Raw genomic sequence first — 288,358 nt, 5'->3', positions numbered from 1 at the left:
CCAATATTTTTTAGCAGATCATATGTGGCAGATTAAGGTAAGCAGAAATAGAGCATTCTTGACCCAAAGCCCACTGTAGTCAGTGGAAATATTTCCACTGAATTAACTGGACATTTGGATACAGTCCTTAACTGGCATTTATCTATAATCTTAATTTTAGGAAAGAGGTCATGGTTTGGGTTTATTGGTTCCTGTCATTATATGACTTATAACGGACAGTATTTAAGCTGATAACTGAAAATAATCTGAAACAAACTCATTTTTTTAGAGAAAAGAACTCTAGGAATAAAGTCTTTGCTTTATTTTTTTTTTTACTTCAAATAGCCTCATGTACACTAAAGGATTACACAGATGTGCTTGAGGAGGTGCAGATCTGCAACTGCACAGTTCATTTGTCAATCATCTTGTTTTTGGAGCCCCAAATCCATATTCAACATTCCCTGCAAGCCTGATGGCCACCATTTAAGTCAATGCTTCAGGCTTGAACCAGGAGCCTCCAGAGCTAAAAGTATGATTTAGCAACCTGCAGTACACATTGCACAAGGGTCACAGGTAGAACAGCTATAGTGCTTTCAGCTGCTCAGGACCACTTGACTATTGAGTCAAAGGAGACATCCAATCTACCTGCTGCAACCCCACAGCTACCAGTTAAAAACCACCAGTTTACACCAAAACAGCTTCTTCCCCACAGTTTGTGTCTAAATAATTCCCTCTTGAGAAGTGCCCACTGTGTGTGGTACAGAATGGGTTTTGTTGGGGGAGGGTGTGGTGGGAGAAACCTCCCTAAGGTCCGTTGTCTAGCTGTAATTTGATTGACAGACAACACGGGTAAAGAAAGACAGCTGTTTATTTGCTCGAGCAAAGACCATAAAGCCAGCAAAAGGCAAAATGGCCCCCCCTCAAGGGTGAGGCGATCTTTTATACTTCTTACAACAAAGCAAGACTATATGGTTAACAAAAAGCAATACTTGGGGCGGTGCTCTACAAATCTGTGTAACAGCATATTTCTATTAAGCTGAACTAGCACTTTTTAAAAGCTAAAAGTTAAGTAACAGTAACATTATGTTAGCAAAACCTTACACAGTAGAAGATACTTCTCAAGGACACAACCAGTAAGCTCAAAACAATGGTTTCTCTGTCTTATCTTACTTCTTGCTGTAGCTGATTTTTTTTAGCACACAGACACAGATTCACTTTTTAACTCAGAAAATGCTTGTTGCAGTTAAAATGATTACTTGACACAAGCAAAGGCCTAGCTATCATTCTGCCTTGTGGTCAGCTGCATTACTAGGCCACAGGTCATGCCTTGTATTCATCTGTAAAGCTAATACTTCTTAAAAATCCAAATTATTGTAAACCTAACAGTATGCTTTCAGAAAACTATTCTATTTTAGGGTAATGACAAACCTGCGGACTACAACTTCCCACTTTGTTCCAATATTTCAGAGGAAATTTTGGAACACACTTTTAGGTATTCAACTTCTTGTGGGGTTAGGTTTTGATGATTGAGGCTGGATATTTGTACAAACTGACCATACATTTTTACTTGCCTTTGCATAAACTGTTGTCCTAGAGAGCATAGACACTGAAAACAGCACAACAGGCAGATTATAGTTATAACAATTCCAATTAAGCTTAATACAAAAGGTCTAAGCCATCCTGTAAGGGAAGGCAACCAATTTGTGAGCTAACTAAGAGATGTATCTTTGGGGATTTTTGCTATATCTTCGGCTTTTTGGATATGGACAGCTGCATCATTGAGGTGGGTTTGTACTATTGTAAAAGAACTGTTAACCCAAACGCAACATTCTGGTCCGATAACTGCGCAAGCTCCCCCTTGAGCAGCGAGGAGAAAATCAAGGGCTATACGGTTTTGAATTACCATTTGTCTGAGTTCTTCTTGGGTGTCAGCCAAGGCAGCAACGGCCTTCGAGAGTTCCTTGTGACCTTCACTGAATTCATGAGCCATGATTTCTATCACAGCTTGTAGGCATAGTGTAAATCTTCCAAGACAAGCAGTGCCTATTCCTGGGAGTATACCTGCTAAAGAACACCCGACTAACACTCCTTTGGTAAGCGGAGTTTTTTGATATTTATCTACTATATCACGGCTTTCTTGCAAATCCCTCTTGTTTCACCACCTGCCCCGTGGAAGGTGCGTGGCAAAGGACGTAGAGGGTTTTAGCATTGCCGGAGAGCAGATACCTTTTTCTTTGGCAGGGATTTTATGGTAGGCGTGGGAGCCACAGACCCAGTATTGTCCTTTTAAAGCAGCGAGGTTTGAATACTTAGGAAGTATTCGGCCCCCATTTCCTAACCCTAGCACCCCGCGTTCACCCTTTGATTTAAAGGAAGGATTTGCAGTTCCATTGAAGAAGCATTGTCCCCGGGAGGTATCAGTGTACAAACAATACCACAAGGTATTATTTAAAGAGGAGATGGGGGTGCAGATAGGATTAGAGCCCTTGGTTAAATTTTTGTTGCTGTAGAAATCATTGTAAGAGCTGCAATAGGTAGGAGTTGCTGTGTTATTATTACGCCAGTCCCCTCCACTAGAACTAGTAAAATAGTGGTGACATATGCTTGTGCCTAAATTAATGCAGTCTGATACTGAGCAGTTGACATAGAAACACCAATCTCCAACAACAGGCTTTACTAAAAGGAACTCCTGCTGACTTTGGTCCCAAGCTTGGTTATTAGAGGGGTTTAAAAGTGACTCGATGGGGCCCAAGGGGATGGGAGTCATAGGAATGCCTCCTTGAGTGTGGAGAGGAAAATGACTGCACACCCAACAATCACTTTGGTTTTCTGCTTTAGCGGCTCTCTCAACGTATTGGAGGTACATATTATTATCAGAGATGTGGGCAACATTAGGTTTAAGAGTAGTCTTAGCCTGAGGAGACTCTGCAAATTGTCTGAAAACTGGGTGGCTAGGCTTCACACAATATTCTGTTCCATAAGTAAATACCCGAACTTCTGCTGAACTACAGCAATGTGAGGGAGGATACCAACGGGCAATGTTGACCTTCCCGTCTATATCAGAGAGTTCGATTGAATCTCTTATCCAGACAGGAAAACCTCGGGCACCAGGATTAGCACATCTGCAGCAACTGGCAGCTATAGCCGACCCCTGTGAGAGACTTATTTCTCCAGCAAAGAGAAAGATTAGAAATAACATAGTTATAAAAACCATATTATAACCAAAATCAGCACAAACAGTATGCACAACCCTGCAGCTCCAATAGCTGATCTTCTGGGACATGTTACAGTTTCAAAGTGCTCGGTTTCAGCTGATCCAAAAGTGTCTAGAGGATGCAGTACTTGGAGTTTGGTGCTTTCTGGGCTGGGCAGGACCCCAAAAGGGTGACAGTTCATTAGTGGACCTTGGTTAGTTTGAGTTTTATATTATCTAACGGGCTGCAGGTCCAGGAGGTGTTTGTTTTTATTTTTTCGTCTGCTTCTGGCTCACCCTTGTCGCGGTCAGGTGGGCGTGCGGTGCTCCCACGAAGTCTGCAGTCGTCTTCTTCTGGCTTCCCCTTTTCCAGGTCAGGGAAGCTCGCGTTGGAGCCGATCCTGAGCTCGGGTGAAACTTCTGTCTTCTTTGTAAGAGTATAATGAATACAGTTGTCCTTCTCTGCTATTTTTACGGCGGTGTGGGAGGTGAGGAGGACTTGATACGGTCCTTGCCACCTAGGTTCAAGGGGAGACCGTTTCCAAGTTTTTACATACACCCAGTCTCCAGGCTGGATGCGATGTGCTGGGACATCGGCAGGGAGGGGTTGGCTTAAAGCAGCATACCTATGGAGAGATTTTAACTGAGACTGTAGAGATAAAATATAAGAGGTGAGTCCTTCATCGCCTAAAAGAGAAGAAGTGTGAGTCGGTAATAAGGGGAAATGTTGGGGAACAGGGTGTCCAAACAGCAGCTCGTAAGGGCTGAGCTTTAGTTTTCTCCTGGGGGTAGTTCTGATGGACATAAGGGCCAGTGGGAGAATCTTAGTCCATTTTAACCCGCTCTCAGCACATAGCTTTCCAATTTTTTGTTTCAGGGTCTGATTCATTCTCCCTACTTGTCCTGAGCTTTCTGGGTGCCAAGGGGTATGGAATTTCCATTCTATTCCTAGGCAGCTGGCCAGTGTTTTATTTATGTCAGCAGTAAAATGCGATCCTTGATTGCTTTCAATGATACGTGGAGGACCAAACCTGGGTATAATTTCATTAAGGAGTATTTTTACTACTTGTTGTGCTGTAGCTCTTCTGGTGGGGAAAGCTTCTACCCACCCCGTGAGTTGGTCAACAATTACTAGGAGGTTTTTGTACCCATTGTCTTTAGGCACATCAGAAAAATCTATTTGCAGTCTTTCAAAGGGAGAATAAGCCCAGGGGCGGGCCCCAGGGGGTCCTGATTTTTCTCCCTTGATATTAAACCTTTTGCATATACTGCAGTGTTCTAAAAGCCTTTTTGCTTCCTGGTAGACTCCGGGTGCGTAGAACAGCCTGTTAGTGATAGTGGCAAGTTTTTCACAACCTAAATGCTCGCTTTGATGGAGTTGTTGCAGATAGGGTCTAAGAGCTGCTTTAGGTAACACTATCCTTTCATCTGGCAATCGCCATATTCCATCTTTTTCACAGGTGGCTCCTGCCGCTTTCCATCTCTGTTGTTCTAAAGGTGGTGTAGACTCATACATTTTTGGCTCTAGCAATATTCCCAAATATGCCTTTGACTGGGGAATTTGAGCTTGGAAGGCTAGGGCGGATAGTGGTTGTAAGGCTGCTGTTTGAGCTGCAGCATCGGCCAGGGCATTGCCTTTTGAGACTTGATCTCCCTTTTTGGTATGAGCTGGGCAATGCATTACCGCTAATGTTTTTGGCAACATTATAGCTTGTAGGAGATCATTGACTTGTTTAGCATTTGATATTTTAGTTCCAGAAGCTGTCATAAATCCTCTCTGTTTCCACAATTGTCCAGTGGCATGACAGATTCCAAAGGCATACTTAGAATCAGTTCAAATATTTACAGAGTGGCCCGATGCTAATTGACAAGCTCGTGTAAGGGCAGTAAGTTCAGCCACCTGCGAGCTCAACTGCCCAGGCAGTGGTTCAGCTTCAAGTACTTCAAATGGAGTTACTACTGCATAACCCGTTTTTCTAACTCCATTTACTAATTTTGAAGAGCCATCTACAAAAAAATCAAGTCAGGGTTGTCTAAGGGTAGGTCACTAAGATCTACCCTGGGTTTGTCTGAAAATGCTGCAACTTGAAGGCAATCGTGGGAGTCTGGTTCCCCGTTGCTGGGTAGAGGTAATAGAGTAGCCGGATTCAGGGTATTACATCTCTCTATGACCAGGTTTGTAGCCATTAAAAGTGTGGTTTCATACTTGTTCATTCTCTGATGAGAAAAATGTTGAGTATTTTTCTGGAGTAGAAGTAGGGCAACTGCATGTGGAGCCTTGAGGATAAGGGGATATCCGAGGACTAATTCCTGGGCTTTCTCGACTATAATTGCAGCTGCTGCCACTGCACGAAGGCAGCCTACTCCCCCCTTTGCCACTGGATCTAATTGTGCAGAGAAGTAAGCTGCAGGCAGCTTTATAATCTCAAAAGACTGGCTCTTCTGCATCTTTTGGTTTTTTGTTTTTTTTCTTCCTTTTTTCTTTTTTTCCTTTTTTTTTTTTTTATTAAAAGTTTTAGTAGCAATGGCTAAGATTTCTGCCATGGATTTGCCCTCAACACCCTCAGTGTTATGTTGAAGCTTTTTTCTAATATCTTCACTAGCCTGACTTATGAACACAAGTCTTAACACAGGCAAAGTGGCAGGTGTCTCGGGGTCCATGTTTCCATACTGACATATAGCTTTACAGAGTCTTTCAAAATAGTCTGAAGGGTGTTCTTCGGGACCCTGAACAGTAGCTGTCACTTTGGACCAGTTTGTAGTTTTATCTCCTGCTTTCTTTAATCTTTCTAAAATGCTGTCTTTCAGCATTCGTATTGAATTTTGCCCCCTTTCCTGATTGTAATTCCAATTCGGATTTTGCCTGGGCACGCCATTAGGCATGGGGTGGTTTTCATGGGGCTGATCAGCTAGAAATTGGTCAGCATGGTGTAGTACTTGAGTCTTCTCATCCATAGTTAAGAGGCTTTCGAGAAGCTGCATGACATCTGACCAGGAGGGGTTATGAGTCATGAAAATGGTTTTGAAGCGTCTTAGAACTACTTCGGGATCATCTCTGAGCCTGGGGGTGTTTTCTTGCCAGTTTAAGAGGTCTGTGGTGGAGAACGGAGCATGTGTCCAGTGACTGATAACTTCTCCACCCTCGCCAGGCACAAGGTATTCTCTTAGAGGTAACTGAAGTTCAGGCTTAGACAATTTTTGACGAGTGCGATTTGAAATCAGAGTGGAACTGGAATCTGGAGAGGGATCTCTTGACCCGTCTCCAGATCCGGGACTCGGGGATTCTGAGAGAGACAATCGAGGTGATGCCTCCAGAAGACTTCCCAGTCCCTCAGCCGGCCCAGGGGCAATGTTTTGGGGTTCAAACATTTGGGGTGGTATCAATGGTAGGTTAGGGGGCCTAGGCATGGGACTAATCATCTTCTGAATATGACGGTGGTGCAGCAGGTTTTGGATATAGAAGGGGAGCTAACAGATTTGGAAAAGGTGCAGGGGTCTGGGAAGCTAAAGGTTTTAATTGCTTGCTAGCAACGTTGTCCCCTAAATACCAATAACTAATTTGACCAGGGCGGAGGTCCTCCAAGATCTTTCGTAAGGCAGCCAGACGATTTAGGTCAAATGATCCATTTTCTGGCCATTGTCTTCCCAAATCTAACTGAGACGTATGAGACGTCTAATTAATTAAACAGAGTTCTGCCATACGAGACTTGGACAGTTCCGCCCCCCCTCCAAATGTTTCCAATTCTAATCATAAAATCAAGGGGTGAATCAGGAATAACTTTCCCTAGACCGGAACCCATGATTATATCCAAGCACAAGCAGTCTTATTTCCCTAAGTTCTACCTGCCTAGAAGCTGTTTCGTCCACGTACAACAACCGGTGTTCTCGGACCCCACTGGCTTTCTCCGTGAGGAGGGGCGTCTTGAGTCCGAGACCCTAGTCATTGGCCGTTATAACAGCATTTCTACCTTATATCTGTGTCTTTTGCCTTTCGGCGAGGCTGCTGGCTCTATCAGCGTTTAGATCAGCAGACAGATACCCTCAAAGACTGCTTCCAGAGACCTCTAGAGGTAAAACAAGAAAACCAGAAACCAGATAGAAACCAAAAACATACCTGACCTGAGGTACTCGCCGGTACCATTCCTTTACCCGACTTGAGGATCCTGCCTTATTGGTCCTGAGGGGACCGTCCACCTCCCGAGACTGACCCAAATAGGTGAACTCACCTGGTGCGCGCTGGGGTGTCGGGGGATGGAGGTCTCCAAAGGCGTCAAGCTAGACAGGTCCCATCTGGGTCGCCAAATTGTGGTGGGAGAAACCTCCCTAAGGTCCGTTGTCTAGCTGTAATTTGATTGACAGACAACGCGGGTAAAGAAAGACAGCTGTTTATTTGCTCGAGCAAAGACCATAAAGCCAGCAAAAGGCAAAATGGCCCCCCCTCAAGGGTGAGGCGATCTTTTATACTTCTTACAACAAAGCAAGACTATATGGTTAACAAAAAGCAATACTTGGGGCGGTGCTCTACAAATCTTTGTAACAGCATATTTCTATTAAGCTGAACTAGCACTTTTTAAAAGCTAAAAGTTAAGTAACAGTAACATTATGTTAGCAAAACCTTACACAGTAGAAGATACTTCTCAAGGACACAACCAGTAAGCTCAAAACAATGGTTTCTCTGTCTTATCTTACTTCTTGCTGTAGCTGATTTTTTTTAGCACACAGACACAGATTCACTTTTTAACTCAGAAAATGCTTGTTGCAGTTAAAATGATTACTTGACACAAGCAAAGGCCTAGCTATCATTCTGCCTTGTGGTCAGCTGCATTACTAGGCCACAGGTCATGCCTTGTATTCATCTGTAAAGCTAATACTTCTTAAAAATCCAAATTATTGTAAACCTAACAGTATGCTTTCAGAAAACTATTCTATTTTAGGGTAATGACAAACCTGCGGACTACAAGGGTTAGGCACTTACTCTCCATTTTTGGCTTACTCTGCTTTTTTTCTCTACAGAATCTACACTGGAATCATGAAGGGACAGTATCACACCCTCACATTTGCAGATGTATTGGTGAAAAATAGAGTGTGCCCACCTCACCCTTTCAGACTAGACATTGGATTGAAGCCCAGAATATATACAATAATGTCACAGGAAATTATTAGCTAAAATGGAAGATGAGGATTAATGCACACTCTACTGTAAAGTAGATAAGGAACTAGCAATAGGGATATTACAATGGGCTATATTGAAAGAATAATTATCTAACTGGAGAGAGAATAGTAGTGGTATTCATCAGGGACTGGTCTTGTGATCTATTCTGTTTAATGGTTTTATTAACTACCTTAGTACAAGAACTATATGTATGCTTATGAATTTGTAGATAACACAAAGTTGGGAGGATGAGGACTGGTTTTTCATGCAGGAGAAACAGATAATCTTGTGGAGGGAGTAATAGAAACGTTTTTTTCTTCAGCAGTCACTCACAGTCAAGGATGATTGTCTTATCTGTGTGTCCAAAGGTGGCTGATGAGGCCTACCTGGGATTGACAGACTCTACTGCAACTCAGATGTGTATTTCTATGTGGGGTGGATGGCGCTGGATTCTTGATTTGGTCCACAACACACTGTTTCTGCCACTCCCGCTTTTCCATCTCCTGTTGTTGTAAGGTTTTGAAGTACTGAGATTCCTGCAGCAGACTCTTCCTCTATTGGGGGCAGTCCTGGGCGACAGTCTCCCATGAGTTGACATCAATGCTTTATTTTTTTAAGCTGGACTTGAGGTCATCCCTGAAGTGCTTTCTCTTCCCTCCTCTTGAGCATGCGCCTTGGCTGAGCTGGGAGAATAAAACTTGCTTTGGGTGTCTGGAGCCTGACATCTGGATGACATGGCTGCTCCAACAAAGTTGATGTTGGATGATCATCACCTCAGTACTCATGGTGTTTGCTTGCATGAGGACGCTAACGTCGGTGCATCTGTCTTCCCACTGGATTTGGAGGATCGATCTTCTGCAGGCAGCGTTGATTGTACTTCTCCAACAACTTTAGATGTCTCCTGTGCATTGTCCATGTCTCAGCTCCATACAGCAAGGTAGGGATCATGGCTGCTTGATAAATCGAGAGCTTGGTTTTGGATCTGATGTCACAATCTTTGAACATCTGTTTCTTCAGGTGTCCAAAGGCTGCACTTGCACATTTGAGGCAATTTTGGATTTCTTCGTCGATGTCAGCCTTCTGTGAAATGGCTTCCGATGTATGGGAAATACTCAACATTCTCCAGAGTCTCACTAGATCTGGATTACCGGAGCTGGGGAGGAGCTTGTTGGCGGAGGACCTTAATCTTCTGAATGTTAAACGTCAGTCCTATTTTCTTGTATGCCTTGGTAAAGACACTGATGATTGCCTGACGGTCTGCTTCCAAGTGAGCACATACTACAGCATCATCAGCTTACTGGAGCTCAGTGATTGTGGTCTGACTTCAGTCAGTAATAGTATGGAGTAATAGAAACTATATAGTAACATATTGTACATTTCATATATATAGTATGTATTAATAGTAATACATGTTATATTAATAGATGTATAATATAGTAAAAAACTATAAATTAAATAATAAAAAGTTGTAATTATGGACTAATAACTTTTGCTATAAAATTGGGGCTTGTAGTTTGGAGGTAATGGAGGAAGAGAGGGATCTGGGTATACTAGTTATTCATGGCTTCTGTGTGGCTGTGGTCATCCAGTGTGGCTGTGGCTGTGGAAAAGGCTAATATGATTCCAGGATGTTCTCAGTAGAATTAGTAGTTTTAGCACCATTGTATGAGGCCCAGGTCAGACCCATGTGTAAAAGCAGGTATAGATCTGATCACCTATATTAAAGATGAATTTAAATTGGAACAGGTCTATTAGGGTGATTAAGGTAATGAATTTATTTTATGATGGAAATTAAGAGTGCTTGGCTTGTTTAACTTAGCAAAATGAAGGTTAAGAAGGGATCTGATTACTCTATATAAATACATTCTGAGGTGCCTGTTAGGGAAGGGGAAGAGCTATTAGCTCAATATCAAATTGAACATGAAAGAATTTAAACTGGAAATTAGAATAAGATTTCTAACCATTAGAGGAGTAAGTTCTGGAGTGATCTTTTGAACAAAGTAGTCGCGGGGTGGAAGGAATCTAAATTACTTTGATATAGAGCTTGACAAGTTTATGAAAGGGACAATATGACTGGAAAGAGATGTTTTTGAAGTAATACCAGCACTCAGAGTGCATGTGCTATGTGGCACTGTGTGTTTGGTATCCTCATGCAGGGGTTAGAAGGAAATTTGATTTCTATATAGGTTGCCTGCATACATGAGAGGTGTCTGGTGATTCTGTTTCATGGCTTCTGCTGATTGTCTACTGGGGCCATGACATAATGCTTTTCCTTTCTGAATGCAATGGCTTTTGGGGGGTTGTTTTGTTTTGTTTGCCTTCCTTAGAAGCATTGGATGCTTGACATGGCTAGAAATTGGAGTTTGGCGTGTTTACACTGTTGCTCCCAAATAGCTTTGAGAAATCTTTTACATGTCTGACTGCTAGATATTGCTCACATGCTCAGGGTCAAAGCAATAGCCAGATCCAGGGTTAGGAGGGAAATTTCCCTTGGGTTAGATTGCCAAGGACCTTTTTTTTTTTGTAGTATGGAGCATGGCCTACTTTCTAAAATCACCTAAGAATATTTGAGCTACAAATTTCTACCACAGCCAAGACATGGTTTCTCTTGTTCTTTGCTTGTGGCAAATTGTAGGTTCTTTTTACTTACATGCTTTGCATCTATAGTACTCAAGAGGGATGGGGCATTTATACAGGTGCTTTTTTCCTTTAATACTTTTCTTGGGTTTTTTGTTTTGTGTTTTGTCTTTTTTGAGTCCTAGGGTCCACAGAGGGAAACAATCCAGGTCTAAACTGTTTATAATACCTACTCCCTGCCAGTCCCTACTCCCGCATATAGTATAAAGAAGCCTCAGGGGGTGCACATTCCTGAAGTGGAACAGAAGTGATGAAGAGAATGGGTTGTCTGGGGAGAAAAGTAAGTGGATTTACTTGGGAGTAAGTAGCTGGTTACATTTCTAACAGGGAAAACTGTTCTTATTCCCTTGACACGTAGTGAGTGAATGAATGAATTGGTGAAAGAAAACTTGTGCCCTGAGCTATCAACATTATCAGATAATCATTGGTGATGTGTAGGGGGTGCATGCGGGTGCACGTGCACTCCGAGATTGGCAGTGCACCCCTGAAAGAAGCGCTGCCAACACTGCCGGCGGCTCCTGTGGGCAGTCGCTGCCCGCCAGCCCCCCGCCACCAACACCGCCGCGGCTGCTTGCAGGCTGCCTGCTCACCACTGCCACACCCCCGCCATTGCCACCACCGCCTGCGGGCAGTTGCCATGCCCCCCAGCCTCCAGGGGCATGTATTGTTCATGCTGATGGTGATGGTAAGACTAGAAGCGGAGGAATTAAACGCACTCTTCCAATTAATGCTTACATTTCCTGTCTACGCTATAGCATGGCACTGGCACAGGGACATGGTGGCAGATGATGATTAAAAGTGCAATCATCATGCCTGAGGCACTTCTCTGTGGCCACGTCCTGCGTTACAGATGAGGTAGAGGATTGCAATACTAGTTGCAACATCAGCATGCTCTGATGGAGAGCAGACAATATCGGAAATCCTTGCAAAGGTGTGGGTCAGGGCTCTAATCTGATGGACTGACTCAGACAAGAGGGAAGAGCCAACTCAGCTTGTAATCCTTGCCTTTACTATTATTTTAATCCTTGACATGTTTTCCTGCTCTTTCAAGTGAAGCAACTTGAGATTTTTTTCTATTATAGATTCGATTTCTTTAAAGGTGAGATTTTAATTTTTTTACTGTATCAAAAGGAAAACTGACATGAAACACCGGTTCAATTCACCGTTGCCGTGAGTAAGGGCACGAAAGCCAGTGCTCTGTGTCTACTGTCCAAGGTGGTTATCCTCCCAAACTGTTTTCCACTCTCCTCTCCATTCCCTGCTGCCTGAACTCTTCAGTGCAGGGGTCTCCTCTTTGCCCCCAGTTCTCACATGGGACAATGTATTTAAAAAGTGCTTGATAAAGACAGCAAAGCAGGTTGAGACCCAAATCTCTGGAGAAGCACCCCTTCCTCTTTGTAAGATCAGCAGGACAGGGGGGAACACATTACCCAGAGCAGCAGTAGCATCTCCTTTGCCCCACGCTTGCAGTGCTAGGGTGTTAGGTCTCTGTTGTGTCTGGGTTGAGGGTAAGTCTTATGCAGAGCTCAGATTATGGTTTTATGGGGTGGCTTGGCTAGGGATGATCCTGCCTCAGGCAAGGGGTTGGACTAGATCAGCGTTTCTCAACCCATGGTTCGCAGCCCAGAAGTGGGTCACAAAAGTATACGACAGTGTCACAAGCAAACGTTAAAAACGTTTAAAGAAGAAACACACGGGAAACCGTGGCTTTTCCCTTGCAGGCTGGCAGAGTTCCAGCCTGTGAGGGTCTCTTGTGGTGGGGGGGCATACATACCCCCAACCCCACACACTGGGTAGGTGGGTGGGGAGTAAGGGACACTGGGCAGAGACTGACCAGTGCTGTTTACAAATGGATCCTGGCACCAAAAAAAAGTTGAGACCCACTGGACTATATGACCTCTGAAGAGCCCTTCCAGCTCTACTTCTCTATGGCTCTATTCGCCTGGAGTGGTTTGGGAGCAAACAGGGCTGGAGGCTGGACTGAGAGACCCTGGAGGCTCCTTGCAGCCCTGGGCTTCCCAACCACAAACATGCGCAGGGCTGGGGTGGGCGGGCCAGGCTGAGGGCAGGAAAGCAGGCCGGGCTCGGGCGGAGAGGGGAGGCTGCGGTGCCCGAGAGCCCCCAGCACTTACAGCCGCACGCGCGCTCCCGCTTTCCGCATGGCGAGAAAGTGTGTCACTGGGTGAAGGGGCGGGGCGGGGCGGGGCCGGGCCGGGCCGGGCCGGGCCGGGGAGGAGCCCGCCGGGAAGCAGGGGCGGGAGCGGCCGGGGGGAGTCACATGGTCCGTGCCGCACTCCGCGAGTCTCGCTCGCTTTTGTTGTGAAGGGCAGCAGCAGCGGCGGCGGCGCAGCCGGGAGCGAGCTCAGCCCGCCATGGAAGTCAGCGCAGGTGAGAGCCCCATCCTCTGTCCGCCGCAGCGGGGGCAGGCTGGGCGAGGGGCGGCCGAGCTGGGTCCCGGCGGCTGCGGGGGGTCAGTGTCAGGGACGGGGGAGCCCGAGAAGCCGCAGGGGGCAGCGCTGGGAGGTGCCCCGATCTCCGCGCCGAGGTGCGTGAGGGGAGGAGGGAGGTCATCTTCCCCTCCCCCCGCGCTAAGCCCCGCGGTTGTGGGGCTCGGGTCCGGCTGGCGGCTGCGGCCCCGCCCGGTTGCTCCTGCCCCCCCGCCGCGGATCTCCGCAGCCGCCCGCGCGCGCTCACATGGCCCAGCCGGCCCGGCCACGTGCGCGCTGTGTTTACGTTCCGCGCTGCGGCCGCGCTCATTGGCCGCGTGGGCCGTGACGCGGGGTTGCATAATCGTGCTGGGGCGGCCTGGCGGGGTGGCTGCCGGGCCCGACACGTGAGGCCCGCGGGAGGCGGCTGTTTTGGTGACCTACATTCGGAGTGTCGAGCTGGGGCGCGGCGAGACACGTGGGGCGGACGCAGCCCGATCGCTGCAGCTTTTGTCGGCCCCGCCTGCCGGGACGCCCGGGGGGGGGGGCTGCGGCGTCCCGGCCCCGCCTCGCCTCGCCTTGCCTCGCCACGCCACGCCACGCCCCGCCCCCGCGCTGCCCCTCGGCCTCGCACTGCGGCGCCGGGGAGGGCCGAGCGTTCCGCCGGGGGCGGGGTTAGAACGTTGCAACAAGGGGAGGTCGCCCGCGTTCCAAAGGGGCGCGGTTCCTGTTTCCGCAGAGGTGAACGCGGGGTCGTGCTGCAGTGCAGCAGGGCTCAGCCTTTCTCCGGGCCGCAAGGGGAGCAGCTGTTGCAGCTGCCACCGCTCTGCAGTATGGAAGGGGGTGAAAGTGGCTGGGAGAGAGAATGGGGCCAGCTGTGATGATGATGATGCCAATTACTCCCCAATTTGAACAGTTGACTATTTCCTCTGGTGCATTAAAGATGCCAACTACTTGTGACTGATCATGAGAACTTGTGGCAGTTGCCTTTGATTTGTTGCATTGTGGCCTGGTGGTCAGGGGCACGTACATGTGCTGAAAACACCTCTCGCTTTGTAGTCCACTTACGTGTATGGACTTTTGCAGCAGCAGGGATTTTAAGTTGAAAAAGGGTGGTAGACAAGCCTCAGCTGAGGTAAGGAGTGTAGCGTGTCAGCTGGTTGGACACCGATGGGTTTTTTAACATGTTGCATAACAGGATGTTGAGCATTGCTGGGAGTATGGGAATTAGAATGATTTCATCCTTTATCTGAGCAGTGTGGAAGTTGGAGGGAGTTTTTGTTTGAGTAGAAACAACTTCTCTCAGGAAAGTGACTTTATATAAGGATGCACTGTCCCTCTCTCTCCTCTCACACGCACAGCAAATGTAAGTGAAATGGCTCTAATAAAACAGAGGGTGTCTAGTTAGCTTGCTGTCCCATTCCAGGACTTTTGAAGCATAGTTGCATTCAGTGAGGATGGAGGGATTTGCATTGCCCATAGTTGCTTAGCACATAGTCTGGCTGGAAATCTATAAATTATTTCAGGAAGAATGTAGAATTTAAAAATTTGCCAGTTTGGGTGTTTTTGAAGAATTTCTCTTGCTCTCTTTGTCGTTGTATTAAACTGTGTGGTGATCATTAACATTTAGAAAACTGTGCTGGAGAAACAGCCCATAACATTTCTTTTTTTTCTTGATTAAAGTTCTGTTTGGCATAAAAAGTTTTACAAATGAAGAGAGCAGAAGTGAAATGGGAAAGGACAAATATAGAAGAAAATAATGTGAATCCTTGTAACAGTGATCTTAAAATGGATTAAAAAGTAACCAAATAGCATCCCTCCAGCAGGCAGTGTTGAAATTGTGCCCTCAAAGTCAGTTGAAATTAAATAGCCAAGAAGTCACTAATATGTTACATAATTTCCTTCTGAATACACATGTCCATATATACACAGTTGATATAGGGTACCAACTTCCTTTCATATTTCTTTTATCTAGTTGATTAAAACGAGTGTCTGAAACTAGTCTCACATCATATCTTCAACAATACTGTTCAGTGTGAATAACATTGATTTGCTTTTTACCTGTTAGCAAATCCTATTTTAAGAAATGCCAGCTTCACGTGTACTATGTGACCTGTCCATACACTATCAAGGACCTCCTTTATCTGAAAATTGTTTTCTTCCTCACTACGTGTATGTGTTCTTGCGGAGTACAGTTAAACCCTAATGCTTCTAATTAAATACAAAGAAATACGAGTCCTGACCAATGGATTCCTAGGGAATTAAAGAGTCTCCTAAGATACTTTTTTTTTTATTAATAGATCTCATAGTAGTGTGACAAGTGTCCAAGACATTTTCAGTGTGCAAGAGTATTCAGGATAACCAATGGGACTGCTCCTTTTCAAAAGTGAGGGGGAAGGTAAAATTAAAGGTAACTTTCTGTATAAACGTTCTTAAATTGTTTCCTGTCTTTCATATCACAGTCAGGGAAGGAGTTGCATCTCAGGTTTCTCTGTCCTTTGGAATAGAGAGAGTGTCTCTTCCAACTGGAGAAATACTACTGGGTATATTTGTTTAGTGTTCCTTGTTGCTGTTACATGGCATGTGTCCAATTTGGGATTTCACTTCCCTCTGTTGGAGCCCAGGTAGAACAGAGTGTTTTTTCCTTTACAAGCTTGGTGCTGTCATTAATCAGCTGCTGCAGCAGTATTCATGATACCAGGGGAAATTCTTGGTCTGCCCTGGCAAATGCACAGCCCTGTGCCCCTAGTGGTTAGTATAAGTTTGATGATTAAGAATTATGTAATACTTTAGTGCGGTGTCTTTTTTTTTTGGCTAGATTTTTGGTGCACACCTCCTATTATGAAAACATGACATATATTCAGCACAGCTCCTTCACATACACTTCACATATTCTGGATGGTTATGAATCCTGGATGGATTTTGGTGGTTACTATATTTGGTGTATAGGAATGCACACTGTAAAGGCTTAGGAAAAGCGATCCTTGTAAGGTCCCTGTTTGTTCACATAACCTTTTTTTTTGAAAATTTTGCTGGGTAGGCAGTGGGAAGTAAGAAGCTTCTACAGTGTCAATGGGAGATTTAAATTTGAATGTACTGTAATGTCTTCAATACCATTATTAAAAAGCAAAATCTAACATTAAAGATCTTAAACATTAAGAAGATTGTTTACAGTTACAAAAGCACTGATATTTAGAAGTTAGTATCTGTTTGACTTTCATGGAAAGTAATACTAGTACAGTATTGGTCTTGGAATTATGTAATGCCATAGCAGAACAGAATGGCAGCTGTCACTCTCAAATAAGCTACAATTAATGTAAAGTAGCATGACCCAGGAACAGCTTTACCCACTTACTCTGTTGAGCAAATATTCCACAGACTAAATTACTTCCAAAATACTGTCACTTGCCAGTTTTGAAACTTCATTTATTTATAGCATATGTGTTGGTTTAGTCTAGGAAGTAATTAAGTTATATGTGCAGAGACCTGTCACAAGAAGCAAAACAATAACAGAGAAGAAGAGAAGGAATTAAATATACATTTTAAATTCAGGTTGGCTTTTTATAGTGAACTTTTACATTTACTGATTTTTTTTTTTTTTAAATATCTATTTTTTAAAAATCAATATCCAATAGCAAATGTCTTGTAATGGCTTTTAAAATATTAGATCCTAGAGATAATAGGCAGATTCTCAAAAAAAAAAAAAAAAAAAAGTGTAAACTTTAATGGTTCTTTGGTTATGTTCCCCAAGGGGTCAGTTCTTCAGCATATAATGTAGAAAAGGAAGCCCTTCAAAAATAGCAAAGCTACTTGTGTGTTTGGAAGAATATAAGAAGTTGCTCCACCAAATGAATCTCAAGAGCTTAAGGCCATGAACAAGTTCTCTGTTGCACAAGCAAAACAACTGAGCTTTGTAAATAGCTGCCCTGACAAGCCACATATAGCCATATTTAAAAACATGACATGGATCATTAATATCACAAATAGTCCTTACTAGAAAAAAGTAGGGTAGGAATGACTTCCTTATCTTCTGTTTCCACCTCACCTCATCTTTCTCCATTGCCAGAGACACCTCTGACATTCTCCGTATCTCAGGGTCATAACCTGACCCTTTGCCCTTCCTCTCTAACACTAATGCAGATTATTTCCACTTTTGTCTCTAACATCACATCTTTCTTCTTTGTCTAGCATGCATGTCTCTCTCGAATCTGTTTTGAAACACTGCTGCTGAGTCTGATCGTGTTACATCCCCCTTTCAGTCCCTTCACTGAGTCTGTCATCCACCTTGTCGGATGTAAGCTTCTTACTTCTGCATGTGGTTTTCCCCCCTTCTTGCTCCCCTTTATCTAATATCATTCTCTGTTTTGGAGGTCACTGTGAGGGCAGGAGTAGATTGGAGCGCAGAAGTGGAGGTCAGGTTGAAAGCTAATAGGGATGAATGTGGAAGCACATGTGAGAACTCGTGACTTGCTGGGTCAGGTTCTTAGGTCAGCTGTGTACATGTGTGTCACTATGTTCTTTTCTTTTTCTTCCTCCAGGTGGTGTGATAGCGTACATCAGCTCCTCCAGCTCAGCATCTAGTCCAGCCTCTTGTCACAGCGAAAGTTCAGACAGTGGTTTCCAGTCATCCTCTTCGCCTGTACCATCTTCACCAAGCAGTTCCTCCTCTGAAAGCAGCTGTAACAGCAGGAGCAGCGAGAGCTCCGACAGCTCACCAAAGAACGATCAACTAGATGATGCCATTAAAACAAACCAGTCTAAGGTTGCTGGATTGACCAAGGGCCACAGTAGCGTCACAAGTATGTTTAGTAGTAACCTGCATTCTACCACCTGTCCCATCTCACCCCCACCATGCAGGCAAACGGATACTGTCATACTCTGCTGACTCAGACTGGCAGCTGGTTTTGTTTGGACTAAGGGCAACTTCTGCACATTCTAGATATTACCATTCACTTCCAATCCTAGCAATTGGGGAAATGATACAAGTGTTCCAAGCTGTGCCCCTTTCGCTGAAACAGCCCATTCTTATTCCTTACCGATATGAATATAGCAGTTCAGCACCCTAGCCACGACCCAGGAGCCCATGGTGCTACATATGGTATGAAAACAGAACCAAGAGGCAGTCCATGAGCCTGGTTTAGGTTTGCACAGAAAAAAAATAGTTAAAAATGTGACCCTTTTTAACTGAGACCTGTAGGGGGTGTCAGGTAACTGACTCCTATCACTTTAAAAAAGTGGTCATCACCTTTTAGCTTGTAAAGTTTGCTCCAAGAAACATCTTTTATTTGCTGAAATTCTCAGCTGAGCAGAGAAAATGTTTATAACCAGAGAGCAATGACATCCTGGGCAGAGATGCAGAGAGTAGAGGGACATGGGTTGCTGAGTACCAGAGAGTTGGTGGGATTTTACTTGACCTGGAGACCAAAAGACCCTAGTGGCGGCAGCGGCTGCTGCTGTGCAGGCTCCTTGGGGGGGCTATTCTAGCCCCTGTTCAAAATTAGCTTGCAGGCTGATGCCCCTGCCTCCCACCCCTAGCTACTGCATACAACAGAAAAATTGCCATGCAGTTGCAAGAATGGCGACCACATAGTTGCAACTGCTTTTATATTCTAAACTGTTGGGAAGTTTTAAAAGCAATTCCCCTTCAGCTATGGGTTTTTAAAGGTATCTGCTCACTTTGTTTCTGTTCTATGACTTTCTTTGGCAACTGGAAAAGTTCAGCAGTAAAGAAGAAGTTTTGAAGCAGTTTTTAAAATCTGAAGGAGACCTCCAATTTTTTCAGGAAAACGTTTAACCCTGAATAACAAATATTTAAGTTGTGTGGATGACAGAGTATTTCAACAAAGGCATTATTTGAAAACAACTTTTAAATTTATTTCTGAGGCAAAATTATGTTTGAAAGTTACAGAATTCCTTTGGAAAACCGCCTTTTATTTTATGATTTGGAGACGCTATAAAGTCAGCACTTAAGTCTGATCATGTTACTTTAAAAATCCTTAAGTTAAAAAAATAATTTCCATCTCCTGGATCTTTAGTTTGGCGCACACTGAAGTGCTCAATGGGATTACTCATGCACTGAAATCTAGTCACATGCATATGTGTTTGGGAGATCAAGGCATGAGAACTCCACAGTAAAACTGACTCTATAAAGAAAATTGACGTGTAAGTTTTTAAATGCTTAGTAAAGCTGTGCAGAATATGGAGATCTCCTTCACAAAGGAGCTTGAGATTTTTTGACATGTCTTTTCTTCCATATCAGATCAAAACCTGAAATTCAATGGAACTGTATTCTCTGAGGGAAAATCATTTCATTGAAGCATTCCTGACCACCTGTGTCACTCAGCCTCTGTTGAACTCTGCTTCCACACTAGTGGTAGCATAAAATACAAAAATAGCACAAAATATTTTCATTCATTTTGCTGAAATAAAACATTCAAAATTATAATCGGAGGATAAACAGTGACAAGCAAATTGGACTTGCATAATTATTTCACCTTTTATAATGCATAGCCCTAGTTTACAATTACATTCAAATGGGTAAGCACTATGGCTACTGATGGACATGGAAAAAAAATTGACTTTAGCAAAAGAAGCAGCATATTAGTTGGACCTGGCTTCACAGCATCTGTATAGATCAGGCACTTCAGCAGGGCTTTTTGGCACTTTTATCAAACATCTGATTCAATCAGGTGTTAGATAAAAGCACCAAGAAGCCTGCTGATGTGCCTGATCTATACAGAAGTTGGGTACGCCAGGTCAAGCTTATGTGATGTCTGTTCTGGGCATGTGCTGGGCTCGGTAAAGCACTGGGGGTTTTCGGGATTTTTTGGTTGTGTAAGCAGCCTATGCAAGAGCACAGATCCACCCATATGGATTCAGTTATAGGGTGGGACCTAAGTTTGTGTTAATAAATAACTAAAGTAAATGATATGTTTGCAATATATGGTTTTTAAGTTAACAGTGTCCTTTAATTTTTCTGTTTTTAAGAAAATATCTTTATTCTCAGTTGGGGAAACTGCAACATTTATATTGTCTTCCTTGTCCTGAAGACAGATTGAACCCAAACTTTGGTGACCTAGTTTCCTAAATGATCCTTTTAGCATTTCATAAATGTAAGCAGACTTTATTTTTTCTACTATTGAATACAATGTTGACTGTAAGCCCAGTGTATATGTGTTCTCTCCATTTTATCCAATGATATTTCGTGCAGTAATAACTGATAAGCAGTGCCAGGTTTTCCTGTACTCTTTGTTTTGTCCCCTTTGTTTTTTGAATGTTGAACTTCCTTACTGAATGGATTAAAAAAAAAAAAGGGAATATGTTTTTACAAGGGGAAGTTGTCATTGGTTTCTCATGCCCCTTCCTCTGTTCTGTTTCTAGAATTCAGTGGCATGGTCCTTCTCTGTAAAGTCTGTGGAGACGTTGCTTCAGGATTCCATTATGGGGTTCATGCTTGTGAGGGCTGCAAGGTGAGTCATAGTGCTCTCCTTTCTGCTGTAGAAATATTAGTTTTTGGATCACTCGCTGCTTAATAACTGGTATTGTGCAGGAATTGAACATTCAGTGATGTTGAACAGGTAGCTATACTAACCTAATAAGGGTGTAACAGGGGGCCTGCTCAGGGCCGATTCAACCGTGGCCCGCCCACCTATTTCTGGGCCAACTGCCCGCATTCTCTCCCGCCACGCCTTGTTGGAATTATTTATTTAATAGATGTTAATCGAGCGGGAGGCTGCCCATTTCCTGCCCCGATGCCAGGGGGTGCTATTTGCAGCTCCATTCCTCCCCTACACCGCAGCCCCAAGCCTCGCAGATGGCATCTAGGTGTTATCATAATCACTGGCCCCAGAATCCTCCTAATTGAACCCCACCTGGATTCCTCTCATCAGGCAGCCTCCTCCGCCTTCATATTAGGCACCATAGCTCCCTGAACTGCCTCCCCTTCGGGTGTGATCCCCCCCACCAGGACCTTCGGCTTTCTAGCCCTGGCCCACCTCCGGGCCAGTCAGGACCCCAGGCCCTCAGCTCCTGGGTGTCCCTCACGGTGGGCTCCTGGCCCTTCGACCCTTCCGGTCCTGGCCCCAGCTTTGGCCAGTCAGGGGAAGTCTGGACAGGCCTGAGTCTATGGCCTTTTCTCACTCTCTGGAGGTCCACCTTCCAGGCCCTCCAATCAAAGGGGTAACCCACCCAGTCATGGGGGCTAGGTGTTAAGGCGCCCTGACCCACCTTTCACTGGGGTGGTAAGTGGCCTGGCATGTCCTGGGGGCTCCCGTGCCACTAAGAGCCCCACCAGGCCACCCACACCCGGCAGGGTGCACTTTTAGGTCATGCCCAGGACCAGGAGCCTTCTGACCATCCCCTACAGCTCCTCCCTTACCTCCAGATGATACCAGCAGCCCTGCGGCTAGCCAATGTTATTGCCTGGCCTCCAGCAGCAGAACTGCCCTGTTTATATGGGCAGCCCCAGATCCAAAATGGCTGCCCTCATCAGGCACCTGCTGGCTGCTGCCTTCTGGCCCTTAAAGTGGCAGGCACACACTGTGCCCTGCCACAGAGGGCTAATCTTAAACATTTTAAGATATGCACAAACTTCTTTTAAAAGTTGATGCTTGGATATGTGCAGTCCTTTTCCATGGAAACACCTAAACTGCATGCCTCCACATTTACAGAGGAATAAGACCACTTTTAGATACAGGATCCCCAAGGATGTAAAGGAACTTATTACATGTAAAAGAGTCAGGTTTGGAATGGGAAAGTTGTTTAGATGCAGTGCAAGAGAATGGCCTAGTAGCTAAAATATACAGCCGGGAGTCGAGAGATCTGGATTCAGTTTCCAGAAATCTGTGCAACCTTTGGCAAGTCACTTAACCCCTCAGTTTCTCTGTTGTAAAAGGATTTTAGTGTTGCATGTGGGGAAACTTTTGGAATGTATTATAATAAATACTAACTGTTGCATTATACATACATACCTATAATTATACTTCTTTGTACATTCAGAACAGCCAGCAGGGAAAAAACAATCATGAGAAGTTGTAAAAGTGCTGCTAGTGACATCTAGGGCAGATGATTCTGAAAGGGGTATATGAGTCTGTACGTAAGTTATGCATATCTGCTAACAGATGGATTTAACATCTATAGTAAGAGGTTCTTTTTTGTGTTTGTTTTCAGGGCTTTTTCAGAAGAAGTATTCAGCAAAATATCCAATATAAGAAATGCCTGAAGAATAACAACTGCTCTATAATGAGAATGAATAGGAACAGATGCCAGCAGTGCCGCTTCAAAAAATGTCTGTCTGTTGGAATGTCAAGAGATGGTACGTTCCTATGTTGAATAACGACATTCTTAAAATCAATGATGCTGCTTTTGTTGCTCAGCTCAAAAGTGAATGATAAAGCTTATACAAAGATGGGTTGTTGTACGCTGACAGCGATGCTGTCTCTTGCATTTGGATCATTTTATCTCACTGTATGATTCTCCTGCATTTTTACCAGCTCCCTATGGGAGGTAATATTAGCCAAGAAGGATCCTTCCCTTTTCTAGACATCACTGAATATTTTCTTATTTCAAAGAAAGGGTTCTGTGAGCAAATACCTATACTGCTGCAGATTCAGGACAGTAACACCTACCTCTGTCATGTCAGACTCAGGCCTAGTTTATGATTCTTGACTTGAAGGTCCATGCTACTTTTTTGCTGTCATCTGCATGGTGTACACCAGTAGTTCTCAACCTTTTTCGTACTGAGACTCATTTGCCAAGATGGATGGCTTGTCCTGACCTACACCCCCTGGCCCTGCCGGCCATGCTTGTGCCCATCACTCCCAATCCTCAGTCCTTTGCCCCTCCAGCCTTGCCAGAGGGGGCCCCCAGATGCCTCTGTTTCACTGGCCCCAAAGCATGAGCAGCAGGTTTGGGTCCCTGTGCGTATGGGCTCTGGCCCCGTCCCACCACCTCCTTCCCCCGCTGCAGGGCCAGGTGCCTTCTCCCCTTGCTCCTCCTGTCCCAGCTTTGTGCCTGGCCACCGTCCTCAGCACCAGTAGGTCAGCGCATTCACACATACACCGCTGAAGCCCTCAGGACCATCCCTTGGACTTCCATCCCCCTATTTACCTGCAACTGGGGCTGCTCCCATGACCCGGCCTCACTCTGTGCTGGCCACAAGCATCTTCCTTCGCAGACGTGCATGCTCCCACTGCTTCCAATCATCCCAGGCAGCTGCTTGCAGGCTGGAATGCTACCAGCCCACAAAGGGAAGCCAGTGCTTTCACGGGTTTTTCTGGGGACCTGCTCGCAACCCTCAAATATTTTTGCGACCCACTCTTTGTGTTGTGACCCACCAGTTGAAAAATGCTGGTCTACACAATTTGCCTGAGATTTGTGATGGGACCAAGTTCTGCTTTTCAAAGTCTCTGGCACTGAGGGTGTCTGCACCGATATTTAGGGTCAAGCACTTGGGTTTACAGTATTGATGGCTTGTCGCTCAGATTCCAGCCTGACAACTTGTCTTGACTAATCCTCAAATGCCTCATGGAGCTGCAGTGGTGATTACACCATAGTTCCCAAACTGCTCCATCAAAGGCATTAGTAATGGACTCACCTGGGACACCTACAGATAAAATCTACTTACCCACTTAAAACAATTAGCTAGCTTACCTGTACTTTTCTCAAAAGTGTGCCCTACTCTAGGGGGAAAAGCTGCACACTCTAGCTCCATCTAGATATTGCAGTGACGCACACCAATGTTCCAGACTGTACCCACAGTCAGTATGTAGCCTTACTTGTCTGTTTCAAGAGCCAGGTTATTTCACTGTAAAGACCATCAACATGTGAAGCATAATGTATTACCAGTTGGACAGTGTACCTCTCCCATTGCAATTAAGGTTTAATTTACCAGAGTTGTCTTCTGTCTGCCATTAAATGTGCTGACATCTGAAATTGTGCTGTATGGAACCACTCTTCTCTACTTGCCAAGCATTATGTGCTAAACTTAGCTGCCAGATCAAGTGACAAGCTTGGAGGAATGGTGCATTTTTCCAACCTTTGGACTAATGCAATTGTTATTCCCTTCCAGTTTCCTAAGACAATGCTGCTCGCCACTTACCTGCACTGGGATTCATGCTGACATATGCTCAAAGTAGAATGGTTACATATCCCTACAGTAACTGGTTCTTTGAGCTTTTGTTGTGAGATGGGTCCCACAACCTGCCATTCCTTCATGGGCTACCAGCTGTGAGGGGAAAGAGGGAGACTCATGGCTGCTTAGGAGTATGAGAGGGCCTAATGTAGGGTCGCATTGGGTGCAGCTATTCAAAAAATTAAGCTCATCTTTGCAAGGCCTACATGCCTAACCCTGGGCTGTGTCCCAACTGAAATATGTCAGAGACTCAGTTTTACTATAGGGAAGGTAATTTGTGTGTGCGCCAATGATGCCTCTTTGGATTACAGTAGCAAAGCTAAAATTGGGAGTAGGAGCCCTTGGTGTCCTATGTATGGATATGTGTGTTAGACTTTCTTTTTAAACTGCAGGAAATACTGCCCAGTCAAGCTCTGGCAGGAGGTCTTTTAATAGGGGCCATTAGTGCATAGTATTTTTATTGTAATCAACTTGGCTAAATGCGTAGAGCTTAAGGAAGAGGTTTTTGGCATAGGAAACGAGCAGAGTTGCAAAGCTTTCATGAATGATCAGTTAAGTCTTTATATACACTACTGAAAATCTCAACCTGGCCATGGTTTTCAATGAAGTGATGAAAATGTATTTTGTTTGGCTTCATTTTTCCATCAGAACATAAATCTTCCTTTAATAATAAAACCTGCTGTAACATTCATAACCACAAATCCACATTTTTTGTGAGTAAAATGAAACACCACTAATATATGTCTACATGTTAGTGGTGTTTCATTTAACTCATGAAACAATGTGAATTTGGGGTTTCTTTTTTAACCGAAAATTGGGGATTTTTTTTAAATCTGAGAAAACCAGGGTCTCTGGTTATCACTCTATTTGATGAAATTCAGTCCTCGTGGGCTAGTCTGTGCACAGATTTACACCTGATTAATCTATTTTACTTGCCTCTGTAAACATAAAATAATCTAATATATATTCAGTTTTAATCGGTTTGCAGCCCCGATGCACTGATTGAACTACAGTGGGTTTTAATTGCATCTTTGCCTAAGCCAGTGCAACTCTGTGCATATTCTGTGCCCAAGTTTGGAAAACTAAGAAAAAAGCAATGCAAACAATCTTAGCATACTTTTAGTTGCTTTTGTTGCTTACCTATAAATAGCCGCATATAACTAGATGGCTTTGGACCCAATTCTGATTTCATACTGGCTTTATTTTAGGGACATTCGAGGGAAGTTACTTCTGACGCATTTAAATGAAATAAGGATTAGCTCCCACTTTTCTTTTAGTAGTAGTCCATTGAACTTGTTATGATTGTGTAGCACTAAAAGTGCTGTTGTTTTTTCTTCTTCGTTAGCTGTTAGATTTGGCCGCATTCCTAAACGTGAAAAACAGAGAATGCTGATTGAAATGCAAAGTGCCATGAAGACCATGATGAACAGCCAATTCAATGGCCACTCGTCAAATGAAGCATTATCAGAACATCAAGAGCAAGCACCTGAAGAACTTGCATCCAAACCCCAACAAGAGCAGGAGAACATCAAAAGTCCTTCTCCACCACCACCTCCTCCTCCTCCTCCTCCCTCTGACATTGCCAAGGAAGAAGTGATTGGTATGGTGACCCGAGCCCACAAAGATACCTTCATGTACAACCAGGAACAGTCACAAAACCCAGCTGAGGCCGTGCAGCCACACAATGGGGAGAGAATTCCAAAGAACACTAAACAGTATAGTTTGAATAGTGACCGTTGTAGCAGTGGGCTTAATGGCATCCATTATACCGAAAATGAGCACTATCTCAGTGGACAGTACAAAGGGAGAAATGTAATGCATTATCCAAATGGGCACACCATTTGTTTGACAAATGGCCACTGTATGAACTTTACCAACAGTTATACTCAAAGAATATGTGATAGGATTCCAGAAGATGGGTTTTCTCCAAATGAGAACATGAATGGTTACTCATGCAACACTGGCAGGAGAATGCATCTGGTATAGTGATGTCAATTATTCTTGCTCACCTTGACTTTAGTGAAGGGTTCAGTAGTATTCCTCTGCTTTCATTTTAATGAACTGTTAATAAAAATGGGCCAAAATGTACGCATTTAGTCAGTGAGATTGAAGGTGGGTCATTTTGGGTTATAGCTGGGACTCGGAGAGGAACAGTGTAGTGGCAGAGAATTACTAAAGAGAGATTAATGCTTTAAGTTGTGTGTGGGATTTGAAATCAGACAGGTATTGGCTTTTTTTCTGGAAATATTTTTTGGCTGCTGAATAACCTATTTTCAGCCAAAACCTACAAAAGATATGATTGGACATAGGCTATTTGGCAGCCAGAAATATCAAAGGTTTCTTTGATAAAACTCACTTTTCCAACTTATTGTTTATTTGAAATCCAGTAAATTAATCAAACCCTTCTTTAAGGGAGAGCTTTTAAAAGTTTATGAAGTTAGTGCGTCTGGCTTAAAATGCAACTGTAAAAAAGTAACCAAAGAAAGTCTTGGGCTAAAATCACACTACTAAGTTTTCCTACTTGTTAGCTTTTCCATCTGTAAAATGGGACTAGCACTTCCTTGACCTGCAGGGACATCCTGAAGCAAAATACATTTATGATTGTAAAATGCTTATATAGGGCAATGGTGGAGATGATATGAGTACCTGCAATTAAAATTTAAAAGTTAAATTAGAGTAAAATAGATTGGAGAGGGACACTTAACCACGGATCCCCTGCATGGTACAGTCTTTTGTTATATGAGTTACCGGACCTGACAACGTTAATTTTTTAAAATGCTGTTGTTAAATGGACCTGCATAAAAGCCCTTCTTGTTCAACCAATTAGTTAACAGAGGAACACACATTTTATCTGTTACGTTATTAGTGTGATGCTTTTCTAAAGTATGAGAGAGTCTCTTTCAAACGTTTGGTAAAACTTTTGAAATAGATGTAAGATTTTGTGTGTGGAAATCCTAGGTTTGTCCAATGAGCAAGACTCCCTATGTGGATCCAACTAAATCTGGCCATGAAGTTTGGGAAGAATTTTCCATGAGCTTTACTCCTGCAGTGAAAGAAGTTGTGGAGTTTGCCAAACGTATCCCGGGGTTCCGAGATCTTTCCCAGCACGACCAGGTCAACCTTCTAAAGGCTGGAACCTTTGAGGTGAGAATTGTAGTCCCTGCCTTGTGAACTTCCTTCAAGCTTCTTACCTTGACTTGAGAGGCTGTGCAACAGTCTTGTCCATTATAGAGATGAGTGTGTCTGGATCTAGCATTGGACTTCTCCACACATGATGACAGAGGAGTGCCATATTGCTGTCTTAGAGAAAAGGGCTAAACCTTCAGCTGGCATAAACTGGCATGGCACTAACTGGCATCAGTGGAGCTATGCTGAATTATATTGGTGGAGAGCCTTGTTGGTAAGTTCTAGGAGTGACCTTCTGCCAAGTCCAGGAGTGTTTATGGTTTTGGTCTGCCTCAGCCAATTCTTGACTAACCAGAAATACAGCCCACAACACTCCTCCTTAAGTCCCAAGGCTTAGTAAATCATCCTTGTTGCTGTTTTTATAACAAGTTGCTTGGCCTAGAGAGAAGCAAGTATAGTAGGGAGGGACTGTGTCTGCGGCAACAGCTTTGCTTTTGAGATCTGATCTGAATTGCTAGTCCTGCAGAAGAGCTCTGCACCTGGCCCCTCTGCTTCCTAAGGGCACTTTTTTGCAGGGATGCCAGCCTGTGTCAGAGTGCTTCCATCCCTACCAGATGTCGTCCCAGTAGTAACTATGGTATAACAGTCACAGAAGTCTTAGTTGTTTCAGATAGTCAACAGTGCGGTTGCTAAACTATAAATACTGTATAGTGGCCACATTATGACTGTTTTTTGGATCCTGATAGAAGGTCCTTTGCCCTACTCACTATAATTATATTTTACCTTTTAGTTACCTTGTTTATGGTCAGTACTGAAGTATTGTGTATAATTGGTAACTTTAAACTTGTGCACAAATCCACAATACTTGATGTTGTATTATGATTTGTGTCCTTCATTAAAAGGCCTGTTACCTTGTGTGCCTGTGTGTAGAGGTGTACTAATACGTAGGTCCCATATCGTATCAGCACCAACATAAGGCAAATTTACATTATCACCAATCAGGTTTTTTTGGCTGATATGGCCGATAATGTTGCCAGTAATGCCCTAGCATACATGCAGCCTCAGTACAGGACACAGGCGGACAGGAGTGTAGCCCTGCAGCATGGAGAACAGCGTCCGGCTGGTAAGGCATCTGGCCAGCTGGTAAGGCGTTTGGCTGGCACTGCACAGCTGGGGCGGGGCGGAGCTCTGAGCAGTTCGTCTAGGAGGGAAGTGACTCCTGCTGCGTCCACCCCAGAGGGACATGGGGGATATGTGCCCCCAGATCTGAGCACAGGACAAGGGCAGGCTGCTGCTGCAGGCTTGAGGCTCTTCCTGGTGTGGGGGTGGGGCTGGGCCTGCACTCAGGGCAGGTGGTGGCAGCACTGGGAAGGGCTGCAGTTGCCCCAAGTGCAGCCCAGCCCAGCCCAGCCCTGCCCCCACACTGGGAAGAGCTTGGTGCTGCCCCTACCTGCAGCAGCACCCCACCTTCGCCCTGCACACAGATCTGGGGCGCACACACCCCCATGCCTTCCTGGGGTGTATGCAGCTGTGGGAGCTGCTTCTGCACCCCCTGGATGAGTCATGGCTCTGTCCTGAGCCCTGCTCCAGCTGGGCAGTGCCTGCCCCAGCCCCACTCCTTCCCTTGCCACGGGGCCCTTGACCTGCTCCCCACCATGCCCCTTCCCTCTACCCTTGCCCCTTCTCCCACATTAGACTTACCAGCCAGACACTGCTCTCCAAGCTGCTGGGCCACGTATCGGCAGTCAGGTTGGTATTGGCCAGTATGGCTCATTTAAAAATTGGCCATTGGTATCGACCCAGAAAATCTCTATTGGTGCACCCCTACCTGCGTGTATGTATGATGCACACTGTTGCCAGTAGAGTTAAGTTTGTATGAGCATAAGAGACTTGACCTCGTAAAATCCAAAGTCACTGTTGTGGACAGGTCTGGTTTCCATATTATTTTTTAGTTAGTTGGAAGTGTTGCACTGAACAATTGAGTCTTCTTCTGAAATGTGTTGGGTTTATTTATAATATATTTATGTAGCATAGTTCTGGAATGGATTATTGTTGGGTTGAGGTACATGTTAACTGTAACACTTGAGGCCCAGCTTCTGATGTCCCTGGTTTTTTGTATCTTTGCTTTAGACTGCTCCTTCTTCCAGGGTACTTATATTTCTGTTAACATATCGATTCTTGCCTACAATAGCTGTAAAATGAACTGTTTCCCAGCTAAGGATGTTGTTTTTAGGTTCTTCTCCCAAACACTTCTTCAGTAGCCTTTAAACTCCTTCCTAATGTTATACAAAAAGACGTTCTTCTCAGTTAAATATTCTACATGTAGCTATCTATGCCCAGGTTATCCCAAAATGAGACCCCAAATGGGGAGATGGAATTACTTAAAACAACCATCTTTTCCAATTAAATCTTCTTTTTTGGAGTCTCTGTGACTGAATAGGAAGCCTCATTCATCTGCTTTTAATGCCAGTTACAAGAACAATCAGTAAATATTTTCCATATATTTCCATTTTCAAATCGGCAGGGCCAGGGTAGTGGTTCTCAATTTTTTGTACCAGGACCCATTTGTAAATGCTGATGGCCACCCCAACCCAGTGCACCTGGCTCCTGACCAGCTGCCCACTACCCCTGGGCCCTAGCCCCCCAGTGTGTGGGGCAGGAGGTGGGTATATGTGGGGCATGGGGCGGGAGGGCCAAGCAGCCCCTTGCAGGCTGAACTGTCCACTGGGAATAGATCAATTTATAATGGGATTAAATTGACTTCTAACAACAAAGTGGATATAGGTTAGATATTAGAAAAAGTCTAACTGTAAGGATAGTTAAACACTGTAACAGATTAGATAGGGAGTTTGTAGCATCAGAGGTAGTTAAAAACTGTCTGAGACTGGTTTCTAGAAAGAATGGTTTAGGTTTGTAGTACTTTGAGGTTAGGACTAGATGACCTGTCAGAGTCGCTTCCAGCCCTAGTTCCTGTGACTTACATAGCAAAGTCCTCAGCTGGTATATTTCGAAGATCAGAATAAGTGCAGTGCTCTCCTAAAAATTAACAGGTGAAATTTTTGGCTAGTGACTCCATACTTGTAGAGCCCAATCCCATGAAGTACCATGCATTTTCAGTTTCTATGGAAAATGATGTAGGTGATAGGTACTCAGCACCTTGTGAGAAAAAGCCACGTGGCTTTAATTAAGAGCTATGTGCCTCCCAAAGTCTCATTTTAGTTCTATTTCGAGGGATTCAGTGGTACATAGGCCTCTCCACAGTAGGATCCACCACAGGACACATTGCTTGGGTACAGAAAGTGAAACTATCAAGCATAGCCTCCATACCTCTTACCAGGTTACTGCACTTTGCTGTGCAGTTTAAATTTAGCTGCAGGTCACACATTGTGCATGGATGACATGACATTTCCAGGCACATTCTTCTGAACTGCATTTGTAAGTGTGTGAAAAGAAACTTTGAAAACCCAGAATTCCTCTTGGACAATGGTAAAATCCTTTTAAAATTAATGTGGTTACACAGAGCGAGTGAGACGGAAATCAAAACAGAGTACAGTAAACGTGAAGTTTTAAGATGAAGCTGGTTTTAGATTACACTGTGAGAAAAGGCAGGTGTGTACATTTAGAAAACATAAATAAGGTTGGTCAGACATGTTCTGCAAGGAAAAAAATCACAATGGAGCTGAGAGCAAGCGAAATTTCAGCCTAATAGGTAAACTGTAAATACTCAAAAGTAGGTGCCTATACCAGAAGTATGTTCCTTGTGGTAACTGCAAGCAAAATACAATTTTAAGTTCTGCTTCCTTAACCTTTCCAAAATCCACAGACTGTTCCTTTTCACGACAGTCTGTGAAAAGACAGGCATGGCATGGTATTTTTTACAAATATCACAAGATGAGTCAGATCAGTAGCTGACATCACTCCAGAGTTATTTCAATGGAGAAACTACAGTTTACATCAAATGACGCTTCAGCTTGAACCTTTCCTTCCTACCCATAAATAGGACCAAAAGAAAAAGTCTTCAATATCACAAACACTTTGGGCTGTCCAGACACAAGCCTTCACACTGGCACATTTGTGAAGAGTGTTTGTTTTTTTTGTTCTGTGGCTTAGGCAGTCAGAGGTTTGAATTTTATTTTGTTCCCTCCAGCCTGCTTAATAATAATAATAATAATGCCCACTTTTTTATTCTGTCCAATTCTGGGCTATAGCTTGCATTATTCCATAGAGCTAACTGGGTTGTTGTCAATTTCCACACAGGATACTTGTGTAGGCAATAAGAGTGATCTGATTAGAATGTTACTCATTAAGTTAATTTCTTCTTAGATTTTCCACAAATCCATGTCCTTTTTGTTCTCCTCTTTTACCAGGTTTTAATGGTACGGTTTTCATCTCTGTTTGATACAAAGGAACGTACTGTCACCTTTCTTAGTGGAAAGAAGTACAGCGTGGATGAATTGCATTTGATGGGAGCCGGTGATTTGCTCAATTCCATGTTTGAATTTAGCGAGAAGCTAAATGCCCTGCAACTTAGCGATGAGGAAATGAGTTTGTTTACAGCAGTTGTTTTGGTATCTGCAGGTAAGGATACAAAATTAGTCTGCATCTGTGTCAAAACTTGAAAGCAATTCTCTGTTAGAGAAAAGGTTTCTAGAAAATGTATATAATTATGTCAAGCCTAACTGAATCCCTATAGATCAACTTAATGGGTCTTATGTAAATTTCTAGTAGCCTGCAGTACAAACTTTTACACCTCTGATTTTCAGACAGCTAATGTAAAAATCACTGCTGATTCACAGATGTTTAGAGATCCCATCTTTTTACCGTGGAATCCAAATTTCCATTAAGAAGAAGAAAAATATTTAGCCTTTTTCCTGTACAAAAAAAATCACTATCACTTTACAAAAAAAATTATCTCACTGCGGTAAAAGCTCTGTTATCCAGCATCCCCCAGGAATGGGGAATGCCGGATAACAAAATATGCCGGTTAATTGAGCAGCCCCAGCTGCCACTTCTTTTGCCACGTCCCGCTGCCCCTCCCACAGGCCCTGCGGGACAGGGAGGTGGGACCCGCACAGCTCCACGCAGCCTGTTATGGCCCCGGGCCGTAGGGGCTTGGCAGCGCCGGTTGCTTTCCCCTGGTCCGTGGGGACTCGGAGAAACTGGATGTGCTGCAGTAGGTGCTTCCGGTTTCACTTTTCCTTAAAGGCGGCATGCTGGTTAACAGAGCATGCCAGCTTGTAAGGTGCCGGTTACCAAAGAGTTTTCAGGAAGAATATGTTAATATAATACAGTAAAGTGTCAACAGGCAAACAAGAAGTAGCATCCACAGTGGAAACAGTGGGTCTAATGATTTCTCCCTCCTCATATTAGTTTTACAAAATGATGTCAGTAAAGGTACTTGCACCAGTGCAAGTAATGGGAGAATCAGATACTTTTGATGTCCTGATTTCAGAGACTAATAGGTATTTTAGTTGCCTAACATTTCACTCCTAATCTGGATCTATATTAGAAGCAGTGTTTAGTTTAAACCATGAACCAGTGGTTAAATTAAACCATGATCAAAGCTACTGGGCATATGCAGTAGGCTATACTTTGCCCACAGTGCACAGCTCCATGTGCGCATAAATCCCAAAATTGTAGCCAGGCAAAGATGAAGTGGGGGGCAGCCTATTTGTGCTCAATAGCTGGGTGAGTAGGGCATTTGCTGAGGAAGTGGGAGACTTAAGGCTGTAGGTTCTCCTGATTCAGAGGGGGTTTGATACTGTCTCTCCCATCTTTCCAGCACAGTGCCATAGCCACCAGTCCACAGGTTAAGCATTATCCACTTTCCAGGCTTCCTTTTGAAGCTGTCACTGCGCTTGGTATTTAATATTGTTTGGATAAGATGGGTAGAAAGCAGTGGGGAAGGCTTTTTCCCCTTTGAGAGCAAGAATTTAAGCCAGGGAACCCAGGGCCTGAGCCCTGTCCCTCTTACTGAACCATGCTTGTTTTATTTTTTTTATTTTTTCCTGGCCTCACATTTCCCTGTCTTGGCATCCCAGGGGACCTGTTCAACAGGAACAGCTGGAGTAGTTGCAAGTTAAGCACATCTTTAAGCCCTCTTCTTAAATAAAGATGCTTTCCTGATTTGGGGCATTCATGTCAATCACCTGTATACTCTGTAGTTAAAAACTAAGCTAATTTGACTTGTGAGTCATAAAAAAGCAGCTAAAACTTTGAACATTTTACAGTGTTGTTGCTGTAATAAGTTTATTTAGGACAACAGAACAAAGCCGTGTGTACTTCATGAGCTCCCAAGCATGGTGAAGCTGCGGACCAGCTAATGTGCCGTTTCAGAAGTGCATTAGCTTTTTCCCCCACAATATATAGGGAAAGATGGCGTTGTAGCCCTGTTTCCCTGTACAGGCACCTTGGAATGCCATGTGCCTCCAAGAAAGTGAGACGTGTGGCAGGAGTTCTGCCTCACCTGTACCTATTAATAGGTTTCACAAAGAGAGAGTTTTCTAAAGTAAGACCCTAAAACTGGGATCCTGAAAAGCAGGGACTTTAAGTAAGGAGTTAGAAGTGTTGAGCACTCCTGATCCCTGTTGGTCAGTAGACACTGCCAGGTGCCTCCCCATTTCTGAGAGAGAAGCTTCTTTCATTTAGGTACTAGAAGCTCTGATTCAGCAGGGATTTAAGCACATGCTTATGTCCATCCCTATTAAACCAAGCACGTAAGCAGATGTTGTGTTGAAACGTAACGTGATTGATGGCCTGCAGGTTGAATGCACGTGTGAGAATATTGCTGACCCAGAGTCCATAAGACTGAACCAGTCTTCTGCAGTGAGCTGTCTGTAAAGGCACCCAGATTTGAGCATTTTTAACTTGGGTGTTTATACTACTGCTTTCTCTCTTAGCTAATTTGGACACTAACTGGTTTTAAGTTACAAGCCATATCTGTCTTTTCCCCCCGCCTCAATTTAGATCGATCTGGAATAGAAAATGTCAACTCCGTGGAGGCACTGCAGGAAACATTAATTCGAGCGCTACGGACCTTAATTATGAAAAACCATCCAAATGAAGCCTCTATTTTTACAAAACTTCTTTTGAAATTACCTGACTTGCGTTCCTTAAACAACATGCACTCTGAGGAACTCTTGGCCTTTAAAGTTCACCCCTAGGCCTTCAGCTCTTGATGGTTACAAGGACTTGCCTCGTATTAAGCTATTTCGTGCTCAGATATTTATATATTTGTACAACTTGTTGGAGAGAGAGGACTCGTTGATTCTGAACGATTATTAGATGTTCCATAACGATGCAATAATACACCAGAGTGAGAACGTTCAGCTGCTGGCAGCACAGCATTCAGAGTCCTCCAATGTATCTGAAATAATCTGTCGCAGTTTTGCTGGAGAGTTTACTCTGAATCTGAATAGATGTTGACTGAGGATTTTTTGTTTTCCTCACTCAACAAAAATAAAAAATTCAGCTCCCTCTGATGTAAAGCCAATACATAATGGCTGTGTTGGAACATGGACTTGGGTGGAAACAATCCTGCACTGCCAAGGAAATGAGAGAGATGATTTATTTGTTTTTTCCTGCATCTGATGTATGGACTTGTGAGGAAAGCTCTTGGTTCACTCATGGTTTCACTGTTCTTGCTCCATGAAATTTGATGGAATGATTTCAGTCTAGACCAACCCATTATTAAGTACTCACACATGCCATATGTATATAATATAAATAGAGACATAGTGGGTGTTTATGACCATATAAAGTACAGAGTTGTGTGTATATACATGTATGTATATAAATAGTTCTATATAAAAAATATATATATACATATAATTTCTTCACAATATTTTAAACTGTGAAGGAGTTAAACCTACAAAAGATGGTGATTTATGGCAAAACCAAATAGATGCACTTTGTGTATTGCTAAATATCTGACCATTTCTAATTTTTAGAAAACATCAAATTTGCATTGAAATGCTGTGTTTGTTATTTTAAGAAAAACTGTGGCACTAAATGCACAGGGTCAGGTTCAGACTTTATAATGTCACACAGAAGCGAAAGGAAATTGTTCATGGTACTAGTTAGACTGATTATTCTTTGCCACTAAGTTCTTATGGTGTGATAACGGTTAAGCTGCTGAACACTGTTCAAACTGTTCAGGACAGCTGAAAGGAAATTATTAGATGAGTAATAGACTCTATCGATTCCTCCTGGAGGAAGATTTCAGGAAAAGTATATCCATCTAATTATCTGGATTGCATTATTTAGTGTGCTCTGTGACCATTTGTTTCTTACACTACACCATTTTGCTGCTTGCCTGCTAGATGAGATTTGAATTCTGGAATGTGAGACATCCCTTCATCTCGTCATAGTCTGGGTTTTCCCTCCTTCATTTGTGTGTTAATATTAGATCTGTATGTTTTATTTTGTGTAGACAAAGTTCCACTGGATTTTCTGATTTCTTTCCCCCCACCCCCGGCACCGCCTAAAAAAAACAAACAAAAAAAAACCTTTTATAATTCACGTAGGTAACAAAAATTCCCAAATGTTCAGGGTCTACTTTATACTCTGATAGTTTGCAGTCTTCAAAAGTGATTCTTTATGAGACTGGGTTTTTTCCAGTCACTGCAAGAATAGATGCCACAGAATGTCGATTAAAAAGCCAAAGCAGTGAAGTTCTAGTCATGTTGCTGTCACATAATGTCAAAGGAAAATCTTCTGTTACCTTTGTTTAAATGGACTCATGTCAAAATTTGATCCTCTAAGGTTTTAGAATTTTGTAACACTAAGTGCTCTGTTAATGGATACTCGCCTCTCTTGTTGTTAATGTGATATGATAAGGGCACAACCCGGAAAGCCTTCTGATTTGTAGAATTCCTGTTAAGCTGGCAGGTTCAAATCTCAAGTGGCCATGGACCTGATTCGAAGTTGATTGAAGTCAGTGTGTCTTCCCAAATCATGGTACTGGGTTTTGGGTATGGCCCTATAAATCCACTTGCATCACACAAATCAATGGGAACTCTGCCACTATATACTTTTATTGCCGGCCTCATTGTAGCACATACCATACAAAGCAGAATTCCCAATGGCACTGCTCAAAAAAGCACCAGCAGGAAATGGCCAGGAGGGTAAGTACAGACTTTCATTGCTAAAAAGCAGAGGGCAGAGCTCTCTCCCAGCACTCCCCCACCTAGTATCATAGCAGCTAGGGGCAGGAGGGACCTGAACAGATCATCTAGCCTGACACCCTGCCACAGGCAGGAATGAATGCTGGGTTCACAAGACCCCAGGCAGGTGATCATCCAACCTCTTCTTGAATATGTCCAAGGTAGGGGCGAGGACCACCTCCCTGGGAAGTTGGTTCCAGATTTTGGCCACCCTAACTGTAAAATATTGCCTTCTGATTTCCAACCTAAACCTATTCTCCATCAGCTTATGACCATTGTTCCTCATCACCCCAGGTGGTGCTGGGGAGAAAAGAGCTCTGCCTATTTGATGTTGATTTCCCCCCTGATGAGCTTGTAGACAGCCACCAGGTCCCTCCTCTTGCTGAGGCTGAACAGGTTCAGGTCCTTCAGTCTCTCCTCATACAGCCTGTCCTGCTGCCCTCTCACCAAGTGGGTGGCCCTCCTCTGAACCCTCTCCAGGCTGGCCACATCCCTTTTGAAGTGCGGCGCCCAGTACTGGACGCAGTACTCAAACTGCAGCTTGACGAAAGTCGCATAGAGGGGGAGTATCACCTCTCTGGACTGGCTTGAGATGCACCTTGGATGCATGACAAAGTATGGCTGGCCTTGCTGGCTGTGGTCTGGCATTGTTCATCTTGGAGTCGGTAATGACTCCGAGATCCCTTTCTGCCTCTGTGCTTTCAAGAAGGGAACTCCCCAGCCTCCCTCAGCTGGTGTGGTGTTGCAAAAGCTACCCTTCAATTTCTAACTTTATTACTCATGGGATAATGGCCCCTTTTGAATAAGCTTTTCAACCAGATCACACTTTCAAGGCTCTCGCATCACGTAGCAGGCTGCATTCCACCAGTATTACTAGCTTTGCAGCATCACAGAACTTTTATCCAAAAAATCAGATTTTGAAAGGACACAACTACATTATGTTTTGTTGTATCTTGGAGTTGAGGTGGCTTCTTTGGAGACCTTATTTTAAAAAGTGGAAGATAAAAGTTGACCCTGGAATTTTGGCCTCTTACAGAGGCTTCATTACCACACATACACGTATTTTTTTTTCTTTTCAGATTTTTATTATTAAGCCTTTAGGAATGTATAACCAGGACTGTGTGACTACCGCTTATTGAAATTTTAGTTAGGTGCAACATATATGCATATAGGTAGATATTCTGACTTGTGCAATTTCAGTTAAATCTTCCTGTACATAATAGAAAAAGAACTCTGATGAAAAAAACAGATTGTTTAAAAGGAAATGTTTAAAATGACCCACGCATCGCAAACGCTCACTGAGCTACAAAAAATTATAGAAACAAACCCCCCCGCTGAATAATCACATTAGCCATGTATTGTGAGCTCATTATTTTACTGTGTCACTGGTTATACACTTGTTAAATGGTGAGATAATAGACTTCATGCCAGATGTTCAAGTACTGTAGATGGGTCATTGCTGAAAGATCAATATAATGTACTGTATGACAAATGAAATTTTTACTTTGATTTTACATGTTTAAAAAGATTAAATATGGGCATTACATCAGCAAACTAAACTCTGCTTCCATGCTGTTATGTATCTCTATACATCATTTAGATGGGGAACAGGATATGCTGAGGAATGAAGCTAGAATGACTGACAATGACTCGCAAAGAGACTTCACAAGATAATGATATTTTTTCTTGCAAAGTGGATTAATGGTTGTTTTGATGAAGGAGATCACGAACAGGATATAATTAGACTTCCCTCATTTAAATACTAACTTAAAATCTCACTGTATTTCTAGGACATAACCCTGTAACCCTAAGGGGTATGGTTTCATTTTCTGTAAGTACGGTTTCAAAGCAAGGTTGGCATGAACACAAAGGCAAACATAATTGATTTCCCAGGCCCTTTCTGGTTTTGAGCTTGAATGGAAAAGAAAAAGTCTCAGGTTCTGGGAATCAAACACACCAAGGCCCTGTCCTCTTAACAATTTTGAATTTGCTGCTTTAAAAGAAACCAGCATTAAGGCCATCAGGATGGAAAGAAAAATAGAGAAAAATCTTTTGCTGTTTGTATTGTGCCTTATCTCTCTCATCCCTGTGCAGCTGCTGTTGGTCTATGAGGCCACGATCCTTAATGAGCATATTAGCCTAATCTGTGCTCTACTGGCCCTCTGGGGCTCTACTGGTTCTTAATGTGGACTGCTGTGATGCTCCTTGCAGAACCACTGTTTTAGGCATTTCAATTGTGCACAGGCCGAGGCAGTCTGCCCATTCTCACAGCATCAAAGGAAGAGAGACGAAAAAAACATTTGAAATGGGATTTGCAAATCCCTTTGGATTGCCAAGGCTAACACATTTGGTAATACCAGGTAGGGACAGATGTAGCATTTGAAGTGTTTCAAAGAGCAGCTTCACTTTGAAGCACTTCAAAGATGGAGTGTTTCAGCCACAGACATGCACACCAGTACAAGACTTTTTTTTTCCTGTAGCTGTAGGGAACGGGACTAAGAGCAATGGCCTCAAGCTGCAGCAAAGGAAACATATATTGGAGATTAGGAACTTTCTGGCTTCCTACAGAAGTGGTATCTCCATCCCTGAACATTTTTCAGAGTAGGTGGGATGGTCTAGTTAGGGATGATCCTTGAGCAGGGGGCTGGATTACATGACCACGCTGCAGTCAACAGTAGAGTGTTCACTGGTACGGTGCCCTGTTCTCCTCTTCTCCCTGGAGAGGCAGGGGAAGGGAGCACTATGGGATAGTGGAGGAGCCAGAAGTAGAGTGTACATACATAACAGGAAGTGCATCATTTAAAGGAGGCTTCTAAATAGTGCTCATTTCCTTTAAGGTTAGCTTTGGCATGCTTCCACCATTTTTGGAGCACTTCAAAGTGCCTGTACAGCAGTCTGGCTCACGCTTTGCAGCACTTCAGATGTTACGTCCATCTACACTCAGCGATTAGATGTTAAGCTTGATGCTGCCATTTTAAATTAAGACCTTGCCCTCTTCGCTGTAATACAAACAAATGGTACATTTTATAAGGAAACCAAGCATAGTGTAGCCAACATAGAGGTACAGTTTATCAACACATAAGCTGAAGAGGGCACAGGCGGTATCTTAACCTATTTTTCTGAACAAAAGTCTGAAAACTATACTCAGGTGTGGGCAGAGATGAACTTACAGAACTTACAGAAGTAAAATCATCAGGTTGTCTTTTCCCCTGAAGAGTAGAGCAAACCGTTTTTTCTAGTTTTCAAATGCCTGGTTTAAGACTGAAGTAAATAGTGATGGTAACTCTCCCCTGTGTTCTGTACCTTAATAATTATGTCATTCTTAACAAACATTACTAGGTTTCACTCCTATGGGCGAAGAGGCAGAGAAGCAAATGAAATGTGTTACAAACTTGTGACTACTACAAATGGGGGAAAGGGGGAAGCAAACTGCAATTTGCCTTCATTTTTTCAGGAATATTCTCTAAGCATAACACAGATTATGCTTCTAGGCAGGGTAATTTATATATTTTTTCTTGATATACTTATTAGATAATAACCAGGATATGTACTGGTCCCACTCCCAGTCTCTAGCATACTGGTCAGACTGAAATATGGTCAGAATAGCTATTCCTTGCTTTCCAAGAATGAAAGGAAGTTGAACATAGGTAGCCTGAGGTTATTCTAGAGTTAGGGAGGCCTCTGTAGGATAGGGACAGAAATTATGCGTAAACTGATATAAGTGATCAGAAACCGGTTCACACGTGCAAAACAGCAAAAGTTCAGTGCACGTAAACTGCTTTCAAAATAGCTAAAACCAGTTTAAGATAAATCTTGATATGTGTAGTATCAGACTTAACTGATTTAGGTTAAATCGATTTATTGAACTTCTGTCCCACATCCCCTCCAGATTCAAGTTAACTCACAGTCCCCCAGGATGCTTTGCACCTCCCCCAGCCTTCTCCCCCCATCCAATCCCCACAGGGTGAGCAGGCTAGCCTTAGCCCAAGCTGTCTGTTCCAGCTGAGCAGGGAGGTGTGCTCTAATGCCCTCAACCCCTCTGCTTCTGGCATGGTCCACTGCAGGCATGTGGCTGCATTTCTGGAATCAAAAGTGAATGTCTGTTCACTTGCTTATGAATTCAGTCTCTGCAGCTGAGACTAACCTGAGGGGACTGAATCAATTTAGCCTTGGGCTTTTTGACTGTCTGTACCTAGCCTGTATGACCCCAAAATATAAGAAGAGAGTTGGTGTAAAGGCTCCCTACCTTCAAGTGCAGGATCACAGTCCCTGATAATCAGCCCAGAAGAACATGGTATTTCAGATAGATGCACAGGTGCACACTGACCTAAATATGGTAAAGCTTGTCCTATGTTGATACATAGGAGAGAGAGGCCTAAGAAAGCCTGCATAAACAGGTGTTCCACATGCTCTTTTGTACACCATGGTATCAAGCAGCAGGTAAAAACAGAATGGTCTTAACAAGGCTGTACTTTCCAGTGCCCAAGCTGGATCATGTTAGGCAGACCCTCCTGGTTGGGATGCTTCCATCTTTTACTGTGCACATTGTGGTCACACGCCGCAGCCTAGTAGTCTTTCCACCTCTGCCCCTGTTCATTCCACCTTTGGATTCCTATCTTTCTGCCTTGCTCACTTGCTCATCCCTTCTCCTTACCTCATGGCTTTCTACTTTTGGTTCTTTTCCCTGTTAACTTTTCTCCTTTCTTCCTACTACTCTTACCCCCTTTTCTCTACCTTTCTCTTGGATTAAATCAATTATATAATCCAGGCAAAGTGCTGCTCGGTCTGACCCCCGGCTGCTTTTCTCACTCTACACCAGTGGGTCTAAACTGCATTAGACTCAAGGCACCCTTAAAAAAATGCCAGCTCCTGGCATCTCACTCCTTTTTTGTCTACAGAAAAATACTAGAGTGATTTTTTTTCTGTTGCAAAAAACTCAGAATGATCACAGCAGGTCAGAAAGTTTTTAATACTATGAATTCCTATTTGAAATCTCCGAGTGAGTTTTATCTTGTGAATCATGTTTGCACATCTAACAATGCTAACGTTGTGTGGCACCCTGCAGCACCCTTGAAAAGATTTCAGGGGACCCTGGTTAAGAATCACTGCTCTATCCCTTTGAGCCCCTTGAATTATATTATTCACTGGCCTATATGAGCACCCTCTGGTGGCCAGCTTGTCACATGGACATGTTTGAACTTGCTACAGGAAGATCCACTGCTACATTAGTCAACGTTATTGATGGGTGAGCAGGGAGACACAAAGTGAATCCTACATTCCTCCTGTACTCCACAACTGCAAATTAGTGTAACTTTTATAACACTTTGCTATCCCCTAGCAAACTTGCTGTACTGAAGTAATAGGGTCTTATGGCACCTCATGCTTATATTTGTACTTCAATGTGGGCAGTGGCTCATTGTTAGTTTGGCACCTTGTGGAGCATGTGACAGTGAAGGGCAAACTGATGTCATGCCATCTTATTTGATGTTTGCATGCTTTTCAGAGCAGGGACTGAGTTTGTTGCTGCAGCTAGACAGCAGCTGATACACTGTCACCACCATCACAATCTAAACCATACATCAGTTGGGAATAACTAGCTTCTCTGGCGTTCCACTCAGTGCTGCTCTGCACAATCCCAGTACCAGATGTGATGAGCACTGTCTGTATCAGAAGAGGCCAGCAGGCTGAGCCCTGGCCATGCAAACTGATTGCATGGGGGGGGGGGGGGGGGGTTAGAAGGGGATTCATTATAAGAGATTTCTCCTGTAGTTTTCACCTCAGTTATTGTCAGGGGCTAGGTGTTGCTTCCTGCAGACAAGTGCAGGCCTCTGGTGCGACAACCAAAGTCTGCGAACCCCAAGCATCAGCAAGAAGTCACAGGCATCAGCACAGAGCTCTTCTGTTCTAGCTGCCCCTGCACCCTACTCTTACGACAGCACAAATTTCCTGAAGCTGGCCTGTTGGGATCAGGAGACAGTTTGGGCCAGACAGAAGAGCAGCTCCCTGCTGTAACCCATAACCCAGCCTCCCAGCTGTTTTCAGCATGGGAGGGGGATAAGAGAGGGAGGGAACTCCTTCTAGGGGTCTTCATCTCAACCCTTCATCTGAACCCAATGAGGGTTCAGATTTTTGTGGGATCGGGCCATTCTAAAGTGCTTTGCAGCTGTGCACTTCTGTTTGGTCACAGCTGTAGAGCACTTTCAGGGGCCAGATCAGGCAGAAACTGTCATTTCTGTCTGAGCTCTTTGATAGCTCCTTCTGATCAGCATTGTAGTATCGTCTGACAGCCCCAGCTAGCCTGGAAGCCTTGTTGTAAAGCTATTCAGTCATACAAGGAGGCAGAGACTGCACACACTCCTAGGAGTTTACAGTCCAAGTGAAACAAAAGTGACTAGGGAGTGTAATCGAGAATACGAGGGAAGTCGAGGGCGTGGAGGAAACGAGATGAGTCAAACAAAAGCAAGCCCAGGCAGTTACTGACTCAACAGCTCCAAATCAGTTTCCATATTTCCCCTTCCACTCCCCTAGGAAATTGATAAATAAGCCCAGCTAATCATCTTTGAAATCTGGGCTTACATAGTCCAAAGACAATGACTTAAAATAGTCCAAAGAAAATTTCAGAGCATTCGGCCTTTGGCTACAGTGTTTCTGGCATTTAATTGAGCACATGATTAGTGACAATTGCTATCCATGAACAGAGAGAGAGGTGGTCAGCTGTCATAGTCTGCAAATCTACCCTGCCTTCTACCTGCTGATTGCTATATGGGCTACATATACGTAACTCTACCCTTAAAAAGCCCAAACCACATTCACCCAGTGTTGTCAAGCTTATTTCAATGATCAAGTCAGCTTAGCACAGCATTTCTCAACCCATGGGTCGAGACCCAAAAGTGGGTCCCAAGAATATATGAAAAGGTCATGACATTGGCGATGCATAGGGGTGCACATGGGTCCGCATGCACTCCCTGAGATTGGTACACCCCCTGAAAGATGTGCCGCCGACACTGCTGGCAGCGCCTGTGGGTGGTCACCACTCACTACCCCCTCCCTTTGCCACTGACACTGCCAGCGGCATCTGCAGGTGGTCACCGACCCACTGCCGACACTGCCGCGGCCGCCTACAGGAGGTCCCTGCTCGCTGCTGCCATGCCCCCACCGCCACTGCCGCCTGCGGGCGGTCACCCTGCCCCCCCGCCTCCAGGGGTACGCATCGTTCATGGGTCATGGACAAACTTTAAACATTGCTTCTTTAAAGGAGAAAAATGTGGGAAACCATGAGTTTTCCCTTGCAGGCTGGCAGAGTTCCAGCCTGCAAGGGGCTGCTTGCCCTGTCCTCACATACCTACTCCCTGCCCCATACACGGGGAGGAGGGGCAACAGGTCAGGAGTGAGGGGCACCAGGAGGGCCAGGGGGCTGTTTTCTACTTTACTGGGGTCAGGACCAGGCATTGATGTTTACAAATGGGTCCTGGTACAAAAAAGGTACCAGGTTGAAAAACACTGGCTTAGAAGACCCAGAATGTTACTGTTTCATCCTAAAATCAAACTAAAATTGATGTGGGTATCATGCTCCCACAAGGTCCATGCTCAACATGATACTGTGCATGCATTATTTTGTATCTTCAGCTTCTACATTTCAGTCTTGGTTATTCTCACAGGGCCTAGACGCAGGACACACTTACACTGCAATGAACACCAGGCCTGAAGCAAAAGATACACATTTCACTCCTGGCCCTACCACAGATTTGCTGTACAATGTCAAGCAACATCACTTACGTGTAATCTTGCTGTCCCTCAGTTTCTGTACTCCTACAGCAGGGGGGATACTATGATATTTAGCCTCGCAGGCAGGGGCATAGCTGGGTGGTTGCACAACCTGGGTGACATCTGCAGACAGTAACAGCAGTGACCAAGCCAGCAGCACTGGGGCTGCTCTTTCTGTGCCCTCTCCACCCGAGTCAGTGGTGGGGGTTGTGGCGGGACTGACATATGCTGTAGTTACACTAGTGCTCCCAGGGACATCATGAAACTTCATTTAGAAGCATGTATAAAGCACTTCAAGAGCCTGGGATAGCAGGTACTGTAGACATGTGACATTCTTTGGTGTACAATGGGGACGGTAACCTGACTAACTGACTGTTCCCTAATGACCTGAAATGAGTAGGGAATAGCATGTGTGACCCCACTAGATCAACCTATTTGAGATGGTGACAGGAGTTTGACAGAGTTTATGAAACAGCCAGCCCACGAGAACTACTCTCACACATTACAAGCCTCATTAAGCACAACATTAAAGAAAACACGTTCTATAATGTTCAATCTAGCCAGAGTGCCATGCAAGTACTAGCAACACCAGTTCATTGGCTTTAGGATCCAGCTGATACATATTACTCCTTATTGCAGCCCTTCCCTGTTCTCCCAAGTGTTGAGCAGCCTGTTTTGTAAGCTTCCAGGAGGTTAGTGTTTCAAACAAAGTTCTGGGTAGAGCATGTTTCTCAGAGGAGTGACAGAAGTTACAGATCCCGCTGGAACTCAAGTTCTCAGTCTGATGGGACAGGAATCAATCAATTTTACAGGACATTATGTTACAGTTTGAACCAAGCACCTAGACTAGGGGCCCTTGTCAAACATATGGCCCACGGGCTGGATCCAACCCCTGCAGCACCGGTGCTGTCCCTGGGTCTGATCAGACCCAGACGGGGCACAGCATGCACCCATGGTGTGCAGCCAGTCTATGGACTGAAACAGGCCTACAGACGCCCTTCCATGCACCCCTGCCCCATCTCCTTCCTCCTCCCCCAGCATCCCTGATCTGGCAGCTGGATGAGTTTAACTTGGACAATGACATCCTCAAAGAACCTAACAAGTCCTTACAAAGGCTTAAACATTGTTCCCTGCAGTTGGGACCAACCGTCTCTTCATGCAGATTTTTCAGGCTTTTGCTCGAGCAGAAACTATTTGCCCCAAATACACGGATATGGCCCACTGCCTATGTCCATATGTTACACTTTATCTCTGTTTTTCTCAGACTTTGTAGACTCAAGACACCCTCTCATTAAAGGCAAGGCACCCCTCCATAACTTTTGGGAATTGAGCAGCACCCCATTTTAAAGACTAACCTATTTGTTACAGTACTTACCTCCTTGCAGAGGAGCCAGGCAGTGGAGATGGGGAAAGACCAGGAAGGGAAAAGCCCATGTCTGTGCTTATCTGTGCATCTCCTCACACCAAGATGCACCCTTCAAAGGATCTTGCAATACCTCTAGGTTCCCCAACACACTGGTTGAGAACTATTCTTCTATCCACTGGGCATCCAGCAGTTAGTACTTGAAAAGTAGGAGAGATTTAGCAAGCAAGCATTTGCATGCATGAGAGACAGAGAGAGAGAAAGATCCCTCTTGTGAAGACTTATCTCCGCAGGGGACCTAACACATCACAGGCTCAAGCCAAAGATTCTTTTCTGTTTCCTTATTCTGAAAAACTTCCTTTTTAGCTGACAGGCAGAGAGCTGTTGTTTTCAGATATCTCTACAAGGGGGCACTCCAGCACCAGGAATGTCATCAGAACAATTTATGGTAGCAAGGGCATTTTCTGATAATGCTTGCTTCTCAACTCAAAACGGAAGCTATTAGGAAAAAAATAAAATGTTTACATCCAGCTTTGAGACAGATCAACTGAAGCTCTAGGGACAAAGATAATGCAGCAGTGCATTTGCAGAAATGTCAGGGCAAATGAGAATGACATAAGCACACAATCAAAAGGAGGAAGGAAGTGGGGGAAAAAAAGAGCTGATAAAAAATTAAACACATCCTGAAGAGGAGCAATTAGCCTAGGCTGCACAACTCTTGAAGAGGGTCCCTGGGAAGAGTGGCAGAGCACTGCACAAATGAAAATAATAAAACAAAAATAGAAGTCAGAAAAATTGTAGCTACCCATAAGCATTTAGAGTTCAGCACAGCTGCCAAATTCTGGGACAAACTGGCTCCAACTGATCAGTAAAATATCCATTTCTTACTGGATTTGTAGGTTTTTATATTTTAGGGCATGCTAAACAGACCTGAGTCTCATGACAATAGACCTGCCCCAAGGCAAAAAAAGAACATATACTCCCCATGCCCCCTGAAATCCTTCCATATAAACGTGGACATCTGGGGCTCTATAGCTAGTAGGAGCCACTAGGGATGAACCTGTGGCCAGAATTGTACATGGCATATGACCCTGGGCTTATGGGCTACATTATAGCAGTGGTTCTTAACCTTTTTAGTCTCAAGGTACCCTACATTAGACTCAAGATACCCCTTGGGAAATGTCCTCTCTTAGTTTTCACTTGTTTTTTGATGTTGGAAAAATAATAGAGCAATTCTTCTGTTGCAAAGAAACTCAGAAAGACCAGAAAAGGTCAGACAGTTCTGGATGCTCTGGATTCCTACTTGAAATCTCTGGGTTTATCTTGTAAATCATGCTTGCATACCTAACCGTGCTAACATTGGCACCCCATGAGGCACCCTGATTGAGGACTACTGCATTAGAGATAACTGGCTTCATAGGCAGGCAAGGTTCTTTGAGTAGATGTGATATCTTTTATTAGACCAACTGAGTAGTTGGAAAAAAAATTTTGGCAAGCTTTCAGATGCAGTCACCCTTCTTCAGGCATGGAGAGTCTCTGCTGCTCTGAGACTACAAGAAATGAAAGAAGCTAATAGTGTGGCAGGATGTCGGTGAAAATGTAAATAGGTAGAATTAGAAAGACACGCCATGCCTGAGACTTCTGCTAAAAAATAAGGTCTCTCCATGTACTCCCACTCTTTATGCTTCATACCCAGAAAGGTGGCACCAAAGGCACTCTAGGGGAGCCTCTGCCCCCCACCCCTGAAACAGAGTAGTGATGGGTGCTCCTAAAGTATTCTCACTACCTCACTTCCAGGTAGGAAGCAGGAAGCACTGCCATGGAGACAATACTAAGGGTCAAGCGCACAGTTGCAGAACAGCAGTTTGCTACCCTCTCGCAAAATCATAAGCTTTTAAGAAATAAAAAAGTACCCACTGGTAATTTTCCTTATGCTTTTTTTGCCTATTAAATTAATGTTTTTGACCCGTTCTCTTCAACCACAAGGGCTCAACAGTTCCTCCTTTCTTTTTAAATGGGAGCCAGCATTCTCCAATTAATACATGATTCTGGGAACTGGGACTTCAAGGAAAATACCAGCTATCTGAAGGCTTGCAGTGTAATCGTAGCATTGCTAACTCTCTTATGAATGACCATGGTATAGTATCCATCCTGAGAGATGCAATCCAGCTTCTATAAACAGCAGCATGGCAGGGGTGGGGAGGAGCCCCCAGAGAGGTTTAGCAGTGCAGAGATGGGGAAGGCGGAGAAGATAAAATGGCCTGGAGAGTTCAGGAACTTTTACATCTCCCTCCACTTTTTCACATCAGAATGCTCTGTTTGTTGTTATGGCTGTGGGCCCTGGAAGAAAGGCTTTGTCTTAACATTTAATTAGGACTTTATGCATAATGTATCTAGCCATGGTTAAACACATATTAATCAGCTGTGCTCAAACCCTGGTGGGGGGTATATCAGTGTGTTTGTAAATCACAACTTCTTTCCATAATGTAATGGAGGAGGACACAAGCACTAGTGCCAGCAAGATGCATTAGCTGCTGGTAGCAGCCTTTGCGCTTGAGGAAGAATGTGTTGCATTTGAAAGCATGTCTAATTTTATCCCAAATACATAGCTGGTCCAATAAAAGATATCACCCTAAGAAATCCTTGCCTCTTACACTGTACTTTACCAGTAATTTTATCTTCTCATATGAACACCAAGGGGCTGTGTGGGTACGCTTGCTCCTAGCTGCACCTAGACCCTTAGTTGACTTGGGTCAAGGTTGTGGATGGGGCCTGTACAACTTTAGCCTGCAAAAGTTCTCATGTATCTTTGTCTGTCTTACCTAATTAATGATTCCAGGGTCAGGTTTCTAACCTGGGGTTTCAGGTATATTGTCTCACTTCCAAATGTCCCATGTACCAGAGATGTACCCTGGGTAGCAGGGTCAGGGGTAGGGGCTGGGCCAGATGTGGTGGCTGCAGCAGTCATGCTCCATGTGGGAATCCAGTGGCCACCACCTCTAAGTGGATATCTATGTCTGGTGTCCTAGTCACCCACCCCTTCTTATGCTACTGCCATTATCTTTCACACCTTCACTGTGCACATTTGCTACATTCTAGTGTCCCTTTTATTTTCTGTCACCTCAGGAGGTTCCTGCTCTTGCTCCTGTCCAAGACTCATGCTCGGTAAGTGTGGTTTGGCTAGTTTGCTGATCAAATGCAGCATCTGCAAGGCTCTCTGCTTCAATCTTTCTCTAGCTGTGTCTTTCTGTTTCTCCCTGAGTTGGTACTTAGTACAGCAGCATGAAAGCCTTTCTGGTAAGATCTACTTCAGGTCACACTGGCAGCTGACCATCAGAAGTTGGATTAGCACTCGTCAGCAGCTATGCCTATGCTATGCTTTGGGTATTTCCCATGCTCCTGGGTTTTGCTGGTTGCCACATGGGGCCGAGAAGGATTTTTTTCCCCCTCCTGTTGCTACACATCGCGCAGGCTGAGGTTTTTTTTTTGCCTGCCTCAGAAGCATTGGGTGTTGGCTGCAGTCAAGGCTGGGGATTTTGACTGGGGTATGCAATGCTCCTGCTGAAACTAAAACCTAAAGGGGCTCCTGGCTACAGTATCTTGCTCCTCTGCTAAGGGTCAGACTGATCACTATATTTGGGGTCAGGAAGGAATTTTACCCCATGGCCAGACTGGTATGGACTGTGCATTTTTTTTTGCCTTTCTCTGTAGTTGGGGGCATGACTCTTGAGTGTATTTGGCTACACTTGCTCCCCGGCTTTACCTGTGGCACGTTAGGGTGCATGCCTTGTGGTTGCATGACAAGTTGCTGGTATTGTTTTAGTAATAGGTTAGACAAGGATTTGCTTGGGATGCTTTGGATAGAGGATCCTGCCTCAAGCAGCTGACTGAACTAGTTGACCTCCTGAGGTCCTTTCGGACCTGACATTTTTATGGTTCTATGATCTTGCCGCAGGACCACATGCACATGCCCACTGGGTCGGTAGATGGACTGCCTCCATAGGGAGTCCCCACCTGTGTCCAGTCACCTTACCCAGCACACTGAAGCTGAAACATGCATAGACTATCTCTAGGCAACACGGGTGTAGGTTGTAGCTGTGCTGGTCTAAGGACATAGGCAGACACAGTTCTTTGGGTGAATCTGATATCTTTTATAAAGCTGGTCTAGTAAATGATGTCAGATTCACCCAAAGAACCTTGTCTGTCCAAGCAACAAACCTTTTCTTGCCAGAACATTCACCCTCCCTCCTCCCCACAGAGAGTTGATCAGAATCGTTTTCCTTCCTTTTTTTTTAACCAGTCATTTGCTAACTAACTGCCAGGCCTCTCCTCATCCTTCCAGCCTCATCTCCAGCTTTCATTATGATACAATAGCAGGTAGCACTGGAGTCAACTCTTGTGTTTGCACAGCAAGTTTTGCAATACTTGGCATCTTCTTGGCTTCATCATGGGTTTTAGATGCTGTTTGGGTCCCTTGGATATCAATATGGTCAACTACCTCAAAGAGAGAGAAGACCCTTTTATGACAATCCCCCTAAACGTGCCAAATACTCAAAAAGGACAAACATCAATCAAAACAAACCTAAGTTGTATGCAGCCTCATTTGATTCCATAACTCAATCAGTTAGGAGGTTTTCTGTAAGCATTGTAGTCTAGATCGGTAGTGACCGTAACTCACATTCACCCTTTGGTGGTGGGGGATGCAAATCGTAGATTGGGTTCTGCTATTTTTAAACCAGTCTATGCATGCTGAACATCTATTCTGTTACACGTATAGACCAGTTGTGTGCTGAACTTCTGTTCTCTTACAGGTATAGACCAGTTTCCAATCACTTACTGGCAAAAGTGTAATGTTTGTTACCTGACCTGGGAACTTGCACTGTGATTACACTCCCAAAGTCATATAGGCACTTACAACATTTTCCCCTCCTTTTCTACACAAGAAAAAAAACCTGTACTGAATGAACTAAACTGGCTGAATGAAGTGCAGCCTCACCTTGTGTGGAATCCTGCTATCAATTTAACTCTAGTCGGTAGAGAACCACCTTAAGGAGAGATCAGCTGCTTTCTTGTCATAGTGCTTCAGGCTTTGTTGGCTGTTACAAAATAGGGAAGCTGAGGTAATGAATAAGAGGGGAGAACTTTTAGAAATGCTTTGAAACATTTGAAGTTCATCATGGGTTTTAGATGCTGTTTGGATCCCTTGGATATCAGTATGGTCAACTACCTCAAAGAGAGAAGACTATTTTATGACAATACTCCTAAATGTGCCAAATACTCTATAGGACAAACATCTATCACAACAAACCTAAGCTGTATGCAGCCTTGTTAGATTCCTGCTATGAGCTGTGTGGTGTATGAGAAGTGTGTTGAGTGTCCCCAGTTGTTCTTTCTCCCCCCCATACACTTTTGTACTTGTTGGCCTCTTTTTTACTTCCTTATTTATTCATGCTATGCTATGTAATACGCATCCTCCTTGTCTTCACTGGACAGAATCCAATTTGCTAACACTTCACTGGGTTAGTCAGTCAACAGAAAATGATCAGCAAACAGCTCCACAGTCTCTCTCTTTAGTATTCCAGTCAATACTCCAATTGATATATTTATACATCCCCCCATAATAACACATTTGTCTTCCTACATGAAGCATGAGGGCCGCAGTCTACCTTTCGGAGGAGGATAATATTTTCTGGGCCTCGAGTCACTAATACCAATTCATCTGAGTCCATGAATGACAGAATAATGAACTCATTCTGAGATCAATGTGTAGTCTTTTATCCTGCCAGGCCTGCTAGCAATCATATGCTGAGTCAAAAGAGGCTCATTCTGATCCTAACACTTCCATTGTAAACATTTTCTCCTCAGCATTTGTCGGAGCTTGTTAAAGCAACCGCCTCAAGAAGCCACTGACAAAATATGCTGTCGCTTTTGTGTTCAGTCTTTCAGTGACCCTGTGAAGACCATTCAGCGAGTGCAGCAGAATGAAGAGCAACTGTTCCAGTTCCACACTGCTCCTGCTTTATAGTGACATCCATTTGCGGCGAAGGCATAATGTGATGCATTCAAGTGGAGCCCATATGCTGCAGACTTAATTACTTGTGCTAGGCAAATCACTCACGAATTCCTGGTGCCTGCATGGTTTCTTCTGTTCAGAAGACACAGGTCTCTACCATCTGAGTTAAAGGAAAGTGGCTTTACCTTGCACTAGTGATACATTATTCCCTTAGCCTCTTATAGAAAACCGCAGCTCGCTCCCCCAATGCAAGCAGCTTCCAGCAGTCAAGTTCTTGCACTCAAGGAGGGCCATTTTGTGGTTCTGTTCAGGTTTCCTGACACTATGGTGAATCAGACCCCTAGACACTATTTAATCATTACAGTTGAATCAGGGGCATCTAAAAAATCTGAGCGTGGAGATGCCTACAGCTAGCTAATAGGAAATGAGGTCAGTTTGAACTGCCACACTCTGAAGCCTGAGTCAGAGCCGCAAGGGAGGTGTCATCACTCGCATAGGAACAAGAGCCCACTCCTCTAAGGTAGAGGAGGAGGTCTATATGTAGTCCTGGAAAGAAGTGAGCAGGGCTCACTTTTATATGTAATAGTCTGGTGGATCAACCCAAGTGAGAGACTTGGGTTTGAAGTCTTCTTCAGCTTGAGTGGATTCAAACTCAAGTCTCTACCCTAGAAGGGTGCCCTAACCACCAAGCTATGAGCAGAACCAGGTAGTGGCCTCCTCATCTGCTGAAGCTGCGAATGTAAGGTGCATGAGGCCAAAATGAGAGAAAGTGAGAGGGAGCATGACTGCAGTCTAATGGGTCCTGCTTCTGGGATCGTTTATACATTTACATCAAAGAAACCCTGATTAAAAGCAGGAGTAATTCTGAGAGCAGTGACTGGTCTGAGAGCAGTGACTGGAGACTAAAACCTTTGTCTCCCGACATAGTGCCCTAACCACCAGTCATGCTTCTGGCCTACCTTCCTTCTGAATCCCAAGTTCTTTGCTGCACAGTGGGCCACCTTCAACATAAGAGGTCGGACATGCCCCTCTCCAGGGAGGTAGAAGATAATGGTTTGAATTCTCCTGGGCTGAGGCATCTCTATCTCCTGTTTTCTGGCTGAGTGGTCTAACCATTATGCTGCTACAAATGGGGTGATTAGCTGTAATATTTAAATGAGGGTGGCTGTGGTTGTGTTTTAGAAGGCAAAACTGGAGTCATCAAAAAAACTTTTGGGCCAAAAAAGGGAGGCACCTAGTGAGTTTAGGCATCTTTCAAATTAGGCAGATACTGACTTCTGTATCACAGTTGTGACATGCCTAAGTCCTTCTTCGGTTTTCCCATAGAGAGAAGATTGTGCTGTAAACAGCTCTGATGGAGAAGTTTTGAAAAGACTGATAAAACCATCCAGGGCTCCTCCACAATCTCATTGCTCTAATGGTTAGGTATCTCCTTTATATTCATGGTCAGTTTATATCATTGCCAACAGTGCTTTTCTGCTTCCCAGATGTTTAGTTCCCTGATGTACTTAGAGGGAATAATTGTATGTCCTCTCAACCTTCATTTTGCTAAACTACATAAGCTCTTCTAATCTCCTTTCCTATGACTGGCTCCCTATTTCCTCGATCATTCTAACAGCCCACCTCTGCACCTGCTCCATCTTTCTTGAACATGAGTGAATAATACTTAGTATTGCCTTCCAGATGAGATCTCTCAATGCTTTGTACAATATCACTCTACTTCCTGATCTCTGCTAGAAATACCACTCCTGGTATGACAAGATTGTATTTGCCTTTTTCACAGCTGCATCACATTGGCAGCGCAGTGACGGATAAACTAGTGCTTCCTTCAGTCATTTCCAGGTGATCAGGTCCAACAGAAGTTCTAATTGTTAGTCCCCGTGTACATGATGTTGCATTTTGTAATACTGAATTTCAACCTATTTTGATGATTCCAGCCCTCCGGGTCCTTCAGTCTTTTCTGTATATAGCAATGTTCGTCTGCATGTACAATACCTCTCCACAGTATACCCTCAGCCCATTTCATCAGAACACTTTTGTTTTGGGGGCCAAGTTAATTAATGAAAATATTAAAAAAAGAAATCCCCAGTTCTGAGAAACTTCATTAGTAATTGCTGTTGACCTTGCTACTTCCCCTTTCAACATTGCTTCCCATACTATCTCCCCATCCCTTTAACCAGGCCTGTACTCATTTTACAATCCCTCTACTGGCTGCCCATCGTCTCCAGCTAAATGCTACCATACCTTGGAAAAGTTCTGGGTGGGATTCAGACCAAATCTTACAGTTCAACTGCAGCACTAACATGCATCAAGAACTATACCCTGGTTTTATTTCTGAGAAGGAAACACTGAGGTAAGAAGTATTTCTTGGTCTGGACTTGTAGATATGTTTGCTCTATGGTCTGTGCCTAGCAAGTACAACACAGATAATATTATACAGCATAATACACCATCCTGTAAGGGAAAAATGTCACAACTGAGCTGCATGTAGGTCTGGAATCACAAATACTCTCTCCCCAACTTTACACCGAACCTGGCTTTGAGTGAGTCAACAGTGCCTCATGTATTGCTGTGCACTCGCATTTTATGTTGCTCAACATGTTTGTCACAAAGACCTGGCTTGTTAGTTTCCACATTTGACTTCAGTCCTTTTGGTTTTCAGAAAAGCCACCAGTATGTAGACTCTATACAGCCCAATTGAGCACAGTGAAGTATACAGCAAGCATCAGCAGCTTCCACTCAGGGGCTCAGCATGACATGAAAATATTTTTCTCATTGCCGACTCTCCAGCTGCGTCATCTATAGCAAACACAATCAAGCCCCAACCACTACTATTCCCCTGTTTTTCCAGAAAGAGTAGTTTTCCATTTTCAATAGATCCTTTAAATTAGATTATTGCATACAGCTGAGTTAATGCCATTCTCATTTAAAATCTTTATGCAGAAACCCATACAACTGCAGCATTTTTCCTCTGATCTTTTTCCTGTTAGGTGTTACCCTTACAGCGAGTGCCATTTTAAGGCCATATTCTAATGCTGAACAGTACCTTACTCCAGTAGTTGCCTCACTGACTTCACTAGGACTAAACTGGAGCAAGGAAATCAGAATTTGGGCCAGGCACTTAGGCCACCCTCTCACCAGTGACTACTACCTGAACACATATGCTGTTCAAATGGGAAAGTATCCTGTGGTTCAGGATATATACAACTCTGGCTGTATATACCGGCAATATAAGCCCAATCCTGCTACCAGTATCTCAGACTGGACCTTAGGCCCAATACATATTGCTTTGTACTTTGCACTGGAGTTTGCATTGCAAAATGAGGACAAAGTGGGCCTACAATATTCCTGTTGCAATTTTGTAGTATTTTACACTCACTTTACATTGGTGGGAATGAATGATGCTCAAGCATGAATGGGCTCTGCAGTGATTATGCCTGGTTTGCACTAGTTTAATTAATTTGCTTATTTAACCCCTTGGTTGAATACCCTTATTTTGGTTCAAGAGCATATTATTTTGCTTCAGTTTATACCTGCTCCTAGGAGAGTTGCACCAATAGAGATTTGGGGGGCCAATACCGATAGCCAATTTTTAAGGAGGCATATCAGCCAATACCAATCTGATTTCCAATGCAGCTGGTAAGTTTGTTGTGGTAGATGGGGAAGGAAGTGGCATAGGGGGGCAGATCAAGGCCCCTGCAGTGAGGGATGTTGTGGAGCAGGGGCTGCTCAGTCGGGGTGGGGCGGGGCATGGGATGGAGCCACATCACATCTAGGGGGGCGCAGAGAAGGGAAGGTGGCTCCCACCACTGGGCACACCCCAGGAGGGCATGGGGTGGGGGCATTTGCTCCCAGATTTGTGAAGGGGGGGTGGGGAGGGCTGCCATTGTGGGCTGGGGCCATGCCGGGTTCTTCCCGGTGCATGGGTTGGGGCTGTGCTCAGGGTGGGTGGCAGCAGTGCTGGGAGGGAGGTTAGGGGGGTGCCGCAGCCTCCCCCCATAGTCCTCTGCCAGCACTGCTGCTCCCCACCCCAAGCGCAGCCCCGAACACAGCCTACCAGCCCCCACACACCAGGAAGAGCCCAGTGCAACCCCAGTCCCAGGCCACAGCTGCAGCCCACCCTACCCCCCCTCAGATCCATGGGCATGTGTCCCCCCTCCCATGCACACCTGGGGTGTGTGCAGCAGTGGGAGCCACTCCCCCCACCCCTCACACGAGCTGCAGCTCTGTCCCATGCCCTGTCCTGCCCCAGCTAGACAGCACCTGCCCCTGCCCCACTCCCTCCTTCACCACAGGGGCTTGATCTGTCCCCCCCACAGCCCTTCCTACTCCCTTCCCCTTCCACCACAACAGACTCATCAGCTGTATGCAGCTCTCCAAGCTGCTGGGCTGTGTTCCTCACCACCTATGTGCTCCACTGCAGCTGCATGCACGCACAGGCATTTATTGGCCAAATTATCGGCCACAACAGGCCAATTTCTGAAACAATCAATTTTCTGTATATCGGTGCCAATCCAATATCAGGCTGATGTATCAGTCCACCTCTAGATCCTAGTCAATTTAAGCAAAGCTGATATAAGCCTACAGCAAAAAATAAATCAACATCAGATTGGTGCAAAAAGAAGTGTGGGCAGTTTAAATAAATCACACTTTCAGTTAAATTAATACAACTTTGTAAATTGACAAGCCTTTACTATTGTCAAGACTCTCAGAGGAAGGAAGCACTGTGTGACACTAATTTTGGCAATATTGGGCCTTTACTCTCTTTCATGTATTTGATGTATTCCAGAAAAACAATGATGCGATGAAAGAAAAAAACTGCTGTTTATTAAGAAAACTATTACTTTTCAATGCTTTTAAAATAATTTGAAGAAAAAAATTGTTTCAGAAGCATTCCCCATTGAAATAATTTATGGGACTGCAGTCTTTCTCATGAAAGTAACCTTTTTTCCCTACAAACCAGTTTTCCACCCAGTACTATGCTGTCATGCTCACAGCTTTTAGAGTTGACCCCTCCTTCATTATCAGTCAGCCAGGTCAATGCTTCAACTGGATGATTCTTCAGCCAGCACTTACCTCCTGGCTTCCTTGGTGAAGTATGTAATTTTCCTTCAATAACTATAATCTTTGCCCTGTAAAAGGCTTAAAAATAGTGATTCTCCAATTCAATACTAGAAGTGTGTATTTTCATATTAAATGTGGCATTTTGTCTTGAAGATCAGGGAAGTGGAAAGATTTTTCTCTAGCCCCTTTGCTTTACCCTGAAGAATAGGGTCATTCCAAAGTTCTTGCGCCCACACTCTTTACACTAATCAACAATTAACTTGGGATCCTTAATACTTACCTTTTTAGCGCATAACATCTCAGTCCGGCTGGGCCAGACACTGACAGGAGCACAGAAAATTCAGTGCAGACAACTCCGCATGCAATTTAGGGGAATGGTGAAAGCTCAACAATTAAGAAAAGGGAACAAAAGTCTTAGCTGAACAAAAAGTTGGGAAGATTAACATGTTTAAAAACAGTTCTAAATCATTTTAGAGCACTTCAACTAAAATACAGCTTGAGGAATAGCTCAGAGAGCAAGTTTTTATTGCTGGTGAACTCAACCAATAGGTAACTTCTAATTCACTACCACAGAAAAGGCAAATAGGAGGAATTATTACTTGCTAACCTTTAAAAGGATGGTGGTTTATATGTAAATTAGGTAGAGACTTTGGGCCAGGGGTCGAGTTTGGCAGGCTGAGATCTTGCAAAATTGGGGCAGTTTAGTTCCAATTTGCATCCACCAGAACTACAAGAGAATATTTAGGTTTGTGGATGTGTGTGTGGAGGTGAGGGGTAGGAAGGGTCAACTAAAAGATGAATGCAGAAAAGCTTTCTAACACCAGTGCTCTTTTCCTAACAGGGGGACGGTCCTCCAGAGAAAGAGGAACCAGCTGCTGAATGCACTCAGTAGAGCTGAACTCTTCCATTCTCCTGTCTATGATGCTATGCAACGAAAGACCTGGATGTTCCTTACCTGTAAATAATGCCCTGAAGCCAAAAAAAGGGCAGGGGAGGAAAGGTGGGAGTGTGGCATTCTACATCAAAGAGCCATACGCATCCTCAACAAACAGCACTGAGTCAGAGGAGGGGCAGACTGAAGTGCTCTGGGTCCATATACAAGGGGGTTGGGGGGAAAGGGACTTAACAGTAGGGGTTTACTACAGGTCACCCAACCAGGGGGAAGAGCTGGACCAGGAATTCTCAGGTTAGCTCGCAAAGGCAGTCAAGTCAAGGGACCTAAACTACCCGGACATCTGCTGGCAAGAGCAGTCAGCCAGGTCTTACCACTCATGTAGGTTCATAGCCAAGTTACAGAACCTCCATCTAACCCAGGAGGTGCACAGTTCCACCAGGGGAAATGCCTTGTTGGACCTGGTCCTGGCCATGGGAGATGACCTGGTGTGGGGACTGCGGGTTCTCGACCACCTGGGTGATAACAATCATTGCCTACTGGAATTCACCATCCAGTGCAGGATGTCAAAGGCCTGCAGCAAGGCAGCAGCCCTTGACTTAAGGAGGGCAGATTTCAATGAGGTAAGGCGACTAGTCAGGGAGGCACTGAGGTCCCGGAGAGGGAGGGAGTTGGGAGTCCAGGAAGAGTGGTCGTTCCTTGAGTTGATCCTCCAAGCCCAAAGGGTGACAATCCCAGTGCGGATCAAAGGGGGCAAGAGTGCTCAAAAGCCCCCATGGCTCACCAAAAGCATCCAGGAACATCTCAAAGCCAAAAAGGAGGCGTACACCTGTTGGAAGGGAGGGGCCATCACCAAGGAGGATTATACTTCCATTGCTCAGGACTGTAGGGAGCTGTTAGAAAGGCTAAGGTGGAGATGGAACTGGGACTAGCGACCCAGATCAAGGATAACAAGAAGTCCTTTTTTAAATTCATAGGGGGAAAAAAGAAGGTACCGGGTAATGTAGGGCCTCTGCAGGATACGCTAGGAAATCTAGTGGTCACACCAGATGACAAAGCTAACCTCTTTAGCAATTTCTTTGCCTCCATTTTTTTCAGCAGGGACCGGGGCATCCCCACCATTGCGATCCCTGACAGACCATGGGGAGGCACTGCCAGGTCCAGGGTCATTGAGGACCTAGTCAGGGAACTTCTGGTGGGACTAGACATGTTCAAATCAGCAGGTTCTGACGATCTCCACCCCAGAGTGCTGAGGGAATTAGCAGAGGTCATTATGGGACCCCTGGCACAGCTTTACAAGCACTCGTGGTGCTCTGGTGAGGTGCCTGATGACTGGAAAAGGGCCAATGTGGTCCCCATTTTCAAAAAAAGGGAGGAAAGAGGACCCAGGAAACTATAGGCCCATTAGTCTTACCCCAGTCCTGGGGAAGCTCTTTGAGAAAATTATCCAGGAGCACATCTGCAAGGGACCAGCAGGAGGGATCATGCTAAGGGGCAACCAACATGGGTTCATTTGAGGCAGGTCCTGTCAGAACAACCTGGTCTACAACCAGGTCACAAAATCCTTGGATGCAGGTGTCGCAGTGGACGTAGTCTTTTTGGCCTTTAGGAAGGCCTTCGACACTGTCTCTCACCCCATTCTCATTAAGAAATTAGACAACTGTGGCGTCGATACCTACGCAGTCAGATGGGATGCCAATTGGCTGGAGGGTCACACCCAGACAGTGGTGATGGACAGGTCATTTTCGACCTGGAGGGATGTGGGCAGTGGGGTCCCTCGGGGCTTGGTCCTCAGTCCCACACTGTTCAACATTTTCATCAGTGACTTGGACGAGGGGGTGAAAAGCACCTTGTTCAAATTTGCGGATAACACTAAGATGTGGGGAGAAGTGGGCATGCTGGAGGAGAGGGACAGGCTGCAGCTAGATCTAGACAGGTTACAGGGGTGGGTGGATGAGAACACGATGGGATTCAATACTGACAAGTGCGAAGTATTGCACTTAGGGAGGAAGAACCAGCAGCATGGCTACAGGCTGTGGAACTCCCTTCTCACCAGAGGCAGAAAAGGATCTTGGTGTCATTACTGATTCCAAAATGAACATGGGCCGCCAATGTGGGGATGCGGTCAGGAAGGCTAACCGCACCTTGTCATGCATCCACAGATGCATCATGAGCAGGTCCAAAGAGCTGATCCTCCCCCTCTATGCGACACTGGTCAGGCCACAGCTGGAGTACTGCATCCAGTTCTGGGCGCTGCACTTCAGGAGGGATGTGGACAACATGGAAAAGGTCCAGAGGAGGGCCACTCGCATGGTCAGGAGGTAGCAGGGCAGACCCTACGAGGAGAGGCTACAGGACCTGAACCTGTTCAGCCTCCACAAGAGAAGGCTGAGAGGGGATCTGGTGGCCATCTACAAACTGGCCATGGGGGACCAGCAGGGAATGGGAGAGAACCTGTTCCCCTGAGCACTACCGGAAGAAACAAGGAATAATGGCCATAAGTTGACTGAGGGTAGATTCAGACTAGGTATCAGAAGGCACTATACCTCACAGTCAGGGCGGCTAGGATCTGGAACCAACTTCCAAGAGAAGTGGTGCTGGCTCCTACCCTGGGGGTCTTCAGAAGGAGGCTAGATAATCACTTAGTTGGGGTTGTTTGAACCCAGCATTCTTTCCTGCCAGGGCAGGGGGTCGGACTTGATGATCTCCTCAGGTCCCTTGTGACCCTACCTACTATGAAACTATGAAACTACGAAATCAAATTTCCTCCCTACTGCTGAGTGATGGCATTCCAAGGGATTGTGGGAAAAATCTTGGGAATGCCACGCATATATAGCTTTATATAGTTTCACTTAGTGGCAGGAATGCAATATTGCAACTTCTAACTGAAATGACTGGGAAGCTATGGACTCCTGTGTCTAGGGCTGGTCCTTCCCCGTCTTGCCTAGCTCATCATCATTGGTGTTGTTAGTTACACTTTCTGGGGAGGAGCGAATTTTGGGTTGATGCTTAAAATGCTACTATCACCCCCCCTCTAGAAAAAAAGAGTTGTATTTAAAAAAAATGGGCATGCACGCATGTGCATATGAACATGAGTGCATGTCAAAACTTTCAAAAACCAAAGCCAAGCACAGCAACTGCCTCAAAGCAAATCACGTCCAATAAACCACAGTCAACTCTCAACATTTCTCATGCCCAACAAAGTCCTTCTTGCCCAACTGTTACTTTAAGAGGAGGAGGATAGTGCTACAGACCAGCTGCAGACCATGGCCTCTCAGGGTATCAGTCATCATGGATTCCAGTTTGAGCTGTCAACCTTTACACTCCACCCAAAAAGACTTTTCTTTCACTGTGGTTCAGAAGACTGTACCTTTTTTCAGTATGGAGTTTTTTGATCTGTTTGGAAAAAGAATGATGCAGGACCATGCTTAGAGGGCAAAACCAATTTTGTGCAACCCCAGATTCTTCATCAAGCCCAGAGTTTTATTCCTCTGGCTTGGTTCTGTGGTACACGTTTTCCTGTGGTATTGCCATATACTGCCCATCTGATGTTTCAATGACATTTGGTATTTGTCAGCTATTTAAAAATGCTTCCAGGATAGTGCTGAATGATTGAAGAACAAGTGAGATTCATTTCAGTGTAGATCAATACATGAAAATCATATATTAATGTTTTACCAGTACTTTACACTCATGGGGCAGAATACTTTGCATCTATGTGTAAAGCAAAGGATTCAGAAGTTCTGTTCCTGGCTTTACCACAGATGTCCCCTGTGCAAACAGCTATTGCTATTTATATATGTAGTCTCACTCTGCCAACAGCCATATTTTCTACTTCACACCAAATTTGCACTACTAGTTTTCCCATACAGGATGCCTCCAGGAAAATATGGCTTCTTCTTAATGAGGTCTTATTTAAACTACATCTGATACATGAAAGAGACATACCTCCTCCATCATTTCATTCTTAAGCAAAATGAATTATATGTAATAAATCTGATATAGTTCAGTTTAAAATAAAGACCTGCTGTAAGAACTTAAATTAATTGTTCACTAAAAGTCAAGTTATGCCTGTTAAATCACATCCATCAGATGCTGAAGAAGCACACCATTTAAATTAAGTTCACCAGTAGAACATAGCAGTAGACTCAAATTGATTGTTTACCGGAGCCAGAGAGTAGCTTCTGTACATTTGTGTTGCCTGTTACTATTTTCACACACTACTTTACTAAGCTCATCTTTATAAAATGTAGATGATGAGACAAACCTGTATGTTAGCTGATGATGTGGGCTTAACCTAATAGCTACCAATATAATTCTTCTATTATCTACCAACCTCATAGTATTTTAACTTCTTCTCTGTCATAATGTACAGGGCAGCCCTCTCAGGACTACGAAGGTAATTTTTCCAGGGATGTTGTGCAGTCTCATATGTCTGCACAGAAGTGGGGTAAGTGGTGGCAATATATTGAGGGGAGCACTCAGACTGGATGCCTTAGTAATAACAAAGACTGGAATGTTTCATACTGTCACCACTAAAGCAAGTGACTTAGTGCTATAGAAGTCAATATCCTAACCATTATATGCTCATATTAAAAAAGCATCTTGAGGAATTCAATTAATTGTGAAGTATCTCTCTTCTACAGGATGCCTATGCACTTACAGGAGAGGTACCATTTATTGTTCAGTTCTATAGGATTTTAGAATAATGTCACCAGAACCCTATTGTGGTTAATTAAATTCTATAGGCCTGTTCAATAACTGAAGTATTAAGCTCCTGTGAAAGGTACCAAGGACACAAAGAAAACGGAAGTCCTTTGTTTACTCAGAAAATAGGTACTGAATTTGCAGGGCAGAGCAGGCATCACCAATGTACTACTGCTTGTGATTAAGCCCTCTTTGGAAGAGAGCATTTTTAGGAATGAGAAGGTTTAAGTGAATGTAAGCAGTTCCAAAATGGACCAACTAGATTCAAATGAGTCTAATTTATGTGTCACCTCTGAATTAGGAATATGTTCTTCAGTGCAGTGCTGATAAGCTTTTGCAAATAAGAGATGACGCCTATTGTGCGGGCTGGGGGCAAGCCGGGCCTGTCTTTGCGCACGCGGGCTGTGGCCAGCAGCCCGGGCACGTGGGGCCAGAGGAGACGGGGGCGAGCTAGAATTAGTCACGGAGGTGTAATGGTTGATTTAAAGATTATTTACTTACACCCAAGATGGTCGCAGTGTAGGCTGGACAGTTTCCAGGTGCACCTCCGCTTAAATCCTCTTTGGAGGACTACGACAAATTTGTTCTAGCCCCGGAGTTGTTAAAGCTCTGCGGGTTTGGTAATTTCTCTCCCACGGAGTTGTCGAAGCTCCGTGGGTTCAGTTCGGTTCTCTGGCCCCGGAGTTGTTAAAGCTCCGTGGGTTCATATCTTCAACATGCAGGAAGGGATACGTTTAGGAATTTATCGGCGACGGGGAGATGCTAGAGGCTGTTCAGGCCTCTGTTGCCTTCTTAAGAAATGCGTTGGGTCCGTAAGGATCCTCAGCGCTTAGAGATCTTCACGCTCTCCCTCTCGAACTCCAATTGCTCTCTCTCCAACTCATTTCTCTCGGACTTGGGCGGAAACCACCCAAGCTCTTTATACGGCTAGCAAGCCAATCGCTAGCCGCCACATGTGCATGTATTAGAATCGGCCAATAACGTGGCACTAATCTTCATACAAATGGCGGGAACTCCTTTGCACCGTGCATTTCTGAGATGCAAAAGAAATGCACCATGCAAAGAAAGCTTCAAATTTGGCGGGAATACTCCGTTGCACCGGGGTTCTCTTCTGCAGCAGAAAACTCCGCCGTGCAAAGAAGCTGCAATTTAGCGGGAAAAATAATTTAGCGGTGCCGAAGCACACACAAACAAAAAATCACAACTTTGGGTTGTGACACCTATGAGCCTCAGTACTGGAGACAATATGAAAGAGGGTGACAGGGATGAATAGTAAGTGGCTGGTTTGGAAGAAGGAATTCAGGAGGCCCTGGAGACCCTGGCTTCAGCATACATTTCTTGCATGATGTAGGGCAACTCCAAGATCTTCAAAAGTGGGAGGCAGACACCTAGTTACCTAATTTGAGAATTAGGTTCTTAGTCATTTGATGTCTCAGCTCCTCACCAGAAAAATTTTGATGCAAGTACTTCTCTACTTCATGAGAATATTGTGAGGATAAATGCATTAATGACTGTGAGTCTCAGATGCTATAGTATTAAGACCACAAAAGACATAGATCAGGGGTTTTCAACCTTTTTTTGTTGGTGTACCCCTAGCAGCTGGTCGAGAAGCAGGGAGTCCCCCAGGCAATTGCCAAGCTGGGGGGGAGGGGGAGGCCACATGCAGCAGTGAAACCAAAAGCACTGATGGCAAAACCAGACGTATCCCCACTTATCCACTCTGCTGCCACATACCTCCTGCGGCCTTCCCAAGTACCCCCAGGGGTATGTGTACCCCTGGTTGACAACCCCTGTCATAGATAAATCTGCTTAGGTGCTTTCTAAAGAATCCAGCAACCCTTATCCAAACTTATTTGTACCTTCCAGGTCTCTCTCATATATGAAAGACTCATTGACTGCTTCCCCATAATACTAAGCACTGGTACTGACTTTACTCCTAACTATCTCAGCTGTTGTTTCCTTTCACATTCCCCCACTCTGCTCCACCACATGATAACAGCCTCAGCTATCAATATCTATATTCAGCTCTGTCAACAAACATCTCTGGGCATGCAACAGTGCCCTGTTTGTCAAGTCAACTATTTGCCAAGTTACTCTAATGATTTATTTGCCATTGCAGTGGCAGGGCATTGGTGACACCCTTGTTTGTCTGCTTTTTACCTCTGGCAAATTGTGCTATTCAGGTGTTTGTTGCTTTCTTTTTATAAGGTGTTTTGGGGCTGTGATCTATGAGACAGGTTGGAGTGGATGATTGTCAGGACAAATGATTGTTCATGAACACCAGAGACTGGATTCAATGGCTGGAGAGGCCAATTCCCCATGTCTTACTTTCTCACTTCATTTAGATTCCTCCTAACATCTGACTTTTGCTATCTTAACTAGCAGAAGAGAGAGGAAGTACAAAGGTAGCCTACAAAAAAGAGCAACCAAGGGTCCACAAGTTATAATCCAGTTGTTAACTTTATCTTTAATCTCCTTTCATCTCTCCCTTCTTTATGATGTGTCTAACTTTCAATAGCTTTCTTATGTCAATGCAGGAACACTGGAAGTGCCTTACAGAGTCAAACCCAGAATCAGGTCCATTTGGTTCACTGGCCTGTTTGCAACATTAGCCAATAACAGATACTCTGGGGAAAGGTACAAAAAACTCACATTAGACAAATAAGAGATGACTTGCTTCTTCCCATCCTCACGTTAGATCTCCTCCTGATTGTTGATAGTTAGGGACTGGCTTATGGCCAGAAGAATGCACTTTCTCATCCACAATTTGTTTCTTATTGTCAAATTTTCAGGACACCGACTAAGCCCTTTCTGGCTGTGAATAGTCTAGTTTATTTTTGTTCTTTTTTTCCTGCTAAATACTAAGGTATTAAGATTAGTATGATTAGTGGTTCTCAATGATTAGTGGTTCTGAAGCACCTTGGGGTGCTATGAGATCCTTTCAAGGGTGCCTTCGGATACTGCACAATATTAGCACTGTTAGGTATGCAAAAATAATTCAAAAGATAAACCGAGAGATTTCAGATAGGAATCCATACGATCAAAAAATATTCTGACCTCTTGTGGTCTTTCTGAGTTCTTTGCAACAAAAGAATCACTATTATTTTTCTGTAGTCAAAAAAATCCCCGTGAAAGTTAAGAGCTGGTATTTTCTGAGGGGTGCCTTAAGTCTAACAAGGTTGACAACCACTATTCTAGAGTCATAATTGAACATAACAAAAGAAAGCTTTGGGGCTTTCTTTTTCATTTGGATTAATTATTACCCTCCGACATATAAAATATACCAGTAATGATTACTCTGTGGTTCAGATAATTTGGCTCTTTTGTATTCATTTCTCTTAAGCTGACTATAGTTAAGCATGAATACTTCGCATTGCAAGAACAATGGCAGCAATTATACTGTATTCTTACATGCTCTGTTTGGCCAGACAGGTCAGACTTGCATAGTCCTGTTCTTAGGGCCCCCTAGGTTCTTATAGTGTCAAGAATCATTAATGGACCAGATTCTCAGTTGGTGTAAATCAGTATTGCTCCATTAAAATCAATGGTGCAATGTCAATTTACACCGGGGTGCTCAACCTCCAGCCAAACAGCCCACAGAGCGCTGGCATCCATCCCCTGAGCTCCCCTCAGGTTGGGAAATTTGGCCAGGGGGTATGGTGGCAATTAATATCACCACCCTCCCCCCTGCCAAATTCTCAAACCCCAAGTCCCACAGTGGATTGGAGCTAGATCATGCCTCTTTCCTTCCACATGGCCTGACATCCCCATCCCGCTCTTCCCTCCCCCCACAGGGCCTGGCCATGGGCTTTCCCCCTACCGTGGGGCTGGGCTACACCTATTCTACCCCCACAGGACCTGGTCAGTCCCCTTGCCCTCCATGAAGCCAGACTACCTTGTCCCCCTCCATGTGGCTAGATGGGGACCCACTCTGCCTGTCCCAGGTGCTGGATCAGGACCAGCTACTGGATCTGGCCTGCAGATGGACTGGGCACTGCCCATTTGGCCCGCTGAGCAAAATGGTTGAGGACCACTGATTTCCAGCATCAGGGAACAGGAACTGCCCAAAGAAAGTGAAGAGCTCTACATATGAAAGCATAGCTAGGATTCTTGGCTTTTATAATTCTCCCAAAGCTCATTCCCTTAGTCTCCCCCACTTTAAACACACACCAAAGTGTCTACATCTTTACAGGTCATCACTGCCTGGAGCATACATAGCCTGGAAGACACTGAAGAAGATTGCATTTAAGTAGAAACATCTACAGGTCATTGATTCATTGAATCATTTCTTCCATCAGTGCAAAAACGCTATTGACTTCAAGGGAGGAGCCTCAATTTATGTCAGCTGAGACTTGCAGGACCATACTAAGCCATGGTGAAGCTAAAGCTCCCAAAAAGTGCTCAGGAAGAGCAGGCCTCTCTGATATCTGAATGACTTGATGAAAGATGTAGAAAAGAAGAATATGCTAATGAACAAGAAGGCTGGTACAAAAAGAGAGTGTTAGGAGCAAAGTAAAATGAATGAGTGCAGGTGCTGAGATACAAAAAGAAACAAAAGGGGTGTGGTATGAGCTTGGCAAAGGGACAAGTAAAAAGGTGGAACCGGATATTTTGGCAAAAAGACAAATAAACACTGGCACAAAAACTTGGGTATAAAACCAGTGCTGCAAGGCTTGTTTCTTTGTAGCAACCTAGGGGAATTACATTTATGTATGGCATTACTGTCGTTTCAGGCAGCTCAACTGAGTTGCACTGACTACTAAACAGATCAGCTAATGTACTGTCAAAATGAGAATAAACCTCTTTGAGCTTTTCACTACTGAGCACGAATTTGAGTCATTCTTTTTGCATTGCACCTCTTGCTAGCATCAGCCTCCCGGAGCTCACAGACTCAAGCAGCCTGTACACTGAGAATGACTGCGAGCAAGAGGCCACCAAAACACACATCTCAGAACAACAAGGTTTGTGACCCACTGACACTACTGAGCCTATTTTGGATTACTGCCATGAACAGGGGTTGCACGTTCAAGTCTGTTGTCCTTTTATATGCTGCCAAAAGTATTCATGGACAGAAAGCACATTAAGAGACATTTAGGAGGATGTGATTAATTTGATCTCCAGGGACTCCTTTGATGGCTTTGCAATGGCTACCTTAAGCAAGACCAGCCTCAGGGTCGGGTTCTGCTTCTTCAGTACTAGCAACTCACATGAGGAAGAGGATCTGGTCATGCCAAGGAAATAGTCAGGTTTATGGAAAATATCAGATGGGATTTAAAGAGAAAGATGTCTTCCATCTGCAGCAGATGCCTGGCCAAGGATTTCACTGACTGCAGTAGGAACTGAGAGCTCTCGGGACCTCTCAGGACCAGGCTTATGGTTCATATAACACTGAAAGACTTAGGTGTGGACAAGTGTTCTCTGCTTACTTTAAGCCACCTTGACCTAGACCTGGAGTGGCACGTGTGGCAGTTTATTGCTGCTGGGAGCAGCACATAAAGCTGCATGCTGCTCCTGGGAGCAGCATGGGGAGTCTGATGTAAGTAACTTGGGGTCGGGGGGAGGTCGGCAGGTCTTTTGCAGGGTTTGGTGGGACTGGGGGAAGCTGGCAGAGCTGCAGGGGGAAGTAGGTCCAAAGGGGGTTTGGCAGGATTGGGAGGGTCAGGGGGGGCAGGTGAAAAGCTGGTCAGTCCAGGGGGTAGGAATTGCCCAGTCCGAGGGGAAGGCTGAGGAGCTAAAAATACCCGAATAAGGGTGTGGGAGGGGGGGAATAGCATAGTCGTGGGGCTGGGTCGAGTGGCTGGGCTTTCCTAGCCCTGGGGCTGCATCGTGAACATGTACAGGCTTTCACAAGATTGGGTTAACCCTTTCTTAGATCAGATGAACACGATTGTGATCTACATTAGCGCACCCTACTCAGGTGAAGTAACTGAGATTGGGTGCACCATTTTGGGGATGATTTAAACCCTCTGCATGCCTGGATAATTGGGCATTTAGCTCAACCAAACCCTGGTTAGGTTGCACTAAATGTAACACCTGTACATACCCAGAACACCGCTACAGAGCTGCCAATTTCTGCTTTGGCTGAAAGGAAATTAGCACCCTTCTACATATCCCAGCAACTTCAGTCAAAACGGAGACAAGAAAATGACAGTTTACAATTGCAGCCACAGCTTTCAAAATACCTTTCGTCTTGCTCTTTGCTTTGCATGGAAACAAGATTTCTAGGCTTAATACCCACTGTAAGCCTTCTTTTGTAGTGAGTGAAAGTCTCCATCCTTGTCACTCTTCAGAAGGTGTTCATGAATAGAAAAAAAACCTGGTTAATTCAGCTATACAAACTTTACATACTTGAATCAATCCCCAGGTGTATTTATTTCACTTCCAGCTGATTCAGTTGTCTTTTCTTCATACACAAAACACACTCACAGTTGGGCTCGGATGTGGTATACTTCCAAAAAACACTTATAACACTGGAGAACAGCTAGAGCTGTTAAAACAACTGGCAGTAAAATCTACATCATTTTATTAGGATGTAGGAGCATACAGCATGGATAATAGCTGACTGATACTTTGATTTAGATTATTCAAGCTACTCAGACTTTCCAATCATGAAGAATTAAGGCCCTGCTGCTACTTTGTGCAAAATGTTCTTTACTTCATTTTTGACCGCAGGAATTTAACAGCTGACCTCTAAATGCTGTTTACCATGGAGTCCCGGGAAAATGGTTGTGTTTGGGTTGTTCTCATATGCCACATTTCCCAATGTGCTATGGATTCTTTATTATTACTATCCTAACATTCTTCGGTTAATTTTCCAAAGCAGCATGCAGGAAACAGAAGCATAAAACATCCTCACAATTTGGAATACATATTGCTGCCACACAGAGCTCAACAGATGCATGTTTGAACAACTCATGTTTCTGAGTTATTTCTTAGAAGAACCACACAGCGCAATAGAGAGGTTACTGAGGTAAGTGAAGCACAGGGATACATTCAGTTTAAAAACCTACTACTCTGATCGATCAGTTCCTATATTTGCAGAACTAAGGGTTACATCCAGCAGTGAACTTAGGCCTGCTCTATATCATATCCTTTTGCTAGCAGAACTCAAGCCAGGGGGAAACACACTGTATAGGGCCTATTTGAATCCTAACGCTCTTCTGGGCTTGCACACTTCATTCAGTTGAGAGGTCAGCCACCAGGAATCCTCTCCTAGGGCAGGTATTATTTGTTCTTCCAAAGAAGTGAACTTGCTGTCTCTTTTTGAAGCATGGCTAGTAGCAGTGCCTACCTTTAATGTAAAGATGTAATGGACAGAACACTTATCAGGAAGTGGAAGATCTGGGTTCAATTCCTGTTGCAGCCCAAGAAGTTCAAACCTACATGGCCCACCTTCCAGCCTTGCCATCGGGCTGTAGGCTAGACTGGGATTGGGGAACACACCAACCATTCTGTGGAAGCTGTGTCACTCTGCAGGAAGGAGTGCAAGATTCATGGAGCCACAGAGAGGGGACAAGAGGGGGGTGGACTCTCCTGCCTAGTGGCTAGAACTCAGCCTGGGTAGGTGAGACCTAGATGTTCTGCTGCTTCCATTACTGTTAATATGTTTTACATTAAAATATTTAGAGAAGCGGTCCTGGGTCTAGGTGCTGGAATGCAGGTTGTTTCTCTTCTGGGTGGGTGTCCTAACTACTTGGCTACCAAGTCATGCTTCTTCTCCTTCTTCTCTGGAAAAAAACCTTGAATTCTTCCTAGGCAGCAGCCCAGCTTGACCAGATTGGTAGCAAGTGTCCTCCCAGCCTGGCAGTTAAAGCATTCTTCTGGGGGGGGAGACGTGAAACTGAATTTCCCCCCAAGCTGTGGGGAGAACGAAACCCACTTCCTGGGAAACTGCTCTAACCACTAAGCTATTGTATTCAAGGTGGCACTAGCAGCTGCCACAGCTGCATTTGATAAGAGATCTAATCTTGTTTGTACATGATGTGGACTTTCAGAATGCCTGTCAGATCGGCACTTCCAAGGAGCTTGGGTGGGAGATAGGTATTGAACTGCTCCGGTTAGGGCAGCTATGAGCATGTGCAGAAGAAGAACTCTAGGGGCCAGAACTGCAAAGGGACTTAGGTGTGGTGGTGCCAACCCTCACCATAGCTAACTTCATGTCTGCACTGATGGTTAGGGCTGAAGCTAAAGCCTTACCCGTGTCCATATGAACCATCTACACTCTCAAGCCTTTAGCTTGATCCCGCATAACAGTACTGCCTGACTGGCAGCACTGCTGACCATCTGGTATGCAGTTGACCGAACAGCTAATGACCTCCCAGCCTGACCCTCCTTACCTTGTGTTTGAACCTTCCCTGGGGACTGCAGGCCTAGAGCACAGGAAGTTGGTTAGCAGCAAGTCCCTGTTTCCGATTTTCAGAGCTCCTGCTTCCTACTTTCTGTCGCTGCCACCTGCCATGAAGACAAGTCTGAGAAGAAAGCAAAGCAGTCTGCAAACTGATTCTTAAGTGGGCTCCACTTTCGTAGTAAGCAGGACAATGTGGACAGCTTTGGTGCTGACTTGAAGCTAAGATACAAAGGTAGGAGAGCAGGTGAGCACCTAGCTGGTGTCCACCGACTGTGTGGCCCATGGTGGTGTTTGCTACAGAATCCACCTCGACCAACTCAAGGAATGTCGAGCTCATCACAGCTCCACCTCTTCAGCTCAAGCTGTAGCATCCAGACCTTCAGTGCTGTAAATCTTGGTTTGAGTTCCAGTTTTTTCAACCAAATCAGAGATGATCACACCAGCCACAGCCATCATTCTTTCAACACCATCCCTCCTTCATACACAATGTAGCTGCATAAGGATCCTCTGGCAGCAGAACTGAATCTACTGCAGGAAGCGCTCTGTGCAGGACCACGAGGGGAGGGAGGTGTTTGGGCAGGGCATGAGTGAGTCAGGGGAGCCTTTGCTCCACGGCCCTCTCCATTTCCAGACTGCTGCAGAGGAATATGTTCAAGATAGGAACGTCCATCCAGTAGCAACTGTAATGTACTCTTTCCAGTTTCCCTATGCCAGGGGTGTCCAACCTTTTTGAATGTGGGGCCGGATCATGAACTTTTTATCATCCAGTGGGCCGGCAAGCCATATTCAAAGACATCACAGGAAGTGGTATCATATCAGGAAGTAATGTCACGTGACCTTTGAAACCAATGAAGTTGCAGGGGTTGACATGGTGCTGGTTGACATGGCATGTATGCCTGGGTTGACATGGTGCTGCAGGAGCCACTTGGCTACCACCGGGTTGACCTGGTGCTGGAGAAGCCGTGGGGCCTGGCCGGGGTTAACCTGGGGCCCGCCCGGCCTGCAGGTGCCATGCCCGGGTTGACATGGTGCTGCAGGACCTGCCTGGGCAGAACTGGGTCAGCACCGGCCAGGAAAAGCAGCATGCAGCTGAACCCGGCTTCCCATGAGCTGCTGGGGATGGGAGGAGCCTGGCTGTGTCTGCATCAGCCAGCAGAAGCGGCAGCGGAGCCATGTCCCGCTCGGGACTGACCGGTGCAGGCTCGTCCCGTCCCAAGCGGCACACACATCAGCCACCGCTTCTGCTGGCCAGTGCAGACCTGGCCAGGCTCCTCCCGTCCCCAGCAGCACTTGAGAAGTGGTCCCCTTGGGGCCTCGTGTGCAGGAGGCCGGGCCTGGAGAGCTGCAGCACCCAGGGGTAGACTGGCCAGGGGAGCAGGCGCTGCCTTGCTATGGGGTGGGGCAGGGCATGGCAGCAGGGCTGGCTTGAAGCGGGGGGTGGAGGCAGGCGCGGACCGGCAGTGACAGCGGCTGCTGCTTGGACTCCCACGCGGGGCCACTCCCCCAGGCCCTGTGGGTGTAAACAGCTCCCCTCCCCTTGCTGCCAGCTGGGGCCCGTGGGTCGGCCCTGCCCGCCTCACCGCGGCCCTTTCGCTGCCACCATACCCACTGCCGCCATGCTCTGCGCTGCTGCCATGCTCCATGCTGCCACCATGCTCCGCCACCGCTGCGCTCCAAGCCACTGCCACCACAGGGCAGATAAAATGGCTTGGCAGGCCGCATGGTAGCCCGTGGGCCATATGTTGGACAAGCCTGCCCTGTGCAATTTTCTTGCACTGAGTCCAACAGCACAGTGTGGAACTTGTCTCTGTGGGGTGGGCGCTCTGATCACTAGCAGCCTTCTGTGCCTTACCCATTATAGGCTTGATTCTCCTCTCATTGCAACTTCATTGGACTAAGAGTCTAACTGTACTATCAAACTGGTATAAGTAAAGGTGATGAGACCCCAGTTCTTTCTGCTTAAGTAAGAACAACTGTTCTGATTGAATCTAATCAAAGAAATTAAACTTGTGAGAAATTAGGCCCAATATGGGAAAAGTCACTGGAATAAAAAGTATCTTATTATAATAGAGAACTTATTAGAGAACAAAACAGCTTTAAAAAACCCCCCAACAAAATAACAACTGAGCTACAGTTTCTTTCCCTTTTGGCTTGTTTTTTTCCAGGAAAGGGGAAAAAAAAAATACAGGAAATTAAAAAAGAAATTCAAACTTCAATTATTTACAGTTTTTAAAATTGCTCTTTGCAAGTGATCATCATTATTTATATTCAACTAATGGAAATTATTACATTTGAGAAAAATATTTTAGGCTGTTAGATCTGTGTACGTATTGGTTTTTTATTCTGAACTGCAAATGCCCATGTATGCCAGGTTTCACCTCAGGGGAATCTGGAAACATCTCACCTCTGTACCAAAAAACATTTTTGGTGAGCACTCCCATTTTTCAATAGTTGCCTGTTTACAGCAATCAGTTTTCAAGAGTTAATGTCTGGATTGCTTTATTTCTTCCTTTCTCCTCCCTCCATCCACTAAAATATGAAAAAACAGTAGAGCCCAATTGTGTAAAGTGTTGAAATATCTTATCTAAGGCAGAAAAATGGGGCCTGTTTTAAAATGTATTAGCTGCTAAAAGGATTTTTACCAGGAGTTTTAGACAGGCAAGTTTAACCTTAAATCATCCTAAAGTTGTGCAGTCAACCCCAGGGTAGATGGGGCTGGATCCTATTTGCAGAGTCTAGACATGGCCAAATGGGTGCCTATAGATGTGCTCCGATGACTTCTGATTAGAACGCATCAGAGCAGACTTGAGGAATCTCGATTGGTCGAGCCTGCTGGAGTGTTCTAGTTGGAATGCTTCAGTGTCTCCTGTATTCAGAGTCCTGCATTTCAAACTGGTGCAGGGGTGCTCATTGAATGAGCTTTCCTCTAAGCACCCCCATGGCCATTTTGAAATGCAGGACACTGAATACAGAAGACACTGTGCCATTTTAATTAGAGTGGCTCCTGAGAGCCACTTTAATTAAAATGAGCCCCTGTCACCCTGGAGTATGTGTATAAGCACCCCAATGGGAGCCCAAAGGTGCTCAACACCAGTAGTGTTAATGATGGGTGGATAATGGGCATCAGCCTTCGGCACCAACTCAAAGGGGGCACAAGAATGACGGTCATTACTGCTGCCAGCTCAGCTGCCACCACTGCTACAGCCAGCTTGGTCCCTGTTACCACTGCCATCTAGGGCACAGACCTAGTTACATCTCTGCTTATCATCTCAAAGGAGGTATTATTCAGCATCTTGAGGGAAGAGGGAGGAAGGAGGCTTTTAGAAGCAGATTCTCTCACCCACACTCACAATGAACAGTAGTTATAACGGGACTCATGGTCATGGAGTAGGATGCTACTTGGTAAGACTAAAGATGGCAGAACGTAACCCTGAGTTTCCATTCCAGCTGAGACACATAAAAAAATTCTCCAAAGCAGCATTATTTTTTAAAGTACCTCAATTTTGCTAAAACCACTCAAAATTATTATATTTACATTATTCTCTGACTTTCAAATTGAGCTGATTAAAACTAATCTTCATCAAAATTATAATAATAATTGGCACATAGACTGATAGGTTGTGTATGCAAAGTTCCAGCCAGAAACAATTAGACTGGGATTTATTTTATATTAGAACATCTTAACCAGGGCCCGTATTTGGGCACTGCTCTAATAAAATGAATGCAATGCGTATATACCAAGTGAGTCAGCAGGTTATATAATTGATTTGCTATATTTTGCCTGTACTCAAGAAGTGCTCTTTGATCCTGGCAAATGATAATCTTATTTCTGGCAATTTTTTTCTTGTGTGAATGCTTCTATTAAGGCAGCTTGAATCAATAACTGTAGGGCAAACACTCTCCTAAGACAGAGGTGATAAAGTAGAAAACAGAGACGTGCTGTGATCTGTCCTAAGAAGGAATCTGCTTTCAACCTTTTGCTAAAAAAAATTGTTTACTGAATTGTTGAAGTTAGAAAGTAATTAAAAAATGGCAAATATATGAGAGACACTTAATCACTTTCATTATCCTAATATTCTTATAACATTCAGTTACCTTTTAGTGCTAACAGAATAAGCTCTGTGTTGCTTCTCATGATAGGAAAACAGTAATAGAAACCTTGGCTATTACCAGAAAGAACAGAGTATTAGAAGAAAAAGAGCATTAGATATACTGAGTTTGTCCTCGGAACATGCAGTAAAAATAATAAATTGGTTGTACTGAACTCTGTTTAGTTATTTTAGTGAAAGTCTGCTTTGAAGATTACCTTATTGTGAAATAAGAGTACTGTAGTTTGCCATAGTGTATATCACAACCCCCCCCCATCCTAAATAAATATATAAATGGCTAAGCTAAAAATATTATTGCTCAGTTAAGCTCCGACTCCATGTTTAAAAACCTGAATTCGAGGCCTAATTTTGCAAAGGGTTGTATACTCATCCACTGAGTTAATGGAAAAAGAGGATGTGACCATAACAGAAAAAACAATTCATAATGTACTTGCAGGAAGTGGGCAACGTACCTAGACGATCTTGATTCTGGTACTTCACTTTAAACCCTCGAATTTGCAACTTTAATATTCTTTAAATTATTTTTTCTGTGTGGAATTATAATCACATGTAGATACAAACTTACAGAGTCTGAATAATTTTGACCCGCATGCTGCTGTTTCTTCTTGTTGAGTTTGATCCAACTTCTCTTTGTTTTTTCAAAAGCAGAGACTTTGCCAGTTAAAACAAAGGGAGATTAAAGCAGCTGAAACTTTTGAAATAACACAACAGAAAGACCTGTATAATTACTGTAGTGGTTGTTCCATTTTGAGAATAATTCTGTTAGATCTCATAAATAAATTGGTAGGCACCAAATGAATTCAGAGGCTGCTGGTAACCCTTCTTCACTTCAGACCTGAACTCATAGGTGCTGATTAGTCTCTGTAACTACTGACCTTACCTCTGCAGGTGCCTAAATATAGGCATCACAAACCCCACTATGGTTCATGGGGTGTCATGCCTGTTTCCTTGAGTTTGTTTTACTGATATGGCACATGTATATATATCTATACGTTCGTCCTTCACGGGCGAAGACAACTGTATCCAGCGGGGGGAGGAGAGGGAAGAAGAGAGAAAAGAAGGAAAGAAAAAGGAAAGGAGAAAAGAGGAAAGGAGAAAGAAGGGAAAGGAGAAAAAAGGGAAAGGGAAGAGAATGAAGGCGGGGGTGGGTGTGGAGGCTAGGTCACGTGAGTACATAGGTGACTTATAAGTCCGATCTTTGCTTTGAACAAATCTGCTCCAGCAGGTGCAAGAGAGCAATGAGGACTGGATACGGGAGGTTTTGGATACAAAATTCTCCTGTATCGCACATGTATCCACTACAGATTGGTAGCACCAACCCTTATCATCCTTATGTTTATATACATTGCAGTATTTGATATAAATGTCATTTTAATATATCTTTATATGTTAGCTAAGACTGGTGGGGTAGTGATTAACCTTAAGCATTCCTCGCCTATCCGCACTTGGAACGGGTAATTGCTGAGAATTAGTACTTATCATGAAGTGTTTATTCATCTCCCTTGTGGCCAGTGGTGATGCATAAGGGATGCATGGGGGGTGCACGTGCACCCTGAGAGTGCCGGCATACCCCCTGACCAGCTGTGCTTGCCACTTAGGTGATGGGCAGGGGTGGCAGGCGGGAGCACTGGTGCCCCCTTTGCAAGCGCCGGCCGATCACTGTGATTGCTGCAGCCACTTATGGGAGTGGCTGTGGCTGCTTCTGGGAGCGGCTGCAGTGATCGACTGGTGCTCGCTCCTGGAAGCAGCTGCAGCGATTGGCCGCAGCGATTGGCTGTCACAGGATTGTCTGCAGGGGACCCCCCCCCCAGTCAGCAGGACTGGTTTGGGGGGGGGCATGTGCCCCCCCCCCCCCCCCCAAACTAAGGCAGCACCAGTCACCCATGCTTCTGGCCATGCTCTGAGGCACAGACCCTTCCAGACAATGTTGAATTTATAATTTAAAAGAAGGGGGCCATAAGAATAATACCTGGCTGTTCAGACTATTGGGGAAGGACATTGGATTAGTGCTTTGCATGTGTGAAAAGATGCAAATATTCTCCTGGTCTTAATTAGATCAGGAAGAATTTCTGCTCTGGTAAATGCATACACCTTTGGGAGGGCAGAAAGTTATGTGCATAGCATAGTCCTGCTCTACAAGAATCCAAAAGGGGACATGTGTAAATGGCTCAATAAGAAACTATACTTAAGATGTGCCTTCTTAGCCTTCCTTAATACAGGGAATCCAGGGGCTAAGTAAACCAAGCTGGCAAGAGAAATTGCAGGAGGCCCTGATGGAAAGATCAGAGGCAGGGGCTGCTTTTTAATCTGCTGAGCTGAGTGGAAAGTGCATCCTCAGATTTAAGATGCAGGATAAGAGCAGGTTATTGTTCTGATATTTCTTTGTTTATTTATATCTGTCTATATTTCAACATATGGTTACTGATTTCTTAAGCTTGTTCTTATTTTTCATAATAAATTGTTTTGTTAGTCATCTTCTTAACCCATTTATTGACAGTGATAATTTCGATTCCAGAGCTTTTGACAATATAGGCAAATCTCTTCTAAAGAAGAGGGAAACACGGCACCTTGTGCATCTCAGCTGATTTTTAGTGGTCAAGCAGCAGATGGCAGAGAGGGGTTTGGGAAAGAAGGGCAACCTTGAAGGTGTGAGAGCATCCTGGGAGTGTCTCTCAGAGGCACACTTGGCCACATTTTGGGTATGTCACAATAAGTTTAGATACTTTACTGTAGGCAACTCTGTTTGAAAATTCTAAGGCTTTTGGGCCAGATCCTACTCCCATGGACAGCAGCAGAAGCAGAAATGAACCCATTAAGTGCATCTGTAGAGCTGCTAATGGCTGTGAAAGTCCAGACCCTGCAAGGTCCTTTTGTATGCCTCAGTCAGTAGTAGAGGAAAGTCAGCCCCTCACTTGAAGGGTCCAGCATTAGCAGTTGGGAAGAAATGCAAACATTAATCTGAGCCCAGGTCTTGGCTGGTAGAAGATATGGGAAAAGTACTTTGAACCAGTATCTTATGATAGAGATTACCTGAGAAAAGAACCAAGAAGCTGTCTCAGTTACAAGCTTCAGGTCTAGCCCCGCCTCCATTCCCCACCTCCTCCAGATGAGAGAGAGGAAATGGAGGAAAAGGAAAAGTGTAAAAAGGACAGTGTGAAGACAGTGAATCTGATGCTCCTTTTCTCTGGTCTATAAAAAGCTGTTTTTTTGCAAACATGACTGATGTACAGCGGCTCTCAGTGACATGTGCAGGTAAAGGTGCCATGGGATCTAATGCGTGATCCATACAATTGTGCCTCCTACCATGTCATACCTGCACAGCAGGAGGCATGATTGTGGGATTAGATCCCATTGCACCCTATTTCCAGTGCAGGGAAAGCCCAATCCTGGGCTGCTCCTGCAACAGCAAGAGGAAGCTCCCACAGCTGGAAGCCCCTCAGTTGAGGGCTGCCAGGTGTGGGGCTGCCCCATGCACCCCCACAGCTGGGAGACAGCTGCTGCAATCTCCCAGACCCAGGGGTGCATGGAGCTCTACCAGGGCTAGGAGCCTTCCCAGCTGCACCAGGAGGCACACTGCTGGGACCCACCATCCACAGCTGGAGGATTCAGAGCTGGCAGCTGCTGGGGCAGTCCCCTGTTGCTGGACTCCCAGCTCCAGCTGGGCACGGTGCATCCCTGTGGCTGGGAACCCCTCCAGCTGACAGGGCTCCCCGCCACAGAGGAGACCCTGCTACACATGCAAATTAAAACTCAATAGCAACCAGAGTTTTTTAGGTCTAGCTTTATAACGGGTCAGAGCTTTTTATGGCATGACAGGTACTTTGCATGTGTAGCTTGTCTCAAGGTAATTGTGCAATTAACCAGTGAATTGGGTGATACCTATACGGTGTAGAGAGGGCCTGAAGTAAATCCAGAGTCAGACCACTGAAGTAAATTAAGTTAAACTGTTGTGAACAAGAGAGTGAGAAGACAGGCAGAAACATACTGTAATATGAGAAGTGCACGTGAGCAGGTTGGGAGCAAGCTAACACGTTATCCTATGCCCTGCTTGTCTCCCTGTGGCACTCCACAGCACCTTCCAAATATGCACCAATTGGACCAAATGTTCTGGAAGAAAGAGTCTGAAACCACAATTCAGTTATAAGCTTTTTCTTTTTAGAATTCAAGCTTACAGTTATCTATGCCTACTATATTCATAATTACATTTTAATATCTGCATACAAAAGCTATGTAAAAATTATTTTTCTTCCCTCAAATATACAAATTTTTTCCTCGGATAGTTTAAAACATTTGTGATAACAGAATTTTTTCTTTTAATATACTTTAGGCTGAAAAAATATTACCAATCTAGCATATCACTTAACACTGTTTTCAAAAAAATACATCATTCAAAGTACTTTGTCTTTTATTATACTGTGTAATGTTTGCCTTTCCCTCAGGGCATGAAACAAAAAAGGAAAAACACAAAAAAAGGAAGGAAGGGAAAAAAAAAAACAAAACAAAAAAGGCGTCCCACAAAGCCTCCAAAAAAATCTCCAAATCTCCAAGCCAACTATTTCTTCTTTAAAAAAAAAAAAAGAACAAACAAACACACACTCATATATATCACCGAGGACTAATTTGGTGTATTTATGAACAGATTAAAAATGAAGTGTATAAAGGAAGTATGAAAAAAGATAAAGAAATGACAGTATGTCAGCTAGTTCATGCCCTGATATTATCTATTTCTATACCAACATTAACTGTGTCATTAAATAAAGTGTCTTTTAATGTTTTACATTGTGCTCAGTAATTTACATGAATTTAATCTACACCCTGGTGCTGATGCAGATTTACATTTGATTGTCTTGTGCATAAATAGGGTTAGCTTGTAAAGTAGGTAAACTGTGCAACGGACGGTCACAAACAACTTATTACCTGCACAATATTGCTTTTTGAAGGCGTCATCAGTCGAGTGGATACACACAAGAAATGCATACTCTTTACTAACATTTATACAACACAGTAAAACTTTGTGATAAGGCCAAACCTTTTTTTTTTTTGTAAGTTTTAAAGCAAAATTACACTGTTGTAAAAATGTGCTCTCAAATGTTTTGAATCTTCAAGTGAAAAATAAATCACTATTACACTAGAATAAAATTTCTCTCTATAAAACCTAAATATGGATTATATTTAGTAACTTCAGAGGGAACATCTGATAATCCTTTCCAGATTGTCACGCTAACAGGACAGTTTAAGAGCTTGTCTTAGATCCTGCTACACCTCAGTGAAAAGGCAAGTGTTGGACACTTTGAAGTGCTCTCCCAGTAAGAAAGAGAAGAATGTAACTTGGTTGCTGATTTTGATTCTGTCAATGAAAAAGGTTTAGCCTTAGAAATGCTGGCTACGTCTCAAAACCATAAGACTGATTTTTATAATTTATGAGTCATGCAGCAAAAGTCAATATGACACATACAAGTTAGAGTCCAATAGCATAAAAATACATCACTAACAATGACATGCTCTGCTTGTGATCAGTGGCCTTAGCTAGGCAGATTCCTGATACAAAAATGTCCTCCTCTGATCAGTGCTCTTTTTTCTCTGGCACCTGCCTCTAAAGAAGCAAGCATTTTGCTCAAGAATGATTTTGGACCACAGAGGTCTGTCTCTAACAATAGCTATGTTTTGGCAGAGTGTAAACAAAAATAATTATCACATCATGTGTACATCTTTATAAATATAACTTAATCGAGATTCCACATGAAATGAGTAAGATCTAAATGTGTATGTTGTTCAGGGCAAATGCCTAAAGATGGCAGTGATCAATCTGGTTTCACAGGAAGGATCTTCACGAAAAGATCCATTTGCTAGACACCTAAACCACAGAGCAAAAGTGAGAGAAATGTGGCACCATCAAAAAACAAGACTACGGACTACACTGAGAAGATCAGGTTTCTTGAACTGAGTGAGAAGGCAAGATCCTACAAACCCCAGTGATCCAAGTACTTACTACTGTGAGAAATCAGTAGTACTCTGCTACTCAGAGTAGTCTCTCATCCTGCACCAACTTGGCACTGGTCGCTTACATAAGTAAAGCATGTGCATAAGTCTTTGCAGGATTGAGTCTTATGTCTGGTAGCAAGTGTTTGTTTACAGGATCAGCTGCCTCTATAAGATCTATTTCTGCTCTCATGCTTTTGGAAACCAGGAGCAACATCACAGAAACAAATGAAGTTACACAATATAGAACTGGTATGACATCTGAATCAGGCCTGTGGATTTCTCTAGATGAGGTCTGTTGAATTTGTGTTTGGCTGAGGCATACTAGTAATTCACCGCAATGAATTTGTGCAGATCCCATGACTTTCATATAAAAAGTTTAAAAAAATACTAGTATATGTACTCTTTGTTTAAAGCACTGGCCAACCTTTAGAGAGTTGGTTGCCTAACATTTAGGCACTTAAATCTATGTTTAGTCACCTAAATAAAGGTGGACTGATTTTCAGAATATTGAGCAACCACAACTCCCATTTAAGTCAACATCTTGGAACGTCAGGCCACTTATTTGGGTGTCTAAATACAAATTAGGTGCCTAATTCCAGGTACCTAATACCATAGGATGCTAAATGTAACAGTTTTAAATTCTGTCTCTTTGCTTGTTATATTTCAGAGGGCAGTTTTATGGAACAGCAGCTACCTTAATAGCAGCCAGTATGTATAGTGTTTATTCTCAGTGCTGGAGCAGACTGCTAGTTTATCAGTGCATTTTGAGTTCTTTCGTCTCTGAAACTTTCCTGAGTCAGTCTAGCTTTTTTTTTTTGTACAACTGATCTTTTCTCTGCTATTTACTCTGAATAGCTTGTGTCAGTCTGGCCCCCAAACCTTGAGATAGTTTTAAAAAATTGTGGATTCCTTTTGTTTATCTGATGTTTTTTGAACATTTAAGATTTCACATTTCTAAGCTTTTGTCCTACAACCAAAGGGACTAGAAACTTTGTTTTTAATCAGAGCTGAGATTCTCATGTAGCATCACTTCTGGAATAGGGATTTTAAGAAACACACAAGAAATCAGATTGCTTGTAATAAATCTGTAAGAGTGCTTCTAGTTAAAGGAGTAGTATTTTCACTCCATTAGTTTCAAATACTTGTAAACTCAACTGGAATCTTAAATAACCTTAGAGAAGAGTGAAATTCTTACTGGCATCAACACTACTTCCACATTCAGATTATGGCAAAGTAGGACAACTTTGAAAGGCATGTACATCTCATGTATTTTTGCTTACCAGTTTTGGAAAACGGAAGCAAGAAATGGATTGACAATTGTATTTAATTTCTAGTGGTATCTGACATTCTACCTCATTTGACCATAATCTGCGCAACTGTTTTTCCTTTAATTTACGTGATTTACAGTCTGCTAATTTATGCAATTTATGATCTGCTCATGTAAACCCTGACTGGTACTTAACTGTACTCATTGGCTACATGGATACAACTCATCTGATTAACAGCTTGCAAAACTGATCAATTAGTTTCATTATTTGTTTGGGTTTTGCTGAGAAGTGCTCAACATTTTTTGAGCTATGATTGCAAGATCCATTGCTGTCCTATAAGTCTTACTGCAAAGAATCTGAGGACAGATGTCATTAAAATATTTGCTTTGAGGAAAGATGGAAGAATGACAGCCAGTGAGAATAACAATAAAGGGCTAATGTTCAATGACTTGGCTTTCCTAGAACCTGCAAAAAAGGCACCTCTGTGTTTTACACTCATGTGAGTGATGAGTATAACCATGTGACTGCTAATAGTGATGTTCACGACTCACTGCAGGTGCCAAAATGCAGGTAGAAATGGAGGCTGGAATTCAGCCTTGCTAAAAAATTGTCCCTTAGTATTTAAAATGCTTTCTTTCCTGATGGAGAGACATAGTGGTGATACACAATTTTAAATTCCCCTTGTTTTCTTTCCACACAAAGTTTTCCTGAGTACACTCTTTTAGGGGGAGATGGTAAGGGGTAGACTAAAACATATGGGGTAGATTAGAGCTATTAGCTTTGAATGTCATCATACCCATCATAATACTATATCTTGAGATGGGCAGAAAAGGATATCCCAATTTCATTTTTTTCTTATTAGCAACTGAATGCACAACTCAACAGAGAGGGAACATGGAACAATTCTGAGGGTGAATAAATCTCCAAGTTCTCAGGAAAAGGAGGATCCTTCTGATATGTTACACTTAACCCAGAAGAATCACCTAGCATAAAGTTAACAGAAGTCAGGAAAATTACCCTTGAAAGAAGATGAGCAAAAAAGAGGATTCTCTGCCCATAATGTGCTTGATGTAGGCCCCAAAATACGTTAATGCCATGAGAACTGGCTCACAGACTTCAGCAGCAGGACATCTTGTTCTTGCTCAGTTCTGCTCCCATTAGTACAATCAATGAAAATAAATGATCTCAGGGTATTGAGAATTGAATCGACCAAACTCAAAATGCACCTGAAAGGGACAAGCAATATATTCAAGAAAGATTTTGAAGTTTCTCTTATGTATATTTACCAAAGATTACTGTCAAGCAACAGTATTATTGGGAGACAGCTGTACAGTTTTGAGTATAATGAGTAATAAGGTGCTTTCGGCTCTACTTGGAGTTAATCATCACAAACTTTTCTTTTTCCCTGTTGTCCTTCTGCTACCATTCACAACTCTGAATAACTCTGGGCAAATCCTGGAGTCATTATGAAGGGCTCACTTCTACTGAACATTGAGCACCCATAAACTGACGGCATTTGGTGTCTCTTGGGAAGAGCTCAACCATTCACAGGATCAAGCCTCAGTCATTATTTTAGCAGATCTTCCTGTAAGTTTTAACTAAGTAAGAACTGAAGGAGTTTCTCTTCATTTTGTAAAAGTATATAAAAAAGCCAACTCATCCTACACGCTCTATTATTAAAAGATTTGATTTTACAGGGCAATGTATCCCCTGTAATAATCCCAAGGCAATGGTGCAATCATGGTGAGGATGAAATTATTAAATCATAATGGTGGTGGTAACACAAAGAACTAGAAACTGTGTCTCATTAAATGGTCACTTCTGCCCTGCATAATGAGGTAATACTGAAAAAAAACATGGCAGGGTCAAAAGAATATTTACTTTGCCTCAAAGGCCAATTTGTGTTTGGCCACTTCAAACTATCTCCCAGCTTCTCCAGGCAATGATGGATGTGAGCTGGTAACCACTTACGTGCTGGTGAATGAGACCGGTTTGTTTGCATTTTCACTGTTAAACTGTCAAAGCTTTCACAGCAAAGGACTGAAGAACAAACTGCAATAGTCACGAGTACCCGCATCAAAGGGATGTTTTCACCCATATCTGTACAAATTCCCCCCTCCCGCCCCCCCAAGAAACAGAATAAAACAAAACAAAACAGAGAGAACAAACAAACATGGTAAGAGCTAGGCAATGGAATGAAATGACAGCCAGTAGTGCTATAGAAATTCTGAGGACCCCATCAGTCTTTCTAATCCTCAAACACTTCCAAGAACAAAGGAGGAAAAAGTTCTGTGGGGCATTCCACCTTCATGTGCAGGAAGCGGCTGGCATGGCAGGCTCCAATCATTCGTAGGTCTGTCACTTTCATCAGCAGTTTTGGCCAAAAATGTGCAACATGATGTTTTCTGTAGTTAATGTAGTGTTCAAATGCCAGGAGGAAACCTTCCTGACATTTTTCTATCCTCTCAACACAGACAAGACCTGGGCGATCTGTAGGTAAAAAAATAATTAATATTGCTATTCAGTTGCATTAATATACTCTTAATACAATTCAGGAGGGGAAGGATGATTTACAGTTAGGCAAAGTACTGAGATGCAGAATATCAGGGCAACTTCTTGCTTCTGCTACAGGCTTCCTTGATCGTGTTACTTAACCCCTCTGTACACCAGGCCTTTATTGGGAAGATGAAGATAGCAATACTTCCTGTCTCTTGCTCTTCATGGTTTTTCCCCCCAATTTAGAATATAAGCTGTTTATGCAGTGTCTGCTTATGAGTATATGTAATGCTTAACACAATGGATCCCGGTTGAGATCACTAGGTCCTACTGTAATACAATAATAAAAAGCTCCTTTTATCAGAAGTCTAAATAACAGTTTTCTCCTGCCCTGCTAGCTGCAGCCTTAATACCTCCATCTGTGACGGGAAGCAGAACCCCAGGAAAACAATGGAATTGCAATAAATGAATTTGGCAGTTCAACAGGCAGTTATCCCTCTAAAACAAACAGCATATTTCCCTTCCAACAAATCTAAAGAGGTCATTCATTCTTCACATATCATGGCGTTGGAAAATAGAGACCCAAATGTCTCTATTAGGAATGTCAAGTGCTCTGTTGTGATGCAGATGAATATTCAGAAAGGTGCCAAAACTCGTCAGCTTCAGACTTAATTAAGGTAAATCCTTGCCCTATGTATTATGCAGAACCCAGCATTTAAAGTGTTCTAAAAACCAAAGCCTTGCCAGGTATGTCATTGCCCAAGAATGGAATCTCTTTTTTGGACTGTCATAGCTTGTGAAAGTACTTTTATAACACTTTTGCTCTGAGGCGGCAGGAAAGAAACATGCTGGGAAACAAACTGAATATCACTGTGTGCCTACATCAGTTAATTCAGAGCCTCGCTGATATCCCCAGCATGGTAAGGTATAGAAGAATCCCCAAGTGATGACTTCCAAATCAACAGACAAAATATTGTTAAGCTACAAGCTACAAGTTTGAAAAGGCAAATTAAAATAGAGCTGTGATATTAAAGGCCAGGTTGAAATGCACCTGACCCATATACCCAGCCTTGTGTATAACTGCTCCTGGGGCTGCTGCAAAAGAGCTCAAGACTTAAGGATTTTACCATAAGGATGACTGACACTGTGTTATCTTTCAATTACTCAGGGAATATTGGTCCAGATGCAGCTATTTCTTAATGCCTTTGCAACAATCAACCAACTTCAGACCGTTATATTGTTTGGGCAAGTTTCAAGACCAAAGGCACTTTTAAAGAGAGACCTGTGGCAGATACCATGGACCAAAAATGTATAGAGACATGATTATAAACCCCTAGTGGTACTCAACACTCTTTGTTCTCACCTGATGACATGAGCAGCACAGCCTGAAGAAGGGCGACCTCAGTGTCATCCAAGTTAAATGACGACAGCGACATGCCCAGGTCAAAGATGGCATCAGACACTACGCCGAGACCTCCGTTTTTTAGCTGGCCCCTCGTCACCGCCATCTCCCCATTTAGAGTTAATGTCTCGCTCTCGGGGTCATAACGCACTGCTGCTCTGAGGGACATTATTTCCATGCAGCAGCCTTTCAGAAGGATTATCTGGTCTTCACATGGCAGCTGCAGAGATCACAATTGATAATGAAAGTCTGCAATTTGGGGGACCTCAATCATTAGTTTTAAACATAGAGTGAAATTTATGATCATGCAGTTTGATTCTATAAAATATATTATAGTCCCATCACAGTTTTCTTAACAAGATATTCACAACTATGAATGACAAATCCAAAAAGCTCCTCTTCTATCTTGCAGTTTGAGACTCCCTTTCAAGTCAATGTATATCTATTGAAACTAGTGACATGAGTCCAATGTTATGCTGGTGGAATTGGGAGCAGAATTTAGAATGAAGGCATGTTGCATGGTTCTTCTTTTTCTCAGTGCCCACAAGGTAAGGCAAGGTGAGAAGGAACTGTAGCTGTTTATCTGTGATAGTCTTGAACTCACACCCATATGGAGTAAATTTAATCTGGTACAGTACTTGTTGAGTTGATGTGATGCTAGCAGAGGTGAAAAGCAGTGTTCTGTGGACAAATAATTTTAAACACGTAGCTAGCTGCAAGGGAAAATAGTCTAGACATATATAGTTACTTCTGCAGTGCTGCCAGCTTCAGATGCAAAGCGTCTGATACATAAGAAAACTGACTCATCCTAGTCAGCTTCCCTCTGTGTCAGTCGAACATGAAACTTCTTCCTTACAACCCTTAACTACTCTCTTATGGTCCCCCCCCTCCCCCCTTTTTCTCTCCCATCTCTCCACCACAGGGGGAAAGGGTCAGTCTCTCCAGGTGTATGGGATACTCCTAGCTGACAGACCAGTGAAAGATGCAGTCTGCATGGAGCATGGGCTCCCCAAGCTGCCACTGATGCCTGTACTGGCCTCAGAAGACATTTTCCATCAGTAGCATACAGCTGTGGGAGATGAGAGCTGCTGCAGTTCCCTAATTCTGTTCTGTTCTACACTTATATCTTACTCCTCACTGTAGGATCACAGCTCCTTCCAGAAGAGCAGTGAACAACCTGACTAGCATTTGTCACATGGTGGCTTATCTCATGCTCTCCTGCAGGGGTTGAACTGAATTACCAGTGAAGTGTTCATCTCACTGGTCCTCTCTTGCTCTCACATATAAACTCACCTTTAGTCCCTAAATCAGCCATGAGCAATTGTGTACACTTTCATTTGCAACATCTGGCACAGCCTTAGTCAAACTGCAGATGTTACCTAATATGATACTGTTCCATTCACCTGTGAAACTGGATCTGAATAGAAACTGTCCAATTTATTATTGTTGCCCAAACCGAGGGAAAGGCAATAGGTAAATAGTATAAGCACTGAACAGTAAATTCGATATTAAAAATTCTTAATTATCTAGGGCTAGGCTGTCCCTGTGTGGGAGAGGGTCTACGCCACAGCAGGATCTCCAGAGGTAGGACTCTGCTGGCAGAAGTCACAGGGCTAATAGGAGCACCAGAGGAAAGAAGAGGCCCTTTCATCAGGTCAGCCCTGTTGGTCAGTGCAGGGTCATGGAGGCCAGAGACTTTGCCCCTTTCTCTGTCTCTTTTGTGGAGGTTAGTAACACGGTTAGCCTGATCCACCCTGACAGCCGTGACTGCCATTGTGTCTGGACTTAGGGCAGGAGCCTGTAGAGGAAGAAAAGGTTTATTCTTGCAGGCAATCCAGAGCAATAGTTAAGCCCATGTGGTATTGTCTGTAACCTAAATAAAGAAACATGGGTTTTTATAAAAAAAAAATATATATATATTGTTTCAATGGGACTGCAGCCCTTTCAAGCAGGAAGAAATGCCTGCCACTTCCCTTATGCCAGAGCAGCAGTTATGTGACAACACTGCTGTCCTATTCCTCTGTGTCCACTGTGTACTCTCAGTCTACTGTCAGGTACGGGTAAGTGCCGTGCAAAGTTTAAGTGACTCAGCTGCCCAGAACATCTGATCTTCCCAGACTGTATCATGTGCCAAGGGCCTGCCCAGCTATTCCTCACTTCACTTCTTCATCTCTGCCACACTCTTCACTGTGACACAAGTGGTCCTCTGTAACTAGGAGGGTAGGAGATGTCAGATGCATATTATAGCTGGTTGTCTGTCTGGCCAGATTTTCTGAATCAGAACAACTACACTGGAATGTCACTGCAACTTCCCACCAGCAACCACCGAATTAGGGTAGGCAGCTTCCTTTAGACGATGCAGTGCTGCAACAAACTCCCTGGTTTCTGGGTTCTCTGTATTTTTAAATCCTTATGCCTGGCCACTGTTTCATGCTTTCCTGGCTGATTGAGTGAGTCCTGCAGTTGGTCAAGGAAAGCTATGACCACTGCCAACTATTGCTATTTACCTCACTCTATTCTGAAGGGTCCAGAGGAGGTGAAGACTGTGAATGGATATAAACAGTTCTCCTTGAAAGACCTTAGGGACAGAGCCGTCAGTCAGGGGAAAAGCGCGATGCTGTGCCCACCCTCCAACATCTTCCCCGAGTGATGTTCCCCATGTGAGGGTATCCGATGAACTCCCTCAGCAGGGTCAGTCATTATCAATGCCATTCTCTTGGCACTGAATCAGGGAGCCTAGTACTGTTCTGTAGCATAGGATAGCACTGAAGCATGCTTCAACTTTTGGGTAAAATAATTTCTACCTTAGATCTTCCATGTTTCTGGATCCCAGGGAACTCGTAGGTGTAATTTTTCCATAAGATCCAGCCTATAATTAGGATTACTTTCTTTTAAGCAAACAGAAAAATCATTGACTACAGGGGATAAAAAGGTGGTTAGTTGTGTTGCCGTTTAGTTTCTTAGGGCTTTGTTACACATGACACTAACCTGCTCAGAAGCTGATAGGTCTTAGTGCTAGCTCTCCCTGACCTGCACAGATGTGACTTGCCACTAGAGGGCTGGTGAGCCAGGACAAGCTCACATCTGTGATCCAGGTGGGGGTGCGTGAGAATGGGTTTGGAAGGTGGGGGACACACATGAAATAGGGAGGTGCGGAGTTAATGGGATGGGGGGGAATGAAATGGGAGGTGGAAAGCAAGTGTGAGTCAGGGAAGGACGGTGAAATGAGGGAAGTAAGTCACTGAAGGATAAAATAAAAAGAAGTAAAAAAAAAATTAAAAAGAAATAAAGAGGAAGTAAATTAAAGAAGGTCAAATGTTTCAATAGGCTGCGGTGTGGGAGGTGCTGGTTGTGCTTCATGGGGTGACTGGGAGGTGGGAGCAGTGAGGGAAGATGCTTTTGGGGAAGCTATTGCTCCTGCACTGGGAAGGAAGCCCCAGCTCATGGGGACCCAATCCAGCCCCATACCTTGTTCCCCCCCAAACCCCATGTAAAACAGGTGTTAAGAGCTCCAGGAGCTGCCTAAAATTAATTTGTAACAAGGTCTTTAGCAAAGACAGGAGGAGGGGACAAGTGGCCCTCCTCCTGTCCCTTTTCCTTCAATACAGATCCCTCTCATAGAATCATAGGACTGGAAGGGACCCTGAAAGACCATCGGGTCCAGCCCCCTGTATGAGCAGGATAGACATCTGGGGTCAGACGACCCCAGCCAGGTGACCATCCAGTCTTCTCTTGAAGACCTCTAGGGTAGATGATTGCACCACCTCTGGGGGGAGCTTGTTCCATAGTCTGGACACCCTAGTTGTAAAGAAGTTTCTTCTTGATGTTCAGCCTGAAACTATCTTCTAGGAGTTTGTGGCCGTTGTTTCACATTTTCCCCAAGGGTGCCCTGGTGAACAGTTGTTCACCAAGCCCCTGATGTACACCTCTGATATAGCAGTAAGCGACAATCAGGCCCCCTCTCAGCCATCTTTTCTTTAGGCTGAAGTGGCTGAGATCCCTCAGCCTCTCCTCATATGGCTTGCCATGCAAGTCCCTGATCACGTGGGTGGCCCTTCTCTGGACCCTCTCAAGCTTTAGCACGTCCTTGTTGAAGTGTGGCACCCAGAACTGGACACAATACTTCAGCTGCGGCTGCACCAATGCTGAGTAAAGTGGGAGAATCACTTCTTTGGATTTATAGGAGATGCATCGATTGATGCATGCCAGAGTTTTATTAGCCCTAGCAGCTACCGCGTCGCATTGCTGGCTCATATTCATGCTGGGGTCTATTGTTACCCCCAGATCCCTTTCATTTGTAGTGCTGGTCAGGTTAGTAATGCCCAGCCTGTGTGCTGTGGGTTCTTTCTTCCCAGATGCAGCACTTTGCATTTCTCTATGTTGAACCTCATCTGGTTCCGTTCTGCCCAACATGCCAGCCTGTCTAGGTCTGCTTGTATCTGCAGCCTATCTCCGGATGCGTCCGCACAACCCCATATCTTGGTGTCGTCCGTGAACTTGGCCAATGGGATTTTCACCCCCTCATCCAGGTCGTTGATGAAGATATTGAACAGCACTGGGCCAAGTACCGACCCCTGGGGTACACCACTGCCCACATCTCACAAGGACGACACCGATCCATTCATTTGGACTCTCTGTGTCCTACTCCGCAACCACTTTCGCACCCACTTGATGGTCCTGCAGTTGAGCCCAATATCTTCCAGTTTTCTGATCAGTACCTCATGGGATACCAGAAAACTGGAAGATATTGGGCTCAACTTTCTGCCAATCCTTCCAAAGCATCTGACAAAGTAGATTGTTGCCTGTGAAAGCTCATGTCTCTCTGAACCAATAGTCTCTAAGTTGCCACTCTACCTTCTGCATTGACTACTGCCAATAGTGCAACTATGGGTGGGCAAGGGAGGTGCTACCTCTGTGCTACACACAGGAATGTTGCCATGAGGCATGCCCAGACACCCACTTCCACTTTCCATATGCTAAATCCTGGAAATAAGGCACTGTAGCCATTTTGGAGTACTCCTGAGTGTGTGCCAATAAGAATACCTAAGGAGGACAGCCTAAGGTCATCTCTACATGAATAAGCTAACTGCACCCAGCAGTAGTCCCTAACGCACAACATGCTGCTCTGCACAACCTGCCTCCTAAACTGGAGGTAGTGTAGTTTGGTTCATATGGTACTTCGGGTGAACTAAGTAGCACAGCTGATTGACAGTGCCAGTTAACCTGTGCCCATCCTAATTAGCCTACCCATAGAAGGAAACTTGGCTGCTTTCAGTTTAGGAGTCAACCCACAGCATGCTTGAGGACACTGCTGCCTGGCACAAGAAGTTTACAGGTGACCCTCACCATTTGCGGGGGATACATTCTGGAGATCCCTGTGAATGGCAAAATCCGTGAATACGGCACTGCATTCACGAGCGTTGTCTGTATTCATGAACGCAGTGCCCCTGGCAGCTGGGGGCGGGGGGGGCATGGCTGCGCTGGCAATGGCAGGAGCCCAGAGGCAGCAGCAGGAGCCTGACGGTGGCAAGCACAGAGATCCCAAGGAGCTCCAGTAAATGTATTTAAGATGAGGGTTTGGCATTCACGAATATTTGAAACCGCGAATGTCGAACCCGCAAATATCGAGGGTTTCCTGTACACTGTAAAGAGAATCTAACAGTAGCACTGGCTATGCACTCAACACCTGTCCCTGGCAACTGTGTGGCCTCATTTTTGGGAGTGACTGGGCACAGTATGCCTCATGGTGATGCTCCTAGACACACTTTTAGTCCTGGGCTGGGGAAAAGATTTAGGGCTGGTCAAGAACCCCTCTATGCTATGCCTGGGGCTACTGCTGTGAAGCATGCCACAGACATTTGTTCCCACTCCCTAATGCCAAAAACTATGATGCACCATACCTGCCTTCCAACATCCTTGTGTGTGCTCAGAGCTGCTCTCGGGCTTTGTCCTGAGTATGCTTACTGAGCATGCAAGTGCTCAAGTCACTCTGAGGGGATTGCACTGTCTAATATCCAGGATTTGGTGCATGTAGAATGAGAGCAAATAGACAAGACATCCTTTCATGGTGGCAGTCGAAGTTCTGGCAGCTGAAGTCCCACAGAGATGGTTTAGACCAGTGGCACTCAACCTTTTTGCCCCAAAGGCCAGAATGATGGTGCCTGGTGTGTCCAAAGGTTGGATCCTGCTGGTGAGCCTGATTTGGCTACATGGAGTGGGAAGGGGGCATGGTCTGGACTTGATCTGGCTGCAGGGAGGAAGGGCACATGGCCTGGCTCCAGGCTAGCCATGCAGGGGAAAGTGGGTATGATCCGGCCCACCAAGCACTTCCCTCTTGCCCGCGGAGCCCTCTCAAACCCATGTAATGGCAGCTGCCGCTCTAAAAGACTCCGAAGGCACCAGCTACCGGCTGCAGCACTCCAGGCTGTTTCCTTGAGTTCTGGTTGCGATGCAACCAACCCTGACCTCAGCCTGTCCCAGCTGGCCTTGCCCTGCCCTGGCTACGTTTGCAGCTTGAGAGGGATGGTGGGGCTGAGCCAGAACCTGTGGCGCCGGTGAGAGGAAACAGCATCTGGGCCAGCTTCTGCCTCCTGCATGGGACTGGAAAGGGCCCTGCCCTGCATGTAAGCCCAGGAAAGCGGCTGCTGGGCAGGCTTTCCCCATGCCGTGCTGCTTGGGCCATGCAGGGTCGGGCTGGGCCAGCACTGGGGAGGGGAAGCAGCAACTGGGCTGCAGCTCCAGGGATGAGAGGTGGCAGCAGAGCTGTGTGCCACTTGGGACAGGATGAACCCAGCCGGAGCAGCAGGGGCTCAGCTGCATTTTCCCCCTACCTGTGCTGGTCAGTCCCGAGCGGCGCACAGCTCCACCACCACTTCTGCTGGCTGGTGCAGACCCGGCCGGGCTGCTCCCGTCCCCAGCAGCACGTGAGGAGCCGACTTCAGCTGCATGCCGCCTTTCCTGGCCAGTGCAGACCTGGCTGGGGCCATCCCATCCGGAGCAGCATGCGGCTGAAGCCAGCTTACCAGGTGCTGCTGGAAACGGGGCGAGCCTGACTGGGTTGGTACTGGCCAGTAGCAGTGGCGACGGAGCCTCCTCCTTTTGGGACCCTAGTTTCATAGTAGCTAGGGTCAGGAGGGACCTGAACAGATCATCTAGCCTGACCCCCTGCCACAGGCAGGAATGAATGCTGGATTCACAAGACCCCAGACAGGTGATCATCCAACCTCCTCTTGAATTTGCCCAAGGTAGGGGCAAGGACCACTTCCCTGGGAAGCTGGTTCCAGATTTTGGCCACCCTAACTGTAAAATATTGCCTTCTGATCTCTAACCTAAACCTATTCTCCATCAGCTTATTACCATTGTTCCCTGTCACCCCAGGTGGTGCTGGGGAGAAAAGAGCTCTGCCTATTTGCTGTTGATCTCCCCTGATGAGCTTGTAGGCAGCCACCAGGTCCCCCCTCAGCCTCCTCTTGCTGAGGCTGAACAGGTTCAGGTCCCTCAGTCTCTCCTTGTAGGGCCTGTCCTGCTGCCCTCTCACCAAGCAGGTGGCCCTCCTCTGAACCCTCTCCAGGCTGGCCACATCCCTTTTGAAGTGTGGTGCCCAGCACTGGACGCAGTACTCCAACCGCGGCCTGACCAAAGTCACATAGAAGGGGAGTATCACCGCTCTGGACCAGCTTCAGATGCATCGTTGGATGCATGACAAGGTATGGCTGGCCTTCCTGGCCACGGTCTGGCATTGGCAGCTCATGTTCATCTTGGAGTCAATAATGACTCCAAGATCCCTTTCCGTCTCTGTGCTTTCAAGAAGGGAACTCCCCAGCCTGTATGTATGCTGTGGATTCCTTTCCCAAGGTGCAGCACCCTGCATTTGTCTATGTTGAACCCCATCCTAGTCTCATCTGCCCACTTTTGTAGTCTGTCTAAATCTATTTGCAGCCTCTCTCTCCCTTCAAGTGTGTCCACCTCGCCCCACATCTTAGTGTCATCAGCAAACTTGGACAGCGTGCTTTCCACCGCCTCATCCAAGTCGCTGATGAAGGTGTTAAACAGTGCTGGCCTGATGACCAAGCCCTGGGGGACCCCACTGCTCACATCTCACCAGGTTGAATACAACCCGTCCACCACTACTCTCTGGGTGCGCCCCATCAGCCAATTTTTTACCCATTCAACTGTGCAGCCATCAATGCCGCAGTCGCTTAATTTATTGATGAGGATGGGGTGAAAGACAGTGTTAAAGGTCTTCTTAAAGTCTAGAAAGACTATGTTCACAGTGACACCATCATCCAAGTATTTAGTTACTTAGTCATAAGAGGCACAGGTAAGGGGAAAATTCTGGGGGAGGTCTGATACCCTTGAAGCCCCACTGCTGGGGCAGGATGTTAGAGGGGTCACAACCCCTTGCTACCTGGTAAGTTGTGCAAGGGGAGGGACTTCCGGTGGCAAAGGTCAGGGCTTCCAGTGGTGAAGGGCAGGGGGCAGGACTTCCGGTCCCAAGATGGGGCAACTGAAGGGGCAGGGCTACCCATGCAGCCCTTGACAGCTCGCCAAAACTCATGAAGTGGCCCTCTGCCCAAAATAATTGCCCGCCCCTGGGCTAGATGCTTTGGCTCTGTGGGCTGGATTTGTTCTGCATGTTGGGGGTTTAGCACCCCTGGTTTAGACATGTTCTTAGACAAATATTTAAGTTCATCTCTATTCAGAAGGACTTAAGCAAATAAATAATGTTAAAAGTTTAGCAAGTGCTTAATCATTCTTCCTAAGCAGGGATGCTTTGCTGAATTTGGATCTTTATTTGTTATTCATACAGGCACATTACCACACCCCAGGGGCATTACTGAAGCAGGAGGGAATTAGGTATTAGAAGGTGTTTTTGCTGAAGCCTGCCAACATTTCAGCCTCTAGAATATTGCACTTTACTCACTACCTCATCCTCATAGCTATGCCTAAAGGTGCACTCAATCCCTTTGTTAAAGGTAATGATTTAAGTATATAAAAGAAGGAACTTGTTTAATCAGAAGAATCTGGAAATTAAACAATACATGGATGATGTTAATCCCATCTATTTTTTGCTTTCCAGCTGATTTAAAACAAAGCGAACTTTGCAAAATTCTTGCTTGCCTCAGGTCAACATGAAGCAGAGAGATTTTATAAGACCAAGATATAATTTTGTTTGTTTTCATGTCATGCTGATTGACATTACCTCCCATTGTTTCTCATGAAAAGCTGTCAAAAGCAAGAAGCACTTGGTAGGAAGCAAGAAAAAGAAGAAATTCTTACCTCACAAAACATAGGCAACTTTTTGGCAAAATCCACCACTCTTGTAATCGCTGGTGTGATAATTTTTGTAAACTGACTGAAGGCTTCTAAATCAACTTTCCCACCTTCTGGGGCATTAACTATTGGTGCTTGTCCAATATCTTCTGGCTGAGGATAGAAAGCCATAGATATTCAAAGGGACATTTGGTTGTAGAGCAAAAATTAGATTTAAAAAAAATAATTATAAGCCAGCAGCAATTCAAAACATATTCCTAAAATCCAGCACTTTGACCTCATGACATTAAAAAACATCAACGCTGCTCACCAAAAGATCTAAGGACAATTTTTTTTACAGCACATCATACAATCTGCAAAATGCCTGTATAATAGGGGGCTAAAGAAATGGGCACCTGACTGGCATTACCATTTTGTTTGGGCAGCTGCATTATTACACACATTTTTCTGTTTGTGCCCTGTATACATAACTTTGGGGAACAGATGATGTTCTTCTCCTTGGAAATTTAGAGCTAGTCCTGTATCCTTTGAAGTGCTTAACTTCCCTGAAAAGCAAAGCTGTTGAAGTTACTGCCACTGAAGTGCCAGGGGTCTAGGCCACAGCCTGGCGAAGGGTTTTTAAACCCGAAAGCTTGCTTAAATTTTTTTTCCAACTATTTAAGCTGGTCTAATAAAAGATAGCAGATTCCCCCATTGAATCTTGTCTGTCTACTGAAGTGCTAGGACACTGGCAATGCCTTTGTCTCTCTTGTTCTTTACCTGTGGCATATCATAGGGTTTTTGGTTTCCCACAGGGTGGTCTGTGCTGTGTTGTGTGACAGGGGTCAGAGTGGATGATCTTGTGGATCTTTTGGACAAATCATTATCTGCAAACACAGGGGACTGGACTTGATTGCTTGCAAGACTCCTTCCAGTCTTATGCTCTTGTACTCAGTTCCTTTTAGAAAGTACTTAACACAGTGAAGAACTGGGCGCTCAATTTGTTGTGATGTTTTGCTATGGCAGAGGTACCCAAACATGGAAGAGCACAACTGAACTGACAAGTTTTATTTCTAGAGCTATGCTAAGATGACTGATGACTGGGGCTGAAATGTTATGAGTCTAGACAAAAGAAGAATCCCCAGGACATCTAAGCTAAGCTTAGGATATCTATGCTAAGCTTCACTACCTGCAGGACTTCCATCCAAAACCTATATATCACATTTTGAGGATTTTAGAAGGATTTGATGATGTTAAAACCTTACTCTGAACCTCTGCAGAGGATGGACGATTTTTATCCCGACTGAATTTAAGTTTGCATGTTTTATTGTAATGATAGCTCAGCACTGCATCTATATATTTTTTAAAAACAGCCACATGTTCATAGCTGTTCCTCTGTTTCAACATAAGGCTTTGGTATTTCAAAAGACCTACCTAACATTACATGAAGAGATAACTTTTTCACATTAAAATGATTAAAACTGCACAGAAGTCAAAGAAGGACTCTTTTAAGACCACTGAGCTTTAGGAAATACATAAAAATATCTTTAAACAATGGTGACAATGAAATTGCTGTTGCATAATATAAATATATGTGTAATCATTTTTAGAATAATGTCAGAGATTCTACAGTTCTGCCATGAGCTCCAAATCAAATTCAGCTTCTTTCAGAAAAAAAACCTGAGCTCTCTATGAAGCAATGGAAAGATTTCCGACAAGCATCTGCATGCTAATGCAACTATGTTTAAGAAATTAGCTATGCAGTATTACAAACTTGGTGTTTTAAAACAAAATAAAACAACTTTCTATTAATTAATTTCAGAAACATTCTATTGTCTTTTACCATGTACTGCTGTCTCTGTGCTGTTCCCAATGTGTCCTGACACAAGTGTGTGATCTTAGGTATAAAATCATGTGATCTGAGACTAAGCAAGCATCATAAAAAGCAATCAGCTATCTCGAATAGTATATGATGTATTGTGGTGGGCGTAATGTTCATGATTCTAACAGTGGAGTAGGCTGCTTTTGAAAAATAAGTTTCCACCTGGGGGAAATTCTATAGTACCGTACAGTGCATTTGGGACTGAAGTAGGTTTCACTTGCCTTCTAGGCTCTTTGACATTCATGACATTATACTCACACTTGTAGGATAAAAACTCTTGCAGCACACATTTATTTCCTCCACCAAATAAATTTAGAAAAATAATCAAAAATCAAACCACCCATTTTTAAAGGGATGTAATGAAACAAAAACATGCTAGAGTACATTGGAACATCGGACTGGAAGGAGCCTTTCAGGCAATAAAGTCCAGTTACCTGTGTTTGTAGTCAACTATTTGTCCAAGCTGTTTACAGACAACTAGTTATTTGCCTTTGTTTTCAGACAACTATTTGTCACAAAACACCTTTAATTTTCTAGGCTAACCCTCAGTTATAGGTAAGAATTCTCAGGAATCTTCCATAATTTATAATGTCAGTGATGTAACGAAAGAATCATCTTGGTTTTGCTGAGTTTAATCTTGCCAAATGTGGTTTGAACACATTTATTCACTTCTACGCAAAGGAACAACCAACACAAAACCAAAAAAAGCAGCAGCTGTTTTTGTACTATTACCTGAAAAAAGTCTTGGATTTTAAATATAAAAACATGCTAAATCTCAGCCCCTACTGAAGACACAAGTCCTTGAAGATGGATGTATTTTAGACTGACACCAGGGTAAAGTAGGAGTTAGACATGTTTGTCACTTTTCTTTACTGCAGCAAAAACTGGGATCCAACTGTTTTGTCTGTTACTTAGCAGCATTTTGCTAACCTTTCTGGCTGAATAGTTTGATCAAATGACCAGGTGCATCAAAGAATTTGGCAGCCACTAATTAAGACAATCACACTCTTTTTACACAGTTCACCAGTCAATACTCAAACAAATACAAAGTGCTAATGGGTAGCAGGGCTGGGAAGGGATTTACCTACAAACAAAAGAACTTGGCAGCCAAAACAGTGGAAAAGGGAAAGGTTCCTACCAGAAATTTCCTTTTTTGCTTCCAATGGCTTCCTTGTGCATTGGTGGCCACATGTGCTTCAGTAACAATTTTGATCAGCTCCCACTCCTCATCTGTTGGTTCAGGTTTGTGCCCAATTGTTTTCTGCAGTTCCTCCCGACGTCTCTTCTCTCGATTTTCTTCTATCAGCTTTCTCTTTGCTAACCGCTTGCTGTCATCCAGCACCACTAATGGGGGTAAAAGCACATTTAAAAAGTAACATTGGCTGCTTTTGGGATTGGCTGAAATTTAGTTGTATGCATTGCAAATGTGCTGAAAAAACTAAAACCACTTTAACTAACGAGTGAAGAGGTCTATCATCCAGCCCAGTAGGTATATGGCTTTCTTACTCCAACCTTATTCTTTCTAGAATGTGAACCCTACTCATCTTTGTGGCTGACACACTATGCACAGAGTGTCTTTATCTTCAGTAGGGTCCTACTTTACATAACATGTGAAGTTCCACACATACAGAATATTTTGCAATACTCAGATTAAGGGAGTAAATTGGATTCACTTAACAAACTCATTAGTATATTTCAAGCTAGAACATTGTCTTTTTCCTTTCTTTCAAACCCCGCCACCTACAAACCCAATGTACATGTCAGTCTCTTATTAACTGGCCTTATGTAACACAAGAAGCCTTATGTAACACAAGAAGCAAGACTGTAATAGTGTAGTAGTGTAGAGTACCAATGTACAGTGTACCAGTGCAGTAGTTCAAAAGGTATTTTGTATTTACAAAGGAATATTAGTTGGGCCCAAGTTCAGTAGTTTCTATCCATCTTATAGGTGAGGTAGTACTGCAGCTTTTTCTAAAGTAAATTTCATTTTATTGAGAGATGAGTAAATGCCCAAAGAAATTGAATACCTCTATATAACAAGATGGGGGTCACACATTTTAATTAGATTGGACCATTCAAGTAAGATAGATGGACAGGTTTTGTCCATAATTGGTGAGACTCAGGGAGCAACAATGTAGGCTTTTTTTATGCTGTCCCATCAACATGAACTGGGTCTAAATTGGAACGGTCACCTCAACAGAGAGAGAGAGGGTTGGCTGTTATGCTCATTCGTAACTGCTGATGCTACTAACTAATACCAGCTGTGGTGGTGGCTTTGGGGTGCTGACATGTTGACAGGAACCAGATAGAGACCAACATTTCACTTTGAGTAGTCACTAAATAGCTGATGGGAATAATTTTTAGGCACTATTGATATGGGTTAGATTTCAAACAGGTCTCCTAGACCAATCTAGTCCCATATCCTATAGTTTTTTGTAAGACAAAATGACAGATTATTCCTTTAGTCAACACATCTCTATTTCCAAGTAGACATAAAGCATTAGGATACCTATTAAGAAAGAGAAACTTAGTACATTTTACTTATGTATTTTCTCTTTATTGGGTCTTTTCTTCATTTATTTTTCTGCAGGGGATTACACTGGTAACAAGCATTAACATTAATGCACAAGGGGATTATGTAAACTGCTCCCCATTTATACTAATTGAAGTTACTGGCATAAATCCCCTGTGCAATGATGGGAAAACAAGACCCCTAAGGGTTAATCTTTCAGACATATGTTCTGGTTCTTTAGAACTTGAGAAGCACTCTTTTCAGTACATAACTTCTTTATAGCTAAAAATAAAACAAACAACTGCAGGATGACTCATACAACATTCAACTTCACATTCTCCAGAAATTTCTAACCATGATGTGTTTTTTTCTAGCAAAGTGTCTATCCAAATGGATCACTCCTCCCACACTTGAAATGACCATTCTTACCATTATACAAAGTGGATAAGGCCAAGAGAAGGTCCAGCCTCTTAAACCATAAACAAAAATTTACAGACCCATCAGAGAAATAGTATGCTATAACGAACTTAACACAATATTATAAAAGGGGAAACACTGCTGTCAGTTCTGCTCTGTTTAAACAATATTCACTAAGAAAAGAAAAGAAATGAAAAAGAGAAGGCTTACAATCTGTTGCCATGCCAACAAAGATGCATTTTTTGAAGCGACATTCCTGGCACTGATTTCTTGTTACTTTGTCTATCACACATTTTCCTTCATATTTACAGGAATAGGTTGGATGGAGGTTTTTCTGAATGGTTCTTCTAAAAAATCCCTAAGTGCAAAAGAAAATAAAGAAGGCATTAATATTCTGCAGTTTTCTGGCATAGATAGGAACTCAGGTTAAGTGCACACATACACAAGAGGATATACTTTGTGGCAAAAAGGCTCGGGGATTCTTGAAGAGTACACCAGTCGTCTCATATAGGATCTTTTCTTTTCTGAGTTTCATGAAAGTTTCCATCTAAAATTAAAACTATAGATCTGAGATTCCCAAAGCATATGAAGCAAGGTTTGAGTGAGGTCCTTCTCTTAATTAGATCATTATTCTCAAGGAATATTTAATAATAGGCATACATTTCCAAGTAAAGGGAAGCCTCTGCAATGGAAACAGCAGATATGCTTTGTGAAAAAACCTACAGCCACTGAGGGAGCAAAACACACACCAAAACAAAAGAACAAGTGACTGTCAGAATTTTGCCAAAGCTCAATATGCCTTGTCCATCAGAAGATTTGAATTTGCTTCTAAATACTGAATCCACAATCTTCAGCTGGGTTATAACCTTGAGAAAATGAGTTCATCCTTACTGGCCCCACACCTCTGCAACTCCAAACAAAATGTTACATGCACGGCTATCACTACTCATAGTAGTATGAATTTGGGGCAGATTCTCAGCAGGTACAACTTAAGGTAGTACTACTGAAATCAATGATTTATACTGTCTAAAGATCTGGCCTTTCCTAGAGAAATCAGATAAAACCTTCCATCCAAGACAACAAGAAATTGTTTTTTAGATATATTGGGAGTAAAAGGAAGGCCCAGGGAGGAATAGGACCCCTGCTAAATGGGCAGAAACAATTGGTGACAGACAGGGGGGACAAGGCTGAACTCCTCAACGAGTTCTTTGCCTCAGTGTTCCTAAGTGAGGGGCACGACAAGTCTCTCACTGGGATTGTAGAGAGGCAGCAGCAAGGTGCCAGACTTCCATGCGTAGACCCTGAGATGGTGCAGAGTCACTTGGAGGAACTGGATGCCTTTAAGTCAGCAGGCCCGGATGAGCTCCATCTGAGGGTGCTGAAGGCACTGGCCAACATCACTGCAGAGCCACTGGCGGGAATATTCGAATGCTCGTGGCGCACGGGCCAAGTCCCGGAGGACTGGAAAAGGGCTAACGTGGTCCCCATTTTCAAAAAGGGGAGGAAGGAGGACCCGGGCAACTATAGGCCAGTCAGTCTCACCTCCATCCTTGGCAAAGTCTTTGAAAAAATTATCAAGGCTCACATTTGTGAGAGCCCGGCAGGGCAAATTATGCTGAGGGGAAACCAGCATGGGTTTGTGGCGGGCAGATCATGCCTGACCAAACTAGTCTCTTTCTATGACCAGGTTACGAAACGCCTGGACACAGGAGGAGGGGTGGATGTCGGATACTTAGACTTCAGGAAGGCCTTCAATACGGTATCCCACCCCATACTGGTGAACAAGTTAAGAGGCTGTGATGTGGATGACTACACAGTCCGGTGGGTGGCGAATTGGCTAAAGGGTCGCACCCAGAGAGTCGTGGTGGATGGGTCGGTCTCGACCTGGAAGGGTGTGGGCAGTGGGGTCCCGCAGGGCTCGGTCCTTGGACCAATACTCTTTAATGTCTTTATCAGTGACTTGGACAAGGGAGTCAAATGTACTCTGTCCAAGGTTGCAGATGACACAAAGCTATGGGGAGAAGTGGACACGCCGGAGGGCAGGGAACAGCTGCAGGCAGACCTGGATAGGTTGCACAAGTGGGCAGAAAAGAACAGGATGCAGTTCAACAAGGAGAAATGCAAGGTGCTGCACCTAGGGAGGAAAAATGTCCAGCACACCTACAGCCTAGGGAATGACCTGCTGGGTGGCACAGAGGTGGAAAGGGATCTTGGAGTCCTAGTGGACTCCAAGATGAACATTAGCTGGCAGTGTGACGAAGCCATCAGAAAAGCCAAAGGCACTTTATCGTGCATCAGCAGATGCATGACGAATAAGTCCAAGGAGGTGATACTTCCCCTCTATAGGGCGCTGGTCAGACCGCAGTTGGAGTACTGCGTGCAATTCTGGGCGCCACACTTCAAGAAGGATGCGGATAACCTGGAGAGGGTCCAGAGAAGGGCAACTCGTATGGTCAAGGGCCTGCAGACCAAGCCCTACGAGGAGAGACTAGAGAAACTGGACCTTTTCAGCCTCCGCAAGAGAAGGTTGAGAGGCGACCTTCTGGCTGCCTATAAGTTCATCACGGGGGCACAGAAGGGAATTGGTGAGGATTTATTCACCAAGGCGCCCCCGGGGGTTACAAGAAACAATGGCCACAAGCTAGCAGAGAGCAGATTTAGACTGGACATTAGGAAGAACTTCTTCACAGTTCCAGTGGCCAAGGTCTGGAACGGGCTCCCAAGGGAGGTGGTGCTCTCCCCTACCCTGGGGTTCTTCAAGAGGAGGTTAGATAACCATCTAGCTGGGGTCATCTAGACCCAGCACTCTTTCCTGCTTATGCAGGGGGTCGGACTCGATGATCTGTTGAGGTCCCTTCCGACCCTATCATCTATGAATCTATGAATCTTAAAGTTAAGGACCTGATCCAGCTACCATCAAAGTCAGTAGGCATTCTATGACTGAATTCAGAGTGGAATCAAGCTTTAAAGACTTCATTTAGATGGGTTCAAAGACAGCAGTTCAGATAAAGATTTGGTTCCCAATTTCCCCATAATTTGAGACCACCTGTAGCTAAGTGAGCCTACCTTTCAGCTATAAAGTACAATGAGGCCCTTACCACACAAAAGATTTCCATGCATATTTACCATGCTTATGCACATGCTTCACTTAAGGTACCACAAATGTAATCTTGGTTCCAGTGAAGTCAATGGCAAAACTCCCATTGAGAAACAGATCCAGGGAGGATTTCAGCTAGGGAGTAGGTTCTTCACTAGGAAAAAAAGGTATATTCTTAATTTGAGTTAATTTCCTTAAGTTAACTAACTTGGTGTAAAAGCCTAACGAAGACTAGGCACTTGGTTACCTTCACATGAATTAGCAAGCTGAATTAAAGCACCTGGGTAAGCATTTCTTTAAGTCAACCTCCTAGCTACATACATTCTCATCTTCACTATATTTTACCTCAAACTACTTAATTTGAATTAAGAGCATGCATTTTTTTCCTAGTGAAGGCCTTTGAAGTCAATGGAACTTCTCCCAGTGAATACAGTTAAGTGTAAATGAATGTCTCTTTGCAGGATCAGGGCCAGTGGTCATGCCCAAAGCACACAGAAGTCAATGGAAAGACTTCCACTCACTTTGCAATGCTTTTAATTAGGCTCTAAATTAAATGTTACCTGAAATAAACAGATCTGGATACAATTTCCAACCTGTAAGAAATGTTTATTTTAGGGGAGGGAAAGACCCTGACTCCCTTCTTTCTCATGCTTGTTTTATAGCAACTTACATGAAGCTATTTCTTTAACTGCAGTGATGCAAGTGAAATGAACGGGGCCAACAAAGTAAAAGGCAGCTCTGGAGTTCAGCATACATTGAAGTCTGGGCAATTATAATTAAAACAGGACACGGAACAATTTGTGCTCAACTTCAGAGTGCAGTTCTAAGGCTCTCTCCAAACATTTTGTGTACTTAGCATGGCTTTGACTTTATAGCTTGTAACACTTTTTCCCCCATTAGGCTTCTCCAGTCTTGGACCAGATTGTGGTTTCTCATCTTGCCCCTTTACTTTTCTCAGAAAGGTTTAATTAAAAACACTTCAATCGGCTCCAAATGTAACATGATGGGGAAAGTCCCTTTTATGTTTGTGTAAGCACCTGTTTAGTTTACTTGTTCCACCGTGTTGGTGGTTGGATTGATTTTAATCCTGATGCTGGCATGTCATCTTAATTTTTATTTTATATATGTACAGTACATACAAATTGATTTTGATAACCAATCACATGTAGAGCCAAATTATGCACCTTTGCTACTTGTGTTGCTTCCCTACACTTTAGAGTTGCACACAAATATCAGGGATGGACAAACTTACACTTGAATTGCTTTAAAGGGAAAGGGAAGTTCTCTGGAGCATAAAGCAGCTGTTCCTATCTAACTATTCCAGCTTCATGATCCTATAGCTATATGCTATAGCTAAATCATCCTAACTTTGACACTGAATGAAGCAACGTTAAAGTTGGAGTAGTCTGATTAAACATGTATAACTACAGAGTCATGCAGAGGTAACAGATGCATTGCAAGAGCCTGTATCAGTATTCGTTGGTACTGATATAATTGTTATATCAGTTTGGGTATGGACAATGAATGTTTGCAGCCATTTCAAAAGGGGAACATTTCAAAAGGGCAGCAGCTGTTTGTTTTAATTGTTATGTGTGGACAAGCCAGGAACAATACAAACATAGCAAAATTGTTCCAGCTTTAACACTGCTTCATCCAGGTTAAAGCTGAAGCAGTTTTACTACATGGATCATTCCCAGCTTGTCCACACACAATAATCAGAACATAACTGCTGCTGCCTTTTTGAAACTTTGACTTTTGAAATTGCTTCAAAAGTACATATGCCTATATGTTCAGTTCCCTCAGAAGATTGAACATGGATGGCCCTGTAGGATGTAATGAAATTGGCTGCAATTTTATATATACATCTCAAACTCTAACTTGAACCAGTACAATCAAGCAACATCTAATGTAGGCACAGACACCTAGTCCCTAACAGCCCCTCGCTCTGCCTGTATATTACAATATGTGAGATGTAGGCACAGTTCTAGAAAGTGACAAATAGTGTGAGGAAAAATTTGCATACAGCATGGATGCTTTGATCATAGGAATTTTTGTGAAATGCAGATTCTGGACCCAGCCCAGATTAAATTAATCACCAAATTAAATTGATTTTTGGCAGAAACACCTACAAATGTTAATTCATCTTGCTAGGGAACAGAAACAATTGGAGCAACTTTGCCAGCAAATCACACAACTTGAAAAGGAATATATGGGCCCTACAAAACATAGCCTGAAATATGTAGTTATAAAATATCTGTCCGGAAGTCTTGAAAAGGCAGTAGATTTGTAAACATCCCTCTGTTAGCAAGCCACTCATGTACTGGAGACAGGGATTTATTTTTTAAATAATTTGTTGCCAATTATTTGCTCGGCTTAACTCCCTATGCGCACAAGGCTCATTTGAAGTTTTGCCTTTGACAAAAGAATGGCTGGTATATAAAATTTAAGTGGATTTTTTGCATTGATTTTTAGGACTGTTTGGATCTATTGAACAACATATATCTAAGTTTAAATGTTAACAATCTCATGGCAAAATCTCATACTAGTTTAACTATAATTTTGTAGCTGATTGGAGAGCCCATCTGTATAAAAGGTCAACAGTTCACAATGTTTTGCTTCCCCCTACTTGTCATCCTACCTGGATGAAGCTGTACGTTTAGTTTTATGCTTTACTCTGGAAGTGAGTGTATAAAACAAACAAACAGAAATCTAATTTAGTTGAGTTTCCAAACTATTTTTTTAAAACATTCCTATTACTTCATGCTACCGAATGCTGAGCTTGCATGGATGTGTGGGTTTTTGGTTTTTTTACAATAGGTACAGAAGTACTGGCAATCAAAAAAAAAATCATATTGACAAGCCAGATTCTCAGCTGCTGTAAAATAGGTAGCTCAGTTGAAGTCAATAGAAGAATATTGTTTTAAACAAGCTGAAACTCTGGTCAAATATATATTTAAAAAATTAGAAAATAAACTTTTAAAATAAAACTAGAAAAAGCTAATTTAACAAAACAACTTATTTTCAATTCTGAACCTCTGCAGAATTGACTACATACCGGATACATATGGATACAAGGATTATCATCATTAATAGATGTAGTTATTCTCTTCTCATCTGCCTTTATGTTTTGTGACAGCCAAGTACAGCAACTTGTATAAGAATATAGAGTGAACTGGACTGCCCTTTCCAGTTCCAAGCTTTCCACTCTATTTACCTTGCAGCCTTCACAAGTGATGCAGCGATAATGATACCCAGTGGCTTTGTCACCACATACCACACATAGCTCGTCCTTGTCTAAGTAACTGGGTATGTACCCTGTAAGAAAGAGAGAAAGTGGCAGGTAAGCATCTAAATATAACTTTAACATTCACTATAGATGTCTTCTACATAGTCCCCATTTCGGAATTCCCACAGCCAAAGACTGAAATTCCTGGATAAAAAAGGTTCTGCTAGAAATGTGATAAACATTTAAAACCAATCTATAATACCATCTCTTTTTCAAAAGAGCAGCTTGTGTTTTTCCTGGTAGGATAAATCTAGAAGGGAAGACTAGGTAACTATTTTTTGGGGAAATACTGTTTTTAAACTCAATGCCTTAAACATGAACAAGGTGCAATATAACATACTTCATTTTACTTTATTTTATGTAAAACAGATATGTTTGTAGCATGAAATAAAATGGCTACAGTTTATGTAAATGACTGAATAGCTTATTAAAGTTTACTTGCATTGCATTTATTTCCAAATATTTTTATGGGCATGACTCAGGATGTATAATCAAAGAACTAAAATTATACCAGTCATATTTCAGCTGGGTGTGCACTACAGGGACATATTTAAGATAGGTGAATTTATGACATCTTGGGCATCTTAATGAGGGAATGAAACATAATGGGCACATCCAGACGAGCACAGTCATGCAGTACATGGCTCTGCAAACAAGTCTGCAGCGCCACATACTGCACAGTCCAGTGTTTTCTGCACTGCAAGGGCATGCTGCCTGAACATGCGCTGCTCTGTTTTTTTTCCCCTGACACCCCAGGGGACAAAAAAACTCGCAGAAAAAAAAAAATCTGGAGCGGTGCATACTCGGGCAGCATGCACTACTGAAAAGTGAAGCTGGGCTGCCTGGAGTTGCGCTTTGGCTGCTGGCCAGGCACAGTAGGATCTCTACAGCTGCAGCCCTGGGACGCCCCCAGGATGCCAGGTAAGGCTGCTGGGGCCAGCCCAGTGCTGGGCCCAGCATCCCCTACCACTCCAGGGGTAACTTGATGCGCGCCAAAGCACTCGTGGCACAGGCATTCCCCAGGGAACCAAAAGCCCACACATGTCTGAACGCGCTCAATGGGTGTATTTGTACATTCACGTGTATATGAGTGGGAGTGATTTTTTCCCCCCTGAGGACACTTACCATACATTAGCACCTGCAATTATCTATCACTGTTAAATAAACCAGTTGCATTGGTTGGTTCATTTCTCATAACATTCATTTTTAGTACCATCAAAGTGTTGCAAATTAAGTTTAAAAACAAAACAGAATTCTAATAACACAATAATATTTTTAAACTAGAGAGAAGTTTAAAATCAGAATAAGATATAAGACCACGAAATAAAGTTTTTTTATTCAAACAATGTATTAGCAATCGATTTCTCAACTAGATAGGCTAGGTCTCTGCATAAGGATTATTCAGCATGGGAATTTCTGGAATAAATTCACCCTGTGGGAGCAATGGAAATTCCTGATCATTAGCACAACGCTCTGGCAGACAAGTTAAAGAGTGCATTGTACATGTTTACATGGTACCCCAATGCAAAAGAAGGTGCGGTTTTGATTATGCAAAAGGCTTTCAGTAGTAAGAACAAAGTACCTATCTTTGTCTATTTTATTCAAAGCTCAAAGGTTCAGGGGACAACTTAAAGATTTTCAGTTTTGTAGTTTTTCTAATCAATGTACAGGAGCTGTATACCTAAGAGCCTCTGAGAAACAAAACAACAACAACAATTAAAAAAAAAAATCGCACATTCTCCAGGGAACCAGGAGGAACTAAACAGAATGTTTCCTAATTTACTTAATACAGACATTGAAATGGTTGCCCTCATATTTAGGTGGGAATATTATTATTTCTAATGCAAATGTATTTAAATACAATTCTATGCTTAAAAACAATTTTGTGTTTAATCTCCCAAGCACAGTGCATTTTGGAAGGATAAACTCCTACCAAACCTAGTCACTGTAAGTGAAAAAGGAATTTACTAAGAGGGACTCTCTTGGATGGGGCCCTCTCGTTTATTGTTTTTTGTCTTGAACTAGATGGTAAACTCTGCAGGGCTTTTTGCATTCGTGTGGCAGTAAGTTTATAATGACCCCAAGCCTGTAGGGACTCACAGCATGCCACCATAATGAAAATAATAAATATCAGTTGCCATAAGAAGAAAGGAAGACAGCTATTGGCGTTATGTTACATTGTGGTCTGATGCTAGTTTCTGGCCTCTTATCAAGCCAGAGGCAGCTGCAACATTGGTAAACTGTAGTGCCTTTTATGGGGCTACACCAAATGGGGGTTTTGCAGAGGGAAGCAGCTGAGTCGAGAAGAGACTTTCTGCAAAAAGGATTAGATGGGGAAACTGAATCAAATTAGAGCCACTTTGAGAGCTAAGGATGTGTAAAAGTTTCTGGCCAGCCCCAGGGCAACTGATGGACCAGATGGAATCTGGAATTTGGGGAAGTTACTAAGCATCTGATCTTCGCAGAACACCAACTCAAGCAACAGCTCAAAATGGACCTTGTAAATTGGATAAAAATGAACAGGCCCTGTCTGTCCACAACATCCAAGCTGCACTTTAGATATGGCAGAGAGGGGTGAATGTATGGAACTAGTCATGTATACTTGGCTATATAGGTCACCAATGCCAATGGGCAGCATGAAATCTCTTCTAGTGTATGCCACTGACTCCTAATGGACATTATGCTATTGGATGATTTGCAGTTGTGAAGCCCTGCTCTACCATGCCCCTTTCTGCTCTATTTTGTTTCACGTTTCCTGGGCGGAACCTATGTTCAATCAACATAACGGACACAAGCTAGCAGAGGGTAGTTTCAGGCTAGACATTAGGAAGTACTATTTCACTGTCAGGGTGGCCAGGACCTGGAACCAACTTCCAAAAGAAGTGGTGCTGGTTCCTACCCTGGGGGTCTTTAAAAGGAGGCTGGACGAACATCTGGCCAGGGTCGTTTGACCCCAGTACTCTTTCCTGCCACGGCAGGGGGTCGGACTAGATGATCTCCTCAGGTCCCTTCCGACCCTACCAACTATGAAACAGCCAAGCTGAAGCTATCCAGCATTACAACCTGGCTAAGTAAGTTCTTAATAAAAGTAAAACACATCTCACTGAAAGTTTTATTAGCCCAGGTGTGCTGTGAGCTTATTGCTCTTGCTGGGCTGACACCATCCTACAATCAGCATAAGGCTGGATCTGCACCATTATCCATTTATCCATCCAGTACAACCTGAGACTGTTCAGCTTAATACCCAACCTAAGACCTTTCTAAGTGGGGTAACACAAATAGATGCTAGTGACCTTGATCTAGCATGTGGCTGTTTCTCTTGCAGTCTAAGATAACTCCCTTGATTTCCAGACTTCCAGCTGCCACTCTGTCTAATCTTACTGAATTGGCAAGACAAACTACTCAGCAGGAGAGCTTGCTTCTGCCCTTAAGGAATGTGTGGTCATAATCCACGATCAGCAACCCTGTCTGAAATCCATAATACTTGATCAAATTGAATTTTGACTTGTAACATTCTTTCTATGGGTTCAGCAAGAAAAAAATATTTCCCATAGGGAAATGTACAATGAGCATTTCCTACCAGCACTAGAGAGAGAATGAAATCTCTTGATTTAAGCCGAGCAGAATATTTTCGAACGCTATATGTAGATCCTCACATCTTCATTTGAAGAAGTGACACCTTAAACCACTGTATTTGGCCCAAGGCATGCTTCCAGAGTTGAAGAAAAATACTCTTGCCCCACCCACAAGAGAGATAAGAAAAGCACCTTATATAAAGGGAACTAAAAAATGCCATAGCAAAACCTAGCCACCACCTCCTAACAAAATCAAGGAGTTTTTATAACTTACACATTGTGGCTCTGCCTCAAATATTGCACAGCTTTTCAAAAATAAAATTATTTAAGTGGTTTGCTTCTGTTTACTCAGGGTATGTACAGAAGTTACGCTTTGATCAACCTAAATGGTTGACCTGATCAAACTAAGTGCTGAACTATGCACATGTTTGCAGAGGTTAGACTGGGCAAAAAGTCACCACCTGATCTAACTTAGTTCACCCGTGTGCAGACCTTAAAATCTGACTGACCTAACTAAGGTTAGGTTGATCTATATGTTTGGGAAGGTTAGATTTGGTAAAAAAAAAAAATGGCTGGTCTGTTGTAACCCACATACGTATATCAGAAAAGCCCTTGGATGGATAACCCTTCATGCACCCACCAATCCTTCCCTCTCCCTCCCCACCCCAACATGCTAGTCCTACCAGCCTCCCCACTGGACCCATTAACGCCTCTGTGGACCTGATAGCCCTCCTGTGAACCCACACCTATTTTGACTGCATTTGTTGCAGCTCCTGGCACCAGCAAACTTGTGCACATGCAGAACCTGATCTACAATCACATGGCTTAAAGTGAGCTGTGTGATTGTAGATCAGGTCCTGGGAAGGTGTGTACGCGCTCACAGTGCAGCCCTGGGACTGGGAAAGCCCTCGGTCAGCTCTGTTTGGGCTACCATGCCTGTTTAAAAAACAATGAGAATGCCAAATAACCTTTAATTCAAATGCACAGAATGCTCTGCTATCAATGCAACATACTGGTTGTTCTCAACTTCCACTTCAGCTGTGATTTCACTGAACTTTATGCCACACAAAAGGAACTCGGAACCTCGCAGAAGCACATACCTAGCAAAGAAAACGTCTCCTCCATAAACTACTACTGAACTCTTCTGATGAAAGATGCCTTCTTAAAACACTTCTGTAGTTGGAGGGCACTGGAAAAACCCATTTTGAAAGTCAATGAAAAAACATCATTTATCATAAGAGAATGCGTGGGAAGACCAGGACTCTGAGTCTGCATCTGATTACACGGACAAAAATGCCAGACTTCTTAATAGACAGGCAAGGTTTCATAGATGTTAGGGCTAGAAGGGACCTTGTGAGCTCATTGGGTCCAACCCCTTGCCCAAAGGGCAGGAAGTCAGTTGGGGTCAGATGACCCCAGCAAGGTGAGCATTCAGGCGTTTCTTGCATGCATCCAGAGTAGGTGCTGGCACCACTTCTAGGGGGGTCTATTCCACACTCTGGAGACTCAGATGGTAAAGAAGTATTTCCTTATATCCAGTCTAAAATGGTCTTCCAGCAGTTTGTGACCATTAGACCTTGTTTTGTCTTGGGGTGCCCCGGTGAGCAGACGTTCTCCCAGTTCCTGATGCACACCCCTTACATATTTATAGGCTGTCACCAAGTCACCCCCGAACCTTTGCTTCTCCAGGCTGAAGAGTCCCAAGCCTCTCAGCCTCTCCTCATATGGCCTGCTCTCATGACCTCTAATCATGGTGCAGGTTCTTTGGGTAAATGTGTATCTTTTATTAGATCAACTAAAGAACAATTTTTCCAACTATTTAGTTGGTTTAATAAAAGATATCACATCTACCCAAAGAACCTTGTCTGCTTATGCCTTAGACCAACATGGCTACAACCAACAACCCAAAGACATCTTAACATAGGTTAGTCAATTAGCTGCATTTCAGAAAAATTCTATGACCAAAGATGCTTTCAATCACAGAAGTGTGGGATGTACACAGGGAACTGAAAAAAAATCACTCTTACATACTAATAATTGCAGAAGCGTAACTAGCAAGTTTTGTCCCCTGGCAGAGTGGGAAGAGGAGTGGATAGCAGATATGTCAGTTTTATCTGCCCTGGGCCCAAAATCTCTGGCTGCGTCCAGACAAGCAGGGGAATGTGCTTACAGCGACACAAAGTGCTGTGTTGAGTCACACTGTTCCACTTTGGGCAAACTGTCCTTGCCCAGCTCCTCCTGGCTCGCAGCATGCTAGAGCAGCCAGGGCACAAGTGGAGCAGTAAAGACACTCTGGCTTGCAGCCAGAGCATCTCACTAGAGGAACAAGTCTCCATTTGTTCTGGTGCATGTTATTTTTGTGTGCTCTGAGCCACCTTTTTTCCCGGTGGTTTTTTTTTTGTTTTTTTTTTTGCTACCACTACTTTGCAACACGGGGCACATTTTAACATTCCACGCATACGATTTGTGGCACCACAAACTGCATGTGCCTACACATGGGGATATGGCCCCTGGCTGCTGCTGGCATGGAGAAGTCTGCTCACCTTTGGTTGTTGTAGCTGCTGCTGCTACAACAACAGTGCGGAGTAACCACACTTGGCTGCTGTGGCTATAACTGTGGTGTTGGGAGGCTGCTGCAGCACTATGTACTCTTTGCAGAGCTACTATTCTGGCACCCCCTCAGAATGGGCGCCTGGTGCCAGAGCCCCACATACCTTCCCCACCCCCCATTATGCTGTTGAGTAATTGTTTATTATTTCATGTTTGAAACCAACTTAGTTTAATTTCTTTCAAGCAGAAATGCTCAGTTTTGCATTTGCACAAAAAGAGGTCCGTTTGAAAATTCAGTATTCAGTATTTTGGCACTTTATAGTACCAATCAACTGCATATGGCACAAGGTAATGTATTAAAGGTCTGTTCCTAAAATTCTTATTCCCTGTAGGATGATATGCATGAGTAAGAGCTATTCATTAAATATAAGTCAGGGTTGTTGGACTTGTTCATAAACTAGTTCTGACATACAGTGTCTTGTACGGTGAAAATGGAGAAAGAAAATCCACTACCAGAGCTGAAAAGTAGATTCATATTGCTATTCTGATGATTCAGTCTGTCACTAATGTTTTATAACTCAATCTGACTGGAAAAGAAAAGGACCAGTTTCAAGCAAAAATAATCCCTGTTTTACTTATATATGTAAGTTTAAGAAATGTGTTCCACTGAATTAAGCACACAGCTGAGAGTTGGAAAAATACACTCTGTTCTAGTTCTGTCAATGACTTGCTATGTCATGTCAGACATGCCACTTAATCATTGTGAGCCAAACTTTTCTCTTATGAAAAAAAACAAGGAAGAGAATTATAAATACAAATAATCTTCATTATTATCTGTCTCAACTGTCTGTTTAATGACTTTTGCAGGACCACTTTAATGCTTTCTGATTTTTTTCATTTCTCATTTTTGCTAACTTATTACCACCAAGAGAAAATACTTTGTAAAACACTGAAGTAACAAACGTTAGTAAGCAGAATCACATTTCCCTCAACAGTGGATCTGCTTGATGATCTGCATTGTTAGTTTGACCTTTGCCTGCAGTCTTCTTTACCTGATAATATCATTAAACTCCAGTAAGCACCTCTGAAAAGATGCCATTTCAAGGTTACACATTTACAGTCTTAAACAGACTCCAACTGTGCTCAGTTCACAAATGAAAATATGACTTTTCTAACAGCTAGACCTGAAACTTAAGTCTGGATCAGAAAATGTATTAGTTAGCAGCACATGCTACACAAGTGTTTTTGACAGAGTACTGAAAACTATTTAGCTCTAACCATCATGTAAACTGTTGCCATCATCAATGTAGTTACGTCTGCTGCTAACTCTTGGTACAGAATGTGGCAATGGGAACCATGTTTAACAGTCAGGCCATGATATTTTTGACTTACCCCTTCTTATCAATGTTAAATATTCTACATTTGGGACTTAAAATAAGATTTTCAAAAGAACCTATGCGTCTTTAAAGGTCACATCCTACATTGAAAAATGGCATAAGAAAACCTAAGCCTTATGAAAGTCAATAAAGCATAGCCTCTTAAGTTGCACAGGAACTATTTAATATGTTACCCCCACGTGACAATTTTGGTGATAATGTGCAAGGCAAATGTGATTCACACTCCCACAATGAAAGCAAGTCAACGTTCTTTTTTATGAGGTCAAAAAGCAAGCAGACCTGGCTCCAGATGCATCCCAATCTGTTGGTTAAGAAGATACCAATTTTCTGGTCACAACTATCCTTAAACTATCCATCTGTGCTAGGAGTACCCCAGTTTTTCAAGCTTTAGGAGGACACCTATAGCTCAGTGAGATTTTTTTTTTTCCTGAAAAGGTTGGAAGATAACAAAAGCATCAGCCCCTTTTTGCAAACTGGAGTGAGAGTGAGATTTTAAGGGGTTATACTCTACACTATTTTCTTATCTATTCAGAAAATCCACTAATGTATTTCATACTACAAAGAAGTCATTTTGGACCAATTCATTGGTATGCTCTGACAACTACTGCATGTAAATTGACAGAAAATGTATAAAGAGAAATAATGAGAACATTAACAATACAACAAAACTTTGAACTTATGTGTTGCTTGTCTTCCGTGATGTTAAAGACCTTTACACTTGTGGCATAATGTCATTTTACAGCTGGGGAAACTGAGACATAGGTAGGATGAATACTTTGCCCAAGGTCATCTGATGACTCAAGAGTCATAGCCAGCAAACCCTGTGAGCAGTTTTCACTCACAGAGGGTAAAATGTACTCCATCTGCAGAACTTCTGAGGGTGGCATCCTGGCCCCACAGAGGAAGTGGATGGCAATACTTTCACTGGAGGCAAACCAATTTCAGGATGGACTGTGCAGTCCAGTCTCAGTAGCTCCTATTCCAACCTAGGGGCTGAAAGAGTCCCCTCGGTCCCAGTTACACATGATACTGGGTTACTGGATATTGAAAAATATATTTTCTGCTGCCGTGCCTGCTTTAGGTCTTCCTCACTGGTGTACGTGTGATGGGTGCACCATGCATCTCCTGTGCAAAGGAAAGACCATACGTTGGCCGTGGCAGCCAGCTGTATTTCACCCACAGGAGTAATGAAGTGTTTACAGACCTGTATTTCCCTCAACTATATTGCCTAATGCTACAGACTTTTATTGACCTGAATAGTCCATGAAAGACAGCAGAACTGCTAATGTGGATATGTTTTTTTTGCAGGTTCAGGATTTCTGGTGAAGAGCTGACAATAGCATTCTGTGCCCAAGATTTCCAGTTCTTGGTCCTATCCACTAGATATGGCTCTCTCATATAGAAACTGAGCAATTTAAATCTGTCTCTGTACCTCTCTTGGGGACAGAAGTCAAGGCTATAGGCTCTACCAAAGTACAAATAATAGTATCTCATAGCAATGTTACCTTTCAATAATGCATGATACAGCCTGGAATTTAGAAGACAGTCACGGGAAGTAGGAGACAGACACCATCCACTGCCAGTGATTTTCAGGAGTTTACATAATTTTCCCTTAAAATTCATCTCTCATGGCTGTGATGTAGAAACTGAATAATGACTAGTTTCAGTGTACAGAGATAGCTGAAGTAAAGTAAGATGTTTTCTTATATGTTATATAATTTGACTTAACTTTTTAAGTCCTTCTTTATCCTACTAATGACCCTCTCGTAACATATGTCGTAAAGGCTGGCTTCTTTTAGCATTTCCAGGTTCTAGCAGATGGAACCTGGGTTATGGAATCTTCAATCATTGGAGGTTTTTTTAAGAGCAGGTTAGATAAATATCTGTCAGGAATGGTTTAGGTATAGCACATCCCGCCTTAGGACAAGGGAATGGACTAGTCTGCCTCTTGAGGTCCCTTTCATCCATATTTTCTCTGATTCTATTATTTTAACTTTCACTAGGGAATAAAACAAAAGAGTAAAAGTTTAGACAACTTTGTTACTGAAGAATACAAAGTGATTGTGAATAGCACAAACAGTACTGAGGCTATTATGAATTTCTTGGAACTAACAGGAAACCCAGTTTCAACAATCAAAGTTGTTCCAGGACACCAGCTTACAGTCTTAATTTGTGCTTTAATGAGATATTACAAAGGCTTCACTAACAAACAAAAAGAATCAATTCTGGATCAATACAGACACACATGCCCTGTGTAGAGCCTTCTGTTCTCGGGACAAGATTAACAGATTTTTTAATTTTATGATAATTTGGCTGAAAGCAAGCAATAGAAAAGAAGTGTGAATGGATCTCCAACTGTTTAGATATCTCTTGTTTGGCAAATACAGCACTGGAATAGAATTGATACAAGGGTGCAACTCTTTCATTGCTGACCACAGGAATTAGGGTTTAAAAAATCCATAAAAACTTTGCACATTTTCTGTGAACAATCAATTTTCAATAAGCATTTATTGTGATTGAGGGACTGTTCCCTAGGAAAACTGGAAAGTCTCTGAGATTTTTATGAAGCGTGTATAATATATAGCAAACATGAAAGGGCAGACAGGTTTTAAAAATAACACTGTATTTTCCAACCCAACAGGTAAGAAGTCTGTGCATGGATTAGTAAAGATATTGAATGTCTCTGTGCTAAAACAATTTGTTTTAAGCCCTGACATAGATACATCAATTATTACTTAGGATCCTTTAACATCTTGAAATATATATTCATTCACTGACATATGCAGTGGCAAATCCCTATTTTATGATAAATTAACCATAACTAGTATCTTATAACTGAGAATGAAGACATGGAAAAATTTTACAAAAAGTTACAAATGTATCAATTAAAACCCTTCATTATAAAAAAACCCTAAAAATATTTCAAATAGAAAAATGTGCTCTGTCCATAAATAACATTCAATTTGACTGTGTTCTCTTTCGTTTAATGTTTTTATATACATACACCTTTTTCATGAAACAAAGGTATTCAAATAACAGCACAAAGGTATTTTTTTCGATTGAAGCCATATACTTATTTCACAAAGTGTAAATGAGTATTTCTTGAAAGAGGTAAAAAAATCTAAGTTTTAATGTTCCTAATAAGATTATACAGGCTATTTCTGTCTACAGAACTACTTAAAAATAGTAAATGTTCTTTGTTCTCTATGTAACTAGTTCAATCAGATCCATTCAGTTTCTGATTGATTTCATGCAGGAGATTTGGTTCTAATAACCAAAGGGATGCCATATTGACCTGAATGATAATGCCTTTATATTTTTAATTAGGTTATTTAAGTGAAATATACATTGATGCAGAATATATAAGCTCTGTTTCTTACATAACTGTATCAGGTGTCAAGGCAATTTCTATGTGATACGTAAAAAGTTAAAAACTGAGTACTCGTAAGCTGGGTTCTATCTGAGAAGTGGCACAGCTTCTTCCTCTTTGGAAGCAACAGGAGAAATTTAATAAAGATGGAATGTTACGGAAGATTCAGAAATGATTTAACTCTACGGGAGAGGACATTACACGGATCATATTCCACAAACATTTTGATTAGATCAACTTTTTTCAAGGAGAAAATAAAGGCTCATTATTTCATTATCCTGTAGCCTTGAATTTCAAGTCTTTACTGCTTCATATAATTAAAATGTACATGCTTTTCATTTTAAGCACAGTTAAAATAATATTTCATCATTTATTTTTCTAACACGTATTTACAGTTCTGTTTTAAACAAATCCTACAAGAAACCGAGTTACTTTGTATTAAAATAGATTTTACCTTTACAGATGTCAAAGACTAACATAACTTGTTTTGGCATAAAACACTAGGCATGTATAAGCTGAAGAACACATAAATGACCACATTAATAAAGAGAAACTTTCTCATTTAGTCTGCTAACATATAGTAAATGAATTAAATGTTCATGCAAAACACAAAGCTGGCAATATATTTCAAAGTGGCTTTTAGAGAATAAGAAAAAGTGCTTGGAAATCCTCCTCGTTCACAGAGAACCTTACAATCACCTAGCAACCTATGTTACTGCTGCTTTCAAATTTGAACAGGCAGCCTTCACATTCAAAGATGTATCTGAGTCAACTGATGCAACTGCAAGTTTAAAGCAAAACAAAAACAAAAACAGAGAGGTTTAGTTTTTTTATTATTATTTAAATAAATTCCCCCTACCTTTCTTCTGAGAGTACGATGGCGACTGCACTTGAGAAAAAGTAGATTTTTCTTCGGTAAAATACTCAGGTTGGTTGTACTGATTCAGGGCCATGTCCATGTCAGAGTACTCGCTTTTAAACACGTTTCCAGGGTAACTACAGGTATAAGGCTGATTCACCGCCCAGGCCTGTTCCATATATATGTTGTTATTGTGCAGGACCTGAGCATCACAACTGCTGTAACCCTGACTATCTTCAATATATGTGCAATAATCAGTGGACTGCATGTAGCAATTGCTACCAGCAGCAGGGTGCACTTCATATGTTTCTTGCATACAGTAGCTCATTTTGTTATCCTATCTCAGCTTCTACTTTACATATACACACACACACATGCATGCATACACACGCAGACTTGCATACACATGGAATGGGAAAGGAGCAATGAATATACAACGCCGAAGTCGACTACAAAACAGCCTCTTTTACTTTAGAGCAGCACCTCATGTGCTAAAATCCTATTTATATTGGGATGGGTTGTGAACTCCTCTGCCAGTCAAACATATTGGGAAGCAGATTTATGACAGTCAGAGGTCTTATCTGGGACTGTAAGTTAATTCCTGGGGAAGATGGCAGACAGGTAGTGATGACCACCAGACAAAGAAGCAACATCCAGACAACCCTCCTGTTCTTCTTTTTGTTGGAAATTATCGTTTTATAAGCCATTTTCAGCCTTTTCCAATATGATTAGAAAATGATTACTAAGGCAAGGACACAGTTATGTCACTGGAGTTGTCAACTTAAGTGTGAAGCATTGTAAAGAGCTCTTAAGAACCCCCAGAGGGGATATGTTGAAAATCCTAAAATCAATAATCCTGTTTTTCAGCATTAACCTATAGAAAATCCAATAGTGCCGTGCTGATCACCCAAACAGTAGTCTCGTTTTACAACATTTAGCAACTTAATCTGTCATCAGCTTTATTGATTTTGTTTTACAGAATTACATGCATGAATCTCCCCTCATAACACAATCTCCCCACTGCCTGTTAATGCACTTATAGGAAACCAGCTTTTTAAAACTTTAGTGATTTGGATAAGTAATTTCTATTGAGTTCACAGGTGGGAAACTTTGAAATAATTATTTTCAATCAACCAAGAGGATACTGCTTAAAATATTACAGCTAAGATAGTGGTTTTGCCTGCACGTTTTATTTCTGTTTCAGTAATGAAGTAATTCTAAAACGTCATGTCTGTGATAAAAATTTAGCGTGACTGCATGTTTTCCCCACTCATTTTTGTTCATACATGAAGCTTTTCAATCCTGTTTAAAAAACAATAAACATATGATGTTATGGAAGCGCAGTATCCTAAACAGCAGTATTAATACACCTAAGCCTTTTTGTTTTTTGAGCTAAAGATGTCCTTTTTACCTAGCCATTTATTTTCAGTTTTTTACCAGCCAACTACACTTTCTTCAGTGGCACTGCAATGACGTGGTAATACTTCTGTGAGTTGAATAGCAAGATTCTGGTAGACAAGTTTCTTTGGGTAAATCTGATATCTTTTACTAAACCAACCAAAATAGTTGGGAAAATTCTTCTTTGCAAGCTTTTGGGTACAATCATTCTTCTTCAGGCAGAAGGAGTATCACTGTTACTCATTTATGTCAATACTTCTTACTGGTTCTCAAAAAGTAAAAATATTAACCAGTTGAGAATAATCTATTTTTAATCATAATGTTTCACTCATATTAAACAATATTCAACACTTAGCTGAAGTAAAGCCCCCATTCAGCAAGTTTTTTATACTTGTGTTGAATGGGAGCTTAAATGTCTGAAGTTGTACTGTTAAAACACAAAAGAATTGGGCATAAAGCATATACACTTCTCAAGAGCTGGAGTCACTAAGCATTTCAGGATGATTTACAGAGCACACGAAGAAATGCGCTCTCTTCCTCCACGCACAATTGAAATTCTGAGCAATGCTGAGTGCTGTTACTTTGAGTAACGTTTCACACACTGATTTCTTTTATTTAATTCTAAATCAACTTTCTTTATTCCTAATAAACAGTCTAACAAATAATATTTCATTTAACACACCTGATGTACACATGCAGGTATAATTTTGAAGTCAAAAAAGTTGCTTCAGGAAAGAACTTGTCCTTGGGAACTTTCATCATTTGGTGCAATGATGGAGTATTTATTGAAAACTCCAGAAATAAGTCCATAAGCACTCCATACGGTTTGATTTCTGACTTATGTTTTTAGTTTACTTCAAGCTGAACAGAATATAATATAAAATTAATCCTTTGGTATTGGCATTGTGTCTTGATAAAACATGTGCTAACTTTATGTTGGTGCTCACCAGATTTGCAAAACTGATTAGCGAGTTTGGATGTCTATGTCTAACTTAACCCATAGGCCTGATTTTTCAAGGATAAGCGCTCAGCACTTTCTGAAATCTATGTCCCATTAACATACCTCAAGTCAGGCACCAAAGTACTGAGGCCCCCATGTAACTATGGTGACTTGTTTATACCCAGTGTTTTTCCCTAGCATGTTTTTTGTTTCTTCAGAGGCAAAAAGGACATTTTTCCCTCCTGCTTGAGAACAAAAGCAGCTCTCTTACCAAGCAAAACATTAGACAAGGACAAGGCCACAGCTTAAAAATGTATGTCAGAAAGTCATCTCAAAAGGTGAAGAAATACTTTTGAATACAAGGATATTTTCCCCTTCACATTTATTATATGTAAACATCAGATGTGATGGGCAATCATTTTGAATAAATACATATGCTTTTGTCACAGGCCTCTTCTGTAGGAATAGAAGGAGCCTGTGTCACTAGTTGATGCAAAATGCCCAGTAAACTTTGCAGTATCTATTTGTATGGAAACCCACAAAATGCACCAGGCTATGTGATTGGTTTTAGTGATCTGTATACCCGATTTCTAACCTGCCTAGCGTACAGTATCCTCATTCTCTAGAAAGAAATAATTTCACGTGCGCAGTAAGGTCTTCTCTGTTTACCATATAAATTACCTATTAGCTGTAAGGATAGGGAGCAGGCTATGTCGTACAGGACAGTGAGGTAGGAAATACCATCCCCCCCCCCCAAGGCCAAATATCCCTGGTCAGTGTTTTACTCACATTTTTAGCACACAGTAATCTTCAACAGATTATTCAATTTAGGAACTTTAGCCAGGATTATAAAACTATTAACACTTAATTTAAATTAGATGCAGGAACATAGAAATTCAAGTCCAAGAGTTTTTTGAAAATAAACTTTTTAATGCCACCACTCAAGATGCAATTCATTTACTTATGTTTTGTTTGGTAATACCAGGAAAATAATAAAATAAGATTAAAAATATGCTTTAGTCTGAAAAGATACAACTAGTCTAGCTGAGTTAAATTATATTTAGCAAGTCCAAAAATTAAAACTACATAATCATCAACACATCTTTGTTTAATGTGGATGGGATTTAAGTTTTTATTGCGTTGAAAGAATAAGCAAATTGCTTTCTCCTTTTGTAAGAAATAAGTTACTGGCAGGTCCTCTGTCATTTGTAGCATTTATTTGCAACATTTGTAATTTTTGGAAACTGTGAAGTCAATGGGATCCTGATTTCATGCCCAAGGCTTCTTTGACTTTTCTCAAATGACTTGAACAAAACCTGGTCAAAAGACCTGAACAAAATAATTTATATGCAGGAGTACAAATATGCTTTACATTATCAATCAGAAATTTAGGGGGCATTAAAAATACCTGCCTTGTCTACATTACAACCTCCATAGGTATTCCCACTGGTGATGCTGCAACTGTGAGGAGCTACAGATCCTAAATTTGCCATTCTCAAAGTAGTTGCTTAGTATCTCAAAGAAGTTGCTTAGTATTTGCTTTAGGAGCAGGGCATTTTTGTTGGAGAACACCTGCAGAGTTGGATAGAGATGTGCTAGGGGAGGGAAACAAAAAACAGTGGGAATAGAGAGGCTTGGGCTATTGTGGAAGAAAGCAGATTTTATGGAGATTTGGGAATGTGGCCCCACTCCCTAGCAACTCATCAAAAATGGGCATGGGAACTATGGAGGAGGAACTTTGCAGAGGGTCCCATCCTGTCTTCTGTAAAGCACTTTCTGTACGGTACTGTCCTCAAAAACTCTTTGGCATCTGAGAGTTTAGGACACACTGTATTATACAAAACTACTTCCAAGGACTTGGTTCAGGGTTTCCAAATGTTTTCCCTTGGTGGTTTTGTTGTGCTGAATGAGCCAGCCATCTCCTCAGTAATTATCTTTCCACCATTTTTCCCCACCACTTTGTATTTTCCCCCCAACCTAAAAATAATCATATTTAAGAATGGTTATAGAGTGATCAGTGCCAGTACAATGCCTGCAGGACAAAAAGTCTATGTCCAGTAACCTAGTAAGACACATCTATCTGTCTCTATTACAATATTTTAAGATCAAAACTCCAGATGTTTTACAACCCTTGTATGATACATTATACAGAATATATGCTGTTCTTTTTGGGGCAACTGCAATAATACAGGGAAAAATCAATCAACAAAAATAAAGTATCTGAAGAAAGGTACCAAAGAGTACAAGAATACATCTTTGACAAGACATAAATGGTAAGTAGTGCTGGTCTATGAGGTTTCTTCACCTGCAATATGCTTATGAATGACTCAGGTTTATAGCACTGCAGATATTTGTTTCCTTGGAAACAACTCAGATCAAGTACTGCAAAAATTAAAATCCTTATTAAGACTGAAATGTTCCTGAAATATTTTCACCTGAACCTCTTAGGGCCTGATCCCTCTGCCATCACTTAGGTTCAGGGTCTAATCAGTTAAATAAGAGATGCACAACTTTCAAGGTCAGGAAGCATTACTAAAAATAATTCATACTGGGCACATCTACACAAGACACTTACTGCACATTATCTTATAACACTGTACAGCAGCGTGGTGGTTAAAAACCGTGCTAACAATCTACTGCGCAATATTATTAGGCTAAAGCGCAATAAGCGTCACAAAATAAACGTGTGCCGGCACTACTGCACAGTAATTCTAGTTACTGTGCATTTACTTGTACTTTATTAAGCAAGTACTAAACTAAACATGCAGTATCGAGGCATATTAATGAATGTATAGACACACCCAGTTTGTAATTCAGTCTGTTTCTTCAGTGTATTTTGACTTGGTGTTTTACTTGGGTGTTAGACTCTCTGATTCATGTAATGTCAGTTTTAGACAGTATTTCAACTTTATTACAGCAAATAATGTTTATAGCTAGATGGAAGTGTCATATTTGCCATTTTATTCGTTCTCAATTATTTGGTTATTCAAACGTATGGAAATGTTTTAATTAGTCACAAATAGAACAAAACCTTTACAGGCACAAACCTGCCTGTTCTAAAACAGAAATGCTAAACGAGGATCCAGATTATGAACGCTGCAAAGGCTGGTGGTACTCATCTCATCTCATCATAAATCTAGGGGTGAAATTCAGACTTTGATCTTGCACAAAAGAACACAGATTTCGTTTCTGAACTCACTTGCTCCTAGTATAACCCAGAAGTGCATACAATGAAGTCAATGGTGCTATATCTGTAAGTAAAACTGTAATCAGGACCAGAGTGTGAGGAAGTATGCACTCTACTTGAGACAGTAAATATATTCCTTCATGAATTAATATTTTAAAAATTCTATCTAGGATAATTTATTATGCATAATCAAATGCCCCAATTTCACCTTATGATGTTAGCTGACTTACAAATAAGAGGAATATGAAATAACTTGCAGAAATATTACGAAGAAAATACTACTGTGATTACTCCTACATAGACAACAATTTCATTCAACAGAGTGTCCAGAATAACTCAGAACAATAATGGGTACAAAAGCAGCTACTGAAAACAACAGATCTCTGTAGCATATAATTATCATGTGAGTGACTGTATAAATGAGACTTTCTGCAGAAAAACTGCATTCTCCTGAACAGTTGGCAAAGTGACTGTGTGTATTTATGGCATGTGTCATCTAGAGACCCAGGTCTTCCTCTTTTAGAAAGATTTGGAATCTCAACATACAGACTGTATCACAACATTCAAGTTATTCAGAATTAGCTGGGTCTCCTTAAGGGCTATAGCAAAGAAGCTTATATTGATTTTGCCCCTAAACTATACATACTAATGGAGAACAATATTTGTACAGTCAAATATTGCACACCACGTTTATAGTTGATCCTTTCTGGGCATACTTATGATTATAAGTGAAAGAACACTGCTGTATTTTAAAATAATAACCTATATTTTGCTAATTAATCATGCCAATGTGGCTTTCTTTTCCCTTTAAAAGAATACCAGTGTAAATTCTGTATGTAGTTTCAATGAAAGCTCTTATCTTTAAAGAAATAAGAATGTAAGAATCTGCACACTCAGAAGGCAGGCCATATACTATGGACTTGATTCAGGACAGTACCTGTGTGTCTCTCTGTACCGTAAAGAAAGTACAATTTATCCTATACATTGTTTGCTCTGTTTTGGAAGATTTATTAGTGTAGCTCTGGCTAGGGATATTTTTTCCATTATGTCCGACTATGCCAAATGCAATAATGAGTATCTACTTGTTTTGGTTTTTTTTTAATAGGCCTTTTTGTTCCACCATACTCCCTTTAGTTTCATAGATCTGATTAGCCCATTCACTCAGTCCATGACTCAGAACACAGTACTTTATCACAAAACAAATGTTAAAAGAAAAACAGAATCCAACCCCAGGCTAAAACAGAAATTTTGTTTGAGGTTGCTATTATATTAGATGCCTAGTTTTGGCTCTCCAAATTCTATCCCATGCTGGGTAACATAGCATGTAAGGCTAACACAATGAAAGATACAGAAGCTAATTTAATTTACACTTTAGAGTCCAAACTAATGTTTACAGGTATTTGACCAAAAAATGAAATCTATATAGTATTTGTTCCATATCTAAAAGTCTCTTTCTGGGTACTGTTTTCACAAACCAGATATGTTCAAGCAAATATTAGTCTCAGCTGAAAAATGTTAATGTTGGCATTTGGTTTCATGCACCTCAGTGGAATCAAAGACACACTCAAAACTGTTAAAGACAGCTCCGCAAGATGATAATGCATTTTGAATAGCTTGCCAGTGTGCCTTGTCTTTCATTCCATAATTTTAGATCTTTTCTGCTTGGATAATTAAAAATGGTTTATATTATATTTAAAGTTTCACACTTGCCATTAATTAACTCTCTGTTAGGATATGTGACTTTGATGCATTTGAAGAAATTTGGTTTATGAAGAATGAAGATGGTTTTTCATAACACAGAATTTCCTAGCAGCTCACCTTGGCCTCAACTTGATTATTTTCTTATCACTAGCTTCAAGTGCAGATTACTTTTCCCTAGGTACTCTAATATCTCGTCTGAAATAAATCACTTAAGGATGGGTTTTCAGCGAATTGGCGCACATGGGCAAATTTCTGGACTTTTTAAAATCACTTTGAAAACCAGCTATGAACAAATATTGGTAAGTATAATTAAAGTCCTGTGACCTAGACAACCCAACTTGTTAAGTCTCTTCACATCTCATAATTGGAAACTGCATTAAGAATTAGTTAATTAACTAGCTTATCTCTTGAAAAACCACCAATGCTTAAAATATGCACATCTTTCAAGTTGTCTCTCTCAACACCTCATAAAAATGTTAATGTAAAACATTTTCTTTGTTCAAAACTGAAATAGATCAGACAATAGTGTGAAAATAGGTTGACACACAACTTAATTAACAGAACCCTTGATGGAACTGTCTGGATTGTGCAGACTTTTGAAAGCCCTTAAGATGTTAAAGCGATCAACACCTGACATCTGTTAGCAAAAAGGCATTCTGAGGTAAAGGGCAACTAAATCTGAAGAAATCAAGTACTTAGACCAGTTTAACTTTTTCATGAGGTGATATCCTCCCTGACACTGTAATCTTTCCTCCTAGAGTGATGCAAGCGTTAAGTAAAAAACAACTTGTAGTCCCCTCCCTGACAACATGTTGCATGTGTATCTCTTTCTCTGAGGGAGAAGGGCATTGAAGAACTATTTATTCCAGTTTAAAAAGAAATATAAGAAACATAACCACCACATCTGTGCGAACAGTTGTACAGTCACAATGCACTACAAAAGTCACAGACCCCACAACACAGCTCTGACATGAACAAACAGAACCATTATGAAACAGAATTGTCAGTACTCTTTCCTCCGCAATGAAAGGAATATTATGATACCAAAATCCTGCTTACCGATGTCCTTACTGTAGATTTGAAGTACATTTAAAAATATAAAACAAAGTCAAAGCTGAGCTGCAAAGAGAACATAATTAGAACTGTTCACCCTGAAACATTTCACGAGTATGCTTTTCAGTGCCTCAGTAACGCTGAATTCTACCAAAGATTTTACAAGAAAGCTTTCATTAAAAAAAATTCCAAGAAAAAAATTAATCTTGTACAACTTGCAGAGACCATAGATAAAATACAAAAACAACCTTTTTTCAAAAGGACACAGAGGTAGAACACATTAATATACCATATAGAGCATATTCATGATTTTGAAATACCCATCACTTTAGCATATGGGTTCTTTACACAGATAGACAAAAATCAAATGTAAAGGGTTGGTACCAAAAAAAGGACAAATTGAAAACCACTCCCATACTAGATTTTCCTGTCTTGTAAAGCTGGTATTAATGACCAAAATGTAAACTACATACACAGATACCCTGGTGTTGTTAATGATACTTGCTGTGCTCTGTATAATAATTGTAATTACCTTTACACTTTTTTTCTTCAATCTGGTATTCCTGGCCACTCTGAATGTCTTCAGTGTTCACTTCTGTATGGCCTGACTGTAATAATGAGTTAGTCCAAGGTGAAGCATACAGATACTGTGAAGGGTGCCGTCCATTTCTCAGTATATTACTATTTTCAGAGTGCCTTTTCCTGTGCAAGTGGTTTTCTTTGACATCTACTAAATTCCATTTGTGGTATCTGTCACAAAGTTGTATCAGCCTGTTCCAGGCTGGAAGGCCATTTTCTGGAGGGCTGTCAAATACTGATTTACACACTGTTGGCATCACCAAGATCTTGCTCAGATGTGGAGTTTTGGATAGCAAGTGTTTTCTCAGTTCTCTTGATCTGGTAGTATTCCTATGCATCTCTATTTGCCCACATTGAGAGGATAAATTGTTTTTCATCCATTCACACTCAGCCCCCATAGTCAGTTGCCCTTGAGTGCAATTTAATATAATGTTTTCCCGTCAATGGAGACTGAAAAGGCAGCCAGGCGTACATGCACAGGTTATTACTAGATGTAACTTTCACCAGCTCCACCTATAGAACGTGGGCACAGGGCAAGGTGCCATCAATTTATCACTTCGCTTGTATGATCATTTGAGGTCTTGTAGGTTGAGGCTGGTCGTGAACAATTTTCAGATACTTAAAACACAAAACATCAAGGATTCAGCCTTGTTTGACTCTGTTCTTATCATAGGCTGACCTGAAGGACACCCTGTTACCTAAGTGTGACATTCTTATGTAGGCACACTTAGAAGTTCTAATATTGCTACCTACAGTCTTTTTTTGGTTGTGGTCGCACTACAATATCAGACATGTACATTTTATCTCATGAGTTTTAGCACCATGCTCCTATGCAAGCAATAATAATAATAAATAACAACTTAATGATGAGATCCAATTAAAAATGACAAAAGACTTTTATTTTTTTTAATGGAGAAGACTAAAATACTGCTAATTCATAAAACCATGAATCTAAATATAATTTATTTTCTATTACAGAGCAGGGAAGTTATATTCTATTTTAAAAATGATTGTGTGGCTGCTGCTCCAAATTTACACATTTATGGATAATGAAACCCTCAAATTGTTGTCACAGCTAACTGAAATTCTTTGCTGGATTAATTATAATGAATTGCTCTTTTTTATGGCTCTAACAGGATTTCATTCCTTTTACTGCTATTTTGTTCAAGAAAAGTATCCATATATTTATCCAGTAACTGGGGACATGCATTAACCTTGCAAACTGGCAATAGAGTTATTTTAAAATAATTATAGAATCAGATATCCAGGATTTACCAAAATGATGTTACAGCAATACATTATCACCTACATTCAGTGTGAGCTACCTAAGTAGTTGAAAATCAACTGTATCTTTTCTCCTCTCAATATCTCCATTGGCTAAATGATTCTGAAACCAGCAACTAGCTGGCAACATGCATGAAGTTGGAAAGAGAAGAACAAAGTTTGTTTTTGTGCATTTTTCCTGGTTTCAAAGTTCTGATTATAGTTCAAATTTGGCTGTTTTTCCCCTAGTATCCAAAGCTCATGAAATGAAAAAGACGCAGGTGTACTAGGAAAAAGGTATTATTTGGTACTGGAGTAATAATCATCAGATAAAAGAGAAAATTATAAATGTTATTCAGAAAATGGAGGTTGGTTTATTTAAGAATTAAAATATCAAAGGGCAATTATTTTAGCTTTGTTTTGAACATTTTTTAAATCTTATAAATTCCAACAGTTGTTTAAAGTCTTTGTTATGACAACTACCTGTATGCATATATTGAAAACTATCTGAAAAAAGAGTACTTTCCGGTGAACTCCTATAAATCTTTTATGGCTCTACTCCACATGAAACTGTAGGGAACTGTAGAGGTTTAATTCACCTTTCCACAACTCCCTGAATAATCTCAGAAAATAGTACTCTACAGTTAAGTTTACTTTCCAGTAGTCTCTCTATATGGATTCAATCGTATATCCATATAAATTACTGGATCAACAATGGCAATGACATATAAATACATATAGATATTTTTTCAGTTGTGGACTGGAAATGAGATCAGTAACTCATAATCTAGTCTGCTGAATCTTTCAAGGAGTAAACTTCTGATCCCCCGCCCTTTAATATTAAAGTCCATCTTTGCTGATACTCTATCCCATTCATTAATGCTGTTTTCTTTTTAAAACAAGAAGGAAAAAGTTGAACTCCACAGCCATCACCATTGGTTAGTTATGCCCCCTGAAGGTTTTCAATACCTTTATATTTTTTAATTTACCAAGGAATTTTAAAATAACTCTTAATTAAAGTTGAAGATAAAATACATATTTCAATTTGTGTTTCAAAAGCATTCAAGGACTTCTAGACTTGAATATTAATGTGGATAGCCATGCTAGATTATAAGTATGAAATGTTGCTATAATAGCTGTGGGACTTGAATTGTTTGACATTTCCCTGTGCAGAGTGTTACATTTCATAACCAGCATCAAATGGGTCTTTTGCTTTTTTTGAGATATGAACTTTGAAATTTGTCTCTCTGTGAAAGCTTGATTTCCATGGGGACTGCAAATTGTTTAGTTTTAGAAGGCCCCACTTCACTTAATTAATGCTCGTGAGGTACCAGTGGATTGCTCCTAATGGCTTTCATTCGGATTTTGTCAGCATTTCTTACAATTACATATTAATTCAGAAATTCTCAAAGAAAGTAAAAGTAAAATAAAATCAGACAGGTTTATTCCCTGATGAACTACAGTAAAATGAACAACCCAGAGACTGGAAGCTAGAACTGGTAACAGTGTCGGAGTAGGAGACTAAGAATACCTTGAGAGTGAAGGTGAAACTATTCCCAAATTCTCCATAAAATACAACCTAGCATAGACTGTGATATAAGGGATTAGAAGGAGTAGGCCAAATGTACACTTACATACTATCACTCCATTAACCTTACTGAACTAGACAATGGACAAATTTGGTCCGCTGAGTAGTAAACATGAAAAGGAGAAACTGCATGAAGAATTTGTCATCTCAGTTATAAAAAAAAAACTTTTGAAAAAAAGCACATTATAAGTAATAGGAAAGTGGTATCTGAAAGTGAGACAAGGTTCCTTGGGTGAATTTGATATCTTTTATTAGACCAGCCCAAATGGTTGGAGAATAGTTATTAAGCAAGCTTTCCGGTTCAAAAACCCTTCGTCAGGCTAAGGAAGCTTCAGCAGTTGGTGTGTCATCTGAAAGTGAAGCATTCTTTTACATGGATTTTCTGAAATTTCTATGCATGGTTGTTTGAAATTACTGGTGCAGAGATATTTGCCATGGCGCAACAACTTACAAGAACAGTGGGTTTATTTTCAACAGTTCTCTCAACTGAACAGACCCAGACTGTAAAACCCTTGATCATATTGAATAGCACTTTAAACCTTGGGCATGGTAAAGATAGGTACAGGTACAACAGAACTGGTGTGGAATATGATGTTACTCAGCATGGAATTATCACAGTCCGACCCATAACGATTGCCTCTTGTTTATAGAGAAAGTCAGGGCAATGTGCAGAAAGAGCTGCACTGATAACTGGTGATTCTGTGTATTGGGCAACTACTTGGTCATTTGTGTGCTTACATTTGCATTAAATAATCATGTATTGTATACGAAACATTTAGGTTTGTGTGCAGCCCATAGCCTCTAATTGTTTTGAGGAAGCTCAAAGTTTCCTGGTACTATGAGCGTTTGCAAATAGGAGCTATGACTAAAGACGAAAGTCAAAGGAAGAAAGCAGTTAAGCATAAATGTCAGTCTTGCTGCCATAGGGAAGAAGTAATCAAAATAACATGGTTTGGGGAGTCTAGAAGCTGATACAAATACTGAGGTGCTTCTTTCAGGTCTTGGACAGAGCCCCCAGGACATCTGTTGCACCACCTACAGTATTGCCTTAGCCTTTCCTAATGTTTTTTTTTCTAATCTTCTTAGGGGTAGATATTTGGAGATTTGGCTTCTTTCCTCTTTTGACAGACATTCATCCCTGTACAATGTCCATGACTGATTTTTCATGGGTATGATCCCAAGACCTTCGAATTCAGTAGGGTATCTAGTTTTCTGGCTCAAAATGGAGTCCCCCAGAACGTTTATCATTTTTTGATAGTTAGTGATGTTTGTGTTCCCCACATTTCTGATCCCTAGAGAGACTGTATTGGCTACTCAAGTTCTAGTGAAGGGCACTGGCTATGTGGTGCCGCCTTTCACACCTTATGCCAGCATCTAGCGACTACTATTAATGGGCATTTTTAGATGCATATGCGATGCAGCACCAGGCACTTTTGAAAGCACCCAGAGCTGCGTTGCATGCATTTGTCTAACTGGTGAAACATACATCAGTGCTGAGAAAATGGCAGCGGCGCACTTTTGAACTAGAACAGATCACAGGTGTTTTAGTTCAAAAGTGCACCGCCATTTTCTCAGTGCTCATGCGCATTTCTCCATTTATACAAATGGACGCGATGCAGCACTGGGCATGTCAGCTGGATCTCTGGCACATCATAGCACAAAAAGGTACGGGTATAAATGCCCAATATGAATTGGCGTGTGTGGCAACATCAGCACTTGTCTGGAATTCATAACATGACATGATATCTAATACTCTGAAAGAGCACAACCCTCTCTAAACATGTGAATTTCACTACTCTTCACCCCCTTTTCTTCTTATCATCTAGGTGCATAAGTCTATCAGGATTTTCTTTTGGGTATAAGGTTCCATGTATGGTAAGTTGTCTTCTGGTCATCTCCACCTCCTTCATTCATATTATTGATATTATTTATATTTTGCTGTGATTGTTCCAAATGTCAATCAGATAATTTTAGTGTGCAAGCTGCTGGACTAGTATATAGTAAAGGACTGTAAATAACTTATGTTATCCATATCACTTTGATTCATAGATTGTGAGACTGGAAGGGACCTCAGAAGATCATCGGGTCCAGCCCCCTGCACCATGCAGGAAAGAGAATTGGGGATCAGGTGACCCCAGCAAGGTGACTGTCTAGTCTCCTCTTGAAGACTGCCAAGGTAGGTGATTGCACCACCTATGGAGGACGCTTATTCCACAGTCTGGATACCCTGACTGTGAAGAAGTTTTTCCTAACGTTGAGCCTGAATTGGTCTTCCAGGAGTGGTGGAGATGATAGTACATAACTTTTCTCCCCTCCTTTTCTGCCTCACCATGTGGCTTTAATTTGCTCTCAATAAATAGGAAGAGCAATAAATCTGTGTGACATCACTGTTTTTAGGCCTGATTCAATTTTACGGCCAATTACTAAAGAGAAGCAATTCAAATACTAAGGCTGAGGTATATTTCTGAATTGCTATATCTATAGCTACAAAGCCATTTTCTGTCATGGTAAAAAATTATTTTAATTTCCAAAGGCATCCAAAGCTTCCAATAGTTTCTGATTGTACCTTCTCCACAATGGCAATAAATGCTGTCTCTTAGTTAATATCACTTACTTGGAAAATTGAAGATTTAAAAAAGTGAATCTTTTACATTATTTTACCTCTTTTGATTTGTAAACCAGGTAACAAGTGCTACAGTGTTTTCTTTTTTTAACCACTCAAATATACAAGCATCTAAGGACACCAAAGTGGGTAGGTATCAGAAAGATCAACTAAGGCAAATGTAATCAGGATGATGACTAAGAGTACATAGTAGGTTGATGAAGCAGGCCAGATTTGGGTGGCCCAATCCAGTAAGGCAGAATGATTTTTATCTAATGACTAAACAGAAAACAAGAAAGGTGCAAATAAAGAACAAAACAAATGAGAGGGAAAAACAGAAAACAAAACTGAAATCTAACTAATTTTACATACCAATGATTTGGAGTGGGGGGAAGAAGTTTTTCAATAAAAGTATAGAAGTTTTAATACGGACTATGCACTAATTTGCATTATGCTAAAACTATCTTTCCCAACCAAGATTAAGACTGCATCTCTTCCAGTGAGTACTGCACTTCAGAACAATTTTTTTCTCTTCCTCAAGGTACCATGAGAAAATTATCTTTCTCTTCCCTAGAAAATAAAAAAAGACACTTCCTATTTGGAGTTTTCCAAATTAATTAAAGTCTTTTGTCAGTAAGGTTTGAACATGGGATTGTCAGATCCACACCAGTCATCTATCACTTGGTGTAAATGACTAAATCCATTAACTGATAACGGTGTTTAAGCAGAAACCAAGCACAGACAATTTCAACTGGAATAGGTGAATCAGACACGTTACAAACCACTAAAAACAGAGCATTATAATGAAAACTGTTAAGTAACTTTTACTATAGGCTCAGGTACTGCTCTTTCTCTGCCATGCAAAAGTGTTAATGCAGAACAAAACCAGAATATTTATTCTTTATGCAATGGCATTATGTGGGGTGGGAGAGTAGGGCATGTATCCTGGATGCCATCTAAAAGGATGGGCATCATAAGTAAGGGCAGGGGGAGCGCGCCTCTCTGTGCTGTCCCATGTTCTGCCTGCACTTTCTGGCTGCAGAAGCAACCAGCATAGACAATGTGCATCACAGAGGCCAAAGCATTAAGGCAACTGTCATTTGGTAGAGCAGCAGTAGAGTTTAATGAGGCACTGAACAAGCAATTAGGAAGACAGAAGGATAACCAGAAGTGTAGTTATGCCAGCCAAGACTGGGAAGGTAGTAAAGGAGAGTATTCACCAGGTCAAAGGAAGTTAACAGATTTAGGGCTGAGAACTGTTCTTCTGAATGAGCTGGTAGGAGTTTATTAGTAACTGACACTCTGGTAGAATAGAAAGCAGGAAGCCAGATAAGTGAGGACCAAGAAAAGGAAAGGAAGCCAATAGAGAGCGAGCACCCAGCACTACCAGCATTCTGGAGACAAAGAAACTAAGGAAAGGACAGACCCCTCTTTAGAGAGGGGAACTTGACTCAAGGATGGATTTTTTTTTTTTTTTTTTTTACAAGATTGGGAGAAAAGACTTCAGTGGAAACTGAGCCAACCAGCAAAAAGAACAGACAAAGAAAAGGGAGGGGGACTATAGATAGCGGGAGATGAAGAAGCATGAGATAAAAGGAACAAGTTAATGGCAGACAGAATTGAAAATAGACAAGGAACAGGAGTGGAGAGAGGGGAGCTAAAAATATGGGTAAATTAAGGAGGGGAAAGAAAAAGGAGAGGTTATACTAGAATAGGATGATTGTTTTACTCCAGTTTTGGCGCACATACTACAAATTACCCCTGAGCCCTTCCCAAGTGCCACTCTGATTCCCGCACCTGCCTAATCTGCTGCTCTGCTTTCTGCTCCCTGTCTGCTAAGATTGAATCAATTCACCCTTGGACTTTTTGACTGCCTGTACTTAGCCCAAGACGTCAGAACTTCATTTTGATGTCTCACCCGAAAATAAACACTCCAGTGGCACAGGCCACACTAACTTTGTGCTGAGGCCCTGGTTCATTGCTGTCAGAAAGTGAAGTATGCTACCTACTATATTGCCAATCTCATTTCCCACAACGGACAGTTTTCCTATGACATTATTCAACATAGTAATCTTCCTGAAGCCACTAGTATGGGAAACAATTGCAGAGAAAATCCTATCCTCCAATTTGTTGAAGTGCATTATTTCAATGCAGTGGCTATGATACTAATTATACTATGATAATATAATTAATGAACACTACCTACACTAATTCTGTCCACACAGTAGATAGCTTTATCCTTTTGGTTTAAGACCAACATTTTCAAATCTGAATGTCTTGAGCTAGGGAGTAACCTAGCTTTCCACAACTTTATTTAGGCATCTAAAATAAAAGAACACACTTTATTTAGGAACCTAAGTATGGTCTCAGGAATCTAGCTTTAGCCACATAGGTTTGAACATTCAAACTAAAATATTTCTCTGTATGTGTTCATGAATGGTTGTTTGTACGTATGTGTGCTACAGAGAAAAAATGTTGCCGTTGACAACAAAACAAACAGCTGACAAACCATCTAATTACTCTTACCAGAGCAAACAGTATGTGGGTGCTAAATTGAACAGCTGGTTGGTACACAAAATAACCAATTTAAGAAGAGAGGGGCTATTACATGGATGTAAGCAGCAAACTATTTAGGAGTCTAACAAAGCAAAGCAATATAAATATGTGATGAAATCATGAATAGCTTTAAAAAAAGCCATTAACAATTCTACCAGTTGTAATTTTGGGTATGCTATTGCTTTGTTGTAGGCACATTATGATTACAGTTTATATATTATGTATGTTATAATATCTGTGTTTTTTATATTCACCAATACAAATAATGTTACACATAATTTTAAAATATATTACAATTATATACATTTATATAATATGGCAATATTTGTTTTTGCATTAGTAAAAATCTTTCTGTAGCACATGTACATATAAATATAATTTCATATAAATATAAATGCATAAATATGTATTCATTTATAGTTTATTACACATGATTTCCCCCCGCCCCCATGACTGCTCCAGCAGTGAATTTTCCTTTAATTCAGATGTTCTGCAACACAAAAGAAAACATTTGCCCAGCCTCTTTCTGAGATCTACACTTCATCTGTGTGCCAAGCTGGAACGGGGAAGTCATAAACAGAAAATGAAAAACAGTTTAAAAAGTAAAAAAATTGATGCTGAAGGCTAGCCTGCAAAAGGAATGAAGATCTGACCTATAAGAAGGTGAATAGGTATAAGCAGATTTCTACATAATTGGTAATATGCTTTTACTACAAAAGCTTCCTTGGTAACAATTAGAGAACAGTTTTTTGAGTCCTCAGGAAGAACGCAGGACTGATTAACCAATCTTTCAGACAGGAGAAGATGCCCATTTTCTTTACAAATTGCTGCCGCAGTTTCAGCTATTATCAATATGTTGATAAATATGTATGTAACTACAACCCAGTTTAAAAGAAGGAAAATTAAAGATGACATTCAACACTTTCAAATTGAAGTAATGGACAGACCATGTGGCCATAATCCGTGGAGACTATGGATTCTAAAACCCAGTAATGGGTGTAAAGACATATTTTTTATCCTACATGATGCATTAGTTTGGGCTATTTTAGTTCTAAAATCTGTCAGAACTGGTGCCTTAAAATAACTATATAGTAAAAGTGTTGTTCAAGAATTCAGTCTTGAGTACTCATCTGATAAAAAGACAACTGCTAAAACTACTGAAGCCTTGGGAAAACTTTAATAACTTGCTGAGGGACTAAAACATAGCTAAAACCAATAATTGCTTGTCTAAATAAACCAAATATAGTTATCTTTGGCAAGACTGTAATTGGGATCCTTTGAAAAACTTTCATTTTAAATGTTTTAATTTTAAGAAATGTTATGTTTGCCTTCTCGAGATGCTGAGCAATTCATATCACGCTATTTTTATCAACACAGTAAAATAATAATAATAATTCCAAGGCAAAATATTTATTTAGCAATTCATAAATATACAGCCATAAATTGAAAACACCAGCACAATTAATTATCTTTTGAATAGCCTGCAACCGTTACAAAAAAGGATACTCATTAAACAATGATCCTAAGGACATTCAACAACAAACTTTATTGTTTTTTTGCCAAATCAATGCATTTCCTTGTCTATCAGCACAAGACTATAGTGACTATCATTTATTTTATTAGCCACGTACCATGGTTGAAACTGTATCATAACTATTACTTTTTCAAATTAACTGCAGATGAAAACATATTACATTCTACAGCTATCACCTCATTCCTCTCCATGATTACTAAATAATATTCCTGCCTGTTCTGGAGCATGGAGTGTTCAGAAGGCTACGGCATGCAAAGGACAAGAAATAGCATGTTTCCTGTAACCGAAGGGTGGATTCTCTTACTCACATCAGGAAGGTGGATAGGAAAGGAGGAACTTGTGGAGTTTCCAGCCTGTACATGGAGACAGATGTGTTAGACTGTTTGTCCTAGTTCCTGGTGAAATAGGAGATGGGGGAAAGTGTTAATTATGATGTTATTTGGAGAATAAAATGTTGTCACTTGACCATAGAAATTGGGCTTGGTCAAGTCCTTGGTCTATATATGGAGGTTAATAAGTGACAGCTTAGTGACTCTGACACGTAAAGACCATAGTAACTGAACGACAGTCTGTGGCTGAGTCTTTGAACAATGTGTAGTACAGGTGGAGCTTCTTGATCCATCTTTGAAAAAAAGAATATCGGTGAATGCTTGAAAATGAAAGGGGGGAAAAGTAAACCAAAGCAGTCTGTTAACTGTTTTCAAATTGTTTTTTATCTGAAGTTAACAAACAAATTTATCCAAGAACATAATTCAATTACTCCAATTAATGTGTACAAAACAGCGAACAAGAGTCACAACTTGCCAGTGGGAGAGGCGAGAACAGAACCCAGAACTCCTGAAATTAGCATCACACTACAACCCCCCCCCCCCAAAAAAAATGTTTCAGAGAGACAAATCTCCAAAACAAAACAGCTTTCTTCAAAATCTCATTGTAGAGGAAGTGGCAAGCTGAGCAACCAATGTAGCTAGGTACAGACGTTACACCTTGCTCTAAGCAGATAGAAAGTGCTCTAAAGCCGTAACTGAGCAGATGTCCGTGGCTTTTAGAGTGGTTTAAAAATGGCGGAACATGCTCTAAGTTAACCCTTGATGGATGAGGTATTAGACTAAAGTACCCAAGTCAGTGACAGCCTCCGATCCCAACACAGCGTGCAGCTTTGCCAGGGGTGCAGAGTGGGGCGGGGGGTAGTGAGGGAAGGGGGATTTCTGTCTCCACAGCTGTCCTGGCCCCACAGCGCACTGCTGCTTGGCCAGGGGAGTTGGGGGGGAAAGGGATCTGGGGTCTCTTCCCCCCAGATGCTGCTGACAGTGGCCAGCTGGAGGGGGGAGGGGGCACAGCTGGGGAGAGGGGCCATTCCGGTAGCCTCCTGGGAGGCATGCAAGAGTGCTCCCAGTGGCTACCGTGGGCAAGATCCAAGCCCTCCCCACCATACAGCAAACGTCTGTTTGGTTTGCTTGTGTTTTAACTTAAAGCGTTGCAAGTAAAGTGCGATAGAGCACTTCCACCATAGGCTTTTTGAACATCTGTACTTAGCTCAGAGCTGTTGAAATTAATATCATGCTCCAGTCAAAAAAACCCCCATGTTTCAGAAAGACAAATCTGCAAAAGGAAACAGTTTTCTTCAAAATCCCATTGCAGAGGAAGTGTCAAGCTGAGCTACCAAGGTGTACGACATCAGAAAGGAGTTTAGAAACCGACCAAAATGCAATGATTGCTAACTGGGAGCAACAGAAAACAAGAGAGCACCAAGAGCATTTTTACACATGCTCTGCAGGTGGAGGGGAGAGGCACTTTAATCAGAGCGGCTCTAAGAGCTGCTGTTATTAAAGCGCTTGCAGCATCTCATGTATCAGTGTCCCCATGTTTTAAAATAGCGGCAGGGGAGCTTTAACTAAAACTCATTCAATGAGCTTTAAAGTGCCCCCACCACTATTTTGAAGCGCAGGGATGCTGGTACACGAGATGAGGCGGCTGGCTGGAGCACTCTAATTAGCACTTTGGCAGACTTGAATAATTGAGTCTGCTCTGATGAACTGTAATTACATGTCTACAGGCACCCCAAGCTTCCAAAATAATGAAATATACTCAAGAGAATGGTTAGCAGTCTTCACAAAGTCATAAAAGTAGATGCATTTGCTTCCTTCATAATAAAATCTAGCTGGACTTTATTTTTAAGAGACGTAAGTGCTTTTGCCTGGAAATTTCAGTGGTTGTCTACGAGTTATAACAGTGTTATTAAATAAAGTGTTACTTGAGTAGCTGTATTGATATATAGAGGTAAGACTTTGTTTTCCTTGAGAAAATAAGTGTTTTATGAGGAACCTTTTTTCCTCTGAAGAAGAAAGTCCCACAAATAATATATTTAAACATATATTTAAAAACAAACCCTTTGGATAAACAGGATTTTGGTCTCAGGAAATTTTGTATCAATTCAACACATTTCATGAGTACATCAAATAGAGTAAGGCACAATAAGAATAAAAAGACTAATACTAAAGCACTATGTTTATAAGCTAACACTTGCTAAATGCATTTTGTTTTAACTGCATATCAGAAAATACAGTTTCCAAAGTAATAAAAAAAAACATTGTAAAGCAATTCATCATTTCATACAAAACCATCACACAGCACAAATCTTGTTAACCTTTTGAAAATACCCAAAGGCTTATTACAAGGCTACTGTATCCTGGACTAACAGAATATCACAGTAAGGTATTTACTGTCCCTTAAAAAGTCTATTAGTTAAAAAAAATAATACGTTTTAGTTAGTGGGATTTTATCAAGGTCTATTGGACAAAACTGGGATAAAGCTTGCTGTGCCAGACAGTGACGTAAGTTAAATTAAATTACCTTTAGGAAATCATTAGGGAAATTTATGAGAAATCATTCTTCAAATGATGCTAGACAATACATTATTTTTCAACTGCATTAATGCAGACTTCTACAGATTAATGAACATTACAGTGAAATAGCTTACACAGAAAAGGTGACTACATTTTATCTTAACCTATTACTCTTCCCCGCTCTTAGAAATTAAATGATGCTACTCATTTTCAAACAGATTTGTTTTCAGAAAGGCTGATTTATTTGCTTCTCCAAATGACTGACCTGTTACAAGAAATATTGCATATTAAATTCTACTTACTGAAAATATGCATTTATGACATTTAAATTTTATTCCCCAACGTAAGCACTTAATTTTATTATAATTGCTATCTGGATCCAACTTTATGGCCATTCTCAAACAGAACTGCATGAATATCTGAGAAGCAAGGCACAATCTCTGGTTATTCTATGGAAAGACATGCACTCACAGTAAAAAGCCTGGCCCCACTGAAGTGAATGGCAAAAATTCTGTTAACCTCAGTAAAAGAGAATTTCATCATGAAAGAGTAATAAATGCGCATTGACATTGAAGCCAGGATTTATTTTTAGCTCAGACTTGAATTCTTCTGTCAGTTCACAATATAATAAGAAAAGTCTTTACCCAATTTTGTCTGGGTAAAGACTGCAAGATTGGTGATCACGCAGGGCTTGAGCTTATACCCTTGGAGTCCATGGGCACTCTGCCATTAACTACAATGAAAGCAGTATCCAACACACAGTCAATATGTTATTGTTTCTGAGTGGGGATTTTACAAACATCAGCTTGCTAGAGTATTTAAACAGTAAATTTGTTGTTAGATACCATGCTGTACATTCATGTTTGTTTATGTGAAAACTCAATATTCTTCTGAAAGGGAGAATATTCCCTTCCAAGCTTGTTCTCTGTTCTACATGTATACTATAGTTATGGCTGAAAAGGCAGCTTCTATAAAAGCTGCTGCTTTCAAGATGCTTATATCTTTCTGCAAATAGTAAACCTGCATTAAAAATTCTCAAGTCCATTGTCAGGCTGTAGGTGATGCTTTGGAGCAGGCTAAATACCCATTTTCTAGTTATCGACGTATCAAAGAAAGTTATTTCCCGTCCTTGAAGAAATTTCAGTTATTATTCAAACATCACTTGCAATGGAGCTAACCAGAAATGAGGAAAAATGTCTTTAATATGATCAAAGAACTTTGGTTTTAAATCAGCCATTAACATTCTTGGAGAATCTGAAACTTTAGAATTGCAGATTGTGCATGCACCAGTCAGAATTTTCTCTTATTTATTTAAGGTTTATCTTAAGCTCCCTTTTAGGAAGGTGTTATGATGTATGTATCTCAAATTCAGCACTCAACTCTGTACCCTACTTGAATAGCATAGTCAATTATTCCCATTTAAGAATTATGCTTTTATTTGAATGTCTGATCATTTCTGTAGAAACAGGCCCTTGAAAGCACTCCTCACTTTTGGCAACATTTGAAATGAATGCCTTACTTGGCACTGTGAACACCAGACCCACGTAATATGGCAACATATGTACCCATGAGGGTTCAGCTTTCCAGTCCATCCCATCCCATCCCATCCCATCCCATCCCATCCCATCCCATCCCATCCCATCCACTTGCTATAAATGGTAAAATTTCAGGCACTCTGTAGAACTGATGGTATTCCTGTGGCTATGCTTAAGGGTTAATGAAATGTCTTTTGACTATGTACTCTGATAAATGCAAATTAACATTTGTTTTTATTTACTTCAGAATTTTTCTATTTTATTTTTACTTCCATCTTAATCCATGATTTAGTGTATTTTTAATATTTTATTAATTTGTATGAAGCAATTCATATTTTTCAGTTCTGAAAATCAGGTCCTTTACAGAGGTCCCAAACTGCACCTCAGTATTGGGGTACCCAAAATCATTTTTGAAAATTAGACTCTTCCTCTTCTTTCCCTAATAGTGTGTGTGTGTGTGTGTGTACACGTGTGCGCGCACGTGCACATACATGTAGGTAGGTAAACAAATGTGTACGTGCGCACGCGCGTGCACATACATGTAGGTAGGTAAACAAATACACAAATGCATGCTCGAGCAAGGACATTCACTGCAAAATGCCACACTAATACATTGTTAAACTTGAGATTTTAAATGCACCAGAAGAAAATAATTGAAAATTATGACTTTCACACCGACTTTAACTTGTTTATACTTCAAAGTGCCAAATCTTGCAATCTTTTTTAGGCAAAACTCCAACTGTTTTCAGTAAGGATGGGAGAATTTGGCCAGTGCGTACAAGGACACAACTTTGACAATAATAATTAAAAAAATCCAGTCCATATAAATATATGGGACTATATACACAAATTCCATATAACACGACATATCATTTCACTAACGCACATTGAGTGGGAGCCTGCTCTCAGTAGCATGGAAGTAATCAATTTAAGGAGAACCAGAAAGCAGAATCCAGCCCTCTATTTTCATTCTGTAGGCTAGGGACAGAAATTACACAAACTGGTATAAATGATTGGAAACCAATTCAAATCTGTAACACAACAGAAAAAGTTCAGGGCACGTAAACTGCTTTCAAAATGGCCAAACCCAGTTTAAGATAAACCTGGATGGATGTAGTAGCAGACTTAATGGATTTAGGTTAAATCAGTTTATTGAACTTCTGTCCCAGATCCCCTCCAGATTCAAGTTAACTCACAGTCCCCCAGCATCCCAGGATGCTTTGCATCTCCCTAGGAACCCCCCATTTGCAGGCTGGGTGGCTATCTTTGGCTCAAGCTGTATTCTCCAGCCAAGCAGGGAGGCATGCTGTAGCACCCCCTGGCTTATGCCCTGGGTCACTGCAGGCATATGGCTGCATTTCCAGAATCAAAAGTGAATGTCTGTTCATTTGCTTATTGGTTTGATCTACACAGCTTAGACTAACTTGTGAAGCCTGGGGCTTTTTGACTGTCTGTACATAGCCCAACAGAACAATGAAAGACCAATTTCCTGTCTGAATCTGGACTTTTTTTCTAGCACTCATGCAGCCAAAGGTTTGAAAAAACATTGTTTTCCAGCCATGTCCCTTTCTACATCCTCATTAGTGGAGGTGATTTCAAGTTCTTTTAAGATAAGAAATTAAAAATATCAATTGCAGAATGAAAAACCTTTCAAAGCCGTGGCTGCAGGGAGACATTTTGCTTCAGGGATTCCTGATGTTTCCCAAAGGTCCCAGTGCACAGAGCATGAGTAATCACTCCTATACCTTTGTGAATACAGCTGTCTAGTTTCTACTTCCCAGTGCATGGTGGGGAAGCAAAGCCACAAAATACCTCTCTTTGCACTCCTTGAGGCACAGTGAACACCTTCAAGGCAGAAAAAATAGAATACTGCCTGAGCACATCAACTAGGACTCAGTTTCCTATTTTGACTACCACTGAGTAGCCCCAGATTGGCATGGCATACCTGATATGTGAGCTATTTAAATAAAACATGCACACATTTAAATGGTTAAATGCTATTGACAAACAGCAGCACCAGAAATTTATTTCTGTAAATATGATTTATTTTTTAAACTAAAACATTCAGAAAAAAATCTATGGGCATTCAATAGTACTTATGTATGTTACATATTTGGAGGCATCTTATTCTTGGATTTCAATTTTTTTTAACACGCCAATTCAAGTGGGACATTCCCAGGTTTGTTTGTTTGTTTGTTTTTAAGCTTTAAGGGGATAATTTAATCAAGGGGACTTGGAATGAATACAGAGTCTTTCACTTCTAGAGCCCCAAACTCAGGTTAGCCCAGGTAACTAATGATAAAACAGCTGTTATCTGAAGACTGCTCAAATTTGGTTGTTTCAGTTTAGTCCTTAGAGACCATGTTCACATTGCAGAAACTAAACATATTGACTACTTAAGTAGTCAAGGATGAGATGCACATGGAGAATGAACTACTCTTATGCTCTGTGAAGTGGTTCCTTCCAATATGGTATTTGGGGCACATTGGGAGGGTAGTTAGTGTGAATCTTGCTACAGATCTTATACCTATACTGGGGCTACAAGTAGAATTTTAATCTCTAGGGCAGTCAATTTTGAACCATTTAAAATCATTATATATGCTTAAAATAATACTTTAAAAACAAACAAACCAGAAGACATTATAAAAAGACCTCTTATGAAATATGGGTACCTGACATACTGCTGGGAGTTATAGATAAGTAATCATTCTCATTCTTCTTTGTCACCAATATCACCTGCCAAGAGAAGAGAGAGAAAACAAATGTGATACATCCATAGACTTGTGTAAGGCATTTTTGGTGCTGGATGTCACAGTCCATGTGTGCTGCCATACCTCATTACACCAAATGCCAGACACTCTGCACCATGCACAACAAAACCTCACCTTGCTATGTCTCCAGATGCAGAGAATCTTTTCATCTCACAGCATACACTGACACACGAGAAGACTTGTTTTCACCCATCCCATGAAATCTTCACATAGGGGACTTACTCCCTGATAATTTTGCAAAGGTTCCACTGGGCTCTCATTAACATGCAGCTTTAGAGCATCAATTGCATATGGGAGAATTTAGCATTTTAGGCATGCATGCAGGTCTTTAATTCTTTCCTTATGCTGTTGGATTTAATGAATTCTTTATATTAGTCAGAAGTGCAGAGTCCCCTGCCTTCTGTTATATTGATTACACAAAGTTTAACATGCAAGTGTTTGAACCTTTATAAATTTCTAAAACTCCAAGTCTGAGAGCTGGTGATTTCCACCATAACAGTATGTTCTTTTTCCCCCCACAAAGCTATTCTCTATTTTATGAAAAGCATTATACTATATACAACAGTAGGGGGATCTGAACTGTCCCTAGGACTATAAAGTTGTGGTCAGGAGAGCTTTATACCTACAAATGTTGCTCACTCTCACTACATGCACATACTGGCTAAGTGCAGACATTCAGGGGGAGGTTCGCGAAAGGTTAGATTGCGTTAAAAATGGTCACCCAATCTAAGGTAAGTTGGGATGAAGGGGCTAGCAGTGGAGGCTGAGGAGAATCAGGGGAGCTATCAGGCAGTGTCCATGGGGGATTGATGGGGCCCAGGAGGATTTGGTGGGATTGTGGAACATGTGGGGTCCACAAAGGGGCTCGCGGGGGGACACCAAGGGCTATTTTTAGCCCTCTGATCCCCGCCATAAACCTATCCCCCATCCCTCTTGATCCTCCCTGTACCAACACTTACTTGCTCTGCTCCCAGCAGTGGTGAACACTGATAAATCTGGCACCAGAAGCAGCTTGTGAGAGCGGGGCTGGCTGGTCCATAATGGGGGATAAGGAGCTGGGGGTTTAAAAACAGCCTGGTGCCGGGGGGCAGGTAGGAAAAAAAGCATCCTGGAGGCTGAGGCTAGGCTCTTCCAAGCCTGGGGCTGCACAGGTAACTCTACTGAAGTTCCATTCACTGGTCTAACCTAGACTTGTTAAGTGTCAGTGTATATTGATCCAGGTCTATCTCAGACTGGGTTCCACTATCTTTAGATCAGTCTATGCATGCAGATCTTCTGTAGTGTTTCAGGTTTAGATTGATTTCCTATCACTGAGTGCAAGTCTAAGTGTAAGGCCTGTACCTGGGTGAACTAAATTAGATTGGGTAGCCATTTTGAACCAAATCTAACCACCCCTAACCCCACTAATGTCTGCACTTAGAATAGTAAAATCCCTCTACTGAGAAGTTGCAAATGTTGCGGCCTTGCATGTCTGTTCTGAATTGAAAGAGAAATCAGGCAGAACCTTGGTATTTTCTGATTGTGAATTGTTTACTTGATAGTATATTCAAAACTTCTGGAAGAGAGAGATCAAAAAACAGCACAGGGGCAATCTCTTATTTCAAGACCCCCAGCCCAAACACTACCATCCTGTTCCTCGGGAGCAACTTTGCCCCCAGAATTGTCACTAGGAGGTGAGACAGTGGCAGAAAACAAACTCTCCTGCGGTTTGCGACAGCGTCTCCAGTAAGAAGTACCATCACAAAACAAATAGAAAAAGAATGGTAGGACTAGGACTGTAAACAGATGTTACATTTCTCCTGGGAGAAAGCCTGTCCAGACATCCTATAGACTTTCACATGCATTGTACTACTTCAAGTACCTGTGAAGTATGTTAGATAAAATATGCTGTGTGCCTCTAAGTTATTTGCTCAATTAAACTTAATTGCAGTTGATTCCAAGGACAAGCCTGTCAGGCTATGTTCTCTCCCTGGCCACCTACTGGCAGAGGAGTCTCAATGCAACTTGGAAAACTGATGTGTAAAGAGCTGATCCAAGTCAAAACCTGAAACAGTCAGAACCACCTTAAATGAGAGGTCTATTACAGCCTATATGTAACAACTAGCAAACTGCCCATCAGGAATGCCATGGGGAGTAGGACCAGTGGGTGGGGATGGAGCACTGCCACCCACCACCCCATGCTGCCACCACCTCCCAGGAGCGGTGGAAATTTGCCCCACTGTCCCCTCCACCCCACTCCGCCAGCATCCCATGCTGCTGCCGCCTCAAGTGCTGCTGGCTTCGCCCTTGCCCTCGCCCCCCCCCCCGGAGACATGACAGCAGGGATGGAGTGGAGGCATGAGACCAGCACCGCTGGCCTCGCACCCACTCTTTCCCCTCCACCCCACCATGGCAGCACTCCGTACTCTGACTGGTTGTTTCACTAACCAATTGGAGTGCTCCAAGAGCATTACAGACAGACAGACAGACGGACTAAGCCCTTTAATATATAAGAATAAGATCTGACCACTTCCATTGTAACAATATAATTTTGTTTCCTGCCCAGTGATTTCTATGTACCTCATCAGCTATGTTTATCTATATCTGTCTATATATTTACACTTTACATCACAGAATACTTAAACTGATAATAGCTATATGAAATTATAATAATTTAATTACTATGCATTAAATCCTGAAATGCTTGGAGACTATACAATGTTTTAAAACAAACTATAGAAAACATAATAAAAAACAGCATCCAAAAAAAATAATGGAATATTTATTTGGAATATATCCATTTTCATAGTATTTTAAAATTATTTCAGCCACAATTTCTTTCTTTACCTAATATCTTAGTTATTCTGTTCCAATGATAACTGAATTGGATCTGGTTCTCTGTCTGCATCTAATATTTTTTTGATCAAATCTAAAAAAAAATAATTCCAAGAGAGGGAAAATTTTTCATCACAACCACAATTTTGGAAATAAATAAACAAACGATTTTGAAACATTTTGGAAATAAATGATTATGCAAGATGATTATGAGATCAAAATCAGTTTATGTTAGTTGTCAGGTAATAAGTAGTTAAATGATATTTAATAGGTAAAGTGAGTGAATTGGTAATATTAAAGAAAGTCTTTTTTTAATAGCTTAAACTTCTATTATTTACATTTCCTGTTCATATACTCCTTTGCTTCTGTGCTGTTATCTCTGTCCATTCTTTCATTGAATGTGCTATCAAGTCTATGTTCCCACCTAATTACTGGTTCATCCCACTTGAAATATTTCTCATCTCTGACTTTGAAACAGTGCTTTATTGACAGAAGAACATAAGGACATCAACAGTGCCTATCTCATATGGACATAGACTACAAGCTAACTAGAAAACAGATGAACAAAGCAAATCTGCTGTATATAATTAATGTATCTGGGACACATTTTGCTCACAGTCTCATTTTACTTCCTAATCGACCACAGTAAATATTATACTACTAGGGAAAAGAAATTCTGTAGGAGACTCTAATTTTTAAGTAATTGACTTCTACATTTTTTAAAATATTCTCTCTATATACTAATCCACCTGAGAATTTGTATATTTTACTAGATAGGAAAGTGAATGAAGGTAGAAGTTTAAAAATGCAAAGACACATCCAGAACTTCATACTCAAATCTTGCAGAGACAGCAAAAATAGCAGGGTTTTCCCTCCCACATTTTCTTTTAAAACTTTTCATATGCTACACTTACTTGCTTTAGATTAATTTGGATTTTAGTCGCGCTCCCTCTGTTCTTAAAGAGCTAATGCACAAATTTACCAGATAATAAAGTTGCTGGCATTATTTTACACATTCAGCAAGCCACTTATTATACTGTTGCTATGTAATGTCTTTTTTCTCATGAGAGACTACTCAAATTGCAATATTTCCTTTGGTAATTAAATCAAATAACTTGACTGTAAAGAAAATATGCGTCTATATATTGTAAATAATAACGGTGCTATCTGGTAGTATTACTTTAATTGAAAATCCTTTTTAAAAACTGAATCAAAGGATTCACTACTATAATGTTCCTGTTTCATCTATTCTTTAACAAATTTGTTGCAGTATATGAAAGTTATTTTAGAGGGCAAGATAGGAAAAAAATACGTAAGCCATGATTCGTGCAGGGAATGCTAGGATGAGCCTAAGGGAAACACAGCTTACCACTGCTCAAGGCGTGGCATAGCCTTTTGCAGTTTTTATTCCAACCTAGCAGATACACTAGTGGCTACCTACTTTTCATGTCATATATATCACGGGTTTGAGTCCTGAATTATGGAAGGAGTCTGGCACAGAGTCCCCCTTCAGTGGTAGTGGACAAAAATGCTCCACAGCCAGGGCTACTGTGGGAGTTAGGTAACAATATTTATTCATGTGATGTCACTGGAGTAGGGAATATTGGTAACGAGTCAGCTACATTGTGAAAACCCAAGTTAGTGTTTCCAATCAATGTGAATGGCATTTCAGTCTAGAACAACAAAAGCTTTATTCCACTCAAACTTGTAAGGTTAAAGTTTCAGCACTGAGTTGTATGAAATAAGAGGTGGAATATTTATTATTTCCACCTGTCCACACTCCCTCCCCTTAATTAATTATGTAGCTGGAACCCTTTATTATGATTTGCCTGGTATCAGGTTATCCTCTAGCTCCCTCTAGTGCACCACTAATGTCAAACCCCACTGCAAACTATGAACTAGACTGAGACGGACTGATACAGATGACAGGGGAAATCAGGAAGAAAGATCTATTAATGCAAGAGGAGTGTACTCTGGGGATAGAGAGCTAGCAGAGGACAGTCCTTAGTGGAAAGAAGAAAGGAGCCTGAAAGATGATTGGAAGAGATGCAGAAAGTGAGCGGGAGACACGGTATGGATTCGGATGTAGGTTCCACAGAGAACACAAAGTAAGAAACTGCCAAATTTAATCATGAGTTAACTTCAGTTTTATTGTCCTGATTGATGACATTGCCACAAACCTTAAATGAAATCAAAGCCTTGTAATTCACAGCTGCTTACTATTTATTTTCTTGATATTATTAGAAATTTACCAGTCAAATGACAGAATTTTTCTAGTGCAAGTTTGGGACTCTGAGTAACAGATTTACATACAACCATCTTACTTGCTCTTATTTTTTTCTCTCATTTTTATGCCCTAGTTATTCTAACATAATTAATAATCCTCGAAAATAAATAAAGTATCATTCCAAGGGTTAGAATGACTTCACCAAAATAACAAAATATTATAATGAACCCAATTGTTTTTAATTATAATATTAAGCATGAGAAGAAAGATGATTGGGTGAAAGTTTAATGAGACAAAAGGTTAAAATAACCTTCTGGCACGATGCTTTGACAAGTTTTCATCTCTTCTTTCCTTCTCCTCTGCCTCTCACCCCAGGCTACCAGAAAGCACATCTAAACTCTTTCTAGAAACAACAGTTCTTCCTAAATACTCAGGTGGATAAAAAGATCACTTTTGCCATAAACAAACTAATACTGTACAAACAGAGCCTGAAAAGAAAACATTATTCTCTTTCTACTGACATCTTGTGGGACTTTGAGGCATTTTACACGCAGTCAGACAACAGACTGAACAGGAACTCATACAGCTCAGGACCGTTCCTGCTTCCCTTGAAGACAGAATCTGGCCCATCCGGCCACATCAAGGGATTGATGAATCTCAGCAATAAGTCATTTGCTAGAATGTAACTGTGGTTTGAGGATTAAAATGACAAGCAAGCACATTTAAATACAAATAATCAAGTTTTGCAGTAGTGCAATTTGTTCTTCCCGTAAATAACTGCCTGCTAATCCTAAAATTGTCTATATGTTTACTTAATAAAAAGAAAGGAAAAAAGAATGCTTTGTCAGTGAATTCTATGTTAAAGATCAAATATTAGTCACGTTGGGGTTTTAGCCACTGAAGAAAATGGCAAAGTGCAGATATTTGGGGGGTTAAGGGAGGTTAGACTGGATTCAAAATGGCCACCTGATCTAAGGTAAATTGGGATAGGAGGGGCTAGTGGGAAGGGAGGTTGGCAGACGGGGGAGCAAGCAGACTTGGGGGAGATCAGGGATCCGCTGGAGGATTAGAGGGATGGGGGCAGGCAGCATCTGCAGCAGTGATCAGTGAGATCAGAGATGTAGGCAGCATCCAAAGGGGAATGAGAGGGCAGGCAGGATCCTCGGGAGCAATCAGGGGTGCAGGAAGTGTCAGCAGAAGGGATGGTGGGGGGCAGGAGGAATCCACAAGAGGGATCAGGAGGCAATCAGCATCTGCAGGAGTTGCTGGGGTCTGGGAGGGTCTGGTGGGATTAGGGGGGCTCAGAGAGGTCCATGGGGGAACTGGGGCGGGAGGGAGGGATCAGGGGCTATTTTTAGTCCCTGACCCTGCAGCAAAACTATAACCCTCCCACCCCTCCCCCCCACCAGTACAACTTGCTCAGCTCCTGGATGCAGCAAACCCTGATCAAACCGGCGGCACCTGGAGCAGCTTGTGGGATGGGGGTGGTGGTGAGGTCCTGGGGGGAAGGGGGGGCACTAAAAATAGCCTGGTGCAGGGTGGGAGGGGGGTGGTGCAACAAGCACAGCCTCAGGGCTGGGGCCAGCAGCTGGGCTTTTCCAGCCCGGGGGCCACACAGGTAACTGTACTGAAGTTCCATGCACCCGTCTAACCTAGGTCAACTGATTCTGATACTACAATGATCCAGGTCCATCTGAGACAGGCTTCCACACATTTTAGACCAGCCCATGTGCATGGAACTTCTGTACAATTCCAAGTTTAGATTGATTTCCAATCACTGACACCAGGTCTAAGTGTGAGGTCTGAACCTGGGATGAACTATTAGATCAGGTGGCTATTACAAACCCCATCAACCCTCCCCCGAACCCTACTGAATGTCTGCACTTAGCCAATAAGACCAAGATTTGGCAAAAAGTAGTCACTTGCGAAAAAACTCATTATGAAATGAATGAAAGGAAAAAATGGTCTTTTGTTTATGACAGAATACTGTACCCCAAGACATCTGGTTCTGTCATGATCTTCCAGTGTTATTTGGGTCACATCACATAACCTTTATGCATTTCAGTTCCCCATTTTTAAACAGACAGAATACTTCCTTTGTACTCCCTTCTTCTGTGTAGAGCTTTACATTGGGGCAGAACTCCACAGCATCTAACAAATAAGATTCTGATTAATTGGGCTGTCCAGACACTGCTGCAATACAACTACTACGTGAACTAGTTTTTTTTAATTACCCTTTTTATAGATTACCATTATTTTTAATAGTCCCTCATAATGTACTGATTCTGGAATTAATAAGTCTCTCTTTATGCTGATTTTTATCTAAGTAAAATAATTTCTTCTATTTATTTTTTCCTTTAAGGGAATGTGGCACATTACAGGAAGCAGTTTGATGTCTGTGTTATCTGTCCTGTTGTCCAAAAGTCTGAATGTTTTCTACAGATCCAGCAATGCAAGTTTCTTGACATAATAGAAAGGAATGGCTGGAATCCACATTAACCACAAGAAATTCCCCCTCAGAACATATTAAAGAAAAGCTGGTTCTTACTCAAAATTTATGACTACAGAGTAAAGAATTTGTAAAATAGCAGAATTTGTAAATTGTGAAATAGCAACTAAGCAGGAGGATTATGAGGGAAAGATATTTTCCATAACAGTCTAGTTACTGTGAACGTTATTTTTTCCATTCTCAATACATTTAACTTTTTTAAGTGCCATCCAGCGAGCAGTCTTGCAGATATAATTTTGTGCCTCTAGCACAAATGTTTGTTTGCACAACCTTATTCTTCCTTTACAATCCAAGCTTTTCATTCAGAAAGGATTCCCTAAACCTAATACACTGAAATAAGCCCATTAACAAGCATTAGGTCATACAGCAGTTGAAAGTTGCAAAAAATGTCTCCCATTTCTTTCAGCATGCATATACTGAACCTTTGGATCCACATGCTCAAATCTCCAAGTTTATAGCCACACACTGTATATGTTTATTCATCAATAGAAAAGAAAGATTCAGATTTGTCTGAACATGCAAAATATATTAGAAGTGACTGAATTCTCTGTTTTTACCTGTGTCACAACTTCAATACTCTTAGTCTCCACTCGCAAGAATAAGTCAGATTTGGAACCAATTTCCAAACCTGGGTCTCCAGTCTAGCAGCACATGTCTGTTTGCCCATTTGACCATTGTGCAAGCTACTGCTGGTACTCTTTGACATCCTAACAAATGGTGATCAACTAATTCAATTTAACAAATTTGGCTAAACATAGACAAACCAAACAGACCAAACTCCTCCTCTAACACACAAAGGCACTCAAGCAAGAGGCTACAACTGCAAGGCAAGGTGACATCCTTTACTGGACTGACTGAATAGTTTGGAGAGATGTTAGACAAACTTTCAAGCACAAAGTAGATCCAGAAATGGCAGAGACTACTAAGCTACCATCTAACCTGGGAGGAGTCAGGTCTATGCACAATGTCACCCTCCACACACAACTCTTGGAGATAATACAGCTCAAAGATGCACATTAAGCATGGAAACATACATTATTATTACACCCATTTGACAGATCAAAAAACTGAAGAATAGAGAGTATAAGTAGCGTCACAAAGTAACACTGAAGGAGATTCACAATCATCATTCTTCTGACTGAAAATGAATGGACAGTTCTCTCAATATTTAATTGTATGGCCTGACGCTGTGATGTTTCCTAGCAGTGGCTCAAGTGCTGGGACCTGGCTACTGACACTGCTGCTTCTCCCTGTGGCCCAGCTGTGATGCAGCACAAGGAAGTTCCCTATTATTCAGCTGCTGCATGGGGCATCGTGGTTGAAGCCCCCCACCACTGAATGCCAGTGGTGCCCCAGCTCCAAGGCCCACGGTCAGTAGGTTGCCAACCCCTACTGTAAGTTATTACTCAACTCTGGGGCTGGAAAGTACTAAGTAACTTCATTCTCTTTTAAGTTAGTGATATTTAAATATATTTTAAAATTTACCACAGCTCAGCACCTGTTATTAGCTCCCAAGTTTTATTGTCGGTTTCATGATGAAGAAATGCACAGGCATTCCTATTGTCCATCATCTTGCAGAGCCTTGTTTTGAAGTACGTTTAAGTATCAAGGTAATTTTTATTTATTCAACCATACACAAGAAATCTTGGCTTTGTATTACAGGAAGCCATTTTCCCTGACAAGTCTGTCTTGGCTAAGTATATTATTTGCTGTTGGCAATGCAATGATTTATAGTAAAGTAGGTTCAATGCCATGAGTGTATCACAATAATCTATGATAGGCTTTTAAACAAAAAGGTTCTAGGAGACCATATTATGAATGGAGGATGAGTCTGAGGAAGTGTTAGATTGACATTTCCCTCTTTGTAGAATAAATGTACAGTGACAGTACTGGTTCCTCCACATTATCTAGGAGCTCTCTGTGCTTTGGCCCCTCATTCCTTGAGACATTTAGGGATCATTATTTATAGTATTGTTACAGGTATGATAGTCCAGGAAATATATGGGGCAAAGATTTGGGGGGAGGAGGGGGGCTATCTTTTATTGGACCAAATGTAGAGCGGGGAGAAAGATTATCAAGCTTCTGGGTGTCCCAGTCTTCTTTTCCACAAATGAAATCCCACTTGGTCATGCCTGACTGAATCACAGAATAATAGAGAAGTAGGGCTGGAAGGGACTTCCAGAGGTTAGCTAGTCCAAGCCCCTTGAAGGACGCAAGGTGGGAGGGCCCCACACAGAAATGTTCTCCTCAATACAACTGTTATGTTAGAAAAGATGACCTTGCTGATTCCTACAGTTCCTTGTGACCTTTAAAGGAAAGGCGCTGTCTAATTAAAGTGTTGTCGACTTTCATAGCATTATATAAAAGTAGGGCTGGAAGGGGCCTCAAGAGGTCAACTCGTGAGATTCTTATAGAACTATATATCGCAAGATTCATGATATTAGCCTTTTTTTAAGCTTCTAATTTTCTTCTGTTTTCACAGGAATTCTTATCCTTATGAAAACTGTTACCTTGACTGCCAGTGAGATGGAGTAAACTCAGACAGGTTGTCTGCCATTTCCCTGAAGATTCTGCATGTGACATAGATCTCTTAACTACAGGGAGATCTCAAGTCAATTCTCACTGTTTCTTTCTATCTAAAAAGCCTGATGGGAAAGGAAGAATTTGAGAAATGTAAAGGAACAAGGGAAGAAGGGTGAAGATTTGAGGATCACATAGAAGACTCCTGGGATGCTAGCAGATGTCAGAAGAAGGGAAGAGACTGAGGTGTTAGCAGGGAACTATGGTATTAAGAAGGGAGAGAAGGAGCTATACAAAGAACTATGTGGAGGCCAGAGACTGAGGATGCATAGGGAAAGAATAGTCAGGAAAGGAGATGAGCATAAGGAAAATGAAGGTAAACATAGGAATGTGGAAATGGTAAGAAAGAGATGAGGAGGTTTCAAGGGGAGAGGAATGAAGAATAAACTTGGGAAGGGAGGTACATGATATGAGCGAAGAGTGAGGGGTCTACAGGGAGTACAGTAAATCATGTACCTGTGTCTGATGAGTGGAAGATAGGAGGCAAATGGGGTAGCAGGTAGGATAAAAAGCCTCTGAAGGAGGTCAAAAGGGAAAGAATGCAGGAGAGCAATGAGAGAAGAGAACTAAAGACACAGAACAGATTAGGAAACAGTGAACTCAATCCTCTCTGAAAAGACAATAAGGAAACTTACTTTTGCTTAACTTGAAATTTTGAAACTAAAGAACTCATTGCTGTCACACACATTTATATTTCAGGAAGTGATTTTGCCATAAGTGCTCAAAAACAAAAGATGGTGAAAGCAAAGCAGTACCATTTAAATTGTATAATCTTTAAAATAATCTCATGACTTTTTGGAGTCTGAATCATGCTTTTTAAATGCTTAGGTGTGCCAATTCTAGTAACTTCCAGGACACATTTCCACGTTGTGATTACATAAATACAAGAATTACTTACAGAATAAATCAAGAAGGACACCTGAGCTGTAATGGAGAAATGCTTATTAAAACAAACACCTAATCAACAAATACAGGAACACTTAACTGGGGAAGTTCAGCAGGGACTTTTTGGTTTCAATATCCTTAGATGTATAAGGCCAGAAGAGACCTTAATGATTCTCCAGTCTGACTTCCTTCACTACAAAGACTAGAGAACCTCATTCAGTGATGAAGCCCAATAACTCCTACGCTAAAACGAATGTCCTCCATTCTCAAGTTGTGAAAGTCCTTTTTGACATAGAGTTCTTGCGGTTTGGTAATTGGAAACTCAGGAAGGGAAGGGGAGAGTTCCAGTTATTTGATTTGGTGTTCCAAGACATGATCCCTTACTTACTTTTTTTTTTTGGCATCAGCTGTGGGACATTTATTTTTCTTGGGGGCCATCTTGGCTTTGTGGTAAAGGATCCTTTGACGTACCATCTGAACATTTTGTTCTGTAAACTCCCTTTACAAAAACTACTTTTACATTGGCCTCTACTTTCTGAAACTATGAAGTGTACATTCCAGCTGCAATGTATGAAAAAATGACAAGATAGCCTGTGGGCAGTACTTACTATTAACTGTATGTTCTTGAAATATATTTTAAAAATTCCATAGAGAAATAAAATTAGCATTTTGGGGATATTTTATGTGAGAGTTCTGTTCACTGGCAGCTACAGTGGAATAGTTTTGCACACAAGCTTGTATTAGATGATACTTGTATAAGTGTACAATTTTCTCTTTATTTAAATTATTTTTGGACAACTGAAAAAAAAATGCATTTGTCCAGTGTCTGGCCAAAAGGTATCCTCACAAAAATACAACAAAAATCCCCATGTCATCACAAGCAGCACAGAACAGATCAGGGGGGCAGTCTGTGAAGAGAGCTCAACCATTAATTCCCCACTGAGATAATTTTTGAATTGCTAAATTCTCCAGTTGCTGAGGGAATAATACAGCATGGTAAATAATAGCTTCATAAACATGATATACCTCACACACAAACATTTTTAGTCTCTTATTTGGAGGCACCTGATTACATTGGCAAAATGGCAATGTACTCTCCAATTTGCACATCTGTCAGTAGTACTGTCTATTCTATTTCTTTCCTATTCAGAGAGAGAAGTGGCAATAATCCAAACATGTACTCCTCACAATAGGGCACTTCTTTTATAATTTAGCTTTAACATTGCCTTGTTTTATCTTGTCACTAATATACTCTGTGAAGCGCTGAGTTACGGATGGCTCTACATCTGTATGGATCAAACTATCATATACAAGGTGTATAGCTCTGTATTGAAAAAAAAGCTCCCTGAGTTTCAGCTGCTTTTCTACAATGTAAAAGCCTGAAAATTACTACATGCAGATAATACACTTGATAAGCTATTATTGTAATCTCAGCTCCAGTTTCCTCATGTGGATTTTTGAAAGCACTTGGATTTCAATGAGCAGAATTGTAAGACAAACAATGTTAGTTCAGAGGGACAGAAATAATTTTTTTATCACAATAGCAGAGTGCTGATAAGCAGGGGTCCTAGTTTTCTCTGTTTAAAAATTGCAAATTCTCCAATTTAAAAAAAAAAGGCAATTTTTCTGATTAACACCCCCCCAAGTCTGTGATTAAAATGAAACACCACTATATATATATATATATATATATATATATATATATAGGTATCAATTGAACACAATGTTTTATTGATATATTTACAATCTTAAAACAATTTGGAAGCCTGCCAGTGCCTCAATCACTATAATAAAATACATTCTAAATACCTATAAATTTTGCTTTTTTAATGGAAAATCAGAGCTCCCCCTGCCCCCTTTGCTCACCAGGATACAGGTCCAGGCCTCTCACACCCCACCCACAGCCCCACCCCCCAGCTGCAAGGGCTACGGGGCCAGGGACCCAGATCCACAGCCCCCTTTCCCCCACAACAGTGCCTGAGTCCTGGATGCCACACGCGTGAGGTGGTGGCTGCTGCCGTGGACCAGAGCATGGAGCCTGTCTCCCCCTCCCCTACAGGCAGCATGGACAGAGTGGAGCCGGGGGGGGGGGAGGGGGGAGATGTGGGCTGCCCGCTGTAGGGTCAGGGCTCTGCACCCTGCCGCCCTCCCCCCAGGGCCTCTGCAGCCCAGCAGGGCAGAGCGGGGCTGGGCAGGGAAGCTCACTGCCACTGCTGGGAGCTCTGTACTGCCCAAGTGAGGCACCACCTGCCCACCCAGCAGCAGCGAGGGGCACAAGTCCATGCCACATCCCTGCTGCTGCTGAATGGGCAGGGTGTGCTTCTCCAGGGCAGCATGGGGCTTGCAGCAGCAGCAGCAGCAAGCTTTCCCACCCTGCTCTGCCCTGCCACATCAGGTCCCTCCCTCTGGGCCCCAGAGGCCCCAGGGGGATGGTTGCAGGGTGGGGAGCCCAAACACGCATCAGGCAGCTCCTCCCTGCCCCATGCACAGATCTGGGGGACATATGCCCCTGCCTGCCCCCACTAGGAGTGTACACAGTGAAGGAGCCAGCTCTGCCCCCCAGACAAGCCCCCCATGGCTCCATCCCGCTCCCCTCTGGGGCCCTGTGGCCATGCATTCTGGCCCCTGAACCCCGCATCGCCTAGGCTTGGCAGCAGTCCCAGCCCAAGCCCTGCCCAGCTTACTCTCTCCCTTCCTATGGAGCCTCATTCTCCCTCCACTCCACCAGACTTACCTGCAGGAGCTGCTTTCCAGGATGCCTGGAAGCCATGTGCATGTGTGAGTGTACACATGCACATGGCTTCATCTACCTGACCACCCCTTTTCCATCCTGTAAGGGGCTGAGGGGAGCGGGAGCTCTGCCAGCCTGCACAGAGCTCTCTGCAAACACAAAAAATCCACATTTCTCTGTTAAAATTAAAAATGTGCACTTTTTTCTGGTTAAAAGGGAAAATACACTTTTTTTTTGTTTTTCCATGGGAAACGGAAAACTTGGATCCCTGCTGATAAGACTGCAGTTCTTACATAGAGTGTTTAGCATGTGATGGATAGCAACGCTGCCCAGGTGGTATATGAGTACTTCTACAGACTGGTTAGATGATCTGCACCCTCAAAAAAGGGGACAATTCTAGGTCAACAAGGCAAAAATTTTCATTTATGATTTCATCAGAAAAATTCATTTGGTGTGTTTGTATACATAAATCCTTACAACCTACCTCACTGCCATGCTGCTTTGGCTTGCTGCATGAACAAACAGGAAACAGTTGAAAGGCATTTCTATCAAACACACTTCCAAACACAGCAACAAAGAACAGGATTTAATCCATCTCGTTACCTACTTACAAATGTTCCTAGAAGTTTGTACAAAAGCCACTCTATAATCCAGGAAGAGGCTGTGAGTGCCTTCATACATACAATTAGTAAATCATTAACAGCTTGTGACCAAACATTAATGAAGCTGGAAGCAATGCTTCACAGATAACTTGGAAGGTTATTTAATTTTTGAATATTAATTGTTTTGCCCATTTCTTTTCCCTTATTAATTATAAAGACCTGAAGAGGGTTTTGTTTGTAGTTTTAAACAATTTTATTTACTGCTTGTTTTTAGCTTCAGAAATAGCAAGACTGCAAATTCTGGTCTTTCATTGTTCTGTTGGGCTAAATAAAGACAGTCAAAAAGCCTATAGCTGAATTGATTCAATCTTCGCAGGTTAATCTAAACTGTGTAGGTTGAACCAATAAGCAAGTGAGCAGACATTCACTTCTGATTCTAGAAATGCAGCCACATGTGTGCAGTGGTTCAAGCCATAAGCCAGGGGGTGCCAGAGCATGCTTCCCTGCTTGGCTGGAACAGATAGCTTGGACCAATGCCAGGCTGATCACTCTGTTTGGGGAGGTTTGTGAGAGAGGTGCAAAGCATTCTGGGATGCTGGGAGATGGAGTTAATTTGAATCTGGAGGGGATTTGGGACACAAATTCAATAAACTGATTTAACCTAAACCAGTGAAATCTCATAATACAGCTATTCAGGTTAATCTTAAACTGGTTTCAGCCATGTTGAAAACAGTTTATGTACACTGAACTTCTGTTTTGTTACAGATTTGAACCAGTTTCTGATCACTTATACTGGTTTATGTGTAATTTCTGTCCCCAGCCCTGGAGGATTTCCTGAGATTCTCAGAGATGCATACACTGAACTCTCATATTCCATGAAAAAGGTGAAGGACTAAAAATTTAACAGACATCCATTTTTTCCACATTCTTTGGGTAAATAAAAGTCATCACAACGACTCTGAACATAATTTTAAAAAGTTATTAATAAAAAGTTACAAAAAATTAATGAAAAATGGGACCTTGAAAAATCCTTTAAGGTGGGAAACAGGTTTTTATCGGTGACATTAGCGGCTACACTGGCCAAAAAAACCAATAGGCAATAACGGTAATTTTCCTTTTATTGGTGCCTATCTAATACGCAAACAATGTATCAGTGCACCTCTATTTTCACGGAAGACAAAAATGTGAACTTATAACATACAGATAAATAGAAGGGCAAATCCCTTCCACCACCACTTTGTTAACTAACCAAAATCTTAAAAGCCATCATCTTTATATGTCACATTGCTGTAAAAGGCATATGCCCAACATTTTCCTGGGCAGTTCCTCCAGAAGAGGAAACCATATAACAAAGGTCTGTTGTGCTCAGAAAAATTGTATTTAAAGAACTGTTTACAAAGCCAGCAACTTACAGCTAACACCAGAAAGGTGATACATACCTTAAGGCATAAGTATCTTGCTGAATATGGATTGGGGTGCACACTAAGGATGATGATGTAAAAGGGAAAAAAAAATCAAAGGGCTTAAATTTAGTTGGTTATCCTCTTATATATTTTAAGACCGTCATGGAGCATTGTTTACGTGCTCTGATATATGGGAGTCCCATTGAGACGAGAGCTTTGATATAAAATTCTTGCTTGTTTTATTTCTATTCTATCCACTCAGGACACATTCGCTTTCATTTTATATTTCAACAGGAGACTTTTTTTTTCCGTGTTAATGCACAACGAAGTCCATATTAGGTGCAGGTTAAATTACCCAGCAGTTCTCTATAACTAGCTAATAAAGAAAAACTGTAGGATACTAGATTTTAGACCCTTTTCTTGCAGGTGGTGATTTTTCAGCATCAAGATTATCAAGTGAATTAAAACAAAATATTTTCCAAATGTCAAGCATGAGGTGCATGCCTAAACTTCATTAACAAAGACCATTTTTATCTGTGTACCTTGTGTGTACTATGCCTGTCAGTTCAGTAAAGCAGAAATGAATATGCTTTGAACTGCAAATATCACTTTATTGAATGGAGAGGAGTATTACTTTACAGACTTTTCTTGGCATTTGTTTTGAACTATTCCAGAGGTTTAGATTTGAATAGCAGGATTAATTCAGCTTTAAGTTGCCTGCTTTTCTTACACAAAGCTTCAGAGATACAGCAGTTTGATTTTAAAACATTCTAAGTACTGAGAAGTCATTTTTCATATCTAAGGCCTCAAGACACTTTTACTTGCGGCAAATATCTAGAGATGTGTAGACAACACCGGAGGAATACATGGAGAAGATTTGGTTACAGGAAAAGAGATGAGTTGTGATTTTTCACACCTTTGTATACCAAGAGGTTCAAAAATTGAAAGTGCCCTTGCATTTTCCATGTTCCCTGTTTTGATAACCAATTGTACTAGAACCCTGGACCCAATATTCTCAAATCTTGGGGTGTCCATACCTAAAATCTGTGTTTAGAGATCATCTCTAGTTACAGTTTAGGGAACATTTTGAAAAAAATCTTTCATTTGAATACAATGCTGTAGGGCAAGGAAGATAATTAAGGTTATCTGATGAATATCTACAGGCAGGACAAATTTTAGTGGAGTACGAGGCAGAATGGGTGAAAATCTGTCCATCTCCTTTTTGGAGGCAAAGTAATTATCCCTAAAGCTGCAATGTATTAATGTGTAGATGTAGAAGCAGTCTGAGCAAGAGTGAAACCAGCCACGTGTTTTCAATGTGAAATGGCACCAAAGGGCACTGAAGTTTTTTCATGTATAAGCATAGGCATCATGTCATGCAACTATGGGGTGACCAAGCAACCTATCTCCAAAAGAGGAAGACCTATAATACCACCCAAGGAATATCACAATCAGTTCTGGGCACCTCAAGAGCAGAAAGATACCAACAAACAGGAGACAGCCAATATAAGAATAATGACAACTTATGGGGCCGGGCACTGAGTTCTCAGGAAAGAATAAGGATATTAGCTGTATCTTGGGTAAGTAACGAAGTGAGCACATGATGACCACATACAATAGAAGAGCAAGAGGTGACGACACAATGTGACTACTATGGGAACTTCAATAAAGTCATTGCTAATTGTTATTGTTAGGATTATAATTAAATTAAGAGAATAGCTATTATTAAAAGGAGAACTCCTTCTTGTTCTTAATCAGTAGTTAGAAACACGTAAAGTCCACACTGTCATTTCTGAAGCTTAACCAAAAATTAATTTTTCAACAGAAAAATCCAATTATTCCAGCAAGAATGAAGCTTCTTAAGTTTCAGAAAGTTTTATACGAGTATCCTCTTTGACACATCAATTTTAAAAAGTGTTTTTATCATATTGTTTTAAAAACTGCATACTCCATTAACCTTGTCATAAACCAGCTACCAACTAGCTGTTATAAAATATGCATGCATTTATGTTATGCAAATGGCTATTTGCTTCAGGCCCCGTGCATTAAAGGAGGCAGGAAAAGAAACAGTAATACTTGTGAAAACAAAGTATAAAGTCTTAAGAATCAATTTTTGCCCATTTGAACACAGAAATCATTTGTATCATTTTGATTTATCTATCTGCACTACTAAGGTTGCATACAATTAACTTGATTTTGTCTTTGTGTTTTCATAACTCATGCATTACCATAGTTTAAAGTCCTAATTCCCTTCTATCCACCAATGCTGAGAATTAACAAATTGACTTGCCAGAGACATAATGGCAGTCCTCAATTACTTATTAGAATGAGGGTTTTTAATAGTTCCTCTCCCATCCAACCTCTCACCTCTTTTTGTTTCCACCAATTGTTTCATCTGGGTTTAATGATACACTGTGTAAAGCAGAGAAGGTTTATCAGTGTATGGCCTAATCCTACCATCTTTCAGCATGCAAACTCCTACCAACTTCAAAGGAGGTGACAGCATTAAAACGTGAAGAAAGAGGAAGGCTTCAGGAGGTATGCGACAGTATATTGGTGTTGAGGGGAAAGGAACAGGAATGCAAACCTATTTCTGAGAGACAAATTGTACATCTCCAATGTCTAACACTAGCCTCTCAGTATGGTTAAGACTGCAATGCTTTCTGCATCTTTGCCTCCTTGTTGCATCCCTTATATCCAACAATAGTTGCACAATCATAGATTCAAAGATGTTAGGGGTCGGAAGGGACCTCAATAGATCATTGAGTCTGACCCCCTGCATAGGCAGGAAAGAGTGCTGGGTTTAGATGACCCCAGCTAGATGCCTATCTAACCTCCTCTTGAAGACCCCCAGGGTAGGGGAGAGCACCACCTCCCTTGGGAGCCCATTCCAGACTTTGGCCACTAATTGTGAAGAAGTTCTTCCTAATGTCTAGTCTAAATCTGCTCTCTGTTAGCTTATGGCCATTATTTCTTGTAACTCCCAGGGGTGCCTTGGTGAGTAAAACCTCACCAATTCCCTTCTGTGCCCCCGTGATGAACTTATAGGCAGCCACAAGGTCGCCTCTCAACCTTCTCTTGTGGAGGCTGAAGAGGTCCAGGTGCCCTAGTCTCTCCTCATAGGGCTTGGCCTGCAAGCCCTTAACCATACGAGTGGCCCTTCTCTGGACCCTCTCCAGGTTATCCACATCCCTCTTGAAGTGCAGCGCCCAAAATTGAACGCAGTATTCCAACTGCGGTCTGACCAGCGCCCAATAGAGGGGAATTATCATCTCCTTGGTTGTTCATCATGCATCTGCTGATGCACGATAAAGTGCCGTTAGCTTTTCTGATGACTTCGTCACACTGACGACTCATGTTCATCTTGGAGTCCACTAGGACTCCAAGATCCCTTTCCGCTTCCGTGCCCCCAAGCAGGTCATTTCCTAGGCAGTAGGCATGCTGGACATTTTTCCTCCCTAGGTGCAGCACTTTGAATTTCTCCTTGTTGAATTGCATTCTGTTGTTTTCTGCTCATATGTCCAACCTATCCAGGTCTGCTTGTAGTTGTTCCCTGCCCTCCGGTGTGTCCACTTCTCCCCACAGTTTTGTGTTATCCGCAAACTTGGACATGTGAAAAAGTTTTTAAAAAGTCAAGTTTCGTCAATGATTTGAAGAGAGAAATCGCTCATACTGTTTTGATTGATCTATCTGCATTACTAGGGCTGCATAAGGTAAACTTGATTTTGTCTTTGTGTTTTCATAATTCATGCTTACCATAGTTCAACGTGCCACTTCCCATCTATCCACAAATGCTGAGAACTAAAAAGCTCACTCTGACAATTTCTCTACTCTCCTAAGAAAACACCACAAATCTATATGGCTTTGAACCTTTGTCCTTCTTTCTTCGTACCCTATTCTTATAATACATATAATTATTATACATATTTTATAATTAACTGATTATACATCTGTTACAGCATTATAGTAAGCCACCTTAATTGCTAGTAAATAGGATTCATTTGGGGTTCAGGAGGCTTTGGCAAGAAGCGTTCTGAGATACAATGACCCCCTGGACCAAACAGCAGTTCACTGTTGGCTCTGGGAGAGGGGAGGAGAATCTAGTAGGTGTTACCTCTCTGCTCCATGTTCTTGGGGAACCCTGACACAGGACACGGCCTGTCTGACTCACAAAGAATCCCCCCCCCCATCCCATCCTCTACCTGAACAAGAACTGATTATGAAAGACAATGAAGATGCAGTGGGAGACAGACCTAAAGGCCCTCCAGATAAGGGTGACAAGAGTGAAACAACTGCCCTAGGTCTCATTTGCATGCAAGATGGAACCAGATGACAATTTATTTACATGGCAGATGGAGAACAGAAAGCCCGAAGCAAAGACTGCAGTGAATTCTGGGATCAGAGAAGCAGGGGAGCACTGCATGATGGGGAATCTGTGCTCCAAATGCTAATCAACCCACGTTTACACGCACCCAGCTCAGCATTTATCAGACCAATTCTAATCTGGATTTACAAAGGACCTTCCCTCCCCACCCCTCCCTCATCTAACCAGAACTAAGCAGAAGTAAAGTTTAATAGGCATCTCAGGCCGTACATTCCCCAGTCCCACTATGGGAGGCCTATTTAAACTTGATTGACTAAAACTTGGTTGATGGGTTAGGGAATGCTGAGGCAAAAGACCAAAGTCAGAGGGGGTACGGGCAACATTTGAACAATGGTTAAGGGTTCATCCCAGCATCCAGCCCATTGGAGCCCTGACCACAAATGCTGTCATACTTTTCCCAGGATGAATGGTGGAAGTCCTCTCCACAAAAGTGTATGAACACTCCAATAATGGCCTTAAGTCTATTAAAAGACTACAGTAAGATCTGGAAAAGTCATGCTAAGCTGAGGTTTATTCACAACAGGTAAAAATCCAAAACCCTGATGCTGCAAGCTATTTTTTCTGAAGAAACAATGAGTAATCCTATCCAGTATATCTGCTATCCATAGGAATTGCAAGCTGGCTCCTAAGTGTCTGGTTACTCCTTAACCTTATGTTCTTCCAGGTTATTGAGCAGTTTCTTGAGATGTTCCAAACCAGATAACCCCTTGTCAACAGAAAAGACAATTATTTACACTATTAAGAATGCTTTGAAGAAGCTGAACTGAGGGTATAAAAATCTATAAAAAAAAGCAGCAAAGTGTGTGCTTCAAGAGGAGAAATCTCTCTGACACCATCCGCTGTTGTTCCTGAGAACCTGGAAGAAACAGATTGTCTCCCTTCAAGGATTGTGTTAAGAACTTTACCTGTCAGCATTGGAACCTGAGTGCCTTGGACTGGTGAGATCCCAGCCCTTGCTCTCTCTAGGCATAGATTTTTTAACCTGAATTGTATTAGTTAAGCTTGAGCTAAGTTTCCCCAAATACTTAGTAAAACCAGTGTAGTATTGTAATTGTTTGTGTTTGTTTTCCTTTGCATGTCTATTACTACTAGTACCATTATATATTTCATATACTTTGCAATAAATAACTTTTATAGTCAAACTGGTAGTAACTGAGTATATTTTTCCTTCTCTACTTCTCCTTCCCCACTTGCTCTGCAGCAATGCTTCTTTTACCTAAGCTAAAGATCCCTGTGAAGCCCAAAAATTCTGTGGGGTCTGCTCATCAAGAGGCTAAAAATTGGGATATGCTGAGTTTGAAACACATAAGGGGATCAGCTTGTACAGGCTGATTGACCCAGTTTGGCTCAGACGTGCCCTAATGAACTGAATGCTGGCCCATGAGGGTGTCAGCTGAACACCCAGCTGGATTCAAAGGTATTCTGTTTACCTGTGTGCTTGTGTCTGACTGCAGTTTATTGTTGCTCTGATGAACTGATTCTTGGCATATGAGGGTGTCAGCCTGTCCATGCTGATCAACCTGGCCGGGTCAGGCGTGTCACGTTAATCTGTGTGTTTGTGTGTATGACTGATTTGGTTACTAGAGGAACCCAGCCCCATTGAAACTGAGTCCTACAAGATAGCTCTATTGGGGATGAGGACTTGCAGAAGGGAGATATACAGCTCCGTACAGAAACAAGTACACAAGCAGCACATTGATTAGATTGAAAGACCGTAGAAATGTATCCCTAATAAATGAGCACACCCCAAAGTGATGGGCAAATCTGGTAACATAGGGCTGTGCGAAATGGCTGTGTTTCATTTCGGTGGACAGTAATTTGTTTCGGATCACTGTCTGATTTTGATTTGGCCGAATCTGTCTCAGAGTTTCAATGCTGTTTTGGTGATTCGGCTATAGGCTAAAATAGGGAATCACTAAAATGCCTATAACTTTGTCATTTCTTGTCTGATTCAGATGAAAACTGCAGGGATGGTAGCCCTTTCTGAGGGCACGAAGCCTTCCAGGTTTCAAGGAAACAGGTTCAGGGGTTTCTGTGAAACTGCACCTGAAACTGTTCAAAGCAAAACTCATGATGTGAGACTGTGTGTGTATGTTAAGGCGTAGCGGGACAAAACCAGCAGGGATCGTAGCCTGTAACAGGGGGCCTTCCCAGTGCTGGTTAGATCTCTGCCCGCCCACCTGTTTCTAGGCCAACAGCCTGCCCCTCTTTTTCCTGCCATGCCTTGATGGAAAACTGATTCAGATGCTTCCAAGATGGGAGGCTGCCCATTTAGGTGTCTTGGGGTGACATCCACTCCGCAGGTCCGTATCTGTCCTTACCTGCCCTGTCCATGCCTCGCAGATTACATCCTTCACCCCTCCAGCTGTGCTCCCTTCTCTGGGACCTTTGGGTCCCCCTTAGGCTCTGGCCCTGCCTTCAGGCCAGTCAGAATCCTGAGCCTCTTGCTCTGGGCATTCCTCACAGTGGGCCCCTGGCCCTTTGACCCTCTTTTGGGTCCTGGGCCCAGAATGAACCAGTTGAAGGTACCTCTGATATCTTTTATTAGACCAGCTGAATAGTTGGAGAAATATACCTTAGCAAACTTTCAGGTTTAAAAAACTTTCATCAGGCTGAGGAAGCATCTAGTTCGTATGTGTGTGCTCTTCCTGGATGGAATGAATAGTGAAGAAGCCAGAGGCTGGCATGCAATACAGGAAAAAAGCTAGTCAGTAAAAATGTAAATTGAGGCTGGGGGGGGGGGGGGGGGAGTAGGAAAGAGGGATGTAGCAGGTAAAAGTGGAGAGGTACCTGGGGAGTCAGATGTCAGGCAGGTTGAAGTGTGTCATAAATCCAATGTCTATATTGAGTCCATGAGTTTTTGTATCCAGGAGGTTGATGAAGTGGAGTTCATAGGCCCGGCTGTGAAAAGTGGTTTATAAATTCAAACAAGCACCGAACCTCGCTAACCTTATCACCACAAGCAAACTTCCTACAGCCCAAAAAACACCAAATGGATCCAGACCATGCCATGACAAAAAATGCGAAACCTGCCAAAATACTAATCCAATCTATTACAGACAAGAATACCCAACTAACTGTGGGGGCACATTTCTCATAAGAAAGCCACTCTGTCTCCAATCTCTCAGCCCTGATCCTGAAAGGGAATATACAAACCACTTTTCACAGACGAGCCTATGAACTTCATTTCATCAACCTCCTAGATTGGTTGTGGCCAGATCCTGCCACATCTGGATGCAGCTTGCCCAGTAGGCCAAGGAGTTGTAAAGCAATGGCTCCACGTCCTTAGCGAGACAGCTAGCCACTGAGGCCTTGGTGCTACCTGCCCGATGCTGGGGTCTGGTGCCTCTGGGCCCCAACATGGTGGCCATGCCCTTGGCCCACACTGGCAGTACCTGTGGTGGAGGAGACTGGCTGGTAGATGGAGTGCTGGCACGGGACAGTAGATTCCCCCTCTTCGACATTCTCCCACCTCTATCCTGCTGCCTCCTTGACCCTGTTCATCAGCACCTCCGTCCAATGATCCAGGGTTTTGCTGGAGCACATGCTCCCCTTTACCCTTGGGACACACATGGCCACCAGTGCATGGACCGTACTGGACCGCAACAGATCCAGCCATTTCTTGATATTCTCCTTCAGCCGCTTCACCAGTGCCTGCACCTCTGGTGACAGCGACTTGCCCCAGCCAGGAACATTGATCCCCTGGAACTTCTCCATTTGGTTCTGAAGCTCTGTCACTATGGAGATCACCTGGCTAAGGAGGGCATTGCCAGCACTGAGGATCTCAGTGGCCTCGAGGAACAGCTTGAAGACCACAAAGATCTGGGAGATGGTATCCCACTCAGCTTTGTTAAGGGGGCCACTGATTCCAAAGCCATCTCATGGATGGCCTTCTGTTGCTCAACCAGCCTTTTGAGCATCAGATATGTGGAGTTCCACCAAGTCTCCACATCCTGCATGATTTTGTACTGCAGGATGCTCAACTCTGCCCATTTGTCCCGCAACATCTTGCCCTCCTTGATGCTCTGGTGGAAATAGCTTGCTACCTTCCTGCATTTTGAAATGAGCTGGTTGTGATGGTGCCCTCACCGGCAGCCCTGTCCCCAGTGGTGACTTGTAGGGGGACCACGGGGGTGCACGTGCACCCCCTGAGAGCATTGGTGCACCCCCTGACTGGCTGCACTCACCACTTGGGCGACAGGCAGTGGGGGTGGGCAGGAGCACCGGTGCCCCCCTGGAAGTGCCGGCTGGAGAGTGGAGCATCATGGAGCTCCCAGAAGTGGCCGTAGCCACTTACGGAAGCAGCTGCAGTAATTGGCCACAGCGATCGGCCATCTCACAGTTGGCCATGGGGGACCTTCCTCCCCTCATCAACTAGATCAGCCTGGGGGGACCACCCTCTAGTCACTGGCTGGTTGCCGGGAGGGGGGGGGGCACATGCCCCCCTTGACTAAGGTGGCACCAGTTGCCCATGCCTATCCCCCTCCAAGACATCCCTGACTATAAGGTGGCACTTGTGTGCCATATGGTGGATGCCAACAAATTTTGCATCACAGTCTGCCTTGCCAATACTGGCCTCATTGCTGGTGACCATGAACCCACAGGTGAGCTTGCCCTGCTCAGTGATCTACTCCTGCACCAAGCGGTTCATGGTCCCCATGATCTCTGTTGCCATGTGGGACTCATCCATCACCTCTGTGTGAAGAAGAGCCCACTGATGGCCTAACTGATCACACCAGTGCCCTATGAGGGAGAGGTAGGCATGATCTCCACCCCGGCTGCTTCCAATGTCCAAGGTGAAATGTAAGGCTACCTATGGACCTGCCTTGTGCAGCTCCTCCCTCAAGTACATCCTTATACAGGGAGGGCACCACTGCCCTGCTGAAGGTGGCGTGTGCAGGCACACCATATGATGGGGCCATGAGCACCATGAGACACCTGAACCCTGGCCACTCAACTAAGGAGAAGGACTGGCCATCCAGAACAAGCATCTTCCCAATGTTCTGGGTAACCTTGCTTGCCTTGGGAAAATGCCCCTCTTTGTCCCTGTCCTTCCCTTACTGGTCCAGGGTGATCTCTCTGCTTCTAGGAGATGGGGGTTTTGGAGTGAAAGGGGGATGGCTCTCACTGGTGTCAGGCTGAGGAGCAAGGACAAGGGGGTGGTGCCTCCTGATATACATCAGCATCCCCATGGTGCTGAAGTGTTTCTTGTCCTTGTTCTGGCTGGTCTTGCATTGGCAGTGCAGGCAGATAGCATACTGGGGATCATCTGCCACCTCAAAATGATCCCACACTACACTACCCCCTCGTTTCTGGGGTGCAGGAACAGATCCTGCCTTATCCCCCTCCTCAGCAGGCAGAGGCACAACAACAGGGGAAGCTGATCCCCCTGCCCCCACAACTTCCTCTGCAGCGTCTTCCAGAGAAGGAGACCTGGCTGTAGGGGAACTTTGAGGGGTGTGGAGCAGAAACTTAGATTTCCCCTCCTTCCCCAGAATTTCCCTGGCTATGGCACTGAGCTCCCCTGGTTCCAGATCCAGCTCTTCCTCTGGCTTGGGGAGACTCATGCTGGGAACTGAAATTGGGGTGAAGGAGACTGTTATGTTGGTGGTGCTGGCATTATTATTACTGTTGGTATTAGTGGAGCTGGGGCAGGTGCAGACACTGCTCCTACTTCATTGCTGCTACTAGCAGCAGAAGCCTCATGGCTGCTAGGGAAGGTGTGTCTAACTTTGTGGGGGTAGGGTGGGGAACTTAGAGCTCTCCCTCTGCCCGCTCTCGCTTCCCTGCCATAAGACCTGGCACCTGCCTTTCCAGCACATTTCATAATGTTTGCTGTGCTGGAAAATGTGTGTATGCAATATATCTTCTCTGTGCAATATATCTTCTTCTATCTGCTTGTTCTACTATACTATATATATCTTCTTTCTATCTGCTTATTTTACTATATCTTCTATGTCTTCACTATATTTTCTTCTATCTGCTTACTATATCTTCTATCTGTAACATACTGGAAAGTTGTATATCCAATCCTTTCCAAAAAGAGACACTAGCAAAAGACTGACTAGGAAGCCAGTCACTGCAGTCAGCCACAGTACCTTTCACATACTGCTGCTTCTGGACAGACAGCTCACAAAAGGGACAGAAATAAGGCTTCACATACAGCCTTATATGCTGTTTTTTCGTCCATCCCCCAGAGCACTGGGATTGGAAGGGACTTCAGGGACAGATCACAGACACTGGCCAGCTACAGATGTCAATATCAGAGCAGTCCTTCTCCCCGCTTTTCCCCCTCCCTCTTCTGAGTTTCTGTTTCCCTGCAAGCCTGCCTCTGAAACGTTCCAAAACATCTGAAACATTTCGGATGGTTTAGTTTCATTTCGGAGATGTTTTGGAGCCTTCCATTTCATTTCAGATTTGGTGTTTTGGGCCCAAAACAGGCCAAAACACCTCCAAAAAAACCCCGGCTGCCGAAATTTCACACATCCTTAGAATCTAGCTGTTGCCTGGCAGCCTGTAGCCAGTTTCCCCTAGCAATGGCCCCTGCTTCCTCCCCTATTTCAGAATGGGAGGGGGGAAAGTGAGCAGAGGGAGCTTATTATAGAGGTTCCATAGCCAGCACTGGAGGGTGAAGTGGGTGAACTGGAACTCCAATACACTGGCCCCACCCTCCAATGGGGACTGAAAACCCACAGACCAAACTTCTTCTGCTCTCTTTCCTATTCCCATTCTGAAAACAGCTCAAGATTGGCAGGCAGTGCAGACACAAGTTACAGAAAATGGTCTATTTTGAAACGTCTTCATCAGATTCCTCATGTAACAAGGGTTCAGATTTTCACCCGATTGGCCATTTTTATTCTGTCTGCAGCCATGCACTTGTTTGGTTACGCTATAAACTGCTTCCTGTGCCCAGATTGGGTGAAAATTGCCACTTTTGTCTGTGCTCTTGGTTTTCAGTATGACTGCTATGGGGTCATTCAACAGGGAGTTTTGAAAGAAGAGAGAATTATAGGTTGCTTTTGCAAAATGCTTAAGTTTTCTTGCTGTAAAGCAAAGTTAAGGTGCTTTTCTTTGAGTGTTCTGATTTTAAGTTTGTTGGTGCATTTACAACGAACAAGACTTTACTACAAATGTATTTTGTTGGAACAACTTGTATTCCATTCCTTGTATTTTGATCATTTGAGACACCTCATGTTTGCCATCTTCTTCAAAGTAATATTTAAAAAAATACAAATAAAGGTCTTCCTACCAAAGCTTTTGGCTTACTGTAGAATAAATGCTTATTGTAAATGGGGAGAATTTGATACATGGAAAAATGAAAAGTAAAAAGTTATAAACATGGAGCTAATACTGGTTATGCTTAAGACCTTAATGCATCACATGAAAACATAGGTATGAAATAAAAAAGTTTTTTCTCCCTAAGCACATCAAGGCCATGGACTGACATATATTTGAAGTGTGTACACAAGTGTTCTGTGCACATTTTACAGTGCTGTAATTTAGAGTACTTCCTGTTTCAGTGCCCAGTCCACTGGCACACCTGACAACCAGCAGCACTGGGGCTGGGATCCCAGATTCACCACTGTGGGGCGCATGCCCGGCACCCCCCAGATGCCAGCACAGGCTGCCAGCACAAGCCACACTGCATGGGGACCAGAGCCACAAACCCCCACCTACCAGCCACTTCCTGACAACAGCCAGAGCCAGCAATTGAGCCAGCGATGGGGTAGGGGCCCTGGCCAGGTAACCCCTCCTATAGAGAGGGTCCCCAGTGCCCAGTGTCATGGACTCTGGGGGTGTAGAAGCTCCCACACTGCTCCCAATCCCCATGACAGCCAGCTGCAGGCTCCTGGAGGCACTGGATGCCTTAAAGTGAAGGTGACAGTAGTGCTACCTGTTGCCTTGCCTCTGTCATTACATGTAGGCATGAGCCCACCTGCACAGGAACCGCTCATCTGTTTGATTATGATAATGCTGTAATTTTAATCACTTTGTGTAAAGTCATTAAATTACAGCATTATTGATAACTTCTGTTTGTGCTACTCAACAGCTCTCTTAAACGTGACAGAAGTGCTGTGTTTGGTGGGGAGGGCCTCTGAACCTCCCTGTGTGAGGTTTGACCTAGAAACTACTATGCAAAGCCTAAGCAAAAGTGAATGTTATGTGACGAATGCCCATCTGCAATGATAAGGAGGAGACAGTCTTAGATAAAGGGGGCTTGAAAACAAAAGCAGAATCAGAGTACTAGGCCAAAGAGCTCATTAAAATACTAAAAATCACACCTCTAGGTGGGCAAAAGATATGCTAATGAAACATACATGTATGTTAATGAGATACATAGCTAAAACACAGGTATAGAGACATGCTCAGTAAAGAACTCCTTGCGTCACTCCTTTATAGCCAATTAGCAAACAAGGATGCTTATGAAGGTTTAAAAACTCCTGTATAAAAGGGGCTTAGAATTTGAAATCTAGTGTGCTTGTTCTGTGAAATTATTCTGCTTGCACCTTTTATTGCTAGCAATAAATCTTCTTTATACTTTCACCCCTGGTATCTTTATTGGCCTTTGCATACCGGGCACGAACCCAGACTTGAGCTGGGGCCTAACACCTGCACTTTCCAAGCTAGGAGACAGGTGATGCTCTGCAGCCTCTTGGGGCTGCAGGAGACTGTGGACAGCAGCAGACCAGTGAAGGAGGCAGAGCTGGGATAAGAAGCTGTAATGCAGCCTCTCATCCTACCCATGCCTCCCTGCCTGTGCTGGAAGCGGGCACGATTTCTGGCAACCCAGCTCCAGGAGTCTGGCCCCAAGCCAAGCAGAGTCTCAGGGGGTGTGCATGTGTGTGGTCCTTCTCTCTCCCACCCCTCCTTGCTGGGATCTGCCACAGGGCCAGGAAGCAGCTCACAAAGCCTATCAGATGCTGGAGGAATTGCCAGAAATTTGACCAGTATACAGAAGTTACTTAAAGCAGTGTAGGTTGCTAAAGCACTGTAAAATACAGAGCTTCAAATTTAATACCTCATTACCTCATTTAACAAGGGTTAATTTAAAGCTCTGTGCCCACTTTTAAAGTGCTATAAAGCTGTGCATTTCAATAGTCATGGCAATAAAGTGCTTTAAATGGTGAAAAAAAGCAAATTCTATACATACCCCGAATTCAAATCTAATTTAAACTGCTTAAAGTTCAAATAATTTCAAAACACAATACCATACTAGAGTGCATTAAAAATCACCGCAACTGCATGTTGTGGTGTGCTCCCCAGCCAGGAGGTGCAATGAGGCTCTGCTTACGCCACAACTCCCAGGGTGGAGACCAGGGCAGTCAGCCAATAAGTGCTCTCCTGTGCACAAAGCTTCCTGATTCCCAGCTCTCGAACCAGAGAGTCATGCAAGAAATCATTCTCTCTAGCTTAAACATAAGCAAAAAACTGGCCTGCCAAGGGATTTTGTTCAGCCTATGACGGATCCCTCATCCTCAACCAGCTTAGGCATGGGGACAGCTTGAGCCATGGTGCATGTGGCAAGTGTCACCACCCCTGGGTAAGCAGAAGGGCTGAGACAGTGCAGCAGCCTGACTCACTTCCCCACAGCAGTGGCTCCTTCTGGCTGCTGCTGCCAGACCCAGCCAAGCTGCCCAGGCATCCCAGCCTATCTAGGGGTTGGACTAGATGACCTCCTGAGGTCCCTTCCAACTCTAATTTTCTATGATTCTATCCGCCTTGTACCCACCAGTGGGACCCACACAGACAAGGCATGCAGCTGGGCAGATGGAATGGGGTTGCGAGCGGGCAGGCAAGGAGTGGTATCTAGGAGTGGGACAGGTGAACAATGACAGGATTACGGGATGGGATCGTGGGGCAGTGTTAGCATGGGGGCAGGGCTCAGGGAGGAGCCACAATCCACTGCCCACATATCCCTGTGACAGGCACTGGTTCCACAAGCAGGGGTATGCCAGGAATGGATCATGGCTCTACCCTGGGCCCTGGACCCCAGCCTTGCGTTGTCATTGTCCTAATATCTGGCTCCAACCCCACCTGCCAGCCCTGCACCCAGATGCAGCTCCCTGCCCATCTGTGGCCCCACTCCATCCATCTGGCCATGCACCCTGTCCGCGCAGGTCCCAGCCAGTCTCCCTGGAGACCCCAGGATCTCAGGGCAGTGACAATACAGGTGCAGGGCCCAAGGAAGAGATGCAATCTGCTCCGTGTATGCCTCTGCTTGCGGAACTAGCACCCATTGCAGGACCGTGCAAGGAGTGGATTCTGGCTCTGCCTCAGGCCTGGGCCCTCCACTGTATGGCTCTGAGATCCCAGCCGTGGCCCCACCTGTCCATCCCGCTCCCGGATGTGGCTCCCCATGTGCCCATGGCCTCACCCTAGCCACCCAGACCAGAGAGGAACAGGGCCACTTAGGGAGTTTTGGTGAGCTGTTGTGGAGGAGGAGGGGTGCTGACCTGGCCCGCAGCAGTTCACCAAAACTCCCTAAGTGGCCCTCTACCCAAATAACTGCCAACCTCTACTCTAGCCCAAGCCTTCCTCAGACTAAATTGATGGCCAAAGACAGCTGAGTGCTTGCCTACTGGAACTGAAAGGCTGGAGGCCCTGTGCCATCCCTCTGCCCTGCCCCACTAGAACCAGGAGACTGGAGACAGAGAAGCATGTAAGGATTCCTCCTCTCCTGCCCCAGGGATCCCTGTTTTGCTACATTTCAACACATATATAATAAGAAGTGCTATAAAGAAGTTCCTGTTTCATTTTGGGTTATGTTTGGAATGCTCTAGTCATTTTTAGAGCACTTTGCAGGGCATGTATATGTGTCCACTGACTGACTTAGACTGGGTTCCTGGCATGGCTTCTGGCATAAGTGAATGCATGCACAAGTCAGACGCAATCTACAATCACACAGCTTAAAATAAGCCACATGATTGTAGATGAGGTACTACAAATGCATGCATGTACCCATGCCTCATTTCTGGGATATGCTGTGCTCTAAATGGGCATGAATGTACAGACTGCATTCCTTGGGTGTGTCACAGAGGCAGATCAGGTAAATCCTATGGGCATTTATACACATACTTTTTTCCCAGTGATGCATTAGAGATCCGCTGCTTGGGAGAAGACTTGATTAATTGATTAATCGAATCTGCTCTGCACGTGAGCTAAGACAAACTGTGCTGTGTGCAGTTGTATAAGCGGTGAAATGTGTGTCAATGTGCAGAAAATGGCAGTGGTGTGCTTTTGAACTAAAGCACCTCCGAGGTTTTGTAGTTCAAAAGTGCACCACCGTCATTTTCTCAGTACTGACATGCATTTTGCCACTTACACAATGGCAAGCGTTGAAGTGCTGGGTGCTTTTCAAAGTGCCCAGTGCTGCGGCACTTGCTTGTTTAAAAATGCCCTATGTGTTAAGGAAACTCATCAATAAGGTTCATGAGCCTGAATGCCAACAGACCTAGGTTGGTGGGTTTCACATACAGACCTGGCTTCTACATTCCAAGACTGATTAAAATTTTAGACATTTCCCACACCCTCCCCCTTCTACAAAAAAGTAAATGAAACCATAAATGGCTACAGAGAGCATCTGACTGCTGACTCCATTAAACAGCTTTATTTCTAGGAGACAGTCTCTTTATCAAGTTAGGAAAAATCACATTAAAACACTTATTCTAGTTACATAATTTATGTACTCCTGCCATCAGTGAAAGCAGTATTAATTGCAAGAAAAACATGTGGTTCATGGGCTCAGATACTGGTGGCACATCACTGCACTAGTGGCTGCCAGACTTCTACTGCCACGTTCATACCTTTCGACCAACAGAAAGAAATCTATGCTGCATTAAGCAGGATGTTTAAGTAGTTTATGTTATTTTTCCCTGTGTCTTTTCTTTAGTATCCGTTAGTACATTGTGTGATCACGACATTTGTTTTACTATTGCCTGTGTATACAAACCGTAGGGTTGTGGGTGAAGAGGAGGAAAGACTACAGAATGATACAAAGGAAAATAGTAGAAAACATGGAAACAGAATAATTCATGGAGAACACAAGGAATATAAAATGAAACAGGGAGGGGAAGGAGAGAGAACACACGCACAGGGAGCAAAACCCCCCCAAACAAATGCCTATCATTAAGCATCAGAATAAGATTCTAAGAATTTAGGTTACATTCCTGGCTCTGATGCAATCATCCTGTCTGACTTTGGACAAGCCATATAAGGCCTGATATAATGCCTATCAAAATCAATAGGGACCTTTCAGTGGCTCTCCTCCTACCTCACCTGCCTTATAGCAGCTCCCATTTTTCCCCTCCTCATTTCCCTTTCCTCCAATTCCAAAGAAGAGGTCCCCTCAATTACTTTGCCTCTTTTATTAGGGTACTTTCCCAAGTATACATTAATTAACAGTATTTTTCTATACAGTAGCAACCATCTAAGGATCAGGGATTTGCTCTCTTGTGCCTTGTGCAAACACGTAACAGAGATCATAGGCCACACCCTAGACAATTTACAATCTAGGTCTCAGACAGGGTGGATGAGACAAATGTGTGGGTGTGGAAGCAGGGTTGAGATGAGGAACAACAGAACAAACAGAGTATAAAATAAAGGCAGAAGTTTCAGCTCACTACTTGTTTCTCAATGCTGGATGAGAATGATTTGTAGAAATCACAGCAGAAGATGAAGAGGGATTTAAAAGAGATTACTGTGGTGGCATTATAAACTCTGATGAGGAGCCAGGGAAAAAAGAACAAATGTGCCTGAGAAGGGGGCAAGTAGACTATACAGTAGGCGCAGGCAATTATTTAGGTTTGAGGGCCACAGGGGGAGTTTTGATGAGCTGTCATGGGTCAGGTCAGCTCCTGCCTCAGCCCCGCAACAACTCACCAAGACTCCCTATGGGGCTACGAACAGGTGGGGAGCAGTGGTCAGGAGTGGGAGGGATGGGAGAAGCTGGGATCACATGTCCCTGCTCTCTGGGGTGTGTTCGTGGAGGCATGTGCATGTGTCTGTGGAGGTGGGGGCTACCTGGGTGCTAGATCCCAGAAGCTTGCTGTGGGTGAAGGGCGGGGGGGTGCGGGGGACAGGTGACATGTGCAGCAGAGCTCGCCTGGGTAGTGTAGTTCATGCTGCTCTCACAGCGCTCTTCATGGGGACAAGCCCTGTATACTCATCCTGCATCACACTCCCACCAGTGCCTGTGGCTCAGCTGGGTGCTGCTCTGCATCCCCCACCTCCAGTGGTGGCTCCCTGCGCTGCACTGCTCACCGCTTCAGCTGGGCTTCTGCCCCCAGTGTGGGGCTCTAACTCCAGCTCCCAGGAGGCAGCTAGGAGTTGAAGCTGGAGCCCTGGTGCTGGGGCAGGAGCCACCTGACTGAAGCCACTTGCCTGCCTGTGTGGAACAGCCTGACAGGGGCAGGAGCAGCTTCCAGCAGGCTGTTCCTGCTGCAGCTGCAGCTAGCCAGGTGCTTCTCTGAAACCCCTGCTTCCAGTGGCAGGTCCTCCTCCCACTCTTGCCATGCCACGCTGCATCACTCCAGGTGGGCGTGCAGGGCTCTGGGTCCAGATCCCAGCCACCTTCCACCAGAAGGCAGCTGGGAATTGAAGTCAGAACCCCATGTGCTGGGTTAGGAGCTGCCCCACTGAAACTGCTCACCTAGAGTGTTTTGGTGCAGCAGGGGCAAGATTAGAAACAGAAGCTGCAGGTGGAGGAAGGGGGCAGAAAACAGCACCCAGCTGCAGCCGCACCAGGAACAGCTCTGCCAAAAGCTGCATGCTGGCCGGAGTCCAAGGAGGTGGGCACTGGAAGGTGCTTGGTGCAGGCTGCCCTGGTGTGAGTGGGCAGGGCATGGCCCCATGCTGAGCACTATGTGGGCAGCCGCAAGCCAGGTGGAGTCACCTGACAGGCCGGATCTAGCCCATGGGCCGTATTTTGCCTATAGAAGAGCCAGCCTATAGAAGAGGCTGACTCTTCTATGTGGCAGGCATTAACATCTCAGCAAATAGATGGTCTGTTGGGATGGGCTAAATGATTAAACTGAAGACTGAGGGTTTGAGGGAGCTAGTGAAGGAAGATAGATATAATCAGAGTGACAAGCCACAAAGATGATTTTAATGGCAATGTTTTGAATGAATTCAAGAGAGGCAATATGGCGGGCACAAAGGCCAAGAAGGAGATGAAGATCAATGTAGTGCAAGATGATGGAAGTTTGACAAGTTCTGGCAGTCTGGATGAAAATGTCTGGTTCAACTCCAGGGGTGGCCATGATGGCCCTGGAGCCCCCTCAACCCTTGTCAACCTGTCTGTCTTCAGATGATTTCCCCTTCTCCTTTCCTGCCGCACCTTGATGAAATGATACTTTCAGAATAGAAAGGCTGACCCAGGGCTTCCCAAGTCAGATCTCTTCCTCATGAGTGCAGGTGACCCTAGTCATTGCCTTAAGGGCTAATTACATGGGCTCTGTCATCCCCAATACTCTTGTCTATGCCTCACAGATGGAACACATGCCGATCAAATCATAACAACCGCTATGGGCTACAGACTTCTGGCTCTGTTTGTCCTTATACCAGCTGTTCTTTGGGCTAAGGGCACTCTGGCACCCTCAATCGCCAGCTGTGGCTCTCCTGGCCTTCGGTCCTTCTCCTTAGACCCTGGCCCTGCTCCTAGGCCAGTTGAGACAAATGGGCTCTCTAACTCCACCAGTCTCTGGCTGTGGCCCTTCTTACCCTTTGGCCCTTCCTAAGCCCTAGCTCCAACCCTAGACCAGTGAGACCCACAGGCAGCCTGACCCTACCAATTCCCCGCACCCTCCAGCCTTCTGCTGTCTCTGGGCCGTCTGACCCCTCTCTCCCTGGGCCAGCTGGTGCCTTCTTACTTCCACTTAATCCCTTTCACAAACCACTAGAATTGCTTACCTCAGCTCAGATGTTACCCAGGAGCCCTGCTACAGTCCTGCTGCCCAGGAGCTCTTCTCTCCACACATCTCAGGGCTAGACTGCCTGCCCAGCTCCAGCTCCAGCTCTAGGCTTATCTCCCAATAACTTAGCCCCTGTAGGCCATGTGACTCCTAATTGCCCCCTGGCACACCTGCAGGCTGCTTGTTAGGCAGCCTTCCTTCTGTTAAAGTAGCAGAAGCAGCAAGCCTCCTGCTATAATGCCATATTATTGAAATATAATTTATGTAATAGTGGCAAGACTTGGCAAGAGATGATCTATCTGTAGGTGTGCACACTGAAAAAGAGGGCATACTGCAGGTGACACAGATGATAGAAGTAAGAGCCAGAGAAGAAGATGATGCTCGCCATGTAAACAGAGGAAGGAAGTGAGGAGAGCTCGAGTGAGAAGATTCATGATATCCCTTACCTTACCTGAGTGGCCAATCACATCCTGGCTGCTTCCTTGCTTCTTCCATATATCTGACACAGACTGAAAAGCTAGGAATGAGACTTTGAACATGACCTACTCTGGAACTACTGCTTTCAATTACTAGTATTATATTTTCAATTAATTCAAAGCTCTTTGATGTAGAGTTTATTCCTATGTAAAATGTGCCAAATCAATCAACCCTGGAAGACACGTATGATTAACATGGCCAAGTTATCAAACAGGGTAGCCTGAATAACTGGAATTAATGAGTAGTCCAACAAGACCCTGTGGGTTATTTTAACAATGCTGAGCAAACTCAGTTCCTAGATACTATTTAATGTCACAAAAGTTGCTACTTTTACAGTGTTTTATTCTTCCAACTGAAATTATCTCTATCTAACCAGCATTCAGATTTAGGCACCTGTTGACCATGGCCTCAGAGAGCCAGAATAGAGGAAAAGGTGATGTGGAAGTGGGAACAATCTATAAGTGCTGACATTAAAGACCAGGGCGCTCAATTTTCCTCAACTGCAACATGTAGATATTTAAAAGGGAATACTAGCACTCTGGAAAAAGATGGACAATTACCCAGTATCTTTATCTGGTAGCATGACAAAGGAAAGGATCAGAAACATTTCAGTTCTTTCCAGGTGCCTTGGAAATGAGATAACAGTATGCCATGAACAGGATTCTTGTATGTGAGACTCATCCAAAATATGACTACAGACATCCTTCCCACAAACCAAGTGGAAAAATTCATCTACCAGTGCTACTCTAGATTTAGCTAGTTTAATAAGTGTAAGGTTATAGTTTGCATTCAATCTTGTCCAGATTATCCCATGTTGAAAGAACATGTTCTGCAAATTGGAAAGAAAGAAAACTAGGCCACTGAAAAAATGAGTAAGTAGGGACTGGGACTCAGGAGATGTCAGTTCTATGCTTAGTTCTGCCCCAGATGTCTTGTGCTTCTTTATGAAATTTCAGTTTTGCCATTTGTACAATGGGCATAATAATATTTTAAGGCAAGGTCTACCTTTATTTTGAGGACTAGTTTTTCATCTCTTGACATAGTTATTGTTAACTGATTCACTATATTTGGGTATATTACTTGTCCTTGGGTTTTACAATGATTACTTTAATTCTATTTTAAAGCTTGTTAGCTTAAAGGGATTTGTGGTATGGGAACACAGTAGGAACAAACTGCTTTGATACAACAATAAGCCAGTTTTACAGGGTAGTCAATGTAACAGACTATTTTTGTTGTCTTTCACAAACACATCAAGGAACCAATTTAATATTTATAAGGCAAATCACAAGTGAAATTATTACTTTTTGCCAAGACAGAGATGAGGCCAGTTGACCCAGAAGAAGAGATGCTGGGTACTCGTCATAGATGACTCCATCCTGAGAGGAACAGAGGATCCCATCTATTGCCAGGATCCCACGATGCGTGAGGTCTCCTGTCTGCCCAGAGCTCGGATTTGGGATGTGATGGAGATGATCCTGGCCCTTATCCGGCCGACTGATTACTGACCCATGGTCTAATCCATGTGGGCACTAATGATGCAGCTAGGAGCAGCCCAGATCGCCTGATGAAGGACTACAAAGCTGAAGGAGACAGGGGCACAAGTGGTCTTCTCATCTATTCTCCCAGTGAGGAGACATGGACGACGCCATGAGACCTGCATCAGGGATGTAAATTTGCAGCTTCGGAAATGGTGTCTCGAGGCGGGCTTCAGCTTTTTGGACCACGACCCATACTTCAGAACAAGAGACATGCTCGGGTCGGAAGGGTTTCACCTCTCCCCCAAAGGTAAGTGTGTTCTCTTTCAGGTTGGTTGATCTCATCCTGCAGGCTTTAAACTAGGTTCATTGAGGGAAGGGGAGGATGAGTATGGAGGAAGCCAGGGAACACCGAACCAAGAGACACCCACAAGATCAGTCTAGCTATGTAGCAAAGATCCGATTAGACACCAGTTTAAGGGGGGGGACCAAGGACAGCCACCAGGGGAATTAAGTGTATATACATAAATGCCAGAAGCATGGGAAATAAGCAGGAGGATCTAGAGCTCTTGCTAGCAAGCAACAACTTTGACCTAGTGGGACTAACTGAAACCTGATGGGACTCTTCTTATGACTGGGTGGTGGGAATAGAGGGCTATAGGTTGTATAGGATAGATAGAGTAGGGAAAAAAGGTGGGGGAGTTGCTCTCTATGTCAAAGAGCAGTACACATCTTCCCTAATCAAATTAGGGTCAGAGGGTAGTCAAGCAGAGATTCTCTGGGTTAGGATCCAAGGGGCTTGGGGTGAAATGGATCTGGTGGTGGGGGTCTACTACACCAGGACGATGAGCTAGATAAGGAATTTTCCAAGCAGCTCGAAGAGGCTGTGGGGTCTAGAGATATGGTAGTCATGGAGGACCTTAACTACCCAGACATACTCTAGGAGGAGCAGTCAACTAGATCTAACTGCTCTCACAGGTTCTTAACCTGTATTCAGGACCTCCACCTAACACAGAAGGTAAGGTGTCCCACTAGGGGCAACGCCTTGCTCAACTTGGTGTTGGCTACAGGGGATGACCTGGTGGAGGACCTGCGGATTCAAGGCAACTTAGGGGACAGAGATCACTAAATGATTAAATTCACTATCCAACAAAGGGCAGGCATTATACCCGCAGGGCATGGGTGCTAAACTTTAAAAAAGCTGACTTTAATAGACTCAGGGGATCGGTTAGCAGGGTGCTAGGAGCTAAGAACTTGGACGCATTGAGGGTCCAGGATGGGTGGACATTCCTCAAGGAAACCATTTTTTGGGCTCAGAGTCAGTCAATCCCATGGCAGAGGAAAGGGGGCAAGGGGGCCAGGAAGCCTCTTTGGCTAACCAGGGGCATCCAGGATACCTTCAGGGCAAAAAAAGAGGCATACAGGAAGTGGAAGCAGGGGGTAGCTAGCAAAGAGGAGTATACTTCTTTGGCCCACACCTGCAGGGAGTCAGTCAGGAAGGCCAAGGCAACTCTAGAACTCAGGCTAGTGTCAGGGATTAAGGACAATAAAAAGTCCTTCTTTGGTACGTTGGGAGCAAAAAGAGGGTGTGGGGTAGCATAGGATCCATACAGGACGGGCAGGGGGGCTTAGTGACGGATAGCAGGGACAAGGAAGAGCTCTTCAATGAGTTTTTTGCCTCTGTCTTCTTAAATGGGAATCTAGACAAACCCTCAACATACATCACAGACACCAACAAAGGGTACATCAGACGACCAACTGTCATTACCGACACGGTAAAAAGACACTTGGAGGGACTGGACATATTCAAACCACCAGGACTGGAGGGACTCCACTCATGGGTAATGAAGGAATTAGCGAGGGTCACAGCTGATCCACCGGCAAGAATATATGAGCGCTCATGGTGTTCGGGTCAGGTTCCAGAGGATTGGAAGAGAGCTAATGTCGTCCCAAGCTTTAAGAAGGGGAGGAAGGAGGACCTGGGGAACTATAGACCAGTCAGCCTTACCTCTATCCCTGGGAAAATCTTAGAAAAAATGATCAAGGAACACATCTGTGGGAGCCTGCTAGCTAATGTGATGTGGAGGGGTAACCAACATCGGTTTTTTAGCAGGCAGGTCCTGCCTGACCTAACCTAGTTTCCTTTTATGACAAGGCCGCCGATTGTTTAGATGCAGGAGTCGAGGTGGATGTTATCTATCTGGACTTCAAGAAGGCCTTTGACAAGGTATCCCATACCATCCTTATAAATAAACAGGGGATTTGCCTTGGATGATTACACAGTAGTCTGGGTAGCAAATTGGCTTAAGGGTAGCACTCAAGAGGGTGGTAGTGGATGGGTCAGTGTCAACCTGGAAAGATGTGGGCAGTGGAATTCCTCAGGGCTCAGTTCTGGGTCTGGTGCTGTTCAACATCTTCATCAGTGATCTGGATGAGGGGGTGGGAAGCACCCTGTCCAAATTCGTGGACAACACAAAATTATGGGGTGCAGCTAACACCTTGGAGAGGAGGAACCAGATATCCAGGGTGACCTAGACAGGCTGGGGAAGTGGGCAGAGAGCAACAGGATGCAATTCAATAAGGGGAAGTGCAAGGTGCTGCATCTAGGGAGGAAGAATTGCCATCATACCTACAGGCTGGGTGGCGACCTTCTCAGCTCCACCGAGGCAGAAAAAGATCTTGGAGTCACTGAACATGAGTCGTCAGTGTGATGAAGCAAGTTGGCAGAGCCAATCGCACCTTGTCGTGCATCTGATTAGAGGCCTGCAGGGAAGGTCCAACGAGGAAAGGCTAAGGGACCTTAACCTCTTCAGCCTCTCAGGCCTACAAAGGATGGAGGATGGGAGTCACCTACAAGGAGGATTATTCCGCACTGGTCCGGTCCTGTAAGGAGCAGACCAGGAAAGCCAAGGCTGCAACTGAACTCCAGCTAGCTTTGAGCATCAAGGACAATAAAAAGTCCTTTTTCAGATATGTGGGGAGCCGGAGGAAAAGCAGGGGCAACATTGGACCCCTGCTGAACCAGATGGGGCAACTGACACCCAGGAAAAAGCCAACCTATTAAATAGGTACTTTGCATCAGTCTTTCATCAGCCCCATGGGACGCCCATGCCCGCTACAGGGCCGGGAAGTCCGGGTGAGGGTGATCCCCTGCCCTCCATTAATGCTGACTTTGTGAAGGAACATCTTGAGAAGCTGGATACCTTCAAGTCAGCCGGCCCTGACAATCTTCACCCCAGGGTACTCAAGGAGCTGGTGAGCATCATAGCCCAGCCTCTAGCACAGATCTTTGAAAACTCTTGGCACTCTGGTGTAGTGCCCGAAGACTGGAAGAAGGCCAATGTGGTGCCTATCTTCAAGAAAGGGAGGAAAGTGGATCCGGCTAACTATAGGCCCATCAGCCTGACTTCTATCCCAGGGAAGATCTTAGAAAAGTTTATTAAAGAGGCCATCCTTAATGGACTGGCCAATGTCAACATCTTAAGGGATAGCCAGCACGGGTTTGTTGCGGGTAGGTCTTGCTTGACCAATCTCATTTCCTTCTACGACCAGGTGACCTATCACCTGGACAAGGGAGAAGAGATTGATGTCATATATCTTGACTTCAAAAAAGCCTTCGATCTGGTGTCCCATGATCGCCTCTTGGAGAAACTGGCCAATTGTCGCCTTGGGTCCTCCAGGATCCACTGGCTGGAAAATTGGCTTCGGGGTTGGACCCAGAGGGTAGTAATTGATGGAAGTCACTCATCGTGGTGTCCTGTGACCAGTGGGGTCCCCCAAGGCTCTGTCCTTGGACCCATACTGTTCAACATCTTCATTAATGATGTGGACACTGGAGTCAGAAGCGGACTGGCCAAGTTCGCCGATGACACCAAACTTTGGGGCAAAGCATCCACACCAGAAGACAGGCGGGTGATCCAGGCTGACCTGGACAGGCTCAGCAAGTGGGCGGACAAGAATCTGATGGTGTTCAACGCCAATAAATGCAAGGTTCTCCACCTTGGGAAGAAAAACCCGCAGCATCCTTATAGGCTTGGCAGTGCTATGTTGGCTAGCACTAAGGAAGAAAGAGACTTGGGGGTCATCATTGACCACAAGATGAACATGAGCCTGCAATGCGATGCTGCGGCTAGTAAAGCGACCAAAACGCTGGCTTGCATCCATAGATGCTTCTCAAGCAAATCCCGGGACGTCATTCTCCCCTTGTACTCAGCCTTAGTGAGGCCGCAGCTGGAGTACTGCGTCCAGTTTTGGGCTCCACAATTCAAAAAGGATGTGGAGAAGCTTGAGAGAGTCCAGAGAAGAGCCACACGCATGATCAGAGGTCAGGGAAGCAGACCCTATGATGACAGGCTAAGAGCCCTGGGGCTCTTTAGCCTGGAAAAGCGCAGGCTCAGGGGTGATCTGATGGCCACCTACAAGTTTATCAGGGGTGACCACCAGTATCTGGGGGAACGTTTGTTCACCAGAGTGCCCCAAGGGATGACGAGGTCGAATGGTCACAAACTACTTCAAGACTGTTTCAGGCTGGACATAAGGAAGAATTTCTTTACTGTCCGAGCCCCCAAGGTCTGGAACAGCCTGCCACCGGAGGTGGTTCAAGCGCCTTCATTGAACACCTTCAAGAGCAAACTGGATGCTTATCTTGCTGGGATCCTATGACCCTAGCTGACTTCCTGCCCTTTGGGCAGGGGGCTGGACTCGATGATCTTCCAAGGTCCCTTCCAGCCCTAATATCTATGAAATCTATGAAATCTCTCCATGAGAAGGCTGAGAGGGGACCTTGCGGCGGTGTACAAATTCATAAGGGGAGAGCAACATGATGTAGGCGATGATCTGTTCACCAGGGCACCCCCTAGAACAAGAAGGAACAATGGCCATAAACTACTAGAGAGAAGGTTCAGGCTGGACATTAGGAAAAAGTTCTTCACAGTCAGGGTTGCCAGAATCTGGAACGCGTTCCCAAGGGAGGTGGTGCTCGTCCCATCCTTGGGGGTCTTCAAAAAGAGACTGGACAGGCACCTAGCTGGGATCACATGGCCCCAGGGTTGGTGTTTCTTTTCCTGCCTGCCAGGGGGTTGGACTAGATGGCACACTGAGGTCCCTTCCAACTGTAGGAATCTATGAATCTATGAGGAGATTGCAAAAGCCAATGGTGAAGTTTTCCTGGAAAAAACACTTTATGGATATTTCTGATTTGGTCCCATGTGAGTGTCTGAAACATATTTACTATGAAAACCAGACAGCTAAAACCATAAAAAAGAAAGGACCACTTAATGTCTTTAAACACACACACACACACACACACACACACACACACACACACACACACCCCCTTTAAAAGAACTTAGAAGAACTTATACCTAGATAGATAGATAGTTCCATTAGGTGGGAAATTTTAGCCAATGGGAAGAATTTGTGATCTTGAGGACTCCTAAGTTCTGGTTCTGTCACTTATTACTTATGCTACTTTTGTTGTAATTATAGAACACCTTTTGGCACCATAAAATATTCATAATACCATATTTACTCAAATCGAAGATGACCCTGACTATAAGATGAACCCCCAATAATTAGATTTGGTATATGTAAAATGTATAAATTTGTTATAATCTTCCAGGTACAGAATCTAACTAGTGTAGGTTTGCCTTGAATTTGTCTCCTCCTCACTGTTGAAGCAGGGAAAATAAATTGGGGGGAGGTCAGCACAAAAGCAGTCCCCCATTGCAACAATATTGTGCACTCAAGAGTCTCACATTTAGGGAGACTCACAGGTTTTCGCCTGCCTGGACTGAAAAGGACAGGTCTTATTGTATAACTACACTTGATCTTAGCCCAAGAGGTCAGTATGTACTCCCTTTTTTCCCCAAAAAATATTTATTTCTACACGTACACACCCCCCCACACCCACCCAGTACCTCCACCAACCTGTCTTGTGACTGATATGGTTCACTTGGCAGTCCAAAACACCTTTACAGTTACACCGCTTTCATTGCCTTACAATAACCACACTGTGAAGCTGTGTACCCATGCTCCTAGATGCCCACATGTCCATCACCATCACTTTTACCCATCACAATCACGCAAAGGACCAGCTCAGTACCCCCCAACCATGTCCTCTCCTTTCACCCTCCTCCCAACTCTCCTGTCTGTTTCCCCAGTCCTTCCACTCATCATTGTATTCATTTTTTTTAATGGAAATTTTTTTGTGTTCCAAGCTAAAACAGCCAAATTAGTTCCAAATCTGTGAATCACTCAAGAGCCATATGTGGCCCCACTACCGGCAAACATCCTCCACCCCCACCTGCAGCTTCAGATGCTTCCAAATCATTTGGCAGGCATCCTACATGTAAGCCCAAGCCCGGAGGCTTGGGGTTTGGATGCCCCCGAGTTTCACATGCTCTCACCTGCATGGCCACAGAAGCAAGCTAGGGAAGAGTCTCGTATTTCCAAAAAGTGGGAGTAAATGCAAGATCTTCCCACTGGAAATGAAAGTGGGAGGTTAACTATACATTACCTCCGCAGGTACTATCCTGTGCCAGAACAGTGGTTATTCCCCGTTTCTAGGAAAACCGCCTTAGTGGTCACAGTATTTCCTGTGCCAGGTAAGTATTGTAATTGTAATCCTCCTCCTCCTCCTCCCTATCTGGAGTCTCTCCTTCTTTTCCTGAGATTCCACAAAGGTGAGCACTGACCACTCAGCTACAGTTACTCAACTTCCTTTTACAGCATCACTCCTTGTTTGAACTTTACAATTTTAGAAGGCAGGGTTAGTGCATACAAACCTGACTTCCCCAGCCTCTTACATTCAAAATAAAAGCAGTTAAAACATGTTATCACAGTCAAAACAAACACAAAAGTTTTTCACTCTCTTCTACGTTTATACCAATGGAGGATATGCAGATAAGGGACACAGCCCCTATAATCCAACCTTGCATATCAATGCTGGTATGCAAATAAGCACTACAGAGAGGTTGTGACACAGGTACAGTAGAAAGAGGGTCACACGTTTCCTAGACCTCCAATAACTTTTGTTCCTCTTTTCTGGATTCTCTTCAATTTGTCATGTTTTCTTTGAAGTGCTGTGACCAAAACTAGACAGAGTACTCCAGTGAAGCCTCAACAGTCCTGAACAGGGCAGAAGAATCACTTCCTATGACAGAGAGAGCAATGTCCCACCTCATCACTACTTGAAAAAGAGTTGGTGGTGAGGGCAATTGTACTTAATGGGTACTAGCATACATCCTGGATGTATCTTTGTACACCATAACCACAGTGGGGGCCAAGCTCAATGTGAGCAAAGCACCTGCCTGGCCATGGGTGAGCTTGGGGACCTGGAGCCCCTGTGGGTCTCGGGCCCCCATGAGCGGGGGTCCAGATCCTCAGGGTGGAGTTTGACCCAGAGTTGAGTGGAAGAAGGGCCTGGGAGAAGGAGGCGGCCAAGGTGAAGCAGAGGTTGAGTCTGTGGCATGTGTGCCACCCCTCCATGGCGGGGCACATGGCGCTCATGAAGGCGGTGTTGCTACCAGTGCTTCTGTATGCCTCACTGGTCTTCCCTCCTCCAAAGCATATCATCCACAGAATCCAGAGAGCCATGTGTATTTTTTTCTGGGGATCCAGAATGGAGAAGGTAGCAAGGAAAAACCTATACAAAAAGAAATGGACCAAGGGAGTGGGATGCCAGACATCCACCTGTTCCTGCAGGCACAGTACATGAGCCAGAGCTGCAAGCAACCAAAACAGCCCATCTTGCCAAGTATTTTGCAGGTCACCCCCTGAGACCATTGGGGGTGTACACAACAGCCAAAGGGAGACCATGTACCATGGAATACCCTTGGTTCTACAGTGTGCTGAATGAGTTCTGGAGTGAGTACAGGCTACAGAAGGAAAGTCTGGTGACTATGACCAACCACAGAAAGATACAGAATGCAGGCAGAGACAGAGACAAGCTATCGAACATGGAGCTGCTCCCCAAAGACAACTGCCAAGCCATCTGGGACTGGATGTTCCACAAGGACCTATGAAAGGACCACAGAGACTTGAACTGGCTAATAGCTCACTGTGTACTCCCAGTGAGGATGTGGAGATTCAGAGAGGAGTGAGGGACTAGCCCCAACTGCCCCAGGGAAAGCTGTCAAGTTGAAAGCAAGACCATCAACCACCTCCTATGGTGCTGCCCCTATGCCAAGAGAATGTGGGAAAAGGTAACTATATATAGATATCATATAGCATAAAACTTTCCATCACACATCTTTAACCACATTAAGAAACTGCACACCCGTTACAAAAAACACACATGCTCCCCTGCACCCCCATGCACCCACCTTCTGACCTTTCCTAACCCAATCACAGTCCCTTAGATCAAGCTGCAATTTCAGGTTTACATTCTCAGTTCATTCACTGTTCTTGTTGCTGTCGATGTTGCTGTCACTTCCACTGGTGCTGATCCTGTTGCTGTCTTCCCTGCTGTCTCCGGGTCTAGTTGCGTCATTGTACTTTTCGTTCTCCCTGTCCTCTTTCCCTCCCAGGGGGGTCTTTGAAGAGCCTGTGCCAAGTCCCTTTTCTAGGTGGAGTTGGCTGCATCTTCTCCATCCTCTCCCACTGCTTTATGGTAGTAGGATTGAAGTCTGCTCAGAAACATTTTAACAGTCTATTTCCTTGAGCTCCGTGTGTCTGTACATCAGAAGGTTCCTGCATTGCCACAGGGCACTCCTGACACAGGACACAAACTGGTTGAAATGGGTTATCAGGGACCCCTGCTGTTTAGTGCCTGTATAATGCCGCCTCCCTTGTCATCAGCCTGATCTCTGTCACCTCTTAGCAGAGCCAGCTTACCTTTTTCCACACTCTTGGTGTAGGGGCAGTGCCATAGGAGGTGGTCGATGGTCTTGCTTTCATCATGGCAGCCTTCCCTGGGGCAGTTGGGGCTAATCCCTCTCCCTTCTCTGTATCTCCATGTCCTCACTGGGAGTATGCAGTGAGCTATTATCCAGTTCAAGACTGTAGTCCTTTCATATCTATCTATATGGAAATACATTTTTCAATAAAACTCAAAAATGACCACTAAGGTGACATCTTGGGGGCAACTGACAACTCGGGGGCATCTGAATCCCAAGTCACTGGGCTTGGCCCTGCACATAGGATGCCCACCAAAGGATTTGGAAGCATCTGAAGCCCCAAGTGGGGGTGGAGGATGTTTGCCTGTAGTAGGGCTGCATTTGGTTCTTGAATGACTCATGGATTTGGAATTGATTTGGCTGATTTGACTTGGGACACCAAACATTTTCTTAGAAAAAAAAAATCCTTGAGGTAGCCTTCCATTAGCATTCAAAGCCTGATTCAATGCATTAAAGGTAGAGAAAGAGATGAACAGAGTGTGGGGCTGTAAGGAGTGGAGGAAAGAGATTCAAAGCTCAAAACAATGGCAGTGGTGATAAGTAAGCATGAGATGGAAAAAGAGTTGACAAGTGCAAATGAAGGGACAGATGGAGAGTAGAGGAAGGATAGACAACAGCAGTAGTCATGACACCAGAAGGAAGACGGAAGCAGATGAGAGCAGAAGCAGCAGGAGAAGGTATATTGGGTGAGAAGCAGGAGCATAACAGCAGGCTGTCCCACCAGGAGTGACATGGCAGGAAAACATGGAAAAGGCACTGAGAGAAGCTAGAGAGCAGCAGAGGATATGGCTAAAGGCAACTTTAATTGGCAATAGGAGGCAGATGGGATTGACGTTGAACAGAGATGATTTCCTGGAAAAGTTACTGTTTGAGATTTTGGAAGTGAAAGTGGAGCATCTCACCAGCCTGATTTCTTTCTTGGACCAAAAGACTTGGGAACTGACTTATTAGGATGAAGAAGGGTATGAGAACTTTTGGAAGAAATATGCAGAAAAATGTGGGAGGGAGGAATTAAGAGGGATAAAAGTTCAAAGCAGGGGAAAAGTCAAAAGAAAAAGTGATTATAGTCCAAATGTACTTGGATCTACTAGAGGCAAAAGATAGATGGAAAAGTACATCCAAAGGGTTATGTTGATAGAGAAAGTACGGGACAAATATGGTATCTGGATGGGGTCTTGGAGGGCACAAGTAGTGTAACAACAGATGAGTAGAGCCCAGTTAGGATGCTGTATCTCTTGTCAGTGATCCAGACTGGGACACATTAGGGTTTTATAATGTACCACAGGCAACCAAAACATTGAAGCAAATGCAGAAAGGCAGGGCACCTGTCCACACACTGTCCCCTTATGATGTGCTATAGATGTGAAAGGATGGGACAGAGCAACTGAGTGCCAGGAGTCCCTCAAATACACTGTTTGTAAGGGAGAAGAACACTTGTATCATAGGTGGCCCAAAGCCTTTGCAAATACAGTCTGACCCCCGGAGGAACAGCAAAACCTGGAGGAGGAGAGAAGGTGAGTAGGGGTTGGACATTGAGGCAGAAATGATAGAAAAAAACTCCGCAGGAGGGTCAAACAGAGAAGGAGGGAGGCAAAATTTCTGTGATTGAGGCAACGGCAGGAGGAAATAGGAAATGGAATGGAAGGAAAGGCAGGAACAGCAAACAGTTCAGACATAGAGGTGGGGGTGGGGAAGAAAGAAGACACCCTACAGACAACAGAAGTGGAAATGGAGCAAGAGAAAGAACCAGAAAGACAGGCCAGAAAAAAAAAATGCAGGGGTTGAAGACCAGGAAGAAGAAACCTGATAATGAGGGAGGTGAATAAGAGGAAGAGCTGGAGAGCAGTTTCCTGCCACTAATGCCTCTGGTCTCCAGCCCAGAGTGGAGCCCAAAAGGTGGGGAATGGTGGGGAGGTGGGAATGTACAAGTCTTCCTAAATGCAAAAGCGATCCAGCAGCTTGCAAAGGTTACAGGAATGCGAGTGAGGGAGGGGGAGGAGTCAATCACCCCAAACAGTGGCACAGATGTACCTTAAAAGAACAGGTGCACTCAGGGTCAAAGCAAGTATAGATGAACCTTAAAGAGGCACACCCATTTTAAAACAAGCATAAATGGCATTGAAAAATAGTCAGACAAGTTTCCTTGGGTGAATTTGATATCTTTTATTAGACCAACCCAAATGGTTGGAGAATAGTTATTAAGCAAGCTTTTGGGTTCAAAAACCCTTCTTCAGGCTAATGACGCTGCAGCAGTTTCATTTAACATTAGGAGCATCTTAACAAGGAAAAGAAGAGAACAGATTGAATCAGTGTTGAACCAAGGGCGGACATAATCTGCCTACAAGTATGTGGTATATTGGGGGAGAAGGATTATAAACACTTTGAAGGAAGGTGGAGATGGGAACCACCGTGGGGTCAGAGACAAATGAGAACAAAATGGCAGGGGTAGCAATATTATTCAAGATCCAGGAGCTGAGAGCAAAGCAGGTAGAAGTCATCAGTGGCAGATTGCAACAAATGATACTATCAGTCAGGGAAACAGAACTAAACATTTTCAATGCATATGCACCACCAGAGAGGGAGGGAAGGAATATGCTGCTTACAAATTTAGCGGTTTACGTGGTTGGAGGGAGACCATTCATAATAGCGGGAGATTTCAATTGTATAAGCGAAGTGGGCGACAGAACAGGGGAAGGAGGAAATGGAGCTTTAGACAGCTCATCCAGACTATTAAGAAATATAATAAAAGAAAAGTTGCTAAGAGATGTGTGGGCAGGGGAAAAAGTTTTCACTAGAACAGACCCCCAGTGGAAAGAAACAATCAAGAATTGATTTTGCGTTTGCATCAAAAGAAATAGGAATAAGAAAGAAAGAAACCACACATGTGGCTTTTAGAGATCACCAGATGCTAAAGGTGGAAATGAGTGTTGGTCAGAGCCACATGAGAGGGAAGGGACTGTGGAAGCTAAATATGTGGCTGTTACAAGATAAAGAGATATGTCAAAAGTACACAAGAAAGTATGAGGGGCAGCAGATACTGAAGAAATATTTCCGGAGTACCAGAGAATCGTGGATGATGATAAAGGAGAATTCTTCAGAAAGGAAAGCCGAAGATGCATGGGGAAAAGAACAAAAGAGCTAGGAGAGCTGCAAAGAAATATACAGGAGCTGCTAAAGGAAGCTGCAGAAGGAAGACAGGTATGAGAAGAGCTAGAAGAAACAAGGCAAGAGTTAAAAATCTGGTTTAAAAGGTGAGAGAAAATGTTCTAACCAGCATTCTGCGTGGGAAAATGATAAGCGGTCCCAATATTTTTTTGGCCAGAGTGAAGGCAGCAAAAGGAGAGTTTAAAGCGATGGGGGAAGAAGATGGTGCCTGGGTGGAAAAGCAGGAGGAGGTGTTGGAGGTGACAAAGATTTTACGAGAAGCTATGCCAGAAGAAGGAAACAAAAAGGAAGAAGTATTTCTTGGAAGAGACTGAAGAGAAAGTAGAGTAGGAGGAAACAAAGAAGATGAATGAAAAGATAAGCTTAAAGGAAGTGGAGGAGTGTTTTAAAACCTTTAAAAGAGGAAAATCACTAAGAACAGATGGACTGCCTGTGGAATTTTATGAGAAGTTTTGGGCATGGGTAGGGAGGGAAATAATGGTGGAAGTTTTTGAGGAAATAGTGGAAAAAGGAGAGGCAGGGAAAGATTTTACAAGAGGTGCTGTGATCTTACTCTTCAAGACAGGGGAAAAGGGACTCTTGAAAAACTAGAGATTGATTATGCTCCTTAATATGGACTCTAACTTAATGGCCAAGATGCTGGCTTTGAGTATGAGGAAAATTTTTCAGAAGATAATACATGAAGACCAAGTATTCATGGTATCAGTTAGAACCATCTCCAAAGCAATCACAGTGATCAGAGGTACACTGTCCTACATCCAAGAGAGGAAAACAAATACATTTATTACAAACCTAGATTTAGAAAATGCATATGACAGAGTGGATCATTATTACATATTTGTAGTGCTAAGAAAAATGGGGTTCCCAGAGTAATTTATATCTTGGATAAGTTTATTGTATAGAGAAGTGGAGAGTCAAGATCAAATTAACGGACATCTAAGCAGGGCATTTAAAATCCACAAAGGGGTGAGGCAAGGGTGCCCCCTGTTGCCATTACTACTTGTGTGCAGCATGGAACCTTTAGCACAAAGAATAAGAGAAGACTAGGTCATAAGCAGAGTAAAGATGCCATGAGGGGGAGAGGTCAAATGCATAATATACATGGATGATATAAACATAGTAGTTAGAGATAGACTTTCAATAAAAAGGGTGCTAAAGCATACATCAGAGTAATGGGGATTAAATTAAATGCATTGAAAAGCACTATAATGGGACTGGGGAACTGGAGGGACTTGAAGAAGTTGGGCCTTCAAATAAGAGAGAAAGAGATAAGAGTGCTAGGCATCCTGATGGATGCTGAGGAAAAAGGTAATACAGCATGGGAAAAGGTGATGGCAAAGCTATGGCAAATACTTACTTCGGTTATGGTCCGATAGGACACCGTTCTTTGCTACAAAGGTGGCAGTGTTTAAGGCTGGCTGTGCTACTGCCAAATATTCAATATACGGGAATTGTATTTTCACCTATGTGGCAGCAAAATATGTGTGTGTGTTCTTCTGGAATGCCAAAAAGAAAAAAGTTGGCTAGAACTGAACTGTACAAAGCAAGAGAGATGGTGTGGGGGTGCCAGACTTGGGATTGCTCGTCTATGCAAAATATTTAAGTGCAACATGTAAGGCGGTAACAGAGGGAGAGGGGGAAAGCAGTGTGTATCGCCCAATTTCATGCAGCTGCAATTTTGAAGAAATGGGGAATATATCAGACCTCTTTGAAGAGTCTGTGGGCATGGCAACTGATTCATTATATCAGGATGGAAGGATTCATGCAGAGGTATAAAATAGGGAAGGTAGGGTTGGAGGTCCTGAAGAAACATAAGAAATTGACTAAAGTGGTAAGGGAGAGAGACAAGATGGCACCAGTGAGAAACTTCACAGAAGGACAAGTGAAGAAGGTGTGGGGAGCAGAGGACAGGTAAACAGCTAAAAGGCAAACATACTGACCTACCATGGATGGTTGTAAGAAATACGTTGCTGGTGAGAGGAGTAGGGCTTGATGAGCTCAAGATGGTCAAGGGAGAGGCGGAAGAAAGACAAAACAGTGGAATGTGTTTTGGGAGTGTACATATGCAAAGGGGGTGTGGGAAAGGGCCCACTACTTTGAGTGTCACCAAAATAGACCTGTTATTAGCACAGGAGAAAGTACTATACAGACTCATAATAAAGGGACCAGAGGAAATGTTATTAAGGAATCTATTAGCATGTGTTAAAAATAGTTTATGGAAAAGTAAGAAATCTCTGGGTGGTTAAGGGGTTGTCTTTCACTGAAAAAGAGGGCCTGAAGCTTGGGTTACATGAACTGAAATACTACATTGATCAGGACCAGAAAGAGATAGGAAAGGAAGAGGCAGAGAAAAAAGAGCTGGATGCACTTGTTTTATTAAACCAACAAGGACAGACTGAAGGACTGAAAGGACTGACGGGAGGGGCAGAGAGTTCCAGGTAGTTACTAAGAGTTTTTCATGGGGTTCCGTATGAAGAAAAAGATTTCTGTAAGGGTTTGTTCTTTGTGGGAAGTTGATACACATTTTTAAGGGTTTAATATATTGTCTATTTTTATATGTAGTTGTTTCTGTGATATGATGTATTGGTAAAACAAGGATGTTCAATATGTATAACTTTGTAAGTGTTGGGTGAAAGCAGGGATTCCATTTTTCTCTGATTTAAAAAAAAATCCCCAATTTTCAGTTAAAAAAAGTAACCCCAAATCCACATTTTTCTGTGATTTAAATGAAACATCAGTAATACGGTTTAAGTGATCAGAAACTGATTTAAACCTGTAACAGAGCAGATGTTCAGTGTACAAAAATCAGTTTGAAAATGGCTGAAACTGGTTTGACATAAACCTGGTTGAATATAGTATCAGACTTCTCTAATTTGGGTCAAACTGGTTTATGAAATGTCTGTCCCAGGCTGCTTCCTGGTTTAACTTAAATCAGAGTTCCCCAACATCCCAGATGCTTTGCAGCCCTGGGCTGGGCTCTCTGCTCCAGAGCAGGGCTGGCGCTGCCCCTCTGCCTGAATTTCCCCTGCCACTCCCTGCTCAAGCAGGGATTCCTCCCCTCCCCTCTCCCACAGTATGGACTGTAGCCAGCACGTGGCATGCTAGCTAATATTGAGAGGTGTCTGTGTAAGACAGAACAAAGGCAGACAGAACAGTGGCTGCTTAGGGCTTCTTGGAGCTAATCGACAGGTCCGCTGGTAATGTCTCTGCACTCCTTCCTTTGGAAAAAGTTGTTTAAGAAGAGCTTGAACTAATGAGAGAGGCTTTTGTTTTCTTGATGGGGTGCTAAGTTCTGCATTATCAATTCCCTCCTGGCTCCCTCACAGCGAGGGGGGGACCCCTCTCTAATCAGAGCATCCTGCTGTGGCCTGGCCATGCCCCCCTCAACTCAGCACTGTTGAAGGGAAGGGAGGGCTGCTGTAGCGTCTCCTGCCTTCCAGCCTGTGCCTGCATTTTCTCAGTCCAGAGGGACTGTCCGTGCATATGCAAACTGGTCCAGCCTAGCCAGGTTAGACTAACCTGCAAAGATTGAATCAATTCAGGCTTAGGCTTTTTGACTGTCTGTTCCTAGCCTATGAGTCTAGGTGACATGTTCACAAGTGTAAGTTCCTGGCTCCAACCATGTTAATTAGGTATTTTTAATGGTTTTGTCTGTTAATGTTCCAAGTTGATACAGATATTTGGCCCACTGATTCTTCCACTAATGCCCATTCAGCAAGAAGATCCACAGAAATCTATTTGGTGAGTAAAACATTGTTCAGTATGACTAAGAATATCAGAAAGCTAACATGAAAGAACAACTATCCAGTGGCCAGGGTACTAGCCTAGGAGACAAAAGGCCTGAGACAGACAATACATTTATACCTGTATAACTTACACTGGCATAGTACCCCAATGCAATTATATTGGAATCTGGAGAGAAGAGACAAAACAATTATTTTAGGATAGCAGCATGTATTAGGCACTATTATAGGGTCTTACCAATAGGCGGAAAGACACTAGATAACAGCTTGCTTGTCTTCAGTAAATGACTACCTTAGGATAAGCTGCTGACAAGCAACACCTGCAGCAGTCTAACTTATACCAGCTTAATTGGTATCATTCCAAACTTGATTGGATGACATAACCCCTCTATAAGCATTTAAATAAAATCTCTCTCAGTGGTCTCCAACCTTTTTAAGGTGAAGATCACTTTTTGAAGTAAAGGGTAATTCAGGATCTACTGCCCAGCAGGTCAGTCTGTGGGGATGGGGGAGCAGATAGAGGCCCCCACGGTGAGGAAGGGAGTGGGGCAGGGGCAAGTGGGGCCCTGGGGGGCCGGGCTGGGCCAGGCCAGGCCGGGGAGGGTTGGAGCCCGGGAAGCTCGTCCAGGCTCAGCCCAGCCACGTGTGTCCCACTGTTTGTACATACCTGCCACTCCTGGACTATGTCCTGGTCACTCCCCACATGCTCCCAATCGGGGAGTCCCTGACAGTTGATCTCAGTCGGGGGAGGTGGGGAGGGGAGGCTAGCTTTCTATCTTTCATATATCAAATTAATAATACTGTTATTAAACACAAAGTAAAATATCTGCATTGGCTCCCAGGTACATATTAACTATGTATAAGTTATTAGCGAGTATATTTTTCAAAAGTTATAGCAGTAGCTCAAACAAAATATGTCACCCTCTTCAGTTTTCCTTCCCTTGATTTTCATGATACAACTGCTAACAGTGGAAATTCTAACAAAGGTCTAGAGAGAAATTATACCAGATCCTCCATCAAGATTTAAGATTACTTTATAAGCATTAAGGAAGTGTTAATAATAGCAAGATAAAAGCCTGAACAAAAGACCATGAAAGTAAGTGAGAATCTTTCTATTGACTTAGATAGGTTTTAGCTCAAGCATATGATATATAAATATCTTTTCTCCCCCTTAAATGCAAATGGTTTAGCTGGAATATAAATGTCAGTCTCCTAAAAAAAAAAAAAAAAAAAAGCAAGGGGAATTCAGGAAATCCTTAAATGGAGAGAGGACAGAAGAGGAGGAAAGGGCTTTGTTTATTATGGAAAACATTTATTAAAATCATCTTCTCTAAATGAGAACATTATAATGGGCAAGGTACCCATTTCCCTTGATCTCTTTACAAGTTTTAAACCCCAGAAATTATATTTCTCTGGCTTTTGGATTCAGAACTTGAATTTCATTTTGGATCCGGACATGTAATTCTACAGTTATATTTAACCAAAGTTCAGGAGTGCCTTCATCTGGAGATTCTGGTCAGAATAATTATCCAATTATTCAATAATTAAATAACTCTCTCTGGAGGGTTTGGATAAAAATTGACTGTTCTAAACTACCCCTGGCTTTGACTTGCAAAATGAAAGCCTGACAATGTTATACAATATAAAAATTATTCCTAAACATCAAAATGTCCCATTTCTAACTAAACCCACACCTTACCTTCTTCGTTACTTCTGCTCAAACAAAAGATACATCCATGTCCATAAACCCAATGCCCATAGTAACAAGAAGATACTTGTTTATACAGGGTTTGCACAAAAAGATAACTCCTAGGAGAAAGTGAGTCCTGAAATAGAAGGCCCAGTTCTTTTTCCATTTAAGTCAAGAGATTTTACCTATAATATATTTTCTAACAAATTAGAAAGCTCAAGTCCCTCATCTACAAGATAGATTATATTGTATTATCTAAAAGTAATTATATTTAACATAAGATCCAATTATAATTAATATGTACTTTGAGATAAACTTTAGATTCTATGTTTAGTCACAAATTTGCATTTACTGACATTTATCCTACTATGTATACATCCCTTATCATTGCATTAATATGCATAAGGGTTTTTCCCCATAGACATTATAACACAATAGGGTTTCTTCTCCCTTTTTACCAGAACAATTATACCAAAATCTATTCAATACATGCAGTGGCTATAGATATATATGAAAAAACAAAACAGAAATGTCTAGCTGCCTTTCTGAGTTCATTGATAGGAAGTAATGCATAATAAAGGAAGTACCAATATCTAGCATAAGCAAGATATACAAAAGAAAAGATGATATTGATGTTAAAAAATGTAAGTCAAAAGTCAGGACAAAGCTGTTGCAAAAGATTCTTCTCTCAAATTCTAATTCAGAACTTTGTGAAAAGTCCCATTAAAATCAGTAGAACTATGCATATGCTTAAAATTGATGCTTAATTATGTTGCAGAAACAGAGCCTGAAGATACTGAAACAACCATTTAGATCAAAGACTGTACATCAGAATATGTCAAGACCCAACGATGTCTACATAAGTCTCGGCTGTGCTGGAGGTTGGATGGTCAATTTCTGTGCAATTCTACAATTTTATTATAATTTTTTTTTATGACTATTTGGCCAGGGATCGACATTCAAAAAGCCTGAGCCTGAATTGATTCAATCTTTGCAAATTAGTCTAATCTGCCTAGGTTGAACCAGTTTGCAACTGAAAAGACATTCCCTTGGAACTGAGGAAATGAAGCAGGGGGCACTAGAGCAGCCCTTCCCTCCCTTCTACAGTACTGAGCTGAGTGGGGGGCATGGCCAGGCCCCAGCAGGATGCTCTGATTAGGGAGGGGTTTAAACCCTCACCCTGCCAGCGCAGTCCCAGGCTTCTCCCCACTCATTGCTCAAGGGTCGGGAGAGTTGCCAGACCCCAGCCCCAGACTAGCACTCTTAGGCAAAGGGGGAGCGGGGCGTGCAGTGCATGCATCTGTTGATGATACTGAGCTTTTCAATCTCCCTCTCCCTGCTTCTTCATACTGTGTGCAGCAAACCTGACAGGCGAAGGAGGCAGCAGAGAGCTGATAACACAGAATTTAGCAGCCCATCAAGAAAACAAAAACCTCCCTCATTAGTTCAAGCTATTCTGAAACAGCTTTTTCCAAGGGAGGAACGGAGGGACATTACCAGCTGCCCCGTTGATTAGCTCCAAAAAGCCCTAAATGGACACTGTCCTATCTGCCTGTCCCAGTGAAACTGGAGACACACACACAGATGCCTCTCAACATTAGTTAGCATACAATACGTCTAGGGTCTGTAGGGCTGGGGTCTGTGCTGTGTGAAATGGGAGAGAGGGAGGGAGGGGAGCAGTGAGGGGTGTGGGACAGGGGGAAGCCAGGCAGACCCTGCTGTGCCAGCTAGGGAGCAGAGAGGTGGGACCAGCCCTGTTCTCTGGAGCAGAAAGCCAGTCCAGCCCAGCCAGCCCAGGGCTGCAAAGCATCTGGGATGCTGGGGGACTCTGATTTAACTTAAACCAGGAAGGGGTCTGGGATGGAAGTTGCATAAAATGGTTTGACCCAAATCAGTTAAGTCTGATACTACATTCAACCAGGTTTATCTTAAACCAGTTTCAGCCATTTTGAAACTGGTTTATGTGCACTGAATTTATGTTCTGTTATAGGTTTAAAACAGTTTCTGATGACTTAAACTGGTTTGTGTGTAATGTCTGTCCCCTAACCCATAAGAGCATGCTTGAAGCAGCACCTAGGTGTCCTGCTTTTACCCTCCCAGGTTGGTCTATTCGAACAGTCTTTTACTGTGAGAGCACCGTCTCTAGTTTTTGGCTGCTCATCTGGTCTTCAGCTCTCCCTTAAGGTATATGCCTCTAACGAGAGGCAAGGTTCTGCTTTATCTTCTGGTCCACCCTTGGCTGAGCCAGGTTGTTTCCCTTTGTTTATTGTCCCAGTCTAGTATTTTTTTTACAAGTACAGTGCAGCAAGGCTCTTCTTTGCCACTCTGCTTCATCACAGACTTATCCCCCCCACCCCCCCGCCACCCCTATGTGGCTCAGTCCTATGCTCCTCCACAGCTGGGCAGCCCCTGCCCCAGCTCCACTCCCTTCCCCACTGTGGGGGCCTCAATCTCCCCCCCACCCCCCCAGCAGCAGCAGCCCACCCTCACCCCATGTGCAGACCTGCGGGCACATACCCCCTCCAGTGGTGTGCACAGTGGTGGGAGCCGCATCCCCTAGATGAGCCACTTGCAGTTCCATCCCGTGCCCTGCCTCGGGTGTGTAGTGCCTGCCCCAGCCCCACTTCTTCTCCCTCCCTCACTGGGGGGAACCTTGATCTGCCCCCCCCCCCCCCGCAAAAAAAAACCCAAGGAAAAAAAAAATAAAAATGAACTGAAACTTTGAGACAAGGGGGACACTTCTTAAAAAAGGTTGAAAACCCCTGCCCTAGCTGTTCCATCTGTGAGTGGGATCTGAAAGGTATTTTCAGGACATATCTATTGGGCTGGGGCCTATACAAAACACAAAGGATTGTAGCGGGCTCTCTCTAGAACCCTTCAATCTAATATCCTCAGACTGGCTCTGCCCCTTCCAGTCACCAGCTCCCCTTCCTTAATGGGACACAGGAGTTAGTCCCTCTTTACTAATTAAAAGCTGTAGTAATCTGGAGCCTGTTTCTCTGCAGCCTGTACCCGTGGCCTGCCTCTGCAAGCCAGCTAACAGCTCTGAAGTCCACCTCATTGGAGCCTTCACCGTGCATTCAGTAACAGGGGTTAGGATACCCTATTACAGGGGATGAGTTATATGCTACAAAATATAGTACTATAGAACTATACTTGTACTATACTATATAGTACTATACTATTGTATAGTACCAACTGTTTGAAGGAATGATATTTTTTCTTCATTTTGCCTTTAAAAAAAAAAAAGATACGCATTTTATTTGGGGGCAAGCTGTGTACGAGAAAATATTCTCTCCCCTACACCAATAAAGCCCAATCTAAGTGTTGTATTAAGTGTTTAGGTTTGGTTTCAGTGTACATGCCCACTGCACTAGAGCTGAAGTTAATTTATCTTTATAAACATTGGTTCCAATACTTCAATGGATTTGCTTAGCCCAGTGGTTCTCAACCCTTTTAGACTCAAGGTAGCCCTCCAGAAATGCCAGGTCTTAGTTTCCACTAATTTTTTGACTACAGAACAATTTTTCTGACTAATAGAAAATTTTTCTGTTGCAAAGAGCTCACAAAGGCCACAATAGGTCAGAATATGTTTTTAACACTATGTATTCCTACATTAAATTTCGGGGTTTACCTTGTGAGTCACACCTACATTGCTAACATTGTACTAACATTGTATTAACTGTTCTGAGCAATTTTTCACATGTGGACAAGTCCTCATTTATCCCCTTTCATTTTGTTTTTGTTTACACATAGGTTTTTATGGATTAACCACATATATGGATGCACATATTCTGAAATGAAAGTTTCTACACATGGAGTCTACCTGGAAGAACTATTCCACTTCAGGTTTATTCCTTATGTTATTCCAAATTAATTTGCATGTAAAGACAAGGCCTTGGACAAGCTATATACGTTTTTCAACCTGGATGTTCAAACACGCATTTAGGAAACAGAACAAAAATAAACCGATTTTCAGAGGTTTTGCACATCACTGGCTCCTATTGAAGTCAATAAGGAAGTAGAACTTCTTGGCACTTCAGAAAAGTCAGATTGCTTAGCTTTGCAACATAATTTGACTCTGATAGGTAGAAAGTAAATGTCAATTTTTAATTAATGTTATGAATTGGACATTATTACCATACTTATAAAAATAAATATGTTCAAATTAACTTGGAAAGTTATTTAATAGAAATAATCAAATCATCACAGCACTAGATTTCACCGATAGCATATAAAGGTCAGCATGCATATGTACTTTGCTAAATATAGACCCAGTCTCAGTAATACCTACTCAAGTCAATGAAACCAGATCTCTTATACCAATTTAACTTGGATATTATTTTATATTGGATAGCATGTATTACAATGAGACTTGTTCCTAAATGTCAAGCAGAGATTGTGAAATTAAGTAATGGGGGAAATAACATTTAGTTACATTATACACATACCTTACCGTATGCATATAAATGCATCATTTGCACTTGTACTTTTTCCACCAGGAAAAAACCCTTGTGATTACAATCCAGAACAGGTCAAGCAGGGTCTGCTTAAGCCTAGAGGGCTCATTGGCCATACTTTAGTTAAAGCAAGCCAGCAACCTTAGTCAACAGCATGTTAGGTAGTGATGTTGCTAGCATTCATATCCATCTGCCTCTTACTCTCCAGCCCAAAAGGCCAGACACCCACCATGTACAGCCATATGAGTAGGGTTAGACTTTTTCCTGAATCCAGAGCAAGGCTTGAAATTCCATCTCTGGAGCTCTAGCACCACACTGATCACTCTACCACTATACCCAACTATCTCGGGCATGAGGTGCAGGGTTGCAGCCTGGCCAGACCAGCTCCAATTAGTGGTGAGGGCAGGGCTGCATGACTGACATCCCTTGCAGCCAATCAGTGGTGAAGGGCAGGACCACATGACAGACAGCCCCCCGCAATCAGCAGAAAGGGGTGGGGCCACTGGGTCAATCGAAGGTGTCGGGGGCCCACCACACTCTGCTTGTGCAATGGCTGCTTGGGCCCACAGTCTACCTGCAAAATCTGGGGGGCTGCCCAGGACCATATTCTGCCCTTGTGAATTAGGTAGGTCCCTGTTCATGAACAGTAATAATTGAAAAACCCTAAACTTTTTATATACTTTTTCACTGCAACTTTGTCTGACCTATGATCATAGAAAAGTAGATCTGGAAGGAACCTCAGGAGGTCAACTGGTCCTATCCCCTGATCAAGGCAAGATCATCCCTCACTAAAGCAGCCAAGCGTTTGTCTAATATCCAATGAGTCTCAATCTGGACGCCATGGTGTGCAATCCAATATTATCACTGTTACATGTACAAACACTTACATTTGGTTTACAAGGTAAATATGGAGGGTGTCTATACACATGCTCCAAGGTGGATGAGGTGGGTGTTTGAACTAAAGTGGCTCTGAGAGCTGCTCTAATTGAAGCGCTCACGGAGTCATGTGTATTCAGTGTCCCAAACTTCAAAATGGCAGTGGGGGCACTTTAACAAAAGCTCGTTGAGCAAGCTTTAGTTAAAGCACCCCTGCCACCATTTTGAAATGTGGGGACGCTGAATACACATGACATGGAGGCTGCTGAAGCATGCTAATTAGCACGCTCCAGGAGATTCGCAGCAAACTCTATTAATTAAGTCTGCTCTCTCACATGCTAATTAGCACACATTGGAGCAGAGTTCCATCATGCACATAAGTGCCCCGAGATTTCAAACAGGAATCCATAGTATCAAAGTATATCACATACACTGCTCTTTCTCCCCTGCCATAATGTCATAGAAAGAAATCAAGTTGGTCAGGCATACTGTCCTGGTACTGAGGTTAGACTGACTGAGTGATGAGTCATTCCCCAAATCCTCTTCCTCCTCTTTCTTAAAGATGGGCACTACATTTGCCATTTTCCAGTCATCTGGGACCTTACCCGACCTGTACGAGATCTCAAAGAAGACTCTGAAATAACCTTAGCCAATCTGTTCAGTATCCTACAATGGATAAACCTATCTATGAGGCCTTTCAAAATCTGAAGACCGATCCTTTGGCAACTTACACGTGTCAATATTTCCCCAGTTGAACTGTCACAGTTAACTCAGTAGGTCCACTGTTGTGCACAGTTATTCACACAAAAACCTTTCTAAGAACCTGGTTCTATATAGAAAGGGGCTTGATTATTTACCTTTTATATTTGTTCTTATGTTTTATTTTATAATAGCCAAGATTAACCATTAAAATCCTATCTTTAAAATGTTAAAAGTATGAAAATACATTGACTTAAATGAAAGAGGAAATAAATTCAGAGTCTGCTTTCAATTATTTAAACAAAAGAGTTAAGGATAGCATAATGATATTTTATTCTTCTATGAAACTTTTACCTAAGGTTTTCTATACCAAAAGTTATTGGATTAAATCTCACATTCTAAGTGTAAGAATACAGTAGTTCATTGGAACCTATAAGGATACCACTACTGGAATGTAGTCACTTGTAAATCATGGGAACTATTTAACTGCATTCAGCAAATCTACACAACAATTTATGACAAAAAGTGATTAAAAAAAAACACGATTTGCAACTTCAGGGGCAATTTAGGTAAACTGTAGTGCTGGGAGTTGGAAGTTTTACTGGGCCATTGGTAGTTCAACATGCTCACACTTTCTAAATATATTATTAAGCTGACCACAAATGGTCAAGAACTTAGTGGTCTCATCCAAAGATGCCACCTTCTCTCTCTCCCAGGATGCTGCAACAGCTGTAATTCAGATGGGACACCTACTGCACTCCTAAAACCACTTCCTGCAGTGTTAGCCCCCTGCAGGTCACTCATCTAGCCTGTTCATACTCAGAAAGGCAAACCCAGTTCTCAGTTCATTTGCCTTGCCCATTTTAATGCAGTCCTTTAGTGGTCCTTTATTCCATAATTCTGATTTAATAACAATATTATATGTCACCGTTCTGGTTCACTCCTTATATACTCATCTGGATACAAGTAGAATTCTTTCTGACTAGCAACAAAAGTATCACTAGATCAAAACTCTACTTCCCCATTATTTCTCTTTTGCTATGATAAAAGTAGCTGTTTAAAGAGTTTATGTGGGAGAAAATATCTAAGTTTAAAGAGAAGCATGAAATCTTATAATGGGATTCCCGCCCCCCCCCCCAAGGTTTTTGTTCAAATGCAACCAAAACCAAAATGTTATAACTTTAAACATTTTCCATAATCCAAAAAAAATTCAGATACATTTTGTTTTAAGAGTACCAAAACATTTCTGAGGAACACCTCCTCATGTCTTTCTGCTACTCAATGACATTTTTAACAATTCCAGTAAGTAGCTGTCTGAGATCCTATGGCTGTGTCTCTAGTTAGAGGGGAGGCTCCCAAGCCTTGAGGTTCCTACTTCCATGACAGAAAGCTTGGAAACCTTGTTGTAGCTTGCAGTTTTGTAGACACTGGGCACATCTACACGAGACGCTACTGCGCAGTGGTTACTGCACATTTATTTAGTACTTATGTAATCAAGTACTAAAGAAATGCGTAGTAACCAGAGTTACTGTTCAGTAGCAGCGGCGAATGCCTTTTAAGTGATGCTACCGCTCAGTAGCCTAATTATACAGCACAGAAGCGTGTTAGTGCTGTTGGTGCCCTGATGCGCTACTGCAAAGTATTATTCAGCTACTGTGCAGTCAGTGTCTTGTGTAGACGTGTCCATAGACACTGGAATCTTGGGGTCCTACTCTGGAGCAGGGGACTGGAGGTATGAAGTGTCTGGGCCTGGGCAGTTTACCAGAGAGGTCTAGCCCCAGAGATGTAGACCCTGGAAGCACTGGGGCCCCAGTTCTGGAGCAGAAGATCCAGGTTCCTGGTCCTGAAACAATCTTCCAAGAGTACTACTGGCACTGGACTCTTGGCACAGTTCAAGACACAGTTGTGGAAAAACCCTGCCTTGGATTTGGTAAATATTTCTCAGGTCTGAAGTATTTCAGATAAATATTTTAGGCTCAACAAACTGACATTTTCTGACAAATCTTTGATTTGCCAGAAAATTTTTGATCAGCTCTGATGATTGAACTGTCTTATGGTGCAACATGTGCTTTGCAATGGGTTTAGCACTGCAGTTCTAAGTCCAGTTTGATGATTTAAAATTGAAATTTCATTACAAGGTATAAAAAGTTTGGCACACTGGAAAGAAGACAGCAAACAAATGGAAGATCACAGCTATTCACGCCCTGTTTTATGGTTTAGTAGTTTTTCCTCATGTTAAGACATGAGCTATGAGACACAAACCTTTCCATTAAGTACCAAACAACTAGACTAGAGAGATACTTAAGCCCTAATACAGAAAAAAAACCCCCAAGTAAAATAATGCCAATAAAAATAGGTTCTTCTCTGAGATGCATTTTATTACTCAGATATTTTTCACTTATATACATTAAAAAGTAAAAGATGTACACCTGAGAATTCTTGTCAGTTCATAGCTGTAACATACTGAACAAATGGTATATTATGCAGAAGTGAAAGGAGAGATTTTTAAATTTAAAATGTATTGTTTTAAATTAAATAATTCTTTATTGTAGTTACAAATGAGTGTGCAAGGGGTTCCTCAGGAAAACACTCTTCCTTGATTTCTTTTTTACACTGTAATTTTATATAATGTTTTTTCCTTAGACATTGTGAATTATTTGTAGTAAAAACACTTAATGTCAGGGAACATCATAAAAAGACACTGATTTGTGGAGATGGTTTCAAAAAGGAAAACCAACCTTTTAATTCTGATGCATCAAAATTTTGGACCAGAGTCCAGCAGCTTGGCATTTGGGGGGCAATCCCAACCAGAACCCTGACTCCAGTATCTGCATTAGTTTCTCTGTCTGTTACTGCTGATTAAAACTGAAGGTCTGAATAGTAGTGTAGCAAAATTTAGATCTAAAGTCAGGGGTTACAGTTAAGGCTCTTTTCTAGTGCTATGTGAATTCAGTTTTCTACATTTTAAAAAAGGATGATGACAAGCCCTGAAATGAAAAATTAGAGAAAACAAACTTCGTATAAGTCAAAATATCATACACATATCAGAGTTCCTATGGGCCCACAGGCAAATAACTGAGCAGGAAAGAGAGAAGTAACACATGAAATAAAACAACAAAATTATTGCTTAAATTCAACCAAAATTTATTCTTCTCCCTTTGACTGGACTAAGAACAGCAAAAATGGTACATGAGGTACATCCCTTGCCAGTTTCTTCTCATGATCATTCTTTTTACTGTTTAGTGCCTACACCTTACAGCAATTTAAAACTCCACAATCCTTTGTACGAACCCCCCCCCCGATTAATTTTACATGTAAAGCTTGAATAGATTTAACACAGATATTAATGAAATAACTTCTCCCAGTTCAGAACAAAATGTGCCAAAAAGGGCAGTTACTTGACAGAAGATTGCTCGTCTGTGTATTTCTTCTCGTCTGACCTGGTTTTGTTCTAGGTAGAAGAAACCAACCAGAAATCTCTGGGGCTTCCTTTCCTAAAACAATCCCCATAATCAAATGCTTTCAAAAGCAGACAAAGAAAAAAGATCTTTTCATATAGAACTCAATGCCTTGGCTACAGTGATGCTTGCAAACAAGTCACAATAAAAAAGAGAAGAAAGAACTCACCATCCTACATTTTTGTGAAGACAGAATGAATTGATTGCAACCCTCAAGTCTACAGCCCATGGGAACCCACAATCTTTTTATCCATGCTGTTCTCTTCTAAGTCTTCTGCCTCCAAATTTCTCTATGTAAGAGACAATAAGGAAGCAGCAGCAGCCAAGAGACTTTCATGAAGCAAGCAATAAAACTTCCCATGCCAATACTGCCTTTAAAAATACTCACAACTAAATCTCTTGTAAGCCTACAAGAGACTGGAACACTTAAAGCGTAGGCACTGAGTGCTGTAACAGCACTTTTTAGAAAGAGCTTTATGAGGCACTTCTTACCTTTCCCTTCATTGCTCAACTCTACCTCTTTCCTCACCACAGACAGGGCCAAATTCAGGTCCGCACACATGCAACCACATTAAATCAAGGGCTCGATGAGAACAGAGTCTGGCTCGCTGTCATTTGTAACCTTGGCCTTTCTCAAAGTAAATATTTTTATTAATGCTTTACAAGCATCTCACTTTTGCTCATTCCCCATGCCTAATACAAGACAGACACCAAGACCTAGACTGATGATATGAGCCAGTCCGCTAAGCCCGCCTGGTAAAAAAAACTAACAACAGAGTGCAAATTGGACAGTGCCAGGATAATAAACTTTTCACCTCCAGGCTACTAATCAGAAGCAGTCCAGGTTAACAGTGACTGACAATTGCTGCCAACTAATGAAAGTTTGGCAAGTGCTGTGAAATATTTTGGTTGACTTAGTCTAGCTCCTAGCAGAAGGATATTTGCAGAACACTGCCAGACAAAATTTGGAAGAGAAGCTATGATTTGAACGAGCACAGACACTCAAGTCCTCCATCTCACATCAAGAACAATGAAGACTTGCCTCCAATGCCAAGAACTTCAGCTCCCCTAGCTGATAGATAAAACTATCAACTTAACTTTTAGTCTTTTGTTTTCCTAAAGACGCACTGATCCAGCCACCCACAGAGACTCATTTTCTGAATCACTCACTCATGTTTTTACATGAATTTAACAATCCTGGAATGCAAAAAAAAATTAACAGCAAGAATCCAAGACTCCAAGCACAGGATTTCTCATCATGCAAGACAGAGGACTGGTAACCAGTCAAACCATGAACAGCAGAAGGATGACAAAAAACATAAGAAGAATCATATTCCTACATCTTAGGTGTTTCACAAAGTTAATCCAAATTTCTATTTCCATTACTGCTGATGCTTAAACTTACATAATAGTACTATGATTTGTTAATATCTGAGACAGATAGTGACCCATGGTTAGTGTAAAGTCAGGCAGAAGGCAGGGAGATGTGCACCTTACAGACTAAATAGATATAGCTTAAGCTTTCGTAAGATCAAGTTTACTTCATGAGATGCCAGACACCAGGCATGCTAGATTATTAAAAAAAAAAAAAAAAAAAAATCAAGGATATTTAAATATCTTCATTCCCTAAAATTGATTTTTTATTATGCATTACATACTGTGAATCCATCTCATTCTTAGTACTTTTAATCACATTTTGGAAAAGCATATTCCCACTTGTGCCTTTAAGTAACTTACGGAAACAACAACAAAACATTTAAAAAAATTAAAATCCTCTTGAAAATTAACTCCTGCCCCCAAATACATATGTGTTCAAACACGTTTACATTTTTAGTCCTTCATTGTCACTTGTCCTAAATCAGCTGTGCAAGGGACCAGAGTTTGCTGTTTGTTTGCATGTGGCAGTGAGTAGTGAGTCTCTGCATGAGATTGGAAAATACACCTTGAAGCCAAGAGACAGCCAGGATAGAGCTGTGCCTGAGTCATAATTCCCTCCCAGGACTGCTCCTAGTGTTGTGCAACTACATTCCATTTCTAAGCAAGGGTGGACTTTAAATCTCCCTCTGGTCCTTACTTCAAAGTGTAACCAATATGTTTCTTTTCAAGAGCTTGGCTTTAAAGTAGGGACATGGTTCTTTCTTTTGCATAAATAGAAATCAAAAGGCACCAAAAAGATTTAGTTTATCACCATAAATGTGCAAGTACCTTTCACCAACTCACTAAACTAGCTAATTTTATAGTCTCCATTTCCAAGAAGACAGAGAACACTGCCAAGCGTTCCTCACTCAACTGAGCTATTTTTTGCGTTCAACTTCTAGGAATAGCACTACTGTATCATGTATCAAAACAACCACTAGTGAGGATTTGATATCATGCTAAAAAGTGAGGATTACCCATTCCTAAGGCAGTTTGAACCCAGAGTGGAATTTAACAGCTGGTTTTCCTGGATTACCTTACATTTTTAAGTTCTCCATAAGGTTTTGCTGTCTTTTGCTCACAAAATGCAGCTCAATGCAAACCCATCCACGTTCTTGATCGAATGACTTGCATCAAATGACTTCCCTTGCTGGATAAACGTGGCTGAAGGAGATTCCTTTACTGATTCTTTCCTTTTGGGTTGTGGATGGGACTTTAACACAAAATCTGTCTTGCTGCTGCAGGAATTAGTTAGTGACCAGAGAGGAAAATTAAACTGGTTTCTCAGAGAGTTCAGCACAAACACTGTCCTTTTCAGCTTACTCCTTTTCATTGTACTGTATGGTATTTCATTATATATGATTCCGGTATCCAATGTGCCTGTTCACCTCCACAAACTGCTTACTTCTGCTTCCTCATTTGATTTCCCCTTAGTTTCCTGGCACTCCTTTACCCTGGAAGACCTTCTGCCACTACAGCTATGCTCCCTTCAGTAGAGATGCAGCATTTAATAACAGAAGAAGCATTTAATAACACGTGGCATAGAAACACCTCCCCACTCCAAAGACCATAAATTAAGCCCACAAAATAACCCTTTAGTTGGCATAGCTGTATCTACACCAGAGGTTTTGCTGGTGTAACAATGTTGGGCAAAGGGGGCAATTTTTCTCATACTCCTGACACAAGTATATTGGCAAAAATGTTGTAATATAGGCTAGATCTAATTCAGTGGTATCTAGTAACTTAGCCTTAAGTCTTCATGTCTACTTACGGTAGTACGTTTCAAGTACCACTGGTACCATGTTTTACCTTTTGATCTCAGAGCAGAGGTGAGGTTAATGGTCATTTGTCTTTAGAATCTGTTTTCATCAATACTTGCCAAAAGATGGATGTCCTTCCTGTAGCAGCACCAACCCAAACAATCAATACCCTGATTCTCCTAATGATGTTAGAAAGTCTGTGGTTAGCTGTTAAGCTCTATAATTCAGGACTGGAGCAGGGCTACTTAGAAGAATGCCAACATATCTGAGAGAACTGACTTGCTCAAGAAATTAAAGCCCTTTGACTATTTTCAGTATTGGTAAGGACCCGGGAAGGAACCAGAGATACTCAAGAAAAATGGATAGAAGCCCAGCTTGCAGTTTCAAGTCAGCGTTGTTTCTGGCCAAATAGGAAGGTTGGCATGTAGACAAATGAAAGCTTTATTGCAGGCTTTCATAGGAAACATTATGAGAGCTTAAAAATATTAAGCCATTTAGATTTCAAGCACCAAGACAGGGTTTACTCTAGAAACAGAACTGCTGGTTGATAGCTCCTCAAACATTTAAGCTGAATGTCAAAACTTCTGCTCAACTGTATCAAGTGAGAATACAAGGAGCTGTTGACAACTACAATATTCAAACATTTAATCATATGGCAAAGCTGGAAAAACACAGAATTGGGCTAAGGCATTCTTGATCCTCAGTCAAAAACTCAAGTCCTTACAAAAACACTGTGTTCTTAAATTGTCCTTATCCTCTCTTCAGGGAGGGGATAGAATTTCTTAACCAAAATTTATCTCACAAATATTTGTAAGTAAAACATCAAGCACTATTAGCAAAATGCTTTATCCTGAAATTAGAAACAGTTACCTAGAATGGATAATCTTGTGAAAGAATTTTTAAATGAAGCATAAGCACCGAAGAATTTCAAAATGGTCTCTTCAGTCTTTCAAGATTCCTAATCCCCCCCTGCCCGCAATTTAAAAATACAGGGCATTTATAAACATGCTCTGGTAAGGGGAGGAGGTGTTAATTACAGCAGCTCTGAGAGCTGGTCTAATTAAAGTGCCAGGAATGTCACATGTATCAGTGTCCCCACCCTGAAAAATGGCGGCAGGAGCACTTTAACTAAAGCTCATCTGAGCTTAGATTGGGTTGGCCATTTTTACACCGATCTAAATGTCCTATACAGCTTTAGTACAGATCTTTAGTACTCATCTGAGAGTTTGTTAAAGTGCCCCTGCCGCCATTTTTCAGGGCGGGGACAATGATACACGTGACACTAGAGTCTGCTGGAGCATGGTAACTACCATGCTCCAGCAGACTCTGTTAATTGAGCCTGCTCTAATGCACTGGAGCAGCCTTGCTGCACATCTATAGGCACCCTAAGTTATCAGATTTTTCATGCAGCTGAAAACTGCACAAAAGAAGGACATGTCCGGAGGGAATAGATCTACCCCTTAGCCTAGACAGATCACTCAGGTATGCAAAGCCTAAAACAGAAAAGAAACTTGAGTGTGTGTGTTTCGGGAGGAAGAACCAGCAGCACACCTACAGGCTGGGGAACTCCCCTCTCACCAGCGCAGAGGCAGAAAAGGATCTTGGAGTCATTATTGACTCAAAGATGAACATGGGCCGCCAATGCGGGGATGCAGTCAGTAAGGCTAACCACACCATGTCATGCATCCACAGATGCATCATGAGCAGGTCCAAGGAGGTGATCCTATAACATACACCCCATCCTCCTCTATGAGACATTGGTCAGGCCCCAGTTGGAGTACTGCGTCCAGTTCTGGGCGCCGCATTTCAGGAGGGATGTGAACAGCATCAAGAGGGTCCAGAGGAGGGCCACCCGCATGATCAGGGGGCAGCAGGACAGGTCCTATGAGAATAGGCTATGGGATTTGAACCTGTTCAGCCTACACAAGAAGAGGCTAAGAGGGGATTTGGTAGCCATCTATAAACTGGCCAAGGGAGACCAGCAGGCAATGGGAGAGTCCTTGTTCGCCCGAGCACTACGGGGAGTAATGAGGAACAACGGCCATAAACTGACAGAGAGCAGATTCAGGCTGGATATCAGGAGGCACTAGTTTACAGTCAGGGCAGTTAGGATCTGGAACCAACTTCCAAGGGAAGTGGTCCTCACTCCTACCCTGGGGGTCTTTCAGAGGAAGCTAGAGAGACACCTTGCCAGGGTCGTTTGACCCCAGTACTCTTTCCTGCCTGTGGCACGGGGTCGGACTTGATGATCTGCTCAGGTCCCTTCTGACCCTACTAACTATGAAACTATGATTAAGTGAGTGAATTCACCTCAGACATTGCACAGAAGGGGGATTCTCATATGTGTCCAAACTGCAGAGCAGTGTTCCATGCTATCAATCAGCTTACAAAAATATGAGAGCCTTGTAAAACAAGGAAGCATGGCTTGTGGATGTATTCACCATACAGATCAAACTACCTTGAACGCTGTGAGCTGCAACTCCTATGCAAAACTAAATACTCTAGGTATAGTCGTGTGTGGAAGAAAAATAAAATCTTCCTTACCAACTACTTCATGCAAAGCCTATACACTCTGTTCATTCAGGGGAGGTAAAGTTCACCCTCAGGCTGGGTGTAGACATTCAGAGAGGTTATAGGGGGAGGTTAGATTGAGTTAAAAATAGCCACCTGATCTAAGATAAGTCAGGATGGTGAGGAGCTAGCAGGGTGCGGGGGGAAGGTTGGAGGGATTGGATGGAGGCAAGCAGGCTTGGGAGGAGGAAATCAGGGGGTCCATGAGATGACACAGGGGCAGGTGGGATCCACATGAGGATTGGGGGACGGGTCCACCAATATGCACTGGTGGGATCCGGGAAGGTTTGGCAGGATCAGGGGGGCTTGCAGGGTCTGCAGGGGGGCTTCAGGAGGAGCCAGGGCTATTTTTAGCTCCCTGACTCCCATTTGAGCCTATCCCTCCTCCCCTTGCCCCCGGTGGGCTCAGGGATGGGAGATGCCAGGGGGCTAATAATAGCCTGGTCTGCCAGGAGGGTAGGAAAAGCTCAGCCCTGGGGTTGGGGCCAGCAGCTAGGTTTTCCCAGCCCTGGGGCTGTGCTGAGAACTGTACAGAAGATTCAGGGCAGTTAAATTAGTATAAAAATGGCCAACCCAATCTAAGTTAGACTGCCTCTGAGACAGGGTTAACTTACATCAGGCTGGCCATTTTTACACTGATCTAACCATCCTGAATCTTCTGTACTGTTTACACTTAGATGGACCTAACTAGGGATCTAAATGTAAAGTCCTCACCTGAGCAGACAAAGTTGGATTGGGTGCCCTTTATTAATCTAACTTTCCCCTACTACCTCCCCCACAAAAAAACAACAACAACAACGAATGCGGGCGTTGAGGTGGATGTTGTCTACCTGGACTTCAAGAAGGCCTTTGACACTGTTTTGCCCCCATGCTCATAAAAAAACTAGGCGACTACAGCACTGATGCCTACACAGTCAGATGGGTGGCAAATTGGCTCGATGGTCACACCCAGAGAGTGGTGGTAGACGGGTCGTTTTCAACCTGGAGGGATGTGGGCAGTGGAGTTCCCCAGTGCTCAGTCCTCTGGCCTGTGCTATTCAACATCTTTATCAGCGACTTGGAAGTGGGCATGGAAAGCACACTGTCCCAATTCGCTGATGACACAAAGATGTGGGGAGAAGTGGGCACAGTGGAGGGGAGGGACAGAATCCAGCTAGATCTAGACAGGTTGCAGCTGGGTGGATGATAACAGGATGGAATTCAATGCAGACAAGTGCAGGGTACTGCATCTAGGGAGAAGGAACCTGCAACATACCTATAGGCTGGGGAATACCCTTATCATCAACACAGTGGCTGAAAGAGATCTTGGAGTTGATTCCAGGATGGACACAAGCCACCAATGTGTGGAAGCAATCAGTAAGGCCAACCGCACCTTGTTGTGCATCTACAGATGCATCACAAGCAGGTCCAAGGAGGTGATCCTTCCCCTTTATGTGGCGTTGGTCAGGCCACATTGGAATACTGTGTGCAGTTCTGGGCACCGTACTTCAGGAGGGATGTGGCTAACCTTGAGAGGGTCCAGAGGAGGGCCACTCGCATGGTCAGGGGGCAGCAGGCCAGGCCTTATGAAGATAGACTAAAGGGCCTGAATCTATTCAGCCTCCACAAGAGAAGACCAAGAGGGCATCTGGTGGCCATCTATAAACTCATCGGGGGGACCAGCGGAAAATAGGTGAGGCACTGTTCCCCTGGGCACCACCTGAGATAACAAGAAATAATGGCCACAAATTGATTGAGAGCAGGTTCAGGCTTGAAATCAGGAGGCATTACTTTATGGTTAGGGCTGCCAGGCTCTGGAATGGACTCCCAAGGGAGGTGGTGCTCTCCCCTACCTTGGGGGTCTTGAAGAAGAGGTTGGATAGATATCTGGCTGGGTTATTATGATCCCAGCACTCGTTCCTGCCCAGGGCAGGGGGTTGGACTTGATGATCTGTTCAGGTCCCTTCCGACCCTAGAAACTATGAAACAAAAAACAACAGCTGTATGCACTCTCAATGAATGGTGCTGGAAGTTGCATCAAATATCAAGCAAGAAGAGTCTTATCTTAGCTTTGGCTAGTTCTAAAAAATGCTAGTCACTGTGGGCTGATTTCTGCAAACATCCACCCAAGCAGGCCTGTTGCCTGAATCCCCTCAGGAGTCTTACTAGAATCTTGCAAACATTGTGAGACTGAGCCAAGACTTTCTTAATATCTTTATTTTGAAAAATGAAACACCTAGAATTGTTTCCCACCCCTTAAATCAATCTGCAGCATAGGAAATATACTACACTTGGTTCAGAATTCTCTTTCCTATCAGTTTTAAAAACAAAAAAATACTAGGCTGTTCTTTCTGCTTATTTCTTGTGTCACTTAGACACGTCTCTGCAAAGCAGAAAAGTCTGCACAGTATATGAAATAGTAAACATGAGCAAAGGGAAATTTTATAACACAAAATACTTTTAAGAAAAGGAATCATTTCTTCTCAGTTAGCTTAAAAACTGATTAAAGATTCTGAAATTTTAGAACATGTTAAGTAACTGCAATGCTCTTACAGTTTTAATACAATTAGAAAACACTTACAATGCGATTCATCCCATGCATCATAGTATGAGTTCTGGATAATGTATACTGGATGTTACTGGAGTAAAACCTAGGTGTATCTCATGCTTTGAAAATTATATACGAACAGTGTATCCTATATATCCATTTAAATAAAAGTTGCATTCTATTCTAAATATATGTTCCGCATAATTTTTAAGTTGTAGATGTTTTTATTTAAAGCCATCTTCCCACTACAGATTGTATGCTGTGAAACATACCAATTCAAACTGTCATTCTGGGCACATGAAAGTAGAAGTCATCAGCAAAAAATTGCTGCTTGGCAAGTGGTAGCTTAAACACTAAAGCTGCAATATTCTTCTGGCTTTTCTAGATTTTGTGCATGGGATTATGTTCAAACATACAGTTGTAATGGAATAGTAATTATGACTAACATTTAAAGAATACCATTTGTCTAAGGACTTTTAAGCATTCAACAAATGTATAAGCTATGGAACTAATACTTCATACTTTACTCCTGTGACTCATCACTGCTCCCACAGCCCCAACTGGCTTCAAATTGATTTTAATTTGTTTGTTCCTATTTATCTGTTCCTGTTTAACTCAGTGTGTGGACACACCTGTTCCAGAGTATTTTGTTCCTGTTTAGCTTAAAATGTGTTACTAGTTATAATGTAGAAATAATGTATTCATCCATTCCCGTTGATTTTGTATTTCTCTCAAGCTTTCCATCCAGGGATCACAGAGTGATCTGCATAATATACTTCACCTTCAGATATCTGAAACAAATACTATTTTACATTTAAGCAAATTCAGGCAATGAGTTCACTTAGGCAGATATTTGCGGCAACAAAGTTACAGTGACTAGTGTTTAAGACTAAGCAAAGGTAAAATTAGAACACACTGTCTCATGATTCAGTCTCATACTTTCATCACAGAACAAGCTCCCCTGATGATGTCATACATCAGAGGAAGTGGGGGGGGGGGGGGGAAACCCTGTCATTTTTACAGATAAAGTAACACTGGGGGCAGAGGTGCTGAGGTACTTCTACATGAGGCTGAGGTACTTTGACATTTTTGTGGCACAAAATATAACTATTAGGTTAACAGAAGTGATGCCAGTAATAGAGTTTGAGTTGGGAAGATTTTCTGGTTCTTTGCATTTAAATTGCCATGTACTTTGTCAAAGAAGAGAAACCTGATCCAACTGCCCAGGTGCAGGGTTGGGGGCCCAGAGTTCCTGAATCATATTCTAATCTAAATTCTGACACTTTACAAGTTTACAAGGGTTTGGGTAGATTGGATAAGTCTCTTATATCTGCTTCTTCAGATTCCTTATTTTAAACCAGAGACGATAACACCTTCCTTGTTATGAGTATTCATTAATGCCTCTATGGCTAGGGACAGACATTCAAAAAGCCTGAGCCTACATTGATTCAATCTTTACAGGCTAGGCTGAAACAGTTTGTAACTGCACAGATGTCCCAGAAATGCAGGCATATATCTGCAGTGGCTCAGGCTAGAAGCCACGGGGTGCCAGAGTAGCCCTCCCTTCCCTTCTACAGTACTGAGCTGATGGGGCATGGCCAGGCCCTGGTAGGATGATTAGGGAGGGCCCCCCCACCCCCTTCTGATCAGCTCAGCAGGGAATTGATAATACACAGTTTATCACTCCTCAGTGTTTATCATCCCATTAAGAAAACAACAGAGGGACATTACCAGATTAGCTCTCGACTCTGCCTTTGTCCCATCTGCCACAGCATGGACTGTAGCCAGCATGTGGTCTGCTAGCTAAGGCTGAGAGGTGTCTGTGTAAGGCAGAGGGGAGTGGGGAATCCCTGCTTGGTGGGGAGGGGGGGAAGCAGAGGGAAGCCAGGCAGATGCCTGCAGTCTCTGCTGAGCTACAGGCAGGGAGCAGAGGGGAGGGGCCAGCTCTGCTGTTGAGCAGAGCGCCCAGTCCAGAGAGCATGCCGGGATGCTGGGGGAAGCTGGTTTAGTTTAAATCAGCAAGGGGTCTGGGACAGACATTACATAAACTGGTTTGACCCAAATCAGTTAAGTCTGATACTTACTATATTCAACCAAGTTTATCTCAAACCGGTTTCAGCCATTTTCAAACTGGTTTATGTGCACTGAACATCTGTCCTGTTATAGGTTTAAACCAGTTTCTAATCACTTAAACCGCTTTATGTATAGTGTCCGTCCCTAGCCTGTAGGCTCTCTGAAGTTATTCATTGTTTGTGCTAAGTATTATTGATCTTCAATTATTAACCTCTGTCTGAGATGATGTATAAAATAAAAGCCATCATGTTGCAGTGATTTGTTCATCTCAATTCTGTGATTTTTCAGCTGTATGTAAGAGCTGTTTTTCAGGTTAGTTGCCATTTATATTCCATGCAGTTTTGTTATATACTAGAGAGCATCAGGTAACATCACACAATGTAAAATGACACCTAGTACAAAGTTTTGGTTAGTCCATGAGTGAAATGGGGTTAATTCTTTCCTCACACACTTTCTTATGGATCAAGGAATTTCTCATTCATTCTTCTGGAAAGACTCCAAGGTTTGCCTGACATCAGCCTGCCTCTGCCCTATTGCAAAGCTCTTTAATGCCAGAGAGCCTAATACAGCAACCTTTACAGATCCCTGAAAAATGAAAAAATGATAATTTGTTTCTTGTTAAGTGATGATGCATATGATGATTATGTGCTCAGAACACTGCCTTTACACATTGCTTATGCACTTTTTTGTTGGTTGTTTTGTTTTTCCTTACAGAAATGCCATGAAATGATTTTTAAACTATCAGTTTAAATGGATTAAACACACTGACAGATTTAGTACAAAAGTAAATAAATAAAACAACGCATTAAACTGTATCATCTCCATATTGCAATTTTTTGGGAGCAAAGAGTTTGCATGTCAGGTCACTGAATTCACTAATTGCATAAACAGAAAGACTTGTAATGATGAAGTAAAACAATACAGCTATGAATAGAGCCAGGCCTTGGATTACTATGCATAGCTCCTGAAGCGTTCTGTGCATTATCACATAAGTGCTAGAAGTCATCCAGTACTTGATCCACTGCCAAGGATGATAAACATGGATAAATCCTGGGTAAATCCTGCCCTGTCTTGGTGCAAAAAGGGAAGGGTTTGCACAAGCAGGACAGAAATCCCACACAGCACTGATCTGAAGAAGCTTGTCTGATATCTCTCCCAACTATACAGTTAATCCCTGGCTAGATAGTATACTAAACTGTACATCATGGGCCAAGGGTATCTAACCTCCCTCCCTCCCACCCACTCCCCAGCCAAGCTAGCTAAATATGAATTCTGCTATCAGAACAAACCGGCAGGAGATAGGGAGGCACTGTTGTGCAGCTGAGAACAACGGGAAAACGGTCACATATTATTGCCAGTTTGCTGGCAGAAGATCCTTAGCAAAGGGCATACCAGACAACATCTCTACAAATGTACTAGCCAGAGCAGGAATTCAGTGGAACAAACTTCAAGTCCAGACCAGCCCCACGCACCTGCTATGGACTGGAAAAGTCACAATGCCTCTGGAACCCTGCAATCCTTTCATCTGAGAAGAAACTTCCTCCAGACTGGCACTTCCACTCTCCTCCCTATTCCCTACCTCTGTCTCTGAACCAACCCTCTTACCAGCAGCAGCTGGCAGCACCACCTCCTCTTCCTGGTAACTCCTATGCATTCCACTTGCTCTCCCTGGCAGTCAGCATAGAGAATAATGTAGAAAGTAAAAGTCAGCCCATTGGGTGGGGGAGAGGAGGAAGGGAAACTTCCATAGACCTTATGCACTGCTTACACTTCACTTGAACCAGTAACATGGGGTTTCTGTAAGCTCTTTATACTACAGGGAATTTGACCCAGTAGTGAATACTGAATACTCTATTGTTCTGATTAAAAGTCTACCTCTCTTCCTTTTTAAAAGAACCATGAAAATTGCACATAAAAATTATACATGGGGTTGACATATAATTGGGCCCCCTACTGCCTTGATTTTTGTATTTGCAGTATTTTGTGCATGCAATAAAAATACCACATCAAAGATTTTTAAGCAGTTTTACTTTAGTATTTGTAGTGCAATTTAACCCCTTGGGTCCTAATCCTTAGCTGATTTTTCTGAAACATTTTTGTGAAGGAATTGCAGTTCAAGGTCTTTATTGGTAGCTATTGACTTATATTGAGGGGAAAAACTGGTTTTCCTAAAACTGAAGTTCAAAATGTAGAATCAAGTTATATACAGGGTTGATTTATTATCAAAACTATATGGTGATTTTCCAAAGTGACAATGAAATCTTATTTGTGCCCACTACTCAAAAAACCCAAACATGCCTATATTAAACTAAAGCACACAAGGCAGACCAGCTTTGTTGTTAGGATTTCCAGAACTTTTTTTTGAGTAATATGAGATTATCTGATTTAACAGTGTCAGCCAGTCTGTGGTTGTAGTTCAGTGCCAATGTTAGTAGGCAGGGACTTTTACAAATTGTATGTCTAATACTTGAAGTAAAAGTCCAAATATATTAAAATTCATTCATCCTTCCATGTTCTATTCCAAGTTCTATTATACTACATTCATCCTCAATTCCCTGTTGACCCAGTTTATCTAGAAAATTCTGTTCAAAATATTGAAGTGCTTCAGTTATAGATCTCAGAATTATAATGCAATTAATGATTAAAATCAAATTAAACCCTAGAGGTATTCCTAGTACCAAGCATATAACCCGAGTCTTCTAGCATTTGCTTGTTTCTTCTGTATTTGATAGAATGATTCAGGATATTCCATTAAATTTATTTGTACTTAGTTTGGGGTATTAAAGGCACCTTTCCATACCTCTAGATTGCTCAAGGAAGTACCTAAGGCTTTGTGGTTATGAGTCTTGGATGGTTCAAAGGCTACTTTATTGAGCGATCCTTCTTCTTTTTTTAATCCACCTCTTTTATTATCTGGGAAATACCAGGTCTGACGCCACTTTCTGGCAATCATGTTGTACTGGTGTTTCATTGAATCTTTCCTAAATTAAAACCTACGTTGCCACAGTGCAAAAAGGCACAAGGAAAGGCTAAAACCATAGATGAAACATTAATGACATTAATTTATAAAAGTTGTACTGGTATGCAGGATCATGTCTCCTGCCTCTAAAAGACTTGAGAGATTAAGTGATATCTTCAACAAAGTTGTACTGTACAAGATTTAAATTTGGATTTTTCTCAAGTGAGATTGTCTGTAGCTGCAATAAATATGGAGAAGAAATACATATGGGTTCACCTATGTAAAAGTGGTAAGAAAGTGTACTGATTAACCATCTGAGCCATGGCCTATAGCAGTGCAGGGGTCCCAGCCAGGTATCAGTCCCCATAGTACTAGGCTCTGTACACATTAAAAAGATCTAAATATGTGACAAAAGAGAAGAGCTAAGTACAACAGACCAACATGGGGAGCACAACAAACAACAAAACATTGTGCAAACTGAGTACAGGAAAGAGAGCAACAGGTTTCTGGAGCCTGCCAGCTGAGTCATACGAAACTCAACTTAGTTTCTAACTGCGCCTGCAGAGTTTCTCACATAGAGGCAGAGGATGAAGAAATGAAACTAGAAGACATTTATTCACCTAAACTCAACCATTTTTAAACAATCCCCTTAACAGTCCGATTACACAATACATTTTCAATTTTGAAAACTTAATCTCTATCATGCATAGGAACTGTAGGAGCTCTTGAGGGAGGAGCACACAGCTTGCAATGAGAAAGAATTTGGTACCTAATACAAAGTTTATGATGGTAGGACAGACTGCACTGGGTATACTGCAGAAGAATTCAAACTACTCAGTAGCAAAAAAGATTCTGAAGACCTGACATCTTTCTCCAGGTGCCCACACACCAATGGAAAAGCCTGGATCAGTAGAAAAATGATCTAACTTTAAAGGTCCCCCCAAAAAGCCCATAACATTAAGCAAACCTAATGCTACCAGCAACTAACCTCAAAATCCTGGTCCTCTCCAATTCATGAATTCAAGTGCAGATAGAAACAAAATCCTTTTAAACTTTAAAATTTGGGAAAGAGGATAAATCTTGCTCCCACTGAAGTCACTGAGTGTTTTACTATTACATTTAATGGGCAAAGAAGCAGGCTCAACAGGACACCTGAATATTAAAGCTATTTTTTAAAAAGTAATCACTTTCAAACCTTGCAGCTGCAACTGACTGAACTCCCATAAGTTATTCATTGCATGAGTCACTTATAAATATGCTGTATCATTATCTGAGTCTCATGCAATTGGCTTTAAAATGATATAAACTGCTGCTGCTATGAGAATGTGTTTTTTCAAATCTCTGCAAATATAAAAATATTCTGAGCATCCACCCCATTACCACTTTCTAAAGTTGAGAGTAAATGTATACATCTTTATCATTTTAGAGCATTCACACTAGGAAATCTGGTTGTCACACTACATGACAAGACTAACCTATTTAATTATTTCTTTGCCTCCATTTTCCTGAGCAGGGACCAGATCAGCCCGTCTGCCGGGACCCCCTCAGGCCCCAGGGGAGGCGCACCCAGGCCTAGAGTCAGTGAGGATCTAGTCAGGGAACTTCTGGAGGGACTGGACATATTTAAATCAGCTGGTCCTGACAATCTCCACCCCAGAGTGCTGAGGGAATTAGCAGAGGTCATTGCAGGACCCCGGCACAGCTTTACGAGCACTCGTGGTGCTCTGGTGTGGTGCCAGAGGACTGGAAAAGGGCCAATGTGGTTCCCATTTTCAAAAAAGGGAGGAAGGAGGACCCAGGGAACTATAGGCCAGTTAGTCTTACCTCGATCCTGGGTAAGCTTTCTGAGAGAATTATCCTGGCACATGTCTGTGAGGGGCAGCAGGGGAGGTTATGCTTAGGGGCAACCAACACGGGTTCATTAGAGGCAGTGGGGCACGCTAGAAAGGAGGAATAGGCTGTAATCGGACCTAGACAGGTTACAGGGGTGGGCAGATGAGAACAGGGTGGGTTTCAACACTGACAAGTGCAAGGTGCTGCACCGGGGGAGGAAGAACCAGCAGCATACCTACAGGCTGGGAAACTCCCTTCTCGTCAGTGCAGAGGCAGAAAAGGATCTTGGAGTCATTATTGATGTCAAAATGAAATGGGCCGACAGTGTGGGGACGCGGTCAGGAAGGCATCATGAGCAGGTCCAAGGAGGTGATCCTCCCCCTCTATGTGACATTGGTCAGGTCGCAGTCGGAGTACTACGTCCAGTTCTGGGCGCTGCAATTCAGAAGGGATGTGGACAACATTGAGAGGGTCCAGAGGAGGGCCACCTGCATGATCAGGGGGCAGCAGGGTAGGCCCTACGAGGAGAGGCTAAGGGACCTGAACCTGTTCAGCCTCCACAAGAGAAGGCTGAGGGGGGATCTAGTGGCCTGTTACAAACTAGTCAGAGGGGAGCAGCAGGTATTGGGGGAGTCCCTGTTCCCCCGAGCACTCCCAGGAGTGACTACAAATAACGTTCACAAGCTGGCAGAGGGTAGATTCAGACTAGACATCAGGAGGTGCTACTTCACAGTCAGGGCAGCTAGGACCTGGAACCAACTTCCAAGCAAAGTGGTGCTGGCTCCTACCCTGGGGGTCTTTAAGAGGAGGTTAGATGAACACCTCGCTGGGGTCGTTTGACCCCCGGTACTTTTTCCTGCCATGACAGGGGGCTGGACTTGATGATCTGCTCAGGTCCCTTCCGAACATACCAACTATGAAACACCACAAAAAATGCTAGCCTGTATTTAACATAATATAAAATACATGTTAAAATCCGATGCTTTTAAGCAGAGGTGTCAGATACAGTGCACAGACCAGATCCAGCCCACGCATCCACATCATCCGGCCCCTGCTGCTTGCCCTGGGTCTCCAGTTGCACTATGCACCACATGCAGCACATGCTGGATCAGCCCTGCATGTAGGGTGAGTCTGGGTCTCCCTTCTGCATGTCAAATACAACACCTGTAGTGCCTGCACCAGCTGTTCTGGGACTGTGCCTCATGCAGTGCCCGCTCCAGGCAGTCCAGGACCAGAGCCATGTATAACATGGGTCCAAGAGTGGGTGGCATGTGTGGTGCAGTCTCTGACCATCCAGAAGAGGCACTGGATCAAATATGCAGGAGGGAGGGGGGTCCAGGGGAGAAAAGAGGGGAAGGTTGGTGGGTCTTCTGCATGCCAAATCCAGCACCTGTTCTGGCTGGTCTGGGATCTGCTGCATGTGGCGCCTGCCCCAAACTGGCTGAAATCAACACCATGTGCAGCTTGTGCCCTGGCTGAAGCAAGCACACCGGGCACTAGATCTGTCATTCAGATGGGAAGGGTCTGTGGGTCTCATTCAGTTCATGGGGCTGGCTCACTGTTGTTTATGCAGCCTGTGGACTGGTCCCATGACACTCATCTGCCCTGTGGGGCCAGATGAGTTTCTCACTCCTGCTTTAAAAGAATGTAATTTCTCAAGTAAATGCAAAACAAGGACCAGATCCCAGTCAAGTCATCCTTCTGCCTCCTTTTACATCAATCTACTGCAGTTTGTCCAGACTGAAAGCAGAGGGGATAAAATAAGAACTAGGCTAAAGCGTCCAAAATATTTCTGCATGGAAAAATGCTCTCCTTCCATAGCCCAACATTCAGGTAATTTGAAATGGACAAAAGTTTTTTTGTGAAACCTTAGAAAAGTACATCTCAATGGACTAAGTATGGGAAATGCAACATTTCTATTCACAATACAGTTCCTGAAAGTGTCCTCTTCATCTTAACAACAGAATCATAAATAAGCTATTGCTGCCATCTCCAGTGAGCTTCTTCTAAAGTTGTAGACACTATAAAAGTATAATACTAGTAATGGTAATAATCTCCTACTCGCTCCCCAAGATGGTGCATAGAGGGCTCTCTCTGAAGAAAGACCTCCAGTCCCTATCTCCATGCATATGGTGGGGTATCACCCATCACCATGACATTGTCCCCCGCAACTCCTGGCTTACTGAGAGAGCTCCATGAATTCAGTACTTGGGTAAGTGGAGGCAGTAAAGCTAGGGCAGCAAATAAATAAATAAATACAAATAAAAATGTATGCAACTCAGTGTCTTATGGTATAAGGGGGAGTACAGAAGAAGTCACCTACTATTACATGGTAAGCTTCAACACGTGACACAGACTGACTGACAGGGAACAGGGGAAAAGCTTCTAATGGAAAGGTAAACTACCACTTGGGTGCTCTCCAGGCAGCAATTATGTTTTTAGCTATAAAAATTTGCCACTCTTAGGAAAAGGCTTTCTGAAGTTGGGGACCCTGTGGGAAGAATGATGCCTGCCTCAGAAGAATGGAACTCAATGGAGTTGAAAAATAAAACAGACTCTAAATTAACAACACCAAGAAGAAGGGATGACCTAGTACAACAATAGTCATTGCTCTTAAAAAATGTATCAGTACTTGGTTTCTGGATACCTTAGGAACACAGATTCCTAGATACGAATCAAGTAGATTCCATCAGAATGATGCTACTAAATAAAATGAAATTATAACAGCAATAATGGTTACCTGCTGAAGTACCCATTACCAGAAGTACCTTTTACATCTAACAAGGAAAACACAAAGTATTTATAAAAGATTTTTTCATCCAGATTATCTAAATAATGATGAAAAAAGAAGGAAAAAAACCATGAAAAACCCCACAACATGTTTGAATATGTTCTGTTTCTTCCAGAACAACTGAGAGTAGGACCTCAAGGATGTTGCTGCGCATACTTATATCTCCGATGAAAAATTATTATTACTATTGAACTTGCAGGCAGTGGCACCAAATGGTATGGAATCAGGTGGATCAAAGATTGAGACCACATCAACTTTAATTCCACATTTTGGAAATTAATTTTACTACTTTTCATTGTGTCACAATGAATTAATATAAAACTAAAATTATGTAAACCTAGTCTAAAGATAATAACTGATGCACTAACCATATGATTAGCAATAACTGAAACACAAAGTAACAATAAGGTATTTTAAGAAATTACATGGGAAATATTGCAAAGGATTTAATTGACTAAAAAAAATATACCTCCTAAATGCTTTTATAAACATTACATGAGGATTACGATAGGTGAGAAAGTAGACATCTCTTATTATTCTCATTTAATGTAAAGTTTATATTTCTTCTCCAAAACTATTTTTCCCCATTATGGTTTATTTTGGAAAACAAAAATATCAGCCTGTATAGTACAGATAATTTATAGGAGGAAAGCTGACGACAATTATACCCACTATTGTAATAAATGGGACCTAGAAACCTACCTTAATTGTGAGCTCCATGTGGAAAATAGGTAAACATTCCATAAAATGCTACAATAACCTGAAGAAATTAATGTTAAGAGGATGGAATAAAAGAAGACCAAAAGACTGATATTAGTACTAACAAAAATGCTTACTAATATTACCCGATACCATATTCTCTTGCATATAACCCTCCCCCCCAGAATAAGATACACATTTTGCTTTTTGAAAGGAAGAATGAAGAAAAAAAGTTCTTTCCTTGTAGTAAGTAAGTAGCAGTAGCTAGGGAGCTGAGTCTGCTCATTATTCTCCTCGTGAATCACGTGCAAATTTTACTTTTGCTTTTTGCCCAGTAAGCAGCAGAAACTGCTTTTACCATATTCTCACATATAATGTACACTCCAATTTCTAACAGCTGGAAAAAAAGTTTTGGAAAAAAGATACATGTTGCATGCAAGAAAAAACAAAATTACGCAATGTCTGGTAAACTTGAGAAGGGTAGAAACATAAATCCACGAACCCAAACTGGCATGCAAGAAAGCCAGCCTAACTAGTGAATGAAGTAATCGGGCAATGATCTGTTGCATCTATTCCTCCCCCACCCCCATTTTAAGAGTTTTAAAAAGAGCCTTTGGGGACTAAAATGGACTCCTGGGGGCTTCCCAAAGAAAAAGCCATCAGAGACCGTTGATTGGTGACCCTCAATCATTAGGAAATCTACACCAGCACACCACTAGGGCAATTTACCATCACCAGCAGACCATTAAGGAACCTGACCTACTACATGTGAGATTCTGGTATATCTTCTCCTTTATCTCCTCTTTCCTGTCCCCCACTTTATTCCACTATCTTCTTCCTGTCCCAAGAGGCAGTCTCTGGTAAGAGATATGCCTTTTGTCAGTCCTGTGAAAATCAGTCCAAATCTGTCTCAGTTTCCAAAATCTTAATTCATACATGCTTAGTAGAGACTTCAGAGTTCAGCAGTTAAAATCTTTGAAGATATTATCCTCACTGACCATGCCCCAACTGTTCAAAGTTCCTAGTCTTAAACTGAGTGTGCCAGAATCATTTTCACAAAGCAACTGAATAGGTTCTAATTCTAGAGCTACAGGGACCTTCTGCATACTTATTATTCCTAATGCTCTGGGCTGGAGTGTTTCAGGCAGTGGAACTAAGAGCAGGGGATCTCTCTCTTCAGTACTGTCCCCACAGCAGAGGACAAAGCCACCTGACAAAAATGAAAGAAAGACAACAAGAGCAAAGATGAGAGAGAAAAAGAGTAAACTGGGACAAGGAGTCTGGTGAGGCCAGGACTAAGGGGAAGGTGGAAGTGAGAAAGAAGCTGAGCTGGGCAATACCCAATCAAGACGACTGAGAGCAGGACTGGAGGCTGGACAAACAAAACTTGGAATGGGAGTCGGACAGAAGACTGGGACATGGAATCAAAAAAAGCAAGAAAAGGGGTAGGACTTGAAGGCAGATGGGAAGGAGGGCTTGATTTTCCAACCTTAGTGTTCCTTTAATGTAGTTTTGTACACACAATATTTATATAGTGACAACATGCATTTCAAGAAATGTCATAAAATAATAATTTAAAATGAATGATTTAAAACTAGCATCTTTAAGCAGTGGTCCTAAAAATACCCATACTTCTTTACTTAGGTACTTTAGAAAAATAAGTATTCTGGTTTTCACACTCCAAGTATCCATTATTACAGACTCATGATGGGCAGTAAAAAAAACTCCCATTTATCAGGACCAGGGGTTTTTATAGGTTTTTTTTTGTTTGTTTGTTTTTTTTTAAGTGCACCTCCATATTTAGAACCCTAAAATTAAGAATGATTGATCTAAACTGATCTCATACATTTCCAAGGGTGGAAATTCAACAACCTTGCTGGGTACACTGTTCTAATAACTAAGCACCCAGATAGTCAGAAAGTTCTTCCTAATCTCCAAATTAAATTTCCTCTGCTCAAGTTTGAGGCTGTTGCTCCTAGTCCTGTTCTCTATAGCCACAGAGAATAGCTTGTCTCTATCCCCTGTATAATCTCCCTTCAGGTATTTGAAGACTATTATAAAATCCACCTTCCATCTTCTTTTTTTCAGACTATCCCCTAGTTCTTCTAATCTTTCCTCATAAGCTCCTCTCTCTTTTTTCCATGTTTCTTGCCTCCCAGTCCATGAATCATTTTTGTCACCCTCCACTGGACTTCTTTCAATCTGTCTACCTGTTTCTTAAAATGTGGGGGCTAATATTAGATACAATACTCCAGGTGAGGCCACACCACTGCCAAATAGAGTGCCAATCAGAGTGGCAGAATCACTTTGCTTAATTTGCAAATGACACTCCTCTTGACACTCCAGTATACTGTTAGTTTTTTTGACAACAAAAGCACCTCCACTGTAGCCTGGCACGCGGCCGCAAGGAACTGAGGGGAGCGGGCAGGGGGGAGCAGGCAGTGCCCGCTGGCTGCAGCACATGGCCGCGGGCCTGCTCCATGTGTGGCAACTTGCACCCACATGCCATGCCCCACCCTGCACCGGCAGCACATGCTGGCTGTGGGCACAGGAGGCACACAGCATACGGGCAGAGCATGGGGCACGGCCGCAGGGTACCACACAGGGAAGAGGCGTACACAGTGCAGGTAGTGCCTGCCCCCATAGGGCGGGGTGCACCCTCCAAACCTGATCCCTGTGCGGTACCCTGCGGCTGCATACCACCTCATGGGGAGTGCCCATCAGTTGCGGGCCGCGGAGTGGGGTGGTGATGCATGGCCACAGGCAGCTTTGAGGGGAGCAGGCAGTGTCTGCTGGCTGCAGCACCATGCCCGAGAATGCCACGCCACCCTGGGACTGCCTGTCATCTGTGGCTTTGAGGGGCCTGGGGGGCGTGATGCGCAGGGGGGCATGGCGTGCAGATGCTTAGCTGCAGAGTGCTGTGCAGGGAGCTGAGTGTGGGGAGGGGAGGGAGGGTGGAGTGGTACGCAACTGCAATATGCCAAGAGGAGAGGGAGGGGAGGCAGCACCCGCTGGCTGTAGCATGGGGCATTCCTCCCAAGCCCACTCTGTGTGGAGCACCCTGCAGCCACATGCTACTCTCCCCCTCCATGTTCTGCACCACACTCCGGGTCTGCTCCCTGAGTAATGCGGCTGCAGACAGCAGGCACTCCCCACGCTGCGGCTACTCTCAATGCAACCCACTCCCCCACCCCCCATGCCACACACTGGGGCTGCTCCCCACACCACATGGTCGCAGCCAGTAGGTGCTACCCCTGCTGTGGCCACTCCCTGCACCACACTACATGGCCACATGCTATCTTCCTAATGTAGCCACATACCACGGCGCCGTGCACCCTGTGCCACACCCAGGGGGCACTCCCCATGCCACATGGCCGCAGCTGGCAGGCGCTCCCTGCGCTGTTGCCACTCCCCATGACACACCCCTCCCCGTGGCCACATGGCACCCCCTAGCACAGCCATGTATCGCACCCTCCATGCGTGCTCTACACCTTACCCCAGTGTCGCTCCCCATACAATGCAGCTGTCGAGTGCTCCCCATGCCTTGGCCTCTCCCTATGCTATGCCCTGCGGCCATGCACTACCCCACCCCCACACAGCCATGTGCCACTCTCCCTCGCGTGCGGAGTGGCAGGGAGAGGCGGTGGAGTGGGGCTGGATCCAGAGCAGCAGGGGGAGTGGGGCATGACCTAGAGCGGCGACGGGAGGGGGGCGGGGAGCAGGACAGGACCCGGAGTGGCAGCAGAGGGGTGGGGTGAGGGGCAAGACCTGGAGCGGCAGCAAATAGGAGGGAGCAGGGCTGGACTGGGAGCAGTGAGGGGAGGGCAGTGGGCCAGATGCTGGTCTCCAACCCCCCCCCCCCCACATCACCCATCAATCATGACGGGCATTTTGCTAGTATTTATAGAATCCCTTTTTTAATCTTTTATATCCCTTGCCAGTTGCATCTTAAATTGTGTCCTTGCCTTCCTGATTTCTCCGCATATGCCTTTTAGATACTCTTATACTTTATTAGCATAGATTGAGCTACATTCTGTCATTAGACTGCTATCATTACCTAACTTAGCTAATTTAAAGATACCTATACTGTAGCCTAGTCACAACAGGATATCAAGAAGATGCCTAGATAAAGATATCTGCCATCTACAAATATTTTACATTCTTCAGTTCATGTCTGGAGACATTTTATTATGATTATGCAATTTACCTGTTCTTTTTTCAGCAATGACAAGAAAGGGAATGTCTCTTATGCCACTTTAAAAGTTCAGCCATTGAAAAAGACAACGAAAGGAACACAGGTTGTGCAGTCCTGCAGTTCTTTTGTTCTTATACTTTAAATTATCCTTTGCTGACTTTGTGAAAGGTCTGGTTGGACATAAACTTCAAATACCTATTAGCCTCTCTTCTATCATTCCTTCTGTACTGACTAACTCTGTCCTCTCAAACAGTATTAACATAGTTTTCTAAAAAAAAAAAAATAAAGGGGCCAAAAACAGGCACAAGATGACATGTGCAACTCACTGATTAATGGGAGTTTGTGTATAGAAATTTCAGAGCAGAATTTGGCTTTAGAAGTTTCAAAAGGATATTAAAATAAATTTTCACCTTTTCTGTTTTTTTCCCAGAAGGAGGAAGCAATTTGTGCACAAAGCCAAGCTACCAGCATCTAAACAAATTTCACAAACAAAGTTGCATCACCAAAACACACTAACAAGTATAAGAAAGTACCTTCCCAAAACAGATCCATCTTTTTGACTACACAAACCTAGTTCTCAGCAGACTATTATTTTTACACACTACCAAAATGCTTGGTCCCATACAAGATGCAAATAGCAATCTGAAAGACAGATGTATAAAGATGAGCTTCCACACAAGACCCAAAAGAGGATGATACCTTGAATAATTTTCCATTAATTTTAAAGTAATATGCTGAACAGCAGCCAAAATATTTTGATGGTGATAGGTACATAACAGTAATTTTCTTTTTACACACAGCAGTGATATTAGTTACTGTTGCCTATCTTTTGTTACAGAAACACAGGCTAGAGAAAGTAACATGGAACAGGGAAAAACCTTACAACATAATTGTGATCTAACTCCTTTTTTATTTTTAACCTAGCTACTATATACTCGCACAGACAAGCAAGATCAAGCCAAAAAGTTACTAACAAATTAAACAAAAAGTTGAGTTGCTGCATGTATAAAAGCTAAAATGAAATGCTGCAGAAAGGCAGCACAGAGCACCAAACAAATTGAAATGGCCTGAGAAAGGCAAAGGGGCAAGCAATCCGTTTCATGTTCCGGATACTTTTTGTGAGGGTGCTTAATATGCGGTTCAATACATTTTTTCAGAAATAGTTCCCGATTCATGGCTGTGTCATCTTTCACAGCTTTACCTGAAAAGAATCACAGTTTACAGTGCAACTTAATATTTTAGTTGCAATGATTTTAAATCTTTGCACAGTAAAAATCAAACTTACCCAATCGTAACACTCCTATAATCCAATGCTGTTGTCCACCTTCTAATTCTTTCCACCCCCACCACCATCATCAAAACATCAGCAACGAATTATAAACTCTGGATAAGTAGCGCTTTGGGCAAAATTCAAACTATGTAATTAATTTATTGAGCCTCTCCAAATTCCCACAGAAGTCAGACTTAAAAGAAGTAACTTTTAATTTTCCCTCCTAAAACATGAGACAACAAGTTTTATAATTGCAAATGTGTTCCATTTCAGAAAAAGTTGGCAGGTTAATTAGAAAAAAAGACATTTATAATATTTAAATATAAATTAAGATAAAAATAGAGTGAGGTAAGAGCATGTTACAATAGAGTTGAAGACTAGATCAGTCCAAAAGCCAACCCATCATACATTCATTGTAGTTTTTGTAGCACAACAAAAAGCATTGTGAACTCATCTAAAAGATGTCAATCTAAGGACTGTGACATAGACTAAATGACTTGAAACTAGAGAATTTGGGACAAGCTCAGAAAAAGTCTGTGAAGATCTGATAAATCAAAAAGATCTTTAAAAAGCAGTGTATAAAACAATAGCACATACCCAACTCCATTCATAACTAAAGAGAGAAAAGCATATAGAATATTAAAGCCTCAACATACATTTAGATAATTCTACAACAAAGCAATATCAAATGACACAAGCCAGTAAATTAACATTCTGTGTGGTCTGGTGGACCACTATTACATTACCTGTTATAAAACCATCTGAGAGACTGGGATTATAATGCTTTGGTACAAAGCCAAAAGTTAAATAAGGCTGCACGAAGCTAAAAAGCAGTATTATGAAATGGTTACGGAGAGTAAAATTTCATGTTTATAGGAACAGAAGACTTGATAATTTTTTTTTGATTCCTTAAGGAACAGCCTGGCCTATTACTGAGAAATTACCAAATGAAACTACTAGAGTTCTGTGACCAGAGCCTATTGAAGTTTGCTCTTGAAAAAACATATTGTTGCTTAGGTGTGGCAAGGTATTTTATGGATGCTAAGGATATCATACTTTTTTTCCATTCCTTAATCTGATTTATCATATATTGTCTCTGGCAGTGATTTACTACTTAGATATAGCTGCCGCCTACAGGTTATGCATACAAAATATGGTGCCAAAATATTTTGGAGCTTGATCAGTTTATGAATGAGATTGTATGATTTTGTGCCTGCAATATGGGAAATGGACTCAATGGCCCAGGAGGTCCCTTCTAAGACTGTATTCCCATTTCATTTTTTATTGGTAAAATCTTCTCAGATTGGCAGGAACATTTAGATCCAAACCCCATTTATCCAATACACACACATTGGGGGAGGTGTTAATCAATTATTCCATTTTTTCCCCAGTCCTTCATTACCATTCCAAAACATATTTTGTTTGGATGGAATAAAATGGTCCATTTCTATCTGAATAAAGCACTCAGTCCCACAATGATAAGATTTACTTGCCTTAACACAGAGCCACTGCCTACTACACATGTATCTTCTGTTTGCTGTTTGGGTTTTACTGAGACATTTCCAATGAGCACAAGTTTCCCCCTGAATCTCTAGCTCTGATTAACTTTACATGTCAAAATCTATACACCCAGTTTCATGGCACAGACTCAGAAAAATAGTTTAACTGGTGTAATTAACATCACAATCCTTTCCAAGAAAAACTGATTTTGATCTAATTTCGCTCTTCAGGTGGAAATGTAGGCGCATCATCAAAATAACAAGTCAGACAATTTTTGGAAATTCTGAGACTGGATTTTCTTTTGGGGGGGTTATTATAGTCATATGATTTCTAAAATTTTATTTAACAGACTGAACTTAAACTCAGGTTTAGATGTATGCTTTGTGTTGTAAAAAATCCTTACCACAGCTAGATGTGAAACTCATTTGTGATGTTTTATTTATTTACTGTCAACTTTGAACAAATGCCAACAGGTTTTACATACACTGGGCTACTTGGATTATATACTTATATATGTATATATGTGTATGTGTATAAACACACAGGTATATAAAAATGGAGCATTTCCTTGTAAGAATGTATTATTTTCCATTCCTAAGCTTATCCAGGAAAAAAAGAACAAGTTTAACAGACAAGTATTACCTCACACTGAACATTAGTTCTGAGCTGGTGCCTGGATGCATCCTTACATGGTACTGGGGTTTAGGTTGTAGCCGTGTTGGTCTAAGGATATAGGCAGACAAGGTTCCTTGGGTGAATTTGATATCTTTTATTAGACAAATTCACCCAAGGAACCTTGTCTGCCTACATGGTACTGGGGCTTTTATACCATATACCATGGTGGATGGTACTGAACGCCCCAAAGTGTTTGCACTATGCTCACTTACAGCAGCAGAATGGAATTATGTACAGACAAAGAGACTTTAAGCTTGGTGAGGGGAGTAAGAAATGTAACCAATATCTACAAGGGAGAAAGTTTCCATTAGTCACAGATCACCAGCCCTTAGTCTCAATTCTCTATCCTAACAAAAAAGAGTGTCTGGAACAAAATGTGGAAAATATGTGATAGTGATCCTCTTTTTAAGCCAGTTACACTTACAACATTGAATACAAAAGAACAAAAGCATATGGAAATGCTGATGGACTCTGAGTTACCTTTGAAGGAGCCTTCTGCAGTAGAAACAAAATCCACTGAAGTTGTTAATGTATTTAAACTGAAACATGCACCATTGACCTGTAGTATGATTGTGCAAGAAACCATGAAAGATCCCACGCTTGCACATGCGTATGAAGCCAGCCTGAAAGTTTGGAAATATACGGACAATCCTAATTTGGAAGTCTATTATGCACACAAAGATCAACTTACTAGACATCAAGGATGTGTCATGTGGGGGGGATTCATATTATATTTAGCAAATTTTAAAAGAGTTAGTTGCATGTAGGGCACATAGGAGTTGTAAAAAATGAAGGCGTTAGTAAGAAGTTTTTCTTGGTGGCCAGGCACCAACCAACAAACAGAACATCTTGTTAAGGAATGTAGAGAATGCCAACAGGTACAGATGATGTCCAAGCAAGCCATTACACCCATCAGAGTGGCTGTTGATTCCCAGCAATGGTTTCATATTGATTTTTCAGGACCATTTTTAGGGAGGCTGTATCTAGTGGTGGTAGATGCTCATACCAAATTGCTAGGAGTTTTCTGTATGAAAACTATTACAGCAGAACAGGTAGCAGAAAAAGCTGCAAAGTCTCTTTGCAAAGACAGGATTGCCAGAACAGCTTGTAACTGATAATGGCCCACAGTTCAGTTGAGATGATTTTTAACAGTTCATGAATAAAAATGGCATTCAGCATATCACTTCTGCACCATACCACCCAGCCAGAAATGGGTTGGCGATTTGTATGGTCTTTTAAAAATGCCTTGCTCTTCATGAAAGAAGAGGCAGGGTCAGTACAGCAGAAGATGAGCCACCTTTTGCTAGCATACCAGAATGCAGTACATGCTACAATGAGAAACCAGCAATGCTGTTTATGGGCCCAAATCTCAGGTCACGATTGGACTTATTGAAAATGGACTTGCACTGACATGTTAGAAATCACCAAATAACTCAGGCCACGATGAGGGGAACAGATACCCATCAGCAGCTACATGGAGACCAAAAGGTAGTGGGCCAGGATTACTGGGGATTTAAGGAATAGCAGCCTGTGGTTGTGACTGCACAAAAAAATGCTTTATCCTACACAGTGCAAGTGGCGTCTAACATTGTTTGGTACCACCATATAAACTAATTATAAGATCCAGGCATGACTGCTGACACAGAGCACAGCAGCAACAGTTAGAGCCCCACCTGTTGCTTGACTATTGGTTTTGCAACCTACAGTGGTGACGGGTACTGCTACACCAAACAGGAGCAATACTGACCAGCCAGGAGCTGATAATGTTGAGCTACATAAGGTCTGATGAACAGCCATCTGAATTTGACACGGGAGAAGGAGGGCCACTTTCTCAGGACTGTTTCCAAGAGAGTAGTAGCCAGGAAAGAAGTATAAACATGAACTTGACATTGTACCACACCCACTACAATTTCAGGGAAGTGGTCAAAGTGACTGACATTACCCAGAAACAATGCAAGCCACCATAGAAAACTGCAGTCTGTGCATTATGCCATTATCATTTCAAAAGGTGGGATGAGATGTGAGATATGTGGATGTGTTGAATCTACTAACGTGAACCTAAAGCTACTTTCTATTGAATCTGCTAAGGCAAAACTATATGTGCATAAGCATGAAATTTACAATAAATTCTGTGCCTGCCAGTCTGGCAACACTCCTTCCCACACATGTGATTACAGCCATTTATGCATGACAAATAAAACCGCATATTTTGATGCCTTTGCAGCTTGGATATTTGTTGACTACAGGGCATTTTTATTCACTTGGTTTAGATGGATTTCTCTCACCCTTCTATAAACTTTTATTAAAAATCAGTACAAAGAAAAATTTCATTTATTTCCAACCACTTGTCACCAACCAGAAAAATCTTGCAGGGCATGATAATGAAGCAGCGATACAACTATGAAGTCAATATACATGGAAAATTACAGCAAATCAGAGCACCATACAGATCCTGTACCCTTTAACCTATCAGCCACAAAATGTAATTTGGACTGAATCAAACCACAGATTAAAAAACAAAACTTTGAACTTCTATCAAACCTTTTATCTAAGGATCTCAATAGTTTACAAACCAGGATAAAGATCATATCATCCCTGTAACATCCAGGATAAAGGTCCAGATCCAAGGAAGTAATTAATTATTTAATCTCATATTGAAATCAATGAGGAATAAGCAACCTCACATTATAACTTCAGGCCCATGCACAAGGAGCACTTGATCTACCAGTGAAATACAACTATTTTACTTGGTTTAGCCAATACATTCAGTCAGATGATTTTAAAACACTGAGGTGGAGAATCAAGGTAGTTTATTCTAAAGATTAATTACCTTTAGTGTTAACAATGTGTAATTATTTCCTATTTGAATTTGTGTAGCTTTATCTTTCAGCCACAGTTTTTTTTATGCCTTTCTCCACTAAAATGAAAAGTTCCTAGTACCATGTTTTTTTTGTCCCTGTGAAGGTGTGTGTATTGTAAAACTACCTTTCAGTCTTCTATTTGATAAGCGAAACAGAGTGAGCTCTTTAAGGCTCTCACTATAAGACATTCTTTTCCAGACTGAATCATTTTTAGCTATTTTCTGGATCTTCACTTTTTCAACTTTTCTTAAAACATGGACGTCAGGACTGTATGCAAAATTCCAGCACTAGTCTCACCCACACCATGCAACATCTCCCAACTCCCCTGTTCATACACCCTTTGGTAGGAGTGTGTGTTAATTTTAGGAAATCCCTTCCTGTATGGGCTGAAAAAGGGAAATAAAAACAAATAAGTAAGAGAGGTTTTTTAGTTTAGTTTATCACCTTCATTAATCTGTTAGTCTCCATCTCACCCTAAAATGGGAAACATAAGTGCTTTGACAGAAAGATTGAATAAAATCTTGTACATTCTTCAGTGCCAGACAGTTTTATAACAAGCTCTATTTTACAGAAATGGTGCTGCAGGGAATCACAACAAATATCAGTGAGCATTTGTTGGAACAGTACATTTTGAGAGGCACTTTGCTTGCCTCCCCCCCGCAAGTAAAAGAAGCACACAAGTATCATAAAATGTTTAATACTATGAAGGAATGAATGCATCTGAAGTAGGGTGACAAGACAAGGTGGCTACAATACTTTTTTATGCCTCCTGCAATCCAAGAGGGGATGGTAATCTGCCACCCATAGCATGTCAGAGCATCCACAAAGCTGCTTTAAGATGTACTGCACAGAATAATGCCTGAGGACCAGTGAAGGGCATTGCCAGCTACCGTTACTTTGCCCTACTGTGTCAACATCTGGAAGGTCTGGAACAGCCTGCCATCGGAGGTGGTTCCAGCACCTACACTGAACGCCTTCAAGAGAAATTTAGATGCTTATCTTGCTGGGATCCTATGACCCCAGCTGACTTCCTGCCCCTTGGTCAGGGGGCTGGACTCGATCTTCCGAGGTCTCTTCCAGCCCTAATGTCTATGAAATCTATGAAACATCGTGTCCTTCCCCCCCCCCCCTTATCTGAGAATTTCCCCAACACCTCTCTGCATTAAAGTACACTTTGGAAAATACCCAGATTTCCCTGTTATTATAGCTAAAGGTTACTTTGAATGTGTCCCATGATTTTAGTTCATACCACATTTTTTTTAATATAGGGCTCAATTTTGCTCCTGTAGCTCATTCCAGTCTTCTTTTTATAAATCTCAGCTGTGTTTTCTGACTGATATAAATGCAAGTGAGAAAAGTATAAGACAGACTTTTTGAAAGACAGCTAAGCTAGTGAAATAGGAAAATACAGACTACAAACAGTTTTATTTCAGTGCAAACAAATCAAAACAAACACAAGCTTTCTAAAAATACTAAGCATTTGATTCCTGGATTAGTAAAAGATCTAGAGGAAGGCACAGAAATAAGAAATGGAAAACAGATAAGCCCTCTCTCTGCTTTTGAGATAAATCCTGACATTTTAGGCTAGAGAACACCTTAAAAGAGATCATTTTTAAGGGTACAAATAACAGTTTGATGACTACAGACTCATTACCATCATCTCTATTCTACTGAGCACATCAAATTCCCAATCTTGCTTTCATCATTACACATTTCTCTTATACCTTCATGGAGGTTTGGCTTTAACTCCATGAATATTTATCAGATGTGGTAACCCATTTCTTAAGAGACACCCCAAAGCGTGCCAAAACTGATAACCCAAGAATTTTTCAGTAATCCATGAGAGGTACTAGATAACTAATATACAGCAAGATTCTCCACGCTGGTCCTAACAACATGCCTCAAGGCCACAATGGTGAGTCATTTGCCAGTGGTAAAAGAACTTTTCATATTCCCCGACTTTGTCCTCCATACTGAGCAAGATATATGAAGAGCATGCCTACACCGCAAGCTTCTCCCAGAGAAGCTGAGGGGGCCCTTAGACATGCCCAGTGGCACGGTGTGTGCTAGTTCCTGAATTGTAAGCAGCGTGCACTGTATGTACAGTGCTGAGCATATTTGTATTGCTAAGTGACTACACCATGGCTACACTGCTTGCTGTTCAAGAGGTAGCACACATGGAGCAGTATGGCAAACTTAAGGACCCTGCTGCCTGACATGGTACATCTTTGGTGTAATTTTTGCGTCAGTTTTTGTGTTATGGTCACACTTTCTGAAAAGCTGGGTTTTGATTTAGTGCATCCTAACATCTGTGAAAGAAACTCTTAAGTGTCCAGGTGACTGGTCAGATAGACTTCAACCAACTGTTCTTCAAGTTTCTGAAGGCTGTTGCTTCAATCCACCTGCCAAGAGTTTGAACTAAACCAAAAATGCCTTGTGAAATTTTGAGTGATTATGAAGTGTGTACACACACAGCAAACGTCGTTTAATAAACAAAGCCAATGGGTCATGTAAAGAAAACCTGCTTTTATTTTAATGATCCAGTAGGTGGCACTCCTTTTTGGGTCAGTATTGAGGCAACGCTACATTATATCAGGGATGTCCAGCTTGGTAGCTGGCAGCTTGAGATGGGTTAAATTTGTTACCCCAGGACTCCCTTCAAAGCAACTGCTTCCCCATAGCTTTGGCTGAAACAGCAACTGGATGTCTGAGGTTCCCCTTTGTCCTCTGGCTTCTGCTTCCTGCACCTGCCCGAAGGAACAGGGCAGTGCAACCCATGGTGCCAAGGGAACCTGCAGCTCAGGCTCCCATGCAGTATAGTGGAGCGGGGGAGGCCGTAGATGTGGCATACTGCCCTGATCACTTAGCCGTTGATCTGTCCTGCAGTATATAGCATTAGTACCTTGACAAAGTCCCAATATGAAGCACATAGTACAATTATACTTTGCCTACCTAGATTTATCCTGTACTTTCATATGAATGTGGCTGCTGTGTGCTTTTCCAAATGAAAGGATAAAAGGTACACAGATATGGATTTACACAGAAATACATGAAAGTCTGATATAAAGGTTTTTTCATTCTGAGTTTGGAATGGATGCATTAATCCTGAGCAGGGAACCTACACAGGGTCTTTATAAAGTTCTTGTGTACTCTTAAACTTTAATAACTTAGGTTGTAGGTATGATAGAAACAATCTGTAAACAACATTTAAAAGCAAATTTATTAAAGTTTTAGGACAACTAGAGTACACAGTGCTAGACTTCAACATAACCACCATCCATCATGATACACTGCTTAATCCAATCTTCCAACTCCTTGAAAACGTTTCCCAGTTGCTCTTGAGTTACTGCACTAATTGTATTGGTGATCCTAGCCCTAAGTTCCACCAAAGAACATGGTTTTGACAAGTAAACTATACTTTTAACATGTCCCCATAAAAGGAAGTCCAACGGCAATGGGTCAGGTGAATGAGGTGGTCAAACAATTGGTCCACCTCTGCCTATCCACTTCTCTGGGAAAACGTCATTTAGGAACTGTTGTACATTCAGAGCATAGTGGCACGGGGCTCCATCTTATTTAAGAATAAATTTTTTATTACTTATGAAATCTAGCATTGTGTACTCTAGTTGTCCTAAAACTTTAATAAATTTGCTTTTAAATGTCATTCACAGATTATTTCTATCATACCTATAACCTAAGTTATTAAAATTTAAAAGCGCAGAAGGACTTTATGAAGACCCTGTATAAGAGTAATGCAGATCATCTCAAATGAGTGCTGATAAGATTGTTGTGCTAGTGGCTAGGAAATCACACCAGCATGTTGAAACCTTGAAGTGTGACAGATACCCTCCATTCATGCTAAACAAGAGAACTATTAAATGCCCCTTTGTATAGTGACAGTGGAAACATCGTCATCAGAAATCCCATTTGAGGATGATCTCTAGTACGGATTACTGATGGGTCTTGAGGTGACTTAAGAGTTCAATCCTTGAGCCACAGATCCACCTACTGAAGTTGCAGATCTTTCCGCAAGGAAGACCAGGCTGCAGTTTGAGCTTCCTCCCTTTTTCTTCTCTCCACTTTCTCTTCTCTGCTTCAAGGGCAAAATGCTTGACCTTGAAATGAGCTGCTGTGTGGATGAGGTTGTGGTGGCATTGGAGTTGGTTGCCAGTCAGCTCCAGTCTGTTGCTGTCAGCATCCATTTTCTTAAGGTATGCCTTCAACGTGTCCTTGTAGCATTTCCTCTGGCCACCACAATATCTCAGGCCATTATTTAGCTGGGAGGAGAGCACTTGTTTTAGGAGTCTAGAATCAGGCATCAACAGTGTCCAGTCTAGCAAACTTGGTGCTTGAGCATCACCAGCTCAGTTCTGGTAACATTTAACATTAGCTTCAGCAAGGATGCTGGCATTTGTGCAGCAAACTTCTTATTTGATGTGGAGTATTTTCCAGAGGCATCATTGGTGTTACCTTTCCAGGTTTTTGAGATGACAATTTTAGGTCACTCATGTTTCACATCTGTAAAGCAGGGTAGGGATGATGACTAAGTTGTAGACTTGAATCTTAGTGTCTTTCTGGATACTGTAATGAATAAAGACAGACTGAAGCAGTTTCCCAAGGGAGGCACTTATACACTGGATCCTGTGCTGGTTATCCTCAATGTTCACTCTCCGAGTTAGGGGAAGTGCTCAACTACCTCAAGGGTCTTTCCTGTGACGGTAATTTGTAGGGGGAGGAGAGGTCACACTCACACATTCATGATCCAGGGCAGGCTGATAGAGCGCTATAGTCTTCTTGATGTTGGGAGAGAGGTCCAAAGTTTGGTACACTTCTCTGAAAAGGTACAGTGTTGTCTGAAGGTTTTCCTCGGTGTATGCAAGGATGGTACAGTCATCAGCATATTGAAGGTCAAGGGTTGTTTTGAGTAATTTGTTCTTCATACAAAATGTCCCAGATTGACTACCAAACAGATGGAGAGCTCTTCAATGTCAATTCCAGAAGGAAGGAGGTCCTTAATAGGAACTAGGATGACTGTCAAAAAATGGAAAACAGAATTGAGGCAATGACTCATCCTTGCTTGACCCTACTTTGGATGACTAAGGGATCTCACTCTGATCTGCTTCATATCTGGTCTTAGAAAAGCCTCAGGAGCTTGATGCGCTTTTCAGGACATCCAAATCTGGTCAGTACTTTCCACAAGGATTCATGCTTGATGGTATCAAAGGCTTTACTAATGTCAATGAAGGCCATATACAGGTCCTGATGTTGTTCCAAACACTTTTCTTGGACCTGGTGGGCAACAAAGATCATGTCAAAAGTCCTATGGGATTTTTTTAAACCACACTGAGATTTTGGCAGGACTTCCCCAGCAAGAGGTAGGAAACAGTTTAGGAGGATACAGGTGAGGATTATCCCTGCCATGGAAAGGAGGGCAATACCTCAATAGTTCCCATACACAAGGTGCCGTCTACATATCGCTGTGCTTTAGTACTTGTTTTTGGAAATACTAAAGAATGGTGCAGTATGGGTAGTCACTGTGCCGTGTGCATGGCACACTGTTAAATTTCACTGCTATGTTGCCAAAGGGAGTAGTGTAGATGTGCCAACAGAGACTTATCTCCTTTCTTGAAGATAGTCATTATGTTGGCATTCTTCATGTCCCCAGAGATCACTTTGTTGTTCCAAATTTGAAGAATAATTTGTGAAGTCTCAGTACCTAGTTCCTTGCCACCAGCCTTCAGCAGGTATGTCATCTTATCCAGTAGCCTTATTGTCCTTTGTTTCCTTGATAGCACACCAGACTTCTTCTAGGATAGGAGGGTTGGTGAGAGATCCCCTTTCAGGGTGTTGGGGAATGCACTCAGTGGTGATATCCATCAGTCAACTCATGCTCCAGAAAAGCCTCAAATTGCTGTTTCCATCTAGCGTGGATGGATTGTCTTTGAGGACCATTGATCCATTCTGCAAATTGCAAGAACACAGGACCATGGGAAGTTGGGCCACAGATGGTTTTCATTGCCTGGAAAAAGCTATGCATGTCATGTTTGTCAGCAGAGCTGGATTTCCTTGGCTGCATCTTATCACCACTGACTTTTGATTTTCCTGACCCTCCTTTGAGCTTTGGCTTTAAGAAACTGATACGTTTCCTTCTTCTGCTGAGATGAGGTGTTATCTTGCCAAACAAAATGAGCCCTTCTCTTCTGGTTGAGGACCGTTGGCATGGACCTCAGCATTACTCTCATCAAATCAGTCTTGGTGTCAATGGGTGCTATAACCAATGGATTCAGTGCAGGCCATATGCCCAGTATCCTCACTGTTACCTTCATTTGTGGCAGAGAGCTGTTCATGGAGACACTGTTGGGAATCCTTACAGAGCTGTGGGTCTTCAAGTGATTTGGTGGCCTTCAAATTGCTTTTGGCTGTATTCAGTGTTTCAGATCAAGCCAGATGTTCATAATGGGTCTGACAAGATGGTGATCTGTCTAGCGGTCATCAGTTCCTCCCATGGCTCGTGATTCAATCATGGGATCTAACAAAGACATAGTCAAGAATGTGCCAGTGCTTAGAGCAAGGGCGTCTCCAGGTGGTCTTTTATTTGTCATTCTTCTAAAGATGGTGTTTGTGATGACAAGACTGTGCTCTGTACATTTGCTCAGGAGAAATATGCTGTTAGAGTTGGCTTTCCCTACTCCTTGCTTCCCAATGGTATGTGGCAGAGCACAGGTTGTGCCTGCCACTTTAGGAGGTTTCAGGCAGGCTCTGAGTAACTGACAATTGCAGTTTGGCACAATTAGATGGTCACATGAGTGAAAGGGGGGCATCAGATCGGAGGAGGGCTGGCCAGCCTCAGTATAAGCCCAGGACCTATGAGCAGAGCTGACAATTACACCTAGGGCACCAGAGAAACAACATCGCTCAGCCTGCAGACTGTAGCTCCTGGAGGTCAGGGTAGGAACTGTGGGGATAGAGGAGGTTCCTGGTCCTGGGTAAGACCTGAAATTGCACCCTGCTGGGGTTGGATGGTGTGGTGGGACTGCCTGTGGCAAGGCAGTCTCCAGGAAATGCCACACCTGTGCCTCCCCAGTGAAAGGTGAGAATAAGGCTCCGTAAAGCCTCAGCCCCAGCAACCTGGTGGGTTACCCTGTAGAGGAGACAGGCTTGGGGTCCAGGCATATCAAAAGACACCTGAGGCCTGAGCAAGCCACAGGCTAAGTTTGAGATACCTGAGGACAGGGGCTGGAATCAGCCCAGTGTGTGGAGCAGCAGGCCTGATGCCCTGGCATAGAGTACGGCCTGAATTGGGCAGCCTAAAGGCCTGTGAGGGGCCAGGACCAAGAGTGCAACAAATGAAGCCTGAAGGGCTGCATAGAGTAGGATGCCTGGGTGGCCTTGAAGGGTGGTTAGAGTAGGGCAGTGTGACTGAGGCCCAATAAAGGGGCAGAGTGAGTGTGGCCCTACTAGGGGTAGTATGAGAGAAGCTCAGGACAGGACTGAGTTTGGCCCGGTAAGGGGCTAAGAGAATTGTCACCAGTATGTGATACCATCTGCGAGGCATGGCACACAGTATAAGGGGAGGTTCAGAGCCATGCATTTAACCCTTGACATCAGGGCAACCAAATGGGCAGTCTTCTGCACATAAATACCTATTTAGTGGAAACACTGAACACATGGCAGGCAAGGCAGGGTAGATTGCCCTAGACAGGTGGGTGGGCCGATGTCATGACCGACCTCGAGACTGCCCCTGTCACATGGTACCACTCCAGAATTCCAGGTCATGTCCAACTGTGACACTGAAGTCACCAAGGAGAATGATTTTGCCCTCCTTGTGAGTATTAGTCAGCATGTGGTTAAGGTTGGAGTACAATTGTTATTGAACATCATCAGCATCAGATGTTGGGGCACATGCACAGATGACAGTGGTATACTGGTCTGAGTTTAAGACAGAGTGTTGTAGATGTTCATTAATGCCAACAGGGGGCTCTATAAGTTGACTCTGTCCTGGGCCAGTTTCTTCTTCCAGAAGAAGGTATAGCTCTACCCTCTTCCCTCAGCTGACCTTCATCCAGTTGTCTTGTCTCACTCAGATCTGCAGTGTCAACGTTGTATCTCATTAGTTCCCTGGAGATGATGGCAGTTCTTATTTCTGGTCAATCACTGTCTTCGTTATCCATCAAGGTGCAAATAGTCCACATAGCAAAAATCATTATCTTCTTATAAACGTTTTCAACCAGAGAAAGTGATTCTGCTGGATGCAATTATCTAAGATAGCCTGGGTGTAGGGAAATTATTTTAGCCCCTTACCTGTGTAGGGTGAGCAGAGGGGATTCCGAACAGGACTTCTCAGTCAGGGTAGCAACGGGTAATTTGCACCCATCTCAAATCAGGTGCAAGATGACCATCAGGCTACCACTACCTATGTGCAGATTAATGGCTGGAGACTGCTGGATTCACTAATCCTCTGTCACCATTGGTCCATCACTGCAGGGCTTTTGGAAGTTGGTACAAGAAAGTGTGCTGTTTCCTATGGTAGAAGCCAGCACGTGACATGAAGCTGGTGCACACAAAAACAGCAACCACGCAATCTTAACAAGGTGGAGATATGGGCCCAGTGGCAAGGGAGAATCCTAGATGACAGGAGACTTCCATCTTCCTGCAGCCTTCTTCTGTCTTTACAGCCATTGAGATCCTGACATCTTCTGCCTGATCAGACATTAAAGACTTGGGGTTAGGCTATGGCTTGTCTGGAACCTCCCCTCAGGCCTGTTTGCCATGAGTGACCCTTCTAGGAGACTCCAGACAACATGGCTCTGAGGATCATTGGGACACACAAGCCTCTCCACCCCTACAAGGTCTCAGTCCACGGAGAAGGATAGTGGAAACAAAGGTAAAGTAATGGCTTAGGATAAAAATGTGCACAAACCTGTGCAGTGGCTAGGCCATGTGGTCCAAGAGGTTACCTGATGTTTCCTACCAAAGGAATGAGATGCTGGTTTGGCTGTAACTGCACATCTGTTTGGGCACATCAAAAAGTAGCTGAAACACCACAGAGAATAAAGCAAAGTAGCCAAAACACAATCAGAGATGTATTTACAACTTGATCCAAAGGAAATGTCAGAGGAAAATTTTAGGCAAAGTTGTACTGGAGAGGGACTTGCACTGCAAACAAGAAATTATCTCCTGCTGTTTGATTTCTACTATGAATAAAAGACACTATAGATTCTACACAAACAGAGCTGCATCAAGAAATGCCCAACATCACTACCAATTTCTCCTCCTAGTGAAAACAACTAAAATATTCTGAATTCTAGCTAATCACTTATATCAAAAGAGCAACAGTATTTCTACTGCACACCACACAATTATGTACTTTATATATGCATATATAATCTTGGAGATCCATAATTTGGCATGTCCTGAAAAGGATTTATTATCCTGGAGAGTGAACTCCACTAAGTTCTGGTAAATAAGACACTTCCTTCAGGACAGGTGTTGTTTTTAATTCTCTAGGACTGTAGAGTATTGAATAACTACTTTTCAAATGCTTAGAGAACCGTGAAAGGATTTGAGATTATTTTTATCTTCCCACATGTAAAACGAGACTCCCTGTAGCACCATGAATCCAAGAGAGCTGAGATCATATGGAGAGACATGTTGACATTGTTAATTGTAAACCACCTCTGAAAATACTATAGTTTATAAATGCCTAAATATGTCACATAGGTATAACCCAATAATACAATGAAATCATATACTCATTTCTAAAGTAATATCAATGCTGAGATGATTATAAATAGGAGTATGTGTACCTATTCATATGCAACATGCACCTAAAATATTTTATTAACAGTAAAATTATTTTAATGAGAGATGTTTAATCAAATTTAAATAATATTAACATAATTTAAATAAATCAGTATTTTTATTTGAAAATTTTAGGTGTCAAGTTGTGTCTGCACAAGTTATTGGACTGAAATTTCTCTGCCTGCTTACAGGTAAGAAGCAATTAAAACCTCCTTACATTGTTTCACTAATGTGTCTCAACCTCACCTTGGAAAAAGTTTCTCTTGAAAGAAGGTATGTCACATTTCACAGCCTATTCATTTCTAGATCTTCTCAATAAAGCTGCCTACAATTCTTTTAATTAGCATCAGTTGTGATGATGTAGGGTTAGATCTTATTCCACCTATCGGGTGTCGTAAGCACCATATTATTCCACCCTGTTCAGACTCCTGAAAATCCATTAATGCATCTTACTGTTAAGACTGACAGAAAAAACGCAGTGAGGAAGAGAAGGACTCAATTACCTTTTATATTAACAGTTTTTTAGGGACTTGAGCAGAATGCAATAGGAGTGTACCTAAACATACACTTAAAATGTGGAATAGAATCTGGCCCATGATTTATGACATGAAAGACTGGTCTGCTGGGAACTGGATAGAGACCAGACATGCCTAAACTCATTTCATACAGATAATAAACAAGCAAAAAATTTGATCACCACTGATCTGGTCTGCACACAAACTTTAGATATTTAAAAATATCTCCATTCTTCTTTTACACAGGTAGCAGAAAAAGGTAACTGTCACACTGACAAGTGGAAAGAGAAAAATGTTTTTCACTATTTCCCTTTGGTGTTATGCTACCTCCTATAGTAGTCTTGGGAGTTTATTTCACCTTTGGTTTTATTGCTTCTGGGCATGCCCCAGGTTTGGGGGTAGACAGAAATACTGCTTAGTACGTTCTAAATGCACTTTAAACCCCAAGAGTTTACAACAAGTCTTTAGACCAGTTTTAACTTCCTGGAATGTTTCAAAAGCACACTGGGAAAATTAAGTACTAATTTGAGTCAGTCTTCCTTGTGTAATGTATGCACTGTGTAATGTAATGCATTGTGTGCACTGAAAATGTGATATGAGTGTGTGACAGAAGGACAGCAACCTTGTGGAGGCCTGCTGACTGACCCTGGACTACAAATCCCAGAGGCACCTGGAAGCAGGAAGAGGAATATGTGGGAAACCCTGCAGAGTCCTGCTGCTGGATTGCAAATCCTTAAAAAACCTTGGGGGCAGGAGGAAGAGGTGGCGACCTGAGCCCTGGTTGGCTACGTGCCAGAAAACCTGGAGGCCACAGTGCCTGCTGTATGATGGACTGAAGGACAGAGGAGCCTCTGCACAGCATAGATGAGCTGCAGACCCAATGCATGTGATCCCCGACCTACAGACATACACAAAGCAACTCTGGACTAGAGGCTGGTTCTTAGGGACACCTCTGGAGGTGGAGTGGGGACTCTATGGCCTGAATGGATATACCCCAGTGGTACTGACCATACCTGTTTACTTGCCCTCTAAGTGTATGATGTTATACTTTGGATGCCTATGCGCTTGTATTTGTCCCTTCCTATCTGTTGGCTGGTGACCCTAACCCTAGGACACTCAATATAAAGGAAATCCCTCACTGGCTGTAGTGATTGTGCCTGACACTGCTGGGGTTTCTTATGTTATGTGCAGATGCAGATTATTCCATACCCAGTGTCTGGTGAATCCTCCAGGCATCCGAAGCTGCACTGCTACTCACCCCTCCCCCAAAGCCATGCTATGCAAGGGGCTGCTTTAGGATGCAAGCATCATTCTTCTGCCCAAAGACCTACTACCTACAGAGAACATGGTCTACAGAAGTGGGGAAGCAGAAAGCCACTACAGTGTGGCAGTTTCACTTCCCTGTTAGGGACCCTGGACAGGGTCCCAAGCTTATTTGGGTTAAGGGGTAGCTAGGGTCTGCAGCAAGGTGTCTTGTGGTCCCCTGCTTGTAGTGGGCTGGTGGTTGTGCCTGTAACAGTAAACACCTGTCAATTGCCTGGGGGTAAAGAGGGGTGGTGGGAGGAGGGGGTTACAAAGCTACTGCACAATGGGCACTTAATAGAACAGAACAGTTTTCAATTTCACATTCAATGTGAAATGAATTAACCAATCAACTATTAATTGTTCCTCACCCTCTGTGCTGCACTCCTGCAGCCAGCCCTGCCCTGAAGGTTCCACCCTGCATACGGGGGGTGGAAGACCTGGGGAGTCCTGGAGGGCCCCAGAGCACCCAAGCCTCCTGAGAATCACGAGCCCCATAACACATGGCAGGGAGCCACACAGCCTGGTAACCCCATCCACTCCAACCTCCTGCCCCAACCCAGGTCCTCCTCCCCTTCCAGGGGAATCCTGGGGAAAACTGCAGGCACTGATCCCTGGAAGGTATGACTTGATCTGCAAATGCTGCCATAGCTATCAGTATTCTGGTTTGCGAGCCTTACGTTCCCAATCTCCTCAGTATGCCAGTTAAGCTCCTCAATTCTTAGTTAAGCTGCATAACCCACAATATAGCTTAGTGTCCATGCTTAGAGAGGTGAATCATGGAAATCAATTGTCATTCTGCATCATAATTTTCAAATGGAATTTTTCAGCTTTCTGATGTGAAATAGAAATTTTTGATAAGCTGTACATACTTTTCCAAGTTTTCCAGAACTCAATTTTTCCAAAGGAATAAAAAAAGCTGTTGTATGACAGAAAATATCAGTCAGGTCTAGCTGGTAGCCATATTTAATAATAGTTTGAGACAGAAATAAATACATCATAAAGTTGAGTTGCTTACTATGGTTAAGTAACTATCATCTTATTGCTATATTTAACGTCCATTTCAAAGCTACAGAATACATCAGTACTTGGCACTGTCTGCCTCAAGACTGAAGTGAATGCTTGGTTTGAGAAAGTGAAGTGCTTGAATAAGGATGGGGAAGACATCAGAAACATCAAGAGAACATGACAAACTACTGGCACTGAACTTTTGACAGGTTTAATTATTCATTCAAAATGATTTATATTTTTAAGTTCTAAGATTGCTCATCTAAGTCCTAAGGTCCTGTTTCAGTAGCCTTCCAACCTAAAAAGTTTAAGTATAAACCTTCATACTATAGTTCTTAAATAGGATGTCAGAAATCCAAAGTCATTTCACAATGATTGTAAAAACACTTCTGGCACAAACGTTAATACATATTCTTAATACATGCACTTTCTGCAAAGTATAAAAGCTGTTTGCATAAATGTTGTCAGAAAAAAAACAGAGTTGTGCATGCCATCAAAACGTATTGGTATTTCTTTAAAAATAAAAAAAAAGAGCTCTCCAAATTTTCCCCAATATTTACCTAACTCAGATCATCAGCTTGGGTCACAGATTACTAAAGAGAAGGAGGGAGGCACTGTTATGTGGAAGACCTTGTAATAAAGGTATTTAAACTCAGCTATAAACTTTTCTGAGATTTCCAAAACTGACAAAGATCCATCCTAATTAAGCAAGTAATTTCATTCTTTGTTCATAACTGAAAACATACATTGGAAAAATGATTTGCAATTGAACATTTATATTCTAAGCAGACTTCAAGTTAAAAACCACTGTCATGTTGAGGAGGCCACCATGAATAATTTTATTTTCATAACAGAAATGGTCTAACCCTTCAAAAGACTAAGGTACAAACATCAAGCTATAAGCAGCAGCTTAATACAGAAAGCAGACCCATTTAACCAAGATGGCTGCAAGCAGGCATTCAGTAGCACTTCACCATTCTCTAAGGACATCTGTGTATCTGTGTAAAGCAAATAGTGTGAAGAGAAAGGATGGAGCTAATTGGAAATAATTTCAAGTACCATGACATTTAATAAAATGCAGTTTTCACTTAGCTTTTGACATGCGTATATAATATATACTAGTTACTAGTATTACCTGCTCATCATTTTAGGCATTTAAAAATTGGACAAAGTACTTGAGTTTATACTATAATATAAAATAAGGCAGTGTCTTCCAAACTTTTGAAACCCAGAGCATGCTTTTCTCCTAGATTAAAAATGGTGACACACTTTTCTGAATTGCACTGCCCCCACTTGAACATCACTAAGATGGATCTAAATTCAGAAAACATGTGGAGGGAGCCTCAAGCCTAAGGCTAGAAACAGACATTCAAAAATCCTGATCCTGAATTGATTCAATCTTTGCAGGTTAGTCTAACCTGGCTAGGCTGAATCATCTTGTAACCCCCACCCCTGGACTCCTGACCAGTGAAGGAACCAGCAGGGAGTTGCACAGAATTTACTTACGCAGCAGGGAGTTACACAAGGAGTAACAAAACATTTAGCACCCCATCGAGAAAACAAAAGCCTCTCCCATTCATTATTTCAAGCTCTTCTTAAACAGCTTTTTCCAAGGAAGGAATGTAGGGACATTACCAGCTACCTGTTAATTAGCTCCAAAAAGCCCTAAGTGAACACTGTCCTGTCTGCCTTTGTCCTGTCTCTCTTACCTCTCAGCATTAGCTAGCATGCCACTTGCTGGCTATGGTCAGTGCTGTTGAGCAGGGAGTGGGGGGGGAGGGAGGATGGTGGGGAGCAAGGGGAAGCCAGGCAGACACTACTGTACCTGCAGTCTCTTCCAGAGTTGCAGACAGGGAGCACAGGGGTGGGGACAGCCCTGCTCCGGAACAGAGAGCCCAGCCCAGGACTGCAAAGCATCTGGGATGCTGGAGGACTCTGGTTTAAGTTAAACCAGGAAGGGGTCTGGGACAGACATTGCATAAACCAGTTTGACCCAAACCAGTTAAGTCTGATACTACATTCAACCAGGTTTATCTCAAACCAGTTTCAGTCATTTTGAAACTGGTTTATGTGCACTGATAATCTGTTCTGTTACAGGTATAAACCGGTTTCTGATCACTTAAGCCGCTTTATGTGTAATGTCTGTCCATAGTCTAAAAGAGTTGAACATCATTGAAGTAACTGGTACCACTTAAGTGCAGCAGGGGCAGGTCCTCACCCTGCCGTGCCCCACTTTTTCCACTGTTTGCCCCCTTCTGATCCCTGGTCTGTACCTCAGGGGAAAGGGCACCCCTGCCCGCTGCTAAGGCTGCTCCTGCAGGGTCTCACACACCAGCAATCACCCCTGCGTCCCCTACTGCTGGCCCTGGGAGCATGAGAGGAGTAGAAGGGATGAGTTGGACACACAGCTTCCTCTGTGTGTCCATCTGCCTGCCTGCTCACAGCACAGCAAGCTGCTGGAAGTGTTAGGGGGTAGGGAGCAGGGTGCATGTACAGGGGCTGCCTGGGGGCATGAAAGGAAGCAGAAACAGCAGCTGTCCCTAGAGGAGCAGCCACAGACACTGCTGAGGTAGCTGGGGCAGGCCAGGGTGCCGCATGGGGGAGTAAAGCATTTACCCTTAATGGGGTCTCTTGAAATCACTGATATAAGGGATCCCATTTTAGGAGGTGCTGACTACTTTCTGTAAAATATTCTGTAAGAGCCAGTAAAATCCGTTACAAGCTCCAAGTACAAAGTGTAAGGGAACAGAAACAAACAAACTGATATAGTGCATCATGTCAGTTCTATAATCTTACAGACTCTAGAGACTGTTATAAAAAAGGCAACTGAATCGTGGCAATGACAAGCAAACAGGAAAAATAAATAAATAAATCAGGAAATCAAAATTAAAAATACAATGTAAATGAAGTGTGTAGTAGCTCATTAAAAGAAAAAGGAACCACAGAAATATTAAAATAAAGTTTGTCAACTGAAATTGGCCAGAACACGTAATTACATCTCAATAATGTAAATGGATATTCACTATTAGCATACTCTCATAATAAACACACTATCCATTTTAAACCAGTGTAAATGTTCTGTAAAAGTATTATGTAGATGCATGACTGCTTTTAAGAAACTCACTTAACCAAAGATGCAAACTATGTCATGTTTTAAAAATTCTTTGAAATGTTATCACTATAGTCTTTGAAGCATCTGCATAATTTATAGCATAATATTAATTAAAATAATGTTGTGTATGCCAACCCACTACATTCTATGTAACGCAACATGTAAACAAACAAAAACGGTCTCACTACTGCATTTCTCAGGTTTTAAGTTGGTATAATTGCTTTGAATGTACCCTGCAGATTTAAACCCCAGCAAATGCAACAGAAAGACTACAACAGAATGCAACAGAAAGACTACATGGCTTTTAAATCAAGCTATGACACGAGCATTGACTAGACAACCTAATGCCATGGGGACAACTGCCTCCCATTTTCACAGTCCAAGCACAGCACCAATTGCCATTTTCAAGACAGAGTGCAGCAGGCCCCCCATGCCTCTGATTGGCCAAGGGGCCCCAGAAGTCCTGCCCCTCCTCAGAAATTGACAGATGACTATGAGGCTGGGGTGGTCTTCTGGGTCTCCTCAGCCAGAGACCTGGAGGGACCCAGTACAGTCTACCACAAAAATCTCTCTCCCTTCCCTCCTCCCCCCATGCTTCTGGATGCCAGGTCTTCCCACCGTTTTCTGTTTGCAGCTCCCTTCTGCCCCCCCCACCCCCACTCGCTCACCAATTTTATGCTTTTTCATAACCTAACAATTTCACAGTCTCCATAAAAATTGCTAAATTGTGAATTCAGTAGGTCCCTAGCTATTATGCATGTGATTAAGGGTTGCTTGCATAAGTAAAGGATGCACAATTAGTCTCTACTGTTTTGAGGGGCAAGGAATTTTTTTAATAATATCTTTTATTAGACTAACTGCATAGTTGGGATAAAGTTAGACAAGCTTTCCAATGCAAGACATTCTTCATTGGGTCTGAGGAGGGAAGCATGTACAGCAGTTAAAAACAGCGGGCAGAGATGTGAAATTAGAGAGGGGAGAGATTCTGAAGGAGAGCAGACAGCCAATTAGCAGAAGAAAAGAAGCTTAATTACCAGAAGATCAGGACCTATCAAAAGGGAGAAGGATCATTATCACCTGGAGTACACAGGAAGAATTTCAGGAATCAGATTACAGCATGTCATAAAGTTTATATCAGTGTTCAGTCTGTGGTTCTTAGTGTCCAGCCAGTTTATGAGTTTTTGTCCCCAAACTTGCCTTTTAAAGTTGTTTGGTAGATTTCCCTTGGGTATGAGGACTGTGAGGTCAGAAAGGGAGTGGTTGTTCTGTGAAAAAATGCGCTCCTATTGACATTTATATGTTTCTGTCCTTTATATTTCTGTAAGAGTTCATCCTGGTGCATACTTTGTTTAGTTTCACTAACATAATTACCAGGGAGTTATCTAATTCGCAGAGGTGTGCCGCAACTCCAGGCCTGGCAATATGACATGCAGGCCAGCGTATTCCTGCTGCAGGATTCCCAGGCTGTGCCTTTGCAAATGGGGGAACCCAGGCAAGTGCTCTGAGGGCCAGGTCCTCCATGTCCCTAGAATTCCCAAGATGGGGCCCCTGAAGCCTCAGGAGTTCCTACCTGGGGCAGCTGGAGAGCACGGGCAGCTCTAATCTACCCTCTCCTGTTATAAACCAGTCCTACCACTCTCCTGGCATAAAGCAGACATCTACCACAAAAAAGCAGCACAAATGTATTGTTGTGACCACAATTTTGGGCATCTACAACACAATAAGTGGGGTGGAGGTCTGTTTGCTTGCATTTTGTGCTGCCATACAACTTTTTATTAGAGCACAAAGGTGACAGCTGCTTTCAGCCTCTATGTGTGGTTATCCTATTGTAAAGTAAAACACCACTGGTTCTAGTTTAGTTTAAGTTTAACCAGAAAAAATACATTCTTATTACAAAATAAGAAATAGATAAAAAAAATAAGAAATAGATATTCTGGAACGCCTGTATTCGAATAGTTATTTTACAATAACTCCAAGAAGGGAACAGCCCTTGGATATACATTGAGCAAGAACTTGTCTAACTTTTCTAGGTAATTGATGTCTACTTATTTTCACCTCTAATGTAAAAAATACTATTTGTATATATTATGGACTCTTTCAGCATTTCAATTTAAAAATATTAAAGTAGTCTGTAAGTAGCAACCAATAATTTATGTGAACGCACTTAGAAAAAATAATATTTCTTATACACAACTTTAAATTGAACTTTTTAAATAACTGTATGAAACCTAAGCTGAGGTTTTATATGCAGTATTTCTACTATAAACAGACATGTAAAAAGTGCAATATGTCCAAATTAAGGGTTTAGAAAAATGGCAATAAAACCTTAATTACTGTAAAACAGCACAAGAGCACCATTTTAATTTTAAAAAACAAACTGTTTGTGATGGGATTTGTTTTTTGATCCAATTCATAAATATATGAAGTGTATTCAGGGTATTGAGTATAACACATTTCTATTTAACTGTAAAAGTTTGCAACTTTCCTCATATGACCTCCCTGGCATATTGCCAGACCTCAGTTCTTGTTGACATTTAATCTGAACATAATCCCTGAAATCTCTGTACTATTGCTGGGTTGCAGGGGAATGGTTCTCAGGCACTGCAGAAAGATTTATGTGGTAAATTTCAGTTTCAGCTCATGGCTGTTCTCCGTTTCTCTTCTGGCTGCTGCAAATCATTTGTTTCAGTAAAAAATGTAGATTCCTTATTTATTATAGAAGCATGGCATCTAAAAATAGAAAAAACAAATCATGGAGAGGAGTCCATTTAATTTTAGATGATTCTATTACTATGGTTACAATATTCTTTTAAAGATACAAACTTGACAAAATTAGAAAAAAATCAAGGAAGTGAGGCAAAAATGACAAGAAGCATAAGCAGATCAGTGTTGGAAAATATACTTATGTAACTGTACAAAACATTTAATAACTTTCAACAGATCTTCCCCACAGCTCTCTATTGTATTCTTTAGAACCAGGCCTTATGCAGAATTGTATTAATTCCTCACAGATCTCAAAACAGGATTGGGATTTTAGTGCAATAAAGTAATGACAATTCCATTAGGGAACATACATATTTGATTATCAATGGGTTTTTTTTTAATGGGAGTATGGAAGTTGTAAGTGCTGCAGCTCTATTATGCACAAATATTATTTAAAATTCCAATTTGTTAGCAAGCCGGAAGTGATAAATTTGGCTACATTTTTGTCATGAACGACAAGATAGTCACAGATTCTATCATCTTGTTTTCTAACATAGCCATAACTTTTGATGAATCTTTGCACACGATTAGGGAAGCTTGAGAGGATCTGTATTCAAAGGTTAAAATCTGAACATTTATGGATGCTAATAGCACAAGAACTTAATGACATTCTTATAGATGAGGTTGAAAAAGACCAGGCCAGTTGACAGTTGGAATGAAAACTTGACTCCTTTAAAGTTAGTAGCAAAACACCTATTGACTTCAGTGATACCAAGAGTTCATTCTCTGGAGATGCCTACACTGCATCTGGGAGATATGAGTACAGAATCTTTCGATGTACCAACCCTAGCTTTAACATCTAGCCAGCTCAGTACCAGCAGCAGCAACACAGGCTGACTTGCAGGTTGTACAAGCCTACCTGGAACCCTGTGTGTTTACTCTTGTGGCCAGTGGCTTGGTGATTGGTAGGTGATCTGCTGAGTATATAGCTAGCTCCAATGTGCTGACGTATGCTGCCATCACATCTCTAACGGCAACATAGACATACCTTTTGTGAGAGCTCTGTTTCCCCAAGGAACTATAAAATTCTCTATTTCCTAAGCAAGATAAATTAATAAAATGAGAAGACAAATGAGCTTTCCCAAAACCACTTGAATTTATAGTTACGTAAAGTAAAACCCATTATAATATTTCATCTTTGCTGTCCTGCAAAAGGCTTTCCTTTGCTTCAGATAAATGTTGTCACATACCCTCCTTCTTTGGTTTAATCCAATCCCACAAAAAACGCTTTCTATATCAGGAGCCGATGAGTCAAAAAAGTGTTCAACAGGAGATTTCATGAAAACTTATTTTATTGCTTATAATGTTTCCCAGTGAAAAAAGGATCTGTTACCACGGCTTTTCTCCGGTGTAGGCTGCCAGGCTCCCCTAGGTCTTTCTGCTACTGCTCTTTGTCAAAGCTGAACATCTCCATGAAAGAAAACATGGTGTTTCTATAGTGTTCCTGACTCCCTCTCACCAGTGCCTTGATTCAACTTCCACTAAAGTCAATAGACAGACAGGTGGGGGGCAAATTGCAGATTGAGGAGCTGCATCCAGGTTGAGCTCAGGCCTTCCTGAGACATAGCCCTGGAGGCAGAGCAGCTAAGATACCCTGCTACTACTCCAGAAGTGAACACTACAGATTGCCCCCTTTGTCAATCCAGCAACAAGTGGAGAGCTGGCCATTTGTTCTGGCAACCGAGGCAGCCAGATGCCCCTGGTGTCTCTTCAGTACAGTAACTAGTGTGCCTTAATCAGAGTACTATGCTGAGCTTGGGAGGACTATTGACCTTTGACAGTACAGTATCATCACTAATGAAGGGCCATCTTGGAGCGGGAAGGGGGTGTGTATCGGGGCGACTGCCCCTTTGGGGGGCCCCGCGGAGCAGGGCCAGCTTCACGTCCGACTGCTTGCCACCCTCCCCCCTGCCACTGCATCCGGGCTCCGCACAGTCTGATTTGCCCCAGGCCCCACACCTTGCTACGGTCATCTCTGGCTACCCCAATAAAATGCTTTAAAAAGGGTGTGTGATAAAGAGATTAATGCAGTGAAAACACTTTCTCAATGTCACATAAAGGAAACTCCTAAAATGTTTGTCACAACACATTTGAGCTCAAAGCACAGCTGGGCCAGATGAACAGGACAAAAAAAGAAGAATCTTTGAACATTTCAAAGCTATTGAGAGTTTGATTTCCCTCTAGAGGCCCCAAAAGTACATGCTGCCAGTGAAGATCACATTCTCAGAAGAATCCACACACTCCCGCAGGGATTGTCATGATTTTCCTGCACAGCTACCTTCCCTTGGTATTACATCACATGTGAACCCTGTGGATTTCCAAACAGAAGTTACAAGGATGTTTGTGCATCCCTCACCTACCTAGTCATGTTCCCTTCCTTGGCCAGGATTGCCTATCCCTTCACAGCAAAGGTTTTAAGTACTTTTAGTCAGCTCAGCTGCTCTAAGAGAGGCTTTTTAATGTCTTTAGTGCAAGAACATGGCATATGCTATGGTAAGTTTTAAACAAAAACTTTTAATCCCTAAAAAAAGTCTCTGTATCACTGCTATGAGTGTAGTTGTCACTAAATTAAAAAAGAACACTTCACAAAAGCTACTCCTAGACCACAAAGCATCTTTCAGCGAGTGCTGACTCAGTGAGCCCCTTCTGATCAATGTTTTCAATCCCGGTGGTAACAGTACTGTACACAACACATAATAATAAATACAAGCTATGTTTGGCTAGTCCCATGACTCAGCAACAGCTCCTTGCATTGCTGCTTCAGAAGTGCCAGAAACAGACTCAACAACCTGCTCTAAGTATATTGTGCAACCAGTCCCACTGCTTTAAAGGAAAAGATACTGCACAGCCTAAAGCAACAACTGAGATGTGATCCAGGAGTATCAACAACGACTGTCTGCCAAAGCCTCCGGTCATTATTCATTTCTCCATCTACAGTTAGAAGACCGGGTAGAAGAAAACAAAAGTCTGGAAGGAAGGAGCACAGGGAGATAAGTATAGAAGAAAAGATACACTACAGACACTCAACTACAGTCTGTCATATTACAAAGCAAAGTTCAGTTAGAGCATTAATAATGCTCTGCGTTTATAACAGAAAATCTTAGAGTTTTTTCAAACAATAGTTCAAATAACAATCCCATGAGGCACTTTTATGTATTGTAGAATTAAGTAGCAAAGGAAGCTTAACAGTCTGATGTTCAAAAAGGCATGCATACAACTAAGTGTGTATTGCGACCGTAACGCTACTGCGCAGTCAGGTCCAAAGCAGGTAAATACTTATAAAATGGTAGTTTTGGACCCAACTAGTGACATGCTGTACCAATACCTGATTTGCATGGACCATTATTATAAACAACAATTAGGCACTTCCTGAAAAAAACATCTCTAGGCAGCTTGCCCAATTCCACATAGGTATTGTAAACAGCTAGCTCATTGCATTGTTAGCTTGAGCTGTAACTAAAATTTTACCTCTCTCTACTTCACTTCTATCCATACACAGAAGTCTCCAGCTTTAGTTAAGCTGTACTCTAAGCTTAAACTCGTTGCTATACAAGGGGAGGCCTACAGCCTCAGTCTTGCTAAGGATGCCAGGAGTCATTTGAGCAACTTGTAGGAGTATAAACTCCTAGAAAACCAGTGGTAGAGAAGGGACAATACAAGGAAGCTGGAGTCCTAATCTGTCTAGGAGCCACTGGATCATAAGAAGAAAGTAGGAAACAAGTAGTTTTTCAATGGGAAGTCAAGTAGTTCTCTAATAATTTAAGTTAGGAGATGAGTGCTATAATGCATATTTGCACAAGCAAAGAAGAAATGTTAGACAAGAGTTTTCCAGCATCTTAGTTTGGTAGTCTAATACTGTTTCACAAATTCTTAATTGACCTGTTTTTGTTTCAGGCTCATTAACTGGTACCAAAGGGCCTAGACTTTCTGAACAGCCTGTTATATTTCCCTTTAACATTGGCTAGAGTCCTTTGTACTCAATGTCTCTATTCCAAGTCCCAGTTTTCTCTCACTCAATCCTAGACTTCTCGCTTGCAAGCTTTATATTTTACCTCTGGGTAGGAGTGAAGACAAGCAGATTAATGAGAAGCCTGAACAGCACATTAAGATGCACCTATTTTAAGAGCCTTCTACAGTAAGCATCCCCAAACACTGCATAAAAATAAGATTGTACAAATCTCATTTAAAATTAAGGAAAACCCTGCAGAACCTGAAATGTCCTAGAGTCCTTTTAAGAATGGATACAAAGATAGATGATCAAGTGACATAGGCAAAATATTCCAAAGCCCAGGGACAAAATTAAGAGGGGCCTTTCTTCATAGTTTCATAGTCGGTAGGGTCGGAAGGGACCTGAGCAGATCATCAAGTCTGAACCCCTGCCATGGCAGGAAAAACCTGACAATCTAGTTCACCTTTAGCAGTTTGCTCAGACTCAAAGCTAGAGGCTCTTTATGAGGATGCTGGCAGGAAGTGCACCCCTCCTAAATCTGCTTGGTCTTACTATGGAAGTTAGGTGGTTTTAGAATAGCTGTAGCAATTACCCAATTCAAATGGGCAAAAGCTTTCCCCTAAACTGTTTAAACAGACTGTGCCATGCACCTTTTAAATGTAGGTGCAGAAGTTGTTACTGATCCTTTTTTTAGTTCTAAAGTCACAAGAAGTTCAAGGGACAAGTGCTCTGAGAAGAAGGAACTACTGGTTTCATTTTGGTGTTGGAAACCCACTAATCTTAAGGGCTCTGTCCACACGACATCAACAGAGGACTCTGAAAAGCATAAGAATGGCTCTCACCATAACTAGTAGAGGCCTTTATTGGCATCTCCCTGCTTTTCCTAGGAGGACAAGGAATCTCAGCCTGCTACATATTTTGATCCCAAGGGGAAAACACTGAATTTTAGCCTCCCAAGTTTAAGGAATTTTAAGTAGAGAGTAGAGGAGAAAAGAAACAAGTGATATGCTAGCTGGCTCTTGTAGCAAGTATTCATAGAAATCTTTGAAGACTGATTTAGCTATAATCTCATTAAACCAGCAAAGCTAAATTGAAACATGAATTAATCCAAATTTAAAAAGGGATAAAGAAGAAAGATCTGGCAATGTCAATGGCTGCTGGCCAGCAGGTTGAAGCTGTAATATGGTGGTCAAGTTAAAGATGAAGGTCCATCAAAACTTTAACCCTTTAAGAATATTTTCAGATTTTCAAAATAGAGTTATACATTTTCAGAATAAATATTATTGGGAGTTGTGCTGAACATTAATTCTAGTAAGTCATTAGACCCACAAGGCATGAGGGCAATACAAAACAACAGTGACAAACAGACAACAGTAGGAAAGGATGCAAGAATCAAATTCTGAAGTTAATCCAGGTGATCATGGGAAATGAAAAGAATGGATAAAACTAGCATTAATTATGATGTTTTATGCTTTTGAACTTTGTCCCAGAGTTCTGAACAGAAGAAGTTTCAAGGGCACAATATTTTGGAAATAATGAAAAGGAATGCTTCCTCTACCACCTGGCTTAGAAACTAAATTGGATACCAAGGTGGCTCCCCAAATAATTCTGCTGCCGGGATGTAGCACTAAAATGGAAGAAACAACAAAAGAAAAAAGAAAGTAGGCCAGTGATAAAAATAAAATGTGCATATATTTAAATCCTTACTTTTCACTTCAAGAAGTTGACAGAACTCCCATACTCTCCAACCTGGCATTCATTGAACTCAACATTATATATGAGACCGACAAAACAAAAAAATTAAAATGATTCTTGAAACACTTTTAGTTATTATCACCTCATATTGAAAGTTATATATATGTAAGCAAAACAGCCCATAACAATAAAAAGATCCTTTGAATTCCCTTCATAAAATTCTGCTCCTGCAACACATCAAATTTTGAAAAAGATGTCAGAACTTTGGCTTAATTTAGTATAGTAAATTCTGGTTAATTTGCCACTCCAAGGGAAATGCAAATAGTGGTGAATAAGAAGTTGATAACTCAGAGAGGAGTGTTGGCCTAGAATAAAAACAATGGCAAATTAAACCATAGAGGTAAATTTTCCCATATATGAATTAACCAGTTTATTGTATACCCAGAGAACATGTTCTTAGCATAAATGTATGGCTCAATTTTTATAGGAGCTGAGCACTGAATGTCACAGGGGGTTGAGAGATACGTAGAACTTCTGGAAGGCTGGCCCCTACACAATCAACTTTAAACATTCAATAAACATATTTGCATGAGAGAGCAAACCAAAGGGACAAAGTTAAAGTGAAGTGGATCTGTGTTGATCATGCAGCGTGATGTTGAATAAGGAAGAATGTTAGAAGTAGGGGGGCACAGATAGAGATTTTGGGGGCCAATACCGGTAGCCAATTTTTAAGGAGGCATATCGGTGGATAGTGATCCGATTTCTGATACAGCTGTGTCCAGCTGGTAAGTCTGTTGTAGTGGAAGGGGAGGGGGGAAGGAAGGGGAGTGGCCCTGTAGTGAGGGAGAGAGTGGGGCTGGAGCTGGGGCAGGGGCTGGAGTAGGCGCTGCCCAGCGGGGGCAGGGCACGGGACAGAGCCACAGGTCCAGGTGTGCAGGGTGGCTCATGTCGCTGTGTGCATCCTGGGAGGGCATGTGCCCCCCAGATCTGTGTGGGGCAGGGCAGGGCATGCTGTAGCAGCAAGCTGGGGCTGTATTAGGCTCTTCCCAGCAGGGGCTGGGCCAAGCTGTGCTCAGGGCAAGCAGCAACAGTGCTGGGAGAGGGGCTACGGGGGGGTGGGGCTGCAGCCACCTCAAGTTTTGCTGTAGCCCCCCCCCCGTAGTCCCCATCCCCATTGCTGCCACCGCCCACCCCGACTGCAGCCCTGGCCCAATCCCCCCATGCACCAGGAAGAGCCCAGCATAGCCATGGCCCCAGCCCATGGCTGCAGCCCCCTCCCCACCCCATGCAGATCTGGGGGCACACGCCCCCTCCCCCCATGCCTTGCTGTGGTGCGCGCAGTGGTGAGAGCCGCTCCCCTCACCCCACACCCCCTGGATAAGCTGTGGCTCCATCCCATGCCCTGCCCCGCCCTGGCCAGGCAGTGCCTACCCCAGCCTCTGTCCCAGCACCACTCCCTCCCTCACCGTGGGGGGCATAGATCTGTCCCACCATGCCCCTTCCACCACAACAGGCTTACCAGCTGCACACAGCTCTCCAAGCTGCCAAGCTGTGCTCCTCACTGCCTACATGCTGTGGTGCAGCTGCGCACTTGCACAGGACACATACTGGCCAAAATATTGGTAACAGCAGGCCAATTTCTGATACAATCAATTTTCTTTATATTGGTGCCGATCCGATAATCAGACTGATGTATCGGTGCACCTCTAGTCAGAAGGTAACTGGCTAGTTTGCATTGCCATTCATCTCCAGACATGTTAACATTTGGGACTTGGAAGAATTTTTGTAGAATTTTTGTAGAGAAAGAATAAACACTTTGGAGCATCATTTTCACTCTCTTTAAACGCCTCTTTTTCTGGGTTAACTCTTTTTTGGCAGAGTTTTCTTTGAGAATAGATAGCAATGCTTTTGAATCCGGATTGGAAAATCCAACTGAGATATACTGCACTTCTCCAATGAGTACACATAGCTTATTTTAATAATCACTTGGTCCTTTTCTGTTAGAAAAGGAGGCTATTTAACATATCATACTTACTCAAATACAAGACAACCCTTAATATAGGATGACACCCCAATTATTAGATTTAATATATTGAAAATATATAAATCTATTATAATTTTTCAAGTATAGAATTTTATTATTGCCTTGCATTTGTTCCCCTCCTACAGCTACAGCAGAGAAAATAAATCTGGAGGGTAAGGTAGCCCCTTTGCCTTCTGCCTTCTCTCCCCCCTGACCCCCAACTTCTTCCCCCTGCAGTCCCTCTCCCACCCACCTTTGTTACTCTGCTGTCCCCGAGCACATGGAAGTGAGGGTCAAATCTGAAAACACCTATCTTGAAATAAACATGCCTGAAGTAATTTGCATAAGATTACTATAGGTACCCTTAGACTTAGTTCATACAGAATTGATGCAGTCTGCCTTTTTTGAAACTGCTGCAAGTTTTAGCACAGATACTGCATAGACACACTTTTAAACAGCATGTTGGTACCTACTTACACACAGTACAGACTATGCTCTTTTTTTGGTTTGTTCTGAAATTTTTTGTCTCAAGCCGAATCAGTTCTGTTTCAAATCCCAATCGACTGAACAGAGCTCAATCATTCCAGTCTTTGTGGTGCTACTACCAGCAAGTATCCTACTTCCCAGACTCTCCAGCCTGGGGATTCAGATACTCCCAAATCCATGCCAGGCATCCCAAAGCCCAGATGCCCCTGGCCAAAAGGCTGAAGGAGCAAGTTAAAAGGAAAGCCTGAAAGCAATCCCCCGTCACCCCAAATTATGCACAATACTAGTCAAAAGCCAAATGGCTCATGATTTACCATGTAGTTCACTGGGCTGGGCCCCACCAGAGTCAACAATGTTTCAAGCCATGCTGACCCCACAGCTCAGCACTGCTCATTATGTGTGTGTACTGCAGATACCTGCAGAAAATAGCCATGTGCTAATTAGCCCAAAATTTTTAATTAATTGCAATCCTCCAAAAACTTATATGCAGATGAGGTGCAAGGCAACATGGTCCAGTTTCACCTCATGAAAGCTGAACTAATTATATACAACAGGCTGAGAGAGCCAATAGAGGGATTCAGTATGAACTATTTAGGGCCCTCTTTGGTGATGTTTGCCAGACATTTAAGGCTGGCGAAGAAACAGGAATTATTGGAAATGGGAAAGGGGCAGCTCATCAGTAGAAATGAAGAAGTCGTCAAAATTTATTCAATGTAGTTGCTCACCATGACTTGAAAAAGAGTCAGCAGTGGGGAATTGCACACAAATGGTACTAGCATATATTTTATTCAAATGGACTGCATTTGTGGTAGGTTCTCAAAGGGAATACCATGACCAAGGTAATACAATTAAAGGGCACTGTTGAGTGAAAGGTTCACCCTTGTCTGCTTGTAGACACAACTCCCTACAACAGCCTCATAGTTAGCTTCCCACTGGCCAGCTTCCAGTGGAAGGATCTAGGCTACATGCCGACTTTATGGAAATGGAAGAGTCCTCCCTAGCTTACCGTACAGCTGAGGACAAGTGAAACCTGGGAGCATCTGAACCCCAAGCCTCTAGGATTGGGCCTGGATGTAGGATTCCTGCCAAAAGACATGGAAGTACCTGAAGCCCCAGGCTAAAAAGTTTGGGGTGAAGGATACTTGCTGGTAGTAGGACCATATACGGCTCTTGAATGATTCAAAAGATTTGGAACTGATCTGGCTAATTTGACCTGGGACGCAAAACGTTGGGGTGGGGGTTGGGTTGTTTTTTTTTAAAGTAAGTTTGCCTAACATGGGCCATGTGTTTTATTATCATGCTCAGTGTTGTCTATATTTAATCAACTTCATAGTTGGCGTCCATTACTGAGCACAAGCTGCTTTTGGCAGCAGTTTAATGACAGGCAAGTAATGAGGCTTTCTTGTATGCAAACATAAGATGAGGGGCTTTCCCGCCCCTCCCCACCATGCTGACGGCAGGGAAAAACCTTGTCTTGTATTTGAGTAATATGGTATATAGCCATTTACAAACAAACAAACAAACTACCGCTTGTTCCATGCAGCTGTGGAAGCAGGGAGCCAGCAAACCACACAATTAAAAAAAAAAAGCAGAAGCAATTCAAAGGGGCAAACTACAAAAAATTAGTCCTGCCCTCTGGTGGACAAAGAGGCTCATTACACATCTTTGAGTGCCTTTGTGTTTGCACACAATGAATCCATGGATGCGATGCTTTAATTTCTAGCGAGCCAAACTAAACTACATCTGAGGAGTTTTACTTTAATGCACCAGAAAGACTTTTAAAGTGTCCGGAAAACCCGCTTGTGCAAACAGTCACACAGTTGCAGCACAAGAAAAGGCAAAAAACATGGCATGTACAAAGGCCCTAATGAATTCTGTAACTAACTTGCCTCTTCCTTTTTCAATGGAACTTTTTGTCTCCCCTTTAGTTCCTTGGCAATAGAAAATTCTTGCACTACTTCCCAACTTTCTCCAGCTTTCCAATTTCCCACATGGCCATGAATCAAATCCTTTGCTGAAATCCAGATAAAGTTAGATGAATTCAATTTCCTTAGCCCAGAAAACTGATTACTGGACTTGTTATTTTATGTGCCAGTTCTTTCAGTATTCTACGATAAAAATTATTCATTGGTCCTGATCTGAAAGAATCAAGTTGGTTGAGTTTCCCTTTCATCCTGATTATGGTCATGTTTATTTCCATCCCTGGAGTCCCCTGTGGTTCAGTGGTAGAATCCTTGTCTGCCACACAGAAGACCTGGGTTTAATTCCCATATGCTTATACAAATACAACCATTGACGCACCAAACGTCTGGACTCAGTCGGGCCTTTGGATTCTGTCTCAGTAGCCTAAAAGGGAGATTGAAAGTCTGGGTAGCCTCCACTCCTCCAAAACCTCCTGCCAAGGTATTATGAATTGGAGGTCTGGGTGACCTCTCATGCATACACCAGGATCCAGAAGGATCAATGGTTGCCAGACATTCCCAACTCCTCACAGCCAACTATAATGCCTTATGATCAACTTATGATCAACTTCATCGTCCCTTCAGGTCCTGTTTAGTTGGTGTCTGCAAACCTTGAGGTTTCCATTCAGCTCCCTCTCTTCCATCATGTCCTCAAGTCTGTATTTGAACTTCACTATCACCTCCAGCTCCACGTTTAGAACTTGGATATTCTCTTTCATGTGTTCTATCTAGAGACACTTCAAACAGTTTCCACTGGGTAGCTGATCAAGAATACACATTATAATCTGCCTGGCAACTGACTCCCCAGCCCAGCCTCTGGCTTCTTTACTTTTCATTCCATCCAGGAAGAGCACATACCAACTGCTGAAACTTCCTTAGCCTGATGAAGGGTTTTTGAACCTGAAAGCTTGCTTAATAACTATTCTCCAACTATTTGGGTTGGTCTAATAAAAGATATCAAATTCACCCAAGGAACCTTGTCTGCCTATGTCCTTAGACCAACACGGCTACAACCTACACCCCTGTAATCAAGAATAATGCACTTTTCTACATTCAGCCATCCCTTGGTGTTTCCACTCCTCAGGTGATTTTCTTGGATGCCTCAGTAACCATAACTATTTTCTCTCCTTTTAAAATAAAAAAAAAAAGGGACAAACACTGTCCCAAGTGCCCTCTTTACTACTCTCTGCTTGCAGGGCTTCTCTAGTCACAACTGGCTTTTTAAATTTTTGCCTAGAGAACCTTTCCCATGATAGAGGTTCAGCAGAGTTAACTGCCCATCAGCTTAGATCAAAGGCACGGAAGCTTCTCATACCCTCACCTGCCAGATCTTTGATAATATATAGCCTCTAGACCAGGGGTGGGCAAAACAGTAGATCCAGCCAGTGGCCAGACTACATTTCCCAGCAGCCCCTGGCTACATAGCTCCCAGCCTTCTCCATGAGACCCTGGGAACAGCAGGGCCATGACAGCATGGGGCCACAGAACTGGGGCTCAGCCTCATGCTGTCAGGGCCCCCCCACTCCTGGGGTCTCCATGGAGACCAGCAGAGAGTAGTGTGGGCAGGACGCATGGCTGGGTGGGGAGCTGCTCCAGGGCTGGGGAGACCTGGGATCTTGCAGTGGTGACAGCGTGAGGCCAGAGCTGGGGCAGATTTGCAATCTGCTCCCTGCATGCCCTTGCCCACAGAACCCACATTTGTCACAGGGACTTGTGGGCAATGGATCACAGCTCTGCCCTGGCTCCAGCCCTGCGCTATCACCACCACAAAATCTTGCGTCTCTCCAGCCCTATGCACCCATCTCGCTCCCGGCCCTGCCCATGCAGGTCCTGCTCCCCGTGATGGGTGTGGGATGGATGGGCCAGGGTGCCCAGGCATCAGGGCTGGGTCTGGCACCAGCAGCCAGAAGAAGCTACTGCTGCAGCAGCTGCTGGGAAATGGAGTCTGCTGTGGCCTAGACTTTGCCCACCCCTGCTCTAAACAGACTCTGAAAACAGACTGCAAAAAAGATCTGCACCACTGAGAGGAAGAGATGTTTGTAGTGTAAGACAGTTTTAGAAATGCTGTTTCATTAGACTGGAATGGAAAGTAAAAACTTGCAGATTAGAAATAGTAATTGAAATATGTAGCAGTAGCAGAGATATGATGTCAGCTCAAAACCTCATAGGGTACATAAATGCCAGTTCATATCACCTTCATTCTCTACTAAGATACTGTAAAGTCTGAGGCACCTTCTGATCCACAAGAAGAAAACAGCTTTCATTAAATACAAGGAACACAAATAAACAGGCAAATCTTAATGTTTTCAGCAGCAGTACAATGTAATTCAACAGCATCAACAAAGAGTTCAGGGGAAAAAATTATCAGAGCTCCAATGAAATCTATGGAACTGCAGTGTCTCTAGTGGGCCTCAACCTTTTTAGACTCAAGGCACCCCGTGTTAGACTCAAGGCACTCCTCAAAAATACCAGCTCTTAGTTTTCACTTGTTTTTTGACTACAGAAAAATAATAGAGCAATTCTGCTGCTGCAAAAAAGAAAAATACAACCAGTCAGAATATTTTTGACATTATGGATTCTTATTTGAAATCTCTGGTTTATCGTATGAACCACATTTGCATGGCTAACAGTACTAACATTGTGTGTAGCACCCTGAGGCACCCTTGAAAAGATCTCAAGGCACCCCAGAGAACCACAGAACCCCACGTGAGAATCACTGCTGTAATGTAAATGGTCATAGTTCCAACTAGATGAGGACACACCCCTTAATCTTTTAAATCTTTTTTACAAATCAAAATGCTAAAAACAGTCACTTAGTTGTACTCAGTAAGTTACAAGACAGGATTAAACAGCTGGGATGCAGACACTAAAATGTATTTTTTTTGTTTCACTTTGGTTTAAAAAAAAAGAAAAAAAGGATCAACATTTTGTGTACCAAAGAATGAATAGGGTGTGGAGTGTGAGCTGGATGCAAGGAATTTGTGGCCACCCATGAGAGAGGTATACAAAAAGGAATTTTACATCAGCATTTTTTATGGCTTCAAAAATATCACTTCTCTTTAAAATTTGATAGCAGGTCAACTTCAGTGTCTACCCAAAGTGCACATAAAAATACTCTCATTGCACATATAGAGTGCTTTAAATTATTTCCAAAGCTTAAAAAAACAGGAAGGTTGCTATGAACCAAGACATCAACTATTTACATGTAAATAAAGTACCCAGGCACCCATTTAATTGTTAATAATAAGGCAAAAATGGGCAATTAAATACCTACTTCAATGGACTTTCAAGGTTGGATGAAATGACCTAATGGTCCATTCTGGCCTTGAACTCCTGTCTCCCACATTATTGTTAAAACACTTCGAACATTACTGCCTTCAAACACCATAGACTCATTAAATAATTAATATAACTAATATTAACGAGATGCCCTTCATACTTGCTACAGTTATCTCTCTTAAAAAGAAGCCAGGATTACCCAGACCAAGTATACAGTCATACATGTTTCCTCTCTTTAGGAGTACAAGCATACTGTTACAATCTGGCCTAGTGACTATGGCAGATCTGTGTTCAAAAACTGATTTAGAACAGGAGTGAGAATCAGTTTGAAAGTTTCATTCCTTCATTCATCTAAAACCATTAGGCATCTCTAATGTTTCCAGGATTATACCAGTCAACACAGCAGTGAGCAGAATCTCAGACAGCATATAATTACATCGGTCCTACTGATACCAGAAACTCGATGGCTACAGACAGACATGCAAAAAGCCTGAGCCTGAATTGATTCAATCTTTGCAGGTTACTTTAAACTGGTTAGGCTGAACCAATTTGCATATGCACAAACATCCCCTCTGGACTGAAGCAATGCAGGCACATGCCTGCAGTGGCTAAGGCTAGAAGCTGGGGGGTGCTAGAGTGGCCCTCCCTTCGCTTCGACAGTGCTGAGCTGAGGAGGGTGTGGTCAGGCCCCAGCAGGATGCTCTTAGGGGGTTCCCCTTCCCTGCTCCTGACCAGCAAGGGAGCCAACAGGGAGTTACACAGCATTTAGTTAGAGAACAGGGAGTTACACAAGGAATTGATAACAGAGCATTTAGCACCCCATCAGAACAAAAGCCTCTCTCATTAGTTAAAGCTCTTCTTAAACAACTTTTTCCAAGGAAGGAACAGAGGGACATTCAGCTGACCTGTTGATTAGTTCCAAAATGCCCCAAGTGGACACTGTCCTGTCTGCCTGACACAGACACCTCTCAGCATTAGCTAGCATACCACATGCCGGCTATGGCCCGTGCTGGGGGAGGGAGAGGGGGGTGGAATCCCTGCTTGAACAGGGAGTGGGGAGGGGCAGGGGCAGGAAGCCAGGCAGACGTCACTGTGCCTACAGTTTCTGTTGGAGCTCCAGCCAGGGAGCAGAGCGGTGAGGCCAGCCCTGCTCTGGAGCAGAGCACACCCCCCCCCCCCCCCCCCCCCAGGCTGCAAAGCATCTGGGATGCTGGAGGATTTGAGTTTTAATTAAAACAGGAAGGGGGCTGGGACAGACATTGCATAAACCGGTCTGATCCAAATCAGTTAAGTCTGATACTACATTCAACCAGGTTTATCTCCAACTGGTTTCAGCCACTTTCAAACTGGTTTATGTGCACTGATAGTCTGTTCTGTTACAGGTATAAACCAGTTTCTGATTACTTAAACCAGTTTATGTGTAATGTCTGTCCCTAACCTATTAGTCCTTGTCAAGCAGATCATTTTTAACTCTAGTGCCTCTTATGAAAGTCCAAGCCTGCTCACATCACCAGAAACATTTTCTCTGATTTTAATAGGCTTTGCCCAGGAAGTTGTGCTCATGCCTTCCATTATCAATGAGGGCGAAGTTATGTGCATGGCTAAAACCCATGTTGTCAGTTCATTTTCCATTTGCTACCATGCACTTCAAATCCATTCATAACATTTCAAAGAAGCAAAAAGTAGTATTAAAAATTAATCAGCATAGAGTTTTGGATATACCATCAGCTTCCCTTTCTTGCCCGGAAAATGTATAGAGGCAGAATGAAGGATAGATTTTTACAGTTCCTTCCACAGTCCGAAAAGCTTTCCTAAAATCCATATGTCGTATTCTAAAACAGAATCTGCCTCTAAATTTCCCCATATTATTCTGTTTTGCCCTTCAGATTATAATTCCTTCCTACAGATGTCATGTATTTGCTGGTGTCCTTTGCAGCCTAAAACAAAAGCCAGAATTTAATAATTAAATAAATAATAATTTGCAAGTAAATTATTGAAAATGCATTAAAAATGCTCACTGTTATTACTCCTTCCTTGTCAGTTGTTGCCATTAAGATAGTTTCCAGCATTGGACTGAATATATCAACATAATTTTGATTTCATACCAGCTACACACTAGGAAAGGATTAACCTAACTAGTACTTGAAACCTCTCAATGAGTTTCTAAAGTTGAATATTGTGGTTAGGGGGAGAATAGGATTTAAGGAATTACATTTAATGGAAAATTTGTACTCCATAACTGGAACCAGTTCCATCATATAATGAAGCAGAATATTATACCAGTCACTGAGAATATTTAATTGATGGGGTAAAGTATTTTACCTTACGCTGAATACACTATAGCATATGAAATGCATCATGAAAACTGATAGGCAAAGTGATAGTTCCTATCTGGAAAAGCTGCTTCTCAACTCTCTACTAGTGACAAAAGTCTCAGTGCATGTTCATTGGATAGCCTAGACATTTTGGGGATTTACAAAAGGAACAGATGAAATACAACATGACAATTAAAGGCTAATTATATCCATCTCGCAACTGGAAACCAGGTGGTGTGAGCCAGAGAAAACACTGAAAAAGCAACAGCAGAAGCTTTCCTTTGGCTCAGTAGATGGATGAGTAAGAACTCTTTGACTATATCCTGAGGCCCCATCTATAAAACCAACCCTTGATAAATTCAGTTGTGGATGAAGAGTTATAATATGGCTTACTTCTGCCTGTCTATGTAGACAAAGACAAAATCCAGTATTACTACATTTTCAAAAAACAAACATACCTTATGGTCTGATCCAAAGCTCAATGACATTCATTGGATCCTTCCCATTGACTTCAATGGTCCCTGAATCAGACCCTTAGACCTCATCTCAATCCTGCTCTAAATTGAAGATTGGCTGCTAGCTCATCCAGTTCATTTTCCTGGCAGGGCAGATTTTACCTTTAATGCATGCTTTCTACTATTGTTCACTAAATGTTTAAACGTTCAAAGCAACAGGGCTTCCACCATCCTAGAAGATTATTCCAGTGTTATTCCTGGGGAGACTTCACCAACCTAATACATCTCAACATTATGCAGTTTTTCTTGACATTCAGCCTAATTTTCCCTTTTCTTCCATTTCATTCTATTTTTCTTCATGGATCTTTAATGCACTACCCAAAATAAAACCTCTCTACTCTTGGTATTCAAACTTATCATAACAGTACACGAACCATATTCCTGCTATATGAAACCTACATTTTTCTCTTTCAATCTATCATTGTATATTTCCCCTAAGTGCACTGGTCATTTTGTTACTCCTTTCAGAACACCAGTCAGACTGCACCAAACTGGGCACATCTACATGAGACGCTAACTGCACAGTAGCCTAATAACACTGCACAGTACCGTGTCACAGGGCAGGCAGTGCTAATAGGCTACTGTGCAGTATTATTAGGCTACTGAGCAGTAGGGTTACTAAAAAGGTGTTCACCAGCACTACTACACAGTAAGTCTGATTGCTGTGCATTTATTTAGTACTTGATTATACAAGTACTAAATGAAATTAGAGTAGTAAGCACTGTGCATTAATGAACTTGTAGATGTACCCAGTGTCATAATTAAGTTCAATAACTAAATTCAACAATTGCTAAAGCTGTAATTAGAGCCTTCAGTCACACCTGGGCTACTTCATGCAATTTCCTAAATCTTCAAATAGATTCTGTTAGATTTTCACCTGAACCAGAAGTCAGTAAAATAAAGTACGTTTGAGCTACTGCGAAAAAAATCTAGATTTCTACTTTCCATATTATCTTAAGCAGAATGAATGGGACTACAGAACCATTCAAAATTATGTTTGTTTTCCGTCTTATTCAGATTTTACTCTTTGCATCCTTGTTCTTTTTCTTCTTGGCTACAGTTAAACACAACACTTAATTATCTTACTAAAAACTGTATCTGAAATATAAAGGGCTCCCGGGTTTTTGTTTTGTTTTTCTAAATAGATGTGACCAGTTTCCAGTACAGTTAAAAATAAGTTGAAAACTCAGAACAACAAATCCAGTCACATAAAAGGGAGTCTATCGAGCTCAGCTTGCCATTTTCTGATTCTGGAAGCTGCAGTATTGGTTGCCTAGGGTAGGGAAGACTTCTTGCCATTTTCATCAATCTTTGACTGCCAGCTAGTGTGAAACTCATGCCATAAATCCCAGTAGTTTCCAATGGGTTCATTCTCAGATGTGGAATTCATGCCAAAAAAAGGCAACTTTCTACATTTCACAGAGGTAACAGCTAATGTAGTTCTGTATCATGGCTAATCATGAGTAGGTTGCAGAGTATTTAATTAACACTTTGAATAAAAAGTTAAAATGTCAGCAGTTAAAAGTTAAAATCTTTCATTAACTGGGGGGGGAGGGGGAGGAAAAATATTAGTGTTGATCCCTATCATGCTAAGGAAAGCTATTTTGAGAACTACTGTTCTGGCATGGCATTGAAATATCTTTTTCTTCTTAAATCTATAAATTCAATAAAACACTAGCTGGAGTGAGGAGCTGGTGTTTTGATTTTGGCAAAACATCAGTCATCTGTTTTTTCCAACACAGGTAAAATCTTGCATGCTTGTGGGTAGAATATGCATTTACCACCTACTAATGAAACTCATTAAAAGACAGGGAAAAGTTCCAAAGCTTCCTATGCATGCTTAGTGGAATTTGCACATCAACAATTTGCACACAAAAAAGAACGGTCTTTCTCCTTTTCTTGGAAGAGATTTACTAGCAATGTTGTCATTAAGTTTCATGCTACTAAGACTTCATTACTTTTAAAAGTAATCTTAAATAATTCAACTATACTTTTCATAAGTGACTAAAGGACACGTTGGGCTGAAGTACACTCCTTCTTTCCTTCTTCCCTTCTTGTTCTCTTGCTTACTTAATACACAGAATTCAGTATCTGACAACTTTTTCATGCAGTGCAGTAGAGGCTAACCTCTTTGGCAGGTATGCCACCCTGATCCCCTTCCTCTGCCCAACCTGCTGCTCTGCTTTCTACATTGTACTCCCTGTCTGGTCTCTCACTCTGCTTTCTGCTTCCTAGCCTGTGCTCCCTGCCTGATCTCCTGCTCTGCTTTCTCCTTCCTTCTCTATTAGCTGCTGTCCTGCCAGTGCCATGTGTGGCATCCATGCTACAGCATGGCCACCCCCCAGTAGTGCAAACTAGTAGAAAAGGGAGAGCTATTGGGCTATAAGAACCAGAAGACTTAAGACTGGATTAACAGAACACAGTACTGGAAGGAGAGGGAAAGGGAAACAACAACAACAAAAACTACTACCACCACCACCACCATCTCCTCCTCTCTGGATGCTGACAAACCAGAATGACTTAAAAGCATGGCTAGTCATCATTGTTTAAATCAGCCGCAGATTTTATGCAGATCATCTCTGAATTCTGAGCAATTTCTAATACAGACAAAAGGAAGTGCAGTAGGGGTTGCTGCAGGCTTAACGGAACTAATGATATCAAGAGGATAGTGATCTTCATACAGTCTTTATACTTGTATGCATGTCTGCAATTATTCAAATATTTATGCTGTTCTGTGAAATGCTGTGGAACAGCTTTGGTTCAAAAAGACTTTTTGACTGTTGCTTAACATTGTGTGCAGTAGACCAAAATCTATGGTTGCTTTCAGCCATGGTTGCCGATGTGATCCTGAGGTCACTGCTTTGTAAAATGATGCCAGCAGCACAGTGACTTCTTTTTCCAATGCATCCATCAGGTAAAAGCATTCTGATGTGATCCTCAGAAGAGGAGAAGTCCTCAACTCCTGCACTATTTCCTGATGTGCCTCTCCACCAATGCTGGACTTTTACATGCCACACTCTATGCAGAGGAATGCAGGAGAGAATAGATGAAGCATATGTGCTAAAGTGTTCTGGCTGTCTCCCCTGCTGACAGTGTAGCTTATCGGTCTATCTAACTTTACAATTTTAAGATGCTCTATTATATATGTAGATAGATAGATAGATAGATCAATCGATCTGTGTGCTTGTGTGTGCATACATACACATGTGTGCACACACACACAATATAAAATATGCATATACATACATACACACACTATATAGATCTATACATGCACACACACAATTGTAAAAATTATAAAAATATATATAGTTATTTAACATGGAACACTGCACAAATGTAAATCTCTCCCTGTGGCTGCAGCACATGCTGGCCACATCTATACAAGATGCTGACTGCATAACAGCCTGATACTACTATGCAGTAGTGGCACATAGCAACAGCTATGACACAATGCTACTGTGCAGTAGCATCAGCCGACTGCGCAGTCACGTAGGACTTGTTTATAACACGGGGGCCACATCTACAGTCGTTACTGTGCAGTCATGTAGTACTTGTTCATACAAGTACTTGTAGTACTTAGATTCATAGATGTTAGGGTCGGAAGGGACCTCAATAGATCATCAAGTCCGACCCCCTGCATAAGCAGGAAAGAGTGCTGGGTCTAGATGACCCCAGCTAGATACTCGTCTAACCTCCTCTTGAAGACCCCCAGGGTAGGGGAGAGCACCACTTCCCTTGGGAGCCCGTTCCAGACCTTGGCCACTCGAACTGTGAAGAAGTTCTTCCTAATGTCCAGTCTAAATCTGCTCTCTGCTAGCTTGTGGCCATTGTTTCTTGTAACCCCCGGGGGCGCCTTGGTGAATAAATCCTCACCAATTCCCTTCTGTGCCCCCATGATGAACTTATAGGCAGCCACAAGGTCGCCTCTCAACCTTCTCTTGCGGAGGCTGAAAAGGTCCAGTTTCTCTAGTCTCTCCTCGTAGGGCTTGGTCTGCAGGCCCTTGACCATACGAGTTGCCCTTCTCTGGACCCTCTCCAGGTTATCCGCATCCTTCTTGAAGTGTGGCGCCCAGAATTGCACGCAGTACTCCAACTGCGGTCTGACCAGCGCCCTATAGAGGGGAAGTATCACCTCCCTGGACCTATTCGTCATGCATCTGCTGATGCACGATAAAGTGCCATTGGCTTTTCTGATGGCTTCGTCACACTGCCGGCTCATGATCATCTTGGAGTCCTCTAGGACTCCAAGATCCCTTTCCACCTCTGTGCCACCCAGCAGGTCATTCCCTAGGCTGTAGGTGTGCTGGACATTTTTCCTCCCTAGGTGCAGCACTTTGCATTTCTCCTTGTTGAACTGCATCCTGTTGTTTTCTGCCCACTTGTGCAACCTATCCAGGTCTGCCTACAGCTGTTCCCTGCCCTCCGGCGTGTCCACTTCTCCCCATAGCTTTGTGTCATCTGCAAACTTGGACAGAGTACATTTGACTCCCTCGTCCAAGTCGCTGATGAAGACATTAAAGAGTATCGGTCCAAGGACCGAACCCTGCGGGACCCCACTGCCCACACCCTTCCAGGTTGAGACCGACCCATCTACCACGACTCTTTGGGTGCGACCCTCTAGCCAATTCGCCACCCACCGGACTGTGCAGTCATCCACATCACAGCCTCTTAGCTTGTTCACCAGTATGGGGTGGGATACCGTATCGAAGGCCTTCCTGAAGTCTAAGTATACAACATCCACCCCTCCTCCTGTGTCCAGGCATTTCGTAACCTGGTCATAGAAAGAGACTAGGTTGGTCAGGCACGATCTGCCCGCCACAAACCCATGCTGGTTTCCCCTCAGCATAATTTGCCCTGCCGGGCTCTCACAAATGTGAGCCTTGATAATTTTTTCAAAGACTTTACCAAGGATGGAGGTGAGACTGACTGGCCTATAGTTGCCTGGGTCTTCCTTCCTCCCTTTTTTGAAAATGGGGACCACGTTAGCCCTTTTCCAGTCTTCTGGGACTTGGCCCGTGCGCCACGAGCGTTCGAATATTCCCGCCAGTGGCTCTGCAATGATGTCGGCCAGTGCCTTCAGCACCCTCGGATGGAGCCCATCCGGGCCTGCTGATTTAAAGGCATCCAGTTCTTCCAAATGACTCTGCACCACCTCAGGATCTATGTATGGAAGTCTGGCGCCTTGCTGCTGCCTCTCTACAACCCCAGTGAGAGACTTGTCGTGCCCCTCACTTAGGAACACTGAGGCAAAGAACTCGTTGAGGAGTTCAGCCTTGCCCCCTTATCTGTCACCAATTGTTTCTGCCCATTTAGCAGCGGTCCTATTCCTCCCTGGGCCTTCCTTTTACTCCCAATATATCTAAAAAACAATTTCTTGTTGTCTTTTACTTGGGTTGCCATCCTCAGCTCCATGGTAGCTTTGGCCCGCCTAACTGCCTCCCTACAAGCACGAGCAGAGGAGGTATATTCATCTTTAGTGATCTCACCCTGTTTCCACTTTTTATGTGCTCCCCTTTTGGCCCTACTTGTACTTGTATGAACAAGTACTACATGACTGCGCAGTAACGACTGTAGATGTGGCCACCTTGTACCAGTCTACTGCAACTAAAGTCAATTCTGTCTTTCTGGAATGTGTATTAACACAAACAACAGGTCCCTGCTGCACCAGATTTACTTTGGTCTAGAGCATTACTTAATTGTTAAATGTATACAATAATACCTTATTTTAAAATAACAAGCCCCAAAAAACAATTTTTTCATTTAAAAGGGGAACATGCCAAATGACCACGTTCTCTCACTGCCTCAGAATTCTCCTGAATCATGAATACGAGTGTTATGTAACAGTACCCACTATGCTTACATCTTATTTGAACAGACATTACATAAGCAGCAGAGTATTCCTCTACCACTGAACTCAACTTTAAACTAGTATATAAAGTAAAAAAGACATGCTTATTTACTGTAAGATGTTAGTGACAAAGTACAGAATTTTACATGGAGGAGGTTGGCAGTAATTATGTAAACAACGTTCAGGAAACAAGATTCAATGGCTTTTAAACACAGTCACACTGTGTTCAATCTCTTCCGTATGAATACAAAATCCTGGGCTAGTAATACATTTGCTGTGAGTCACAACTCCCTAGACCAGAACTCAGCTGGATTTTTTTCTTTCATTTAACTGTTATTATGATCAGATATTAACTTTACTTAAATTCCAGGAAATTCCATCTCAAATCCTCAATGATTTCCTAAATTAATTTCACAGTATCATGTACTATTGTTCAGTAGCAGAGTTTCTTCTTTGGTTTTGAAGATTTTTTTTCTTTACATTAAGTTACTTTCCCACAGAAAGAGGCAGTAATAATTTGATGCCTCAAATAAATTTGCTAATGGAGAAAGTAATTTTCTCTCACTGCATGAGAAAAAATGTTCTTTCAGAACTCAGATACCTTTTGCAGAACTGAGATATCCATTAGCAACAACTCTGTGGAAGCAACTGATGACTTAGGAGGCTGTTCTGAACAGCTGACTCTTCACCTCTCAAGCTGTCTCCTCCCATTTCTTTCTTCTCTTCTTCTTCAAGAAATATTAGTAGGTTGCTACATGTTCTCATGTAAATAATAGTATGTATAACACCAAGACATTTTCTAACAAGTGCCTGTTTGCATGGAACATAAAAAAATACTTTAGACAAATGCAGGAAAAAGAACTTTGCAGATTTAACACAATGCTAACTAAACCAAACATTTAGGCTAAGGACAGAAGTTACACATAAACCAGTTTAAGTGATCAGAAACTGGTTTAAACCTGTAACAGAACAGAAGTTCAGTGCACATAAACCAGTTTCAAAATGGCCAAAACTGGTTTAAGATAATCCTGGCTGAATGTAGTATCAGACTTAACTGATTGACGTCAAAACAGTTCATGGAACTTCTGTCCCAGACCCCTTCCTAGTGTAGGTTAAATCAGAGTCCTGCAGCAACTCAGCATGCTTGGCAACCCTGGGTTGGGCTCTGCTTTCTGCTCCAGAGAGCAGGGTTAGCCCTGCCCCTCTGCTTTCTAGCCAGAGCAGCGAGGGCTGGCTGACAAGGGGGGAAGCCTGGCTGGGGACTGCAACTGGGTCTGCCGGAGAGGGGGCAGCCCCTGCCAGACCGTTCCCCTCTAGTGGAGTGCGGGGAGGGGGGATGCATGCAGGCAGGCAACAGCCTGAGAGTGACTGCCCTCCCAAGAAAACCCCAGCTGCGTGCCTGGAAGGGGCTTTAATCCACCCTTCCCCAGCTCAGTGTACTGGCACCAAGCCCTGCAGGACCAGACTGAGAGGTGGGAGGTGTTGGCAAAGATATGGCACAATCATCATATGTATGTGCTGGAGACAGAGGAACAGGAGAGGGCTGCCAACAGCTTGAGCAGGTATGACCAAAGAAGGGAGAGAACTACATTTACATTATAAAGCAGAACCTGTAAAAGGTGGGAGACTGGAATATCTAAGCAAGGACTTTCTGAATACCTGGCTGTACGGAGACACTCTGCCCTCAGGATTACACAACACTTACGCAAGGCTCTCTCTTATCTTTTTAGTTTATTACATCCTATTTTAAGTTAGACTAAGCTATGTGTGCTCTCAATGGCTAGGGAGAGACATTCAAAAAGCCTGAGCCTGAATTGATTCAATCTTTGTAGGTTAATCTAACCTGGCTAGACTGAACTGGTTTGTAACCGGACAGACATTCTCTCTGGACTGAGGAAATTCAGGCATGTGCCTGCAGTGGCTCAGGCTAAAAGCCAGGGGGCACTAGAATAGCCTTCTGTTCCCTTCCAGAGTGCTGAGCTGAGCTGACAGGGTGAGGGAGGAGATATGTAACCAGGCCCAGGCAGGGTACTCTAATTAAGGAAGGGTGAAAACCCGCACCCTGCCTGCACCAATCCCAGGCTTTTCGCTGTTGGGTGATCAAGAGGTGGGAATGTTGCCAGCCCCCTGTTAGCACTGTGAAGGGGTACACAGTGCATGCACCTGTTGAGGATACGGAGCTTTTCAATCTCCCTCTCCCTGCTTCTTCATACTGTCTGCAAACCTTACAGGGCTGCAAGCCAGCAGAGGGCTGATAACAGTGTTTATCACTTCATCAGCAAAACAAAAGCCTCTCTCCATTAGTTCAAACTCTTCTTAAACAGCTTACCAGCTGACCTGTTGACTAGCTCCAAAAAGCCTTAAGTAGTCACTGTTCTGTCAGTGAAATTGAAGACACACAGAGACACCTCTCAGCATTAGCTAGCATACCACATGCCTAGGGTCCATGGGGTTGGGGGCTGTGCTGTGGGAGATGGGAGGGAGGGAAGGGGGGATTGCTGCTTAAGCAGTGAGGGGGGGGGCAGAGGGAAGCCAGGCAGACCCTACTGTATCTGCAGTCTCTGCTGGAGCTCTGTCCAGGAAGCACAGGGGAGGGGCCAGCTCTCCTGTGGAGCAGAGAGCATGCCAGGATGCTGGAGGATTCTGGTTTATCTTAAACCAGCAAGCGGTCTGGGACAGACATTGCATAGACTGGTTTGACCCAAATCAGCTAAGTCTGATGCTACATACAACTGGGTTCATCACAAACCGGTTTCAGCCATTTTCAAAGTCGTTTATGTGCACTGAACATCAGGACTAGAGACAGACATTACACAAACTGGTTTAAGTGATCAGAAACTGGTTTAAATCTATAACAGAACAGATGTTCAGCGGCAGTGGAAGCAACAGCGACAGCGAATGAACTGAGAATGTAAACCCCAAAATCGAGGCCAGGACTAAGAGACTGTGATTGGGTTAGGGAAAGGACTGCAGGCAGGTGCGTGGGAGCATTTATTTTAACAGGCGTGGACTCTTTAAATGTGATGTGTGAAGAAAAGCTTTTGCTTGATGCTACATATATATATATAAAAAAATCTTAGCTCAGTCAAAGGTTTTTGGTTGTTCTGTTGTGTGCTTGAGGTTGCAAAGTGCTGTATTCAATACATGATTGCTTCAGAGAGAGTACTATTCTTGTTCAATCTTTTATGAATTGAATGCCACTACCTTTTTACCGTCCCCCCTCAGTCTGGTAGTGGCTGCCCCCCCTTGAGTGGGGAGTGTGGGGGGGAGGGGGACAGAAGCTTGGCAGGCACTGCCCCCCCGCCCCAGGCAGATCCAGGCTGGGGTCTCCACCCTCCAACAGACTTGCCTGGGTTGGTGTCTAGCCATGCCCCCTCCTCTGGAGTACAGGTGGCAGGGGGAGTCTTACAGGGCTTCTCTCTTCCCTTCCCTTTGGCAGTGGCTGGCAGGTGTTCTCTAGCACCCCTCAGCTTCTGACTTGAGACACTGCAGGCATGTGGCTGCACTTCCTAAATCAAAAGTGAATATCTGTTCATTTGCTAATTGGTTCAATCTGCACAGCTTAGACTAGTCTGAAAAGACTGAATCGATTCAGCCTCTGGCTTTCTGACTGTCTGTGCTTTGCCTTAATCAACTTCCTTTGTCTAGAAAATATTCAGCTGACCATAGATCAGAGTAGCTGAAGCCAAAACTCACAAACCAATGGGAGTTTTTCTACTAACTTCAGTAGGCTTTGCATCATAAAGTTTAGAGATGAAACATTTCTAGCTTGTTGTAAGGTAATCCTGATAAACTAATGTTGTGGCCTGAGGTATAACAAATCAGCTGGGAACCTAGGGCAGTACAGCAGTAGACTTCCAGCTCTGCTAGTAGCTGTTATTTTCCTTCCCCCCTTTCCTCCCTCAACCATAAGTCAGTGCTCAAGGCTATAGCCCCAGTCACCCTGCCCTAGTTATGCTACTGGTTGTGTGTATGTTGCTCATAAGGACTTGTACATGTAAAATAAACTGTATGGGCCTAGATCTTATTTCACCTACTAGACATCTAGGCCTGTATGGCTGCTTATCTTTAAAAAGTTTCAGTTCAGGAAAGTTTGCCCTGGTAAAATTTGTCCCCATTATGTCCTGGCAAAGTGCATAGCTCTACCATTCTTTCAATGGGTAGCCTTATGGGCCTCAGGAGTATGTAACAACTTAGTAGGGAGTTGCCAACAGGTAATATTAGATAAAAGGACACAGCTCATTCAGGAAGGACAATTCTAAAAACCAGCATCATTGACTTCAGTGTAAAATATGTAAGATGAAAGAGGAAGAGGATGACCCACCCACAATTTACCCAGGAATCTAGTTGTAAGTGCATTTGCTTAGGAAGTGGGAGAGTTGGGTTCTAGATCCCAAACAGCTTGATGGTACTGGAACTCATTCCCAGGAAAATGCACTAACCCTTAAGCTATAGGATAGGAAAGGCTAAGAAAATGTTCCTTCCTTTCTGTTGAAGCTGGACCACTGGCTGGAAAGGGTCATGGAGCCAGGATACCAGCATACAAAACAGACTCTGAACTGGCAGCCTAGTGAGGAAAGCACTCCCCCTAGGATGAAGGGAGCCCTGTGGCTTCTGCTTCTCCTCCCAATGTCTTTTATTCATTTTGCATTAAATAGTCATGGAATACAACACATGAACAAAATTAGGATAAAAATTAGTGCCAAAATCCAGAGCTCCCTCATTTCCTGAGAAATGAACCTTAATGAACAAAAAGGATATACTTCTTGCTTGCTCACCTTCTGACCACATGAATCTTTCATTCCCATATGAAATACAAGTGACATGTAAGAAAGTGTTTGGATGTCAATATTAAAACAACAATGTGAAATCATAGCAATGACCTAACCATGTTAATAGTTAAGAGTCAAAAGTGATATATATTTTTTCCAGTACAACATAACATTTCCTTTTGACAGTGCATAATTTAATTTCTCTAGTAAAATCTTTAGGAGCTAATTCTACTTATTTACATATTGAAGGATTTGCTATCTTCAATCCAGTAAAACCAGGATACATATCCCTGCAGCAGATAAGGAGTTTCTTCCTCCATATTTTCCACCAATCAAAATGCAGGGCCTTACACATGCAAACACACATATATATTTTCTTTTTCATTACTGTTTAAAATGGATCATAATGAAGCGGGAATTTTACACAATGTACTGAAAATTAGTGGTCTAGTGGTACAATAACGTCAAATACACTAGATGACTACATAATAATCCTTGGCCTAAAGATGGCAATTAAAAGACACTACCAGAATAACTGGGGGAAATCATTTTTCAGAACAAAATGAAGGATTTCTCAATTATACTGCACAGGTAGCATGATAACCTGACCATTAGATTTCAATCACCTTGGTAAAAATTGCAAGTCACTCAATAAAATTAGGTCATATCATGAAGCCTTCATCAAAGCAAATGAGAGTGTGTCTTGAATAAAGATTGAAAAAAATGACAGATCTGTCCCATTAATATTATTGGGATATATTGCAAGTACATCATGTTACTAATTCAGATGCACTCTGCCCACTAATCACTCTCTTAAGGAATCAGTTCAAAGGCTTTTCAACCTCACAGGATTTCCCAGTCTGTCACCCTAGCACCTCACTAATAGTTTGGGAAATTCCACACCTGTGGCAGCCAAGATTACATATAGGCCTTTATGAATACACGGATTTGAAGACCCAAAGGAACTATTACGGTCATCTACTCAGACTGCTCGAACAACATAAGCCAGAATACCTTCTCTAGTACTTTTTGTAAGAAGTCCTAAACTAGAGGATGAATTAGAGAACGTCTTGTAGGCACCCTCTGCATGTTACAGGTATCACACAATCAACTGGCTAACTGTGAAATTATCTTATGGCCAGCTACATCTACAAAGTAGCTATCACACAACAAAAAGTCCAACCAGCTACAAAGTTAGACCTCAGAAATGTCTACTAACTTCATTTAGTTAGCACTAGCTTTAATTTGCACTTTTAGCAGGGTCTCACCTATGGCTGGAAGCCCCATCAGCTGACAGGGCTCACAGCCACAGGGGTATACCATGAAACCTAAGCCTGTGCAAAGCGGCTAGTATTCGCTTCAGATTCAGCCAATTCAGGGGACAGTGATTCAATTCGGTGATTCGAATCACTGTCCTGAATCGATTCAGCTGAATCCGATTCAAAGATTCGGCCACCGCCAAATCGGCTGAATCTCCAAATCAAACAGGCCCTGTGCCCCACCCACTCTCCCAGCCCCATCCATGGCTGCCCCACACAGCCCCAGCATCCCAGCTCTTTAAAAAAATTAATTAATTAATTAATTAATTAAAAGTTGCTCTGCACTCACTGGCTCCTGCCAGGCCAGGGGGGAGGGGGGGGGCCATCCCTGCTGCCCCATGCTGCATGGGGGGCTCTGCCATGAGCCCCCATCCCTTGCCTGCTCTCCCAGCCCCGACAATGGCTACCCCACACAGCCCCAGCATCACAGCACTTTTTTTCTTTCTTTCTTTTTTTTTTTAAAGCCCTGCATTAACTGTCTGAAGCCAGGCAGTGGGGGAGGGGGCGATCCCTGCTGCCCCTCATGGTCCTGCGCTGCATGGTGGGCTCTGCCATGAGCCCCAAGAAGCTCTGATAGCTGCTGCAGCAACTGGTGAGCACAGGGCTTTTCTTTCTTTTTTTGCTTTTTTAAGAGCCAGGGTGCTGGGGCTGAGCAAGGGAGCCATTGACAGGGCTGGGAGAGCGGGCGGGGGCCAGGGATCACTCAAGGGGGCTGGGAGAGCAGGCAGAGAATGGGGTCTGGTGGAGGTCCCCCCCATGGTCCCCCCCTCCCCCAACCCCCACCCTCGCCCTCTTCTCACCAACATGGAGTCTGGGTCCAGCTCCCTGCAGCAGCAAGTGGGAACTGCCCAAATCTTTTCCAAATTGATTCAGATGTTTTTATTGGTCTCCCAATTTGATGCAGATTCAGGAGATTTGGCCTCCAAATTGGGCCGAATCTCCTCTGAATCGAATCAGCACCCAAAGCTTTGCACAGCCCTAATGAAACCCCCAGGCCCACGTGCACAGCCAGGACCAAGAGTCCCACACCTGACAGGGTTCTCAGTTATGTCTGCACCATACTGTCAGGTGTAGGGACTTTCAGTCCCGGCTGCACATAAAGCTCTTGGTCCCGGACGTGTGTGGTTCAGTGAAGAGGGCTCCCAGCCATGGAAGCCTACTTCTTGCCGATGCAGACAAAGCCAGGATCAGGCTCCCCCTATTCTGACAATAAAGCGTGATTGGATCTAATGTGCAATCCCACAATCACACTCACAATCATGATTGTGTGGATTGCACGTTAGATACAATCATGCCTTTACCTGCCATGTTGAAGGAACCTTAGAAAGGCAGCCAATCTTTAATAATTTAAAATGATGGATGATCCATAGCAGTCCTTGATATAAGTTAACAATTCTTAACTACACTCAGCATTAAACACTTACAATATGAATTTGTCCAGTTTCCATTTTTGGCCACTGGATTATATTCTGATTTTGTCTGCTAGATTTAGAAAGCCTTCCATTGTCTTACTAAGTAAAAATTTATAGATACTTAACAATTTAATTGCCTCTTAAAAATTATTTTCAGTAAGGTTGAGCTCCTTAAGCTTGGAATATCCAACATGTTTAGCAATTAAAAATAGGGCATTGTGGGGTATTGCTATTAGGACGATGCAGTGTTTGGGCATCTGCACAGGGATTCTGAGCATGTGCATCCATCTGGAAGAACCCTTAATTCTAGTTGTCTAATGTTAGAGAAAAGGTATTTAATAACGTTTTTATCAAGGTCATTGATACACATTTAGAATGTCCTATTTTTCTCTCTCTGCTGCCCTAGGTTTATCAAATTACCATGAATAATGGCATCCCCCCTCTGAAGCCCTGAGATGTTTTGAGAGAACTGCAATGAGTAGGACAGCTTTTCATCTCCAGTCAAACAGTTAAGTTCAAAATCAGCCTAAGCAGCAGATACCAAAAATTGATGTTGACATCTAAAGGCTGCTTGGTAGCCCATGTTACATGCACTGGAACTTTCCTACGTCAGCAACATCACAATACAACTGAACAGTACTAAGTAACACCCTTCTTGGCAGGTCTAGGACAGAATTTCAAAGAAGATGAGAGTATGCCAATTCAAGGTTCTGCCACATTTTAAAAGCATTTAATGGGAAAACTCAGAAATGTCCAGCTCCTGTCATACCTTATTATTGCCATAGATGTTTATATACTTATACTATGGTAGCATTCAGAGCCTCCACTCAAAGTCCTTTTTCTGCTAGGTACAGTACCATAAGCACAAATGTACACACTTCTTTGTACAGGTGAAAAAGGTGGAAGGAGTGAGAGAGACCTTCTGTCTTGTGACCTTATTTATAAGTCAGGAACACTAAAAGCTGCTCTGCTTAAAATCAAGAAAGTCTGCTCAAGACCAAAGGCCTTGCTGGGACTAGCTGCTTCAAGTGGCAAGAATGAACAAGTAATTTCCCTCCATACCAGTCAGTATACTGCATCAAAATTCATGTTACCCTGTATACTCCAAGGCCTTGAATTAGAGTCATTTTCAAAAAGGTCCTTAAAAGCAGCAGCATACAACATGTGAATTCACACCCGTTTCTTTCCGCTTCCATGGGCCAGAGCTGCTACATACTACTCCCAACATCAGACTGCCAGTGAAAGACACAGTACTACTCTCATTATTACAAGAAATATCAGCTGCACTTAAAAGTATAGACTAATGAAGTTCAAAAATCCAGCACTGAGGTATCTGCAGTTTACACTAATTTTGTTACACTTTTATATCTGCTACAGCAAAAAGTATGTTATGATGCCTCATTAGTATTTTACAATGTTTTATTCATGCTTTTTTCATTAATGCTTCACACTTCTATTCACTTGTGATTTCAAATAGTTTACATTTAACACAGCGTTTGTAATTTCTCATTGACTTGCCCTCCTCCTTCTATGGATACAGCTTCCAAGCCAGAAACACATTTTTTGTAAATACAGTAGCTTTTTTGGTTTTAGGAGTCAGCAAGTTTGACAAACCTCACTGAGATGACACTGCTGACACTGCTACTGGGAGGGTTTGATTTCAAATCAGTACAGTGTATCTAGTTAAGCTTCTGAAATGTTATCAGTTGACAATGGCTAAAACTCTTATCAGTTTATAATGGCTAACTATCAGGAAAGAGTGGGAAACAAAATGCCATTTTTCAACTACCAACTGAAAGTGCTCAGACATTTAAATAGCATCATAAACAGGATCACAGTGCTGCTGCCTGTCAGAACAGTTGCCCACCAAAAATCTGATTGTATGCAAATTGACTTTGTGGCTACTTATATTTGTTCTATTTTCTGTATACAGATTGCATAACATAGCACAGACATCACTATCCTCATCTGTAAATGAACAAATAAAACGATAAAAACCTGCATCATCTCTCTTCCAGTTGATAATGTCTGGGAAGGCCTTTTTGTCTCTTCCCATTTACCTACAAGACATATACAGAAACGGTTTCCAAAATATTATACAGAAAGACCAAGAGAGTCCACTTCAAGGACAGTATCTTTGTGTGGATGCACAGGTATTTATTTACTCATATAACTCTCATCACCCAACATTAGTGGTGTTACAAACACAGTAACCATGCAACAAGGCAAGCACTTATAAACATCTCAAAATATAAAGACTTTCTGGGTGCAAAGTTATTTTTGTTAGCAGCAACACTATTAGTTCTTTTTTCAAGCTGCAAAAAGCTCTCCTTTCAGGCAAACAAGTTAGCTACCAAAATAGCAAAAATCGCACTATACACTTAAAGAAATAAATCTCCCTTAATGGCTTAAGACCAAATAGAAGTTTCCAAATGTGGGCAGGCAGCCTGCAGGGATTTAGAGACTGCACTAGAAAATAATCATTCAGCAACAGCAGCAAAAAAGTCTGAAAAAAATTAATATGGTAGTAAATACAAGAACTTCTTTCCGATTTACATGTTAACATATTGACCCAAACTATCTGACATCATCCCTGAAATGTAGTTTTTGTAAAAAAAAAAAAAAAAATTCAACAAAAGACTAATGTGAATATTTAAGTGGAAATAGGATAAAAATATTACCTCAGTAGATCTTCATTTTCAATTCTTTTGCTGAAAATAATAGAAAAAAGTTGTATTAAAGATCAGTGTTTTATAAATTCTTTTTGAAGCTAATCTTTTGTCTCAACTTCAATTTGCACAAAAGCCTGTATTTTTTCCTGTACACAAGTAGATTTCATAGTGAATTATTCTCATCAAACTTAGATGGGAATGTTTATAAATCTTAACAAAATCTGATCACAGTCTTGGCACCAATATTTGAAAACCTGTAGGAATATTAACAGAAAAGTTATTATTGATCTAACAAATTTGTATTTTGAACTGGAGGCTGCTCATATGCACCTCTGTGATGAAGTGATACTTATAATGGTTTTATTTCAGTAGCTTTCCATTGCAGCGGGCCAGGACTGTTCAGTAGGGCTGCGCGAAGCTTTGGGTGCCGATTCGATTCGGAGATTCGGCCTGATTCGGTGGCCAAATCTCCAAATCCAAATCGAATCAGGAGACCAAATAAAAGGTCCGAATCGATTCAAAGCTATCT

At 42.7% G+C, this 288,358-nt stretch overlaps 2 protein-coding genes across 5 annotated transcripts; one reads left to right on the top strand and one right to left on the bottom strand.

The window, feature by feature from the left end:
* Positions 1–11,070: 11,070 nt before the first annotated feature.
* NR1D2 (nuclear receptor subfamily 1 group D member 2) lies at positions 11,071–38,367 on the top strand. 4 transcript variants are annotated; one of them, XM_019498077.2, is made up of 9 exons: positions 11,071–11,241; positions 15,688–15,797; positions 17,926–18,186; positions 20,768–20,856; positions 22,556–22,700; positions 25,864–26,498; positions 27,477–27,662; positions 32,012–32,222; positions 34,611–38,367. In XM_019498077.2, exons 2-9 carry the CDS (start codon positions 15,752–15,754, stop codon positions 34,805–34,807), a joined length of 1,770 nt encoding a protein of 589 aa, XP_019353622.1. In that variant the 5' UTR covers positions 11,071–11,241; positions 15,688–15,751; the 3' UTR covers positions 34,808–38,367. The 4 variants fall into 4 exon arrangements, with proteins under 4 accessions (XP_019353622.1, XP_014458693.1, XP_014458690.1 ...); XM_014603204.3 differs by lacking the exon at positions 11,071–11,241 and adding an exon at positions 13,224–13,349; XM_014603207.3 differs by lacking the exons at positions 11,071–11,241; positions 15,688–15,797 and adding an exon at positions 13,222–13,349.
* Positions 38,368–84,475: 46,108 nt separating this feature from the next.
* THRB (thyroid hormone receptor beta) lies at positions 84,476–287,871 on the bottom strand (the record flags this gene model as incomplete). The annotated part of the gene is given in 9 exon segments (NM_001287311.2): positions 84,476–84,807; positions 86,177–86,435; positions 95,495–95,641; positions 98,488–98,693; positions 100,489–100,636; positions 106,590–106,690; positions 143,867–143,934; positions 287,156–287,217; positions 287,839–287,871. Coding segments are annotated over 7 exon segments (1,110 nt in total). The 3' UTR covers positions 84,476–84,565.
* Positions 287,872–288,358: the final 487 nt, after the last annotated feature.

This window comes from Alligator mississippiensis, chromosome 5 (genome assembly GCF_030867095.1).
Source record: "Alligator mississippiensis isolate rAllMis1 chromosome 5, rAllMis1, whole genome shotgun sequence".
NCBI classification, from domain to species: Eukaryota; Metazoa; Chordata; order Crocodylia; family Alligatoridae; genus Alligator; species Alligator mississippiensis.
Note: the sequence above shows the minus strand (reverse complement) of the source record. Positions and strands in the feature narration are given on the sequence as shown.

Coding starts and splice junctions, on each gene's coding strand:
- NR1D2 (XM_019498077.2), top strand. CDS start 15,752: ATGGGACTGCTCCTTTTCAAAAGTGAGGGGGAAGGTAAAATTAAAG. Junction 15,798..17,925: donor GGGGGAAGGTAAAATTAAAG/GTAACTTTCTGT, acceptor TTCTTCCTCCAG/GTGGTGTGATAGCGTACATC. Junction 22,701..25,863: donor TGTTGGAATGTCAAGAGATG/GTACGTTCCTAT, acceptor CTTCTTCGTTAG/CTGTTAGATTTGGCCGCATT.